At 41.2% G+C, this 283,626-nt stretch overlaps 19 protein-coding genes across 32 annotated transcripts in view; 12 read left to right on the top strand and 7 right to left on the bottom strand.

The window, feature by feature from the left end:
- The first annotated feature begins 395 nt into the window (after nt 1-395).
- On the top strand, nt 396-2,361 carry tac3a (tachykinin precursor 3a). Of its 2 annotated transcripts, none has more exons than XM_020634363.3 (7): nt 396-574; nt 956-1,074; nt 1,168-1,264; nt 1,463-1,492; nt 1,598-1,651; nt 1,736-1,802; nt 2,066-2,361. In XM_020634363.3, the coding sequence occupies exons 2-7, from the start codon at nt 970-972 to the stop codon at nt 2,082-2,084; spliced, it is 372 nt and encodes a 123-aa protein (XP_020490019.1). In that variant the 5' UTR covers nt 396-574; nt 956-969; the 3' UTR covers nt 2,085-2,361. The 2 variants fall into 2 exon arrangements, with proteins under 2 accessions (XP_020490019.1, XP_020490018.1); XM_020634362.3 differs by having other exon boundaries at nt 399-574; nt 1,165-1,264.
- c1galt1la (core 1 synthase, glycoprotein-N-acetylgalactosamine 3-beta-galactosyltransferase 1, like a) lies at nt 2,162-8,717 on the bottom strand. Its single transcript, XM_020634360.3, has 4 exons — nt 8,454-8,717; nt 7,444-7,698; nt 6,020-6,684; nt 2,162-3,576 (listed from the first exon to the last, which is right to left on the bottom strand). The coding sequence occupies exons 2-4, from the start codon at nt 7,652-7,654 to the stop codon at nt 3,232-3,234; spliced, it is 1,221 nt and encodes a 406-aa protein (XP_020490016.1). The 5' UTR covers nt 7,655-7,698; nt 8,454-8,717; the 3' UTR covers nt 2,162-3,231.
- Nucleotides 8,718-24,529: 15,812 nt separating this feature from the next.
- b4galnt1a (beta-1,4-N-acetyl-galactosaminyl transferase 1a) lies at nt 24,530-38,743 on the top strand. 3 transcript variants are annotated; one of them, XM_029277598.2, is made up of 12 exons: nt 24,530-24,681; nt 26,402-26,522; nt 28,761-28,975; nt 29,070-29,252; nt 33,115-33,221; nt 33,371-33,408; nt 33,535-33,715; nt 34,714-34,806; nt 34,917-35,104; nt 35,633-35,773; nt 37,220-37,457; nt 37,706-38,743. In XM_029277598.2, the coding sequence occupies exons 3-12, from the start codon at nt 28,761-28,763 to the stop codon at nt 37,915-37,917; spliced, it is 1,596 nt and encodes a 531-aa protein (XP_029133431.1). In that variant the 5' UTR covers nt 24,530-24,681; nt 26,402-26,522; the 3' UTR covers nt 37,918-38,743. The 3 variants fall into 3 exon arrangements, with proteins under 3 accessions (XP_029133431.1, XP_065817526.1, XP_020490679.1); XM_020635023.3 differs by lacking the exon at nt 24,530-24,681 and having other exon boundaries at nt 25,376-26,522; XM_065961454.1 differs by lacking the exons at nt 28,761-28,975; nt 29,070-29,252 and having other exon boundaries at nt 24,531-24,681.
- Nucleotides 38,744-42,061: 3,318 nt separating this feature from the next.
- Nucleotides 42,062-48,298, bottom strand: slc26a10 (solute carrier family 26 member 10). The gene is made up of 18 exons (XM_020635111.3): nt 47,903-48,298; nt 47,195-47,305; nt 46,860-47,017; nt 46,586-46,750; nt 46,336-46,488; nt 46,179-46,261; nt 45,937-46,084; nt 45,733-45,846; nt 44,864-44,941; nt 44,679-44,774; nt 44,429-44,535; nt 44,053-44,122; nt 43,695-43,877; nt 43,516-43,570; nt 43,268-43,356; nt 43,109-43,163; nt 42,913-43,019; nt 42,062-42,807 (listed from the first exon to the last, which is right to left on the bottom strand). The coding sequence occupies exons 1-18, from the start codon at nt 48,165-48,167 to the stop codon at nt 42,769-42,771; spliced, it is 2,076 nt and encodes a 691-aa protein (XP_020490767.1). The 5' UTR covers nt 48,168-48,298; the 3' UTR covers nt 42,062-42,768.
- Nucleotides 48,299-69,284: 20,986 nt separating this feature from the next.
- Nucleotides 69,285-71,908, top strand: sp5l (Sp5 transcription factor-like). Its single transcript, XM_020635118.3, has 2 exons — nt 69,285-69,678; nt 70,122-71,908. The coding sequence occupies exons 1-2, from the start codon at nt 69,625-69,627 to the stop codon at nt 71,166-71,168; spliced, it is 1,101 nt and encodes a 366-aa protein (XP_020490774.1). The 5' UTR covers nt 69,285-69,624; the 3' UTR covers nt 71,169-71,908.
- A 945-nt stretch (nt 71,909-72,853) lies between these two features.
- On the bottom strand, nt 72,854-116,617 carry arhgef25a (Rho guanine nucleotide exchange factor (GEF) 25a). Of its 3 annotated transcripts, none has more exons than XM_029277596.2 (17): nt 115,712-116,617; nt 114,488-114,629; nt 87,463-87,770; nt 86,864-86,974; nt 83,413-83,537; nt 82,223-82,289; nt 81,741-81,844; nt 81,473-81,542; nt 79,898-79,987; nt 79,038-79,130; nt 78,506-78,556; nt 78,346-78,423; nt 78,026-78,217; nt 77,620-77,800; nt 76,072-76,301; nt 75,822-75,962; nt 72,854-74,839 (listed from the first exon to the last, which is right to left on the bottom strand). In XM_029277596.2, the coding sequence occupies exons 1-17, from the start codon at nt 115,805-115,807 to the stop codon at nt 74,717-74,719; spliced, it is 2,202 nt and encodes a 733-aa protein (XP_029133429.2). In that variant the 5' UTR covers nt 115,808-116,617; the 3' UTR covers nt 72,854-74,716. The 3 variants fall into 3 exon arrangements, with proteins under 3 accessions (XP_029133429.2, XP_029133430.2, XP_020490786.2); XM_029277597.2 differs by having other exon boundaries at nt 75,828-75,962; nt 115,712-116,611; XM_020635130.3 differs by lacking the exons at nt 114,488-114,629; nt 115,712-116,617 and adding an exon at nt 103,504-104,029.
- Nucleotides 116,618-121,204: 4,587 nt separating this feature from the next.
- Nucleotides 121,205-126,399, top strand: ankrd33aa (ankyrin repeat domain 33Aa). The gene is made up of 5 exons (XM_020635033.3): nt 121,205-121,343; nt 122,792-123,110; nt 123,264-123,393; nt 123,471-123,611; nt 124,562-126,399. The coding sequence occupies exons 2-5, from the start codon at nt 122,853-122,855 to the stop codon at nt 125,380-125,382; spliced, it is 1,350 nt and encodes a 449-aa protein (XP_020490689.1). The 5' UTR covers nt 121,205-121,343; nt 122,792-122,852; the 3' UTR covers nt 125,383-126,399.
- A 3,108-nt stretch (nt 126,400-129,507) lies between these two features.
- Nucleotides 129,508-142,708, top strand: acvrl1 (activin A receptor like type 1). 2 transcript variants are annotated; one of them, XM_020635113.3, is made up of 11 exons: nt 129,508-129,997; nt 130,137-130,218; nt 137,116-137,187; nt 138,390-138,626; nt 138,905-139,098; nt 139,208-139,307; nt 139,394-139,540; nt 139,660-139,935; nt 140,105-140,302; nt 141,149-141,279; nt 141,505-142,708. In XM_020635113.3, the coding sequence occupies exons 3-11, from the start codon at nt 137,118-137,120 to the stop codon at nt 141,649-141,651; spliced, it is 1,500 nt and encodes a 499-aa protein (XP_020490769.1). In that variant the 5' UTR covers nt 129,508-129,997; nt 130,137-130,218; nt 137,116-137,117; the 3' UTR covers nt 141,652-142,708. The 2 variants fall into 2 exon arrangements, with proteins under 2 accessions (XP_020490769.1, XP_029133426.1); XM_029277593.2 differs by having other exon boundaries at nt 129,508-130,218.
- Nucleotides 142,709-146,544: 3,836 nt separating this feature from the next.
- On the top strand, nt 146,545-160,889 carry acvr1ba (activin A receptor type 1Ba). The gene is made up of 9 exons (XM_020635046.3): nt 146,545-146,740; nt 155,136-155,372; nt 155,488-155,748; nt 156,003-156,233; nt 156,444-156,611; nt 156,778-156,934; nt 157,210-157,334; nt 158,109-158,239; nt 158,494-160,889. The coding sequence occupies exons 1-9, from the start codon at nt 146,677-146,679 to the stop codon at nt 158,617-158,619; spliced, it is 1,500 nt and encodes a 499-aa protein (XP_020490702.1). The 5' UTR covers nt 146,545-146,676; the 3' UTR covers nt 158,620-160,889.
- Nucleotides 160,890-161,889: 1,000 nt separating this feature from the next.
- On the bottom strand, nt 161,890-194,842 carry kmt2d (lysine (K)-specific methyltransferase 2D). 2 transcript variants are annotated; one of them, XM_065960964.1, is made up of 55 exons: nt 194,773-194,842; nt 192,341-192,423; nt 191,899-192,010; nt 191,558-191,760; nt 191,333-191,442; nt 191,078-191,240; nt 190,596-190,767; nt 189,019-189,133; nt 188,483-188,661; nt 188,091-188,386; nt 187,839-187,958; nt 186,893-187,695; nt 186,650-186,763; nt 186,410-186,523; nt 186,195-186,299; nt 185,917-186,098; nt 185,478-185,642; nt 185,153-185,262; nt 184,974-185,018; nt 184,690-184,878; nt 184,418-184,585; nt 184,209-184,331; nt 183,503-183,624; nt 183,266-183,401; nt 183,069-183,152; nt 182,911-182,988; nt 182,653-182,811; nt 182,427-182,496; nt 182,073-182,311; nt 181,877-181,950; nt 181,684-181,734; nt 179,914-181,569; nt 179,647-179,817; nt 179,008-179,147; nt 176,147-177,936; nt 175,937-176,060; nt 174,884-174,965; nt 174,738-174,804; nt 174,364-174,596; nt 171,267-174,269; nt 171,028-171,177; nt 170,722-170,886; nt 170,457-170,604; nt 169,461-169,542; nt 169,190-169,362; nt 168,888-169,012; nt 168,662-168,797; nt 168,230-168,351; nt 166,749-168,114; nt 166,488-166,624; nt 166,096-166,226; nt 165,440-165,725; nt 165,138-165,211; nt 164,936-165,044; nt 161,890-164,829 (listed from the first exon to the last, which is right to left on the bottom strand). In XM_065960964.1, exons 2-55 carry the CDS (start codon nt 192,387-192,389, stop codon nt 164,737-164,739), a joined length of 15,213 nt encoding a protein of 5,070 aa, XP_065817036.1. In that variant the 5' UTR covers nt 192,390-192,423; nt 194,773-194,842; the 3' UTR covers nt 161,890-164,736. The 2 variants fall into 2 exon arrangements, with proteins under 2 accessions (XP_065817036.1, XP_020490682.2); XM_020635026.3 differs by having other exon boundaries at nt 184,974-185,015.
- Nucleotides 194,843-198,426: 3,584 nt separating this feature from the next.
- Nucleotides 198,427-203,861, bottom strand: dhh (desert hedgehog signaling molecule). Its single transcript, XM_020635123.3, has 4 exons — nt 203,607-203,861; nt 202,801-203,157; nt 200,152-200,413; nt 198,427-199,668 (listed from the first exon to the last, which is right to left on the bottom strand). The coding sequence occupies exons 2-4, from the start codon at nt 203,107-203,109 to the stop codon at nt 198,857-198,859; spliced, it is 1,383 nt and encodes a 460-aa protein (XP_020490779.1). The 5' UTR covers nt 203,110-203,157; nt 203,607-203,861; the 3' UTR covers nt 198,427-198,856.
- Nucleotides 203,862-208,810: 4,949 nt separating this feature from the next.
- lmbr1l (limb development membrane protein 1-like) lies at nt 208,811-221,986 on the bottom strand. 2 transcript variants are annotated; one of them, XM_020635122.3, is made up of 17 exons: nt 221,763-221,986; nt 216,617-216,701; nt 215,051-215,084; nt 214,570-214,709; nt 213,887-213,990; nt 213,643-213,766; nt 213,483-213,551; nt 213,328-213,392; nt 213,128-213,200; nt 212,936-213,022; nt 212,757-212,833; nt 212,590-212,667; nt 212,425-212,498; nt 212,178-212,268; nt 212,012-212,078; nt 211,048-211,209; nt 208,811-210,505 (listed from the first exon to the last, which is right to left on the bottom strand). In XM_020635122.3, the coding sequence occupies exons 1-17, from the start codon at nt 221,823-221,825 to the stop codon at nt 210,420-210,422; spliced, it is 1,479 nt and encodes a 492-aa protein (XP_020490778.1). In that variant the 5' UTR covers nt 221,826-221,986; the 3' UTR covers nt 208,811-210,419. The 2 variants fall into 2 exon arrangements, with proteins under 2 accessions (XP_020490778.1, XP_065817037.1); XM_065960965.1 differs by lacking the exons at nt 214,570-214,709; nt 215,051-215,084; nt 216,617-216,701; nt 221,763-221,986 and adding an exon at nt 214,092-214,521.
- dnajc22 (DnaJ (Hsp40) homolog, subfamily C, member 22) lies at nt 221,224-225,586 on the top strand. Of its 3 annotated transcripts, none has more exons than XM_029277592.2 (5): nt 221,225-221,401; nt 222,993-223,154; nt 223,741-224,332; nt 224,424-224,716; nt 224,828-225,586. In XM_029277592.2, the coding sequence occupies exons 3-5, from the start codon at nt 223,801-223,803 to the stop codon at nt 225,002-225,004; spliced, it is 1,002 nt and encodes a 333-aa protein (XP_029133425.1). In that variant the 5' UTR covers nt 221,225-221,401; nt 222,993-223,154; nt 223,741-223,800; the 3' UTR covers nt 225,005-225,586. The 3 variants fall into 3 exon arrangements, with proteins under 3 accessions (XP_020490781.1, XP_029133425.1, XP_029133424.1); XM_029277591.2 differs by having other exon boundaries at nt 222,972-223,154; XM_020635125.3 differs by lacking the exon at nt 222,993-223,154 and having other exon boundaries at nt 221,224-221,401.
- Nucleotides 225,587-225,777: 191 nt separating this feature from the next.
- Nucleotides 225,778-232,891, top strand: ikzf4 (IKAROS family zinc finger 4). Of its 3 annotated transcripts, none has more exons than XM_020635121.3 (8): nt 225,778-225,917; nt 227,532-227,586; nt 227,685-227,792; nt 227,904-228,236; nt 228,327-228,494; nt 229,079-229,231; nt 229,740-229,865; nt 230,134-232,891. In XM_020635121.3, the coding sequence occupies exons 2-8, from the start codon at nt 227,547-227,549 to the stop codon at nt 230,943-230,945; spliced, it is 1,740 nt and encodes a 579-aa protein (XP_020490777.1). In that variant the 5' UTR covers nt 225,778-225,917; nt 227,532-227,546; the 3' UTR covers nt 230,946-232,891. The 3 variants fall into 3 exon arrangements, with proteins under 3 accessions (XP_020490777.1, XP_020490776.1, XP_020490775.1); XM_020635120.3 differs by lacking the exon at nt 225,778-225,917 and adding an exon at nt 225,963-227,398 and having other exon boundaries at nt 229,094-229,231; XM_020635119.3 differs by lacking the exon at nt 225,778-225,917 and adding an exon at nt 225,963-227,398.
- Nucleotides 232,892-243,756: 10,865 nt separating this feature from the next.
- wnt1 (wingless-type MMTV integration site family, member 1) lies at nt 243,757-249,505 on the bottom strand. Its single transcript, XM_029277599.2, has 5 exons — nt 248,772-249,505; nt 248,345-248,450; nt 246,215-246,468; nt 245,779-246,044; nt 243,757-245,660 (listed from the first exon to the last, which is right to left on the bottom strand). The coding sequence occupies exons 2-5, from the start codon at nt 248,443-248,445 to the stop codon at nt 245,169-245,171; spliced, it is 1,113 nt and encodes a 370-aa protein (XP_029133432.1). The 5' UTR covers nt 248,446-248,450; nt 248,772-249,505; the 3' UTR covers nt 243,757-245,168.
- Nucleotides 249,506-251,626: 2,121 nt separating this feature from the next.
- Nucleotides 251,627-256,243, top strand: wnt10b (wingless-type MMTV integration site family, member 10b). Its single transcript, XM_020635131.3, has 4 exons — nt 251,627-251,850; nt 252,455-252,717; nt 252,839-253,290; nt 253,419-256,243. The coding sequence occupies exons 1-4, from the start codon at nt 251,777-251,779 to the stop codon at nt 253,917-253,919; spliced, it is 1,290 nt and encodes a 429-aa protein (XP_020490787.1). The 5' UTR covers nt 251,627-251,776; the 3' UTR covers nt 253,920-256,243.
- A 1,506-nt stretch (nt 256,244-257,749) lies between these two features.
- Nucleotides 257,750-262,284, top strand: arf3a (ADP-ribosylation factor 3a). Of its 2 annotated transcripts, none has more exons than XM_020635110.2 (5): nt 257,750-257,882; nt 258,979-259,159; nt 259,250-259,360; nt 259,692-259,816; nt 259,944-262,284. In XM_020635110.2, exons 2-5 carry the CDS (start codon nt 259,012-259,014, stop codon nt 260,103-260,105), a joined length of 546 nt encoding a protein of 181 aa, XP_020490766.1. In that variant the 5' UTR covers nt 257,750-257,882; nt 258,979-259,011; the 3' UTR covers nt 260,106-262,284. The 2 variants fall into 2 exon arrangements, with proteins under 2 accessions (XP_020490766.1, XP_065817638.1); XM_065961566.1 differs by lacking the exon at nt 257,750-257,882 and adding an exon at nt 257,913-258,050.
- Nucleotides 262,285-265,119: 2,835 nt separating this feature from the next.
- Nucleotides 265,120-280,964, top strand: erbb3b (erb-b2 receptor tyrosine kinase 3b). Its single transcript, XM_020635129.3, has 28 exons — nt 265,120-265,451; nt 267,693-267,847; nt 267,936-268,122; nt 268,455-268,580; nt 268,684-268,746; nt 268,928-269,046; nt 272,360-272,501; nt 272,679-272,792; nt 272,881-272,998; nt 273,086-273,159; nt 274,004-274,094; nt 274,610-274,812; nt 274,955-275,087; nt 275,201-275,294; nt 275,761-275,918; nt 276,006-276,062; nt 276,722-276,863; nt 276,960-277,079; nt 277,220-277,318; nt 277,534-277,719; nt 277,799-277,954; nt 278,055-278,130; nt 278,233-278,379; nt 278,458-278,555; nt 278,643-278,819; nt 278,912-278,983; nt 279,200-279,494; nt 279,639-280,964. Exons 1-28 carry the CDS (start codon nt 265,370-265,372, stop codon nt 280,529-280,531), a joined length of 4,377 nt encoding a protein of 1,458 aa, XP_020490785.2. The 5' UTR covers nt 265,120-265,369; the 3' UTR covers nt 280,532-280,964.
- Nucleotides 280,965-281,771: 807 nt separating this feature from the next.
- The window catches only part of pa2g4b (proliferation-associated 2G4, b), a 6,566-nt gene continuing 4,711 nt past the window's right edge, over nt 281,772-283,626 (top strand). Inside the window, exons 1-3 of the mRNA XM_020635128.2 lie at nt 281,772-281,984; nt 283,340-283,468; nt 283,557-283,626. The exon at nt 283,557-283,626 is cut by the window's right edge and continues 36 nt beyond it. Coding sequence (XP_020490784.1) covers nt 281,897-281,984; nt 283,340-283,468; nt 283,557-283,626 — 287 coding nt within the window. The 5' untranslated portion in view covers nt 281,772-281,896. The remainder of the gene's footprint in view (nt 281,985-283,339; nt 283,469-283,556) is intronic.

Raw genomic sequence — 283,626 nt, 5'->3', positions numbered from 1 at the left:
GAGCAGCAAGGCAACAAGAGGAGCTTTTGAGCATGGTGGCTTAATATTGGATCAGTGACACTGTTGTACTTTGAAAACAAAAGTTCATGGATCAACTCAGATTAAGATTTTTTGTTGTTCTTTTCAGTTAGCCAACTAAAGTTAGTGGCTATAAGGAAAATGGCCAAATATGTTCAGAGATGGGCTTTAGTCCACGAATCTTCATATGTCCTCGTGACGTTGCACCGACGCTTTTTTTGTTTTTTTTTGTTTGATGATGATGATGATGATGAGTGTTTGTGCGTGTTTGAAGGTAATAGTGATGGCAAGGGGGGGGGGGGGGGGGCGCTTTAGCAGCATCATGACCATCAACGAGTTGGCTCATCATTACGTGATATAAGACCTAAGACCCCACCTACGCCTCAGTCGTTGATTGGCTTTACGCAGGTCTCCAGCCTGTTATTTATTACACCAAAGCTTAGAAGCCTCATTTATTCTGAGAGGATCTCACTGCAGGATCTATCCGTCCCATCTTCACTCACCAAGGCGCACGGAGCTGATTCTTTCACCAAGTTATCTGCTCGTCAGAAAAGAGGTAAGAAAATAAAAGCTGTCATGTGCCTTAAGTATAAATGTTTAAATAATTCGTCTTCTTTCAACGACTGCCTTTCCGGGCTGTGAAGACATGGGTTTGTGAATTACCGAGACTTTTTGCAGGGGAAACTACAGGGAACATTACGAATGTGTTAATTCATTCAATGTGTTTTTTTTTTCTTAATTTGTAGGATGCAAACATAAAATTAAAATTCTGTTTCAGCGTTGCAAACCTTACACCGCGCGCTTTTACGCACCGATTACGCAGCGAGATTTGAGCAACAAGAAAAATGTTCTCCTTGAGAGAAAGACAAAACTCCATGTTGTTTGTTCCTGTAAGAAAATGACATGGTTACATAGGACTGCATTTGTTTTCACACAGGTATTTCTGAGAAAATGAGGAGAGGTTTTCTTCTGGTGTCTCTGTTCCTCATCATGAAACTTCGGTACAGCCAGTCCAGATGCGAGGAGGAGCCCGGAATGCGCAGATCAACTTCAGAGGTAGGTGTACTGACGAGTAATAACCTTGATCTTGGTTTCACACCATCAAACTTATAACAGCAGTTGTTTTTACTTGTATCATGATTGCAGCAGACTTCAGGCTTGGACAATTTGAAGCGGAATATTCTAAAGAGGTACAGCGATTTGGATTACGACAGCTTTGTGGGTCTGATGGGAAGAAGGAATGCCGGTGAGTCTTTTATTTTTGTTCGGAGGAGAGAGCACACCCATTAGGCTATTTTAAGACGTGTATAGCAATAATGATGATCAAAGTATAAATAGAATAGAATTCAAATATGACAGGACACCTTGTGTTGTATATGCAGATAAATCCCTGATTTAGTAACTCTTCATAAAGCTGTTTTCATTTTATTTCCATGACTCCTAGATGAAAACGCTGTACAGCCACCACAAAAAAGTAAGACCTTTTTGATTCATCAAGGACAGGAATAGCCTGTTCTGTTAAATTTAATTGAAATTCATATTTAACTCACAATCAAATGTTTCTGATTCCTCTTCTCAGGGGAAATGCACGACATTTTTGTTGGCTTGATGGGCAGGAGAAACTCAGAGCCTGGTGAGTGTAAAATGTCCTAACGTCTTCACTAAATCCAGTGTTATATATGTTTATGGAACGATGTTTGAATGTCTGCTCTCACAGATAATGGCGCATGGAGGAGAGAGTATCCAGAGAGGAGAGGCGTCTTTCTTAACAAGTGCAGGCTGAGGTGAGTGCCTCTTGTTTTTTCACTCAGAACATCACATCTCCAATACTTGGTGAAAATAAAAGTTACCACTTACACTGGCTTGAGATGAATACAATCATATGGTGGGGCCGTCTGGAGACTCCTGCTGTTGGAGTTTCTAAGTTTTAAAAGAATAATATCTAGGTGGTATTGATTGTTACAGAGTATTGAAAGAATGAGTTTGCATAAATGAAATCCATGAATTAAGTAATAATACCATCTATGCATGTGCGGGTTTTTTTCAGGTTTCTTCAGGGGCTTTAGGCATTCATGCTGAAGCAACCTTCTCATCTGACAAAGAAGACAGAGGATCACAAAGAATTCACGCAATGAAGTAAATATCTGATGAAAACCACTTTTAAAGACACGGTTCACACTGTAAACCTGCCAGCTGGCTCATGAAAGCATTCATAATCTACACAGCTTGTATTTGATTTCTCTTAAGACAAACATGATTAGAAGTGATGCTATCTCATACAATGTCTTTACCATGTTATTCATTTCTCTCCAAAGTTCAAAATAAACATAATTTTTTTTTTTATACAGTATCTGATTCATTTGAAATGTCTGTCCAGTTTCCTGCAGCTGTTGATTATTCTCTCAGCTCCAGCGCAGACAGAAATGTTCAATCTCACCTGCTACAGTGTTCACTTGCTGGGGTTCATGAAATGACTTGAGAGGAGGGAATCACTGGAGTTCTGTATGATTCTGTGTTGATCAGATGCTACAGCATAAAAAAAGCCCAAAGCGTTTCACTCATCAGAGCTTCTCACATGGCTATAGCTTAAAAAAAAAAAAAAAAAAACATTTTTGAAACTCGGCTGATGCTTCTCTCAACCAATCAAGAACATCACACCCCTGCTGGCTGAATCCTTTTTGTAAAGTTTCCTCAGAGAAAAAAGGCGTTCACAAATATTCACATTTTTAAGCCATAAAATCAAAAGATGCAAGAAAGAAAAGATTCTTCAGTGTGACACGTACAGTCTTCTGCTGGACTCTTTGGCAGAACAGATGTTGTATATCAATGTGTCATTTCTCTCCATTTCAAGAATGACAAATGAATAATGATTTTTAAAAAACATCTTCAAATGTCTGTCATTGTGCTGTATCACTGGCTTAGATCAGAAACACATTAAACTAATACTCTCTGCATCACTTCCTCTTCTGACAAACAAAAATATCACTTTTATAAATGGAATGCTGATGGTGTCAAAATAAAATCAAACCAAATATATATGCTGGTTCTGCCAGATAATCATACTCACATTGAAATCTTTCACACTATCATTCTCATAGTCTAATACTGGCTGATGTATGCTGTGATCAGTGAAGGCCTAACAGAAGAAAAGAAGCAGCACAGGGTTAACCTCTGAAAATCAAGTATATTCAACCTCAGCTGAAGAACACACACTCATCCTTGAGTTCCTTCAGTTCTGTTCCCAGTGAACGGCCGAGACTTGAGAGTGTCATGTCTCTCCTCTGTCTCTGACTTAGTCTCTGCTTTAGTTTGGTTTCCTCTGACAGAGAAGGCTGAAGTGTGATTCCTCCCGTTCGTCACCTCCTGAGCAGCTTTGAGTCGTGTTGTCACGGCTGTCTGTGAGAGTGCGTGTAGGTTCTTATAGTGGCGCACAGAGGGCCGGTAGCGGGGCCTGTAGCCGTACGCTCTCAGGTGGTAGGTGTAGTACTCCAGTGTGTACATCAGCTCCGGTTCAACATAATGGAAGGATACAGCCAGGTCCGAGCAGCACTGTGGACCCTGAGGAAGAAATACAAGCACACACAAAACAAACATTAACGCACAGGATCTCACACACACACACACACACACACACACACACACACACACACACACACACACACACACACACACACACACACACACACACACACACACACACACACACACACACACACACACACACACACACACACACACACACACACACACACACACACACACACACACACACACACACACACACACACACACACACACACACACACACACACACACACACACACACACACACACACACACACACACACACACACACACACACACACACACACACGGAAAACAAATATATATTACCATTACATTAAAACACCCTCAAAGCGTTTTAAATAATACTGTTTTTTACTCACAAAATAAAATTAAAGCGCATTTGTTAAAAAAATAATAATAATAAGGCAGGGTGAGTTATCCACAATGCTGCAATCTGCTTTTCTTTTTTTTGTGTGCAGATTTTACTGCAACAAAAAAAGAGAGAAATTGACAAAGATTGAAATAAATCTTAAAAACAAGCTTTTGAAACTGCAGTTGGTCCTTTTAAAAATCTTCATGTATTTCATAATAAGATATAAGTCATAAAATACATGAACAGAAAGAGAGAACAGGATAATTTTGTATACAAATAGGTCCGTGAATATAATTGTCTCCACCATGTGCACTAGTTAGTCAATTGAACAAAGTACAGGGCTGCTATGTTTCTTCAACTCAAACTAAAGGAATGAAATCTTTTGATTTGATTTGATGTCTATTCTCCAGAGAGGAGAGAGTACTGAGTGTTGAAGGGACAGCTTCAGATTAAAGGAGCTGTTGAGCAATAATGACTCTGACAGCTGAACAGTGTATTTAAAAAGTAAAGTAAATGTATCTGCTTTGATAGATTTTGTGTTGAACATATATAAACATTTACACAGTAGCCATGTGCGAAACCCTTTACAAATGAACTTACTAAGAAAAATACAAGGAGCCCTTTTTGGAAGTCATTGTTGGTTTTGGTCATTTTGGTTTTTGATCAACAAGAAGAAACTAAAATATCACTTACCTTCTGATTATTCTATTTTTAAATATTGTCATAAGCTGGTAGCTCTGAAACCACAAATGATCATTTCAACTGTCTGATTAAAAATAGTATTACTTTAATATGAAGTATTGTTTTGATGTTTTCCTTTCAATCCGCAGAGAACAAAGCAGCTCAGTACACCCGCAGTCCGTGCGTGAAAGGGTCGGTAATAGACCCCGTCTCATTTTAATTGCAAAGTACGATCTATCAGCGGCATCATCAGCCACAAATTGACCAATTTTCCCTTTGTTGACGGGATATTGTCTCTGCTGCAATCATCTACTTTTAAATGGACTCATTTCTTTTTTTAATTTGCTCGTTTTATGCAGGGTTCAGGTACAGAGTGTAAAAGTGCCCAATAATCACGTTTCAATTCTTAGGTAATTATCTCTGTGATGAGTCATTTATGTCAGTAGATACATCATTTTGCTTTTGTTAAATTAGACAAAACATATGTTGCAAACACTTCTCGCTTTCAGTGAGGAAATAAGTCCTCACTGTACATGTTATAATAAAGGAATAATTCTAGCACTCGCTGGAGAGCAGATGTACACTAATGATATTAAAGGATTCAGCTAATAGATTTAACCCCTCAGGAGCACGTCTCCCCAAATGACTGGCCCCTTTCTGATTAGGCTAATCCACTCTACTACTGTAGATGTCCGTCTCATGAGAGAGCTGTCTGTGAACCACCTAGTACTTTTAAAAATGGTTTTGAGTCACTTTCTGAGGGGCGTTTTTTCTTCAATGGGACGGCTGACAGCATATGAGAAGGAAATATGGAGAGAAGGAACCAAGGTCCCCTGCAAGAATCAAACATGTTGAAACATGTTGGTCTGAATCTTAAGCATTAGCCCATTTGATGCAACATTTATTGAATTTGAGCCGGGATCAGTCCCTTAAAGGCTTTATACGCCATTTTTTGATCCAGCAGATCTTTATTATGCTCGTATCTTCACACTGCATGTAAATTTACCCAAAATGAGCGTGATCTAGAAACGCAGTTAAGCAGTGAGTACAGTATGTTATTCTTCTTTTCTCTAGTCCCTCAATTAAACAACGCGAGGGGAGGAGTCAGCCGTCGGGCCGGCGATGTCAACAAACTGAAGATAGGACTCAGAAAACTCGGAAAACATCACAGACAGTAGGACTCTGGTGTTACACCCATTGTAGACAGTCATTACTCAGAGTTATTTTCAGAGAATATACTTGATTTCTATTATATTTAAGTGTAAAATAATAAATAAAGCATATAAAGCCTGTAAGGATTTAGAGTCATGGTCCATATTTGTTACAGCAGACCCTTACATAGTAAAAGCTTACTAGTAAAACAGAAGAGAGGGGACTTGCCTCAACAATTGGGTAGTAACAATAGCTCCAGTACCAGAAGCTCTTGGAGAACTTGCCAGTGAGGTGGTGCTCTGGCACGAATGGGTGAAATGTTTCTCGGCGCAAAGTATCCCTTGAATCTCCCGCCAGAACATTCATCTTCTCTAAACACTGCCCCAGCGCCAGATCCTCTACAGGCGTGGTGTGTGTGCAAACCTTGGTGCGGAAACCCTCCACGAATCTCCTAAGGGCCTCTTTGCTGAGCACATAGCCAGCCCCTCCACTCATGTAGCCTTGCTTGGTGTAAGGCTTGAAACGTTTGCCGAAGTAGATGGGCTCCTCGGGGGTGTGGTTGGACAGAATCCAGCGCAGGTTGTCCACTACAACGAAGGTGTCGTCGTCTGCTTTTAAAAACCAATCTGCTTCATCCGCATGGTGCTCGTACACGTAATGGAAGGCCCGGATGGTCTTCCAGTAGAGCTGGTCCCGGCCCTCCTTAGTGCCCAGGCCCACTGCGGGGAACTCAGGGTCCTCCACCGAGCTCATGAACACCACCACATTGCAGTGGCGACTCCAGGTGGCCTTGACATGGCGGGCCCTGCTCTCGAGGTTATACGGCCCGGTCATCACCCAGCAGAGGACGCGCACCTTCTGGTACAACAGATCTGCTACCCGACTGTCTTCATCTGTAAGAACACAACAAACAACAACACCACAGTGTTACCTCCACAGTCTGAGTTCATCATGGTCACTTCATTTTACCAAGCAAGGACATAATGTATCAGCACAATATAATGAGTTTCATGTAATTGAAATGCTCTGCCTCATTACTTTATAGAAACAAAGATTAAGTGTAGTTTGCTTCAGAGCTGGTAGCTGAGTTGATGGTCTAGACACAAGTCAATCATAAAGTGGGGCAGAATATAAGACAACAGGGCTAATCAGGTTCTTACTCTCCCATATTATGTTACTAATGTATGTGTACAGTCTCCTTTTTCACATACCCTGCTCCTAGACACATCCTTTTTACTTTTTTTAAAAGGACGTAGTGATGCTGCCCTCATCAATTATGTCCTTTGCCTGCCATATGCAAACAATTTTGCACACAACATGTCACCATATTGACCTTCACAGTCCAGATATCAAACATCTGGGATGTTAGAAATAAGTATGACACATCCATCTATGTGACACATCTTTTGTCATGCTGTGTGAGCTTGTTTACAGCTACATTGGGATAGACTTTAAAGGACTTTGTGGATTTTTTTTTTTACTCCATTTGACAGGCATGGATTCAGCTGAAATGGAACTTGAATGCAGCACCAATCCAAGTAATACAGTAAGGAGACTAATACTAATGCCACAGACGGTTTTTATGTTTGTCTCCCCACATACACTTTAATAATCGTCTGAGGACACGGCCGGTGTCACAGAGTGTAAAGCACCTGCGTGCTGAGGGTGGAGCAGGTTGATGAGAGCGCCTCCTTCCTTCCTCCAGCTGGTTGGCGTCGCACCCACTGTGCTGGCTTTTTCCTGAGCCTCTGACAGCACCGGGTAGCTCCTCTCGAACCACACCTGGCCCAGGAAGAAGTAGACGCTGCAGGCCCCCACCAGGAAGCCAAGGGAGAAGGCCCACCTGGTGCTGGAGCCCTTCATGGTGACACCGTCTCCAACTCTGTTATGTCCCACTTACAGCATGTCTACAAGGAAACACAGAAAGTAATGACTTGACTGAAAAGATGTGAATACTAGTCATGAGTTTGAGTGGATATATTAGTTTCCAATTGATTGTTTAAAGAAGGGCTGTAGGTTAAAGCACTGTGAGAAACCTTCAATAAACGTTGTACAGTTGCAATACCGGACAGTATCAACAAAGACATCTGTCTCACTAAAATTAAAGAGTCTAGACCTGAAGATTTGAACATGGTGCTACCACAGAGATTCCTCCCACTAATCTCTGGCAGTAGAAAAGTGCCAGGCGATGACATCATCACACATGGCTCCTTTTGTTGAGCTTGAAGAGGGACTGATTTCAATCATACATTTAAACTAAGATGTAGGCTGATATAAGACGTGTAGTCTTAATGTGACTTCACACCGGACACAGTCCCCGTGTGTCACTGCCAAAACTGTTTGCATGTGACGAGTCTTTGGCCTCATGGATTTGAGGTTAAGGACCCCAATCTGACACAGATGTTAAAGAGTAACACGAGAGTTCTTTGCAACCCTTCACGTTGTGATGTTTCCTCCGTAATCCTGACGATAAACTACACGACAATCCAGATGTCATAATCGATGCGTAAAAACCCGTTTAGCCTGCACTGAAAACACAAGACTAGGATTTCTGTAAAAGCGAAACAAGGCCATGTGGAATCCACAAAGAGGGTGAAACGTGCTGATATTTTACTCTTTTTACATATCCGCAGCTTCTGCTCCCCGTGTGTGTGATATTTACCTTTGCTGTGGGGTCTGTCATTTAAAGGCACGATATGCTTGGAACTCCTGAACCAGCGAAATATTTCTCGTCTCTGGAAGGAAAAAAAAAAAAAAAAAGTGCTAAAGTCTGCAACACCTGTCAGTCATGTCGTCACGTGCTGGTCACATTCCCCCCGACGTAATGTTTCTGATTGAAGTAGCCTCCATTTTGAGACGCACAATTAGATGATTTGAAAGCTGAAACAGGAACGCCACTGTTCAAGGGTTTACATTCTTCAGTGTGACGGGCTGAGCCGTGGAAATGAGGCATTTCATTGGCTGGCTGTGGGTGACGTGTAGGGGAGGTTGTCTTTCACGTCCTGTACCGGATGTCCGAAAATTATCCGACGGTTTGATTTTTTTTATTTTTTTTTTACAGTATTAACACTTTATTTATTTTTACATGTGCCGAGATGATTTCTGATGAAATAGAAATATCACGAATGACGAGTATGATGTTGCATTATCAATCTTGTCCACTAGATGTCAGTCTTACATAGCCTACAAAAATTACACTTCCTCACAAAAACATACAATCGCTCTGCACTGAAGTTACTGTTTTGAAGGTGCTTATGTATAATTCTCAGGTCCTTGATCCAACCTGAAGTAGCCTATGACACATTTATACTTCTCTTCTTTTTTTTAATAGGCCTAGGCTAATTCAATTGGAAGGATTTGTGTCACCTACGTTTTATTGCACTCTTGAACTAAACTACAAAAGAAAGATTCCAGGTTTTAAATGCAAAAAGTAAAAGTACAGTGAAAAGTGAAAGTACAATCACCTTGTAAAATCTGATGCATTGATGTAAATTAAAGGACCCACACAATCTCACATTTTCTTTCAGTTGCTATAAAAACCTACTCAGGTTTGAGGTGTTAAAACATGCAGGCTATTTGCATGAGATTAATGTAGGCCTATTATAGGAAAGATACATATAATTGAAGACTGCAGATGAAAAAAATGTCTTATTCGATTGAAGTACCAGGAAACAACACACAAACCAACATGAGCTATACAGTGCAGAAAAGGGGGGAAAACAATGAGATGAGTTTAAATATAATCAATATAAGTAGATTACATGAGCATGAAAAAAAGAAGGCCTACACAAATCTCAATAATACATTTATGTTATAATTGGCAAATTGAATGAATTTACCAGAATATAGCTTTAATAAGCCAACCAAGAGCAAATGGAAAAATGAACATACAGATCACAGAGGAATATGATTATGACATCAAATGTTAAAGACAATATTTCATTAAAAAAACATTTCACATAATAACTCTACCTATATTATTTTTTTCTCTCCATCTCGGGGCTTTATCGTTCACATAAATTTCACATAAATGATGGAGCTATTATGCATACAATCCTAAATAGGCCTATAGGGATTTAAAACAATGAAGGCATAAAAAAAACAAACAGGAATAAATGCAAGTCAGGCTGAAGAAATGACTGATTATTTGATAAATCCCGGGATCTTTTAATGCTGTCTATAGGCCTGGCACACCAAGCAGACGGCAAAGAACCAGTGGCGATGAAGTCCGCCTGTGCCATCGGCGCTGTGCACACACCGCAAATACTAAAGCCGACGGCCAACCACCACATATGTTCTGCACATGAGTAAGAGGCAATAACTCCATGCCAGCAGGTGGCGGTAGTCTGTAATCGTCATTCCAAAAAGGGGAAACCAGAAAAGGACGAGGACGAACGCGGATAAATAAACTGTTGTTGTGATTATAACTGCTCCCAAAGTTTCTTCATCTAGTACAGATAAGCCACGCTCCAACTGATGTTTGACCAATATTTATTCTTTTCCTTTTGTCAGCAAACACCGTGAAAAACTAAAATGAAGTAAATAAAGACACAAGCATTCATGAGCACGGATGACTATACAAAAGCTAAACAAAACCGTGTGCGCCTTCTAACCAGAAATGTTTAGGCTTTGCAGTCTTTTAAAGTTCTTCACAGACGCGTCTCCTTCATCTGTGTCCTACCGTTGGTACTAGTGTCTGGCAGCACGTTTTTATTGCTCCAATTAAACATGTGAACACTGCATGCTGAACACTCAGCGCAATACACAATTAGACCAGTAGGTGTCAGTAACAGAGCATAGAATCTGAACACATTTCAAAATAAAACATTTTCTCTGTAATTACAACAAATCCTGTTCAAAGAAATATAATGTTCTGCGACAGCTACACTGCCACCAAAATTACAAAGATTTATATTCATCATATGTCCCAACCAAACATTTAAATCAAGTAATTTTCGATGAATTAACAATCAATCTTCAAGTCATTAGAGCTTCAATGACATTAATAATATTGACTCTCAACCCAACAAACTATACTCCTTTTTGTATTTATTTTGTCTAATTTTAGTAGTATTTCACTTGTAGTTTAGGATTCATCCTCAACTAGAACCACTAGTTTTTGAACTGGACATTCAAGAAAAGAAAGTGGCTTCAAGCGTTCACCTTTCTTTCCTAAATCTCTCTTTCCTATTTGGATTTTAACCTTTCGCACAAGACCATCATCATCTTCACTTGTCTCAACTACTCTGGCTAGTTTCCACTCATTTCTTGGAGTATTGTCATCTTTAACAATCACTACATCCCCAACTCGTACATTTCTTTTGGGCGCATGCCACTGTTGTCTTAGGCATATGTTGGTCAAGTATTCCTTGCGCCACCTGCTCCAGAATTGTTCTGTCAGATATTGCACCCTCCGCCATCTTTTCCTGGCGCACAAATCTTCTCTGACAAAATTGCCAGGAGGCGGCAGGGGAAGAGATGTCTTCATCGTGAGTAAATGATTAGGCGTCAAAGGCTCAACACTTTTGGGGTCACTGATTGTATCTGTGGTTAGTGGGCGATTGTTCACAATCGACATGGCTTCATAGAAGAATGTTCTCAGTGAAGAGTCATCTAGCCTTCCTGTGACTTGTGCCAGGACAGACCTCATTACACTCCTGACTGTTCAGATCTGGCGTTCCCAAACACCACCCCTGTGCTTTCCTTCAGGAACATTCATTAGGAAGTCGCATTGGTTTTGAGCCAGATAGGTGGAAATCCTCTCTTTGTCTAGCTTCAATAGACTTTTCTCCAACTCATCCTTTGCCCCGACAAAATTCGTACCTTGGTCAGATCAAATCTGTCTTACTGCTCCTCTGATTGCTATAAAGCATCTCAAAGCATTTATGAATGCATCAGTAGTGAGATCCTCTAACATTTCAATGTGAATGGCTCTGGAGCTTAAACACGTGAACAACAGGCCATATCGCTTACATTCTTTCCGACCATGTTTTGTATAGAAGGGGCCGAAACAGTCAAGTCCAGTGTATGAGAAAGGGGGTGAAGGATCTACACGGTCAACTGGCAAGTCAGCCATGCGCTGTTCTTCAGTCGGTCCACGCACCTTTCTGCAAGTGACACAACACTTGATATGCTTGGCCACTACCTTACTGGCACCTATTATCCAATATCCGCTGGCCCTGAGTTCGTTCAATGTTTGGCCTCGGCCTTGATGTTGTGTTTTCTTGTGATAATGATCAAGTATTAGTTGTGTGATAATGCCTTCCTTAGGAAGTATTACTGGATGTTTCAGCTCAAAAAGATGCAGAAGACTTTCTCAACCGCCCTCCAACCCTAAGCAAGTCATTAACGAGGATGGGATCAAGTTGGAACATTTTATGAGTTTTTGGTAGTTTAGCTGATTTTTGAGTAAACCATTTCAGCTCCTCTTCAAAGTCTTCTCTTTGCGCTGCCTGGATGAGTGCAAAAGATGCCAATTTTCTCTCTTCCACACTAATGGGCCCTGACTTGTCCCTCTTTGCCAGTCTTTTTATCCTTGCGACAACATTGAGGGTTGTAATCCAGTCAGAAAATCTTGAGAACCTTGCAAGAAAGCTGTCATTTTCAAGAGCATTTGTCTTCAGAACCTTTACCTCTGGATCACCAACGAGAAGTTCTGGAGAATGTTGAATCTTGACAATTTCCCATTCCCATAAAAACTTCGGTCCAGTGAGCCAGTTTGAGTCAACCAAGTCTGCCACCTTGAGACCCCTAGACGCATGGTCTGCTGGATTTTGATCTGTTTCAATGTAGAACCATTGTCGTGGATCTGTAGTGTCTCTTATTTTCTGGACGCGATTGGCAACAAAAACATGAAAGCGCCGAGCTTCATTTTTAATGTACCCGAGCACCACCTGTGAATCTGTCCAGAAAAACTCTTCATCTATCTTCAGCTCAAGCTCTGTTCTGAGGAAGTTGCTTACTCCAGCAGAAACTGCAGCTGCAGTGAGCTCAAGGCGTGGGATGGTGACAATGTTTGTGGGGGCCACTCGGGCCTTACCCATGACCAGTGCACAATGTATTTGTTCGTCGGCAACAATCCTGATATATGAACATTGTCCATAACCACTGCTGCTTGCATCAGAAAAATGATGTAGCTCCATCTTTTGGATTGTACCGTGATTCTCAGGAATGAGACATCTTGGTATTAGAATTTTTTGAAGATTTTTCAGGTCACAGAGCCATGTTTCCCATTTGGTCTTGAGTGCAGGGGGAACAGGCTCGTCCCATCCAACACCACGCTTGCACATTTCTTGCAGCACTTGTTTTCCGTACAAGATGTAGGGAGAGAGAAATCCTAGTGGATCATACACACTTGCCACTGTTGCTAGGATTCCTCGTCATGTGGCTGGCTTTTCTTTGAGGACGACACTGAATGAGAACACATCAGCATCTAGATTCCACTTGAGATGAGATGAGATGAGATTCAACTTTATTGTCATTACACATATACAAGTATAGAGTAACGAAATGAGGTTTGGCATCTCACCAGAAGTGCAAATAAGCAGAAAGTGCAAGAGTCTGTGCTATGTACAGTAATTGAGTGCAAGAGTCTGTGCTATGTACAGTAATTCTGTGCTATGTACAGTAATTGCAAAATTTACAGATGTAGACAAAAAAAGTGAATTATGAGGTATATCTGGATGGCTGGATTAATGGGATGCAATAAATATAAATAAATGCTATAAATAAGTAATGCTACAAAATAAGTGTGTTCTTAGGATTATAATATACAGATTAAGGTGCAGTGAGCATGCTATACTAATAATATACAGATTAAGATGCAGTGAGCATGCTATACTAATAATATACAGAATAAGATGCAGTGAGCATGCTATACTAATAATATACAGATTAAGATGCAGTGAGCATGTTATACAAGTTTACAGATAATTTAAAGAATATGAACATACTATAATACAATAATACAGATGGATGAGAGATGTGTGTGTGTGACCAGGAGGAGTGGTGGGGGGATGATGGGTGTGAGGTGATATGGAGGGGAAAGGGGGGTCAGCAGGGTGCGGAGAGAGAGAGGGAGAGAGAGAGAGAGACAGAGTTCAGAGTTCGGGGTGTGAGGTGATATGGAGGGGAAAGGGGGGTCAGCAGGGTGCGGAGAGAGAGCGGGAGAGAGAGAGAGAGACAGAGTTCAGAGTTCGGGGGGTAGAGTTCAGTAGAGAAACAGCTCTGGGGAAAAAGCTGTTCCTCAGTCTGCTGGTTCTGGTCCGGAGGCTTCTGAAGCGCCTGCCGGAGGGCAGGAGGGTAAACAGTCTGTGGGCAGGGTGGGAGGAGTCTTTAAGGATGCCATGAGCTCGCCGCAGACAGCGTGTTCTTTGGACATCCTCAATGGCAGGAAGTGGACACCTTGTGATGCGCTGGGCGGTTTTTACCACCCGCTGTAGCGCCTTACGGTCTGCGACAGAGCAGTTTCTGTACCAGACTGAGACACTGCTGGTCAGGATGCTCTCGATCACACAGAGGTAGAAGTTCATCAATACAGCTGAAGACAGGTGGTGTCTCTTCAGTGTCCTCAGGAAAAAGAGTCGTTGATGAGCCTTCTTAACCAGACTGGAGGTGTTAGTGGACCAGGAGAGGTCCTCTGTGATGTGGGTCCCCAGGAACTTGAAGCTGGAGACACGTTCAACAGCCATCCCGTTGATGTGAATGGGGTTGTGCGTGCTTCCTCTTTCTCTCCTGAAGTCCACGATGATCTCCTTCGTCTTGCTGGTGTTGAGGAGCAGGTTGTTGTCAGCACACCAGGCGGCCAGATGCTGTACCTCCTCCCTGTAGGCCGTGTCATCGTTGTTGCTGATGAGGCCAATCACCGCTGTATCGGCCGCAAACTTGATGATGGTGTTGGATCCATGTACAGGTCTGCAGTCGTGGGTGAAGAGGGAGTAGAGGAATGGGCTCAGCACACAGCCCTGTGGTACGCCTGTGTTGAGTGTGATGGTGGTGGAGCAGGTGTGTCCTGACCTAACATACTGGGGTCTGTTGGTCAGAAAGTCCATTATCCAGTGACGGAGGGAGGAGTTGAAGCCCAGGTCTCCGAGTTTAGTGTTCAACTTGGAGGGGATGACAGAGTTGAATGCTGAGCTAAAATCAACAAACAGCATTCGTGCGTATGTGTTGTTATTGTCCAGATGAGTGAGCACAGAGTGCAGCGCAGTGGAGACTGCATCCTCTGTACTCCTATTGCTGCGGTAGGCAAACTGGAATGGGTCCAGTGTGGGTGGGAGGCAGTTTTTCAGGTGTGCTAGGACCAGTCGCTCAAAGCACTTCATTATGATGGGTGTGAGTGCCACAGGGCGGTAGTCGTTCAGGCCTGTCGGGCTGGAGTGTTTCGGCACTGGGACAATGGAGGTGGCTTTGAAGCATGCTGGCACAGCTGCTTGGGCGAGGGACAGGTTGAAGATGTCCGTAAAAACCCCAGTGACCTGCTCCGCACATGCCCTAAGCACGCGCCCGGGGGTGCCGTCTGGACCAGCAGCCTTTCGAGCGTTGATCCGGCTCAGTGCAGCGTGGACGTCTGTGGAGGTGAGTGAGAGGGGCTGGTTGTCTGCAGGAGGTCTGGTCGTGGTCTGCGTCTCCCTGTTGTCTCTATCGAAACGAGCATAAAAGTGATTTAGCTCGTTCAGGAAGGAGACATCTGTGGTTATCGGGGTGGAGTTTCTGGGTTTATAGTCACTGATGGCCTGGATGCCCTGCCACATGCGTCTGGGTTCGGAGTTGGAGAAGTGTTCCTCAACCTTCAGCTTGTAGCAGTGCTTGGCCTTGATGATGCCCCTCCTCAGGTTTGCCCTGGATACGCTGTAGGCCATTGCATCATCTGATCTGAAGGCGGTGTTGCGGGCCTTCAGCAGGAGACACACCTCCTTGTTCATCCATGGCTTCTGATTTGGGTACGTGGTGATCTGCTTCCATGTTGTAACACTGTCGATGGTGGTATTGATATAATCCAGCACAGAAGAAGTGTAGGTGTCAATGTCTGTGTGAGAGCCCAAGGTAGCCTGCGAAGCAAACATACTCCAGTCTGTGTGATGGAACTTGTCCTGAAGTACAGAGTCAGTCCCCGCTGGCCACACTTTAATCGTTGTTACTGATGGCTTCACACGTTGGATGAGTGGGGAGTACTTGGGGATGAGGAACAAAGAAAGGTGGTCTGACTGTCCCAGGTGGGGGAGGGGGGTCGTGGTGTAGGCCCCTGCGATGTTTGTGTAAACATGGTCCAAAGTTTTGATCCCTCTTGTATTGCAGGAAACATGCTGGTGAAATTTAGGGAGCACTGTCTTTAAGTTTGAGTGATTAAAATCACCTGCAACTATAAATGCAGCCTCCGGGTGAGCAGTCTGTTGTTTACTGATAGCGGTGTAAAGTTCCTTCATAGCAGCTTTAGCATCGGCATCAGGGGGGATGTAGGCTGCAGTTACAATAGTGGAGCTGAGCTCCCTAGGCTGATAGAAAGGTCTACATTTAACCATGAGAAACTCTATGTTAGCTGAGCAGTGTCTTCCAATAATGACAGAGTCTGTGCACCAAGCTTTGTTAATATAAATGCACAGCCCTCCTCCTCTGGTCTTACCGGAGTCCTCTGCTATTCTGTCTGCTCGGTGTGTGTGGCGACCGGCTAGCTTGATAGCATCGTCCGGTACTCCGTTGTTTAGCCATGTTTCCGTGAAGATCATGACATTACAGTCCATAATTCTCTTGCTGTGGATGATGCGAAGTCGTAACTCGTCCATTTTGTTCACCAAAGACCGCACATTAGCGAGGAAAATGCTGGGTAACGGGAGACGGTGAGGTGTTAGCTTTAGCTTAGCCCTTATACCTCCGCGCTTCCCCCGCCTTTGTTTACGGTCTCGACGCCGCCTGCGAGCACTTCCGCCCGGCCGGGTAGAGTGCGTAGCCTCGGGTGTTTTGGCGATCTCAGGGATGAGTCGAAGATTGTTGATTAAATCGTCAGGGAGGTGTATTCCGATATCCAAAAGTTCCTGTCGGGTGTAGGATGTTAAGGCGAGGCTGTTCCGTGCGAACAGACCCGAAATTAACAATAAAATTACTGCAAAATTGCAAATCTGAGAGAGACGCTGGTCCTCGCGATGCGCTCGCGCCGCCATCTTGGTCATCATTCCAAGTACACTCTGCATTGGAACCTCATTGTAGCTGAGATTTACATCTTTCTTGTCACTTGCACGTTCCGTCTCTGGAATGGCATCGAGGACCTCTCTGTTGTTGCACACAAATTTGTGTAAGCGCAGCTTTCCTTTGACACAAATTTCTTGTGCTTCATTGACCAGCTGTTTTGCATGGTCAACTGAATCCACGCTGATGAGCCCATCATCCACATAGAAATGTCTGCGAATGAAGCTGGCTGCCAAAGGGTAGTCTTTTTCATATTCACTGGCGAGATGTTTCATGCCATAGTTGGCACATCCTGGAGAAGATGCCGCTCCAAAAATATGCACCCGCATGCGATATTCCTTGGGCTCAGTGTCTGTGTTCCCATCTTTCCACCACAGGAACCTTATGAAATCACGATCTTCTTGGCTAACATGGAAGCGGTGGAACATTTTCTCCACATCGCACATGATTGCGATTTGATCTTGGCGAAATCTGCACAACACTCCAGCCAGAGCATTGGTCAAATCCGGTCCTGTCAATAGGTGGTCGTTAAGAGAGGTGCCTTCAAATCTGGCAGAGCAGTCAAAGACAACTCTAATTTTCTCTGGCTTCCTTGGGTGGTACACTCCATGGTGAGGAATGTACCATGTATTACCCTCCTTTGGTGTGCTATCTGCTTCTTCAGCATCACCATCCTCAAAGACACCGTCCATAAATTTCATATAATCCTCTTTGTACTTGGGATTTTTCTCCATTTTTCTTTTCAAATGCTTCAATCGAACTGTAGCAAGCTGCTTGTTGTTTGGAAGCTGTGGACGTTCTCTGAAGGGTAGAGGCATTTCCAGATGGCCTTCCTTATTCTGATGAATGTTTCCATTCAAGAGCTGTAAAAACGGGATGTCCTCTTGAGATATGTTTATTTCTCGATTGTTCGTGTCTTGAAAATCTGTTTCCAGTGCTTTGATCACAGAGGCAGGTGTGATAGATGGAAGTTCTTTCACAGAGACACGATGGCAGATCCCTGCCACGTCCAATGAACTAATCCAAGGTTTAATGGATCCCACGATACTCCAGCGTAAGTCAGTTTTGACTGCATATGGATCGTAATCATCTCCTGTTATGACTTTCCTTGGTTTCAGAGCCCTTGCACAGTCAAAACCAATCAGGAGTCCTGCAGGACAGTTCAACAAATCTGGTATCTCTTCTGCAATGCTGAGAAGATGGGTCCACCTTTTTGCTGTCTCACGAGTTGGAATACTATTTTTCTCCACTGGAATGTATTCTCGAGTGTAAGTGGGTGGCAGCTCAATGTACTCGTGTGAATGATATCCTCTTACTATGAGTCCTTCCACCTTTTGACAATGCACGATTGAACCCCTATCAGTCATTGTTGTTAACTTTAGCTTAACAGGTTCTGTGTTTACCTGAATTTTTTCACAAATGTCTTGGTCAATAAATGTATTACTGCTTTGTGTGTCCAGTAATGCGTACACCAAGGTTTCTGGGCTGTTTCCTGCTGCACAAGAAAGCCACACAGGAACAATCATCGAAGTGCGGTCACTGTTTCCCACTCTCTTGCACTGCATGAAACAGAGGAAGCACTGTCCTCTTGTGGTGGTGTTTCAGACCTTTCTCCTTGAGGGCGTTCTTCATGAAGCGGAGAGGGATGGCTTCGCCTGCAAATGTTACAAGTGACTCTCTGACGACAATTTTTGGAAATATGGCCAACTCTGAGGCAACCGAAGCACATGTTGTTTTCAATGATTAATTTTTTCCTTTCTTCAAGAGGTATCGCCACAAATTTTCCACATTTATAGATAACGTGCTGTTGTTGACAGTAGATACATTGAATTTGCCTTTTATTTTGAGTTGCAGGATAGCTGGGTTTGGAACTTTTGTCACCCTGAGACGTACCTGTGGCCCTTGGAGTGGGTTTTGGATTTTTAGAGACCTTTGTTGAAGCTACTAGGACACTGGCTTTCAGACGTTTCTGTTCCTTCTCAGGCTTTTTGCATGTGTGCTTTAATGCATACAGGGAGGAAACTGGATTGCATGCTATGCGCGCCTCTTCGGCTACAAAGTCTGCAAATTCCTTGAAACCCGGATATGCCTTCCCTTCATCCAGTGTTCTAGTAACGTACCGGTTCCAGCGGGTTGTTGCCCAGTCAGGAAGTTTCAGTAATAATTTCTGATTTTCCTCACAATCATCTAAAACCCTGAGACCTTGCACATGGGGAATGGCATTCTTACATGAGATGAGGAAATCACTGAACTCTCTTAATTTAAGAGATTCTTTTGGTCCAATCTTTGGCCAGCTGCTCAGTTTTCCCCGGAAAGCTCTTTGAACTACAAAGGAGTGGCCATAGCGTTTGTTCAGAGCATCCCAAGCCTGTGCATAAGCTTCCTCATCACTCCGATAAAATATTCCTTCTAACACACAAAGTGCTTCTCCACTTATGTATTTTTTCAAATAGAACAACTTATGTGCTGGATCTGTACAACTTGTCTCAATTAGAGCCTTAAAGCAGGTGCTCCACTCTGTGAATTTGAGAGGGTCTCCTGTAAACATAAACGGCTCTGGTGCTGGAAGTCTAGTCATTGCCAGGGATTCTTTCAATGTTTGGACTAGCGAGGCTTCGCTTTCCTTTTGCTCTAGTTTCCTGTCAGAGTAGTGAGGAACTGGAAAACTCTGGGGAATCTGGTTTGATTTAACTTTAGAGCAAGGAAGGGCTGTTGAGCTTTGGGGAACTTGGGTGCATGGAGCGCTGTTGTGCTGCATTGGAAACTGACTTACAAACAAAGTACTTTTTACTTCAATATCTCTTATTTCAGCATTCAATTTTGATTCCTCTTCTGCGTACACATTGTATTCAGCCTCTATGACTTCAAGATCCCTTTATTCTTCCAACAATTTTAACTTCTCTTGCTGAGCTAGAACCTCTTTTCTCTGAGCAGAGATTTCCATCTCCCTGTTTATTTCAGCCCGTTTTGATGCCAAACGTGCAGCTGCATCAGCCTTCTTTGCAGTTACATGGCTTCCTTCCTGGCTATGACTTTGCTGACTACTCAGTCCAGCTCTAGAAACAGTTGATCCATAAATTGACTTTGCATCTTCTCTTTGGAGTAACTGAAGTAGTGATTCTTTAACAGCCGACGCGTCAAACTCCTTGATATCAACATCTGCATACCGGCTTTTCAGGAGAAGAGTAATTTCAGTAGTAACTGAAGTGCAGCTATCCATCTTCCTTCTTATGTCTTGAGATGGCATGGTAAGTGCACGTAAACTCTCATACTCTTGTTTTAGTTCTGACTCACATTTTTCTACAGATTTAAACATTTCACTTAACTCAGTTTTAGAGCATTCTTCCTTAAGTTTAGATCTTGTGAGTTGAACCTCTGCTTTAAAGTTTACATACCTTGACATAAACTTTCTTTCCTTTTTTGTTATTTCAGTTCTTTTAAACTCAAGCATTTTTTCTGTTGGATGTTTTTCCCTTTCTGATCGTCTAACCTCTGTTTCAACTTGAGAAGGTGGTTGGAACAATTCTATCTTCTGTATTTCAAGATCTGCACAAATTTCTCCTACACGGGTTTCAATTTCTTGTCTTTCTGAGTCCTCAAGTTCAGTTTCTAATTGCTCTTGCAACTGTGCTTTCTCATATTCTAGAGCTGCAAGTACTTGCTTTAATGTGTTTTCTGATGTACTCTGCTCCATTTTCATCTGTAGTTTGAACTAACACCTCTTAAATATTATATAGTGAAAGATTACTTAGAAAACATTAGAAGAATATACTGTCTAAATTATTGAACAATATCAAACAAGTAATACAGTTCTGATAAATTTACAAGAGCTCAGTTTTCGCTTTACATTAACTAGGAATTAACCGTTTCTAAACTTGAAAGATACTCTGACCTGGTATTCCAAAGGTGTTGTGATTTATTTGCAGAACTGCACTGTCCATAACTGTTGCTTTTTGGTCCCTTTTCAATCGAGCTGGATTAGGCACATGTAGCTCCAATGTCCAGCTGATTCACGAATATGTAGGCAGATCTTCCATGTGGGCTGCGGTAATGAAGTCCTTGAAGCATGGCCGTCCAGGAATCGTGCTGCTCTCTCCTGGAAGGGCTACGTTTTTCACTATAACTGCTCCCAAAGTTTCTTCATCTGGTACAGATAAGCCACACTCCAACTGATGTTTGACCAATATTTATTATTTTCCTTTTGTCAGCAAACACCGTGAAAAACTAAAATGAAGTAAATAAAGACACAAGCATTCATGAGCACGGATGACTATACAAAAGCTAAACAAAATGTCCTTTACAAATAAAAATACAATTACATACCGTGTGCGCCTTCTAACCAGAAATGTTTAGGCTTTGCAGTCTTTTAAAGTTCTTCACAGACGCGTCTCCTTCATCTGTGTCCTACCGTTGGTACTAGCGTCTGGCAGCACGTTTTTATTGCTCCAAGATATGCCAAAACAAAATAAAATAAGGCTAAAAAATAAATAAGCAGACATCTGCTGAACAAATAAACATTTACAGGGCTATAGAGACCCCTACCAACAAAGTGCCAAAAGGTACTGAAAATACTGAAATTAAAAAAGGCAAAATAAAAACAAAAAAATTAACGTCATGTCCTGGTTTGACCGTCTAACCTGTATGACATGTGAACACTGCATGCTGAACACTCAGCGCAATACACAATTAGACCAGTAGGTGTCAGTAACAGAGCATAGAATCTGAACACATTTCAAAATAAAACATTTTCTCTGTAATTACAACAAATCCTGTTCAAAGAAATATAATGTTCTGCGACAGCTACAGTGATACCAGAAGACAATTTTCTCACCGCTGTCGCTCAACACTCGTAATATAGGTACTTCTAATGGAGAATAAAGTCTGATAAAAATTCCTATCCCCAACCGCGCCTGCTCACGTCGATTCAACATGTGGAATCGGCCAAAAAAAGGCCCACTGGGGCCGAGCAAAAACTTGGGCGATGATCTCTCACCGACGGCCGAAGGTCTCTTTGGTGTGTCAGGGACTTAAGGAAAGGTTGGTTTAGCATTTCATTCTGATAAGGACAATTCTAAACAGTTCCCCCTCAACATTATAACGCATCCTTCAATAGCAGATACACATGCACATGGGCTTTTCCTAATATCACTTTATAATTACCACAGAAACACACAGTAGAGGGAACCCAAGTCTCCAACTATTCATTTTTGTAACTCATCGGATCAAGTTCTGCTGCACTCTTTATGATGGATGACATTACAGTTCTCAACCAGCTCAACTTGGTTCCAAAATGTTGTGATGATGAATCTTGCATTGACCGTACAGATGCATCAGAATTCAAGCAAAAGAGTGATTCAAAATAAGTCATGAACATCAGGCCCTACTAAGGTCTTAGAGAGACAGGACAGGTGAGCAGAGTCATTAGGAAAAAGGTTGAAGACAACACAGAAACAGCTTGTGTGCAAGCACTGACATGTAGCATTTTGATTTGGTCCCGTTATAGATAAACACTTGATATATTTTAATTTTTTTAATTATGCATGATTGATTTAATCTTTTGTGATGTCTTTTAGCTTCCATGAAGGCGCTATCAGCCTCTGATTTATGAGTGATTGTAAGAGAGGTGTCCTTTAAGTTTAGATTATATATTCTTAATCATATTCAGGAGGGTAAAGGTAATTTTACCTGCACCGAGGATGACGAGGAAGGCTGTATCCAGAGAATTCAACTTTTATTACTTTGGTCACCTGTGCTACAAGCGATAGCAGACTGGAACCTCAAAGATACCTCATTTACAGTAAACATGGCTGAACAATGATAAAAGAGAAAAAAACAGTTTGAATTTGAACCAAAAAACAAACAGGCCTAGGTAATGTTAGGCTGTGTTCACACTTGATTTCTTTTTTCAATTGCCAGCGCCTTTTTTACATACAAGCCTATGGAAAAAGGAAAAAGGTTGACACCTTTTTAAAAAGCGGACGCCTTTTCAAAAAGTGCTGCTGTAAATGCATCTTTTTGTCTTCATATATTTTTCATTTGCAGCACATTTCCTTTGTTTTGTTGTTGTTTTTTGACTTTCGAATTTGTCTTTTTAAAAATTTGCACTGCTTTTGACTTTGCCACCTGTTTCTCCTGATGACAATCTCTTTCACCAGAGAATGGTGGTTATCCTTTTGGCCACAACAGAGAGCAGCTTCAAGGACTAGAAAACCAATGAACAGCGATTGGAACCATGTTTGTAAACTGGAATGCTTGATGTCTTGTTCAGTTGTACTGCAGGAGAAAAGGCAAATATTAATGCAACAATACCAAGGATGATGAATTTGTGAGTGTGTGTGTCTTTGTTGACTGCAGAAACATACAACTGTACAGTGTAAAGTAGTCAGATGACGCAGTAGAGAGGAACCTGTGCTGCAAAACCTGTTCTGGATTAGCCATGGTTCAAACATTGCAATGTAAACAAGGAAGCACACAAAAGTTGTTCTCAGATCAGAGATAAGGTCAATAACCCACACCTTTGTTCAGAACCCCATACTGGTCACCGCATCTCAAGGCTTGCTGTATAGTAGATATGTGAATGTTAATCAGAATTTGGCAATTGCAATACAATAAAAAAAACTTAACCTGAAAACTATTAAAAAATAAATATTGAAGTCAATACATTGGAAATGAAAACAGTATTAAAAATTAGAAACTGCATTCATCATTTCATATCCCACCTTGGCATGCTGAAAAATGTATTTTGGCGTTAAAAAAATTCAAGTGATGTCATCATTCTCTGCAAGCAGGCAACCATTGCCTTGGATGTAATTTGAGGCCATGTAAAACTGGTTAGGAAGATTTGCATGTTGGTTCCCACTCATATCATTCTGCATGCAGTCCTCCAGCAAAGCATGCTCACTCATGTTTTCCTACAGCCATTGCCTGTGGGCCTCTCTCTCTCTGTGAGTGTGTTTCAGCTGTTCTCATCAGCTGGTCACATCTATTGCAGCACTCTGACACAACCTCATTGTTAGCCTATGATATCACTGAATCCATTTTATAAATGACTTGTCCAGCTCAGTCATCTTGTAGTCACGTGTGAAGCTCCATCTCCATCAGCTGCATCATTATATGAGGAGGATGTATATTGTTGCTCAGTCCAGTATATATCCCTGTGAAGTCTTTGTAAAAAAAGACTTTTCCACATGACTTCATAACATAAACCCTTAATCGCTGGACGACTACTTTATTTACCTGACTTAGTTTTCTCTTCTGACTGAAATAAGAATAAGATACAAACAGGTTAGACCTTGTATTTCTATTTGTAGACCGCAATGTGAAGGTTTAAAAGCTCCACTTAGGCTACCACACCTAGAAAATACAGCACCCACTGGTAAGACACACAACGCGGTTTGTATGTTCTGCATCAGCATAATTTACCATGAAAATGCAGGAAAAGTGCGTTTTGAGATTAGAATTATGAAGCCATTTTTTCAGAGTAAATGTTAATAGAAATCCAGGAAACTTTTCAAGGTCGGCCATGCAAAACAGTATATAGTGTCCTACAATAATGCATGGAACAAGAGGAGTGGCACCGAGCCGCCACGCGCAGCCCTGAATCCAAACCAACAAGGGCATGAACACGTCAGTGCCAAGTTCCCAAACGTGCCATAAACTGGACCAGAGGTTGATGTTCAAAGGGCGGAAACATCAGCAACAAAACACAAGTGAGAAACAGTTCCGTCTTCCTTAACGCAGCTGTTTTTTTTTGTGTTTTTTTTTTATTGACATTTTATTGTTGCTTGGAATATTTTGTGTTGCATGTGGCAGTGAAGCACTGCTTTTGACGTGCACTCCATCTATTCTTGACAGAAATTTACCAAGAAGAATATTGCAATTGTACAGCTTGTGTTTCCGAACACTTTATTGGCAAATAGGTTCGATATTTGGAAAAAAAAGTTAAAGGCACAATTAGTGAAAATCGACGAACAGAGCTGCGCAACTGCATTTCTATAGATGCTAAACAACGCAAATGTTGTTTTTTTTTGTTTGTTTGTTTTATAGAAATGATCCTGTGCACCCATGGTCTTAAATAAGGTGCGGTCCGGTCAAGTCAAGTGGATTGGCGCATCTCTATTGAAGGAGTATTGAACGTCTATCCCAATGCCGGATAAAAAGATGATCTAAACGCATGGGCGCAGTAGCTGTTATTTTATTTTATTCTAAAAGCTGTGTTATTCCCATGCATGTGCCTTCATGGGCGGGTTCACATCATATTCACAGTCAGACTCTGCTCGTTGTGCACGCAGAGACGCAGTAGCCGGAGCGCTCTGACCATCGGTGCAAATGCTCCTTCGTCTGTAATCTCTGGAAACATCTGGAAACGCCCAGCATTAGCACCGATACTTAGCCAGAGGTCTGGGAGATCTTTTGTTTCCCCGTCTCCTGTAATCATCATGTAGGCGGATCGATCCTGGCGTGTCCGGATATTTAAATAATAAATGAAGCTACGGCTGTGCCTCATGAGTTAATGCGCAGCCTCTCCCGGCTGGAGAGATTCAGAGATTACAGATGATAGCGTATTGGTGAATCAATGTATCTTAATTATACGTGACCGAAGTGTGTTGTTTTTGTATCGGGGGCAATCACATAACATGCTGTTCAACATGCAAAAGTTGAGCTCGTCTTAGATGCACTGCATGGCACCATGCTCTTTCAACCACAAAGCCTTCTATAAATAGTTTCCAAAATGTTAAAAACTCCAACTACTCTGTGCCTTAATCTGGAATTACAATGCTTAAAGAGGTGTTAGAATAAACGGCCTTTAGAAGTCTGTTGTACAATGAACTGAGCCTTTATCATGAAAAATCACTCTTTGTTTGGTAAACAGTGAAGCTATGACTTGCAAAGAAGAAGAAGGAATACATTTGAAAATACTCTCAGTAATCTTTCCTTCACTCTCAGTAACCTTTTGTAACCTTTACTCTCAGTAACCTTTAGTATAGCTCTTGTTTGCTTATCTTTTTTTAAATGAGTATTGCAAAGATGAATCTGGTCTTGCAACATGTGATCTTTTAGAGAACTCATGAAGCCTCCAGCCTACAGTTTTGTTGTGTCATCTGACTTGCTCGTTATGCAGGTGGAGCCGAAACATTTTGTTGGTGAGGTTAAATCACACGTTGCATGAGTGTGCAAACAGGAACAGGTCCCATTAGTCCCAGACTCCCAGTACACTTGCTGGTTTCAGTAAATCATGCCATATTAGACCCCCAATATGAATAGCTACTATATGGCTGTTATGCAAACTTCAGAAGTAGGCTACATGTTTTGCCTAAAATGGGTTTTTTTTACGTTGCTGTGTTCTTCTCTGTTGTTTACTTTGAATCCGGAAATTTATTTTGAAACAACGCTGTTGCTCATAATAAACGCAACTTGACGGACAAACAGGAGTCAACGACACACCAATGACACTCAGCAGACAGCAGCAGTGAGGGAGAAACAAGTGATCTGGATGGGCGGAGAGAAAAGGATATGACGGGAGTTTAGGTCCAGTTGAGAAGGCAATAAGGTGAGTTAATGACATTTTATATATGTCACATTATTTTCCGTGAATGTTGTGTTTTTGCTAACTTTCTGCGGCAGAGTTGAATGTGTTCTTCTAGCCTATTAGTTTTATTGCTGTCAAGTTCTGAAGTTACTTTGTGGCAGCAAGAAAACTGGTTTATTAGCATTACTACTAGCCTGTATACATCAGTCCAGGCTAGCATGTCTCCACTGAAACAAACGCAACACATGGAGATATATTAATGCTCATCAGCCATCATATATTTATTCATTTAACAAAGGAGATGATCTAATTGTTAGAAATAAATGAAGGCTGGCATGTATTATAGGCTTATTTGCCTCTGTCTTGATGTAAGGTTGTAGACAGAGGAATACAGGCAGGCGAGAAACTGGGATTGGCTCATAGTTCTGCAGTTAATTTAAGTTGCGTTCTGATATGATTAAGCAGAAAAGAGGACAGGAAGTTCCAGTGTGCAAGAGAAGTCTTAGTACACACAATAATACAATGCAGATGCTTTGGTCGTTTGGCAAGAACCACTTTGAGCACTACTGAGTTACACCTTTGGGAATGGTAAAGTTATTCTTAACTTGAAACTGTGATGGAAAAGTGAGATTGCAGCTGTATCTTTGAAGACCCAACTTTTAATGTCAATTTCATTTTTTGTATCACAAATGCGGGCCTGGACAAACAGAAGATTCATGCTGTTCACTGTGATTCATTTAAAAAGCAACAACTCTCTAATCATCAGCTTGTGTTTCAAAAAGCTTTCAGCCTGCACTCAGGCACTTAGCATGCACAATGAGGAAGTGGTTTTGTTGTTTTCTACAGGTTAAACTGATTCTCTGTAAAAACGGGCTTAATCTAAAATGACATAGAAATACTTGTGTTGACACTGACGTGATCAGCTATTCCTCCTCTGATTCCTCTCGCCAAATTGCCAATTTATCGCCACCCATCAAAGATCCATAATTCCTGGTAGAGATCATTATGAATATTTGTGCTTCACCTTTGGAAAAGTTATGACAAGATGGTTCATTAGAGTTGGTTCATCAGACACAGAGTACCCTGAGGTTAATGAAGGTAAGGAGGAAACAACAATATCAGGAATATCAGAACTGTTCATAAATAACACTATTTCACAGCATCTAGTTAGGACAAAGGAAAATTGACAGTAAGTTACAGGCTTCATATTAACGTCATGGACAGTCATGGATAATATACACTAGGGATTTAAAGATTAATAGTAAAATTGTGATAAATCGATTCACAGGTGTCAAGAGTCACATCGGTACTCTGAAAAAAGAACTGCAATGATATCATGAGCGTCAGCAGCTGCAGAGCAAGATTTTGAAATTGAGGTCGCACAGCCGTCTTTTAAAATCGGAGAGGTGGAAGCATTTTGTCTTCCCCAAGACAGTAAATGAAAGAGGTGAGAAGATAACAGACAAGACAAAAACTGTGTGCAAATATTGTACCTCCGGTGGTACGCGGACTCCCTGTGGTGGCACATACTCTTTTGTATCTTTTGGGTTGTATTAATATCAAATGTGGTTCCCCTCTAAATTAATCTAGTTTTTGCAACAAACAACTTTAATCTGCTCAAATTATGCTCGCACACGGACATAAACAACAACAGGCGTACGCTTCACGTTTTGAAAAGTTCCACTCGATATTCCGTTATAGTTCAGTATTGAAACAACAGCATTTGGAGAGTCAAATATTTCCGGGTGTGGTACGCAGTCTAAAAAGTTTGAGAACCGCAGTTTGAGAAAAAACACACTAAAAGGTCAAACCACTGACAAGCGGGTTTGCAGCCTCTAAAGGAATCTTTTTAGGTCATAATTTGTCCACAGTCTCATTTTGTAAAATAAATCATGAGAGAATCGTATCGTATTGTGAGTTGAGTGAATCGTTACAGCTCTATTCATCAGTCAAATCAAAAGTCTGAAGTTTTGTCATTAAGTCTGTGTTTCTGACTGATAGCAGATTGCTGTCTTACACTGACTCTGCTATTGCTTGAGGTTTCCTGTAATAGGGTCTTTGTCCTTGTGACTGTAACCAAGTGCTTGCTCATAGTGGTTAAGTCTTTGTACATAAAATAAAAGAGTACCATCCAGACCTTCTTTATGTGAAGAGTGTCATGATATCACTTTGGTTGAGATCTTTCACTGAATAACTCAAAGATGTGTGATTGATTGATTTACACATACATGTAGTTAACGCCTTTAATCTTCCATCCAGATGCGAGCCACCTGTAAGAGGAGTGTTGGACTGTTTCTGGTCAGTGGACTTCTGCTTTGTTCCCTGTTTTATGTGTGGAGTCCTGGGAACAGCCCCAGTGCTGACATCCGGCCAAAACTGTGGAGTCCATTAAATGCACACCTCTACGGGAAAATCCAAAACATCGCTAACGGATATAATGATATTCCCTACAACATTAAAGAGGATGTCGCATGGTATGTAATAATCCTGCATGCCTTCTGTGTGGTCTATTTTGGCTTTCTTTATACACGTCAACTCATTAAGTACTGTTTTATTTTCCCGGCACAGTCGATTGGCTCAAAACGCATGTGTGTGTCTGGCCGATAAGGAGACTGTTCACCTGCCGTTCTCCAATCTGCTATGGCCTCGTGCGTGGGCACACAACATCAGTATGGCGTTCTTAGAGTCCCATCCTGACCCTGAAGGTGTCAAGCAGCACAGAGCTCAAGAGTACCGCAGCTTTCAAAGGAGGTAAAGATGATACACTTGACTTCCTGTAAATACACCCTTTGCTTTATCACATGACTGTCAGCTTGAGCACATTCATGTTTCTGGTATTGTTGGTCAGGCGATAAAGATGTTTGGTTTTTTTTTTTACCTCTATTAATTTACTATTTCCAGAATATTCCACTTTTTTTCAACAAGCAGTTAGACTCAGTTGTAGTCCCCTTTTTATGGGAATATAAAACACAAGAAACATCTCATTGTTTGGCATTGCCAGATTTCTTCCTGTATTATCGGGCCTCAAACATTAGGATTATGGCTTTCTGGCTCGACGATGTGGTAACCCCACCAAACTGGTTTGAACAAGAGCAGGAAGCATGCCACCCTTACTCGATAGGTGCCATCCTTGCACTATTGAAAAATCTTTATAAAGTAACAATCGAGTGATCCACAGCACCCTTCAGATTTGGAAACAAATGAAATTACATTTTTGTTGGAAACCCTTCCATCCCACCTTCTATTCTTGATAATGCTTAACTCTGAAAGGGGGCGGGCATCCACACAATAGGAGACTTGTGCAATGATGGCACATTCGCCTCTTTTCCTCAAATACAAAACAAATACAAATGACAATTTGGGGCAGTACAATTGAAGAATAACAAAGATACAATATTAAACTAACTGTGCAGGTAAACAAATGTAATTTAGCTTCTACAATATTTACAGATGACTACAGGTAACTTACAGAAATCTTAAATAAAAATATTAGTCTGTGTGTATGTACAGTTATATACAGATCTAATTAGTCCAGATGATGATGTTTTGTTTATGGGGGGTTTGGAGCTGTTGGACGCTCTCTTCCGGTTACAGCAGCACACATAGCGTTGTTGATTGAGGTGAATTGTTTCTGTGTGTTTGTGATGAGTGGGAAGTACGTGTCTCTGGTGTCACTGATGGCCGTGTTCACTGAGCCTGTACATGGTCAATTTCTTCAGTTTTTCTCTCACTGTTGGAGTGTCTGCCTGTCTCTCTTGTTTTACCAGCCAATCAGAGACAGAGTAGGGTGGGTCCTTGTGGAACTTATTATTTATTAGGCTTTTTGTAAAATCATTTTCTTCTTACAGTTTTTAAAAAATATATTTTCTCACATGTAGTTGCATTAGATGTTAGCTTTGCAATCGAATTAAGGTTTTTAACAAAGCTGAGATTTATGGGCTATATGACATGATGATGTGAGCGGGGAAACTCACCTGACGGAGCGGTCATTTAGTCGTATGTTTCTACCCGTTGGACATTCTTTGACACACGGCTAAACTAAGACAGTTAGCCTCGTTCAGAGCAGACTTGTTCAACAGCATAAGTTACCATGGTAACTCAGCGAGGACTCATATAAGCTACGGTGATGGAACGAAACTCCCACTTAAATGAGCCAGACTTATCGAGATAAATGAGGATTCTGCTTAATCCTGCTTCGTGGAATGATTCCAAGGAAACGGCTTCATTAGAAATTTGCAAATAAAATGCTCTTATTTTCATTTTTGTTTATATCCTGTATTACAGTTTGGTGGCTGTATGTCTTTTTAGTTTTTGCTGTGTGTTCAAAAAACAGATAGATAGTAACTCATTATTGTGTTGGACATTTACTTGTGTACAACTGTACACTCAGCTCAACTGCTCTTAAAAAAAACCCATTTTTTTCTGGTAACGTTTTAAAAACTGGGAGAGGTATTAGCTGGGTATGAAAGGAGTGGTTTGAGCCATGAACATAGACTGTAGTGCGCAGTGCGCTCTCTTTACAGGCCTCACTCCCCTTCTGGCTCTACAATGATGTGTGCATGCCTGTTGTTCTCCACCTGCACGTTCTCTTTGCCCGCAGTTTATTTGCATTGCTCTATGCATGGAAGCTATAAAGTGCGTGCAGTTAATACACTTAAGTGACCTGGGTCGTTAAGATGGTGAAATTGAAATCATACATAGACACATGTACATAGTGAAACACGTTTCTAATCGTTGTTTTTCTTATGGTGACTCAAAGTTGTCAAACTGGACTTCATCCTGGCAAGTAAAACCTGACAAAACAAACAAGAAAGGAAAAAAACAGGGAGGACAGGAAGTAGATTTAGTAGTATGTTTGTATAAACTGAGTTATCAGGACAGTGACACAAAAGCTTTCCTCACTCTCACTTCAGCCTGACAGTTTCTCTTTGTTTCATTTTTTTTATTTGATATGCTTTAATAATCGCTGAGGGACATTCTGGTTTAACACTCTGTTATTTAGAGACATGCTTTTCACACACAAAGGCCCGACTCAAACACATGCTTTAGTGGAGAGACATTAGAGTGGGGCTGCTACACACTGATACGCAGGGAGCGCAGAGCGGTTGGGGGTTTGGTGCCTTGCTCTAGGGCAACTCAGGGGTACTTGGGCATCTCTCCAGCAACCAGACCAAATTCCATAGTATGGTACGCATCTTTACTTCAACCGGCGACCCTCTGGTTCCCAACTCGAGTCCCTACGGGCTGAGCTACTGCCAGCTCTTTGCATATGATGCCGTTTTTGGTCAAGTCTTGATAGTAATTTAGCTCAGTCAGTCAGCTGTTCAATACTTGAGGAGCATACATTACTCACTGCATGGAGAAAAGAGCTGATCTGCAGCCTGAGGCGTCTGCTGCATTTATACACGTTGATTGAATGGATTCATGTGAACCTCCTGCATGCCACTTAAGATTGGGACCAATAGCTATAAATCATATTTACAATGATCTAAAATTAGGAAAAGCTAAACAAGTTGTTGTGTGTTTTATTTCTGTTGTTAACTGGTGGGGTATTCTAAAACTGCAGATTTTGATGACCCACATTAAGCCATGTTTTTATTACACAATCAGGAGTAGAAAAGAACATTCACTTTGTGTCTCTGCAGTATGTTGGCAAACAATGAATTGAGCGAGTTCTTACAGAATATTCTACTGATGTGCAAATGAATAAAAAAAGAATTGTAGCTACCTATGGCTGATAAGTTCTGGCCTATGTCATACATTGTCCACCACTTGCCAGTGCTATCTGTTGTCTTTAATGTCTGACTCAAAGGATATAACTTTCATGATGTTCAAGCACAAAAGCGACTTTTGAGTTCTGCAGTTCGGCGCAATGTGCTCCTGGTTTGTGTCGGGTTGTGTCACCTCAGCTCACTGCTGCCCAGAGCTGAATACTTTCCACCTAGAGATGATGAGCATGTAGAGCAGGGAGAGCTCGTTTTCTAGCTCAACCTGTAAATCTGTAGCTCTGCTTCTTTACAGCAAAAGCATGTTGTGCAGAAGAAATGACTCTTCTCCCGTCCTGTAAAACAGCATAACTCCACACTACTTTTCTGATGTCAGCCCTGATTTTAGTTTCATTTGATGTACAAAGGATGTCGTTGTTGTTAGTGGAAATTCAGGGCTTGTTACCCCCTGCAATGAAGTATCCATCAGCTGGTGACTCTCACTTGTGTGTAGCTGTTTGTGAATTAGAATTTCTCTTGCAGTGAGGCTCATTTGCGTAGAAAGGGTATTTTAACTCAAATGTATATGATATGTGGAGCAGATGCTCCAGCTTTTAGGTCATGTCCCATGTATCGAGGCTGAAGTCCTCCAAGAATGCATCCCGGGTATGAGTCTGACCTGTGGCTCCTTTCCTGTCATTCCCCACTCTCTCTCTCTCTCTCCCTGACTCCTTACTCTATCCACTGTCCGATCACATTGAAGTCATTGAGCCCACATTCAATATTCAAAACAAATGTATGTTCATTGAGATTGCCCCTGAAAGAAAAGGAAGAGGAGTGTTTTGTTTTGCTTTTTGCAAAGAGATAAAGTGATGCATGTGCTTATTTAATATGTTTTGCCTCTAAAGGTCCTATGATCCTGCAGATGTGCTTGTTGTAGCCGAGGCCATGAGTCCTCTGCAGTATCCAACCCAGGGTGTGAAGGTGCGACCCCTCAAAACCATCATCATTCCTGGTAACAGCATGTTTAACAATGACCCACTAAATCATACTTAAGAGTTCAACATCTCAAACATAACATCATCAACTGCTTCTGGTGATTTAGTCTGTTCCATAAAAACTCTTCATTAAAATCCATCATCCAGTTCTTTCTTTTCTCCAAAGGTCTGGGCCTCAGAGAAGAAACCAGATTAAACCACGTGGTAATTTCTTCATTCTGGGGGTTTTCATTGTGGTAGACATTCACTCTTTTTATCATTCCCCTATCTTTATGGGGGTTTTTTATTTTATTTTATTTTCTCTCCAAAACCATGCAAATGGTCTAACAGGTATCTTTGACAGCAACACTGGGGACTTTTGACGTTGCTGCTACAGTTCACAGGGTCTCTTTGGAGGGAGTGGGAGAGAACCACATGATTCTGTCGAGTCCTCGCCTCTCTGCTTTGAACAGACAGCTGCAGTTTGTCACCTACACTAACACTGTGTTCCATCCCAAAACAGCAGACACAAGTAAGTCAAGAAATGATAGACATTACTGTAAAAAGAGGTTAAGGAAGTTTTCATGTACAGGGTGATTTTTGTCAGTGAAATATCCGACAGTGAAAGCGAAGGCTTCGTCACGAGCCTGTTGTGAAATCCTCTGTTAGGCCGTGTTCACACTGGACTTGTGAAAAACTTAGAAAAATATGCTGCTTTTAGCACCTTTTGAGCGCTTATGCGCGAGTGTTCTGAAACCTTAACCTGTGCCACAGGAGCTGCGGTGCAACCGTGCCAGAACACAACGCATCAATTTAGCACAAAAAAGAACAAGCAGGACGTGAAGTCAGACACCAATACAACATTAAAACCTCTGGTTTATTTTCAGAATAACACCCTCCATTTTGACGGAGCCTGCGTCCCTAGTTACCTGTGCCCAACAACGGCAAACCAGATATGTGTGCATTGCGTGAAAGCAACGCTTTTTTCTGTAACAAGAAGTCAAGTGTGAACACAGCCTAACTTTTTAGAAATTGTTTTTTTTGAGGAATGTGAACTATGTTAGCCATCCTCAGTCAGGCTGGGGCTGAAGCAGGCCTCACTTGCCTCACAGAAGCCACCCACACATTTTTTATCGCGGAGCAGCAAAGCCACAAAGTTACTCATTGTTGAGATGTAGAACTGTGTGTGTGTGTGTGTGTGTGTGTGTGTGTGTGTGTGTGTGTGTGTGTGTGTGTGTGTGTGTGTGTGTGTGTGTGTGTGTGTGTGTGTGTGTGTGTGTGTGTGTGTGTGTGTGTGTGTGTGTGTGTGTGTGTGTGTGTGTGTGTGTGTGTGTGTGTGTGTGTGTAGTGAACTGGCGTGACTACAAACGCCTGCAGACTCTTTGATCAGGCACAGGAGTGTGTTGGTTTGTGTGTTGGTTTGTGTCAGCCCACACATACATCCGTCTGTCTGTCTGTTATAGAAAACACAGTTCTGCATCACAGTGACATGTTTTATGCTCTTTTTGTCTCTCTTCTTTCGTTCTGCAGTTGTGTTTGCAACTCAAGGTCACCAGGCGTTTTTCAACATCCGAGTCGGACACGGAACAGTCCCGACACTTTACAACTTTAGTCACCAAAAAGGTTCGTGAGCATTTTTTATCTTTATGGCGTTTATTTTAATGCAAAGTGTTAAATGTATCAGGTCACTTCCTGGGATCATTTTTTCTGAAAAAACATTTATTTCTACACAGAATACAATATTAGTGCTCTCGTTACGATCGCCACCAAGACCTTTCTGCGCTACGACAAACTCAAAGATCTCATCGACAGCATACGGCAGTTTTACCCCACCGTCACCATAGTGATCGCAGATGATAATGAACACCCTCAGCCAGTGACCGGGCCTCACATTGAACATTACATCATGCCGTTTGGAAAGGTAAAGAATTAGAATCACATCAGAATCAGATTTATTGCCAATTGGGTTTACACTTATAGGACTTTGTCTTTGTGTTTGGGTTCAAAAATGGTGAACACAATAATAATAATAATAATAATAATAATAATAATAATTTTTTACTTTATTACAGGAGTAGAATAAAAAAATAACAGTTCTCCTTTTGTCAATGAACTTACATTTGAAAAGGCAAACAGGAAAAGACACAAAAGATTATTACAAAATGTGTTCATAGGTTTAATGAAAGAGCTCTACAGTTGTGCAGAAATGTGTAAGATGATTGTGAGTGTGAGTTCCAGTATAAAAGAGACAGTTAGCAACATTTATGGAATGATAATGGAGCTGGATGAGAGTCTGTTTCAAGACACTGTTTTTTTGTGCCATTGAAAATCTGCTAATACTGGACTGCAGCTTCCTTCCAGAAGTTTACATGTCAATGAAAATACCATGCATTGTGATTATAAAGCCATGTTGTGTAAAGTAAGTTGTGATCCCCCTTTCCTTTCACAGGGTTGGTTTGCAGGAAGAAACCTGGCAGTGTCTCAAGTCACCACCAAGTATGTGCTCTGGGCGGATGATGATTTCCTCTTCACTGCAAACACCAAGCTGGAAAGGATGGTGGACATCCTGGAGAAGACCACGCTGGATATGGTGAGATACAGACAAACTGTCAATCAATCAATCAATCATTATTTGTATAGCGCCGATTCATCACAAGTGTTATCTCGAGTCGCTTTACAAAAGAGCATATGGGATTATATGCAGGAAAGATTTCTCCTAAAATAACCTGAACCTGAATCTCCATGCCACTGAGGTGAGGTCAGAGCAGGCTGTGCATGAGTGAGGACGGCGATGGTTGTGAAGACGACACAGTGTGATGGTGGTGGCTGACGTCAAAACTACCTCAGATGGAGACGTTTGCAGACGTCGGATAACTTCCATACTGATGCTCTGCTGGCCCTCAGCTGTAGAGCCTTCTGCAGCATTCGCTTGTTGCCTAAGCCTTCAGTCTTTGACTAATACATTCAGCGGAGTAGGCGTTAAAGTTTGCTACTCCTTTTACTTGGAACATATTACATTTAGACCTGAAGCTTAACGAGCTGCTGTCATTGGATGCTAAATGACTTCTGGCTCTAGATGTTCTCCCTGATGTATTTATGGGTGTGGGCAGTCTTGACAAATATTTGCTGTTATTTTGTGTCTTTCTACATTTCAATAAGGATGTATCTCTGTTGTATTTGTATGTTTGTCGGCTCTTACATGCCTGAAACTCTGTTAACTGTGCTGCTGCCTGTCTTGGCCAGGTCACTCTTGAAAAATAGATTTTTTAATTTCAGTGAGTTGTTTTCCTGATTAAAAAAATAAATAAATACAAACTCAGCCAGCAAGACACACATCATCAAGATAATGAAATTCAGGTATAAAGCTCTCTTGATATTAGTTCTTAAAGTGTCAGCTGTCTTCTCCTTATGTTTTAGGAACAATTAATGTCGTCATCGTCATGGTAACCTTCGTGGAATTATAATCTAAAAAAAGGTCTTCTCTGCTGAGTCAATCAATAAGATGAGAGCAGCATCAAAAACAATGTAATGTTCAAAGGCAGCACTCATGTTCTTTGTTTCATTTAAAATCCGATATGCTGGAGTAAGCACACTTTTTATTATCATAACCACCTCCCATTTAAAAAAAGGAAAAAGGAAAAAGCAAAGCATGACTTTTTATGTGCTGGCCTTCCTCTTTTACGAGACGTTCTCTTACTGGAAGGAGTGGGTGGGGTGCTTGTACTCCATGTGATTTGTGTCTGGGTGTTTTGTGTGTGTCTGTAAAAGATTGTCCAGGAAACTGTTGAAGTGTCGACACTCAACAGATCCGTTTTTTGTGTCAGTTCAGAAAGAATTTCCTCACTACAATTTTTTCCATTAACAGTAAAATTCAGCGTTGAAAAGAGTCCCATTCAAAGAGTCAGACTGTTCCTATCTGCATTGTAGAGTGTGATTTACTCTGTATGGGACCTTTGTTTCTATCTACGCGCTCGTGTTTCTCTTCATTCTGATAGTATTATCTGTCTTATCACATTTGATGTCGTACTGACTGCAGGTTGGAGGTGCAGTCAGAGAGGTGACCGGTTACACTGCCACATACCGTCACACCATTTCAGTGGATGAAGGGGGAGAGGAGGGGGACTGCTTACACATCAGAAATGGCTACCATCATGTCATTGAGGGTTTTCCTAACTGTGTGGTCGCTGATGCCGTCATCAACTTCTTCATGGGGAGGACGGACAAGATGCAACAGGTGGGATTCAACCCCCGCCTGGCACGTCAAGGTCATCTGGGTGAGTGGTTCTGTAACATGTCCTATTAAATATCCCTGGAGTTGTATGAAATGTTGTCATTTGGTAGGTGCAGCTGTATGGAATTAGGGCCACTGAAAAAGTAAATCTTTCTTCTGACTTTTTTTTTTTTTTGGAATTCTGAGATTAAAGTCAAAATTCTAAAAAACAAAAGTCAGAATCACACTATACATTCATGTAGCATTTCAAACCGGGGTTAATCACATTCAAATGTTCTTTTGACCCTTTAGAGTTCTTCATCGACGCTCTGGGCGTCCTCCACATCGGCTCGTGTAGTGACATCATAGTAAGCCACGCGTCAAAGATCAAACTACCCTGGACTAAAACAGACTCACAAAAGGCTTATGACAAATTCCGCTACACGTACTCCAGCTCCGATAAGTACCTCCACAATGAAATCTTCTACTTCAAAAACAGGTTCAAGTGCATGACCAGTCACTGAAGCCTGGAGTCCCTCGTCTGGCTGCTGCCTCAACGTGAGGGAGGTCGAGACTTGTTGTTGTTTTTAGGTAAAAAGGAGAATTCAGGAATTAGTTTTTGGTATTCTTGACAGTTTTTGCTGCTTCAGCATTTACTGCTCGAAAAAGTTATGTGGAATTTATTTCTTCTTTTAATAAAGACAGGAAAGCCAAAGTAAACATCTCCACAAGTTCACTCAGTTATCTCGTTTCTTTTTTTTTGTTTTCTGATTTTTTCTTCCATAGCTTCTGTTTGAGTAAATCCCCTTTCTTAAGTTCTGTATGAACTGTGCCTTAAAAAGGGTTTTAAAAAACTTTTCTTGCACACAGTTAAATATCATAGTTTCCTCCAGGTTCTGACCCTTCATGATGTTATCTACATCATGACTCAGTAGTCGTTAATCTTTAGGCTTGGCTCTTCTCTTTATCTTCAGGGATGTAAATGCACTTCAACTACTGGAGTTGCATAAACATTTCAACTTGAATGCACATGTAATCTTTGTCGTTGTCAAGGTGCAGAGTTGTCTTTTTGTGCTCTCTGACAACTTGACAAGCAATGTCAATGGGCTTTCATTACCAGCTCAGGTAGTATACTGATTAGGACCATATGACCATAGGAACATGTATTCCTAGGTTTTTGAATGACTCCTCATTGTAAAGTGACAAAGTGATCGTGAACTTGTCTTGTTGTGTGTTTTGGCATCATAAGTTACACTGTTGTACAGTTGTTTGCCGTTTTTATTGAGCTTTTGAAAAGCTTTATATCTTTTGTACTGCTCTCAATATTTAATAAAAAACAATGGAAGTCAATCTTTCAACGTTTCATTCATTGTTCTACTCTGTCAAGAAGAAAACATTTGTTTTCCTTTTTACCAAATAGAACATCAAAATCCAGTCTGGGTGACTGTTACTCTGCCCTTCCGCATTTCAATCTTTTTTTGTAACTGACTGAATGTGTCATCATCCTTCTCGTAACAAAACTGTGCTACATTATCCAACTAACTTCCCACTTTAACAGAAAATGAACCAACACGTCCATTTCTCCATCGCCATCCTTTATTAGCAATCTATGCTTCACACTCTTTAAATCTCATGAGGGGTTGCCCTTCATAGTTGTTCATGCCAATAGTGAACATTGTGTCTGTTAAAGGACCAGTGCACCATAGGAATGCTTTGTCTCTGATTTATTTATTTATTCATTCACTTGTTTCAGTGAAAAAAACCAACATCTAGAAAATTGACGCATCCTTTGTCTGAATCACGTTCAACACAGGAGCAACACACATCTCTTCTCCCTCAACCTCTTCATACATTTATTGGAATCTTGTAAGGCTGACTGTTAATACCGACTCACTTCTCTTAATGTTGACACTAGATATGGACATTGTTTGTACTGTAACTTGAAGAGCTTCAGACATCCATTCAAAGGTTTCTTAATGACAGTTGACCTGCAGAAATATCTTTGTGTTTGTGTTTCAGTATCAATTTCACTCAGGGACAGTTCTCAAAAACCTCTCCAACCATTAATTAAAAATAACTTAAAGAAACAAATGTTAAAAGAGTAAACATAAGAATGCACAAGGGAAATACAAAACATGTTTTAACTTTGATAGTTTAAGGAGTATTGGTATGTTAGCAACAGATCTCTCATATTGTTGTGTTTAAGTGTTGAGTTCGAAAAGCATAGAAAAAGAGTTTTATAATTTGTTTCCAAACATGTTATTTAAAATCATGTGACCGTTTAAACAGGATTCCTGCAGAGTGTCATTTCAATGTTTCACCACAAGATGGCACTTAAAGATCATAGAAAGTTGCGGACTGAACAATCCTCTGCTTTGTCATTAGAGTTACACGTGATTGTATCATTGTTGTTATATTCTTTATCAGTAATATCACGTATGGCTGTTATAGTTGAAGTGGTAAAGTCATTTTATACACATATAAGCATGTTATGTTACACTGTTCTCTGTTTGAAAACAGTAACTCAATGTGGTATGAAAAACTGATGTCCATCTTGCCTTTGGAGAGATTATCTCATGTACTCAGAGATACTCTTGAGGTTTTTGTAAGGGAATGGTCCCCATTGGCAGTGGTTCAGTGTAATGGGAATATCAATTACAATTCAATAGAATATGAAAGATTTGACTTAGAAAGCTCTGCTGGTTGCTAAAAATGCTGTTGTTAATCTTTGTTCGTTTTGTTTAGTTGGAATGTGCTTATGTTGTTGTTGTCGTTGTTTCTTGTGTTTTGTGTTAACTTGTTGGTCCTTCTAATTAAAAAATAGTAAAAATAAATAAATACATTTTAAAAAACAGTAATATGACACAATATAAATGATGTGTTTCTTTATATTTTAAATGTAATTTTTACAGTTTAAACCTGATTTGTTAAATTGTTGACTAATTTGGAGGGGTTTCGTTCATTGATTGACAATGTGTTGGTTTAAAAAACGTCATTACAAGTACTGTTACCGTTTTTCACTGTTGAATTAACATGGTTCCTAAAACTTGGGACCTGCTTGTCTAAACTCCACACACAAAACCCCAAAGCATATACACAAAGTGAAAAAGCAAGCACTACATTCAAATCTGTTTCAACTCTTTTAGAAATGATACTTCTGCTTTTATACTGCATACACACGAACCAAATAAACAGATCTGTCCACCACCAACTGCACACAGCTGTGCTTACAGCCCCCCCACCACAGTTTACTTTAAACACACAAAAAATGAACACAATTCGTGAAAAACTTTAATTTTATGTATCAACAACATGACACCAAACTGCTAAAGTCATTGTTTAAATCACTTTATTCACATAACACTGACCCTCAAACTGAAACACCGTGATTACCAGTTGTTCTCACCTGAGCAAACTCAAAGAAAGAACACTTCACTCATGTGTCAGAGTATAAAAGACGCCCCAAGTGAGCGGTTGTTTTTGTCAGTTCAGATGAACACTTGCAGTAACAAATATTTTTAATGCAGTAACAAATAAATAGTTATTGTGTTACATTTTAGTATCTGTGCACTGATTTTCTCTGAAGTGTTTGTCATTGTAATTACAGAGGTTAGATGACTGAGCTTTGCTACATACTTAATAAAATAGGTTTGTGTGTGTGTGTGTGGGTGAATGGGATATCCAGTGAGAAAGTGTTTTTGCTAAGACTACATGAGGAGCTACAGTCCAGTTAACATTTACACATTACCTGTAAACACTTTATCTCTGTAGGAATCGTTAACCTTCTTCTGTCGCGTGTGTGTCTGTGTGTGTGTGTGTGTGTGTGTGTGTGTGTGTTAGTAGGTCTTTCAGTAGGATTTGGCTTTGTAAACATTTGGCCAGAGCAGTGTGTTCCATGTTCTAATTGAAGTGGACTACTTCTGTCCAATTAGTGAAACACTCCTTTAGCTTTAAAGAGAAAGCCCAAAGGGTAAGGTGTCTAGAGGCCTCTTTGAAATATGCACTGGAAAAAATTAATAACTTGGCTGTCCAACATCAAGCAGAGAAATAATGAGTATTTTCCCCGTTTTTTTCGTCCTGGTTTTGAACTCACTACGTATACTTTTATCAGGTCAAGGTAATGGAACGATGAGGATAAGGAGGAGTGGGAGGGAAAGCTTTAAGTGTTGGACAGCAGAGGGCAGCACGGAGGTGAGGTAAACGAAACACTCCCAATTAATGTAATGGAGATGACAAACTGGATAACATCTCAGAGTTTGTCAGACTTTTGTTGTCATCTGAACAGTTTGTTAGAAAGCACACTGAATCAAGCATTTTTTAAATCTATTTTAGTAAAACGTTTGTGTAGTTCTTGGTGTTTGCTAAAACAAAACTGACATCAGCCTTTATTTTTATTGGTCAGCATTCTGTAATTCTTCCTAACCCCGTTTTCATACTTCCTATATTTATTATTATTATTTTCAAACATGTATTGTTTTTTTTCCTCAGACTCTTCAGAGGAGACACTCATCCACAGTAACTCATCAAATACAAAGGCCGCTTTGATTCTTTCTTTTTTTTTTCATTATCTGACAGCGAGGCGTGCTTCACATTCCATACAGTAACATAATATATTGAAAAATATCAAACAAGAATTCATGTAAAAACCTACAACTCTGATTGTCTATGCCATTTCATGAAAATAACCTTTATTCATTGGGACGTTTTGTTTCTGGAGACACATTTATTGTCCAAACAGCCGCTGTACGACACAGTTACTGACAAATATAAAACAGTTTGTGCTCTCTCTGGATTTCAAATCAACATGTATATATACAAAACAGAGTTTGATGACATTTAATCTAGAGATATATGATAAGCACATGTTTCAAAAAGATATAAATATACACAGTATTTGATCAAACTATTCAGTGCACCTTAAATGTATCTGTTTTTCAAACAACAAACAGAAACTAAATAAATATGACTATGGTAATGTTCCAGCATATATGACAAGAAGGATCAGAACAATTCATAAACAATATAATTCATGTCTGTCATTTACAGCTTTATAGACAGAACTTTTCATTTTGTTTGACACTTTTTTTTAACCAAATCAAAGTTTAGTTTGTGTACTTGAATGAAGCCCTTTGCAACCTCGCCTGAAATAAGGCCAACAACTTTGAAACGACTGGTAACACTGTGAAGTAATGGTATTGTTATGCATAACATGGTGCTACAACAGGCTACTGCTTCTTTGAAACACTGCTGTACAGTAGAGTCTGGGCCAAAAACTGAGAGCCGAGAGACAGAAAGTCTGATTAAGTAACAACCTGAAGTCCTCTTCCTGTTTTAGTCCCACACACCTCGTCTGATGACTCGTCTGCCCTCCTGCTTCATACCCACACAGTGGTGCTGTTTTCCTGAGGTTTTTCCTGCAGCAGACAAAAGCAGGATCATCATTTGATCATTTAGTAGTCGTCATTTCAAATCAAATCAACGTCTCGTTTGCATATTAAGTGTGTTTTTTTGGGGCTCACCTTCTGCTGCTGAATATACATCACAGCATCGTGAACTGTGACAAAGATGTGCTGAGGGCTCATGAAGTTCATTAGACCACTCGATGTGAGGATCTTTAAGACGCTTTCTAAGAGGACAGAAAGCAACAATCACTTTATGCAAACTGAGAATAAAGGAGCTAAAAGCATTCAGACAATATTTATTTTGAAACTCTACCATTGCAGTTTGCAAGATAAACGTGGACTCCAACTTTCTGGCATTCAGTGCACATCTGCAAAAAAAGACAGAAAGAAAGGATTCATGCATAAATGAAGAGATATTTGATGTGCACATTTGACATCACATTTGCACGACGTCCTGCTTTTGAAGACTTGCCTGGGTAAAGAGTCGTGCTCCAGCAACATCAACAAAAATCACACTGCTGCAATCGATTAGTACTGCCTGAACATCGCTCTCAGAGGTTTCTAGAGAAAAGACAAAGGGATACTGAGCGTGGACTTTTGCTTGACTGCTTCATTTTAATGGCGGATTTAATGAGGTTTGTCTCAGGTTTGTAGAACATCATTAGTTCATGCAAGTATATTCATATTTAATAGCACCCACACTTTTTTTTAACCACTTACCAGATTTAAAGAACTCGTTTTCTGAAGAAAAGGATGTGTTTGCAATGCAGCTCTCCTAAATAATGATGGAGAGAGATAAGGTAAATAAAAGCATAAATAAGACCCTGATATGACATTGGATTCTACAGTGTGAAGAGTGTATTCTGACTCTTCTCATCCAGAGATAGCAGAAGTCCTACCACAGTGTTGACAGTGGCCTCTCTCTCCCGTTTCTCCAGGGCTTTCCTGGCCTTCTCCCGGCTGCGGATCTTCTCTGGCGTCAGGCCCAGCAGCCTGCTTATCTCCTCTCTGAAGAAGCTGCGGTTGCCATAGTAAATGGGCCCGTTGTAAGTCAGGATTTTTACTCCTGGAACCTCATAGCACTGAAAGGAAAAACAGGATAGTCTCAACTTCAGTCTGGGACGTTCTGTATCGTCTCTGGGATTAGGATAAATATTTTAGGTTTCTCATCAAATCCTCAAAGCGTCTTTAATGTGTGTTTTCATGCATTTACATAACTTAATGTGTAAGCTTTAAGCAGAAAAAGCATCTCCTCACCTTGCTGTGATTCTCCACCGGTCTGTAAATTTCTGTGTTGCTGGCCCGACCAAGCACAGAACAACCAGCCCTGTTGAATCATGAGACATTAGTATTCATTTAACCCACAGCAACATATAAATAACATAGCCTGGAAGGTATGATGTGATTTTCTGCATCTCTGTGCTGGAAGCTCCAATGTAGATTTAAACCTCTCCCTTTATTTCTGCAGCTGAATCATTCCTATGAGACACACTTTTACAGATTTCTTGTTGCAGATCTTCTTAAGTTCATGTTTAAATATTCTGATGTGCATACAACGACTTCAGAAGAGAATTAGGCCACAGCAGGTTTTTTAAATTGTATTCATGCTGAGTGTATAGAAAGTACAGTATACCTCTGTGTGCGGCAGATGACAGTCATCATAGAGAAAACTACCCCGATGGCGAGGCCGAGGTCCACATTCAGTATCACTACAGACAGCCAGGTTACAACCCAAACCATCTACACAGAGACAGTGATGTATTTCCATGTCACAATAAAAAAACAATTAACAATAGAAGAATTACCATGTGGTTGATTCTAGTCAAGATATTAGATAACAAAGGTGAATATACTATGTGGATTAACCAATCACATGCTCTTACAAAGTCCATCTTGCTGACTCTCCACAGCTCAGGTAAGTCCTGGAACTGCAGGAACATCTGCCTGAGGCTGGTCACATTGATGCATGCCAGCACTGCCTGGGGAGAGAAAAAAAAAAGGATGAAATGAGTGCTCTCTCTTTTTTTCTTTTTTTCTGTAACACAGACAAACACACATTTAAACACACCTTGGGTAGGAAGTAGAACAGTGGTCCAATCAGTAGCAGGACGATCAGAACAACCAGACTGGTGAACAAGCCGGAGAGCTACAGGAATACACGACACACATGATATTTAAATGGGACCAACTTTTTTATTTTAACTACTGGGGATAGATGCCAGAAAGGCAATAACAAGAACAATCTTTCACATGTTGTTGCTATTCTATGACATAATATGTTTGATCTGATAATGGAACAGCTCAGCGTTTCCACAAAGCTTCAGAAAACCTACTGGTAATTGGACAAGTGGAAAATAAATATCCTCCAAACACCCTTATTTTATTTTAATCTGTTTATTTTAGTTGTATCAACCTGTTCATATTTCTACGCATTTCCCTTTTTTTTTTTTTTCTTTACTGAATAACACTCCCATCATCTGTTTTTATGTTCCACAATTTGACTGTTTTAGCAGAAAAGCCTAATCACTCAGGAAGTTAGAAATGATAGCTGTTTAAAATATGTTTTTATGTGATTCAAAATGTAATTGTTAACACTTTTTTCTTCTGTACTTGGAGCACTTTCTGCTCTGGCAAAATTGAAGTACTGTTTTTAAAATCAACTCTAAAACAAGTGGGTGTAAATGCTCTTTTAGGTTTTAAGTAATTACAACCAACATTCAGATGGATACCAGTTTATAAAAACTCATATCTGTTGTTTTGGCTAAATGAACCTCAGCTATAATGTTTGTGCATTCCATGTAAACACTGTTAATGATTCTGGATGTATAAAAAGCAGTTTACATGTTGATCACAAAGAGCCTCCCTGTGGCCTGTGAGTGTGACACAAGAGATGATGAAGAGTGTCTCTTGAGTGTCTAAAGGATGAACGAACACTACCTGTGTGAATCCACCAGCACTCTCCAGAATGTTAGTGGTGGCTAACGTGGCTGAGCTGGGGAAGCAGGTGAAAAAAGACGACACTGTGTTGGAGACACCATGAGCCAGGAGCTCCTGAAACAAAAATGCAGGTTCAACACAACAAGGTAACATTTGTATGTATAAGACATCCTTATACGTAGCTGTGACATTCATATACTCTACCTGGTTGGGGTGTATGGAGTAACCATGTTTGTCTGCATAGATCATGGCCAGTGAGACTGACACAGCGTAACCAACAAACGTGATGGCTATTGTGTCTCCTGCAATGTCAGGGAAAGTGTGCAAGGATGGCATCCGTGGGCTTGGGAATCTGGGAGAAGGAAAATTAAACATTTAAAACTACTGGAAGCTGCTTTAGTACTTTAATTATTTGTCTGTTCTTTGTAAAAGATGTAAAAGATTACCCAGCTGGGATGTGGCCAACGATCTCAATGTCATAAGTAGAGTCCAGCGAAGAGGCATATGCTACACCTGTAGCAATGATCACCTGAAGAATGAAGTGCAAAATCATCAGTTATAACATACTGATTGTCCTAGTATATTTTAATCCCAATGACTTACAGTGAGGATCTCCACAGGTATAGGTGTCCGCAGGCGCTGCCGGTAGCGCATGTTGATCTCTTTAACTGGCACCAGGACGGCCAAACACACCAAGGAGATAAGCAGCTCCGCCATGTTGGTGTGAGGGAGATTTTCCATCACTGACGCTAAAGTCTGAACACATGACTCAGTGAGATGTGTGCAAACAGCACTAAAAAACCCAAATAAAAGCATGTAAGCAGACAGAATATGATTGTGAAACATGAAATACCTTGAAGAGCGAGAATGTTCCAGTGTGGCGAGGGAGTCGCAGCCCCAGCATGTTTTGCAGCTGCGAGATGGTCACATGGAAGGCAGCAGCGCTGGTGAAAGCCTTCACTATTGGCTCGGACAGATAGGTGGAGAGGAATCCCAGCTGAAGGCCACACATACAGAGCTGAGGAGCAAGAGGTTAAATTATGATCTGTGTCTTTTTACCTTGATTCTGAATTTAATTTTATAACTTTGTGTTGAACCCATTTTTTTTTTCTATCTATCCATCTTACCATAATAATTCCTGAGAGCAGTGCCACAGCCGAGGCCACTCCGATCCTCTGGCCCTCGAACTCTGCAGCTTCAGGGGAACTGGAGTTCATGTCCAGAGGAGAAGGAACCAGCTGCTCCACCACAGAGCCAGTCATCAGACTCACCACTGCAAAGGTACCTAAGAATAGACCCATCTTCTCAGCCACAGTAGAAAACACAGTAACCAAATCATGCACATAATGAGGTTGTCATTATCCATATAAGACAATACTGTAATATATCAATAAAATAGTAATGAGAAAAACATTTTCTCCTCTAGTACATACTGTAGGCTGTGTGTTAAAATAAGTCTTACCTGTGGACACATGACGACCTGTTCCAAAAAACATATAGAGGACCACGGGGAAGAAGGAGGTGTACAGGCCAAATATTGGAGCTACAGAAGTTAGTAAAGCAAAGGCCATGCCTGTTTGAGAAAAAAACATGAATATAGACAGTTTATCAGTAAACACATAGGTAGCAAAACTTGTTTTTATGTAGGCTACATTTATTAAGCCTCATTATTCTAACGCATGAAAATGATGATATATCATTATTAATCCACTCCATTACTGTACTTCACACATAGCTATAAAACGTCATACAATTTTAACTTGTAATAGTCTACCTATTAAATTTCTTGATTTTCATGATTTATCTCTATGATTTTATAAATAAGAATTCCTTGGTATAATAACATAAATTTGTATTATTATTATTATTATCATTACTATTACTATTATTATTATTATTATTTATGTATCTATTATTTATTCAGGGCTATTATTTTATTCAGCTCTGGCTCAGTTGATTAAACCAAGAATTATCTATCGCCAAAAACAAAAAGTAAAAACGACTGTAATTCTGATATGTTTAAGTACAAATTGTCGGATTTATGTTGGATTAATATTAATAATATTATCAGTACAGTCCAGCCCTGACGTAGGCCTATATGTGTCGTATGATAGGCCTTACTATTGGAAAAAAAAAAAAGATTGATTTATTGACTATTTGATCTCCTTACCTTGCGGAATGTGAAGTATACCAACTGTCAGTCCCGCTATCGTGTCTCCTAAAATCCATTTCTTGAGTCTGTACCTCGGCAGCCAGCTGAAAATGGGGACTCTTTCCTTCAACAGGTGGAGGCATGCTCGCTTTGAACACCTGCACCGCCCGGTGATCTTCTCCCGCAGCCGCAAACTTCCACTCGTGTTATCATCGGTGCCGTAGGCCTGTTTGAAGCGGTCCTCCGTGTAAATATTCCTGTACACGGCCACAGAAGTGCTCATAGTGTCCCTGTAGAGGTGAGCTCTTGTAGACAGTAATGGTGTTGTCTGTTACAATACATTTATACCAGGCTCTGCCCTGACCTCAAGAGCCATTGCGTTTTCCTGTCAGCCTCCCCTTAGCCAATGACATGGCTCCAAGCTCAGCCTGTTTTGTTACAGTGTTCAACAACTTTTCACATCTTTGTCCAGCCTCCAACATCATCAAGGTGTGCTGGTCCACTGTTTTTTTTTCCCCCCTACAAAAATCCCCTGGGTCCTACTGCTGAAAGGATTTTCTTTCAACAGAAAGTAGAAGGTCAGGCATAGAGTCCTTTTCTAGAAATCCCTCCTTCCAAGAACACACACACACACACCATCCATTACACTGCTCTGCCCGGCCTCCAGAGAACTGTGCGGGAGGTAGGACAAGCTCAGAGGAGGCACAATTAAGTCATACAATGTATACCACTGTGAACAGCCTACATAGATCAAAGTTGTATTGTGATGTTTGAGGTGTAACCCCAAACCGTGTCTGTTAGCAAGGAGTTCATTTCCGAGAAGGATGGATGTCTGTAATGGGTGGGCGTTTAAACCGTGTAGCCATAAGGAAAAAGAGTCTGGTACCCATGAGACTCCTGTGAAACTCAATCACACATGGCAGCCTGGTTCATGGATCAAACCACACCTTGACCACTCCATGAGTGACATGTTGTCCTTCATACTGAATTGAAGACAAGGTAGCTTTGGAAAAATACAAGATAAAATGTAGCTTGAAAAGCTAAAACTCATATGATCAATCATCCAAATTAAGTTTATGTTTGAGGCAAGAGAGAATCACAGTCTAAAGATAGGTTCAGTCTGACTCAAGTGAATATAAAACTACAGAAAAGTATCATTTATCTCTATTGTAAGACAAGTCTCAGATGCTGTGAATGAACCTCTCCTCTCTCATGAAAGACATGAGGCTACAAGAGAAAGTGCACACAAAGCCAAGTATTGTATGCTGCACAGGTCAAAACTCAAGTGATGATACAGCAAAGACGATACAGCATCTACATTGCATAGATAAACGTATTTTGTTGCTACATATGTCTTTATGAAGGGTTTGTCTTTGACCATGCAGCCAGGTAACATGAGTGCAACTATATATACATGGTTCTTCCAATTATACTTGTAGAATTACTACTAAATACTAGTCATTACGTACATTGCTGTTATTATAAATGTAAAGACATTTTCTTTCCTGTTTTGAAACCACTGGAGCTGAGCAAGCGAGTAGAATCCTTGGAGGATCTTTTTTTATGAAAATCTCAGTTTGGAGGTTAAGCTGTATGTAAACTGTGTTTGTTGCTGGAGCCGGTCTAAAAAGAATTTCCGTTGGGACAGACGACAAAGTCTGTCTGTCTGTCTGTCATGAAGAACACAATGCTGTCGATGCTCCTTTAACCATAGGGACTTGTTGTTTCTCTGACTAATATAAATGCAGTCCTGCATGTTGTTATTCATTTATTTGTCCCACCAACTTAAATAGGCTCCCACTTCTTTTCAAATTAAAATGGCCTTGGATAGCTCAGAATGACACCTGGAGCAAACGCATAAATATCTTGTGAGAAAAGGTGACCAGGCTTGGAGAGTCAAATAGGGCTGTCACACTTGCAGAAAACTCCTGAAATCTCCTGATATTTGCAGAAGGAGCTGCATGTGTGAACGCAAAACAGCCACATTTTTGTGTTCATACTTCACCCGGAGCTTCTCCTGCCAGAACCCTATTATTTTTTCCCTCAGCTGGTCAGAGAGGGATGAGAACTCAGCAGGATATTATAAGGTGAATTCCCCTCAAGCCAATGGGATGGGGGAGTGAAGTTTAGATCCTGTGACTGGAGTCTGTGCATAGAGTGTATATACACGCGACCACTATGATCTCCGTGCACATAATTAAACGCCTGCATTAGGTTTTCTGTTCGTCAGTATGTTGTTCTCCACTCATTTTGTTGACAGTACGATTAAATTGAACTACACGTAGCACCGATATAAAGGAAAATATTCCCTTTACAGTATCTTATAGCGGACTCTGTTGCTTCGTCTGCTAATTCCACGTCTTTTTTTTACATCACGTCTTACCTCAGGAGACGGGTGCCCTCCCTCCTGTCTGACAGGGATGGTCTCCCGCTATGAGGAGTATATGTGAACAGCCAGGTTAGGAGAATATCCGGAGCAGTCCTCATATGTGAAAACGGCTAGAGACTGTGGAAAGAAAGAACATGTCTCCAAGTGAAATCCAACAGGTTACATCTTGAGGACCTCTAAAAATCCCTTTTCAAAACACTTTTGTCTTTTTTTATTCTTTTTGAAATGTTTCAGGGCTTTACATAGCCTATACGACAGATAGGATACCCCATGCAATATGATATGATAAGGTGTTGAATATCTTAATGTATTGTATCAAATGTATTATTATGAAGTATTATACAGTTCATCAGTGCAGCTTCAATGTCATTGATATGATTATTTTTTTCTAAATATAGCTTGTCACCTCATCAACTCAGATGAAGCCATAATAAGCAGGGGGTGTTTGGTAATACCACATACAGCGACAACGCTGGAGTCGGGTCAAATGATTTAACCCAATGTCTTCATTTCTTTCTTAATGACTATTAATACATTTAAAAATAGGAAAACAAGGGCTGATGTTGATGGGATATTTTTTATTTCTTCATCTTGATGTTATACCGTCTGGAGCTAAACGGGGTGTAGATGACAGTTTCAGTGATGTGTTACAAAGGTGAAGTGTTGGTTGCACCCCCCAAAGCGTGATGAGTCCCTGTTTAGCTAATGTTTTCACTAGAAGAAATAAACAGACATGCTAGCGAGAATTGTTTTGATTCATACTCCATGAATTTGTGCGTCTCTACTGGAGAGGAGATGCAGTGATATAAGGAACTTTAAATGCCAGGAATGTGGGCCATTGTGTTGATCAGCTCCAGAGGATTTATGAACATACCGACGGCGCGGTGTGTCTGTGGGCTGTTTAAACAAGATATTAATCAGTGGTAAAAGGAACAATGAATGGAAAAGGATATGGAGTGTTAACCCCAAACTAGACGAAACCCTTCTGCTCCATCATAACACAGACAGACCCTTATGAATTTAAACAATGAGAATGTGAATACCTGAGTGGCATACCAAGTATGTGTCATTCATACAATCCAATGGGAATTCAGTTATCTCAAAAGCAACAACATGAACAGTATCAACAACTTATTGGACAAAATACAACTCAAGTGACCTTTTCAAAAGTCCAAACAAACAAACAATGTTTTAAATATAATGTCACAGTGATGTTGATTTCTATGAAGTGCAGTATTTTCTTGGAAGACAGGCAATTAGCGTGACTCAAAAAAATAATGTTACAGTGTGTTTTTCAGGCCTGTAAAAACATACACTTCTCTTGCAACCGCAGTTATGTCTTGCAGCACATCTCATATCTTGCTCTCCTGCTTGCATTAGCATTAATCACATTATAAAAATATCTCATCCACCCTGTCTCCTTCATGCAGAGTGAGTGTCCTGATCTTACAGGGTCTTTCTATTATTTTCGTCCAGGGAGAGGCTCCAGTCATTCTGTGGCCTATAGTTCCTGCTATTGTTCTTTATCTGCTTTATGGGATGCTTGTCCCGACCCCCCATGGCACGTTACTTTGCAAGTGACCTTGTCTATGAGCCTGACTGCTGGCCGCCGAAAAACTCTCCTTGTGTCTCCTCCTTACCTCTCCCATCCCTTTCCGTTTGCAGCTCTTCTCCATCAATTACAGCGTCTCGTCAGGCTGTCTGTTTATGTACATTGTTGGACTTCATGAATCATGTTCCACTGAAGAATTCTTCCTGTGCGCTCATGGATTTGTTGGAAATTTGTCTCAGAAGCCATACAAAACATCTGCAGGGGTTAACAGGCAGGCACAACACAGGAATTTGTCTTACAGCCCTTTGATGTGTTGAAAAATAAATATTTTATGGTAGCCTGTCAGGCTCTATTATTTAGCCACTACAATAATCAAACAATTGTTGCATTCTTTAGCCAGTGTCAAACCCGTTTTGTTCTTGCCTGTACATGTGATTATCCATATCTTGATTTCCTTGATCTTTGCCAGAGATGTAAGTAGATTTTCCCTCTGATGTTCACATTCGTATGCATCTGAGGCCATGATCATAAAGCCTGATGTCAATCTTTCTTTCATATATTACTTTTTCTTAAACTGGTGTTAACTTAGCTTGAGCCCCGTTGGATCTGAAATGAGTTCCTGATTTCCTTTTCACTCTTGATGAACATCTCCTGACCTCCACCACACCTACATCAGTCAAGTCCATTCATCAAACATCTGGGTCATCCATCTCCTGGGCGGGTGAGGCGGCCCCCGCCTACGTACTCAGGCTCCCCAAGGAAGTGTGTGTGCGCAAATGGAGCATCCTCCACAATTAGGTTTTGTGTTCTCATTAAAGGAACAACAAAGACGATGTCTTAAGGGCGTAATGTATTTTAGCTTAAATTAAGCACATGATCATACTGCCAGGTCTATTTGATGAAGTGGAAGGTGGATTATGTAAAGTCATCTGTTGGTGATGGGTGGTGCGCTTAAAAGAGTGCAATGACTGCTAGCTCTTTCACATTGGAGACCAAACAAACCAAAACGGACAATAAAAAGGTCAACACCTTTCCTTAGCAGCATGTCTATCATCTGAAGAGAACAAAAGGTGAGATGTGAATTCCCATCTGACCTTATTTCCTTAGCTGATATTGCGCTGTCCTGTCCGTCGCCTTTCATGATATGGAGCCATACATGAAACAAAAAACACTTTTGTATTTACTCTCGTGGAGTATTTCTGAAAAAATGTACTATTTTTCTGCAGTTTTTTTTTTATCACTAACAGGGAAACAACTAGATTAACTGAATCATGTAGAGGGGCTGTTTTCAGAGGGTCAGTCTGCCTAAGGGATGTGTCACTTCCTCACCCATGCCAAAGCATTGTGCAGCTCAAGTACACAATTGCGACACAGCCTTGAACCACATTGAAAGAACCACTGCTGCATTGTCTGCTTCAACTGAACTCTTCTATCAACACGTGATTTGCTTACTACCCTCAGAGCACAACAGAACACAACAGAGAACCAGTGTTGTCTTTGAAGAACGTAGGAAACACCCTACTGTACATGATGGTTTATGTAACTACTTTATGTGCAGTACAGAAGAAGAAATAGTCCCAGATGTAATGCACAAATAATAGTAGGATTGGAATAATAAGAAAGATCTACATCAGAAAATAATACATTTATTACAGTACAAGATGCACAGTGTCTCGGGTCTTAAATCTCTTGCTGTGAAATCAGACACAATGATGTGGTTGAAGGGAATGGGATTTTGCACTGTAGTGACTCCAGTATTTTATCTTGTGCGTGAGCTTCTGATGGAGTGCGTCCTTGAGAATCAGCAGTGCAGCCAGGTTCACCTCACACAGAGTTAAGGACAGGTACGTTGTTCTCATTGCCCAAACATGTTGACTAGACAACTTTTACTCGTCAAAATCATGGGCCTTTGTGTTGGTTACCATATGGATAAACTGAGCTATAGAGACCGCAAGTGTGTTATATATCTTGGTAATGCTAAATGGACTTGTCTGAGCATGTATAGCGTTATTCTAGTCTTCTGGCTTTTACACCGCAGGTCACACTTACCCATTCACACCACATTCACACACTGATGTAAAGTTTCCCATTCATTCACATGCCATGTTTTGCCCAAGGACACATCGGCATGTGGCTGCAGGAGCAGGGGATCTAACCCCCGACCCTGGCTGTTGAGAGACGACTGGCTCTATCACTGATCCACAGCCACCCTTTGTAGCAACAAATGATGTAATAACTGGACAAAATGTAAAATATTTTCTCTATATTAGCATTTTTGTAATAGATTTTTTACATGTCCCTGCATTTTGTATTAAATTATTACATATTGTGGTGGGTATGCAGTGCACTCATCTGTAAGCATGTGTCTAACGCATATTACAACGCAGGGTTGTGCAGTAATAAACTAATACTATCTTTTTGATCTGAGGCAGTATCATTCATGCTTGATTTTTGATTTTTTTGATATTAATATATTTTATTAATCCCAGAGGGAAATTTGGGTTTACACTCTGTTATTTATGGGGACATGCTTCTCACAAACATCGGCCCGAATCACATGCATGCACAAACAGGACTTGTGGACTTGTGGGAAGTGCCCTAGCACCTCTCCAACTACCAGACCAACTTCCATAGCTACTGCTGCCCCCAATGAAGGCATAGAAAGTATGTTGTTATAATGTAAATAGATTTTTATGAATGAAGACATCTTTTTTGGTTGGTCATTACATTACATTTTACATTTTTTAATTTCAAGTGCAACATCCACATTTTTAATAACCCAATACCCATCAATCCATCCATGATCCTGTTCAGGGTCGCGCTATTTTGGCGCTAACCCCAGCTTTCATTGGGCGAGAGGCAGGGTTCACCCTGAACTGGATACCAGTCAATCACAGGGCTGACATATAGAGACAGACAACCAGCCACACTTTGTGGAATGTTTTTTTGTATTTTTTATTCTCGGGAATGTCCTGCATGTAGCCATTGGTTGCATATTAAAACATCAGTAGCATGTGTTTCATTGTGGTTCTGATTATACAATCAGTCTTCTTATAGAGTACTTTCATGAGAAAAAGCCAATGACTGAACATCAATAAAACCATTCAGGCATACTGCAGCACTGGATTTTGCTGTTCAGTTATTGGCCTCATCAGACTCCCTCTGCAGCACGTACCAGGCTGAAAGCAGCAGGGTGGAGGGCAGGGAGACGTGGACCCAGAACTGTACTGGTGTACCCTGCCAAACCCTCTTCCTGCTATGCTGTGCCATCACTCATGCACACACATCTGAGGCCAGACGAATCAAGGGAGGCAAGAAAAAAGCTTTTGTTTTGAGTAACATTGTGCCTGATTATGTATATTTATAAATAAATCATTGATTTATTGTTGTACAGTTGGTAGAGTCTCTTTTCTAAACCCAGAGATTCACATACACAACATTCAAACAATCAGGCTCAAGTTGTACATATACGTTCTACTTAGAAGAAATTATTCAAAGGCATATTGACCTTGAAGCTGAGAGTCTCAAGATGCACAACACATCCAGAGCCGAATAAAATACTATACATTGGTGTCCGTATCAAAGACGCTCCTGAGATAATATTTCTTTCTCAAGGAAGATCCTGTGAGGTGTACATGTGAGCCCGGCTTGACTGTGTACCTTTCCCTCTCTTCACAAATTTTCCTTCTTCCCTGTCCACCACCACATCTCTCTCCTCCCCTCTCCCTTTACCTCTCCATCACCTTTCCCTTGCTCACATCCAAACTCTTCCAGCATCAAAGGGCACCCATGGCTCCGGCTGGATGGCCACTAGCTTCTCATTTCCTCTCCTGTTCTCCAGCCATTCAGCGGTGGCGTGCTCCGTCAGGGCTGAGCAGACCCCAGGGAGTCCACCAGAAGCCTCGGCTAGGCGCTCACCGCCGCTTCCTGCTCATTTAAGAGAGCCCTCAGAATGGAGCGCCATTGTCCTGGCTGTTATCTGATGGCCCCACTCAACAGGCAGACAAAGCCAAGAGCCTGGGGCCCCCTCCCCACCACCTCAGCGGCTGCGTTGGGCTCTGATTTTTTTTTTTCTTATTGTTAGACATGTCAATAGTGTCAGAAAAGAGCTCTGCAAACACTGATAGATGCATAGAAACTCGAGACATTTTCTTTGTAATTAAAGGGAATCATTACCTATTAGACCACACAGATATGTTGATGTACAAAATGATGGCAGGCCCTATTCCTATTTTTTTTCTTTTCTTTTTTACTTCTTATGAGGAACAAACATTTTGTTGTAATCCTACCCGATATGTTCAGGCAAAAAATATCCAGAAACATATTCACTGCACATCAGTAATTACCAGGTCGAGGTTGTAGTTTAACACACATGTTAATGACAAAAACGCAGCTACTGGTCGTGTTGTTTTTGGCTCCAGAGGTTAATCATCACTGAACAAGCACCAGACTTCTTGTTCTTCTATCAACTCTGACAGATGTTTTGCATGAATAATATATACGAGCCAACACAGCCTGCAGTAGCAGAGTGAACCAATAGATCGGATCGATGTTTGATGGACACTTTCCTCCAATCTGCTAAATTTACTTAATAATCTTTCGATCACTAGGCACTGAATTTTTTATTATATTTAAAGATGATATTTGTAAAGGATACAAGCCTTCAGAGTCAACAGATTGTATTGTAATGTTCAGGGAGTAAACAAGACCATAAGAGAAGCGAATGCTTGATTATTTAACACAGCACCTGTATTACTAAAGATCAACTAAAACTGTGTTTTACTGTGATAACAAATCCGATTGCCTCAGGCCTAACAACATGTTGAATTCTGATGGCTTTCATTAAAAATAGGAGCGCTAATGTTTTGAGAGAGCTTTATTACCCAAGAGATTTTCCTATTAATACACAGAAAATAATGCTGAGCAACACAGTGCTCAAAAAAAGAGGTAGCCTGCTTTAATACACTCAAAGTCAGGTCCAGTTTATTTACAGTTTAATACACCACCTATCTATCCATTTCCTCTTGATATGACAAAGGACATAGAACTAAAAAACTAAAAAAATTCAGGAAGCGCAAAAGCAGCCAAATGGCATGACCTGTTACATCAGCTCTGTATTTTATCAACCAATGGTTATAAGAGTTCAGCTCCACGGGAGGGGAGGTTTCTATTTTTGTTTTCATTTAAGTTTTAATTTTCTATTATTACATAATTCGATTCAGTGCATGGTGTACTCATTACACACCATATCATTTTTTCCACTCCCATGCTTTCTTAACACAAAGCGAATACATTTGCCGAATTGAGAGGTGTAGTGATTTTTATTATCCTTGTGATTTTTATATTTAGGAGGATCAACCTTTACCTGATGTTCTTGTTTCAGCGTGGTGACATACAGATGCCTAATTCAGACTAAAAATAAATCAGTTTTCAAGTTGGTTTGTACAGCAGGCATATCAAAGGAAAACACATGTTTCAGAAAAGTGCTGGGCCAGCTTTCAAAACAGCTTCATCAGCACAGTTTCTTCAAGTTCTGGTCAATGCTGGATGGATGATCCACTTTCTTCAGAGTGATTGTCTCTTGTTTCTTTTATGGATGATGGTGGTGGTGGGTTGCATTTCTCCACTCATTTGGACTGTTTTCTCTGTTCCTGCCATCCACAGTACGCACACAGTGGGGGGCCGGAGTAGATTATTTTAGGGAGCAGTGTCCTCTTGTGGACATTTGAGGCAAAGCATATGCACCAAAGTTTTTTTTCCTCTTCGTGCTTTGACTCATTTAGCAAAGGTTTTGCCGTTTTCTTTTTTGTTCAAGCCTTTGCCCCACACACAAACACACACACACACATTCACACACACACTTAGAGAGGTAAGGGGTTTTCCTATAGAGACACCATTGTGTGTGCGGTATCAAAGGGAGACTTGTTAAAGGAGCTTTGGTGTGCTGTGATATCACCACATCAGTCAGGACTGCCCGTGCAGATGCCTGTGAGGGGGGAGGGGGGTAGCTGGGCTCACTTCTACCTGCTCTGATTTCAGAGACTTCAGACTTGACAGGAAGCACTGTAGAAGAGGGGATCCTGTATTGTCCTGTAACAGTTGATGTTTCTTTTGGCCCGTTTCTACGCCCCCTGAGCAGCCCTCTAAGGTGGGTGGGCCATGACCTGAGTGCTGCCTAATAATAAGTGATAGAACAGAAAGAATTTTGGTGTATCAACATTTGTAATAGAAGTGTTTTAATCCGAATTGGTTAATGTAATAGTAAAATTCAACACACATGAACTGCCTTTCTAAAGAACACATGAGCACTGCAGACATGTATTACGTAGCAGAGAGGGGACTGTTCATCACAGTGCCTCATCATCAGTGAATATTATCACGGCGACTGTCTGAAGCAGTTGTAAAGTTACTTCAAGCATTAATATAGACACACTATGATGGTCTATGAAAACAAAACAACAACTTTAATGACAATTCTGGCAGTTAAGTCAAGATACTCTTTTATCAAACCACTTATTTTTACTTTGAACATTTAAATATGTAATCCATCACATTTTATTTATTGTTGTTTTTTTGTCAGCAATTGTTGTAAGTTGTTTCTCTTTTTTCTGCATGTCTATCTGTTTGATTCAGACATTTATTGTGCTTTTTTTCTGCTTTTATATGATCTGTAGAGCACAGCTGGTTTTGATGAGTGTTTTATAATTAAATTGTTTTCTTATTACTATTATCGTTAAAATCTGGTTTAAAAAAGGGCAAAAATCATCATCCTCCTCTTAATTTAAATGCATATATAGTGTAAAGATATATGTTCATATTTTGTTTATACACAGGGTTTTTTATTTATATAAAAAACAATACTGTATTTTTTTGTTCAGTCTCAAAGAGGCTGAAACAGCAAGGACTCAAAGACTCAAAAAGTAAATTATTAGAATTAATTGAGAGGGACGACAAAAGTTCTTACTTTGGAGTATTTCAAAGAAGCATGTGAGCATATAATGGGTTTACCTGTGCAATAAACCAGATTGGAGACATTAAAGCCCAAATGATGTACATGAAAACACACCAGATGATAAAGAGGAAGCTCATAAAACAACGAAAGAACGCTCTTAACTTAAACTGATTCATCCATCTAAATCTCCCCTACTTCTTCCTCTCTTCTTTTTTGAACATCAAGCTATGGTAAAAAAGTTGAATAATTCCGCCTCTTTGATCTGCACACACAAGTGAGAGTTCATTTCCATTTTTGATTTTTTCCTTTTTTTTCTCTTCCTTTCTGTAAGAGTGCCAGCATCAAGATTTACCTTGGTGTGCAAATGTGCTGGAATAGGTTAAAAGGAAATCTCGCTGCTCTCTCAAAGCACAAGTGCAGATGTTGTGAAGTTAATTAAAAATTTAGCAATTCGTTTCTCCCGTCCCAATTTAGGAGGCATCAAATGGAAGAAAACAGACGGGGAAAAAATGACTTGTGAGAGAAGTCCATGCAGGCTGTCTTTTTACATGTATGGCACCGTCAAGACTTCTGTGATGTAAAATTCAGGATGATACACCTTTTGAAGGCTTATCATTAACTCATATATTCAATCCTGTAAATGTGTAATTCTATTTAACTACACTTTATGAAATGTGAAATAAAGATTATAAACTATCATGCCCACTTTTTTAATTCCCTTTTTTTCGGCTTCTCCAAATCTATAAGCTTTCCTTTTGATGTAAGTGTAACATCAGAGATTAGTCCATTCAAATATCATTCATTTTCCCTAAGATAGTTCTGCCTGCCTCACTTAGTAGACAACAGCAATAAACAGAATTTAAAGCCCCACACCCCCAGCCCACCCCAACCCCAATCCTCCAATCTTCCCTACAAGTAACCCGACTTTATCCATGTTTACTAAAATTGCATCAGTATGTAGACACAGGCCTCGCATCTTCTACCAACTCTTCGATCTCCTCCCAAATAATTGTGCCATCCACAGAAAGGATGTCAAGTCTCAAGGTGCTGCCCACCCCTCTCCACTCCCCCCTGCATGGAAGATGTTCCAGGAGGGAAGCAGAGGGGGGGAGGGGGGGGGGGGGGGGTGTGTTCTGTGCAGGTGTTGCAGCTGCATTCGTACTGTGCGCCTCTCTGTGCTGCCTCCCCCCGGTGGGACCCCTCCTCCACTGAGTGATATTACAAGCGGCAGCCGTGCGCCTCTGATCTACATGCGCCGGGCTCCCTCCTGGTCCTGGGTGAATAGCGCTTGACTTGTTCAATTTGTTTAGAAGGCGCGTTCGACGCTTTGAAGCCACACATTTTAGCATAAATCATAACCTGTCTCCTTGCTCACAACTGCTTTGAAATGCAACATCTGCTCTTGAATCCCCTGCTTTACAATTAGTTAGGCAACATCAATAGATTGACTCCCTGTAATTCTTCTTGATAATGAACTGCTATGTACACGTGCAGGGGCATTAGTGGAGGGCCATTTCATTTTTTTTTTTGTCAAGGTCGAGGTCCTGAGACAGATCTATCTCCATCTGTCTCTCTGTGAACTTCTTTAAGTTCTCCACATGTTCTGACAATCAGACACACATGCTAAGTTGGGTTACCCTCTACGGTAACCTACTTAGGAAGTGTCATGGTTGTGGGGCAAGTACCGGGGCCATGTTGTTTACTCTTTCATCACACTCTTCAGGTTGCCTGATTGTTGGTTTGTTTTGCAAAGCACAGCCTTCTGTCGAGCTGTGGGAAAAGTGCGGAATCAAAGTCCCGGAGAGCAGCCTAACGTTGACACTGATAAGCTGGGTCTGTCACTATCCGTTTGTCTGAATGACGTTGATGCTCAGGTTGGATCTCTGGAGGGAGACGTACACTCAGAGCCCAGGCGCATATGCTCCTGCTGAAAATGGAAAACTCTACCCCATCCAAGTTGGCTTTAAAAGTTTTTAATCCACTTCTTCCGAATAAAGGGAAATTAGTACAATTTTTGTATGACTTTTTCAGTGTACTGTACCAAAGTTCAAACCCTCAAAATCGGATCCATCAGTGAGAAACCTCTCATCAGGTGCATTAAGAATTCTTTTTGCAGGTTCAAGGGGAAAATAACAATCCCAAAGATTTTTATTTTCAAAGGCAAGCATTTGATCAGTAGTCATCAATTAAACTTACTGAGGTGCAAATTACACCACAAGGATTAGATGAAAGAGCCTCTGTGTCATTTCCCCCCCCCTCCTCCCCTCCTCCTCAAAGCTTGGCTCGGTTCGAGGTACACACAAACAGCGGGCTGATCCCTGGCATGGCGGTGACAGGGTGACACTTCCCCTCAAATTACGCGGGCTGAGCTGACTGAGGGGCTTAACAGAGAGTGGCATCGCAGGCGTACATTTACAAATAAATCTACTGCTCTGGCTGTGCGGCACTCCTCTGCATATGTAGCCCTCGTATCGCCGCTCCTACTTTGCATTTCTGATTTCAGCTGGAGCCCTGCCATAAAATGCAGTCACCACACAGACATGGGTCCCTCTTCCCAGATGGTTTGTTCAAGCTACCTGGGTAATAATCATGAAATTGCATTTTAGCTTTTCCTTAATGCTACTTCAGGCTTTCTGCTCACGTCACAATAATATTCTAGCTTCAATTTCCTTTTAAAGATTAAACAAGCTAAAGATGGCCATGCTACAAAAATGAGTGAGAATCTGGTCTGTTAATCCCTCTTTCCTTCTGGATTCAGTCCCATCTGAGAACATTAGTTCAGATCAGAAGCAAATATCCCAGTGACAGGAGCTCACAACTCCCACAGCCACTGAAGACATCTATAAGATCAATAGGCACAGGTCCCTGCATGCTACAATACCCACATTACATCATTGCCTGTAAATGATATTGTCAAGTGTAGCAGCTAATTATTTACCTTTGTTCGTCTCTGTCACACTGTGTTCGGAGACACTTTATGATTGATAATCCCATTGTTTCCCCTTTTTCCTTTTGTCTCTGTGTTGGGCTTTTTTATTATTCATTCTATGTGGCGTTGTACAGACAGGCAATTGTGGGGAATTCATCTTTTTAGGGAATTTACAAAGCAAACCCTATGAATAAACAATCAAAAATTTTCCCGGTAAATTAGTCGTCATTAATTTTAAATGTTGATCGGGGATATGGATTAACATAAACGTATTGTGCTCAGAAAGGATGCGACACTGGATACTTTAACACCATCATCAAATATACAAAGGATGTCTCAGTTGACAGACAAACTGTCATTGCCTCTTAGTAAACAGCAATTACAATCTACTTTATGGGCTAAGTATGAGACAAAGGTAGTTTTGTCTGTAGTTCTCAAGATACATTTAGAGACATACAATATAGTAGTAAAGTTACATAAAGATGTGTTAGAACACATGGCTGTAATGCATAAGTTTATCAAAGGCTATTCAAGTCAACATCAAGAAGGTTGGTTTTGGGCATCAAAGGCATTGGTCAACATTTGGTGGAATACACTGGTTAACTTTCTTGATGAAATAAGATTTGGAACAACTCTGAAGTCTGTGCTTAATGTGAAGTATAGCTGCTGGTTAGAAACAGGGTAACAGCTAGCATGATTTTGACTTAAGTTGGCAAAATGTTCTTCGAAACATGAGTACAAAAATGACTCCGCCCTATCAAAACAAAAACATAAATAATAATGAGTCCCAAAATGTTCTGTTTAGTTCTGTTTTTTTTTTTTTACATTAGGGTTAAGCCAGGTATGACTTCAGGCTGATTCAGGCCTGAATTTTTGAGTTGCATGGCGGATTTTGGAGTATGGCTAAATTCAAGCCTGATCGCACGATGTTTGCTGTGCTCATCAGATCCGTTCATCCTGACTGGTCAAATTCATTTCTGACATTTTTGGCGAAGACCTGCATACATTCCTCACCCTTTTTAGGCTGGGTGTTTTTTTTTTTTTCACAAAAGTGATTCTCTGTTTCCAGAATATCTAAGGAAGTCGGCTGCTTCCTCCAGCCTTATAAGACAAGCTTTGAAGGTATCAAACTTCTCATTTCACTACCAGCAAGAAAGTTATTAATGGTGTTCTATAGAAACACAGGTTATCCAAACACATGAACAGACACTCAATAGCAATCTAGCGTTGCTGCTCTTGTGTGACTAGCTTGTTAGTTTAAAATGCAATGAGTGCACAGGCAGTGTGTGCAAGGAAGCAAGCTGGTACCTTATCAAGCATGTAATCCATCCAATCACTTTACCCAGTCCAAAAGAAGAAAGGACAGTCACAGACAATGGAATTTTTTCATTGTTGTCGTTTAGTAAAGAGAATTTGAACAAACTTAAGAAATTGCTCTTTCTAAATTCCATTCCAAAACCATAGCTTTAACTAAATGTAAAATATTTAACTTACTGTAATTACAGTGATGTATGATTGAGAATTAATTAGTAACATTGACACTATTATACCCTTCATTGACAACATGTATTTACGTTCCAACTTGCCAGAAGTCTCTTTTTCTCATCAATCACTGCATTTTATAGGCAGAGACCTTCAAAGCATGTCATATTCTGCGGAGATGATGAAATGATTATAAAGCACCGTGAAAGTGACATTTGGCAGATGGACTGTCTTCATCTTTATCACAGCAGAGTTCCTGTACTACTTTCCTTTGATAAAACATGAAACATATCTTTTCCTCAGATTTCAGTCTTGTGACAACGTTCTTAGCTCCAGTAGCCTACTGAAAGTAAGGAAGTTATTGGGAAGCTCTAACACTTCAAACTAAAAGTTAATGCAGTTTTATGGTTTGTTTATTCTCTTTTTAAAATAACCAATCAATTAATTATTTGTATAGTTCTAGAATCATGAAGGTTATCTCATGACAACAGGCAGAAACCTTGAGCAGAACTAGACTCATTTGTGAACAGCCATTTGTATGAGCCAAACAAGTGGACTAGAGAGAGAGAGAGACAAAAGTTTTTTTCAATGTCAACACCATAACAAAGCTCTGCTGTCATTACACCTTTGTACTTATGTTGAATCCTCAACGGCGTAGTATTTGTTTCCCATAGTGCGTTCACACTTGCACAAAACTCCTGAAAAACTCCTTAAGTTTTTGGGCTGAGCAGTATGTGTGAACGCAAACAACAGAAGTTTTCACTCTGACTTTATCCAGAGTTTCTCCTAACCAACTAGTATTTGTTCCGCATTTAGTCATAGGGCTGTCACACTTGCAGAAAACTCCTGAAAAAACTCAGGATATTTCCCAGAGGAGATGTATGTGTGAACGCAAACAGTCAAATTTTTCACTCAGACTTCATCCGGAGTTTCTCCTGCCAGACCCCTAGTATTTTTCCCGCAGCAAGTCCGAGTGAGCTGACGTGAGAATGCAGCAGGATATTCTACGGAGAATTCAGCTTGAGCCAATGGGAGGGGGGAGTGGCGTTTATATCTTATGTCTGGAGTCAGTGCATTGACTGTCTGCCCACAACCGCTTCAATCTCCGCAAAGGTAATTAAATGGCTGCATTATGTTTTCTGTTCATCTGCAAGTTGTTCTCCACTCTGTTGTTGACATTGTGATTCAGCCGAACAACACATAGCATTGATATAAAGGGAAATGTTTTCATTATAGCATTGTTTAGCGGACTCTGTTGCTCCATACGCTACTTCCTTGTCTTTTTTTACGTCACGTCTTACCTTTGTCCCATTACACCTCTGTTACATTTACATTGACAGCAGGGTGAAATAGGGCCGTAAAAATTCCCTTCTTGAAATGGCAATATAAAAGGGGCTAAAGAGATAAGGAAACATACAGAAAGACAGCAAAAATAACAACATATTAACAGACTTTAAAAGTGAAAATGGCATCTTGTTTATTTTTATATGCATCACATTGCCACAAAGGTGAAGGAGGCAGTGATTTCTTCAGTCCATTTCTTTTATATGTACTTCCCAAAAACCTCCATCATCCCCATCTCTCTCTCTCTCTCTCTCTCTTCTTCCGTCTTTCGTCTCTGGGAGTATGGGTGCATGTCAAGTGATTGTTGAATTGAAATATTGATGTGGAGTATCAAAGCATGGCGTAGCACTCCTGTGTTTCCAGAACTAACCACGAAGCGCTTTGATCAGATACTCCTGTGATCTGACTTCTGAAGTTGTTAAGAGTGCTGGAAAACAAAATGCAAACAAACTTCAAGTGCTCTTGGTATTGATAAAAGTTTTCTTTGACAAGTGGAGATGCATGCTGTCTGCCTGCGTCTGCCCAGGAGTGGAGATTTTGGGGTTTTCTAACATGCTAATGGACAAGAGAAGAGGGAATTATTAGAGTTTACTGTTTCTCACACAGAGCGATGCAGGCTGTAGAACGGAAGTGGAAATCATCATCGTGCCTGCCATAAATGTATTGTAGATATGCAAAAATACTGCGATGCTGTGATTTATGTTTCAGTAAGATTCTAATGAGACCTAAACAAATTACTATTTTATGTAATTTGCAATAAAAAAATAAACCAAATTGTATCCCAAATAGAACAACAGTTTGTTCATAAGAACAAAACATTTATCAATTCCTCATTTAAATTTGAGGACATTTTGTAAACTGGTGCACTTTTCCAATTATAAAATACGTATTAAATTACCAAATACTTTACTTAAATTTCCTGTGTAATTTAGGTATTGAAACATATGTTCTCATCAGTTATTAAATTTAGTTATTGATATAAGCAGTAGACATAATTTTGAGGTAAGTTAAGTGTAGCTAAATAATTTTTCTAAATATTTTTTATTCTTTTATTTCTAGTTTTAATATGTTAGAAGTATACAGTAACTGTATACAACTTTTTTTTAAAATGAAACCACATAAAAACATTTAAACAAAAATGTAAGTAAGATAAATGAAAATACCAAAATGTACACATGAAATGATGTTAACATTTCTGAATGTGCTGACAGCAAATACGTTGGGGAAAGAGGGGGTGTTCAGTCTCCACAATGTTTGCTCATGAAGGGTAAGTCAACGAACAGCTTTACATGATCAGGCACTTAAATGAAAAGTTTCAACACTGCTATGATTGTTGTGATTAGCAAAAGTTCTGGTGCACTTCAAACTTCATCACTATGTCTTATTGTAAACAACAGTGTGTTTCTCTTTGCCAAACAACTGCACACATTTCTAACTCCATAGGAAACAGGAAGGACACGCACTGAACGAGCTCTCAGATTGTTGCACTGTAAAGTCCAGCTGTTGGTGTTTCTCCTCGTGATAAAGAAGCTGAGTGTCATGGTAATTAGACCCCAGCTTGTCCTGTCTTATGTTGCTGAATGCTTACAGACTGAATCACTACATTTAGCAGCAGGCTTTTACATGCTGTCTGTCTCGTCCATTAGGCCACATTTGTCACATGAGGGGCCGTTGAGAGAGCGGCACAGTGCTGTAAAATTGGCTTTTTGACATGGCCACCAGTACAAAGGCTGCTCTCCTCTATGGCTGCCCCTTCTTTTTGAGTGCAGATGGTCAAGACAGCTGGGACAATTTAGTGATGTGGGGCTTTTAAACTGCCCCCCAGGCATGATAAAAACAGCTTGAAAAGCCACTTGCATAGTCAATGCTAGGAGCTTAAAAGTAAGATAATGTTTGCAATCAGTACACCATGTGTCATAGATTTTAGGAGTATGAAACTATCACAAAAGGCCACATTTTTTTACGTATTTTTTGCCTTTTCTGTTTGGAAATAGGTACATTAAGATATCTGTATTGCCTTGATGGGTTTCCGTCTATGTCAGTTTTGAAGTTGGATTCTTAGCAGCCACCCAGTCAGAGCAGCTTGCAGCGTATGACGGAGCGGGACCTGATTACAGCAATCTCACCAGCTGTTTAATGAACACAGGGACCTCTTTCTCTGGAAATGAGTTTTCCCTTGAAAACAGTGCAAGCCAAATCCAGGTCTATTTAAATGAGGTAACATGGGGAAGGTAAGCACCACCACATGAGCATTGTTTTCACAGTTCAAAGTGAGGAGAGAGTACTTTGCACTTCAAAGCCACTCATCTGGGAGGCAGTACAGTGGGGGAGGGGTGGCGTGGTGATGGTGATGGTGGTGGTGGGGGGGAGAGAGAAGGGACAGGAAATAAGAATCAGGGTAATTAACAACTTCTGCTCTGTAATAAACCACAGACATATACCTCTGCCTCTCAGACACACTCCTGTTTTCATGTCCTCTGCGCTTGTTTTGTTTTTTTCCTCTACTACAATTTGCTTTCATCCTTAATGTTAATTTTAATTTGGGATTAGACTCTTTTCCTCAATGCTTCTCGAGTTACATCATAATTATTAATACTTGCATGGCTGATTTGTATCACATTTATCACATTTCATCTGCAGTATTATCCTGCAGATGTTTATCCTTTCTGGAAAAAATCAAAATGTGTTTCGCAAGCCTAATACGTTTTTTGTTTTTTTGTTTTTTTTTAAACAAAGATAAATAACATTAATACTGGCATCACTGCATTTGTTTAATTGGATAAACAGCAGATTTTGCAATCAATATTATTATCATTACATTTTTCTTGAACGCAGATTCACAGTTTTCCCACGTATTAGAAATAAAATAACCAGGGTGATTTATTTGAGTTCATCCTTATTGTGAATCTGGAGAAATCTTCTGTATAAAAAGAGGTGTCTTTCTGTCAAGGACATAGTATAAGCGGCAATCTGTCTTCTCTACTGTCTCATCAACGACTTCAAAAAGGCCTTAACCAAATGGTACAGTTTGGTAATTATCTTTACTGCCATAATTGTAGTGTTAAAAGCTGATCAATGCACAACACCTGGAGTACAGCAAACATTTCATTTCTGATCAAATTATTTTGTAAAATAAACCTGCTAAAACTTAAATTCTACTTTAAGATTTCTCCTCTGGTTGTGTTTATTTAAGGATCACAGCCTGTAAAACAAAAAAGCTGTGCTTAAGTGAGGAACTGTCTATTTACATGAGAAACAGGTTCCCAGCCTGGATTTAAACTCTTAACATTGTAATGGTGAACAGACTTACAGAATGAGATTAAGCCTCAATCTGCATTTAATGGAGCAGATCTGAAGCGGCCTCTACTTGAACTCTGTAATGTGAGAATGTCACACAGGGCGGCCTATTTGACGTGTCACCCACTGGTGAGAACTCAGAGGCTTTGATTGAGTTTTATCAATTAGCTTTGTGAGGGAAAACACTGCATGGGACTGTCTTCATGGTGTGTGTGAGCCTCCTGCCTGCAAAGTCACCTTGTGAAGAAAAAAGTTTGTTAAGTGTGATCTGCAAAAAGCTAATCATCAAACAGTGGATGAAGGTATACCTCACATTTTCTGTCAATAGATGCATTCAGCTCTGAACAAATATATAAAATGATCCTCATCATTTACTCATTGATGATTTTCATTGAATCCTTAATGTTCATTTTCATTTGGGATTAGACTCTTTTCCTCAATGCTGCTCGAGTTACATCATAATTATAAATACTTGCATGGCTGATTTGTACCACACTTATCACATTTTAATGAATCCTTAATGTTCATTTTAAATTGGGATTTTCTGTCAATTGATGCATTCAGTTCTGCACAAATATTTAAAATTATCCTCACCATTTACTTTTTGAGGATTTTTAAGAGTGCAAAATGTACATTATTAATGCAGGATACCACACTTTAACTCCACTTTGTTAAATGCAAAATTAAAGGGAAAAAAAGTGCAGTGTAAATGAAACCAGAAATTCCACAAACATTTCTCGACTGATGTTTATTAGCATGCTTCATCCCTATCAATTAAAATCAACACAAAAATAATCAAACCTTAACTAAATTCCCTCACCCTCTCTGACTCTCTGTGTTTTAAAATAATTCCCTAATAGATGTTGACTTAAGGTCGTAGGTTGTTTCCACTTTCTCATTTTGTAATGCTCCAACTGTTGTTGCCAGAAATAAAACCCAACGTATTCACTATCTTTACTTGAATTCCCACAGTGGAGTTGAAGAAGTATGCAAATACTCCCAGAGTGAGAACTATTTTGATATAGCAGGCTGTATAAATCTTAGATCTTTTTATGCAGACTAAGCATTTTGTTATTTTGCTAAGTATGCTCCTTAATGTTGACATATTAAGTTGCTGAAACACAGCAACACTGACTTTCTTTTTCTTTCTTTTTTTGTAGTTTTGTGTGATATTTTGAAATTAATCTGGTGAGACTCTAACTCAACATGTCTGGAAGATTTACATTAAACATGATTCTCTGAGAAAGAGACATGAAAAGAGACTTCTTATCTTTCTTCCTTTTTTTTTTTTATAAAGACAATTGGAGGCGGAGTCAACTCTTAGGGTCAGCATTTCGTTGAAATTCAGTGAAATTATGAGTGGCCCACCCCCTCACCTAACACCCCCTCCCCTACCTCCCTCCTCCTCCTCCCCTCTCATCTCCTCTCTATTGACTGGCTCTCGTGCATCAACTGGAGACCCCGTTGAGAGGATCTTTTCTCTCTATAAAGAGACGATGCAGCTCGGGCGCCTCTGAGATGAGCTCGAGGATTTACTGCGCGCTTCAGACACTCTGCTGCTTCCACACTTTTTTTAACTGGACTGCCAGAGCACATTTGAAACACTGACCCAGTGGAGTGGGTGACTTTTGAATGATGCTGGATTTCCAAGTTTAGCCTGCCAAAGTGTCTGAGTCATCCAAGACGTGAATGTGAGCAGCATTTTCCTGCCTCTGAGCTCGACTTCAGACTTTGTGAATCGTCGCTTTCCGGCGCAGTTTGTGTTGCAGGTGCGCTAAAAGGAGCCCGAGGACAGATGGCTGCGCTGGCGATTCAAAGGACTGACAACTTTTTGCACACCTTTTTACAGGTTGGATATTTAATTTTCTTCTTGACTGCTGGTTTTTGAACTACTTTTGTAATTCTTCTAGCTTCAATGGAGTAAATAGGCTTTGTTGAACGTGCATCAGCCCTCTGAAAATAATGTAACTTTTTATAGTGTTAATAGCCTACATTTTCAAACATTAATATGACAGAAAAATAAACTACAGTAGCCTTCTGAAAATACAAATAAATACAATTCAGTTAAGCAATTTGCTGCCTATAATGCATTTATATAATTGTGTTGTGATGTAACTTTAAAAGGCATCACAGATCAAAATTTAGCCTTAAGTTAATTCTGGAACAATGCATCAAATGGTAATAATGTTGTGAAAAACAAACTTTTAAAGAAAATGTTATCTCTGTTTATGAAAACTGAAAAGTTGTATTTGTCACTAAAGTGGCCCATGTATTCATGTGTGTGTTTCACAGGACCGGACACCCAGCTCCTCTCCAGAGGGAGCACCTAACGCCCTCTCCTTCCTTGCCACCACCTGTAGCCAGGCCTGGCAGGTTGGAGGCACGATGGGCTCAGAAGGCTCACAGTTTCCGTACGAGGGCACCGTCAGCTCCACGTCAGGAATGTTCCAGCTGTGGAGCAACGAAATGACACCCAGCACGGCCCTCAGCACCCATCAGATGACCTTCACCGTGCCCAAAGTGCAGTTTCCTGGTCACATGCAATCTGGTCTGGGTCACCACCACCATCATCACCCTCACCATCACCACCACCACCACCACGAGCTGCCTCTCACCCCACCGGCCGAGCCTCCCTCTTCGTACTCCTTTGAACTCTCTCCTGTCAAAGTGTTGTCTTCGCAGCCACAGACAAACAGCGGCTATTACCCTCAGCACAACAGTGTGGGACAAAACTTTCCAAGCTTCTTGCAGAACTCCTCCACCAGACATCACCTGTCTGGAGGCCCTGTGGAGGAATCCCAGCAGTGGTGGAGCCTGCCCCAAACTAACGCCACCCCGTCCAACCACCCCTTCTCCCTAGGCAGACAGTTAGTTCTGGGGCACCAACCCCAGATAGCAGCTCTTCTCCAGGGCACCTCCAAGGGCCTGCTGAGCTCCACTCGCCGCTGCCGCCGCTGCAAGTGCCCCAACTGCCAGACCAACGGTGGTGGGTTAGAATTCGGAAAGAAGAGACTGCACATCTGCCACATCCCTGAATGTGGCAAAGTGTACAAGAAGACATCGCACCTCAAGGCGCATCTGCGGTGGCATGCCGGGGAGAGACCCTTCATCTGTAACTGGCTGTTCTGTGGTAAGAGTTTTACCCGCTCAGACGAGCTGCAGCGGCACCTCCGCACCCACACCGGGGAGAAGCGCTTTGGGTGCCAGCAGTGCGGGAAGAGGTTCATGAGGAGCGACCACCTATCCAAACATGTCAAGACCCACCAGAGCAGGAAGAGTCGGTCGGGGCCACCATCGCAGAGCACGGATCCTCGGCTCGCCAATATCAAGAGAGAGTAATCTTTCTGCACTCCTCCATTCATAAATATCTCCAACAACAAACAGACTGTGTGACTTACACTGACTGCCATAGTTTTGCACTAGAGGGAACGCTTCTAGCTCCCTTAACATGATCTGTTGTCATAAGATCTACTTTTGACTTCAAGTAGAACAACAAAATGATATTTAGAGGCAATTTTTAATTCAAGTTATCATGTTCTTTTTGAAGTGAGGCACCTTGAAAGGAAACCTGAAGACTTATTTATAAGATATTGTGGGTTTTTCTGAATTCATTGTACTATCCAACATGCTGAACAAACAGACTTCAGCTATAATGGCTTTGTCTTGACTAATTAAGACTTGTTTTAAACTCATTTTGTAAATAATTAATCCGTGTGAAGTACGTAGCGGACATGAACAAAATGCACAAGGTTTACCAGAATATGTTGTTAATACTATCATTATGTTAAAAAAAATGTATGCCTTTCTACAGCTGAAGGTTGCTGTATAAAAATGATAATTTCTTCAAAAAGTAATTTGATTTGATTTCAAAACGAGGGTCTCTACTTCAAGGTAGAGATGTTTTTTTTGAAATATGAGTCTTTGATCTGCAGATTTCTGCAGCAGAGTGAAGTACTATTAAAGCTCCAGATTATAAAACATTTTAAAGTTCTTGTAAATTATGTATAAATATCTTGAACAGTTTTAACGGGGTTATGGCCGCATGTCAATTTTAATAAACATTGTCCTTGCTGAAACAATTTGACTGTTTCTTCTAATCTCATTTTCTTACACCTTGACACTCGACTGTGAAGTAAATATGTATGAGAGTCAATAGTTTAAACAGTGTTAGCTCATTGAAGAGGTGTGCGAATCTCTGCCGCCCCTCGGGCTCCTCAAAGATCTAACATTTTATTTAAATGATAATCTGACTGCATTCAGAATACAAATGCTTGTCATTGTGCTGCTGGTGTGAAGGAAGAAGCCACTAAAGAAGCCCTAACATGGTGGGCTGTTCAAAGATTTTCACACCTCAAAGTAAATACTCGATCCATTGATGGGGCTGTTTGTCTCGCCTGCTGCAATCAAGTTCACAGTCATGTGGCTTTAATGAGTGTTTTCTTTCTCTCAATGGAGAAGATTGAGTCAACAGATGCAAAAGAGGGCACTGAAGAGGAATTCCCTGTGAATGGGACCCCTGTTGTCGAGACCCCCTCAGTGGTGACAGGAACTCCCTTTGATTTTGCACCCTTGTGAAAGTTAATACCCCCTCCTCCTCCCCACCCCCTTCTTCTTAACCCCCTCTATATATCACAGCCGTGTTACGATCGGCTCTGCTTTACTGCCCAGAATGAGGCTTTATTCATGGACCAGTCAACCAGATGTCTGCTCATCCAGGGGTTTCTTTTCTTTGTCTTCAATCCTGTTTGAACTTTCTCCAAAGGGGAAGGGGGGGGGGGGGGGGGGGGGGGGGATGCTGGAGCAAGCAAAATGCTTTGCCTTTTGTCTTTATCAGAAACTACCAAAGTGAAGATATGGCCTCAGTGAGGTCTAGCAACAAAAAGAGTACCTCAGTTGCATGATCAGTAAAGTGATGAAAACTAATTAGTACACTTCAAGAATGAAATAAGAAAAAATAAAATAAATAACGGATCAAAAGAATGTAGAAGGAGGATAGAAGAAATGACTCCGTGCAAAAATCAAAATCAATTTAGCAGTAATTTTAATCCTGCAAATCAAGAGATTTGTAGAGAAACATGAAAACTGCACTCAGTTCCAAAAAGACACTTTTTTTTATTTGATATGATACAACAGTTTCTGCTAAGTCTAACATGGCATTTAACAACCTCATCTTCATGTAATTTCCTTCCTTTGGTGCCCTGTAGTGGTATAAGTTTGAATCGTGAATGTAAACCTCCCTGATCAGTTGTTCCCATTGAACACATCAGTTCACATTAACTGCAGATCGATTCTGTGAGATGGTTGAACTCATCATGTGTCTAACTTTTCAGTTAATTTTGTGGTATTCATTTTTTCACATTGATTATCAAGCAGCTTTTACTTCATTGCGAGAACTGAAATATGAAGTCTATTGATCTTTGGTGAAGCTGTATGATCAAACTAAAGTGTAAGGGGCGAAGAAGCCTTTTAGGGACATCTACTGGCCAGAGAAGTGAACTGCATTTCTCTTTTTTGTCACCTTCGTGTTCCATTTTCGATGTTACTCTGAGTCTGTGCTTGTTTTATAAGATCAGTGGCAAACTGAACATTGGAGCAAAAGCATGAATCTTTTGAGCAGTGAGTTGCTGTTTTTGGCACGGTTGTCTGCAAAGAGCGAGCATACAGATACATCAGCATCACTCTGTCAACCAGAAAGACATTATCCTTTGTTTTTAACCAAACAGAAACATTTCTTGGGATACTGGGGTCATCTTTCATCTTACAAGAAGAGATGGACATGAATGCCTTCATAGTATGCACTGCACAGAATTTAAAGCCAACAGAGAAAACATAAATGGTGCACAGTCTTGACAAGACAACGGTGAACTTATATATAAAATATATATTAGATTAAACCAATGCACTTTAAGGACATGTGTCCCCAAAAACACAAGCATCCACTCTGATCTGGAAAGATCGATCTGTGTAATCTAACGCATCGACACTCAATCATCAAGGAGATGTTGCATGCAACACTTTGGGTCAGCACAGCAGTCCCTCAGAAAGCACCTCCTGCACCAGCAGCTCCTCTAGAGTTGCCCAAAGAGAGAGAAAAAAAAAATGTATTCTGAAATGACGTCATACCCACAGACAACCTCCAGGGGGCTCCATCAGGCCTTTTTTGTCCAGATCAAACGAGGGCCTGTCAAACAGAATAAGAGAGCAGACAGGAGCTCTCAAAGAAAGTTCTTCAGTCTCCAGCCAGAGTGAGTGAAGTCCTTGTAGCATGTTCACATCAAGTGTTCTGCTTTTTTCCCATTCTTGTCCACATCAACAGCAAACTCAGTTGTCAGCAGGGGAATGACAAATTGTGTTAATGTAGTTGTACTTCTTGTCTTCACAATGGGGGCAACAGAAAATAAAAAGGGTTGCAAGAGGAGCCCGCTACAACTCCTCACACCCTCTCATGCACTCATCCACATAGACATGCATTCAGGCACACACGCAGCTCCAGTGACCTCCCCCTTTAGGAATGGATATTTCTTTATCGAACAAATCCCCAGAAGAGTGTGGCATACAAACTCTCAAAAAGCTAAAAAGCAGAAATTGTCATAACACTGAGTGTTTTTCCTCTGAACCCAGGAACATCCCACCGGGTGCCCTTCATGTACAATAAAGTTGTCTAAGGTTAGTCCCCTCTCATGAACTGCTCTCTAAAAAATTGGAACAAAGTCATTTTATAGTTGCAGCTTGTAATTCCTTCCCATGATCCTTCAGTTTCCGTAATTTTCCTCTGGAAATCTTGATTGAACCAGGTGAAGGTCCATAAACAGACAAGCGACAAGTCCTTCAGTCTCCACTGTTGTGGCCTTAGCTGCTATCCTCCTGACCCAGGAGACACAATGAGCTCATAGGTCATCCTCGGCCAGCTGAGCTAGGTTGCTGGGGCGACGTCCGGCTGAGGGGCCCGACAGTGGAGGCTGGCTCCCAGCATCAGCAGGCTGGCCCCTTCTGCTGCCCTCTGCTGCCCTCTGTTTGGGAGACAGGGAACATTCACACAGCTTAAGAGTACTTCTCTTCACAACACAAACATTTAAAACTCTTATTTGACTTATCTGATGAATGATTTAATGTGAACTTGTAGTGAATAGCTCCATAATACCCCTTCTATCCCCTTGCACAAGTATGGAAAACACTCTCTGCCGTTGATAGGCATCGCTCTCTGATTTCCTTGTCTGCTTCCTGTTTTTTTTTGTACCAAATCTGTTCAACCTGAGTAAACAGAGTGAGGTGGAGAACAACTACTGGCCTGTCTGCACTGATCCACAGAGGAGAACAAGCCCAGTGATGACAGAGAGTAGTAATGGTAATGTAAAGCCCAACAACAGAGAGGAGACACTATCAGCATAGTGCAAGAACCTTGACCTGATTCTCAACACTGGGAAAACCAATGAAACGCTTGTTTAATTCAGAAAAAAGACCCCTTAAATAATTTTATATAAACGTCTGTCATTGCCTTACAGAACACTTCCTGAATGTTACACTGTCTGGTACTGCTATATATATATATATTATATTATATTTGTATATATGCGGTTCAGAAAATGATTTTCATTGACGCTAAATAAAACAAATGCCGATAAATTACAATTTTCCTGAAGAGATCTTCTAGTTTTGTAGATTCCCCTTTTAACCAGTAGGGGGAGCAATAACGCTTCTTATAACTCAAGACATCCTTCACTGTATGTTTGTTTAAATAAAAGGTTACCCTTAACTGAAGTCTTACCTCCTTTATTGAACATTAATGAGCAGACTTATTGTCAGACATGTGTCCCTTTATTCCCCCTGTTGTTAGAGTCATGAGTGCTTATTTTGTCATTAAATCTCAGAGTGCTGGTGTTCAATAATGATGGCCAGGAGCACAACCTTCAGCTACACACAAATAAACAATACAACTTAAATGTAACATCAAGGCCCCTATACGGACATTTGTTTTAGAATGCATGCACATACTCGAACCTGTGCACTTTGTGTGGTGGGAGTGTACAGCCCATTTGACACAGCTTGACAGTTTGGCCGATCGGTGAAGCCCAGTTGGACGTGGGAGGGAGAAACAGTGTGTGAGTCAGCAGGACATGGCTGGGCCACAGCAGGCTGTAAATGTGAACAAAAGTTGGTCCTTTACTATCAGTTTAAAATACCATTTGCTAGTTTATTATTTCATATGGGTGACAAAAAGAAGGAGACAACTAAAGACACCTACATCCCGCAGTGAGTACATCTCGCTGGGTCCCTGGCTTTGGCCTTGGCTGGGCAGGTAGAGTGAGGGTAAGGAGATGTTGTGAGAGTGAAGGGAGGGAAGTTTATGGCGGTCAATAGAGGCGGAGGAGTGGGGCCGAAGAGCACTGGCGGCAGACAGAGGGGGCCTCATGCAGCGGCCCAGGCTGTTAGACTTACTCTCTCTCCTCTGGTACTCAATAGGTGACTGTAAGGCTGAAACAAACAGAGGATGACGAGACAGTTCTTAGAAAGCTCCACACTTTATCCTGAATGTTCTACAAAACAGTGACATGAATAACACTAAACCCCCTATTTGTCAATCAGAAATATACAGATATTTAATAAATGCTTTTCACAGTCTGACACTGTGCTGTAATCTCATATGTCAGGCTGTAAGATGATAAAGACATTTAGGATAATAAAGACACATTTGTTAATAGTGATAACGATAAAGAAAGAAATGTTATGAATCTTATAATGAAATTCACAACAGACTTTACAGGATGTAATTACAAAAAAATACCTAATACACATGTATATCTACTAACAACTACATCATTGTGTCTAATTAGCCTTTAATTAAATTGTCTATATTGTTCATGCAAGAACCATGTTTTATTTTTGATTCCACACTGGTTTGTTTTGTTTGACAGAGAGTTAGCTTCCACAGAACAAAGAAAGTGCAATCCAGCTAAAAAAAAAAAGTTTTTTCCCATCTGAGGCATTTCAGTTGCAAGAAGAAAAAACATTAAGACAATACAGTACATTGTTCCATTATCCTTCCTTTAAGAGTTTATATTCCTTGTGTTTTTAACGGACTCCGAAGCTCCTTCAGTGAGCGATTAGTGATGCCACAATGTTCCACTGAACGGCTCAGGAGGTCCTTTGTTCCTGCAGCAGTCCAATATTTGAATGAACATTTTTAGTTGTGTTTCTGACTCATGGCTGTACATGATTATTCAAATGGTTTCAGTGGTGTTTGTTATTTATTTACCTGTTGTGTACTGTGATGTACTGTCAATATTGTTTGTTGTGTGTGTGAACTGACCAGGTGACAAATGAGTTTTCTAGTCTAATCTAATCTAATCTTATATGTAGCTCATAAATGATTTGAATAGAAGAGGAGAAAAAATGCTTCTGTTTGGGAGTTTTGCGCACAAAAAAATGTATAATACCCTTTGACTTTTCATAGACTACTAAAAGAGGGTCTAAGAGTACTGAGGCTGTTTTCCACCAGGGGAAATATTTGACTGAATATTTGACGCACTATTTTTATGATTCTCATATAGTATCTCATTAAACATTCCAAACATGACACTTCTCTTTCTAATCTTAGCTTCTTTTTGGACTAAATGGGTTTCCATTGACCAGACTGTACCATCAAACAAAGCACGTCTTGACTCACACTGATCCAGCTGCTTATGTATGATCCCTAAAAGCACAATCCATTAATGGAAAATGTGCCACACTGAAACATTGTTTATTGATCCTCAGGATGTTGAGTAGTCTTCAGAGCCTAACAGGGACTTACCATTGAGGAAGTTGCGCTGTGATTCCAAGATCTGTACAACATCATTGACCCAGGCCCTGCAGGTTTCAGGGGAGGAGGCCAGCAACTGGAAGCGCACCACACTACTGTCTGGGTTGCGTGATGTCAGCACAAAGCGGGCATCATCACCTTCCACGATAGGCTCCACCCCCAGGCAGCTCACCTGGAACGTATCACATCTGATTAGCATCTGTGAGGATTCACTTTGCTAACACATGCAAGCCTCTAAAACGTCCCTGCTGTGGGGTTATGTAATGTGTGCTGATTTAGGCAAGAGTAAGTGTGGTTCTTTTTTCTTTGAATTGGTTGTTTTCCTCACAACACAAGATTCTAATGTACTCGCTCAGTCTCACTGATCTGAGATGACTTATCCTCAGTGGGCACCCACCTTGATGCTGTTCTTAAAGATGTATCCTGGGATTGAGAAGCCTTTCTTCCTGTCGATGGGCTCACTGAAGATTACCAGCTGCTCAAATAGGAAGACCCGCCTCTCCTTGGCTCGGGACAGAAAGCTGCTGTCCTGCTCAGTGACGGTGAACGTGTCTTGTTGGAGCAGTTTGCCCTGCGCTGTGATCTTCCCCTGGTACGACAGCGAAGATAAACACAACAGCAGAGGAAGTGGTTACGGTGTGGTTTTAATGGGCTGCATAGTTGGCATCAGAAATGTTTTGAAGACTTTTAAGGATGACCTAAATTCCTGAGACGTACCTCGAAGCCTTGTAGTCTGCCCACATTCATCATGTCATTGCAACGTTTTGGCACGAAGCACATCACTTCAACCGCTTTCTGTTTTGAAAAAAAAAGTGAGGTTATTATAAAAAGCGCACTAAACTTAATTAATCCTCATATGTTGCACGAGGACACCCACCTCCAACTCCTCTGTGTCCATCCCAGCTTTGGTGTAATACTTGTGGAAGTCCTGCTCAAATAAACACAGCATGGTCACCAGAGAGTTCCAGATTTATTGCTTTGAATAAGGTGAAGACATCTGGAGGAGTATTTAAGGGGGCTGAATCCAGCTTTTATTAGAACGCCAAAGGGTAAAGATTTATATTTAGGCCAAGTTTTATTCCAGGGATGTCATTTTATGATCCTCTTCAAAGACTATTAGACGCGATTGTTTAAAACCTGAGTCTCATTATGTAATTTGTCTCTTCCTCTCTGGCTTGAAAGTTGACTGAACAGACATTATAATACAGCCTGTGTCATCTGTGTGTGTTTGTGTGGGAGCATAATGTTTACCATCTCGTGACTGACCCTGCTGTGTGTCAGACAGCTGCACAGTGGACACCACTGTGTGTGTGTGTGTGTGTGTGTGTGTGTGCGCGCGTGTGCGTGTGTGTATGTGTGTGTAAAGGTGTTGGTGTGTGTCAACAGCTCAGCAGTGCGCTGCCTTTCACCTTGAGCAGCAGCTGGTACTTCATGATCCTCTGGACGGGTTTGATGAGCAGGTCATTGAGCTGCAGCCTGTGGCCCAGCTGCTGCCGCAACTCCTGTCAGGGGAGACGGACATAACAACACGGCAACCAGTTAACATGACGGACACAGCATAAACACAACGGCCTGAGGCCACTAAAACTCATCTAACAAACGATTGATCTTTGTATATCTGTGTTGTGTTTACTGTCAATGAAAAAGAACGATCTGAATAATGTATAGCTAAAAATACAGCAACAAGGCCATGTATAATGTATGTGTATAGTAAAGGCACAGTTAGGCCTTCATGCATACTAAATGGCTTATTAACTATAGGCCTGAGTTAACTGGTGAAAAATGTGTATGCAAGGGTCGCAGATCCAAAATCATCAGCACACTCAAATCAAAAAGAATCAAAATCAGGATCTAGAATTGACTAATCGTTTAAAACTATTGAAAAAAACATCATAAACAAAGATGGGGCGTTTTTTTCAGTCATTGACCCTATTTATATACACTTGTGTTTAGGTGTGTAAATAATTCGTAGATTCAAAAATGTTTTGATTTTCTCCACCAAATTGCCACAGCCAGAAATTCACAATGTAATCCTTTGGCAATTACAGACATGCTAGTAAGGTCCTCCGAATGTGCTTGTTTTGGCAAGGACAGGCTAATATTGGTATTCTTCAGATCGGACAATATCACAAAAGCATCCCTACAGTATCAAACTGTTCAGAGGCCGTTTAAAACAATTTGAGACTACTTTTCATTTACACAACTACAACTCTACAAAAAGGTTTTAATACACAAAGATAAAATAAGAATGCAAATAAGCAGTACTTACCTCAAAATAAGTCTCGATGTACTCTGAGACGATATGCTCCGACTTGGGCTTGTTCTGACAGTATACAACATACATATGCAGACGCCTCTCCTGCAAACCAGACAAACATCTATTAAAAATATGATTCAGTTGGAACTCTGAAACAAATCAAAAAGACTTTCTCATGAGCATCACTGTGACAAAATAAAACCCTTTGATTTCATTGCATGTGAATGAAAAGCACAAGCAAGTGAAGAAAAACAACAATGAATGTTCAGTGTGGGTGCATACTGATCATGTTTTTTTTTTCTTGGAGTGGGTGTCCTTTGATGCTTTCTGGTTAGCGCCTACTGTTCTGTGACTAATTGGCATGGGAGTGCTAATATGTGAGTCTGAGCTCTAATGGAGTTATATGTAGATGAGCCTCAGGTGATGTATAATTTACCCACGTTACCCTCAGTAACCAGAGCCTTTTAGAGCCTGCAGATATGCGACTGCACCTAGCAACAGTCTGCATGGTTCTGTAACCTAGAGACCGACAAGCTGCTCCGCCTGAATATGGACGACATGTAACCCTGCACAAGACTTTTGCATGGGAAAAGTAAAAGAGTGCACAGAGCATGGAGTGTATTGGTCTGTTTATATGTTGCCTGTGTGTAAGTGAGCACACATGTTGCGTATCGGTGACACAGCTCTTGTTAAAAGCAGATTCTGCCTTTCATTAGGGCCGTGTTCCAAGTCTGCTTGTTTTCACAGTTTGACACTGGGCTTAGATTTAGTTACAAGTTCCTTTATTCCATCTGCAGCCTTTTATGTTGACTATCCTGTTGGCTGAGCGTTATTAAATAGTTAAAGAAGCTACAGAGAAGGAATGAATAAAAGGAGATATTTAGACTTTTAACTTATTCATACTGACAGAAGAAAAGCCAAGTAAGTGGAAGAAAGAAAACATCACGTCTGTCCTGCCTGCACGCGCCACCTCTTAGCCAGTAAACAGAAATCTAATTTAACTCACACACTGTGACCTTTCACCTGATCATGCTCTCACATGATACACTTATCAGTGATGTTGCATGTTTTTTAGCCATGTCTTTAGCCAGCATATATGGTAAGAAGTAGGTCGCCGGAGAAAAGCCTTCATATCAAAGAGCCTGAGCTGAGCGTTTGTTACTGCTCCTCTTATTCTTGTTGTCTTTTCTAACTGTTTTTTCCCCAAGTGTTTCCTGACCAGTCCGGCCCAGACTGGAAATCGCCAAGGGTATCGTTCCTTTGTGTGTGTGTGTGTGTGTGTGTGTGTGTGTGTGTGTGTGTGTGTGTGTGCGTGTGTTGTGAAAACACAGACATATCAGTAACAAGGAAGTGGAGGGAGAGACGCTGGAGAGGAGGAGAGAGGTACGGTGTAGAATAAACAGGAGCTCAGCGTGTTTTCTTAGCTTTATTTACACTAACGCCAAACAGCACGAGGAAGCAGACCAAGACACTTCCACTGAGTTGTGTGTGTGTGTGCATGTGTGTGTGTGCGTGCGTGTGTGTGTGTGTGAGTGTGTGTGTGTGTGTGTGTGAGTGTGTGTGTGCCTACAAGATAGTCGAACTCACATGTTTAATGAAGAGCTGAGCCAGCCTCTCGGGCTCTGCCAAACACTTCTCCAGCTCTCCCAGGAAGTAGCTACAGAGAGAAAACACACATTCACACACGAACAATACACCAAAACAGAAGGTCAGATTTGTCTCCTGAACTTTTGTTCCTTGTACTCCTCTCAGCCTCAAAATACACTGCAAATCACTGTTTGTCTTTCACATTGAATGCAACGCTAGCCAATGCACAATTTCCCTCTTGTACTGTATGTTAAAAGCAGGAACTTACTCTTTATGCCAGTCAAATATTTGGTGAATGTTTCCAAAAACAATCTTGTCCTTTCCCTTCATGTCCTCTGGTATTCCTTTGGAGTTCATTGTGGCCATGTAGCCCTGAAATGAAATGACAGAGCTGCTGTTCACATCCACAAAAAAACAACATTTAGCTCGCTCTTATACCAGTAAATAAAGCGTGTTTGCTGTAACACACAGCAGCAATCACACTCAAGTTATCGTTTCGCTTTTATTAACTTTCATACGGGAAAGATTTGTCTCTGAACCAAAATATATGCAGCTATTTAAAGCTTCAGGAGACAGATCCCCCCGCAACATAACACTCTTTAAACTAATAATTCACAAAATCTGCTTAAGAGGCAGCAGACCAGAGAAAAGAGGAGGAGAGTGGAGGAGTGATGATGAGGATTTAAAGCTCTGTCGGACAGACTGTGTGGATGACACACAGTCTCTGTCAGTGCGGTGTGTGAAGTTTACCTCCACTATGAGCCCCAGGTCTACCACATAGTGCTTCTCTGTCTCTGTAAGCTCCTTTAGAACATACCTGTGAAGATACACAGAGCAATGATTAGTGTTAGAGTAAAGTCTCTACAATAACTTTGCACAAATCCTTATGAAACTTTATTGAACAGTTACAACTTTCAAGATACTTTTTTGTTCAAGAAAGGACATGCTACCACATTGTAGATTTGCAAGAAGAAGTTTTCTGGAAAGGTATACATTATTTGGAACTAGTCCGAGGGAAAAAGGACTCATTGTTGATCTGATGCACTTTCATGTAAATAAATCTAATTCATTAGAGTAACTCACAGTGTCTAAAGAGTCAATTATTGTTGTAAGAAATAATCTTCAAATTTTTTAATTCAATGTCTCTGACTTTCAACAGGCTTTCCAACCCGCATCTTACAGTCTGAACCAGCCAATGGATTTTCTCTGTTCTCGTGGAGATGACTCATTTTGGACAAAAGTCTGGAGCGAGGAACTTCTGTCACATAACAATTATATAACTGATAACTGATAACAACTGAAAGAGATTGTAAGATCTAACATCTGTCTTATTGTGTAAGTGTACTAAGCACTGACAAGCATAAAATAAAAAAATGAAGAATTCTAATTCTTCTAAGGTTAAAATAATTTAGATTCAGTCATAACGATAGTAACTGAGATTTGACAACATGTTCACATTCAATAATAGGATTCTGATTCAATAATAATGACGATTATAATAATAATAAAAATAACAACAACAATAATGACAATAATAATAATACTATTAGGATTATGGTTATTGTTGTTATAATAATTATACTTTTAATTATTATCATTATTATACCAGGTTTGACGGTAATATGCATATTCTGCATCTCTCAGAGATAATCCTTGAGATTCAGAAACTGTTTATAAACTTGACTCTGAACCATGACACGCCAGTTATTAACATGCTAATGTGCTGAACTTGGATGGTATAAGAGAACAGTGGAAAACTAAAATGTAATAAATTTGACTTTTTCATAGCTTATGGGGAAATCAAACAACCCTTGATGACAGCTGCATTCTAAAGCTCTGCTTCATATAATGTTGTTTGTGCTTCAACACATGTATTGACAGAATATGATGAAGAATTGCATTGGCAGATGTGTGGATCTTTGCACTGATTAAACACATACATGCTTTTCTCTAAGGCACTCCTCCTCTCCTCCTCAGTGTCAGCCGCGGCCGACCATTGGCTGGAGTTGTCGTCGATCAAGATGGAGCCGCTGTCATCTGGCAGAGTGCTGCTGAACTGAGTGTCCTGAGGAGGCAGGCAGACACACAGGCAGAAGAATTGTTTATCAAAGGCCCTGAGCCAGTGTTGTGGATCATGCCAGAAAAAAAAAAGTAAGCAAGGAGAGATAAAGAGCAGGAGAGGGATGATAATGATGCAGGTTGCCAAGGTGACCACGGAGAGCAGAGGGACTCGAGGAACAGAGATTGAATGATAAGAAGATGAGATTCAGATAGTCACCATTAATGATCCATGCTGTTCACATCAGCCACAGATAGACGGAGAGAGAAAGATTGAAAGATAAAGACAAAGAGTTCAAAGGAGCAACAGGCTGGCTGCTGCAGTAGACAACAAACAAAGGCGTAAAGATTCTTGATGGAGGAAGAGGAAGACCAATGCAATTACTGCACGCCCCCTAGCAATGTCAGTACAACTCTGATGTATGTGCGAATGAATAGATGTTATGTTCTTGTTCTGCCACCTGAGGGTTCAACAGAACGTGTAAATACATCACAAAAGAATCTTTATTTTCAACCTCACAGCAACATGTACGTCAGATAGACATGCATGCAGGATAAGGCCAAGGTTACTCTGATCTAATCGATTGTGTTCATGCGTTACATACATGACCTCGTTTTCATGCTTTTTCCTGGAATTGATATCACTTCCTGCAGGGGGCCTGGTGCGAATGTAGTCATTGTGCAAACTGCAACAAAGCTTGCGAGGATTGAAATCATCCCAAGCTCAATGGATGCATGGCTCACATCTACACACAACACATGTGTTTGTGTAACCTACTTCTCCTGCACAATAAGAACACTTATCACCTTTGCACGATTGAAAAATGACCAGCTTCCACCTCTCTGTGGAAATGTATCTACTCACACACTACTTCCATCTATTTTTAAGCCATGATATTCAGCTTTTTCTCTAAAGGCCATTCACTCGCTCACGGCTGTGTAAACTTATAAAGGCAGACGTCTGTCTTCACCTAAATCCCTGTGTCCCCTCGTCTCAGTCAAGCAAGACCTCCCCACCTTAAACACACAAAAGACATATGTCTAATCCCTCAGTCTCCCCTTGCAGGCGGCAGCAGGATGGCGACATTAATAGATTGATTGGATAGATAGACATAAACAAATGGAAAAAAGAGACAGAACTTTCTCCTTTTCTCCTCTGGGCTGGTTCCACTTGTTCACTTGACATTTCTGTGATTAACTTGTTGGCGTCTACAAGCTTTGAGCTTTCTCCTCTGTCACATTGATGTGTGTGTGAGAGAGAGAAAGAAAAGCACCTACGAGATAAAGGGAAGTAGAGAGACAGGAGTGTAGGCAGAGACAGTGAGGCTCCATAAGGACCCTCGCTCCCTTCTGCTTTGTATTGCCCCGCTAGGAGAGCGCCGACCCTGGCTGACAGGTCTCCCTGGCTCCCTGATCACATCCAGATGTGCTGTGGCAAAGCCCACAGGAAAAATTCCTCTCTTCTGCTGTTGCAAAGTTTTGTTTTTCTACTCAGAGGCTCTTCGAAAAAAAAAACTGACAACAGTTTAAGTAAAAGATGAGGTTATGTGGGTTTTTTTGTGTCTCATCTTTAAAAGCTCCATTATTCAAGAAAAGGGACGGCACAAATTTGCTTGTGTTAAATCTGAAAGATTATTCACAAGGAAAACAAGTGCTTTTAGCGAAGTTTTCACTACTCATTTATTATTTTTATTATTTATAGTTTAAACTATGGGTGGTAAAACAATCCACTCACTGCTGGAATGCATAAAATCAAGCAAATCAGAGGTATTAGAGTGATACAACAGGGATTTCCATATAAATAAATACTACACTTCTAGCTTTAAAACAGATCTTTTAGCGCCAACGTTCAGGCAACATAGCCAACAATATTTGCTGAAGAGTGAAACATATTGTGTAAAAGTATTGACATTTTAAGCATGCTGCATCACCATTTTCTCATTTTGGGTTTGATGGCGCAGACGATTCAAAGGGACCATATATCCTCATGACGTGCAAGCACAAATCAAAGATACTGCATGGAAGTCTCTGGTGCCGGAACTGCAATTTAACAGCACTGATGCAAGGGGCTGCTTCTAAGAGATCTCACAATAACAGCACAGCTCGTTTCTTCCCCTGTTTCAATACTTCGCCTTAATTATTTGTTTTATGTATAGGTTGGTGATATGAAAGACTTTACAAGCTGCTCCTCACGGGGGAAATTTAATACAGTATGTGCTCTGTTGCTCTAGCTTCTTTTATGACACCACACCTTGTTTAACTACTGACACACACAATCGCAACAACTATTCTATTGACCGAAAAAGAAACTACACAAATAAAACTTTTCTGCTAGGGTTGTTTTATTAGACTCAGCTGTGTGAAGAAGAAGAAGAAAAAAACACCATCCAACTATTAACCACTGGATATGAGGCATTTAAAGCTGCAGAGACAGGAACCACCGCTCTGAGATATCTGACCTACATAATTTCATCTCTTTGCTTCTACCTCTCTCTACCTCTCTGACCATCTCGCTCTCTCTCTCTCTCTCTGCCAAGATTGGCAGTGAAAATACCAAAGCACCGAGGTCATCCCTCTGATGTAATCATGGCTTCTGATGTGTTGTTGAGACTGAAATCAGGCTTTTAAGTGCTCTGGTGTCAATTTCACTCCAGGAGACTCTCAAAAGAGTTCAAACCCTTGGGTATCATCATTGATTGGCTCTATATTGATAAGGTTTAGGCATTGCTGACTCATGCATTATTACTGCTGCTCAAGTGAATCCCATTTTCTGCTTCTCTAGAGGGACCCTCAAACTCGCAAGTGTTTGATGGAAAAATGAAAGCGTATGTGCTGTACACAGCGTTCTTTGTCCATTAACACAAGTGGAGTCCTCTTTCATCACATCTGCTGTTTTCATGCTATTTCCTCTTTTTTCTCCGGGCGTGTTCTTTTTTGAACATCTTGAATGTGAGTCATGCATCACATAGGTCGCTGTCAGACGCTGCCCTCTGGCCCTGTGGTGCATCGATCTGCTCTGAGAAAGCCTTGTATTCATTAAGACTCCCTTACAAGTGTGCGTGTTTGCATGTGTGTCTATGTGTGTGCCTATGTATCTTGTTTGCATCTGTGGTCAGGTGTGTGTGGTTGAAGAAAAAAGTGTTGCTTTGTCTATCTTGATAGTAGAGCAGTAGTAGTATTAGTTATTTGTGGCTCTTGCTGGAAGGCCATGCAGACAAAGATGAAGTTTTTCCTCCATTCTGTCAAAAATCAGTACTTTTACTTCATTCATAAACACTGATCCTGTTTGATATTTTACGTTTTTAAGTTTTATAGTACATCCTGCAGGCTGACCTGGGAGTCTGGCAGTGACGTGCAGCCAATCAGCGAGTCGGTGATGTAGCTAGGAGCCTGCAGTGTGGCAGGCGACAGGTCCTCGGGGCTCGCCAGACCATCTTTCCACTCCTGGAACACACATACACATATAAACAACACAGGATAAACATTACAGAGAATGAAGGTAGCAATGCTCATGCAAGCAGACACAGAGAGACGTGCAGAGACGCACAGGCAGCGACACAGAGAGCACATGAGTCACAGGCAGCGTGAGGTCCTGCAGGCTGAGCCAGCAGTGCTGCTCTTATATAACATCTCCACCTGTCATGATACTTAGTGCAACTCTACATCAAACCTGTGTCTCTGCTAATATTCAAAAGCTTCTTAATACAAACAAGTTACAGATAGGATGTTGGCTTTGGCTTGTGTTTATATAAGGCTGACACTTTGCATGTTTACCTCAGAACCAGTTTATAAGACGGCCTTGTGATAAGAAAGTGTGGGAACTATTCCAGTTAAGTTTACTTAAGAGGTGGTTCATCTCGCATACTTTGTCTTGCTTAATCAGTTCCTGTGACCTTGTAAAAGGAGGCTATATGTAACAGTTTTTAACTTACCAGTTCTCTGTGGGTTACAGGCAGGATGGTGAAGGTATCATCAGGCCTCGGGGGGGTGCCCAGGTCCAGGCTGTTGCTGTGTGACTGAAGAGGAGGAGGCTTTCCATCGAGCTTGCGGACCTGACGCTCCCCTTTGGCCGTGGCCCCAGCGCTGAGTTTGCGCACAGGGTTTGTGAGCCACTTCTTCAGGGTGCTCACAGAGCGTCTGGAGCCCGGAGAGCTCGGGGCCGAGCTGCCGGAGGCCTGTGGCGGCAGGGATGCCACGGATGTGGAGATGCTGCCCTCGCTGCCTGCTGCAGAGTACGAATCTGAAGGAAGGAAACAGATAGAGATCAGACATTTATCTTTTAAAGCATCGAGTGTCTGATGATTGCATAATGTGCAGATAAATAAGAGTCAGAGGGCAAAGCACATCCTGACTCTGCTAGACTTCACTTTGAATGAATCCAGTAAAACACGGACAAATAATAGCATAAAATCAAAAAAGAAATGTTAAGGCAACAGAATTCCTCTTTGACAGTTAGATAAGGGCAGCAGTGTTGGTCAGTTAAAGGTGATTGAGGCAGACATGTGTCAACACCCGGAAAAAGAGGTACAAAAGAGCTATAAAACGAGCGTGTGGTTGTATAAATAGCCCTGTTCTCCAAACACAGCTGCACCATAAAAGATGGTATGTGCTGTTTATACTAAAGAAATCATGATTTTTTTTATTTTGGCTCCGCAGCCAATCACATCAACAGCTCAGAGTGTGATGTAGGAAGTTAGGGTGGTCAGCTTTAAATGTAAAAGAAGAAAAAAATGCTCCAGACCAGTTGCAGGCCGCCTGCTGCACAGAAATGTCAGGAGGACATGGGAAGTGGGCTACGAGGTGGGGGTGAGCTGGGACCGGACATCCACTTTAATCCTTTGTAGAAAGGAAGATCCTTTGCTGGGGGACTGTTTGTTTTTTCTGTCTGGTCCTCAATTCCCATCCTGCCTCATCCACCCAACCATCACCACCCTTCCTCAGTCTTGAGATAGCTTTCCTCTGAGCTCGATGTCTGGAGTGTTTTATCTGTAGCTGTCCGCTCTGGCCTCCCATTCATCTTCTTGCCCCGGAGCTGACCCTCTGACTTTTGATCACAATTATTTTACAAATGGAGAAACACTGTCTCCGGCTTGGATTCTCCACCATGGTTTAGCTTTTATCGTATTCAGCTACTAATTCACACCAAACACAAGGTGAATTTAAAGGAAATTGAAGGACTTTACTTCCAAGGAAATTGACTTTAAAAAAAAGTTTGCACACTTAAATAGGGTTTGCCTTTGTTTATAAGAGACAACACTGACCTAATTACTTATGTAAGCCTCAGAGGAAGATCGTATCGCTGCACTCACTCCGCAGGGACCCAGACTACAGAAGCCACACTGGCATGTTTAGACAATTATGTGAGTGTACTGCCTTAAACACAGAGCCTGAATACATTATCATAAAACGCCTTAAGTATCCATTGAGCTTTTCAATACATAACTATTTCTATTTCTTGTCCTCAAAAATGCAATATGGGCACTGTACCAATCAATGAAAAATAGCGGCGTAAATGTGTCCCTTACTCTCCACTGCTCAAACCACAGTCACAGTGTATGAGAAATGGCTAACACATGTCTTCAATTGCATATAACTTTGAGGGAAATTACTGTTTGTGGCTCCTAGCCGCTACAGCCAGGCTCCTTGTATGTATCAAAGCAGCATTTCTTACAGTATCTCTTACTACATGTTTGGCCATTTATGTTCATGCTCCACAAGAAAGACTGTAGAACGTAAACTTTAAACAATCACTGTATATGTCAAAGAAAGCATCAAGCATCAAGCATTGTGAAACATCCTTGCTGAACTGAAGAGAGCGTATGAGTTCTGTTGAAATTTATGGCTGGTGCTGTAAAAATCCTGAAAGCCATCCTTCAAAGTCAGAGGCATGTCCAGCCTTCTTCTTTTTTGTTACTTGGGTGGCCAAACACTGACTTATGTAGGTGGGGGACATGAAGTATGATGTATGTATACAATTTAACTGACTTAATTTTAAAAGGAGTTGCAAAATATTGATCTTCTAAAACTAATTCTTTAAAAACTCAAAAGAAAGATGTGTGTTAAAAGACACAATTAAACAAACTATAACAAAGGGAATGTGCCACTTTAACAACAAATACATCTACTAGCAGCCTGCCGCAACGCAGCCCTAATAGTTGATGTCAACATAAAGATTGTAAAAATGTTGCGCCTCTGATTTGAAGGGATGGCCAATCAGATTTTTTAGAATAGTGCCACCCCTTTGGCAAAGCATACACAATCTCTAAGGGAAGTGAAAATGATGCTGAACGAATGTGATAACCTCGACCCCAGCTTTTCTGACCTCTAACCAGGTCCAAGCCCAGAGGTTTGTATTTCCCAGAGTTGCCTGCTCAGGTTAAGTCAGACAGGCCATGGGTTTAGGGGGTCACAGTTCAGGGACACAGGCAGTAACAGCGTTTCTAACCAGCTCCAGACATCAGCTGAGATAGCTTATCAGTGGCTGGGGGAAGAGAGGCTGACACTGTGTGTGTTTATGTGCCTGGAAGCAGTTAAGTGCTGCTTCATGATTTAAAACCCAGGGTCAGAAAGACACAGTACAGATTTACTATGTGCAGCATGTGGGTAATTTACTGGTTTTATGATGAAGATCGTTATGTCTGCATTCATCACTATAGCAACTCTACAGCTTCCCTACAGATCCTAACATATGCCTTTTTCTTTTTTTTTGACCCTGGAGAGCTAATCTGTTTTTTATGAAACCATACCAGCCATTACAGACACTTCTATAACAGCTTTTTTTTTTTGTTTCACATTAACAGCAGGGAAACTGTTAAACACAAAGGGAGATGATGAGCTTCCCCTCAGAGAAACATGCCTCTGCTCAAGATGAGAGGAGTTGATAACATTATACACCTACACAGAGGAAGTGGAGGAAATAAAACAATCCTTCACACACTCGCTCCGTCTTGACGCATGCTAATGGCACCTGGTGACATTTGTCTTCATAACAGCGCTGCAGAGCAAAGATCGCCCAGGCTGATTTTGTTAATGCAGCTTAAGTATTGTTTATGTGCTGAGGATAATTAACTGTTGAAGGCACAGAGCAGCAGGACTGCATTAAGCTGATCTGATCTGCAGTGATCGGTTGATGCTGGGTTTCACCAGTCGCCCACTTGCTGTCTGAAGGGCTGGGCTGTGGGCCCTGGGTGGGAGGCTTGCCCAAAAAAGTTGCTGTACTATGCAACTGTAGAGCCAAGTCGGTTTCTGCAGCAAAGTGGTTCCAGATTTTCTCTTGATGATTCTCACACTCACACTGTTCAGTATGATTATATTTATTGCATAACGGCAAATCTAATTTAAGCAGTTTATGTTCATTTATTCATAATGGGATTTCTACACACAACATGATTTACCATCTTGTTCCAGCACTACATCAAGCTGCTCTGTCTGGTCTTGTTTTTAAAGGTCTGCAGCTGACACTTGTTCTCTTATTTGAATCATCATTTCCCCTGCTCATAAAAAAATGTGCGAAAGAAAAAAACAAATGCCTTTCACACCACAACCTGGACATACACATCAACACATCCATATTCACACACATAAACATCTCTCACCTCACTCTTCACCTCTACAACACCATCAAGCCTGGGTCTGTTTCTAAGTTTATTTTATCATTTATATGACGCTATAATGAGAATATTTGCCTTTATATCAATGTTTTGTGTAGTGTGACAGAACAACAACATAAACAAAAGTGAGTGTAAGAACACACTGAGAAAACAGAAAACATAATAAAGCAATTTCAATACGTTCATGGAAATTGCATGGGTAGCTTGCATACAGTCAATTGTCATGTGCTAATTACAGGATATAAATGTCATGACCCCCTCCCGCTTGCACTGACTTTTCTTCCGTATTTCCTTCTGCGTTCTCACATCAGCTTACCCCGACTTCACTTGTAAAATGTATTAGGGATCTCGTGATTCAGGGTAAAAATCTGAGTGAAAATTTTGGCTGTTTGCTTTTGTTTCAGAATAGGTTTTCAAGAGTTTTGTGCAATTGGTAGTGTGCTGCACTATCGATAAAATTGTAGTTCTGGAAAATAAGCTTCCCTTGTTGTTTTGAAAGAAAAAACATTTAATTCCAAATTCACATGACGGTAAAGGTAGGTTTGAATTAAGAAAATGAGGCTAATAAGTGGCAAGCACCCTTACATTTGTTGGTGGATATCCTCTTTGTGTTTGTCCTATTAAAGAGTCTATCTCCGTTTATTGATCACTTGATAAGTGAGCACTGCTGAGCCAACAGATCAGGTTAAAACTGTTGGCTGTAATGGAGCAAACTTGTTCACAGCTACTCCACTCAGAAGCTCTCTCTCTCATTCCTGCTGCCTCTCGGGATCATAAAGGCCATTTAGGCTTCACTTACTAATGTTTTTGGGATGGCTGTCCACATTTTTAACTGCAGACTGTTTATTCTAACCCAAGCTTTCCAGTGTCGTATCTGGAATAGCGAAAAACATGTAGCAGGTCTGACGCAGACGGCCAGATGAGTGTAAGAGACTCTTAGAGCAAACAATCACCGCCAACACCTCAACGATCATAATCCAGGGGGGGCTGAGTGTGGCAGTCAACACATGGCACTAAACACCACCTGCGTCATCACTACAACTCTCAGCACCATCCTTATCTCCTCTCTCTCTCTCTCTCTCTCTCTCTCTCTCTCTCTCTCTCTCTTTCTCTTACACACACCCTCTATGCTCTTTAGCCAAAGCTGAACTTGCATATTACATTTCACTCACTCAGAGGAAATGGACACTCTTCCCATCAGCTCGCAGGACCTAAGGTGCACTCACTGCGCTCCGATGTGCAGACTGAACGGCCTGTGAGACAGTGAGGCACTTAGTATCTGCAGCATTAGACCGGAAACCCTCAAGCTGTCCTCTGATGAACTTTCACAAATTCATATAACAGGCCTTTCAACTGTGTGCTCTCGTACATCAGTTCATACACTTGTGTCAGTTTTGATTCTTCATGCAAAGTAGACTTTTGACCCTTAAAACTGCTGACTTATATCTCCTTTTTCTTTTATTCTTTGATATATTTTCCCTTTTATTTAGTCTCCTTTCCTTCTTGTTTTGTCTTGATTTCTTTTCCTTAACAACTTGTCACCTCAGTTATAATTGGCCATCTTCTCCTCTCCTCTCTGCACTGCAGTGCTTTTTGGACTTTGGCTAGGCCTGCTCTTGGATCAGAACACACAGCTCGCTCCTCTTTTGCAATGCCCTGCTCTGCCCAAAAGCTGCTGAGACCATCAAAATCCTGATGTGCAAAACCAACTGGCTCCAGGGGCAAAGTATATACCTCTGCCCTTCTCTTATCTTCTCCAGTGGTGATTTTTGAACATGTGTTTTTAAAATCTGCACCCACAATCTTAGAAATTCTCTGACATTTTCTAATAAGAATGTATTTTTTGATAAACAGCAGAAAGAGAGGGATGTGTCTATGAGGAGAGAAGGGATTATTTATGATATAGCTAAACAGTAAATAGAAGTTAAGTACAAACACCAGACAGAATGAATGTAAGACTTGGAACAAAAGGAGAGGAAAAGATGTTAAGGAGAAAAAGAGAGAGGTGATTAGGCCCCTGCTGCCTTTAAAATGTAGTTGAGGGTATGTGTGCAGGGCGACGCTTATTCCTAATCTTATGCATAAGGATGCAGACATGAATGCAAAAGCTCTACTGCTGTCATCATTGTGTATCTTATCTCAGGGTATTTGCATGCATAACTTTTGGAGGGACACGACAGTAAGACAGACAAGTGAACAGAGACCTCCTGTCCTCCTACTGACCTAGTTTATGCAGACACGCACACACACACACACACGCACGCACGCGCACACCCACACACACACACACACACACACACACACACACACACGCACGCACGCACTAGACAGAAGAAAATATGCGAGCAGTCAAACACAAACAAGCCATCAGGGTCTGTCTCCTTACATCAGCTGCACTCCGAGGCAAATTTTTCATCAGCGTAAAGCATCGTAGTCGGAGAGAAAAAAAAAAAACAGGCCTGAATGGATGAAGCTGGCATTAATCCCATTGTCTATGGAACAATGTGGAGGAGTGATTCAGACACTTCTCCTGATGAGAGCTTATGAAACCGCCATGAGTGCTAGATAGATCCAAACCACCACTCGTGCTTTTGACTGTCAAAACCAGGTCAACAAGAGTATAGCAATACATCTCTAGTGGTGAGGATTGTGCCTTTATCTCACGTGTGCCTCTCGTTGCTTCCTGGAGCACCTTCTTTGTATTTGAACTGGCTCTAACTTGGTCAAAACAAAGGATGCTTTGGTGTGAGTACACAGAAGCTTTGTCACTGCAGACACGTTTTTTTTTTTTTTTCTTGGCAGTGTGAAACTGGATACATGTTTAAAGTGACTGTGTGCCTGAAGAACTCCAGACGTTCCTCTTAGACCATTCAGAGAGAGACTTGCCAAGTTCCTGGCACCATCTGCCTTTATTTCTTTTAATGTAAGCTACAGGGAAGCAGGCACACTCACATATGAAACTAGGGGAAGAGGTTTTAGCAAAGCACTATGAGATCAACAGAAAAATGGAAAGATTTAAATTAGATTTTGATTTCATTTTTAAAAAGGACAATTTAGCGATTTTTTTATTGCACTGTATTCCGGAGACAGATATTTTCGTATGGCTCAAAATCTTAATTTAAAAAAAAAAAAAAATTTAAACTACATGTCCCACAATGCATTCATTGAGTTTTTCATTCAATCTTTCCTGCTTTGTATATGCTTATAACTTCACATCCTGAGTGTGAGACTTCACATTTGAAATGTAAAGTCCATTTCAAGGTTTTTATTTTAAACGTTTTAAAACGCCTCTTCAACGGAAGCAGACGATGGCCATGAAGGTCTGAATTGAATTATGCAACTGAATACATCATTTTGATATAACCTATGACAATCAGTGAAAAACAAATACTTTTGAATATTTTATATTTCTGTGGTATTTAAATTCGAACAGTTTTTTGTTGTTGTTACATTTCAAGATAAAGGTCTACTGTTGTTTCTGAAGATGCAAGACCACCACTCACTGACAGCATTCAGTCAGACATCATTCAGAGTCACTGAAATTATGTCTACCTGTTGACATCATCAAGCATAACCTTCATTATTTCCATGCTTTGCTTTGGGTAAATAATATTGATCACTATTGATCACTATTGACCCTGAGGGGCAGAAAATCTGTCCTTGTCAGAGAAGCTGATTCTGAGAGCTAACACCTCACTGTGTGATCTTTGAAATATTTTTTTATCACCTCCCTGTTTCTGTTTCTTTTATACAAACTGACACTTGTTTGAAATTAGAATATTAGAATCAGATTTGGAACGATACCCTGCTATCTTTTCTTCATTTTGTTTTCATAGTCATGTCTTGTTGGTCAGGAACAGAGTGATCATTGAAATGTCAATATGAATCTGGAAGTGTTACAATGTCAAAGAATATGTTGACATTAGATCATTCTTCTGTTACTCCAGACCTACCTTTTCTCTTTCTCAGAAGCAGCAGAGCTGAAAAGACCTGATATTTAGTTTAAGTGCCTCCATCAACAAGCATGGCAAAGAGTATTTACTTTGACTGCAGTGTGGCAGAGACATGCATGGATGAATTAATTTATGAAGATAGATGCTTTTCCATCACTTCAATTTATATTTACAATGCATCATTTTACAACATGGTATCAGATCAACTCAGGCCTTATTTGCTGCCTGACAGCAGTTAAAAAATAACTCAAATTTATTTTTACTAAAATACAAAAATACAAAAATTAGAGTACCTGTCAGGAAGAGCAGAAAGCTTCAGAACAATATAAAAAAACAAGTATAACTGGAATGTATTACTTACATTTTATAGCTGGTAAAGATGGAGTAAATTCTGATTGCTATGAATAGCCTACTAATTGCTCTAATTATAATCTATATTATATATCATAAGGGACTTGTTGAGAAGGTTTCACACAAGGGTCCAATAGTGACAGCATCATGTAGAGAAAAGAAGGATAACAAAGAACTAACATGACCTCAAAGTGACACGCCACTTATTTAAGTATGAGTATTGCATTTGTTTGTGTGTTTGTGTGTGTGTTTTAGTGTGCGCATAGGTGTGCTCGTGTGTGCCCAGATTATTTTAGTGATGATAAACACTACACTTTTAGCAACAGGGAGCAAACATGTACTGTTGCACAAAGTGAGTACTGTTGATCATCACTATGATTATCTCTGCACATGCACACACACATACAAACACACGCAAACTAAAAAAGAGAGAACCCATAGCAAATTAAAAGAGACTGGGATTATTTAAGGCAACTATGTTAGTGCCACAATCAGGAGTCCTGTAAGGAGAGCTGGAGATGGAGCTGTGGGTCCTGCTGGGCCGTGGAGGATGAGGAACCGTGTACTCCTGACCCCTCTCTGACTCCCAGCTCTGGTCTCAGCTCCAGGTTTTTGTTTATGGCTTTTTTTTCAAACTGTTTGTACCCAACAAGGTTACTTATCTAAACCCTCAGCAGCCAAAACTACTGTAAAATAAATAGGTTATATTTGGTTTAACTGCATCAACAACAATGTAATTTGTAATCAAATACAATCACATCATCAGCATACAAGCTTATCTCCAAATTCAGACATCTCTTGTTCTGATCTTTATAATTTAATATGTTCTGGTTCAGACATGATGGGCTTTCCAGACAAATTTTCTCCTTCCTTTCATTGCCCCCCAGCTTCCCCTCACTCTCATTGCCATAGCAACTAAACCCTAAAGGAGAGCGAGTAAGGGACAGCCACACAGAAGCTTAGCCAGCAGCAAGACATTAAATCAACCTACACATGTGGGTGCACACAAACTCATGTTACACATGGGAACTCACTTATATATTCAGCTGCATGTGAGTGAACACATACACAGGGTAATACAAAGCATAGATTTGCATCAGTCACACCACTTAAAGCTCTCGTGTTTTTGGTTATTTTTAAAACAATACTGTGCCCGCAAAGGATGCTTTGAAAATCTAATTCCAAATTCAAGAGGAGCATCTGTACCTGTCAGCTTTTGTCAATTTCAAACCAAATCCTGAATTGAGATCAAGAGCTTTCCACACAGACATTAATCGTGTGTCTTATGAATACCCACAATAAGTTTTATAAAAGGCTTACATACATCTAGGCTGTATGCAGAGTTTCTTGATTTAACAACATTTATGGCCTTGTGGATTATGGATAGATAGTTTGTCAAGAAAAAGAAGATATGCCTGCACACTTGCTCAATACCCAATAACAGGTATTAAATCATTTCAAACAGTCTTTTTCTTCTTGTTTTTGAATTGTCCTACACCCACATGATGTGCATATCACAAGGATTTTTCCTCAATGCCACCTTCAGTAACTGTTGTGTTAGAAAACATGCTAATTGTCATTTGAGTGTTACCACAGAAAAATATAAATCTGATACAGCCTAAGGATAATGCTGCTAACGTTTTGTCCTATAGGTAAAGAACATGCTGCTACAAATGTATTGCTTTTTTTTCACTAGGCAGCTGTAAAGATTGTAAACATTAAGTAATAGTTGCAACGGACACTGCAAGTTAACTGAGGTAAGAGCTGTGTGACTACTTCAACAATCAATGGTACCTGACAGCAGACAATCAATGTGGTCTGTGACAAAGTAGAGGAAAAAAGGACAATTTGGGCTTTTTAACAAAGGTGATTATCAGTCAATAAGGAGAAGGCATATGACTAAAGACTGCTTGGAAATTTTTCTTGTATAAGTTTTTGTTTTTTTCCATTGATTTCCCCAGATAAAGACATCACATTCTTTTCTAAGATTTTTTCTGCTGGAGTGAAGACAGACTAGAAGCTAGGTCAGTCATGTGTATGTGTTCACTTACACATGACTAAACTGATATGTTAAGAAATGAGACACTTTAATGCAACTGATGAATCATGAACTTTCAGCCTCAGGTCACAGAGAGACACAAAGATGAGGGAGAATTTGTGTCAGAACTCAACATAATACGCTTTGTACTGAAACATGAGGTCAAGGATTTCCTTTGACATACTGTATGGAACTAACACTCTGGCTGGACCCTGAGATCCACTGTTCCAACTGTACATTTGATTAAGTACACATCCAAAACACATCAGGCTGTTCGTCTCAGATCCCAAATTGTGATCAAAGCTCTAGCCCATTCCTTCAACACGGGTCCACACTGCTTTCAATAGTTTCACTGACCATTGTTTGCTTTGCTTTGTGTGCTGTTTTGGAAAGTTTCTCAAAGAGGCCTCTATTAAGTTTTCTCTGGAGAGAACTGCAGATGAGGCAGGAAGAACCTCAATCTCACTTCTCTCCAGCAAAACTAGATTTATGAAATTTCAAAGGCTATAACTTGGAGTAAAACAACATAAAGGTAATAAATGAGTGTCAATGTACAAAGAACAAGTGTCGGACGCAATCCAAATTGGTGTGAACAATAAAAGACCCATATGGGCTGAACGAGGGGATAGAATCGCAGAGGAAGTGGCTCCTCTCCCCCTCTGCGCTGTAGGAGAATTCTTTCTAAACAAGGTATGGAATGCACTCCTGTGTTTCATAATTTGTTCCCTCATTCTTCTCCTTTGCACATTTACAAACAGAGCCCTGAGGAAGAGGGGGAAAAAAAGAAAAAAGGGAGTGGGAGAAGGAGAAATTAAGGGAGCTCTGGAAATATGTCAGGGCAATGCTTGTTCAGTAGGGCTAAAGGGAAATGAAAGTGAACAGTGCTCAAGGGTGTGAAAAGAGAAAATGGCAGAAGACAATTTATATGAGAGAAAGAGTAGGGAAGACAAGAAGAGAGAAAACGAGACTGTCTGATAAATGATCGCAGTGCTCCACTTGATGTTCACATTCCAGAGCTGGCAGATCATCCAACATTCAAATCTAAATTCAGATTTTTTTTTTTTCATCCAGCCGGGAGACTGGGAGCACTGGGGTTGCTGCAAGTCTCTGCTTCCTTTCTCTCGCTCCATTTCTCTCTGACCTTTTTTTTCTTTCTGTTGCATGTGCCAGAGAGAAACAATATGGAGATCAGTTGTACAACACAGAGGAGACCGGGAGGTTGGTGTGGGGGTGGGGGTGGGAGGGCAAGAGGAGCTGACGATGTGGAGGGTGGGCTGGGGTGCTAAGTTTAAAAATATCTCAGACTGCCGAACAGCGAGGCCGAGTCACAGCAGCCCAGCAGCATACCTTCAGCTTCATCTATTTTTGTTGATTTTTTTCCATAATGTCTCAAAGTCTGCCTTATAAGCTGATTGCAAAGAACGCTCTTGCTCTGAAATATAAACTCTGACATGGTCATTTTCCCTTGTGTTTACAGCAGGGCTGGCTTATGTCAAAAGCACGACTGACATGTTATCAAAATTCTTCATTTGGCTTTGGGGTCAGGTCAGTGATGGCAAACCTCTGCTAAAAGTAATAGCCACACTACTTTAGCAAGACACTGAACAGTACTACGTCTGGGGCCTGAAGCACATCATGGGCTCTGACTAGTTTAAGAAGGAGGGCAAGTGGACAAAGATCATTTTCCTACTGCGATTGTGTGATTCATCTTAAATTAACTGGAAACTGCAGCAAATGAGCCATGTGTTGCAGCCAAATAGCTGAGATGTACAAGGGGTGAATGAAACAACAGGAGCACATTACTAAGCCATGTAGACGAATACTGTACTGAATGATTCATAGACATTCAAGTATTTATATGCTTGAATCTTCTACTTAGATTGTGAGAACTTTGTAGTTTTACATATATTATGTAGTAAATTTATATATTTTGCACAGATAATGTTTTATAACATTAAAGAAATGTCATGACACTTTACATTCAAGTGAAGTTCTAGACTGTACTCTTATTATTTTGAGAGACAATAATCCATCAATGAGCAAGCACTTAGCAACAGTGGCCTCCAGCAGAGTCAGGTTCATCTGTGAACATCTACAACAATGTTACAATTTACTTAGCAGTCGCTTTTATCCAAAGTGACGTGCATCAGAGAGCAAGTACTAATCCATTCATACACCGCCACTGAAGCAGCGGGAGCAATGCAGGGTTAAGTGTCTTGCCCAAGGACACATCGGACATGTTGCTCAGCTGGGGATCGAACCCTTGACTTGGTTGAGAGGCGACGACTCTACCAACTGAGCCACAGCCGCCCCGCATCTGCGAAGAATATTTTTCTTTACAAATAAGTTTATCCTTAAATTAAAAATATGTTTTCAATGTAAAAAAAAACGTCCTATATGTGAAATACTTTCTAGGCTTTTATTGTCAATGTTTTATTTTATTTTGACATACATTTATATTTATAGTTTGTGTTTTTCAGTTATTTTGCTGGAAAAGCAGATAAAATGTGAGTGATTTCATTTATCGAAAAATCTTATATTTATGTGTCCAAATACTTGGACAAGCAACAGAGTGTATAGCAGTTGCAGCTCCATTAAATGTCCTTTATATTTTTATGATTTCCATATTCGTCTTTGTTCTTTTCCTGTCTCCCCCATTCAACCATATTTGTATGCGGGGGTTGTGTGTTGCTAGGGGGGATCCTTGTTCTAACTCATTGCATGCATGAGTCAACACTCACAGATGCACATAGAACATTCATAGATAGATCAATGGAAAAGGTAGCACATCATTTTTTTTGGTTCTTTAGAGGAGCATAAGAGAAGGTTTAAGAGGAAAACAAAGTGAAAGAAGTAGATGGGTAGTCATAGAATGAGAAGGATATATATTTATATCCATGGATGGAAAAATCATTTGAGCTGATATGCAAACGTCATACAGCAGTGGCCATGTCATCTTTATCCTAAACTCCAAGACAGCAGAGGAAATGAATTCACCTTACCCCTAACAAAGAAAGTACATTTTCCAAAATAAGAGCATCTTACCAGACTTGATTTGTTAAATCCACTGGTTGTTTGTCCTCCATCTGGCTGAGTAAAATCTCAGACAATGGCACACCATCTATTTTTTAATGGTTTGTCAACAATATTTGCAGGGAAGCAGCCCTCACTAATGGCCCTCCTGCAGTCAATCAGTAAATGTGCCGAGACGAGCATCACTGACATCAGAGCGACATGTTTCATTACATTTATCTCTCCACCTGTCCATTTTGCTGGGCTTCTCTATCATGTTGAACCGATCAATAATCCCACCCCTGATCTCCCTCTGTGTACATATAGTCATGCACTTCCTTTTTTTTTTTTTTCATCAGTCCTATAACACACCTGCAACACAAACATTGTAACAACAAATAACACCGTTTTTTTTACACATTATTTTGATTAGTGGGCTGCTTCTGGTGTCTCTGTTTTATTCCAAATTGATAACGAATTGAAAGAAAGATATGGGACTGAATTATCTTTATGAGGCAAACAAAAGGCCATTGATTCGTCTGTTTCTGTGACGCAGGAAAACCTTCTTCGGAAAGTCATTAACTGAGTGACAACAGCTGAAATGACTCCAAGTGTAGTGCTTTATTCTCTGATTGCTTCCTGTGAGAATGTTCATCTGTGTGTGTGTGTGTGTGTGTGTGTGTGTGTGTGTGTGTGTGTGTGTGTGTGTGTGTGCGTGTGCGTGTGCGTGTGCGTGTGCGTGTGTGTGTGTGTGTGTGTGTGCTTGAATGAAGGCATACAGCAGGCACACATATGGTGTGACATAATGGCACACTGCAATGTGTTATCAGCTGTACTAAAATTAAGTGGGAATGAATCATGCTGTAATCTATAATTTCCTCTTGTGCCATTTGAGGGGCTTTTTCTTTTAGAATCTATCATGATGTAGATGCATTGTTCACATTGCTAAAGTAAATATACCGAGACAGCCCGAGATACTAATGACTATAAAGAGGAAATTCTCTGTTTGCTGTGGATACCACTATCACATTTGCAGTTCAAATCAAGTCATTTTGTTTGTTTTTTTCTCACTTTGACTATCTCCGCTTTAAAACTCTTAAACCGGTGTTTGTTTAAAAAAAACAATTCTACAGTCAAACACGCTGACACGCTCGACCCGCAAGAACATTGTCTACAGACTGTCTGGCGTGCTGCTGGCCTTGTGAAGTCAGACCTGCATTGTTCAGTGTTATTCCTGTAAACAGCACAACAGAAATAGTTTAGCTAGGGCTTCCATGTAACAAATTTCCAATGCAAAACACGGCAAATAACAGAAAAAGACAAATCAGATCAGATCTTAAATGTCAAAGATGTGGCAGAGTTGGGAAATAGAGGAAGTGCAGTTTAAAAAGTCCTCTACAACCAGCTCTTTACCCGCTTGACAACATTTTATTTTAAATGATTTGAGCGCTCCTTGATATACAAGTTGGACCAAAGCTGAAGATACTGAAGTTACTCTGAGAGACGGAGTGGCTCAGATACTAAACTGAGATGAAGAGGTTCATTTGCTTCAAACTGTTGAATATAACACTTCCTATCTGGTCACAAAAGAGTCTCCTGCATTCCGTTTTGAAAGACTATTAGACTGCTCCCACAAATCCCTTTCTGTATGTTTATTGAGATTTCTTTTAATAGGCTGAAACGCTTAACTCCTCCAATCCTGTTTTATGATCTAAATGTGCATGTGTTTGCTGTGATAACATGCTAGAGGTACAGTGGGGAGCTTCAGGCGATGAAAAGGAGAATATCCATTACATAAGAGATTAAACTGAAGGAATCTGAGGTATGTATCCAACATAACTAGCCCAATAATATGAAGGCCCACTTCATGTGCACCCCCTTCTAAGTACAGAGCCTCAATCGTCCGTCCGCTTTTTTTTTTTTTATCCCTTTGATGTAAGCTTGTAAAAGGGAACAAACACACAGCATGGCACCGTGGCGTAAACTCATAAAGTGCTATTAGACACCGTTGTTGTGTTAACTTTGCCTCTCAGCCCCAAGAGCAGAGGTCATGTAAGAAACAGAGGGACAAAAATAGATTTCAATTATATTTTCTTGCTATCAGAAAGATTTAAAAGTAAGTACTGAGCTTGGTTTGAACTCTCAAAAAAAAAAAAAAAAAAAAAAGCAGCCTGGCCGGTAAGTGACTGTGGGGCTCACTGGCCCTTTTTGTTATTACATCTCATGCCACCCGCTGCTTTTACTAAACCGCACAATATTCTAATGGGCCGCTGCTATTCCTGCTGCACTTCATTACAACAAACAGGAGAGTATGGAGGAGACAGAGGAGAAGGGGGGGGGGGGGGGATCACTGCTGTTTTTGTTCAGCTCTCACTGTTTGCTCTACAGGAATGTTTCAGAGGACCCCCCCCCCCCACACACACACCATGAGTGTGTTTCATCCATCCACGTGCTACACATACCCAACTGACATACACTCATCATGACGAGGACCCTTTCCAAATCGCACACACTCTATTTTTAATGAAAGAATGTGTGATGTATGTCCTCTGCTTCCCTGTCCCTCACCGTGCACTCATCTGTAGAAAGGTTTTTGTTTTGTTTTTTTTGCCCGCTCTGATGTGTATTTGACACACATCTGTTGCTGTAGCTGGAGGCGGCGAGAGCAGGCGGTAGAATTGAGGCTTACACTTTAAACCATTAGCATATGCTCAGAGGAATGGAAGGAGAGATAAGGGAGAGGTGGGTGGACATGTAAGAAAATGTGAAGGAGAGGATGAGCAAGGGAATGCAGAGGCATTAAATTGAGGAAGAGGAGAGGAGGGATTTTTCTTGTTTGGTAATCATTTGCACGCACAAAAACACTAATACAAGTACATAGTCATCCAAAAGAACAATTGGACTCTTAAAAACATTTTTTTACAGTTTTAAAGTAAGGAAAAGCTTAGTTTATAGCATTTCTGTGTGTTTGTGGTATCTGTATGTGTGTGTGAAGTGTGTGACACTGACCTCTGACCCGGGCATAGCAGCAGCCACACTTGACTAGGACTTTACGGAACAAGTGTTGGCAGCCACAGCCTCTGTGGTGGTGGCGATGGTGACCCCCTTTCATGCTGTTCAACCATAAGCAGAGGTGGGCATGGCTCGGCACTCCCTCTCCTTCTGCCCCCCTCTATTTCTTTCACTCTCACCCAAAGTAGACTCCTCACACTTTAAATCCCTAAAAAAAAAAAAAAAGTGTCCGCCTCCTCCTCCACAGTTGACAGCAGACAGACTTTTTAAAGCCCACACATCCAGACGGAGAAGAAGGGAAAGAGTCCACCAAAGCTGCTGCCAAGAAGAAATCCACTCTAACTCAAACTCACAGGGTTTTCCAGATGGTGATAAAAGTAATAAAAAAAGATTCCAGCAAGCTGATCGTTTTATTCAATGTGCTCCTTTCCCCTCTGCCTCTCTTTTTCCTTATGGTTTCCTCTTGGTGCTGAGCTCTCGCCTCTGTGAACCGCCTGGTCAAATGACAGACTAGGAGACTGTTTCGGAAAGAGGGAGAGAGTGAGATAGCAGTGAGGGAGAGAGAGAGAGAGAGAGTAAGGGGAGGGGTAAGAAGGGTGGAGTCTGCAGCTCTAGTTGCTGGCTATTCCAGGATAAGGTTCCCACTACCCTAATTTTCTCTCTTCCTGCCCTCTGTGTTTTTCTCCACTCAGCTGTTTTTTCTCTGCACCCCCTTGTTTCCTCTCTCAACTGTCTAACGCAGAGAAATAGCACATTCAGAACTGACCCAATAGAAACAGCCAGCTTTGTAATAATACACAATGCTATTTACAGAGGAAAGACCATGTTGTGATGAAGTGATCCATATCAATTCATGGATTTTCTTCTGGGTTTTTTGAGGGTTTTTTTTTACTTCTGGTTATTACAGCTCACATATTCCCCTACGGTGTTCATTTTTTGGTCATGGAGCTAGCATAGTCTCTTAATTTATTTTCCTCAGTGTTTCGATAGAGCGAGTTGGCTGTCTCACATTTCACAATGTTGGCATGTTGGTATTCTTGGTGGGCGTGTGTGAGTAACCCAAGTCATTTAGCTGAACATTTCATTGTAGCACATATGGGGGCACTCAAACCAAAGAAACCTCTTGGATAAAGAAAAGCTGTGGCTTGTGATAGTATAGTATAAAATATCATGCAATATAGTTGAGCATCCAAAAAAAATAAATTCTGAGTGAAAATATTCATCCACAACTATGAAACAACCTAGTTCAGAAATGGCTCCTTTTGGCAATTGTGCCATTGCTCAAGACTGAGTCAGCATTACCAATCACACATTGATTGTAAACCTGGCCCACACACAATAGTGGCCAAAACTACAGTTCTTGTAGTAAAGCCCTTAACAATATGTTTGACTTGTCTTGGTCAGGACCAGAGGAGGAAAGAGAAGCCATGCCATCAAAATGATTGATTTCTATTTATCACAAAACACACGTTACAAAATGCTGTGATATCCATATCACTGTTAGAAGTTAGAATACAAATGCAATGTGAGCTGAGGGGCCTTTATTTTTCACTAAAACCTTACTTTATGATGGCTCTGTGATGTTTGCTATTTTTTATTTTGTTATGGAGCACACTCATTCACATTGTACCTGCATTTTACATTTCTGCATCCAATCAAATGGGCGCAAAAAATAATAATAGTTAAAAAAAGCGACTCAGACAACAGCGACTCAGATCGTGTTTATGACATTCATGACATTCAGAAATGGTCTAATAAAAGAGGTCCTACTCTAAAAATCAAAGTATGAACAGTACAGACACATAAACACAAGCAGCAGACACATTTTTCTGGCTTTAGGCCATTATAATCATACTTATATTCATGAGCGCACAGGTTGTGTAACTGCTTAAATCGCAAGGCACGCGTACAGCCTTTCAGATGTGTACTTAACAACGGGGAAGATTAAACCCAATCAACATGAGATTATGACTCATCAGCCTTTCTTATACAAGAAATCACAGTTTCTATTTCAGTAAATATCACATGGTAATCCAAGGAAACGGCTCAAGAGGTATAGCTGATAGATGCAGGAAAATGAAAAAGCTTCTGAAAAGGCTGATGTGAAATACTGCGAGATTCAGCAAATTACTATCTGACCAACAGACTGCATTTCTCCTGCCTGATGCTTCTGAGCTCATGACTCAGTCTGTGATCTCATCTCACTTTTCCCAGCACTCATCACGCCATGCTCCCTTCACACAATGTGACTGTGAGGAAATCACCTCCTGATTGCTGCAACAAATACGAGCACCCACTCAGGTTCCCTCTTAGGGGGGCATCGACGGAAACGAGAGAAGGCTGAGTAGCGCCTGGTACTGAACCAGCTCACACACACACACACACACACACACACACACACAAGCACGCACATCTCTGAGGTGCATTCGGGTGCTTCCACACTTAACATGGCTGTATCTGAAGCATCTTTTTTTTCAGGGTGGTGGCAGGTTGCTTTCAGGATGTTTTTCTGAAGTCGACAGTCAGAGCAAACAGGAGAAGCCTCACCTATTAGCCACACATGTTAAGTACACTCACAGATGCATGACATGTTTCTTGCAGGATAACATGCAGGATAAACGAAGCTACTTAAACATAAAGGGAGAAGGTACTAGAGATACATCATTCTCAGGTTCTGACGGCACACTAGTTTAATACATCTCTACAGACAAACAGATATATCACAATACTCCCCATTCTCTCCCAACTCCCTCCCTCCCTCCTTCTATTTCTTTTCTTATAATGGATGCTTTTAGTGACTGTGATTGAAGGGAGAAATCCACCAGAGGAATATCGAACAGCCGTGCTGAGCATCTCCTCTTGTCTGACACTAATACGGCTGCCAAACACTGTCAAAGCACAGGAGCACATGATCTGAAACAAAGGCTATGACAGCAGAACAGAGGGGTTTAAAAGGAAAAAAGATCAAACGAAGACACCGAGACAAGAATCCGATGGCAAAGCTGTACAAATTGGGCGCTGCCTGCACATCACTCCTCAGAAGAGCAGACTACAGAGCGGCGAGATAATGAAGAGTACAGTGCTCTTGAGATGCATTCAAAATTCATGAAGTGAAAGCTTGGGAATCTTTTCATGTGCTCTTAAGTTAGAAGATGTCCAACTTCGCCTCTGCAGGGCGCCCAGCAGGGGGCATTTGTACTTGTTGCATTAGGTTGATTGCATGGTGCACTTTGCTTGCGAGTGCTATTACAAAAATGCTGCGAAAAATCTTGTTGTATTTTACTGTAAATGATCAATATTTGTAATAAAGCAGTGTGTTTGGAAAGTTGACTCTTTGACTGAGAAACAAACTGACATTATAATACAAAAATAGAAGATCTGATGAAGCACTTTGCATATTAATCGCTGAGTGTTGTCACTGAGAATCCACAAACCTCAAATTCAGCCCTGACAGTATCACCTTGTTAATCTGGAATAAAATATCAGAATAAATACACACGGAAATTAGCCTAAGAGACATGCACAAAGCTCTGAATGTTAATAGAAATATGGAAAAATGTTCCTCCTCCTCAACTTGAAGTGGGAGTTGAGGATTCATTCTTCACCTTTTTATCTCACTCCTTCACTCTCTCTCCCTTTCTCTCTCCATCTCCATCTCCATCTCGCACGAGACACACACACGACACGCTAAAGATGATACATCTGCACATGTATGCTGCAGTGTGGAGAAAAAGAGCTTGAAATGCTACAGGATGAATAAAACATGGATGTGTATGTTCACAGCAGCCTGGATTTTAGGGCTTGCCTGAAGATATACTCGCTAAGAGATGAATAAGTGTATTTTGGTTTAAAAAACAGAGAGAAATTATGGGGTTTGAACTCTATCGGGGACAGTCTGTCATGTAGGAGGTGTGTTCTGGGAGGGATTTGTGTATGTTTTCCCAGAGAACATTTATTGTTAGAATAAATGTTGCAAATACACACACTATAGAAATCTGATATTTAATCTATCAGTTAAAATGCACGCACACAAAAAAGGAAATATGGAAGGTTTCATGTAGCATAAGTATGAATACTAATAGCTACAGCAGGTCTCACTTCAGCAGATATGCAGTCGTTTGTTTGCAATGTGTTCCCCAGCTCCCCCACTGACATTAGCCTCTCCTCAGCCCATCAGCCAGCTGAAATCCTGCCAAAATATGCTCACTTAGATTTTCCTTCCACTCTTATTCTCCTGTAGTTCCTCTCTCTCTCTCTCTCTCTCTCTCTCTCTCTCTCTATCTCTCTCTCTCTATCTCCCTCTATTCCTTCCTGCTTTCAACTCTCTGCTGAGCGCCAATTAAGGCAAACTGGCATTCTGGACAAGCCGTTGTAAAGGTGGGGGGGGGGGGGGGGGGTCTGTGTTTTTGGCTTATGTCCCATCATAAGGCAGAGGTCACTGTGTTGTTCTCGTCTTTTCTGCAGACAGCTGATATTTTTGTGCAATTACAGTGACCGACACTGGAGAAACAAACAGGTGTGTTGCTGTGTTTGTGTGTGTGTGTTCACTTCAACACTGGTACCACTCAGTACCTCCCACTGTTATACCCCAACATGCAGTGCAGCTCCCAGGCAGCAGGAGCTCCGCACTACACAGAGAGGAGGTGAAACACCTGAGGTGGAGATTTGTTTCTCAAAACATCCTCGAGATTTCATAATGTACCACCCACAATTAAGAGCACACACATCAAGACATCCACACAAACATACATTCCTCATCAACCAGTCCTCGTCACGTCTCGTCCTCCTATCTGACCTACTGCCTTCCTGTATCTGTTCAGCTGCTCTGTGAAGCTTTCTCTAGGAACACTTTGTAAGCAGCACTGAGACTCTGGGACTGCAGCTGACTGTGTTTGAGGCTTAAGCCTGAGCTAAAACGCCACCCAAAGGAGAAAATGTTAATTAAACAAGAGCAAAACCCAGGGACCACACATGGAGAGACACTGCTGTTTAATCTTTGAGTAATAAAAACTGAGACAAGAGGTTTCAACGGCAAGAAAAATTAGATTTTCTGTTGCAAAAACAGATTAAGAGAAGGTGTTTCTGCAACACTTAGATATTATTTGAAAAATGCAGCGAATCCTTATGCGTTAATACTTGCCACGTTTGGTGACACACAAGTACATTTACATGTGTTGACATACGTATGTAGGACTGTGTTTTTTTTTCTTTCTGCAGGATCAGTTATGTGATCTAAATGCCAGCTGTGCTGTGGAGCAGTGACCTGTGAGGTGTCTGAGGGACCTCCCTGACCTGTGCCTGCCAGCCAGCCCTGCATGACCCACTTTGCTAAAATGCAAAAGGATCTTCTATTTAAAAAATAGAGAGTAAATATCTGATTATGTTTACAGGTTTTGCCTCACCAGGGCGGTCAAACTTCTTCTCCTTTTTCCTACAGTGCTCAAGTCCTTTGAAGCAGCTATAATATATATTATAGTTTTATATTAATCTAGATGACAATGTGGAAACAATGTGTGAAAAGGGCTGCTGGTTGTTACACTGCAGCAGTGACAGCGATTTTTATTTTTATTTTTTATCTTCCTAGCCCACATCTTTAATGTTTGGTTAAGACTCTCTTTAAGCTTTTTTTACAACCACAAGGGGCAGCTCTTTTTTGTGATTACGCTCTAATATCCCACATCACAGTTTAGTTGTTAAATACTGTAGTTGAGCATTTTGGCAGACAAAACAAGAAAAACAAGATATTTTCCTAAAACACAAACCTTTAAGAGGGAAAAAACATTTGTATTTGCCAGGCGAGAAAACACCATAACTGCTGATTGCAATGTAAACGCTATAATAAAGGTGCTTTGTTGACAAAAAAAAACAAAACATTATTTTCAACAACATGCTTGAGAACATTGCTGAAAATTCAAGCCATACTGAAGTTATTTAAGACGTCCACATCAATCTGGGTTTTCTTATCTATACTTCACAGCAAGAGGTGACAGTCTAAACTGTAGGTCAATGGTCAAATAACCCAGCCAGGACTGTTCTTTGGCTACTGTTTGCAGAAGAGACAAAGAGTATCAGATCATCTTGATATTTTGGGAACACAGACAGAAATTTAAAGTGTGGTGTCTCACAGTAGACTGACTTTAATACTGAGGAAACATTTAGCTATTTATGGAGGTGATTATATTTTCTAATCTGACACCCGTGTGAGAAAACGCTTTTTAATTTCTTGCCTTTAATACAGAATATAGCACAACTTTAGCTTGATATATGCCCATTTAAGGTCAAACACACAAATAATTTTGTCCCATGGTCCTCTGGGAGCAGTAGTTATTAGATGACACACTCCCCAAGTCTCTCATAAAACCCAATATGGACAACTACATCTGTTCACTGCTACTCTTTAATTTGGGTGAATGATTTGATTTGAAGAAATAATTTAGTGAGAACTAACCAGGTCATGAGCCATCCATTCATGAATGTGTTTTATATCACTTTCCCTATGAAAGGACAGAGAGTGGCTTAGGCATTTTGTGAGTCACTTGTGGTGAGTGTGTGGGAGAGAGTATTATGTAATATTTGCTGTAACATAAATATTCACTACTAATTCTAAACTCATAATGTGCATGAGTTTCTAGTATCAAAGAAGCACATTCAAAGTCTATTAATGACGTGTGTCTTTAAAAATGACTAATGTTTGCATGCAACTGCAGCATGCAACCATGGTCAAATACAACTCTGTTGTTTTTACTGGTTCAGTTCTGTTTCCTGTTGATGTAGCTTCCTTGAGAGAGAAACTCATAGTGTGTGGACACACATGGCCATCCATCACTGATCAATGTTACGAAACAGATACTGTAGACACAGACTGTCAGGGGAGAGTGAGAATGTGAGTTATATTGCTGGTGTCCAGGGAGCAAAGAGGAAATAATAATAAGATTTGAGAGAAATATGACCAGCAGCTCTGTGTCTGAAGAGGGGAAACAAGGTTTGAAATACCACTACTGCCGTCATGGCTTAAGGGAAGACAGTAGGGGACATAAGGATTAAAGGGGGAGGGGGGGAGAGAACAAAAAGTGGATGAAACTTTAACAAACCCCCACTACTACTACAAACTACAGAAAGATTCACTACAGTGAATTCTGAAATGAAATAGATTTAGGCTAAAGATGAGAAATAGTGGAGGTTGGCACTGTCCCGTAAAGCTAAAAGCAGGCGTCTTGATCCTAACACATAACAGATGTCCCCAATGAACCACAACTTTAAAGAAAGTTGGGGCCTCTTCTCCTTTCCCCTTCTGACACACCAAGAGATGGAAACATCATTTTGACCTCTGCCAGTTAAACCATAGCTAAATGAGATCATAAATCTCCTGGTTGAAATGTCGAAAGTTGACTTTAATCACTATTTAAATGTTCATTTTGTTGATTAAATTAATCAAAGATGAAAGAAGCAGGGTTTCATAGAATGACTGTTCATTACTTTAGCTTATTTGCAACTGTATACACATAATACAAAAAAGTTCAAGGTTGCCAAGCATGTTTGTTGAATAATTAATTTTGTGGTGACAGTAATCCTCGTAAATCCTTCTCATACTGTTTTCTGTGGTGTATTTTTCTTTAAAGGCCACGGTGTATTTAAATATCTTTTTTAAATGTTGGGAACTGTCCATGTTGTGATGTTAATGTTGATTTTTGATGGGTTTGTGATTTTGAAAGTCTGCTCTTTCGACCAGGTAAAATAAATGTCAAAATAAACTACATTAACATTACATACATACATTAAAAATATTATCATCTTCCATTTATACACATTCAAAAATAATCGAATTGTTTTAGATTATATGGTTAAATATTTAAACCTTGTTCGTATATTTTCCATATTTCCATCCAGATCCCTCCTCTGCCTCACCAACAGAGTCTGTATCTTGTTGTTGCAGTTCAGATGTTTTTCTGCTTTTGTCTTTCATTGATTTTCCATCCAATTTCCCATCCGGAGGAAATTAGGCTATGCAAAAACAATTAAGCAAAGGAGCTTGTCTGGAACAAGAATAAACAATCTCCCATTTGGTCAGCATCCTTCCACATGGTCCTACATCAGGCATTTCTTTACGTTGTATTTCTTTTTCGCTTCACTGAGCCCTTAGCTGTATGCTTAAATAATATTTAGCAGCATTAACCTCAGCAGCACACTCTATCAGAGTACAAGCATTACAGATAAGCATCTCTGACAGCTTCCTATGGTCTCACTAACACCACTTATGTACGCCACGTACTGTTCTGCAAAACAGTAAGCGGTCCAGCCACATGGTACACACCACAAAAACCCCCCTTATATACACACACACTCCTGCTAACCCAAACCCAGATCCAGCTACAAAGATCCTTTTGTTCCTTTCCACTCAAGGAAAATGGCAATGCACGCAAGCCTTTCACTGCAAAATCAGAAAGAGTGCAACCAGTAGCGGCTGACGCAGGAGGGGACGGAGGGCAGCTGAATATGTTTTCTTGCCCCATCTGGAAAGTGTTGCACACTTCACTCTCACATACTTGTTTTTTGTAGTAAAGCAATTTACTGCTATCTATTCAAATAGACGGTAGAGAGGGTGGAGCTTAATAATGGTTTACCGCAAACACTCAGGTGACTCCAGTCTGAAGTTATTAAAGTCTAATAACCTCCATCAGATACGGCAAATGGGAGTCAAGCATGTTTTTAAACTGAATGCTAAAGGCCTAGTTAACCTGGCATTGACTCTAGAACCCCTTTCACACATGCACTGCACTCCTGAAAATGTCCCATCAATGTCCGGATGGATCAGTGGTAGGGTCGGTCTTCTCTCAACTAGAAGGTCGTGGGTTCAATCCCCACAATGTGTCTTAGTGCATGACCTCGAAACCCAAATTGCTCTTGCTGCTGCTTCAGCTGCGTGTGAATGTGTATGAATTAATTAATTAATTCCGACGGACATGTAACCTGCAGTGTGAAAAAGTTCAGTCCAGTAATGTAAGTAAAGTTACTTAAAAAAAGTCTGCACAAACTGGATTGAGACAATGACTGCATTTATATGAACTTGAGTATCCTGTAATCCGAGGACAAGCTCTTGTCCCAACTTTGAGAGAACCTATTTTCTACCTAGAGAACTCTGACAGAAAATCGGATACCATGTCATGCCTCACCCCGACTTCTGACAAGTACCTGTGCAGGCGCTCAGCCTAGTGACGTAACATCAAAACAAAAATGGCGGCAGAAATGTGAGAATCTTATGGTGTGTTCCATTTACAACAAGTCGAGCAACAGACAGGAGTTCCTCTATTTTGTTAGCTTTTACTGGGCGACAACAAACTTTGTGATAGTTTGCGTTTGAATGCGACATAACAACATGTCCATAGATATATAACTTGCACCATAATATCAGTTTGATGTATTTAACTACACAAAAAGAGGACTAAGTTGATTATAAACACTAAAATGTACAGCTCAAACTTTACTGTTGATGCGCATAGCAGCCATGTTAGCTTTTAGCTCATGCTACTACAGTTCCTTATCATTTCCAAGTCGGAATTCCGACTCTAGTTCCTGATGTTGAATCCAGTTTATTAACCGAATTTTTGACTTCCAAGGTCAAATGAAACGCACCATTACTTCTGGAGCGACAAGGAAACTGAGTTTTGTCTTTCGGAAATGAGAGATTTAAATATTATTGGACATTTAGATGGGACCTATTCAAGTCTGTGGTTAACAGCCTTGTGGATGCCGGTTTCCCAACAAGTACGGTGGAGATAGTCAGGTCACGTTGTAAAGTACTGAAGAAACATTACTATGGCCAAACATCAGTACAAAAGAAGTGGCTCTGATCCAGCCACTTTCAAATTTGACAAAATCTTGGACTAGATGCTTTGTCACCGTCCGCTGCCCACCGTAACAGACGGTGAACATCACAGGTGCCTGCTCAAATAAGATGCAGTAATCATAAACCAAAACCGTGATACAGTTCATATCAATATCAGTCCATGTATACCAAGTCATTGTGTGATTGCAGCAGGTAATAGTCTGTAACATACAACAATAGAGAGTGGGCATGGTCTCGGTTTCCGGTTTTAAGTTTTTTCTATTATGTTTGTATTGTGAATATGTCCTTATGTTGTAGTGATATTAACCCAAAGACAGTCACCATTACAACTTCCCTTCTCCTTGACACGCTACGCTGGCACGCACCCCTCACCTAAACTAGTCGTGAAACCACGCATGACATTGAAAGCCTCCCCGCTGTATGGCAAAAGAATGACGGCCAATTCTGAAAGTTACAGGTCCTGACCTGACACTGACAGTTTTCTGCTATGAGGTTCATGTGTATGTACCTTATTGAATGTGGGCTTTACATTTGCAATGTGATGGATGTGTTCATTTTGTGTGTGAAACTGGGCGAGCGCTGTTCTGTGTGCTGTCTTGTGGACTGCTGTTTCAGATGTCCTGTAAATGTAACATTTGTTCAATGTATTTGCACCTGCCTTAAGAGAACATTTCAAGCACATTGACGATGATACGTACTGCTGATAGGCTTGTCAATGTGAAAATCCTAGTTCAATAAATGTAATATATTAACTAGCATGTATCAAAGGGGATTCCTGAAAATGGCAGGATCTGAATATCCTGAAATTGTCTGGATCTTGCAGGAGTTCATGTATAAAAAGGGGATGAAGTCCATAGACAAACATGTATATTTGTGTAGCGCAACAGACATTGTAGCAGAGACTTTTTCTTTATAAAAGAGTGATGAAGTGGTCGAGCAGGCTGTATAAGATGTCACTGCACAGAAATTCGAGACGTCTCACACAAAGAATCAAAGCAGACTGTGGAAGTTTGTGTTTAGGTGACTTTCTAAGCTCCGACTGGTTTGGTGAGGCCCAATGTTTGGACTAGCATTGTGGGGGTTTGGGTCACAAAATGCTCTGTCACGCTCTGAGCATGCAGCCCTTTCAGGTCTTACCTGTTCTCTCTCTTCTCTCTGGATTTTCTGTTGTAGTACTGGCCTGCTTCTCCCACTCCAGCCCCTCTGGCTCCCAGCGGCCCTGCACAGGCCCCTTCTCCTCCTCGCTCAATGGGAGGTCCATCTCCCCTCCATCTGAGAGCTACACACAGAGATGTCTTTGTCAGCGCTGGAGCCCTGCTCTGATGAGGAAGTGATGGTAAGATTGTACAAAGTGCTTATGGTCACACAACCACAAAAACATTATTCCAGTGGCTGTTTTTTCCACTGTTCCCTGAATCTTTTTCATCCTTTTCTCCATTACACACACATCAAGAATGCAGCAGGAATCACTGAGGTCGACTTTCTGCCACAGAGCTTGGATGAGAAGTGCCTCTCAGACAGCACTTTCAATCTTTATTTAAAACTCAGCATCACCAGAATAGAGGTAGACAGATGAAAACGGTGTTATCAGCCTTCTTCAAGGATGCTGGGAAATTATAATCACTGTTATTCCGAACGCTGTCTGCCAAGGAGGAAATGATTTATCAAGATAAACGAATTTAGACATAAAGAGAAACCTATGGACATTTGTGTAAACTCTATATGTTGGAACTTCAAGATGATGTGTTCATTAAATGCAACTTATGGATCATCTCTTTTGTAGACAAACATTTAAAATTAAAAATGGACTTTGAATACCAAGTGGCTGCTATACCACCGATCATAAAACACTTCAGGAAAAGTGATCACCTGTAACATTCTGTTTGACTTGCAGCAGAATTCTCACTGTAGATGTCTCTACATTTATATAAAAACAGAAGAAACAATAAAAGTACAAAGGATGAAGGATGGAAAAAGGAAAGAAAATGAATAGTCCTGGTTGCGGTGAGGCGTTAGACCAGCCTGCATGGGTTTGTTTATGGTCAGATGGTTTAATCACTGCCACTCTGCTTCCTGTTACTCAGAAACATCCAAGATTCCTCACAAGCACTGAACAGAGACTTGAAATTCTTCCATTCCTCTCTCTCTTTATTCCACTGCTTTTGACCATTTTAGGTTTATGCAAAGCCGTGAAATAAACTTGGTAGGAATTGATTTGAAGAAAAGAGTCAATGGAAGTCATGCTCTGTAGGCCCTGAAAAATACCTCCATATGTATATGTTATAGTCCTTTTTTTTGCACTACACTACACTACATTCTATGCAACCAGCAACTGAACATACAAACAAATCAACAACTCACCCACTGTTGATTGGGCATGGCTACAGAAGTCAGCATGTCAGCCATGGCTCCCAACATCTGGTCAGTGCGTCCTTGATTCTTCTGTAGAGCCTTCATGCTCCCCCAAAACTCTCCTCAGATTGTCCTCCTCTGTTTTTGTGACCTTTGTCTACCCAACTCTCACGCAATCTCCCTCTCTCTCTCTCTCTCTCTCTCTCTCTCTCTCCTCTACCTTCTCTTTCCTTTGTCCGCCTGTTTTTCTGCTCCCTCAGCTCCTGTCTCGCTGTGCACTGTGCCACAAATTGGAGCTGAGCCACCACAGCCCGCCTCGTCCTGCCCTGACACACAGGAAACCTCATTCATATGAATAATTGATCCTGGAAAAGGGGGGGGGCATGTTGCTGTCTGGACCTGGGAACATAACAGCACTGGGACAGGAACCAGTGGACTTTTTCTTCCATGTCCCCGTCTCTTAAGTCCCCCAATTTAAAGACAGGTGAGCTGGATGCAGGTAGGTTTTAGTCAAGCAAAAAAAAAAACGTTCCCTTCCAATAAGAGCTTCCCTTGACACTCTGATGGAAGGATTTCGTTGACCTTTTGGTTTAGATTTGGTTCCTCAAGTCCTCTTCTTTGACATCCATCCAAATGGGGAGTCTACACAGCATGGAAGTCTTTCTCTAAGTTGTTGTTCTTCTTCTCTCCTACTGTCTGAATGTTGAAACAACTTCAGGATTGTCCACATCACCCTCCCTTTCTTGTCCTTCATTGGCTCAACATGATCACCACCCCTCTGCCCAAAACATCTCCTCCTTCCATCAGTCTCCCTCTTTTTTTCCTTTATTCCTCTTTGCCTTCACTTGCTGGATGTCGCTCCAGCTCAAGCCATCTTAACCTTTTCTATCTCTCACTATTCATCTCTCTCTGGTCTGTCTTTGAACTGTCCTGGTACCCTGCATGCTCCTTCTGTATTTCTGCCCCTGTCTCAGGCAGTGACACTAGAGTGTGTGAACTGTTGAGCAGCAGGGCAGCCCCAAATAAGGTCTGAACACACAGCCCATGAAGCTCAACTGTTTAAGAGACTGTCATCAATTGCACACGCATACTTACGAAACCTATTTAACAGCCAAGGCTGTGATTAATTGAACCAGTAGTTTTTGTTAGTTACAAGTTAGAAAGCTTGGAACAGTGTTTACAGATCGACTCTGCATGCACGCTTTAACCTGTGTGTGTGTGTGTGTGTGTGTGTGTGTGTGTGTGTGTGTGTGTGTGTGTGTGTGTGTATTTGTGTGCGTGCATGCGTGCATGCGTGCATGCGTGTGTGTGTGTGTGTTACAAATGCTTTCACTCATGTTTTATAGACAAACCATCTTTTTGGCTCATCACTGTTCTCTTGGAATTCATCTGTACTACTATAAACAGTTTACATCAAAATTGCGTTGACCTGAGGACTGAGAGTTTACAGCCTTGAAACAAGCTTTAAGCAGCTACAGTTCTTTTAGGCTGAATTTAGATTTTCACTAAATGCTAACATACTAATGTCAAAGCATTTTTACCTCCATATTTTAGCTTTTTTTTGCATGCTAGTATGCTAAATGGCACTATACACAAAATCAACCAGACTATTATGAAATGTTCAATATTTTTGCAGGTATCTGGGAAAAATTAAAGAGTTAAACCAATTAGATTTTGATGTGAAGATGGCATAGTCATAGGATCATCATAACCATGCAAATATATGCTGTGGGAAGTTTGAACAATGGAAACAAATTCTGTAGCAATGCATACAATAGTTGGCGCTATATTTCACTCAAATGACCAAAGTCCCCCGTGGCATTGTTAGGATGTGTCCTTCTGCAAGTTATGAAACAACTGGTAAACAATGTTCTCAGCTGTACTTATTGTATATCGTCAGATTAAATTGAGTTTATTTAAAGTTAGACCTTAATTTAATGCTATATGCCAACAACACTGAAAGTCATTTTATTGAGACTTATCCATTTTGAGCTAAAATCCTGTCTTAAATCCGAGGGAAGAAAAAAGCTTCCACTGTGGGTTTAGTAAAGGTTATTACAATTTTACTGTAATCATAATTCAGTGATTATCTTCATAATTACTCACATTTGTATCTGATAAAACATTTTTGAAGTCTCTGTTGCAGACACGTTGAGTCATCAGTTTGTGATAATACCGACTGTCCAGATGTAACAACAAACATGCCAGGGACTGAATACATTCACAGCTTTATGCTTGGAGAAACACACAAAGTCTTGTAGAGCATGCGTGTTTGCAGCAAACATAAGTAATTCAATTGATACAATTTCAGTAATAGTTTGGACAGTCTTTGTATCAGAGTTTTCCTCTTCACTGAGTCACAGTACAGCCTGAGATTTTTGTGTTGTATCGTTTTAATCACACACAATGTGTGTTTAAGCTTCCAGTCTTGGCGGCTAATGGCGGCTTCCTTATCATTGTATTCTGAGGCTGTCTCCTCTTTCTACCTGTTTGTTTTATGGTTTTAGTCAGGGAGAATAATTTATGTAGTAAAGTAAATGTAGTCATATCACACTATCAAATTCTGCAAGTGAAGATGCTTACTGTGCACTGCAATGTACACAGTTAGAATTGGGCCAGGGACTTTGGCTGCATCTGTCTTTCACTCACTTTCTAAAAAATCTAGGAATCTTGGAATCTATGAAAACAATGCTGCCATAAAGTGATTCTGGGAAGTAATTAAAAAGTTGAATTTTCACTGCATTCTTTAATAATCCAAACACTTTAAGTCTGATGTTTTTATTTCAGTAGGACAAGAGCGATGTTCAAACATTTCACAGTATCTGAACAAAGTTTGTATTTATCTGAATTCTTGTTAGTAATTGCTTACAGTAATATGCCACTTCACCTCGCAACATCGGTCTCATTTTCTGAAGATGAGCACTACTTTTAGATTTTAAAATATAATGTAATGGAATTTATGTATGCCATTTTTAGGGCCACCTAGACTGTATGAGTGTATGTAAAAATGTAAGCCATTGCATTTTTATCATGCTTTTGCAACTCTTTATTTTGCGTTGCTCTATAGGCTATTCCAGCATGCAGGTTTGGTTTAAGTCCTAAAAATCCCCAAATTCCTCAAATTCATTTTTTGTGCACAATCTTTTTTACTCGTGTGTTATTCACCCACCGCCTACGTCAAAGAACAAACACCACAAACTTACAATTCTTGTTATAGTAACTTCTTTCCAAATCTCCTCTTTTGTCAATATGAAATAGTTTAACTGTGTTTCCTTTCTGGTTCTTTCTCATTAACTGATCTTGAGAGGTTTTAGAAGCTTTAGAACAAGAAAGGGGAATGGAGGGAGGGGAGGAGGGGAGGAGGGGAGGGAGAGGGGGTTTGTCTGATAGCCCCAGAGCGGGAAATATTATGACAGATGCTCACAGAGTCAGAGCAAAGTGCTGGTAAGACGGTCGTGGAGAGACTGCCAGCAATCTAATATTAGCCAAGCACATGGCTGCCTTTAGTATCAGTCATTAAGCCGGCTAAACATAGCACATTGCTTCTCAAGCCTCTTTCCAAGTTCTTCTGTTCTACCACTGACCTCTGCTGGGTACTCTGGTGTCTGGGGAGAAGCTGGACTGCCTTTTGCAGTGATGAGTGAATGTCTCAGTCAAGAATTTGCAGAAAAAGGAGAAAAAGAACTCTGACCCTACAAGGAATAAGTGTGAGAACTTTCCAGAGGGGTGCGTCAGGACAAAATGTTCTGATCTCAGATTAGTTATCTTTGGTTAAACTTTTGTTGGATTCTTTTTGAGGCACCTGATCAAAAACTCTGATTTTGAAGTAACCATAAACCTGGTGTTAGAGCGTGCTGTGCTGCCCTCGTCTGGTCGAGCCGATCATTCCTGTATTCTGTAAAGATAAAGGAGAAAACAAACGCAACTACCCCACCCTGTTGGGCCAAACATACTTCCCTTTCCTCTGGATTTCTTCCTGTCTCCTTCATTTCTGTTTTGTCCTTTTTACAAGCAATAAATCTTTGCCACAGAGCATTTCCTTTTTCTCCTTTTCCTGTGTTTCAAATAAGTAAGAAGTCCCACCTCAGGTCCTTGTGTCTAAACATAGCACCTTTTGTGTAATAGGTCAGGTTGGTCAGTTAGCGTGACACTACAGGCCAGATCTGTATCTTCACAGCTTCTGATGAGGAATTTGCAGAGGAATCTGATATGGCTGAATGGACTTTATTTGAAAAGATGTGTCAGCTTTGGTCTGATGGTGTCCACAGCGTATCATTCTGTTTTTCCTAATTGCTTTGTTCAAAGTTTGAAGATATATTTATAGGCTGTAATCACAGTGAGAATTGTTTTGTCTATTTTAACTGTCTCAGTATCTTATTGATAGTCATGTCCAAGCATTGCAATACCTAGTTTGATCACACGAGGGCAGCCTGCCTCACTTTAATGAAAAGGAACTGTTGCATAACTCGTGCTACCTTCACATGCTCAGTCACTGATTGATGAAACTCAAACTGAGTCAGGGTTAATCTGTGTACATGCTCCTTTGATACCACTTGAAGGGGTCTGTGGGGCTATAAATAAACTTAAAAAGCGTCTGCTAAGGGAATTGTAACATTGCATAACAATAAAGTCTTGTCCATACGAGAAAAAGGTTGTGGCTGCAGATTACTGTAAGAGGAGGACACAAAACAAAATGACACTATTCAAATTCTTGATGTGGAATAATGCAAATAATTTGTGTTAACAGGAATATGGTAAAGAAGTCGACTACAGATTAAATTACTTTAAATGTTTTTCAAATTTTATTTTGTAAATGCAGAAGAAACACTTTGTAAGATATCTTTTTTGTAGAGGGTTTTTGATTCAAGCGTGCAAAATATGCAAATTAGTGGCTTCCTTGACTTTTAAACCAATGCGTGTACAGTGAGTTGTGTTAAGCCTTTGTGTGCACGCAAAACATAACGTCCATGTGTTTCCATGCATGTCTGTGTGTGTCGTCCCTGTCATGGGAATAATTACATCCAAGGCCCCCTGGCTTAGAGTAACAGCAGGGTTAGTTTGTTGTCCCAGCAAATGGATTTCCATGGGAAAAGAGACCCAAGACACTGCCTCCCATCACACAGACACACTGAAATGATTTCCAAGCAGGGAGTCCTCGGCACTGCTCCACATTCAGGAGCCACAGCCTGCGTGATTCATTAAGTTGGAGAGGTTTGCTCTGACACAACAGACGGGCAGCAGAGAGCTGTGGATGAGCAGATTTAGAGAGGGACAGGGAGAGAGATGAGAAAGAGGGAGAAGGCTAACTCAACAGACTGTAAGAGGAGCAAGGTTGGCTGCTGTCTGTTTCTTTCTCTTAATCCTTAAATCTCCTATAATCAGGATGAGAGGGAGAGAGCATGTTGCCTGACTTAGGACAGCACAGTCTATGTTGGGACCTGGATGGATTTCTGCAATCTAACTGGCCAGTTGGAGAGATGGAGGGGAGGGGGGAAGGAATTCAGCGGGTGTCAGTTTGGGAAACGTAAAGTTACCAGTTTCCAGCAAGAGCCAACAGGAAGAGTGGAAGTCCACTATGAGAGGATGGTTTAACCCAAAAGACAAAGAGAGGAGGACCTACCCTTGACTGGATTGTTTGAGGGTGAGACTCTGACAAGTTACTTTATGATTTGAGAATTCTGCTGTAGCATGGTTTAGACTAGAGCAACAACAGAGAAAGCTAATATCTGGGAGACAGAGGAAGATGTTTGATCGTATAGCATGCTGTTTCTCAGCAGTAAGAGTGGGCCACAATGGCAGAGTTAAAGTAGAAGATTTCTATGTTTGTGCAAGAAGTGGAAGAAAGAGCTAACATTGTGCAATGGCGATCTTCATTTCTGCATCATACATTCGCAGAATTAGGAACCTGTGTTTATGGGATTAATGGAGTTGAGCAGCTCTATCTGGCATTTAACAAGAGATTACCCAAAAGATGCACTTACTCTAATGACTTTGCATTAATGTGTCATTGTCAGCATGTGCACAGCGACTTTGTGCACACAATTATTAGACAGCATTTGTTCCTTGAGTGGATGTGATGTAGTGATGTATGTAGGAGCCAAGGAAGCTTAATGACTGCCACCCTCGATCCTTCACTGGAAAGTAATCATGCTACTAAGTCTCTTCTAAAGAGATTGTGCCATGTCCCTGTGTAAAAACATGACATTCATGGATTGCCTTTTGAATGTTTTTTGGATTTACAGAAGAAAACTGCTCGATATTCCAATGTTTATGTACTGCAGAGACATTTGACAGGGTTCAGACACCATGGCAGATGCTGTCACTGGCCTAGCCCCCCTTGCTTCTGGCACCATATGGCCTTCTTAACCCAGTACACTCCTCCTACAACGCCTTCATTCATATATCTCCCACAGCCTTAGCTTCTAGGGATGCAAAGTAATTTCATTTGCTGTAGCTTTCATTTATTAGGAGATAGATCTGCATGTCTAGCATACTTTTCCACACATTAATCAGCTTAAATATGCTAGAAATATGGGTTTACTCTCATCACTCTCTTCTCTTCTTCTATAAATGGCTGAGCTTGTAAACAAACATTGGTGAAAAGCATGTTATAAAGTCAGCCCGCATTTTTTTTTTTAAATCACAGACTTACAGATCAGCTGCTCTGACAGGAGGGTTGAGGTGAGGTGAAGCTTCTTATCCTCTTTAGGCATCATGCCTTATAGACAAGGACCTTTGAGGACTTCAGCTCTATTCACCATGTCATCTTCAAAGGCGGGTTTGCAGATTTACTTCAACCATTCATGCAAAACCCTAAAAAACATGACACTAATATTACACATATTTGACACAATTTTTTTTACAACCACAACACCTTTCATATTAGTGTAAGTAAACATTTCTATGCCCTTATTAATGGCACATGAGTTGTCTATTGGTAGGTCGACAGAGTTTTGCAGTCTTAAATCATGCCCACAGCTTGGCAAATCTGCTTGAACTTAGAGGTAGTGCAGGCCATCACACTATTTCTTGTAAAGTTTAACATTTTATGCCCATGATTAATGAAACTCAATCTTTTTCTCATTTAAGATGTGGGATTTTGTGCAGCAGACCTGACATCCAGGTGTGATCCCAGGCAGAAGGGGGTCCAATGGCCACTGCAAATTATGACCCCCACTTGGGCGAAGGCCCATCTGGGGACTCAGAGATCCTCCTTGATGATTCTGACTCAGGGAGCGTCCTTTCTGATGACTCAGTCCTTCCTGAATATGAAACGGATGAAAAGTATACAGAGCCACCCAAAACGTTGTATGAGGCCTGTGCCAGAAATGCCAGCGTATCCCTCCGCCGGATCCTGGAGAGAGGAGTAACAAAGGAAGAGGCCATGGAGCTGGACATCAACGGAAGGGTGAGATGGATTCCATTTCTCCTTTTATCACACTATAGGAAGTTGACTTTCACATCACTTCAGAGGTCTGTATTTCTGCAACAAAAAGTTTAAATAGCAGTAAAGTGAGAGTTGGATAAAGGTCAACTTATTTCTTTCTTTTATTCTCATCAGAATGGTCTGATGCTGGCTGTAAGCAAGGGCTTTATAGACATTGTCACGATGCTGCACACGTGTCCATTCATAGACATCAACCACCAAGACAATGATGGCAACACTGCTCTAATGATAGCTGCCCAGGCAGGTATGTCTGTAGGCAAAAACAGCACATAACACTAGCCTCTAGTCTTGAGTCAATACTCACAATCTTTGTCAATTCAGGCTTCATCACCATTCTGAACTACATCCTTAACTTCTTCTCGGGTGTGGACACTGAGGTCAGAGACCCTCGTGGCTTCACAGCCCTCATCAAGGCAGGCCTGCAAGGCCGAGAAGAGTGTGTGTCCGCCCTGCTTATGCATGGTAAGTTTGTGCTTTCTAAAACCTTCAATTAACTTTTTAAATGTTGTATTTAAATGACAACTTTCGGTATGCATGCACGCATTATCAACACAAACTATTTTTTTGTGACAGCCTTCCCTGATTTTTACTTTTCTGCAGAAACTCACCAATAGTAATTTTCCCCTGGTTCAGGAAAAGGCTACATTTACCATTGTGTTACAAGTATAATTAGACTTTGTACAATATAAATCTGCTCATGCAATCATAAACCAAATAGTTGTTATATACATTTGAAGTACAGGGTAAATCTGGACAACTGATCTGGGAACTAATCCGGTTCTACTCTAGGCTGCTTGGATTAGTCCTGTATAAACACATTTAGTCAGCACTGAAAAACTTCAAACCAGAATTGAATTATGCAGCGACAAATTGAAAGCATTCGTCAATATGATAGTAGTATATGAGAGCAAGCGTGGTGAAGGAATATATGATAAGTGTTTAATGTTGTAATGATATGTAATTAAATCTGGATTATTCATGACGTGGATTTATAAATCTCTAAAACAGGCACTGCTGACTGTCTTCCTTAACCAATGTGTGAAACTACATATTTACAACCTGATACTCTGGACTGATTTGATTTGGGGTTTTTTTCTGCTCTATTATCTGTATCCTGTTTCACCTTGATGTTATATGACCTGCCTTACCTCTGGTAGTGTTGTGCTATTGTCTACTCAATTAATTGTGTTAACCACATGGTGTGTTACTTGTTGGAGGACAAAGTTAATTTCCTTCCATCTTGTAGAATCCCTGGCACTTGTAAAATATGTCCATTCAATGGAGTCTTGAGCCTTTTATGACCTTATTTTAAGATATGATAAACATATTTTCAAGATATCATTGCCCATCAAATGAATTTCATTAATGACTTTCAAAATGCATTCTGCTTTTACCCCCCTTCCCATGTGCAGGTGCAGATATGAATGCAATGGACCTGGTCCAAGGGAGAGGTCTGAAGGATTGGGTTCTTAGGACAGGAAGGTTCGAGACTCTTTTGCGACTACGGCGCCTGCAGGCTCACCCTGTTGCTGAGCAGTTCTGTGAAAGCTACATTCCAGAGTGGCCCGAGCTGAAGCAACTTGTAGCAAAGGCCACAGGCAGCAAATCAGCCAGTCAGAAGCTGAGGCAGCGCATTAAAGACAGCCTTACTTTTAACTTCCCACATGACCCAGAGGACAACGGGGTGTTGGACCACATGGTTCGGATGACTACCAGCATCCACAGCCCCCTTGTAGCAACAGGCTGCCGACCCCTCTGTCCCTCCAGCCCCCCAGAGATCGGCAAGCGTCGGTATGCCATCCCTGAACTACTTGAAAAGCACAGCATTAAGGAGTTAGAGGAGAGCACAGTATCTCACAGTAAAGGCTTCTTCATCTCTGCTTCTCCCACTGCTGTGTCAGCCACATCTGTGTCTCTGACCTCCTGCTGCCAGGACTCAGAGCGAAGGGAGAGCATGCCATCAGGAGGCATGAGGAGCTACATTCCTCGCAATGTGGTACACAGAAACAGCATCTTCCCCTCGGGCTGTGTTCCCAAGATTGAGGTGACAAAATCTGGAGAGCCCACTCCAAAGAAAGAGAAAAAGAAGAAGAGGCAGAGGGGCTACCTGGAGCCTCCAGTGTGGAAGTACAAGGAAGCCAAGGAGGAGAAGAAGAGGGAGAAAAAGCAACAACAGGAAAAGGAAAAAGAAAAAGAAGATAAAAAAATGAAGGGGTCCAAACGTTCAAAATAAGGAATTAAGGGAATTTCACTGTGAAAATTTCAAGCATGAGTGATGACATGTGTGTCATCATGACACAAGTTTAAAAGACGGAAAAGGAACTGCAAAGGTTTGGAAATGTGCAGTTGACAGATTAAACCCACTGATGGTTTTGAACTTTGGTTTGGGCTGAACATGACTAGTTGTGATTTATTTCAGCTTTGAAAGCTGAACATTTCTATGGTGCACTGTGACATGTCATATGCAGACATTACAAACACTGACTGTTGACTTCTACACAAATATTTATTTTGGGAAAAAAACTCAATATTTATGAGGAACACTGTGAATGTTTTCTAAGTAGGGTGCCATCTTATTAATAAGCAATAGCAAATACTGTGTATTTTAGTTAGTTAAACGGAGTTGAATGGAGGGAATGACATAAACATATTAAACTCTGATTTGTTCCTCTACAGCAAATGCTTAAAGAGAAAATGGCTGCTAACCAACTGTTATAAGTCTCAGTGTCAGTCTTCAATGGGAGTACCTCATTAAACAAAGTGTTGTATAAATTGGATTGAGGAAGTAATGGGGGATTGTATGCTTGCAGTCTCTTGCATACCCACCAGTTGAAGGCAAACGCACATTATCAAGAATGCATTTTTTTGTTTAGCTAATAACAATATATTGGTATAAAAAATGTCTGAGGGTATAGTGCCGGCTGCAGTCCAGAGTTGAGATCATTTATTGCAAATCCAAAAACTCTTTTGAGCTAATTATATAAGTTGTTTCGTTTCACTTTTTAAAACTCTAATTCAGCAATGGTTTGTTCCATTATACAGTTCGGCCATTCAGTTGTTCTCACAAATTCAGAAACAGGAAGTGAAACAAGGCTATGAAACACATCTTAAGTTATGACCAAAACTGCCAAGCAAGTAGACAGATCCTACAATCCCTCAAAAACTAAGAGCTGAGCAAAGTAGAGGCTACCTTTGAGCTTAAAACTCTGAACTGAGACTCAAAATAATACGTCTTTGATTTTTTTTTTTTTTAAAAGACAGAAATCCATTACCTTATTGAGTTTTGTAAAACACTTTTCATTTTCATTGTCCTATAAATGTTAACCAATCCTCACTAATGAAAATTTATCAGCCTATTCTGTCTCTTTAAAGGATTGTAATGCTCCATCCTGTTTTGCCGGGTCATGTGAATGGTAACCGTAAAGATCCAGAAAAAAAGGGACTGAGTCTTACCCTCAAACATTTTGTCTGATAATGATAGACCAATCACAAGTCATCAGTCTACTGGTGCTAAAGGTTCTATGTTTGATGAGCTGTTTTATGATTACCAGAGTTGCTGTTGTATTGTTATTTTTAAACAACAGCAGATTTACTTTCTGCAGAGCAGTCCATGCACATCAAAGAAATGATTTACCCATCATGTTACTCAGGAAGTCTTTTGTAAAAAAAAAAGTTGGTTATACTGTATACATAACACATATTTCAGGGCAAGGCTAAAACTGGAATAAATACTTTAATATGTATGTTACTGTCTTAACTAAGAAAAACATATGTTTAGATACTTTGTATTTAAAAGGATTATTTCACAGTGAAAGCAGGACACTCAGCATGCTCAGGTCTTTTACATCTTAACTGTGAGAAAATGTGTTTATATAAAATCTTTTGTGAGGAGGAAAGAGAGTTTGTCACCTTTTATTACTGGACTGCACGTCTACCACATATTCGGTACAATTACAGTACTGTATACAGTGTTTGTCTATTTTGGAGGAAACAACATTTCAACTTTGTTTGGTGGCTGACAAGAGCAGTTAGCCAAATGGCTGTTATAAGGAGAACAACAAAAAATCAAGAACAATGAAAATTCATAAACACATACAAAGTCCAATGAGAATAGAACAACTGTAACCAGCTGCATGCTGAAAAAGAAATGCTGCAGAAAATGAAACAAATGCACAAAGAGCAAATACACTTTAAAACCACAAAGAGGGTAAGATCGAAGACACAAAAACCTGAAAAGACAAAACATGGAGAAAAATAAGGGATAGGATTTCATAAAATGACTGATTTACAGTTAAATGTCTGGAGCACTTCTTAATGTCTGCACTTTTTTAATACTTTGCATCATCATTGTATTCATACTGTATTTTCTGTTAATGTAGGCTATTTGTTCTGGCAATCTGCAGCATGGTTTTTTTTTTTTTCATTTGCCTCCAAAGGTAACTCGTTTCTGATGTTAATATGTGTTTGCTGACTTTGCATTGTCCCTGAATTTGGAGCCCAATGGAATCTCAATCTACAGCTATTGCAGTTTCTTTGCTCTTGTCGACCACCTATGGTAGTAAATTGATTGATGTACCTCTTTCCTGGCCCATAACCTTGATTACTTTTTCACATAAACTTACTTTGAGCTTCTTAATGAAGCCTATAATGCGCTCTTGAGAGTGGCATGGGATGGCTTTTGAATCTTACTGCGTAATCCTTTAATCCAATGTGCAGTATATAACATACAGCGTTTGTTAGTTAGCCTTAAATGCCACTTTGGTTTGGGAAAGAATATTTTATGGGATTACTTGTTTTAAATAAGTTCATTTTCATGCTTACATTTAAAGTAAGTCAAACGATATCTAGAATATGTCTCCAAATAGAGACATTTTCACTATTTTGGCTCACTTCCTCTTAGCAGGAGGGAACTTCGGGACTTGAGGTCAGCTCTAAAATGAATACAGATCTGTTGAGTGAAGGAACAGTAAAGAGACTTGTACTGCACACATCTGTCTGTAAAAGTCTGTAAAAATGTAAGCTCTGGAAATGACTATTTATGCTGTCTTTTCGCAGCTTAAATATTGACTTTCTGAATGAGTCATGTCTTTAACAACAGTTTACCTTTAAAAAAAAAAAGGAATGTATTAAGCAATATCACGTTTCCTGTACTTCAGTGGATAATTTAAAAAAAAGACTTGTGAATCTTAAGGAATAGGGCCATGTGGCTCTTGGAACAACTGAGATAAGCAAAGATGAAAAATAAGCACAGATAAATAAAAAGAAAACAATTTTCTGTCTTTTCTACATAACAGATTATGTGAGAGCTTCCAGCTGTTTCTTCAGCCTGAAGCCAAAAAAGAGAGAGATTACAGAGCCTGAGAACAAGGAGGGGAATTTATATTACACACAGGGTCTGCTGAATGAAGCCTTTTCACACAGCAGAGTCTGTCTGGCATCCAGAAGTCAATTGCATTTACGAATAAGTTACACTTTGACTTCCAGAATTGCTGAAACAGAAAAGGCACTTAAGCTTTATTGAGTCAACCTGAATATGAAGAGATGTGTAAGATTTTTTAATTTCAACACTCACCTAATACAACAGACGCAGATTAGCAGGATAAAGTGGTTTCCTATTTACATTGGACGCGAGCATCACAGTACCATTCAAGCTTCATGGCCCACCTTTGCGTCCTTGTCCGAAAAGAATGGAGCAATAGGCCGAAGCCATGTGTAAAAATTGCTTTTCCCTATGTAACCTAGAAATCCCTTCGGTATCAAAAGCTTTAGATTCTGCCAAATTGCTTCTTTTTTAAGTTTGTTTATCCCTGACAGTGTACGTTCTTAAGGCTTGAATGTGAGATTCTGAAGGACCTCTGATGAAATGGCTCTATATGTTTGGCCGTTGGGTTCAACAAACTTTCTCTAGAGTGGCACAAATAGGCCTACATCTTTAAAACCATGGGGGCCTCTTTTTTATGTCAACAGAGTAGGCCTATTTGTTTCTGCTGCCCCCAACAACAACAAAAAACAAAAGTTATAGCAGCTTTAACTTTTAAACCAGAACATGTTTATTCTAGTTGGAAAAGGTAACTGTAGGCCTATATCTTTACGATCCTATTGTTATTCGAAGCAAATTATAAAATGTTCCATAGCCCCTATCTGACACTGTTGCTTAAATGCAAGATAAAGTTATAGGCCTATCTTAAAATCAAGATAATGGTTTAGGCTCAACTGATAAAAAAAAAAAAAAGGAGGCGAAAGTGGAAGAGATTTTGTTTTTTTCCCCAGAAAAAAATGTTATTGTGTCAAAGTGGGGTCTTTGAAACACATTCCTTTCAGTGCAGCGCAGACAGCAAGTCCACAGGGAAAGAGGAAAATGAGAGGTTTGGCGAGCAACAGGAAAACCGCTATGAGAACACATTCCAGGCAGAGCAGGCTCTCTCTGTACGGGACAATAAGGGGTGGGACAAAACGCTATACTGTTTAAAAAAAAAGAAGTAATCTTGCCTTAAGATCAGGACCATAGTCAACAACAAAAACGTGTTCTTAGTTAATAGGAGAGGACTTGCAGTGAGCCTTGACTTGTAAAGCGGAAGGAGTCTGGTCTGGTTCCAGTTGTCGGTTTATCATCGCAGATTTGGACCTAGATGAGATAGGCTTCAACCCGCTGTTTGTCGGCCTCTGGCCACAGCACAGCACAGCCAGTCAGTTCTTTCTTCTTTTTTTTCCACTTCTTTTCACATTTTGAGACGACTTTTTTCCTCTTACCGAGTGAGTAGTTTCGGAGTTTTCGGAGTAAATCGAAAATCTGCGGAGGAACTTTTCTCAGAAACGTCGATTGGTTTGTGACCGAAGCAGGAAAGGATGTGAGGCTCTCCGCGGATGAAACATCTGCAAACCGAGCATTTCAGACGAAACATTTACTCCATTCCTGAAATGAGGACAGTTTTGTTTTAAGCGTATTTTTTTTCTTCCCCCCTACTTTGACTCGAAACACTTTCGCAGCGGAGGGACGCTTCAGGTTAACTGTGATATGGGAGACGTGCGGCGTTTGCGTCTGTCAAGTTAAAAGACGAGCAGGAAACAGGTAACCGTATAAAACATGATTTTATCTCACATTCAATGTTTTAAGCCCACTCAAGTGTTTCATAATGAGCCAAAGTTGCTACAACTGAACGCCTACTTACTTACTTACTTACTTACTCACCTGTGACTGCGCCTTTCATCACTGCACGTGTTTCCAGATGTGTGAACAAACAGGTGTCAAATCGTGGCCTACCTGAGCAAATTTACATTATAATCTCGTAGTCTTTATCAGCCATTCTTAAAACAAACCATGTAGCTTTTAATGTTCTTATTAACATCGCCTTCTTGTAAACATCACCTGTATCCTGATTTGTTTCCCTCAATGCAGCTACATTTTTTGCACAGCGTGCTAATTAGTAGCATCCTGGCTGTTCATTAGCCATTATTGAGCACTTCTCCTTTTAGTACCTCAACCTGATAAGTGTAAGTCGTTGTACATGAATTATGATCTTAATGTGCTTTTTTCTTACTTCTAACTTCATTAGGGTCGCACTAAGCAAAGGATGCTAAGATCATAATTCCTGTTGAACAATGTCCTAACTTACTTTCAATAAGCTGTAATTAAGAGGTATACAAACTTTTAGTTAATGGCCTATTACCTATAGAGTCTAGACTATGCTCATGTTAATAAGGTACTAATAAGTGCTTAATAAAGTCTAATAAACAGCCGGTACACTACTAATTAGCATGCTAATAAGCAACTAGTTAATGGTGAATATTGTGAACATAATTTAAAGTGTTACCTAAATTGAATATCAAAACTATCAGCTATCAAAGTATTGATATTTGTATTAGCGTCAGAAATCCTGTATTACTCAGTCTATAGGGGATAAGAAGCTTTCACAGTTTGAGATTTCACTTGTAAATTAAGATACTTTGCTCTTAAAGCAAGTTAGTGTTGTTGTGAATATATTCATGGCTATAGTGTACTATGCATTTGTTTTGAGGATTGAGTTAAAGAAGGTTGTTTTAGAATCCTCCAAACACTTAGTTTGACCTAAATGAACAGATTGGGTTGCCAAGAAACAGTCATTTTGTTGATACAGGTTACATTAATTATATTCCCCCTTGTACTTTAAAGTTATGGCAGCAATTAACAGAAAGACAGAGGATGTTCTTCCGCAAGACTTCACCACTTTGCTGTTCAGTTAAAAAAGCTTTCATGGTCTGGGTCTGGAAAGGATTGTATACCGCCTGCTTGACTTGACTTTGTGGCAGGACCATATCCCGTGAAAAGTTCTACCATTGAAATGTTCACACTCGGTGACGAGGGTTGGTTTCATATCAATGTTAATCAGACCTGAACTTCTCCTCCCTGCATATAGATTTAAACTTGTTCCTTTCCTTTACCTATTCCACACACTTCTTTTGTCCTTTTTATGCATGGCTCATGATTTAGACCACACATGCTCTTTTTTTAGATGGGCGCTTCTCTGGTCCATGATATCACTTTGGTCTTTCTTTGTTCTCATGCTTTAATGTATTTACTGGAAATTTGTGCATGCATTATGTCTGGGCTATATTCATCCCTTTCTTCCCTGGACATGCATTCTTTGTAGGTGTACATGTGAGAGCATGCAGATAGCAACTGAGCCATATAGCCTGGCTTTATCTGGTAAACAAAAGATGCAGTCAGTCTGTTGCGTTAACAAGCAGAAGGCCCAATCCTTGGATTAAATATATATTTATATATATTAAAACAAAAAGCATGTGTGGCTAAGCAGTTGAAAAAAATGAATATAATAGGGTTTTTTTATATTCGAACCACATGATAGAAGCTTTTACATTAATCCTGCTGCAAGTTATTTTCCAAAACCAGTTATAGGCTTTATTTGATGTGAAGAGGCCCAGTAGAAGGGCTGTTTGAGGCTCTTGTGTTATGCCAAGTCCCCCACCATCCACCACACACAGTCATTCAGATGGAATGAGAGATGTGCCTCCCCTAGTCAAAGCTCTCCAGATGTTAGGAAGAGATGGCAATGGATCTTTTCCCCCTGGGGTCAGGCAGTTGTGTCGTTGTACTGAATGGAGGCAAACAGAGATCTGAGAGAGGAAGTGTGCTGGAGTCTAAAGTCAGGCCGCCTATGATGAAGGAGGTGATTACAGCTCTTTCCCGTGTCGCGACTCTGCGGCTGATAAAAATTATCGCTAGAGAAATAAGATACATTAATGCTCCTCCTCTGAGAATAAGTTGATTCTGTGGGTGGAGTTGTGTTTAGATTATTTCCCCTCTAGACCCACAGATTAACCAAGGCTGCCGCGTAGGCTGCATGACACAGGAAGTGCTCATTTCTGTTTGGTTAACTATGGCTTGGGGTTGTAGTGACTTTGTGTGGTTGGCTCTCATTCGTTGAATTTGAGCCTTGCAGCAAAGCCTGATGGGTGGAAAGTCTAAAGCTAGTTTTCATACATTCTTATCACTCATGTGAAATGCACGTAACACCAAGCCTGTGTGGCGGAATGTGCAGCAGAGATTTTCCATTTGATTTCACAGTTTGATAAACTATGAAAACTCCCTTTGAAACATATTCTGTGTTAAATCAGTCAGACTCAATTTCTCCACCTTCACTTCTATGGTTTCTCTTCAGTGACATTTGACCGACTAAATGAAATGACAAAGGTAAAGTGAAGGCTTCCTGTGGTTGGTACTTAAATATATCTATGCATCAAAACTAAAGGAGGATATCCGTAATTAGTGCTGACATGTGAGTTCCTCTGCCAGATGTGTGAAGCACAAGGCCAATTTTACTGTGAGAGACATGAGGTAGAATCCTAACATGTGCCTTTTTGTAAGTACTTCTATTGTGATTAACACCCATTGGGACTGTACCAATGTTCATGTTGAATTGGATTTATCACATGCTATTTTTATAAGTTGTGTGGGAACAGATTGTCAACTGGTGTGATTTTTTGTTTGACAGTTCACTACATAGCATTTCCTTTATTTGATTAGATTTGGAAGTGAGATTTTGTTTCTGTAGCTACTGCCCAGTTTTATCAGGAATTTGGGGTAAAATGAGACAGACTCACCTTATTCTTTTAGTGGCGCAATTCATAAAGTGGAATTTTTATTTGACCTTTTATTATATCTTACTGTTCCTTCTGAATAATGCTGTAAGTTGTAACCCTAGCATACTATTCTCATTAGGAATAACCCATTTTGACATACATTTCTCAAAGTTTTAAGTATTTATTATCTAGAGCTGGTTTAAAGTCTTTTATCTCTGATAATTTGATAATCTGAAAATGTTATCGCTCTCACAACATCAATGTCTGTCTTCTGAATAAGAAAAGTGTGCAACAGGTAATCCGCTCAACCTTTGGTTTTCTGTCATGGCTTTTCATTTGTGTTTCACATTGGGGACGTCTCCAGCGTGACTTCATCAAAAGTTCCTGTTCCATTCCACCAGCCATAATTAGCTGGAATCAAGCATGCCAGTGTCATGGAAGATGTAATTTACAGTCCTATAATTGTAATTATAGTACTGTACTGTAGATGGGTTTGCCACGTGCAACCATTCCCTTATAAAACAGATAGAAACTATACTGCCAGTCATTCAAAAAACCTTTCTCGCTACAAGCACAAGTTCCAAAGCCTCGCTCTGAAGCTAACTGTCTTTCCAGGACCCAGCTACACTGTCCATATACAAGAGAGAAAACTCTGCTGGGTTTTCTGTGCACAAGCGATTGTTTAAAAAAAAAAAAAAAAAAAAGTTTGTCCATGTTATTCAACCTGAAGGACGCTTATTTTGACATCTCTGGTGTTTCCGCCACACAGGCTATATCTCAAATTTCAATTCAAGGGACAAGTTCTACGTTTCTGGTCCTCCCTCTTGGTCTCTCTGAGCCTGGGTGTTTTTTTTTCTTCTTCTAAATGCTCAAGAGGCAAGGCATCTGAGTAGCCACTTACATCGACGACTGGCTCATTGTGGTGTCCTCTTGCCGACAGCAGACTAAACAATGTTACTCACACAACACTTGATGAATTGAGGTTTCAACATAGATCTGGAAAAGAGTGTTCTCCTTTCTATTCATACCTTCTACTTTATAGGACCAATTACAGACTCAGCCCAGGGCAGAGTGAGACAAGCTGGGGAAAGAGTGCAGGGCCTCAGAGACTTTAGCCCATTTTTCAAAGAGGCAAATTTGTGTCTCTCAGGTCTTGCCAAAGGCTGTTAAGGCTGATGGCCTCGGCTCTTGCTTTGGGGCCAATTGGACGCTTGCACTCTTGCCTCTCACAAGCTAGACCCATGTTCTCTGAAAAGGTGAGAGTTACTGTGGCTGTCACAACAGCACTAATCACATGGAGAAGCGTGGGCATGGGGCGTACTCATGGGAATTGTTTTGTGCAGAAATGTGGCTACAACTGGTCTTTTGCCTGTTTGTATGCTTTTTCCTCAGATAGCTCTGATTTCACAAAACCTTGCAAGGATGCAGGAGGAGGGCTAACCTAGGAGAGATAACCCAGCTCCTTTACAGGGAGTCCTGGCCTCTCCTACTACGCAGGGACCTGCTGTCCCAGATGCCAGGGGAGATATTTAATCCACACCAAGAGAGACTAGCTGTCAGCTTGGCCTGTGGCACGTTGGTTAATTGAGACAGGGCCCTCGTTAGAACATCCCAGTGTGAGGAAATTGTAGTTTTTTGGAAAATATGGTTCAGACATCAGAGAAGTTCCCTTTCAGTGTTTCTATACCACAGACCCCAGCCTTGAACCTTCCCATTGTATTATATCAGCCCCACCGTTTGAGCCACTGGAATCATTGGATTTAAAAGAGATTGCTTTGAAGACTGCTCTTTTACATTCTCTTCTTACAACTTAAAGAGTTGGTGAAATTTGTGCACTTATGGCACTCCACGCTTGTGCAAAGTTTTGTTTAGGTAACGTTGAAACCTAACCCAGCTTTTATGCTAGATGTAAGGCGTAAGGGTCATGTTCCCCAATTGACCTTGTGTCCTTTTATCCTCTTACTTTCTCCTCTGATGAGCATTCGTGGTTGTTGTGCCCTGTGCTTGCCGTTACATTGCTTTTATATGGACAGAACCATGAGCTGTAGGAAAAGTGAGCAGTTTTTTGTGCCTTGTACAAAGAACAACCAGGGGAAGCCAGTTTCAAAGCAGCAGCTATCTCACTGACTTGTGGGGGCATTTGTTTATAGCTAAAAGCTCGAAGGGCTTGCAGACCATCAGAGGGGGACTTGTGCACATTGTACCAGGGGCCTCACAACCACAACCTAATGACCACACACTTTCGCAATTTCTGCAAGTTTGATGTTAGAGCTCCTCCTCTATCCCACTCAGTGCTTAGTGTGGATGAGACCAAGCTAGAGCGCACTCACACTATGCAATTTGTACCACGTCCAAGCACGTATGACACCCAAAGTCCAGTATGTTTGACTAGTGTGAGTGCTCTGTACAGTCCACTTCATTGTCCCTGGCGCAGTTGGAAGAGGTGTGCTTTGGAACGGTACGGTTGCTCATGTCCCAGCACAAGCACAGGAACGCAACATTGACAAGACATATAATTGACCCCCGTCTTGCATATTAGAGAAAAAAAGCCACTAAGTCAGTAAAGTTGCAGTCATGTTCTGTGTTGTTCTCCATTGTCAGACTAGACCAGAGAAAATTCATTGTGGCGCTATCATACAGTCTATGGCCTCTATTTGACAGCTACTGTACATTTCTAGGAATAGTTTTCATTTATTTATACTGCTCAGTGTATGAGTTGACGATGTATAATCTAGCTACCTTAAATGTCAAAATGATAAATGAGCATTGTGTTCGTTTTCATCGTCTAGCATGACATACACTTTAGTGATGATCGTATCTTGAAGCACTCAAAAAAGTGTTTGTTTCAAACAGGCAATCGGGCTTAGTAAACTGTTTTGTTCTTTGTGCAGTGACACCAACTAACAGTTTGAATCCTTTTTTGACTTAAGACAAGGTGATACTTGTTCACAGCTCAAATGGCACCTATGATATTCAACCCATCTGCACACATTTGAGATTATCGTCACCCCCTTTGAGGTGATAGGACTTTTTTTTCCTATTTATATAAAATAAGTAACAGCTAAATAAGACAAGTGTAATAAAAAGTGCTGTCTAAAGTAAGAACAGAGAATTTAAAAAGGAGTATTTTAGACAAAGTATGTTGACAGTTTTAAATTACTTAATATTTATCCAGTGCATGTTGCATTTCAACAAAGAATAAGAATATTTATATATTGTTTTATACTTTAACAAACATCTTATTTTTCACTATTACTTGAGAAACAAAAATACCATTAACATTTTTAAGTTAAATTTAAGAGAGGCTTCCGTAATGAGTAAAGCTGAGTCCTGTGTGATGGCCCTCCTGCTTGCGTGACCCTCTGCAGTGCAGTCCTAAACAATGAGCAGCCCTGATTCTCGCCAGCCAGCCGGGTGGGGCCACTCAATGGCAGGAAGCGTGGCCATCAATATTTACTCTGTGAGCGGGGTAGTGGAGGAGTCGACAGGCCTGGAGCCTGGGTAGCACAGCGCCGCACACAGTCTCTGCACACATACACAAACACTCTGAAGTGCTGTTACAGACTCCTTCCCCTAAGCCCCCTTTCCCACCCAATGCAATTACTGTACAGACAGACAGGCAGACTGGGCCAGAGGAAGGTTGTTTTGGACCGCATGACTTCCTTTGCTAAATGTGGACGCATTACCTATAAAGTTAGAGTCCGTAAATGTAAGTGAGATATCTGCTCAAATTTCAGTTCAAACCCAAATGAAATCTCGTTCACTTTGGCTCTTTATGATGATTTTTAATAAAATACTTTGTGACAGTTAATACAGAAACTACACTTATTGTATTATTATCATTTGATTTGATTAACTGTGTCTGATTTTTGACATTTTTTTCTTACAGAGATGGGAAGCTCTGCTCTGCTAACAGTGGTGCTTGTCAGGGCGCTTCTGTGGATCTTCGCTGTCCATGCAGGTGAGTCAGTGGTCAGATGTAGAAATAACTCCGGGTTGTTAAAAGCATTCATTCCAGTCATTTAAAGCCTCATTAAAGAAAACATTGAAGCGTGACACTGAATCACATGACTCGTTGGGATTCTCCAGCTTGCACTTAGAACGTATTGTTATGTCCCACAGTTCTCATCTGCCGCCCACTGTAAAAAAAACAAGAGTCTGTTTCCAGCAAACAAGCTCAGACAGGCAGAGTGTACAACCCTTCCTGGCATGAAATACAAAGTGTGTTAGTGGCTTGTGAAATTCTTGAATATCATCTCAGCTATTAGTGGACCAAACAACAGATGAAAGGTTTAGGAACTCATATTCATCAGGTGATGATGACTAAGTTTGACCATTTTACATTGGAAGATTCTTACATGATCAATCATTTGTAGGTACCTTTTCTCTCTGCAGTGACTCTATTTATGAGAAAGAATTTGCTGCAGATCTCTATGTCTTCTCACACGTTATGTGTTGACATTTTAACTTGAAGAGTTCAGGGTTTATCTGCCAACGTAGTCATTAATACTTCTGTAACACACATTGAGCATCAGATAACCTAAAAAAAGAAAATCTGAATTGAGTTTGAAAAGTACAGAGCCCCTGAAGTCCCAAAAAGAACAAGAAACAAATCTTGTGTGCACAAGTTAGATAGCACATAATATCTTAATACACAAGAATTTAAGGGGCTCCATAGAAAAGTGCCATAATCTCCTAATTATTTATTTTTATTGCGTCACCTAGACTTTTTTTATGTGGTTTATTTGTCTTTGAATTCTCCTTCAGGCACACTTTGTACTCTATGACGAAAAAAACTGTCCTTCTAAACTAACAGTATATCTCAGGATCTTTTTGATGTCTTGTTGAAAGGGAAGAATGTTAGCCATTCTCAATTTATTACCAAGTCTCATTATTTCTGGTTTTCTCATAAGACAAGCATCATGTCTGTACAAATAAGGACTTTCACTATTTTACTCACCTTTTAATTATAATTTTAAGTCACAAAGTTGAGCTTTTGGACGTTTTCACGAGTTACTGTTGACTGGTAACTACTGCTATACAATCACAACTAATTATGAAGATCATTTTTTTTACATGCGTGTGTGTGTGTGTGTGTCACTGTAGATGTCAGGTTTGATTGCCCTTTTTAACACTCTTTGTTTGTACTTCTTTGTGATTCAGAGTCTGAGGAGGACGGGAAGCTGCTCTGCACATGTGAAAATATAAAGGGCACATGTGTAAATGGAACTTGCAGGGGAGATATCTGCTTCTACACCTGGGTGCGTGGCGATGAGGAGAGGGGCTGTTTCTCGGCAGCTAACTACAAAGAGCAGTGTTTAACCAGCTTTGATGGCTTTTATGTCAACTGCTGCAAAACGCATCAATGCAACGCCCTCACCAAACCACCTCCAGACATCAGTCAGTATCCAAAAGCTTTGTTTACAATTTATTTTCGATTTTTTTTTTTAGACAATTTTAGAATCACATTCATCTATTATGAAGCACTGTGGTATTGAGTCTGGTAGATTAGCATCACTCACTCCTCTCAGTTTTAGTGCCTGCCTTTTCTTACTTTGTAAAGATTGGATTCAAAACTTCCCTCTAGATAGGAACTGGTTCCCCCTTGTGGTCACCTAGAGCAGATATTCTGGGTTCACAGACTTAAAAAATGTGTGTGTCTGCTAATGCATATCCAGATGGACCGCCTCCAGATGTCAGTCGTCCCGAGCTGTGGATCCCTGTGTCCTTGATGCTGTTAATCATGACTGCCAGTGTGTGTGGTCTCGTGCTGTTCCTGCACTTCAGAAAGGCACACTGCAGACTGAAAAATGCTGAAGACCATGATGTCACCATGCTAAAGGTTCCAAATGGAGAAGACCCCACATACGGTGTAAGAAAAATTGATGTTTGACAACATGTTTGTCACCATAATATCAAAAGATGTTTTTGAGCCTCCACATATATTTATTGTGTTTCTGTGTCTCTGTCTTGTTCCCTAGGAAATCTTTGATGAGTTTTGTACATCAGGGAGCGGGACTGGGCTGCCATATCTGGTCCAGAGGACTATGGCAAGACAAATATCACTCGTCGAATGTGTTGGTCAGTCTCCTTACTCACTACACTGCTGCTCTTCTTGGGCCCATTTTGTTTATCTGCAGTTGTGTCACTGTGTCCCTCTGTTTCAGGTAAAGGCAGGTATGGGGAGGTATGGAGGGGAACTTGGATGGGGGAGAGTGTGGCCGTCAAGATCTTTTCCTCACGGGATGAGCAGTCCTGGTTCAGAGAGACAGAGATATACAATACTGTGCAGCTGCGACATGACAACATACTGGGTAAACATAAATGTTGCAGAGGAATTGTTTGATATGCATTTCCTGTGCTTATAAAAGTTGCAGTGTCAGCCAAGTGTCAAGACGGACATTTTTATAGCGGCCTTCTACTCTGTCCTTAGGTTTTATAGCCTCTGACATGACATCCAAGAATTCCAGCACCCAGCTGTGGCTCGTCACCCACTTCCATGAGCTGGGTTCGCTGTACGACTTCCTGCAGTACAGCAGCCTGGAGCCTGAGAGCTGCCTGAGGATGTGCCTGTCTGTGGCCTGTGGCCTGGTTCACCTCCACACTGAGATTGTCAGCTCCCAGGAAAAGCCAGCTATAGCCCACAGAGACCTGAAAAGCAGAAACATCCTGGTAAAACGCAATGGACAGTGCTGCATTGCTGACCTAGGTGAGGGTTGTGTAAAAGCAAGGACAGAGAAGTCACAATGAATCCACCAGACTTCTACTGTTACGTTGTTTTAAAACAAAACAAAAAAATCCACCTAAATGTCTTTTTTGGGATTCACCATAGATTAAATGTTGCATTTTTGCTCTTTTTTTGTTCACTCTCTCCTCAGGTTTGGCAGTGATACACTCCCAGTCCCATGACTACCTGGATGTGGGCAACAACCCTCGGGTGGGGACCAAGCGCTACATGGCTCCTGAGGTGCTGGACGAGACCATTCGCATGGAGGTCTTTGAGTCCTACAAGCAAACTGATATCTGGGCCCTAGGCCTGGTCTTCTGGGAAATTTCCCGCCGAACTATTGTCAATGGTAAAAAAGTGAACATTAAAAGAAAAAGAACACCATAAAGGACACTTTACAACAACCGTTTTGCATTTACACTGTTATTTTTTTTCAGATTTTAAAACAAAAAAAACAAAACAGTAAACTTTGTATGTAATATCAAATGATTTATTTATACGTTGTTATACGTGTGCTCTCTGTCCTGTCTGCCTGGCTCTGAATGAGTGTACATAAGAGGCAGTTAGTCCCGTGTCTCTCAGCACTCCAGTGTTTTCCTAGTCTGTGTCTGCCTCGACTATCCTCTCTCATGATTAGCGCTGCAGTAATTATAAACAGTCTTATCTGGTGTCAGCACTCACTTGTACATAGTCCAGATGCCAGCGCACACAGTTTGGAAATGCTCGCACATCCATGCACGAACAAACACACACATACACAAACACACTTAGTCAAGATGAAAAGACATGAGTAATTGTGTGTGTCTGTGCTCTGACACAACTTACAACACACACTCAGAATGCCTTGCAGATTTTCCTCCTAGTGCATTGATATCTTTGAGTGCTCACTGGTTTAGTAAAACATACTTACAAAACTCTCGCTGCAGACCATTTCCGAGTGCTATTTCAAGCCTTGTATTTAGATAAATGTATCTTTGTCTGAAAAACGTGAGGAGATTAAATAGTGGTTTAATAATAATCTTTTCATGAGGTTAATTATATGTTTGTGACAATTGTCAAACATTAAAGACTGATTTTTTTTTACCCTCCCGGTGAATCCTTTAACAAAGATTGTGTTGTAAAAAAATATGTATTCTGCTCAGCTTAAGCCAAGGTAAACATTATGAAACTTTTTTCTCAATTTCTTTTGTTACAGGTATTGTAGAAGAATACCGTCCTCCCTTCTTTGACCAGGTACCCTTAGATCCCAGCTTTGAGGAGATGAAGAAGGTGGTGTGTGTGGACCAGCAGAGGCCTTGCTTGCACAATCGGCTCCATTCCCACCCTGTAGGTCATTTAATCATATAAAAACACACGTGCAACTACTTTTTTTAGCACCCCCATTTTCTCAGGCTTACACAGTTATGTCTGATAGATAAGCATACAAGTTTGCAAAAAAAAAAAAAAACATACTTGATGATGGATTGACAAAGACTCAAAAATAATCTGCATAATCTTACATTGCTCCTCCACAACCCAGTGATGTTTTACATTTTTCATACGCGTATCCAGATCCTGACTGCCATTGTGAAGATCATGAAGGAGTGTTGGTACCAGAGCCCACCAGCCCGCCTCACAGCCCTGCGGGTGAGGAAGACGCTCTCCAAACTGGACAACGAAAGTGACTTCTGCATTGAGAAACTAAAGCGGGACATATAGAGCAGAAAAGCAGGATGAAACAGGGACACAAGGTTAGAAAAATAGGATCGAAGGGTTAATTCACTGCATTCCAACTTTTCGAGGAGCAAATCATTAGCATGTTTTAAGATAATGACTCACACAGTTACCAGATTAGATTAAAACCAGATGACTCTGGGCAGTCGAGTCTAGACTGGCTCACACCTGAGGCTATGCTTTTTGTGTAGCCTAATTTTGCAGCGGCCATATATCTAGTGCCTCAAACCAAGAGGCCCATTAAGGAAATTATAAAGAACTTCAATTTATGTCACTCTATTTTTCTTTTGGTTATTTTCAGCTAATAAAGATTTTAGACATTTCTACTACAAAATAATGGATAGGGAACAATTCACAGGCTGTTCTGCACACAAATAGTTTTTATTTATTACTGTCAAAGTCTCCTGTAGTTTTGAGAGAGGAAAACTCTGCAGAACACAGTCATTTAGCTTCTAGAGCCATTTTCACATATGCACTCCTGAAAATGTCTAGATAATTTTAGGAGGACTGCTCCGGATATTCTCCTGACCTGGCTGTTCTTTATAGTAAAAGATAAGGGACTTTTCATTCTGGCTTTTCTTTTAGAGATACAGTAAAATTGCACTTATGGGTTTTTTAACCAAAATGACCAAAGTCATTAAGAACACAAAGGTCTTGTTTTTTTGTTTTTTTGAATGCAGGAAATATTTAACAACATGCTCATACCAAAGCACATAATCTGTTGTGTAAGCACATTTTACTCCAATAGATTGAGCATCATTTATCTGCACACAGACACATTGAGCTACTTAGTTGTACATATTCTAAGCATTGAAGTATCATATCAGCAATGAGTTTATTGTAAATATATTTTAATTGGGGTATTATATTCTGTTATTCAACCTCAAGACACATTTTATATACTTTTTTACATCACAACTTTTAAGATAATATTTTACATTTCTGTAGGCCAAAAATGTACTATCACAGTTACTATGGTCATTAAAGTAATTCACAAACAGACATGTAATATTGTATATGATGAATAAACCATTGCATTTTTCAGCTGTTTGCTGTACTATATGTATCTCTTTTGTTTGCTATTCCCTCATTGACCAGTAGGGGGCATCAGATAGCAGGTCAACTCTGATCGATGGTGCTACCAGTAATGCAGCATGCTTTAAGAGATTTGCAGTGTAATCTGTTCTGCAATCATGTTTCATCACAACAACAAATAATAACAACAGTGAACTATATCAGGGGTAGGTAGATTGAAAATTTACCAAAACTAATATGGTTCATCACATGTGCACAGCCATATTAGCCTATGTGCCACTTGAAAAACAACAGCAATTTTATATATAAAGCACATTACATTACAGGTTAGATCAATGTGCTTCACTTCAGGGGTAAAAACAGAAATCTAAGAATGAATTGTTGCTTCCATTATCATGAAGAAGATTTAAAAATCAAATTATAAAGCATGTTCACAACTTACAGTATATCAGACACTTGTCATCAAAGCAATGAAAACACAAAAAGCTTCTTTTTTTTAAACTTAGAAAAACATAGTTGCAGATACCCAAACACAAAAGGAATCACATATATACACACACAGAGTAATTATGTAAGTATGTTTTTTTAATGTAGAGGCCGTTGTCATGGACCTCAGGTAAACAGGCAGCTAAGCTTCAAGATGTATTAACATAAGAAGTTCACAGTTTATCTCAATCACTCAAACTTAACAGACAGCTGCCTTAGAAAATATAAATAGATGAATGTAAGGGAAGTCTGACTGGATGTAGCCTTCATGAATAAACTTGAAAAATATATATTCTTAGTCATTAAATTCTCTAGCATTCTCTTTATAATACAGATACCTATTTAACCTTCTATCTGTTGTTTGACTTCATATTATGTTAACAAAGTAAGTTATTCAGGCCTATACAATCTGAGAAGTTCCATTATAAACTTCTTAAATCTATCTAGTTAAAAAATAAATATCACAAATTTCAAACGCAGAAATGACTCTGCTCTCAAAATGTCTTGTTATTGTTAACATTTTGTTGACTTCAGATAAGTCACCAAATAATCAGAATAAATTCATTTTAGATTAAACGTAGGCAACTCATGACTGACTCATGATTATGAAAAAGTTTCTTAAAAACAGACTTCTTCCAGAAATAAATATTCTTGCTTTACTCCTAATGTGGTGAGAAATATGCTTAACATGAAAGATAACAGTAACAAGCTTGAAGTACATAAAATCAAACTATTGCAAAGATTATGAAAGTCTGACAAAAATTTAAATAACTGAGAACTTTTCCCACTGGCTGTTGCAAGTCGTCATAGCAGCATTGTCCTCGTAAGGTATTATCTGCATACCAGTGTTTTCTTTTTGTATCTATCCTGCTTTTCTTTCCTTTATCTCATGTTTTGTACACGTGTGTGTGTGTGTGTGTGTGTGTGTGTGTGTGTGTGTGTGTGTGTGTGTGTGTGTGTGTGTGTGTGTGTGTGTGTGTGTGTGTGTGTATTCTGTCGGTCTGGTTGTTGAACAAACTCCAAAGTGATCATTCTCTCCCAAAGCTCCAGTCTGTCTGGTCAGTCAGATGAAGAGGTGGTTATTTTTAACACTGCGGGGGGGTTGTTCAAATATCAGAGGGGCCACACTCCCCATCTGTAAGTGCAGAAGCCCCTCTCACTTCTCCCTCTGTTTCCCTTCTCTGTGTATCCTTGCTCATGGTGGGATCACCCTGAACAGCTCAGCAGAGACAGGGGGATTTGTTCAGCAGACATGGTGCACTGAAGAAATGTGGAGATAAATTGGACAGGGCCTGATAATGGACAGATATAAAGCCGCAGAGGAGACTATGTAGACACAATTAGGCTTGAGGAGAGATCAGTGTGAGTGCTAGAAAGAGGACAGGTGATAAAAGCAGGCACAGATCAAGTCCCAAATGTACCTGACTCACCTCTTCCTGTAATACTTTCCCAGCAGTAAGAGCTGGATGTGTTGGGGTGGAACTGGCTGAGTCCCAAAGCTGTAAACCCAGAATGAATCTAGACCATGACAGCTTTTGAAATCTTTAGAAGATCCAGATTATTTTACATTCTGTCACCAAAAACTGCAAGCTTCTGTAACTTATTATATTAGCAATATTTGATACTGCAGCAGACATATGATCAGAGAACAAGTGGAACAATAAGGAAACACTGAAACACAACTGTCTTCTTTAATGCAGACTCATAACAAATTGGTCTCACTGTTTTTAGTTTAATCAAAAACAGTTGAGGCCCCCTACTTGTATCCAACAAAAGCTGAGTCCCCAAAAGCTGACCACCCCCCCCCCCCCCCCCCCCCCCCCCCCTCCCCCTCATTGAGGTGCTCAGGTCTTATACCTATATGGTCAATACAGGATTTGTGTAATGACTGATCATTAAATATGTATGGAAAGACTTTTCTAGTCCGACTATGTATTTGTCATAGTCTGAGCAGTTTTTTCTTCCTTCCTGCTAACCTACATCCAAAATGTTTAATTAGTCAGTCACAGTCACATTGGATTCCTCTTCTATTTGCAATTGAGGACTATGTCATGCCTGACTTCAAATGTCTATTTTAAATTAGAGTCATGAGTCTGTTGACTGACTCTGTGTACACATTGTGAAGGAACACGATGTTATCAGTTATCAGATATATGCTCAACATTGTCTTTAGATGGTCTTCAACATTGCCTCTGTCTATGTCAGGAGAAAAGGCATTTCAATATTTGACATTTTCAGTCATATTGCCATTATGCGTTTGTCCGCTGAACATGTTTCTGCTTCAAATAGATAAGTCATCCAAAGTGCAATCCTTAGTAAAAAGCATCACTTACCTTCAATACTACACACACTTTATGTTAGGAATGCTTTTTTCGTGCTGTCAAATAGATTTTAAAAATAGAAAAAAAGTAGGTATATGAGTTTTACCAGCGTTTTTAGCCTAACCACAAATGTAGTAAAGTTAATGTGCTATTTTTGAAGTAAAAATACTGATTAGAATTAAAGTACAAAATTACTGTTTAAGATACTTTCAAGTAAAAAAAAAAATAAAGATGATTAAAAACTTTTCTTCTGCAACCAAATGACCATTTCTTAAATTTAACATTTTAGTTTGTTTTGACCTGTTATTCTGATATAGTCATTGTGTCCCTTGACATTTAAATACAATCTAATATTATTACTACTATTACTATTATTATTATTATTATTATTATTATTACTATTACTATTATTATTATTATTACTATTACTATTATTATTATTATTACTATTACTATTACTATTATTATTATTATTATCCAAACATGAAAGGGTAGCCAGCTTTTTATGCCAAGGCTGATTTAATTTAGTCCAATCTTTTCAGAAAAGGAAATCATTAAATAGAACCCCAAATGCAGGGGAGTGGTCTTAATGAACTGTTTCCCCATGATTGATTTCGGATAACTGAATGTCTGTCCAAAAACAAAAAATATAGTTCAATAATTGTACTGTTGGTGTATTCTAATCCTTTAACCCTATGTACCCAATAGTTTTGCCGATTACTGAATATAGCTTATATTAACATGTTGTTTATATAATAATGAGATAGTCTTAAGTAAAACCATAAACAAACATAGAACACCGTGTAGAAGATAATAAAGGTTTTTCCTGCACAACACATCCTGAGAATATTACCTCTCTGTTGATCATGTGAGGCTGAGAGGAGGTTTAAAACTTAACTTTTTTTTTTTTAATTTCCAACACAGCCGTGACCTCGTTGGCATGAAGGGGACACGCATGCATGCAGCAGGCAGCCCTCCCCTTTAAACATTGCACACACCCCTTTAAATACGTCACTCGCCAGGCTGGCTGGCTGGCTGGCTGGCTAGTATTTGGCGGTGGTGGTGTGTTTGCGTGCGGTCGGACTGTGGTTGTGTGTCAGGTCTCGCCGCGGTGATAACGAAACATTTTGGACGCATTTCATCGCGTAGAGATGGGAATTCAGAAGAGATGGCTCTAAAAGAAATTGCCCTAACGCTGCTGGCCCTACTCGGCTCGGTGGCGGTCGGTAATGGTAAGTTTCAGCTGAGCACCGTCTCCGGCTTTGTCTCGATGTGTTTTCCCGGACTGGGCATCGCCTGTTGTCGCTCATCGTCATGGCGCTCCATATCAGGGATTTGGCTAACCCTATCTAGCTAGCGACGACCTTAAAAAAAAACACGGTTGGTATTTTTACCGAAGAAAAAAAGTCGTGCTCTCCATTTATTAAAATGTTAATATCTATCGACTGATTAAAAAAAAAAACGGCGTTTTAATTGTCGTTATTGAACACGGAGCAAGTAAGCTAAACCACAACAACAACAACATGGTGGAGCTGTTTGTTACGAGGCGCCAGCTAACGTTGGCTAGCTGACCGTGTAACAACCTGTTAAAGTTGAATATTGTTTATTATTCAGGTTTAGTTGAAAGCCACACAGTGGAATAAAACTCGGTTTGTTAGGAGGAATCTGCAAACTGAATTCAACTGTGTTCCCTGTGTGAGCTGAAATATTTACAAAACAATCTCTCCCTGGCTTGTGACTCCTTATCGCTGTGTTGCTTCGGAACAACTCTGTGTAGTGATAGCAGATTAGTTGTGGCATTTCAGTCGGTTCCAGTTGCTTTTCCGTGTTAAGTGCTGTGTTTTATCCGCTAGGAAGAGCAGAAAGGAGTCCTGAATGAAGCCAAACGTACTTTGTGCTTTAAATGTGTTTTTTTTTTTTTTTTTTAGAGGGTAAACACTGGCAGCTCCTCCATTTGGTTTCTGTTTGTAAGGAGTGAAAAGGCTGCTTAGTGGCCTCCAGCAGAAAGTGAATGCTGGCATAGGGCGACAACAGCCGTGCATTCAGCTATCCCAGACAGAAGTCAGAGTTGAAGTCTGGGTTCATTGTGATGGAAAATGTGGCAAGTGGGGTCCTTTTGAGGCGCGGAGTTATGGGACTGCCTCTGTCTGAATCAACCCCTCTCCCCCCCTCTGCAGGAGCAGCTGATACCCACTTCACACCACAGGCTCAAATGGGCATATGTTGCACTGAACTTCAAGATGTTTACCTCTGCTGAAATCATCTTTCACTTTGTTCCAAAAACACATCATTTTAAGTAAATGTGTTCAATGATAATCAGCGTCAGTCAGCGGATAACTGAATGTCTGTCCAAAAATAAATAGATATTTAAATAATTGTACTTTTGGTGTGTTCTAATCCTTTAACTCTATGTACCCAATAGTTTTGCAGATTACTGAATATAGCTTGTATTAACATGTTAATATAATAATTCCCCAACGAACATTCCTTAATGGCTTATTTTTTTTTACCATTTAAGAGCATTATGTTTACTAGCAAAATGTTTTCTGAATCCAGATAAAAAAAATTGTTTTTACTCCCATCAAGTGATGATCAAATCCTTGCTAATAAATTCAATATTATTTACAACTTGTATATAAGATAAGTTGTTGCAGGTTTCATTTAACACAAGTCTGGCTTTAGTTACACATTTTTGTGTCACCTTCTTGTCATGTCTGCATTTCCAGGCTGACCCGCTGTGTTGCAATTTGCCAGTACAATAGATAAACTATAACACAAAATGAACAACTGCCACATTCTTTATGGTTATATTTTAAATCAGTAGTTTGAGCTTTCAACAGTTGAGTCATCTTCCAAGAATCGTATAAATATTTCCTCCCCCCGCTAACTTCAGACAAGGGTGCAGCACATTAAGGTTGATCAGTTTGTGTAAGGCATGCTAGCAAAAGTATCACACCTGATGTGGTCTATTTGTTTGACTGAGTTACTCCAACATTAACAGTGATGTGTAAGGGGGATAGTGGGGGGTGGGTCTGTGGGCTGAGCAGACAGGGGGAGATGAGTTTGTGTCCAGCTGGCATGGTCTGTAGTGAAAGGGGGGACACAACAAGCCTGTCTGGAACCATGGTTTAAACACTATATAATGGATTAACACCATGCAAAGGCTGAAACCAGACAGACCTGAAAGTAGAAACACTGGAGCGGATTCCTTGCCTTGTGGCAAGTCTAGTTTGTTTTTGTGAGAATACACTTTACTCACAGGTTTGCTGAAATCTGTCATGTGTTGTTGACTTCATAAGAATCAGGAGTCACTGGTGTTATGGGCATTACATGCCTGTGTGACGCAGGTACGCCAAGATAGATTGAACACAATAGCAATGTGATATGGCTACTGTCAACCACACTGCCTTGAGGTAGGGGCGCGTCCCTCTCTCTTTTCCCTCCCGCCTTCTCTTTTTCTCTATCTCTGTCCTATCAAAGGCCTGGTGCTTTATCAGATTGTAATCTGTATTTCATCATCTATGGACCCACTTCTGCTTTCACTTACTCACCACCACCACTGGTTTTAGGAGGGCCCAAAGCCAAACATCCCATGTTTTTAACCCCTTAAGTAAGTTAGTTAAGTGAACCCTTAAGTTAGATGAGCTCCTGCTATCTCATGAACTCCCTGAGCACCGAGTCTCCTCATTGCTGATGTCCCCTCTGAGTAAAATAAAAGAATTGGAGACGGACAAGTGATGCCCTCTCAGATTATTCAGTGAACTACCTGTGCTAAACCGAGCTTTGCCACAGGTGCTGTTTAATGTCAGATTAGATGTGAATAACTATTGGAGAAAGCACAAGAGCAGACTTGAACATGTGTACACCTGCCCATTAGATCAGAGCCAAGGGAATGTACGGAGAAAGGTTTAAACTTAATGGGGTTCAAATGTGTGTGTCTGTGGAGACAAGAGTTTGGACAGTGGAGGTTGGTTGTAGTATTTCCAGCTGGCTTAAGATAGAAAGGGAGAGTTTGTTTTGTTTTGCACAAAAAAGCCAAAGCAGTTGTTGAGGCCTGTCTGGATAGATTGCTGTTTTTTTCTGCCAAATCCCTGCAGCTAAATGGTTATGAATGGAGTGTGCACATCCTCTTTGATACAATTTTCTACTTGCTTCCCTGTACAGACCACCTCCCTTGGAAATCAGCGTTTATCAACAGCATCTATAATGTGGAACTGAGCCAGTCACGGTCAGGTCAGGTCCATGGGGGTCTGGTTTTCCCCCCCCATAATGACCGATGCTGTTAATGACCTCCGATGGCCTGCAGGCATACAGCCCTAATTGCTGCAGCAGACAGCATAGCCTCTGACTGACCCAGCTACTCTGTTACTAAAGTTGGACCCCAAAGGATTAATCCAACCTCAGAGAAAGTCATTTCACCTTTCGTTGCCCACTTCCCCATGCCATTTATTTACTTAGTGCACCTAATCTTGAAGGGTTTTGTGGCATATATAAATTGGTGATACAAAATGACTTATGCAGCAGGTGCCATGCCCCAAAATGCTTATGATCTTTTTTTTGTCACACCTAGACAAACACAGTAGAAACTTAAGTTCATGTCTATAGGGCTAAAACCTGACACCCGTCTTCCATTACATGTCTCTTTTGAAGGAGTATTTGATTTGTTTCTTGTGGCTGCTGGAATGTAGATAAGACTTGCTCTGCCTTGTCATTTTCTGTCGGGAGGTGTGCAATCTTCATGATGAGTTTTATCTATTATGTCCCTGACCATGATTGGCTTTGAGAGGTGCAGTGCAGGAGAGGTCAGCTGGTAAAACATTTTTGATGCAAAAGTTCATTTAAAATTTCTACTTTCAGTCTTCTATTGTGACATTAGCCGGAAACTAACTGAAATGTGTTTTACTTTATATTTCAGCAGGCATCTTTTTTTAAGAAGTATATGTTACTATTAACGACAACCATGCTGTAGTAATTTTTAATGTCTTATATTAGACCGGTTTGTGACTTACCTTTTTATATTTTCTGAATCATCACAGTGTGAAGCCTGGAAGTTGCAACCCTGATTTTTATTTATTTTTTTATTTTTTTGTCACACATTTAACGGCATGACATCTTTGAGATATCAAGGTTTTCTTTTAAAGTTGAATTCTTGCTTTATTTTACGTGAACTTTTGTTTAAAAAAAATGTATTTGGTTTCTGTTGGATTCCTTCATTCTAGATAAACCTGGTGGCTTTCAATATAAATAAATCCTCCTCAATTGTTAGAGCTTGATATTGTTTGGAAATCCTCTGCGCTAATGCTCAGTAATTGCAAGATTTTAAGGCTATTACAAAATGTGTTGAAAAACAAAACTTTACTATTGACCAAATGAGGCACATTTCAAACTGTAAATAATTTATCTAAATAAGATAGAAAAAATACAGAAGTGTTTGTTAACAGGAAAGATTTAAAGATAGATTAAGCCGAGGCATCATAAACCTGACCAGGCATTTCTTCAGGGCTTGATATCAAGCTGGTGTCAGATTTAAACTTGTAGATAGACGAAAATAGTATTAATTATTAATTCTCTGGCCTGTAAATATCTATTTTTTTAATCTAGACCATGTCTAGATTGCCCCTCCAGTGCCTCTAGTTTACTGTTGAATTTAAGTAGGAGCACAAAGTGAGTCTGTGCTGACACTTGTGTGCCTTTTAAACTCATCCAGGGCAGCAGACAAATAGCCGGTAAGTCAGTCAGGATGGGATGTAGCCTGGATGGTGGTGGTTGGTAGAGATAGTAGGAGCAGCCTCAGCCCCAGAGACATCACTTTAGAATCAGATCAGTAATCTGACCCCGAGATGCAGACAAAGGTAATGACTTTCCTCCTTCCCCTAGCATTGATTAGGGCACTGTTGTGGTGCGTATGTGTCTGCGCCCGTGTGTTTGTGCACTCACACTGTCTGGTGGCGTCTGCTTCTCTTGATCAGCTCTCAGTCTGGTATCTGTATGGATCTAATTTCAGCCCGTGCATTTTGGTGATGGTGCTCTGTTCCATGGACCGACTGTCTATGTCGCTTAGTCCCCAGAAACCTATTTTATTTGTGTAACCTCGCAGCCCTTTGCTGAGCACACTTGGAGTATTTTCCGCAGACTTCATGATCTAAACATACAAACCTCTGTTTTGACAGGCAATGCCCCGCACGAGTAGCTCAAAACAACACATGTGGACTCTCGCATAATAACAGAACAAGGTCATCATGGCTTATGTGTAAACGTGTTTAAAGTGGGACTATGCTGCGTTTTTTTTTTTTTTAAATGGGTCCAAGTTAAGGCGGCTCTGGTTATGGCAACAATGTTTTATTAATCTCTTCCTCACTGTCTGCCATTTCCTGTCTCAACACGAACGGAATGATTGGAACTCTGTACACCAGCAGCTCAAGGCAGTCATTCTTTGCTCTGCATTCACCACTCTTACCCCTCTGTTCCCTTTTTCCTGTTATTCACCCCCTCCCATAAGTCAAAGTCTAGACTGGGTTTTAATGATGGTCGCAGCTGGTCTCTTGGACAGACCTCGATCACAGCTGGGGGGGCCCTGTAAATCCCGCTCTCTCCCCCCCATCTGCCCCCAGCCCTCCATATTGTCCTGCCAAATTTGGGACCTGCCCCCATCCTGTCTGGCCCAGAGCAGCCCCCCAAAACACCGGGGGTTGTTACTGTTACCCCTGGCTTGTCCTCTATGCGCCACCCATCCCCCTTCCTACTGCTCCATGTAGAAGTGAGCTCCCCCACTCCACTCTGCTCTTTGTTTGAGTAGGCCAGTCCAATCCCTCCTCATGTCGTCTTAATCTCCACACAAAGGCCCAGTGTAAAGACCACCAATTATGTGGATACAAGAGCAGAGTTCACTCTAAAACTGCACACACCCGGCCTTCACCCAGATCTGTGTGTATTTAGGCTTGATATTATTCCTTCAAGTCTAGCTTTGTAACATTTCAGCTCTGAATCCGGTGAGATCTGCAGAGCACTGTGCAAACAAACAACCTGGCACTGGGTTGATGCTAGTGGGCATGGGGGGGTTTGTTCGAACTTTTTTTTTTTTTTTTTTTAAACTTTGCTCTGTCTTGATGTCAATCAATCTTGAATTCACTTTTTGGTTTTGTGTATTGGTGTCACATTTAGATATATCTGGATCTATTATTCAGGGCTAAAAGAAATGAGGATGTATACAGTGGTTCAGTGATTTTTCTATTGAGGTTCAGCAGTTATATTTTTGGTGGTATTAGCTTTGTATTGACAGTGTTGCAAACCAGTGATCAGTACTGTATTACAATATCTAAGGTAGTAAGGGAGATGGAGCAGTATTAGTTTAAATTGTTGCAATATCTTGGATCATAAAAACCTACTGCTGTCATTCTCTTTAGTAGCCGCCCATAGTGTTACATGTTGGTGTAGAAGCAGGCTAACATGTGTTAAAGTTACAAGGTCATCCTCAACCAAAGAGAAGACTTCACAAACCAAACTCTCGGTAGACCACAAACCAACCACGGTTAACTGGAGGAGGGAATGTGTGCTCTTCAGACATGTTTGGTTTCCTTCCTGAGCTTCTGTCTGTGTACCATCTGTCCTACCACACACAGTCTCCATGATTGATGCACATGTTTATGGCAGATCATGGTGTTCTCTTCAGAACATTGTTGTTATGGACAATAAATTATACTGGTGGAATTTTGCAAGAGCTATTTAATAGCCCTCAGCTTGATTAAAGCTTACAACAGCTGGCTGTCATGTGAGCCTCATGTGGCAATCTCTTTGACTCAAAAACTTTTTTTCTTATTCTTGCTATGAAGATGGATTGATCACAATTTCTCATAACTCAACTCACTAACTGAAAATGGATTGATTTCACTTAGAACAATAAACTTGAGGTGGATTTCAATATGGAAGCAGTGATTTATTGATGAGCAACATGGAGCTTTCTAAACTGTTCTTGCTGCCATGTGTTCAATAACTCAACTTTTTGATCTACGAATGCATCAGATTTGCCTGATGTTGCGCAAGGCTTGTTTTCCCCTCTTTTATCTGGACCAGCAGGATTCACGTCTGTGTAATCTGCAGGAAATTCCATCTGCATGCGAACTGTGGTGAATTTGGAAACATTTAGCCTTCTTCCCGCACACCTCATGAAGAACAAGAGCCACACATGCACGCAAACGCCTAACAGATGAGAAATACTTTAAAAAAAACCTGCTTCAAGTGTACCACATTTCCTGTTACACTCTGTGGACAAGCATAGACACATCAGCTCTCACGCTGCATGCAAAAATGCTCCCACACAGACTACAACCTCCCAGAGAGCAATTTAGTGGAAACCACTCCTATGACGTCAAGGTTTGTGGTTGTGGACACTTGAATGTTACATGCTGATGGTGCGATGAGATTTAATTTTTTTTTCTTCTGAATTGTAATGAACAAAGAATGTGCCTAAACCTGCTAACACCTTTTGACAGAGGCCCAACTTGGTTCAAAGAGGGATGATCAGTGGGCTCAAGTGGTCAAAGAAAACCCTCGGGGTAAGACACTGAGGATTAGTGGAAGCTTGCCACTCTTAAAATCTTTTCTTTCTCCTGGATACGACATTGTCTGCAGCCTTACCAACTCTGAGCCACTTGTTTTTCAAAGGAGAATAATCCTCTATGCTCTGTGTCTCCTCCTGTGTTGTTGTTGGTTTGGTGGTCTTGTCCTTGCAAACTCCACACTGATTAATCTTGAGTATTTCAGCCGTTGTTTTCCGAACAAGGAATCAGCTCTTGGACTGTCATGCTTCACTGTTGTCAGCCAGACAGTCTTCTTTAATATAGACGGGGTCCACCTTCCTGTCTTTCCCACATAAAAACTTCTCAACAAGTCCCACAGCTATCTCGCTATGCCTGGTTCATGCTTTCCACTCTCTTAGGTAATAGAAAACACTGGAAAAGGTCTTTGTGCTGACCTTTCTCCAAATGGGAAGCATGTGTCATGACTCAAAATCACATTTCACTCAAAATCGAATCAGTCCGCATGTCTTCCTCTCTTGAATACCCAAGACATTCTGCAGATTTGTGCAGACCTTTTTGCACTGATCTCATTTGAGTGTGTAGATTGGACCACCATGGTTTTTATTATGGCGGTGGCAGCAGTTCCATTGTGTCTGCTCTAGTAGGTCCCCTCGCAGTGTGCTGTGTTAATGAAACCCCCTGTCTCATTAGCTTAAACAGTGGCAGCTCTCCGTGTCATTGTGAGAAAGACTTGAGGAGACGAGTGGAGCAGAATGCTGCATCGGGAATTTGGCAGGAGCTTTCTCCTCTTGTTGGGTTTCACTTTGTCTCTCCCTCTGGGCAGGTCTGTCTCCACCCAGTGTGTTTGGGTTCATCTGCAGTGAAGGATCTGATTTCAGGGCTGTCTGGCTGCTCCGAGCTCTGTCTGCACAGCACAAAATGCCTTCAACTGAATGGGGCACCATGCTCTTTACATCAGTGTTGAAAGAAGTGGGGTTAGGTCGCCCCCAACTGGGCAAAATTGAGAAGAGATATAATTACATTTTGACTATAACAGTTTTGTAACCTAACCCAATCTGTTTTTTGTTTTTTTTGTTTTTTTTGTCTGCAGCTCTGCGCTGTAACTGCACAAACTGTGAGAAGACGGGCTTTGAATGCGAGACAGATGGCGCCTGCATGGCCTCCACATACTTCAACGAAGGGAAGGAGCAGCACGTACGCATCTGTATCACTCGGGAAAACCTGGTCCCTCCTGGACAACCTTTCTACTGTCTGAGTGCCGAGGGGCTGCTCAACACACATTGCTGCTATGAAGATTATTGCAACAGTATTGACCTGAAAATCCCAGGTGAGGGCTTGACATCAAACATCCACCTTCTTATGGCTCATTAATAACACTGCCACAGTCTGTAAGATTTAAATCTCACACCTTTTTTTCACCTCCTTTACTCTTTTCCTCCTAGTCCCAACAAAGGAGGGGGACTGGTCAGGCTCAGGAGGCTCCTGGGGTCCTGTGGAGCTGGTGGCGGTCATCGCCGGGCCGGTTTTTCTCCTCTGTGTGCTGCTGATGGTGGGTGTGTTCCTGTTCCAGTATCATCAGAGGGCCTACAGCCATAGACAGAGGCTAGAGGTGGAAGACCCATCCTGTGACCATCTGTACCTGGCCAAGGACAAGACCCTGCAGGACCTCATCTATGACATGTCCACCTCAGGATCTGGCTCTGGTCAGTCAATGCTGCTTAGCCAATTTGACATGTTAAAAGTAAATCCTGCAAGAATTTCTTTAAGACTACAGCATGTCATTCCTTTGATTTCCAAATCAACAAGTATTTAGCCAAAACACTGAATAGAATGATCCTGTGAAAAGTTGGTATCCAGAACCAACCTAGGTTACCTAAACAGTCCAACTTTACGAATGCTGGAGTTTCTATGACTGCTTGTTCACTTTTTCAATTTTTCTCCCAACTGTACCTTGTAGGTTTGCCCCTGTTTGTACAGCGGACAGTGGCCAGGACCATTGTGCTGCAGGAGATAATAGGAAAGGGTCGCTTTGGTGAGGTGTGGCGAGGGAAGTGGCGGGGAGGAGACGTGGCGGTGAAGATCTTTTCGTCCAGAGAGGAGCGCTCCTGGTTCAGAGAGGCTGAGATCTATCAGACAATCATGCTGCGCCATGAAAACATCCTGGGATTCATTGCAGCCGACAATAAAGGTGAGGGTTTTTATGGGCAGTGTGGACAGCGAGATGAACATTTCAGACATTTATCTAATTTATCTAACCGGAAGAAGTGAGGTGCAGATGGATAGACAGATTGATATTGAGAAATGCTCTTTTGTAATGCTGTGTTTAGTTCAAGCACATCATTCATGAATTGAGTATCGTCTACATGTTTAATATGTTGGGTTGTTTTTTCTTCTTCAGATAATGGCACATGGACTCAGCTGTGGTTGGTGTCAGATTATCATGAGCACGGCTCTCTCTTTGACTACCTAAACCGCTACTCTGTCACCATTGAGGGCATGATCAAATTGGCACTGTCAGCTGCCAGCGGCCTGGCACACCTCCACATGGAGATCCTCGGCACTCAGGGTGAGACAGCGCGCCCTGTTTAAATGTAGCACCAAATACCTTGAATAAATACATAAACACAGCAGGAACATAAAAGCCCAGACAGGAGTTAGTCACATTCTGCAAGCGCATGCTATTTCCGCTGAGCCCATGCAAATGTAATGATGTGTTATGTGTCGTCCTGCAGGTAAGCCAGGCATTGCTCACCGTGACCTCAAGTCTAAAAATATCCTGGTTAAGAAGAACGGCATGTGTGCCATAGCTGACCTGGGCCTGGCAGTCCGCCACGAGTCCATCACAGACACAATCGATATAGCACCGAACCAGCGCGTGGGCACTAAGAGGTAAAGGTTTCCATCTTTAATCACTCAGAAGCATGCACCCATACATGAGGGATCCTTGTGATGTTTGGAGTGTACGACTAGTTTTAAAAATATTCATGCCATGTGGGTGTTTTTTGGTGCTGATATATAAAAAATTATAATTCAACAAGTCACCTGTCTTATCTCCAAATTTGATTTGACTCTTTGACTTAAACACGATAGGTCAGTTGAAACATGTTTTGTGTACTGAAAAGTCTTATTTATTGCACTTATTAATCTTTGTTATGTCATTGCAGGTATATGGCTCCAGAAGTCCTGGATGAAACCATCAACATGAAACACTTTGACTCCTTCAAATGTGCTGACATTTACGCACTGGGCCTGGTGTACTGGGAGATCGCACGTCGCTGCAATGCAGGAGGTAGGACCTGAAACGATGATGAGAGATAATCAGTCTTTTTAAATGGTGTACGTAACTTCCCATGCAAAATTTGTGATGTATAAAAACAAACGCGAGAGTAAAATGTGTGCAGCCGTAATCAGACTCTGACACGCACATTTTGAAGGCCGGGGGAAATTAGGGAGACAGACGGTGAGCTGGTGAACTGAAGCAAGATTGTTTATTGAAGCCTCTCATACAATTAATTTAGCTAAATATAAAACTGTGTTGACAGATACATGTCACTATAACATATCACTAGCCAGTTTCACACATGCACACGCCTGTTGTGAGCCCATTTCCATATGAAAAAAAAGTCAACCACATAATGAATCACTGTGTCTCACTTTTTCTCAGACTGTTTAATGTAATGTAATCGTTTGATGTAGAAATCCAAAGTAAAACAAAAAGCATGAAACAACCTTGGACCATAGCACCAGTAGATTTTATTGATATCTTCAGATGTCGTGTCGTTTGGTTGTCGCTGTAAACTATTGATCTGCTGGCTTCATTTAATGCATTTTTTCATGAAGTTCTTTTCACTGACCTTTTTATGGTTAACTGTGGGTGTGTAGAGGGTGGAATATGGGTCTGAACCACGTGATTCATCTAAAGGAACATTGCTCGCAGGTGTACGTACGCATAGTGTTATGAATTTGGGGGTTTTGGTGTAAAAACACTTTTAGGATGGTTGATGCTTTTTTATTTTATAAAACAGTGTTTAGAAACTGACAATGCCTCTGTTGTTTTCTTCAGGTATACACGAGGAGTACCAGCTGCCCTACTATGACCTGGTGCCCTCTGACCCCTCTATAGAAGAAATGAGGAAGGTAGTGTGTGACCAGAAACTTAGGCCCAATGTGCCCAACTGGTGGCAGAGCTATGAGGTAATTCATATTCCAAATACACACCAAGAGCTGCACTGTTTTCTAAAAATGTCTAACTGACTTTATAGGAAAGAATGAGTTAAAACTCTCATTGACCCAAGATTTAAAATGTGGGATATCAATGTTTCTAAAGATATCAAAGGATCAAGATTAGAGAATGGGACTTGTGAAATATTGCTCAAAATAATTCCGTTCTTTTGCTGTTTGGGACAATGAAGATTCTAGACTGATGTTCATAACTTTGTTCTGTGCAGTCCTTGCGTGTCATGGGGAAGATCATGAGGGAGTGCTGGTACGCCAACGGAGCAGCCAGACTGACGGCCCTGCGCATCAAGAAGACCCTGTCTCAGCTCAGCGTGGAGGAGGATATCAAGATGTGAGCGAAGAGAGAAAAAAAACAAAAAAGACGTGCTGGAGATGCACAACCAGACCACACTCCCATAGGAAAGAAAACAAACAAACAATTAAGACGACTGCAAATGAAAACCCTGCCAGTTTTAAAGCCACACTCCGAGTTGTGACGAGGCCTACCTCACCTTTTTAGCCAAAACTACTGAGAGACCCCCTCCCCCCTTCTTTCTTGACTTGTCTCCCCCCCACATCCCTCTTTGCTCCTTCTGCGTCCCTCTGTTTTGATCTTCCCTTATCCATGGGCCACACCATTACAGCACTACCACTGTTAATATCATCACACTAAACCTTTTTCGTTTGCATTTCCCATGGCAGGAATAACTACCGTTGTACAGTGACGGGATATTTTTTGTTTGAACTTTCTTTTTTTTTTTACCTCTGAAATATGTTCAAGCTCGCCCAGGAAAGTCCAGAAGATTGTGAGTTTTTTAGGTTTTAAAACATAATTTTCTGTCCATCCAACATCATATAAGTGATGCAGTGAGAGGGGAAGAGGCTGAAGCACTGCCTCTGGGGTTAAATCTGTCTGAACTACTAGCATGTTGTAAAAGGCGGTGGTTCATGAAACAAAACGGGGAATTGAACGTTTGGTTTGAAGCTGATCAGATTTAGTTTGTTACTCCCTCACTTGAATCTCCTACAAAAAGAAACGAGTTGCACTCAACTGTAGCTTCCTCATCAGTTGTGAGACCTGCAGGTTTTCACATAGCAGATGTGGTCCAGTTCTGGTATTAGTTTGAAATGTGGCAGGGATAAATGTTTGGGATGGTTTTTATTTATTTGTTGATAGTTTTTTTTTATTTCATATTAATGAACACTGTGAGACGAGACGTTAAAAAAAAAAAAAAGCGAGAGCCTTGATTTAAAAGTAAATGTTGTAGTTCAGTCTGTGTCTTCATCTTTTCAGGCATAAAAGCAAAGGGGGTTGTTGCATTCCTTTTAATAAGATACTGAGTGCTAATATGGATGCATCTATGGCGCCCCCTGTTGGTGACAGGCAACGATCTCATGCACACTGAGCAAATAAGAGGCGTATGAAATGGCAATGAAAATTGTCTTTAAAATCTATTTTTGTGTTTTGTGTGAAGACATCATGATGGGTGTTTTCTTTTGACTCTGACATTAGACACTACTGATGATGGGTACATATATGATTTGTATATAAAACATGCGTTATTTTCTTTTTTATGCCACAAGAACCAGTGTGACATCTGAGCAGTGGTGATAGTGTGAGCGGTACTTTCAAAAGTCTGTTGTTTTGATGGGTTTGCATGGTTTTAAAGTTACCAGGAAAAGACTGCCATCTGCTGGATTTCTGTTTTTTTTTTTTTAAACAAGCTCCTCTCATGGCAATACGGTGGTACTACTGATCCCAATGAATTTTGCTGCAACTCCTGTTTTTTCCTTTGTTTAATTGCGGGGTTTGCTCGTTGAGTTCTTGTCAGAGCTCGGTAATGCAGATCTGTTTCTTCATACTGAATGTCCTAAGGGGTGAAATCTCTTTCTCAATGACACTGGAATATTTTGAGAGCAACATGTAACCTTGAATTCTGATGCTGCCGATGGCTGTTCAGAGAAAAAGACAGCTGTGGCAGTTCTCACAGGGAACGTGCAGTTGTGTGAAAAGTAGTTTAGACATTTTACCTTCAGAGACTTGACATGCTGTAAAGTGAAACTGCATGTTTTCATTCTACTTTGTGGTCTGCAGCTCGGAGACTGTCTGCAGATAAAACTATGAAAGTATTACACTGACATTTGTCACCATTGGGCTCTGCACTGTTATGTCCACATGGACCTGAGTTAATGTTAGTTATGTCATAAATGATCCAGCATTCATATGTCATGTTAGTATCCATTTTGCATGCTGTCTCAAACACTGGGTCCTCTCCACTGAGGTAGATGAACGTAAAACTTCCCTCTTCCTCCCTGTCGTCTTTCTTTTGTTTCGGGTCATTGGCTGTTTCCTAAAAATGTTGCTGCTACTTCTAACATGGGTAGATGTTCAGCAGGCAGGTCAGAGAAGGAGAGCCGAGGATGAGAAATGTGCTGCTGTCAGTTGAACCAAAATTCAGAATCCAAACACTCCTGTCCATGTTTGAATTGTTGCCATGGGTATATGACCATCAGACATCCTGTTCATTAGTTCAACTTCTAGATTTCAAATCATGTTGTGCAAATCTTTTCAGAATACATTGACAGTGTACATAGATAATAAACAATAAATTCCTCTTTTTCTTAACCGACTTGGTGTTTATTCAACATGTTAAGTCGTGTTTTCATTAACCCTTTGCTATTCTGCAACAGTACTTACTGTCATTATGCCTTTGTACTTACACACTGCATCAGCAGGAGATGATGTCGGTGTCCAAGTGTGTGGTTTCACGTTGGGATTTTGTGGAATCAAAGGAGGCACAACATGGACTCAGACCTACACACATACACACGGTGCTGTTCCACCCTGCCAGCATCGACCCTACACTTCAGAGTATTCCCCCCGTTAGGCCAGGATCAGGAGCCCCCACCATTACGCCTCTGTGCTTTACACACTGCAGAAGAGGCTTAATGGGTGAAAATATCCCGCCTTTAACCAGCAAAATCTAAGCTACAATTGAAAACTGCAGCTTCAGTTGTAGAACTTGAAATAACCCAAAGTTTTAAACGGTTTGGCTGTGTTAGATTCTGCTGATCATGCTGGCCATTTAGCATTAAAATGATTGAGTTTTTGCACTCCTGTTTTAATATAAACATCCATTTTGATTCAAAATGAAGGTAGATGCTGCATTTAGTCTTTTCATGAATTCTACAACCTTGTTAAAAAAAAAAAAACCTGCCTTCATCACACTCCATCCAAAATCCAATGCGATATCACTTGAGGCATTGTATCAAATTTGTTTGGTATCTTGAGTAATTCCAAATGAGAGCCCGTCACTCGACACCCATTAGAATGATCGATGGCCAGTTTGAACAGCAAGTGAAACATTTGCTCAAAGTGCTGAGTAGGATATCAGTCATCTAATGTTTTTACATGGGACCTTCAGCAAATGTACTGAACACTGTAGGCAAATATATATATTTTTAAAGGTTTATTATTTAGGCTACAGCCTCCGCAAATGGGGTGCCCCCCCATAGGCAAACATTTGAAACCTATGATTGAATGCTTCATTTAAACTATATGGTTGAAATGAACCTTTATGCTAAAGGTCTGTCCTGTTAAATAAAAGAGTCTATAAGAATGAGCACATATTTAAAATGCATTTTATTTTCCTTTACAAGAAACAAAGCAGACAAAGAAATAAGATGAAGGGGAAGGGGAGTGGGAAAGCTGTATATAAAGAGATGCAACCTCTTGCGTCCTGAAAAAAATATGTACAATTCAAAATAATATCCATACAAAACATGCCACATACAATAAAAATGATCATTATATTTATTCATATTCCCTAAAGTATCTCTGCTGTACAGATGCAACATCTTTTTAAAAAGTAGGTGAGGTTAAAAAAACGTCAATTTTTCGAGCAAACTTTATTAAATTATAAGATATGCAGAGAACTTAAATTAAGATTCAGAGAAGTTAAAAATTATTCAGGCTAAAATCCAGTGAGCGGCATAATGTCTCATCATGGTCTTCCCTTGAAATAGAAACATACCAAAAAATATATATATTTATATATATCACTGCTTCGGATACTTGATCAATATCTACCACTTTAGAGAAGATCTCCATTATACTATGAGAGTGCAATTCATTACCAGGTTAAGTATGGGGTCGACTGAGTTTTACATCATAACAAACATTAGGCCAAGTAACCATTTCACGAGGTTTACCAACACATTCACTTCTATAGGGAAGATATAAAAAAGCAAAACACTAACAATATTCCAGGGAGTTCAAGATTTTCCATTCAAGAGTATAGTAATCCAATTGTGACCGATTAAGGGACAGGTTTTGGTAATCAACAAGCAGTAGCATAAATAAGAAAAGAAATTAAACACAAACAATATTACATAAATACAAATGCTATGCACCATTGTACTGCTGTACTCGAGAAGTGATTTTCATGTCTAATAATCAACCACACTCCGCATGAATCAAAACTGTTTGTGTCGTCACATCGGCCTCTCGTCTCACTCTATTGGAGAGCAGCAGACGTGTTTCTCAAACCTACTTTAACAAACTTGTCTCTGAGATCTTATAGCAAAAACACTAATAGAAAAAACAGGTAAATGCAAAACACTCTGGTTCATATACATAAAGATATTAGTTTGCCATTTTACATATATTTATATTTATATACAGCTTTATCTTTGTTAAAATGATATCCAGTGGTTGTTGTTGTTGTTTTCAATTTTATTTCTCTACACTTTTGACTTTCTTGATTACAAAGGGGCTGAATAAAGAGTTGCTGCCCCTCCAATGCATATACTATATATACAGTTTGTACAACTTTGCATTTTTAAATCATGTGAGGTCTTAGGTTAGGGGAAGGAGGAAACTAAGTAGTATGGGAAGGTGGAGTTTTTAATCAAAGCTCCCTTTAAAGACTTTTTTTCATTCATATTACATAGAAATGAAAACAAATGCCCTTTTTTCCAATAAGTCTTTCCCTGCCGTCAGTTCAGCCCTGGAGAGGACAGTACCAGCACTAGAAAAAAGCACACTACAGGGGGAAGTAGAAACACTGCAGGCTGTACTCAGGCAGAGGAAGACTTACTACAGTAAAGATTTAACAACAGTCCACTAAAGTATACAGAGAGGAAGAGGCATGATTTAAAGTTTTAAGGTTGAGTTGTGAAGAGACCTGTTGGGAGAGTAAAAAGCATTTCATGGGACAGTAGTCATGCATCCACCGGCTGGTTTTCAACAAAGTGGGACTTCAATGTATGGCGCGACAAGCGAAACATGAACATGGTTAACTGTGGACTTCAGAGTCTTCTTCAAAGACTAAGTGTCCTGGGATACTAGCGCCATTCACTCACACTATTATTGTGTTCAAGCAACTTAGAAGGTGGATGTTATTGTGCTTCCACACAGCTGACAACATGGTTTCCAGACACATACATAAAGAAAACAAAAAAAAAAAAAAAAGCTACATTAATATCCAGGATGATTTGGTGGCCTATAGGACCCCCGCTAAGCTTCTGATTGTGATTTTAATGCAATATCTTATCAAAACTGTCATATAATTCCTCTGTATAAACAATTCATGAATAATAATAATAATAATAATGTTGGCTCATTATTGTAAATCAGCATAGAGTAGATAGAGCAAACCTGCTGCTTAAGTTTCCCTGCTTGTCCGAGAAGCCCATAACCCCCCCCCCTCCCCCCCCATTTCCACAGTAGCAGTTAACATTTTTTTATACAAAGCAGTCACTTCCCGCGATATCAATGAGGTAGACTGGGTCCAATAACCCACCTTGGGACTCCAAACAGTCAGAACATCTGGTGCCTCTGGAGCCACAGATCAATAGCATCTCCATTTTTATATTAACTTACATCTTCTTTTTTCTCCATCGATCATATGCAGTTCTCATACAGAGCCACATCGAGATTGTCTAGCTAGCCAAATATCCGTGTTGTCTTCATTGATGACTTGATGGGAAAGTGCCTTTTCTGGGAGGCAAGGGGGAGGTGTGGTCAGGTGGGACAGGTGATAGGTCCGACTTAAAACATAAAAAAAATGCATCATTAGTTCATTCTTAGTATTTTAAAAATGGCTTATCGTCGAGTATTGATATCAGAGGGGAATCATTTGGTAGATGTTGAGGGTTGTTTTCCAGCCGCTGTAAGCTTATCAAGAGTCTGGGGGGGGGGGGGGGGAGGGGGGCGGGGGTTTGCTTGAGGAAAGGGTGATTCACTAGTCCAAACATGAAAGTTAGTGCCACCATCAAGTTGCTGTTGACGGAGACGCTTGCTTGCTTTTATTGATTAATGCTCTTCAAACCTTTGGCTACAGGTGTCCACGCTCCCTTCCTCCTTGTCTTTCAGATCAGCTTATGCACTGGCTATGTAGGATTCAAAGGCTTTGGCGCAAGAGTGTTCTGGCACCTGCAAGAGAGGAAATCTCCCTTCTTCCTTCTTCTGCTTAGTTCATCCACTTTCTGCAATTCCAGGCTCCACAATGGCAAGGGATTTTGTGCTGATCGTCCTCGAAATCAAACTGGTAGTCATAGGTCAGCTAGGGTCAGGGAGAAGATAAAGACAATAACATCATAAATAAACAAGTGTTAAATCATATTGATGCAATGTGTTTTTTTTTTTTTTAGCTTTTTAATACTCTGTACCTCCTCTCCCTTGGGGATCCTGCGGCTGGAAATGATGATAATCTTGTCTTCCTTGTCAAATGTTACGACCTCTGCAACGCAGTTGGGTGCACAGGAATGGTTGACGTAGCTGGAAAAATGGAGAAAAAAAAAGATAAATTTAATAAAATATTAAAAACACAACGGTTTAAAATATGACATCAGATCACAAATGAACACTCACCGTGCCGGGCCACCTGTTAGAGTGGCATCGATCACCTGCTCATTGTTGATGCGGAACATGTAGATCCCACGGTTCTAAGTAAAAAAACAAAAAAAGGTGATGCAAACATCTGAATTTAAAAAAAAAAAAGAAAAAGAAACTTCATCCAGAACTCAATTTGTTGTAAGTTTGCTGTAGAAGTTTTTTTGTCATCTCTCCAGGGTTTTTTTCTGACTCCTCTAGCTCTGTATTCCTTAACTTTGTCTCAAAGAAGTTCTTATTATGTGTTCTTGAAATCATATCCACTTGCGTAATTTGCGTACCTGCAACTCATAGATCTTCTCCCTGCGATTGGCCACTTCGTTACGGATGACTGTGCCAATGTACTCGATGACCATGGTGTGCTTCTCCAGATCCTTGGCAGCGTACAGACCCAGGCCCTGAATGCGTGATCTTGCCAGATACACGTTGTTCTTCCACTCGGTCTTCAGGCGGCGGTACTGGGACGACTTGGAGTGGACAAACTGCTTGCTGTATGGTGTGTTGAGCTCTCCAGTGAAGGTACTCTGGTAGGCCTTTGACACACTGGTGCTGTTTAGAGTGTGAGGCCTTGAAACCAACAGAAAAGAAGATGTGAGTGTGTATCCTGCTATTTTCAAATTTATTTAGAGCATGGTTTGTTGTTAAAAATATCAACAACTCCAACACAGCAAATAATGACATGGCTGAGAGACTGCTTATTTATTGGTCACAAATTGAAAATCTCCGACTATTCTGTTTGAGGAAATAAACACTTTATTTATGTAAAGTTATGCGTCACCTGATGGACGAGACAAATGTTATTATTATATTACTGGAATATTAATGAATTAAAAAATGGGTTCACTGTTATTGATGCTACATGAACTAGATACAGGTATTAATCATGTGATCACAGTCCAGCTGCCAGTGACTTATTACTCAAAGATTTCTTCTTTACCTCTTGCACTGTGTGGGGACCTTTGGCTCAGAGCGAGCGCTGCCACTGGGATTGATCATAAGAGGGAGCTCCATGAGGGGGTGGCGACCATATCTGAACTGGTAGTTCTGACAGTTCTCCACTCCAGGCAACTGAAAGTGAACAAAGTTACAGAAATCAAAATGACTGTTGCACTTTACTACAGGGGGGCAATGTTTTAGCAGAGCAGAGTGTCCACTGTGTCTTAGGTAAGATCATTTAAACAGTTTGTTATAAACAGAACTCTTTTGACTGACTTTAAGGTTTAATATTAAAAAAAAAAGAAACAGTGGCTTCACTTAATTGTAAGACGATGACCACATTAAAAGTGAGACCAGGTTGATTCTTTTATGCTAATGTATTGTAATTCTTACCGACTCAGTGATGCGCATGACAGCATGCACTGTGAGGCCATACATCTCCTCCCCCTTCAAATGTTCAGTGAACAGCTTTAACATGGATGAGTCATCTCGGAGTTTAGCCACCTGCTGAACCACCCGCTCCCATATTCCTTAATACAAGAGAACGTGGAAAAAAACACAACAGTCAGCGGTCAATCGATATATTTTGGTGAAAAAGGAACATCACTGAGATTCTATCGTAACATAAAGGTCAGAGCAGCGTTAAGTGCATACCCTCTGGAGTAGTGTCACGGTACTGCAGATCCTCCATGCCCTGTTCCAGAACTCGCACCTCAAACAGCGGCCGACCGTCATCCTCGCTGATGCGGCAGCGGTAGCGACAGCGTTTATTAGGCAGACGCGTGCTCCAGTAGATGCGCGTGGCCTCATAGCCGACGGGGAAGATTGCAGTGGGTGAGTGGAAGTTAGCCATCTGGGAGGGGAGCAGCTGACCAACAGCATGAAATATGAGACCCCCAACACGGAACAGGTGAATCCTGTCACCTCGCTGCAGGATGCTGGCAATCTGCTTCACCTCATCACGCTCAATGTAGACGCGGCGTAAAACGGCAAATGCAATGAGTTCATCTTCACTGGGACCCTTGAGCTTGTGCTGGGTGCACAGCATGGTCTTGTCTTTGAAGAACATGCAGCGTGCTCGGATGGCACAGGCGAAGTGGTAGACATTCGGGCAGCGGAGTCTGTTGCAGCTGTTGGTGGCCCCGGTCTTCTGGCAGTATGCACAAAGGGTCCGTAATCCCCGACGCAAGGCTACCTCCACGTTGATTAGGGCGCCGCCCTGCGTCTCATACACTTCTGTAGACCACAGGGCACAGTTGAGGTGCACCCATAGGTCAACATCGATGTTGAGAAGTCGGGCAGGCCCATCCGTTGCTCCGTCACCCTCCTCGTGGCAGAAGCAGCATTTTCGTTTATCCCTGGGCAGCTTGTCTGGTCGAAGAGTTATGCGAAGGCGTTCCATCAGCTCTGACACCTCACGGCTGCTCTCTTTCTTAGAACCCCCCTTGCGTATTGTGATGACGATCTGAAGACGTTTCCAGCGAATCCCCTTCCATTTTTTCACCTTGGGATGGACCACCTCCTCATCAGGGGAGAGAGGCCTGCGCTGCTTTACAGCCTTTGGGGAAGACTCCAGGTTGTCAGAAGAATCTTCTGGAGGAGCGAGATCAGTGGCTATGTCCTCTTCTTTTGCAACAGGAGTCTGATGATCTTCCGTCGGAGCGGTTTGATCTGGAACTTCAGAGGCAGTCCCTGGGTCTGTGACTGACTCTGGAGGAGCAGGCTCAGACTCTGGGACAACAGCTGGTGGAGCAGCCTCAGCAGAGAGATCATCATACTGTTCAGGCTCAGTCTTGATCTTGACAACGGTGGGATGGGAGGGAGAAGGGGATGGAGAAACTGCTGTTGAAGGTTCAGCTTCAGCAGTTGGAACTGGGACCGATGGTGGAGGTTGTGGAGGGGACGGCGATGGGGGTGGAGATTCTTCCATTGGTAAAGCAGGAAGGTGCCGCACATCCAGGTCGCTTACATTCGTCGTGTAACAGTGCAGTGCTGGTTTGTCCTCTTTATCTGGGAATTCCTGGAAGAATGCACATATAAGATCTACAGCTTAAAAGAAATATATGTAATAGAAAGAATATCACCAAAACAATAAAAAATAAAAATCCATCCTCCAACGACCTGTTATGACTGACCTGTTTTATAAGTGCCAGGATGTCCACTTGTTTCTTCAGTGTACAGCCCGGCAGAGAAACGTCAAACTGTCTGAGCCACTCATCCTGACTTGGTGACGGGCTGTCCTTTGTGCACAACAACCCTAGAAAACACGACCACCTTATATTAGTTTCAGTTATTGGATCAGTAACATTCTTCCATTGATGTTTATTATAAATAATAGTAATGGGTCTGTCTTTAGCAGTGTAGTCACACTACTACTGCTCGAGCTACACCCACAATATCTGTACATCAGAAGAGAGTGAATGAAGAAAAAAACATTTGATCTCTTTAATAATATATGTAATAATAATATGTTAAATTATTGTCACGTTGACTTTGACTTTTATTCACATCAAAAACTAATGAGACATCTGGACAATCAAAATGAACAACAATCTAGTAATACATACCTGACTGTCCAGATCCTTTCCCAGGCCCATCAACTCCCGGCATGTCAGGGTTTTGGGAAGGGAAAGTCACCTCATATGAACCTGGCATCCTGATATTAAGCAGCTGTGCCATGGCCATCATCACATGGTTCAGTTTCTGGAAGAAAGAAATCAGTTCAGGATGCGTTAACTATGAAGAAAGATAAGGAAAAGTAAAGGAGACTTAAAGAGAATGCTGATGTCAAACCTTGGCAGCAGCAGAGGACAACATGAAGGTAACCGACACCTCGTTGCTTTTGGCCTTGTCCCAGTGGTTGGATGTGGACACTGCCTTGCTTTCAGCTGCTTCAAATGGTTTGTTTTCTGGGAATGCTACAAGGCAAATATGCAAATGAGTCTTTTGGAATACATTAACAATTAACAATATAAGGTAAAATTAACTTCAACAATTAGACTTAATATAGTACATTCAGGATCTTCTCCCAAAAATGTGTGTGCACACTGCAGCTTTTGTTTCAGGGAATTAGAGGTTTGAATGTTGTATAATACCTGGAATGGCAGTGCGAGGGATGAGGGGGATGATGGGAGATATTGCTCTCTCTGTCTCCTCCTCTTTCGGCTCACGGAGGTGGGGGAAACGAGGCGTTGCATCTCCTATGTTGCTCTCAGGGGAGGATGCCGGGATGATACTTTCTGGGGCATCCTCATCATCACTCTCCATCCTGTTGAAATAGTTATATATTACTTTTAAAGAAGATAACCAACAACAAATCCATATTTTCTGGTTTACAAAGAACCCAAGAGAGTAGTCCCATTGTACCTGATGTCCTCATTCTGGTTATGTGGAGGAGTGGGGAGAGCTGCGAGAATGTCTACACTCTTCACCTCCACTGTAACTGAATCTGAGGAGAAAATGATACAAATGTGTAAATCAATTTATAGATATATATATATTAAGCATTAACTACTTAATCGCATGCTATTTTGTCCCTTCAGAAACACAATGGATAACACTGCAGCGTCCTCCTGCAGTGATGAAAAGAACAGTACTGCTGCATCTTTGAACGGCTTATTTCACTTACAAAAAATAAATAATTTAAACTCAGACAGTCCAGTTGACAAGTCAAAGTAATAGCCACCAAATGATATCAAACATTTCACTTTTTTAACTGTTCCCTTTTGCTGTTTTCATTTAGTTTTTGATCCGTCTGTAGTTCCTTTTTCCGTTGTTTATTTAATGTCTTAACCTCGGATCTTTATTTCAAAATGCAGTGAAGTCCTCTCAGCTTAACAAACATTTCAAATAAAATCCTAACCATTTTCATTTTTTAATCCAAAATAATGGAATTTCAAACATGCAATTAAAAATGCATCGCGAGTAACTATTGAAATGTTGCAATCAATCGCGATTAAAAAGCTAAATCGTTTGACACCCCTTTTTTGTATGTATTTATTTACACACACAAATGTATATATTTTACACAATAATATTAATATTATATATTTTAAATGGCATGCTTTTTTTGTTACAGCACACAGTAGGCGCTCCTTTTTTGGAGCGCCTACTAATTGCAAGTCCACATTATTGAAAACTTGGGTCAAAGGACTCAGGCTGTGGCATGTTGTGATCAGTTACGTGTTAATAGGACTTAAAATGTTTTTGAATTGTAAAGAAAAGGACATTTAGACATGCAATTAAAAATGCTATCAATCATTATTTACTATTGAATTTCAGCGATTAATTGTGATTGTAAAAATAAATAGTTTGACAGCCATAATGCAAAAATAATTGCATGACAAATCCCTCTTGGCCTACCCATTGGTTCTTCTGCTTGCTCTGTGTCTTTTCGACCTTCAGACAGTTCCTCCCCAGGAGTCACTCCGTTCAGCAGCTTGTGTTGTACTGAGGGCGGAGGAGTAGGTGGCAAGGACGATGGGGGTGTTGGGGGGTTGCTGAGATTACTCTGTGAAGGCACAAATCATTAATCACATTAGTAGGTTTGAAGCCTTTTTGTAGCATTAACCAATTATAGCGAAGCCTGAGAAAGCTAGCCTCGGTGCATGTTGAGGCTCAGTAATACCTTAGTAAGTAATTGAGAGTAGTAGTCTGGGATGTTGTCCAGCACTGCATTTCCAAAGCATCCTTTGAGCTGGGCTTTACCATTGGCTGGGCTGCTTCCAAAAGGGGCAAATAGATCCAGACTGGCAGTAATTGAGGGTTCCATCAGAGGTAGCAGAGACAGACCCTGGAAAGTAGCGGTAAACGTCATTTTTCTAACATCATGTAGAAACATTTTTTTTAAGGAAAATTTCACAACATTCACATTTTTTAAGGATTCACAACATAAATTAAAAATAATGAAGGAGACCTAACTTAAACAATGTACCTGTTTGAGTTGCTTTATCAGGGCTTCTGCACTTTTTCCAACTTCTTCCTTTTTATTTTTCTTGCGTGCATTGGGCCCTCGGTCTCCAGCTGCCTTATTGGTGCGCTTTGGCTTTTGTGCAGGGGCTCTTTTAGTTATAGACTGTAAATCCTGTATGGGTTGAGAAAAATCAGGTGAAGTTCTCCCCCACCAAAATATAATGATGGTTAAAAGAATGAATGCATGAAATAAAAACATACCTCCATGTTTCGTGGAGTCCCTTGAAGTTTTTGTTCCAACATTGCTAGTTTGCTGTTGATGTGTCCATTGATCTCATTGTGGATGCCCTCAGAGGGCCTCTGAGCACTAAGCTGAAGGTTCTTTGTTCTCAGGAGTTTCTGCAGAAGTTGCTGTCCAGTCTCAGACCTAGGGCCTTGAGTCCCAGGGTCTCCGGCCATGTTTCCAGCATTAATAAAGCCTGAATTGTTCCCACATGACGATGCATCACCCATTACTTCTCGCTTTATAGCGCCAGGATGAGCCTCAGCCTCACCATCACACTGAACCTCTCTTGGTTCTTGTTTAATGTTCTGTAGGGTCATTTTGTAAACCTCACCTCCTCTAGAGATTTGTTGTGCGTCAGTAATGTGGCTGTCTGGAACCTGCTGCGGATGTTGTTGAGCATTCATGCCTTTTTGTGGACCATTAGGGATACCTAAGGCTGTCTGGGATGTTTCATTGGCAGATGTGTGAGCTTCAACTTTCATTCCTGGACAGTCAAGAGGACTCTTCGCTCCAGGTGACCTGAGTGGAGATGCCTTGACTTGGCTGTATGGACTCCCCCTTCCAGCCCTGCTGTCAGCTATAGGTGAGGAGACATGGGATGAGTGGGGGGACCCTGGGTGGGCTGGGCTCATGCCGAAGGGACCTCTTGGAGAATAGGCATTGGATGGAGAGCCCTGCATGCGTCCAGCTGGAGCAGCCATTAGTGCTTGCTGGTTCTGGTTTGGGGTGGGTGGACGCATACCCATAACTTGACTAAATGCATGCCTTTTTGGATCACCAGGAGAGTTTGGCAATGGCTGACGAGGAGATGTTGGCCTTATCATACGGCCCTGGTCCATTTGGGGAGTGGGTATTGGTACCTGACCTCTCATCATATGTTGCATCATCTCCCCTGATTGTGGCTGTTGTTGCCCTGGTACTAACATCCCCTGCTGGATCTGAGGAACAGTACCAGGTTGCTGGCCTATTATACCTGACTGTTGCTGAGGGCCAATTGCTACTGGCTTCCCCATGGCTCCGTAAGGTATCTGCTGGCCTTCCATCCCTGGCATCTGCTGCCCAACCTGTAAAAGCTGTCCAGGGGGCATGTGAGGCTGTAACTGATTTTGCTGGCCTTGACCCATTGACATCCGCTGCATCTGTCCTTGCCGCTGGGCAATCATGGCCTGAATGTGCTGTATCTGCTGGTTTGGGGGAAGACTCCGGAGCTGAGGGTTTTGAGCAATAATCGCCTGGATGTTGATGGGAGTGCGGATCTGTCCAGGTGGGAGTCCAGTCCTCTGTACAATCATCCCTTGATGCTGGGCTCTCATCAAGCCAATCATGGCCTGCTGTTTCTGCTGCTGGGCCATGAGAGCTTGCTGTTGTGGATTATGCCCCATTACCACAGGCTGTGGCTGTCCAGGGTGGCTTTGGCCTAGGATCTGCTGCTGCATGCTAGGATCTTGAGACTGCTGCATGGCACTTTGAGCTGTTTGTTGTTGCTGAGCTAAGAAATCAACTGGCTTTCCTTCCTCTTTAACAGTCATCAAACCAGAATTGTCCATACCCAGTGAACCTTGCCTTTGGAGAGTGAGCGGAACTTGTTGGTGCTGAAGCACACCAGTTTGTTGGTTTCCAACAACACCCATTTGTTGCTCAGGTACAGACTGAGGAATTGTCTGTTGTTGCTGGGCCATATAAGCCTGGTTTTGTTGTTGTTGCTGCTGCTGCTGTAGTTGTAACTGATGTCTTCCCAGTTCAGTTTGGTGATCATTTGTAGTGCCTTGTTGGGAAGTCTGATTGGGAGTGGAAGGACCCATCTGCTGTGGTGGCGTTCTTGAATCAGGGCTGAGGATCCCACCCTCTTTGGAGGCTGAGTTTTGGTTTTCTGTAGCTCCCTGTGGTTGGGGGGTGATACTACCTGCTGAAGGTGAGGAGCCCATCTGTGGGGTTGAGGGTTGGGAGTGCCCTCCTTGGTCTTGGCTGGAATGGCCGATCAACTGTGTTTGTTGTCTTTGCTGCACCATCTGCTGCTGCTGAATGTGGGCCAAATTCTTATTAACACTTTGCTGCTGCTGCTGCTGCTGCTGCTGCTGCTGCGATGCAAGCATGCGTTGGGCCAGAATGTTCTGTTGTTGAGGAGTCAATTGGGCCTGAGGACCTCTGAGGCCTGGATGACCTGGAGATCCAACCATGCCCTGCTGTCCCATCATCATCTGAGGCCTCTGTTGCTGAGGTATAACTGGATGGTTCCCAATAATCCCTGGCTGAGCTGGCATCATGCCTTGAGCATGGTTAATAGGCTGTCCTCCGGGAAGGGTCTGTGGCATTGGAGCCCCAGACTGGCCTACAACCATTCCTTGTGGAACCTGCAACATGCTTTGTTGATTGGCTTGGTTAGCAAGCATAACCTGCTGAGGGTTTGCTTGTTGTTGGGCCATAAGTGGATTCCTCATCATACCAGACTGTGGCTGAGGAATTAAGCCAGACTGTTGATTTGGATGTGGAATCGCTTGCTGGCCCATCATAACCTGCTGCTGCTGGAGCTTTGCCATCTGCATTCTATGTTGAAGTTGTCTCTCTTGAAGAAGCCTGGGGTCTGCACCTTGCATTCCAGGCCCCTGAGGGAAAAATCCTGTTGGAGCACCAGGTGGACCTTGGGGCCTTACACCACTAACGCCACTGGCTCTGAGGACAGCAGGATGCTGTGGCTGAGCTCCACCCATGAAGGGCTGCCCTTGTGGCATTCTGACAGGCATTCCAGCTTGGGGCATCATGCCAGGGTGCTGGGCCATTACTGGGGTTCCCTGCTGGCCCATTACTGGGGTTCCCTGCTGGCCCATCACCATCTGACCAGCCATCTTGGGAAACATGTGTGGTGGTTGGCCCTGTGCAGAATGACCTGGGGTAAGAAGACCTGAGCCTTGTTGATGCTGCTGTTGCTTGCTTCTGTACTCTGCAATAAGATTGGTGTGCTCCTTCTGCTGCTTGCGTACCTAAAGTACAAAATTATGAACAGGTATGAATTAGGATACAAAGTTACCAACAGTATTTGTTGTGGAAAAGTTTGTAAACCTGATTTGTACACACCTGGTCAAGCTGTTTCTGAATTTTGCTCTGCTCCTCTGTAACCAACTTCAGTTTTTCTGCATCTGCCTCAGCTAATTCCCTGCCAGCTTTCTTTGCAGTGCGTTGCTTAGCACACAGAGCCTTTCGAGATTTCCGATGAACTCCAATTTGCTCCTCCAAAAATTTCAACTGCATTTGGAGTAACTGCTGAGTGTGAAGAAGCCATTCCTCATATTGGTGCTGTTCTGCATCATCTGTATCAGAATGAGATAATGTAATGGATCATTTGTAACAGATGGGAATAAATTAATAATCAACAACTATTTGGGCAGTGATAACATATCTATGCATGACTTAATTCATTCTTAACAAGAGGCACTAATTGTAGAACGTACTGATGATTCCTTGCACAAACTGGGGAGGGTTGGGTCTTGACTGGGTGGGATCACTCGTTTCTCCCTCCTTAAGACAAAAAGAAAACATTTAAAAATGAAATGACCTAGAAAAAGAAAATCAGTTTCGGACAGGTAACACAGCATACCTTTGGTGGTCCAGATGCAAGCTGAGCTGGATCTGTGCCGGGGGCAGAGGCTAGCCTCTGAGCGAGGAGAGAAACTTGTTGCCTAAAGAGAGACCAAAACATGAATTATATGCCAATAAAAGGTCCCTTGTGTATGCATCTTAAAACCAACACCAAGGTTGAATAAAGACAATTACTTAACAAAAATGTCCTCACTGCCAGAAACGAAACTTAACGTCCGCCATATTGCTTGGTAGCTATGCTATGCTAACATGGAGAAAGCTGATAATGGCAGCCAAAACACAAGACCGGCCTGTCAGCAGCAACAGGTCTCGTCACTATTTTATCATATTGCTGGCCGCCCCCGGCCGCTGCCAGCTCGGCAGCCGAGACATAAAGCCTGCCTGTCAGCGTGCGGTTAGGACACGGAGCTGGGGCCGGCTCAAGGTGGGGTGGGGACTGGTAGTGTTGGTGCTCTCACTGTTTGTCAATGGACACAGACATAGAGTCTGTTTTCTGCTAGGAATTTCCAAGATGCCAATTACTTCCGGAAGAAAACTCAGAATCAGTTGAGGAAACAGCCGTATGTGTTGAAGTAAATATGTCTGTAAATAGAGGACCTTAGTGGGAGTGGCCTGCGGTGCTGTGCATTCTGGGATTTGGTGTCTTTCATCCACATGAGTCAAAAAGACACTTTCTGCCTTTTCTCGTGCAAGAAGGCACCAACTTCTACATTTATTTCACATTTCTACCACATATATGACCCAATGTCAATACAGAGTCATGTTTCAGGTGAAGTATCCCTTTAAGTATTATTGTTATTTAATATCACCACAAAAACCTTTATTTATTCTACACATTACTGTTCACTATCAACTTTAACTGCTCACACGGCTTCCCTTCAGTTATCTTTACCATTACGTTTCATGACTAGAGCTGTCATTCACAGTCGGAATAAATTAATGGACATGACAACATGATATCATGGCAAGTAAAATATAGTGACCTTACTTATCAAAGTATCAAAGGTGGGCTATGACCCACACAGAAGAATTGGTTTACACAAAAAAGTACCTGTTAATACCAGGGGGAACAACCATTGGCTCCTGTGCCAACACTCTCTTGATACCCTTGAGTGCCACCATCTTTGCCTTAGCGATTGGATCCATGTTGTCATCAGTCGCAAATGTGTCTAAATCTGCAAGAACAAAACAAAACTGTTGAAAAAGGGTGCAAAGACAATATTATTATAAAGCTAACCAAGAAGAGTGACAACTTGAGTACCTTTATCTGGGAAGAAATTGTTGGCCAGAGGTGACTGTTTAACCCCTTGCTGTGGCTGCTGTTGATGAGGGAGACCAGTATGGATCCCTGGCTGCCCCATCCTCATCATGGCTTGCTGCTGGGCCATTGTCATGTGAGGAGGAGGTGCTATTCCACTTCCCATGAACCTTTGCTGCTGCTGCTGCTGCAACATGTGAGAAGGACGAGGCCCCATTCCTGGCTGAGCCATCATTCCTTGGTGTGGAGGACGATGATGTTGTGGCAGCATTATCTGCCCAGGTGCTTGTGGGTTTGGCTGTTGATTTGGAAGACCAGGAAAATGAGGTGCCATGCCTCCTTGGTGGAGGGAACTGAGTTGTTGCTGCTGTTGCTGCTTCTGTTGTTCCTTCTTTTCATGCTCTAACAAATCCTGTATCAACAGAGGCAGCTCACCATCTAAAGAGCTCTCTACCTTAGCCAAATCTACAGCAGGGGAGTGTTGTCCACCTACATCAGGCAGCCCAAGTGGATCACCACCCATATCTGCATGTGGAGCAGCTGATGGAAAAGGCAATGCTTCAGCTTGACCTGGCAGGGCATACTGTAGTCCCCCTAATCGAACTGAACTGAGTGAAGCTGGCTGGTTTTCTGCCTGAGCAGACTTGGCTGATGGTGTGTTCCCACCAAGAAGCATTGACACAGCCTCACCAAACTCATCTTTTACCACAGGCTGTCCTGGTTGCAGCTGAGGGGTCAGACCTGTGTCCTCTACTTTGATCTTGACGGTATCAGCAGTTTGTACAGAGGATGGCAGTTGGGTAGAAACACCCCCTACAGTGCCAGAGGCTGTTGTGAGAGACTTCTGCCCTGGCTCCTTTGTGGCTTTCTCTTCCACTTTAACAACAACAGACCCGGAGGAAGATGAAGGTGCCTCACTTTCTGCCTCTACCAATCGCAACTGATCGGAGAAGACATCTTTTGGGTCTCCTTGGTCCAGCTCAGGGTCAGTGTAAGCCAGGAGGTCAAACTCATCACTATTAAGTAAGTCATCCAGATGTGGATCATTGGTCTCAAGGTTGTCCAGATTACCCAAGTCATCATCTCCTTTGTCAGGGTCTAAATCTAGAGCCAAATCATCCTCATCTTCTACACCTCCATCTCCATGGGTGTTTTCAAGCCCCTCAAGGTCAGGCTCTGGCAGTTCCTCGCTGTTTTCTACTGTGGCAGGCTGTGTTCCTGGGACTACACTGGGTTGTGGAAGCTGATGCTGCTCTGTGCCAGGAATGTTTGGATTTGAAATAGCTGTCTGGGGATGCAGATGAGGCTGTTGTGTTACTGTTCCTGAAGACTGCCGAGGCAATAAATTTGCAAGTCCACCCTGCTGTAACCCCAACTGTGAGTTGCTGGCTCCTTCTGTTTGAATGCCCTCAGTTTGAGCAATTGGATGTTGTTGAACATATGGTGCTGTCTCTTGTTGTGGCAAAAAAAGCCGCGGTCTGGGCTGCGGTCCACGCGGCATGAACTGGTGTCGTATGGGTAGCCTCTGTGAGTTGTGTCGTAATTCAATGAACTGAGGTGGGGGTCCTTGACATACTGGCTGCATGGTCTCTCCTCCATGTCCTTGTATCATGTTTGGGTTACCCATGCCTTCCATACCCTGTATGTTTACAGCAGTGTTTAGGTTTTGCCTCATGCCAATAGCCTCCATGCCAGGCTGGGGAAACCTCCGTGGACCTGGAGCATGAGCCTGCCACTGCTGATGGAACGGTGGACGAGGAAACATTCCTTGAGGTCGCATAGGCCCTTGCGGCCTGAAGGACAGACACACAAAAGGAAAACATACTTCAATGTCATTGTATTTAGTGTTTCACCAAATTTTAAATGATTGAAGAGGGGCTAATTCTGAACGGGAATTATTTCTTTCAAGTCAATGAGTTATTTGTTGGAATAATTTGTCCTAAATTTAAAATTAACTCAAAACCCTCATGAAAGGGTAATGGCTCAGTGAAGACACCCCTTGTCCCAAATATGCCCTTAATGCTCCTACTTACCCTAACACATGGTTCCTATTGTTCCACACATCTTATACGTGTAGACAGATGGGCAGCATGAGAAAAGACATCACCTAGGTTTTCAAGTGGGAACCTCCCTTCACTGTTTTTTTTGCCCAAACAGACCCACAATGCCTCCGAGAGGCGGGTTCTGCGCAAAACTCCTATATCTTCTTATCTACTTTACAACATGGCCAGGACAGCCCATACAGCATTGCCACCTTCAACAGAAACAGGCTACGTACATTTAAGCTCCAAGTAATGACGAAGCAGATACTTCCTATCCTCCCACATGGGCGCTAATGGCCCCCATAACCAAAATGCAACTATTCCTGGTGCCAAAATTACACATTGAAAAGATCGAAGAGAAAAATGGAGCAACAGAAAAGTCTGTAGCGATATATCAGAAAAAGGGCGGGGGAAGCAGAGCCAGGGTGAGGTGCCCTGATTGGTGCTTGCACTCAGTCTCTATGCCGCTGAGCCTAGTTATAGCGCTTTTGCACACTGGCTTATTCCACAATGGTTTGCCAGACCTGATATTTGTATTTCATAGACTGACTGTGGCCACCATCAACCTGGGAAATAGTTAAATATGCAGCTACCACAACTTCAACTTGCCTAGGAGCCTTTACTTTTACATATGTTAATCACAATTTAGGAATACCTGTGTTTGGATATGTATGCAGCTAAAGATATACTAGCTCTGTAACTAACCAAAATATACAGATCATAGAAGTTCTTGTGTTACCATTGTTTTATTAGTAAAGGAAATTGTCCAATTATGGAAGCAGTTATCCCACATTGTTTAACACAAATTGTTACTTTACTGACCTTTGTGCACTGGGATCCATTATGGCAGGGGTTCCTGTAGGTGGTGGGCGAATGAGTTTGTCCTCCATACCCCCAATAGCCATGGGAATCTTCCCTGCTACTGAAGCCTGAACTCCAGCAGTAGTAGCAGCAACACGATCCTTGAGGAAGTAAAAACAGTCAGAATAGATAAATGGACCATTCTTTTTAGTTTAAAGAAAATGTTAACAGTTAGGTTTACTAATCACTTATAGGCACAGGTATTTACAATTTGCCTCATTCAAATACACACTCATTTGAAGGACCTGCAGGATCCCCCTTTCAATGCAGCCCTACAGTGTGTGCTACACAGTGTGTGTGTGCTACCCTACAAGGTAACGGTATTATTGTTTAGTGGACAATAAACAGGAGGAGCTGGGCTCCCGCCATTCCTTCCCTTTGTTTGAGGTTTTGAAAAACAGTGACAAGATAATGCATCTTTAACTTAAGATAATATATATCAGTTTTCATTGTTCATGAGGTCTTTACCAGAGCAGACACTTGCTGGAATTGTACCCCTGACATATGATAACCTCTTCTTTATTTAAAGAAAAAAAAAAAAAAAAAAAAACCATTCTGTTTACATTTGCAAGGTTTGTAGAATATTGTTAAGGTTTCTACCTGTGGATAGGGTGGTGGTGCTCTGTGGACCTTGTCTTGTTGAAAGGCTCCTATCTCCCCTCCAGCCCAGCCGGGGGATGCACTGCCAGCAGCCGCAGCAGCCTCCTTCTCTTGTCTAATGGAATTTCTTTGCATTTGTTGTCTTATTAAGAATTCCCTCAGTCTCTGGCGCTAAAAACAACATAACAATAGAAAAACAAAGGCACTGATCAGCAACATACTTTAAGGAACAGTAAATAATTGTTCAGTGGCTTTTACTAATGTTACCTGTCTTTCAGAAGGGCTAAGGCCTGCCAAAGCAGGATCTTGCCCGGCTGAAATGTCAGGAATTTCTTGGGTGCCTGGCAAAGATGACTGATGAGGGGTATCTGAAGGACGCACAGCTTGCAGTTCGTGAGATCCAGAGGAAGGTGGCGCCCTGGAGCTGAAGCTGTCTACCCCCATAGTCTGCTGAGTTTGTGCCTGTGATTGCTGAAGCTGACCCTGTAAAATCTGACTCTGTTGTTGGGTTATTTGGAAGCCTCCAGTGCTGGGACTGCGGCTGAAAGTAGGAGGTGTGGATGGTTTACCAGAGAGAGGATCCCCAATGGAAGTGTTGGTAGGATGGGGTGGAGGTTGCTGGTTAGGAGGTGAGCTTTTGTAACTTGCAGTTCCCTCTGGGGCGGCAGAAGGGGGGCGAGGAGGTTTGGGGATAGTAGCAAAGGGATCTCTGGATTGTGGCCTTGAAGGTGGCTGAGAACAAGGGTCTGGGGATTGGAAACGGGGGGTTGCAGGTGACTGGACAGAGTAACCATCATTTGAGTTGCCACCAGGAGTGTGAGGAGACTGAGAGCTGCCTTGGGACTGTGGGCTGGAGGGCACCCTAGGGCATAGTTCCTGTTGACCTCCTGGGTGTCTTTGGGGTCCAAGGGAACAATTATCACCCGACTGCGGTCTTGGAGTTAGCGATGGCTGAGTATGTGGATCAGAGAAAGAGTGGGAGGGAGACTGCCTGTAACCCTCAGACGGGTGGCTAGGGGAAGCTCCAGGATGAAGTGCCCCACCTTCCCCTTGGTGCATTCGGGGGGTCATAGGTGCCTTAAATAAACCATCCCCAGACTCCAGCATCCCAGCAGGGGAGCCAGTGGATAAGTCAAGTCTTCCAACTGAGGAGGCGCGTGGAGAAGGTGCACTCATATCAGCCCTGAACTGCCCTGTGCTGGCAGGTGAGGAAGCCACTGCAGATGGTGACGGGGATGAACCATAATCTGGCCGAACCATCCCTTGCTGGTTTCTGAATGGGTCTCCATAGTGTATATTGTGAGATGGGGAGAAGATGGGCGATTCCCCAAGCCCAGCATTTCTTGAATGAGGACTTTCTGGAGGTCCTAGGGACTCCTGAGAGCCCTGCTGTGATTGTGGTAGATGACTCTGTTGATGTTGATGTTGATTTTGCTGCTGCAGCTGCGATCTGAAATAGGGGTCAACCTGCTGAGCCCGTCTGGGGGTTCCAGGAGTTCCTGGTTGCATGTCAAAGGGGCCAAGACTGGCTGGCCGTCCCTGAGGAGGACCCGGTGGGCCGGAAGCGGAATAACCTGAGGAAGAGGCCTGCAAGGGGCTGGCCCCAGCATGGGAGTAGGGGGTAGTTGGGTGAGAGTGAGAGTGAGAGTGGGAGTGGGAGTGGGGCGACTGAGGAGGCAGCTTGGCTAAGGGATCTGTCCGGATTTCAGCTGACCCTGGGGTCTTAACAGGTCCATCTGAGAAAAAGACAGAGGATGATCCTGAATCTGGAGGGAAGGGATAGGGGCTCTCTGCAGAGCTGGGCTGGGAAGAGATTGATGTAGAGCCTGAAGGAGGAGGGATCTGGAGGTGTAAGCTGGGCCGTTCTCCTTTCACACGTCCTGCCTCTATTTTGATTGGCCTGCACACCTGACTCTCCGCCTGCTTTGAGAAGAGTTCAGAGGAAACATTAACATGCTGCACCTACATGAAAGGTACTTAATCTTCCATTCACTTTGATAGTACAAAAAAGAATGCTGATCTGATACTTAAACTCACCTTCTGTGCCTTATTGATTCTCTGAGCAGCTCGGTTATCTTTGGCCTTTTGCTACAGTAATAAATAAAATATTAGGATTTGAAAACCACAACATTTTGAAGAGGATACATTTTTTTCTGAATGGCACAAACATGGGTTCGTGAGAAATACAGCATGATATAATTGAAGATGCATCATGCAAAGAGTAACCTACCAGATATGGAACCTTGTCAGCAGCTGACACCTTCCTCCAGATCTTCATGATTTGCTTACAGCGACTAGCCCAGTCTGTGACAGTAGAGACATTATGATAATTGCTCAATAGCTAACAGTGATATACAGTACACCTTAATTTGACTGTTTGGTCATACAATAGGTGGTACACGTTCATAATGTTTTTCAACACTTACCTGGGTAGTCCTGTTTGAGGGTTGGAAAGTTGGTGTTAGCATAAAGCACAGGGGAAATTGTTGAGAGTTCCCCAAGCTCTTCATCTTTCTCCCAGCGCTGCAGACTGCGCTGGTTGTAGGAAAGCCCATCACCCTCTGCCTCAGTGGGGGTTGGTGGGGAAGAGGGGGTTGCTGGGGTTGAGGGAGTGGCCCAGGGGCTCTCCTCACCACCATCTGGACTGAACAGTCCTCCTCGGTCCCTATAAACAAGAGGGAATTGACTTATATAAAATGATCAGCTTCCACAACAAGGTAGAACATTAGTAGACACAGTTATAACTGAAGAAAATCCAGATAATTTAGTATTGGTCCTACCGCATGTCAAAGAATGGTGACTGAGAAAGGCCAGGAAAGGCATCCATCATTCCAGCTGAGGGCAGGGACCCTGCAAAGGATTTTTCCATGTTTTAAATAAAAGCCAAACTTTCCTTGTACCTTGCAAATCCTCAGAAATCTCCTATAATACAACATACAATATCTTCTTTTGAACTTTAAAATGGGAAAGTGATAGGATCTTATGCAGTCATCCTGTAGCACAGACCTGAGAGGAGAGCTCTCTGCGGCAGAGCGCTACGATTGAGTTCTCCCTTACTGCCCTCCAGGATAGGCTTTATGCCACCCAAAGAGGAGCCGTCTGACACTCCCAGGACCTTCCTGAAGAACTGCTCAGAGTCCTGACTTTCAACCCCTTGAGGAAGACCTGATATGAAAGAAAACACCATGTAATATATGATGGTCACATCAGAACTTAAGTTAATGCAGCGTACAATATATGCCAATATCTCATTTAAGGGATTACCTTCAGTTTTATCTGCATCAGAGTCAAGAGTATCAGTTGATGGCTGGTCCTTCAGCGATGAGGATGGTGCAGAAACTCCTAAAAATGCATTTTAATAAAGACAATTATAATTAACCATTATAATAACCAGAAGCATTAGTGTCCAAACAGTCACTTACCTGCACCTTCTCCCTGAGCCTGGAAGGCTTCACCCCCCTCTTGCTTGAGAGGAAAAACTTTCACCACACGATCCTTGGCCTCAGCTATTGAGAGAAACACAAAAGGTTTACCCCCCTGCACACACTTTTTCCACACATTGTGTTAAACATAATTTGCTGAGTTTTCAAACATCAAAAGGTCAAGTTAGTGTTCTTACTCTCTGGAGCAGTAGTGTTGACCCCTGAAGGTGCTGGTAATGAAGGGCGGACAAGGCCCGAGCTGGGCCTCTGTCCTTGGGGTAACATCCCAACTTTCTTACTCAAGTCTATTAATGTCTTCCCAAAGAAAGCCTCCTGCAGTGGACAAGATGATGACATCACAAGATGATGACATTTTCAATGGCTACATCAAAGATTCAAACGTATAAATAATGGGGCAAAGGAAGGCTAGAAACCTGGAGGTAAGCTGGAAACATGTCCTCTAGTTTGCTCTTCTTCCGGCCACGACGTTTCTTGGCTTGTTCCTCTCCCTCCACTGGTTTAGGATCCATTATGTTATCTGTGTCAGGGTGGGGTCCTATCCACATAACAATAATATTCAGTATAACAAATTTACAAAACGTAAATAACAGATTGAGCAACAGCACCACTAGTAATGCATAATAATAATTTAAAAATGATGAGATGGCTTGAGACCAGAACAGCCCCACCTAAAATAATGAAATAAGATAAGATAAGATAAGATATACTTTATTCATCCCAGCAGGGAAATAGAAACCACTAATGTGACTCTGGACTTTGTATCTAATAAAGAAAAAGATAACCAAGAAATCAACTTCTTTGCTGGATGACCTTGCTTGTTTTGGCAATCCCCTACATTAGCTAGTCTACCAGCACCACAAGTTTCCCTTATTCAGATAAAAGAGGCAGTTTGCTCTTAATGAAAGGGTAGTGTGACTATACGAACGAGAGACCCTAAGAAGAGGCTCAAACTGTCAAAAGCTGGAAAACAGTTTCAACTGTATTTTTCCTAACTAACAAATGGAATTATCCTGCATATTACTACTACTTCATTTGATATGTTCTAATTATTGAATTTGTTGAATCAAGTAAACATTGTGTGAAATACAATTCTAACGCTACTGTACTGTTGTCACTCACCTTCATCAATGGTTCTCTCTATTGGCTGTCCATCTAACGTAGTCTCTCCAGCCAGCTGGGCAAAGAACTCTTTCTTCATCCGTGTGTGACACTTCCTTTGGCGCACCATGAAGCCTCCGATGCCTAAGATTGCCAATTTATAAAAAATATTTAGTTATGGCTTTGAATTGGATGTAACAAGTGTTTGTTTATTATTCAGGGTATATTACCTGGTCGGTATGGTTTTCGCTTTCTCTTTTTGCTATCCTCTGTCTCATCTGCCCCTCCTTTGAGACCGTCACAGTCAGCCATCCCTTCATTCCCCTCAGCACCAGCTTCTCTGTAAGGGCTCCCATGGTTCTCCATCTTGGGTTCACATTCCATGGGCTCCCCACAGCCTACAAATACAGTGACACTGCTTTAGCAAAACATTTGAAATGAATATGCCCCATGTATCATGTTGCTGGTCATACACCAATGGATGAGTAGAAAGAGAGCCAACCTTTTCCATCCTCCCCGTCTCCTTCGATATCCCTCAGATCCATTCCATCAGGACCTCCTTCACAACACAGAGTGCCGAGACGGGAGCGACGCTGCCGCCTCTTGTGTAGGGGAGACATGGAGATGCTCCGGAGCAGGGACATACCAGATTCTGTCAGCCACACACCCTCCAACCTGTAAAACTGGGGTTCTGTAAAGTGACAACAGAATACATGATTGACTAACAATAAAACCACACAAGATTTGTTTTTCAGTACAAAAATGAACTTTTAAAAACGCACTAACCTGGTTCTTTGAGCTTTATTGAAGCCATAATGGCTGACTCTACTACTGTGAAAAATGGCAAAAGCAGGGGGGAGAAAGCAACAAAAAACAATGTCATCAGTGCATACAAGAATATGCTGTGTTTATATTTAAAATCAAGGTCTTCATGTCTTCAGTCTTTGTGTTCTTCTGCGACTTACCCACAGGTTTTGGAACATATGGGGTGCAGGATGTGCATGCAAAGCCCTCATCAGAAGCTTGTTCCACCTCATCTTCTGTGTACAGACTTTCACAGACTGCATGGACCCATCTGCACACACAGCGAGAAATATATTGGTCTTACTTTTCCTCACAAATCACACGGCAAATCAAAAGATGCTATAGAATAATTCATGCCGTGAAAAATCATAAATAATCCATTCCCCGCTTGTCATCATTAGCTGCAGTCTCATGAATACCTAAGTCTGGTGTGTGTGTGTGTGTGTGTGTGTGTGTGTGTGTGTAGTTCTAATGAGCAGCACCCACCTATCACAGTACTGACACTGCAGCAGCAACTCCTCCTCCATGAAGTTTTCCCTGCATACAGGACAAGTGACGAGACTGGCACAGGGGCCACAGTGGGTATAGTTGTTCTGCCACTCACAGTGGAACCCTGGTGTGTTGGAACCACACTGCACGCAGCACACACACCTGCACACAAAGAGTGAAGCTAACTTCAACAAAAATACAGCTTTTATGAAAGATTTAAAAAACACAGATGCCAGTGAGAGTGGTGTAAAAATGTTCCTGTGCCTGAGGTAGCAAGAGGCGGAGGGTTGGGCCTGTGAATTACTAATGCAGGACTGAGGCAGAAGTGTTTTACATAATATGCAAATTTTAATGTACTCATTTTCATTTGACCCCATTCAAAGCTGCAAGGCTGAACGAAACATTGTGCTCTTAAACACTTCTTGTTTTTTTTTACCATTTGCACTTCCAACCACCCTTGGGAACATTGTGCAGGGGTGGATCCAAGCAGTAAGTATGATAGCTGACATCACAGTCATCACACAGCAGCAGTCGGGAGGGGTCCGAAGCCTTTCCGCACATTTCACAAACAATACATTCCAAACATCGCCATCCCTTACGGAGCATCGTCTTGGTGATCTACAGGAGAAATTAGGTTAGAGTTTTCTGGATTTCAAAAGACTGGGAAGGAAAAAAAAAAAAAAAAAAAGATGACCAGTATTAACGTGCACTTACTTTGCTGTTCACACAGTACGGATGGTAACACTGGGCACACTGAGCACAAGCCAATAACTGCCCTTCCGTACCCTTTCCAAAACTGCCACATACAACACACATGTCCTAAAATAAGAAGAAACCAATGATCTGTTAGATTGCATTTAGAAGTGACAACTGCCAACAGCAAATGTCACAGCATTATTATAAATGTCACACTCCAACAAAAACTGTACCTGGAGAAGGACAAATTTATCAGTGTTTGAGAAAAGAACCACTGTGTTCTGCATGGTGTCATCCTCCTCCTCCTCCTCCTCCTTACTTATTCCAGTGTCTGTGGTCATGCTTAGCTGTGGAAAAGAGCAATAATAATGCATAAATATTTCATGAAAAGCAGTGATACGACTATATCATTAATGGAAGAAATTATAGAATTTGTTTTTTCTTTTCAGAATACTGAACAAAATCCAACTTACCAAGAATGCATCGATGCAGGAGGCCATGGCTTTAAGGCGTGACCTTCCACCACGCCCTCTCCCTCCACCACCCCCTCGAGGTCTTCGCTTCCCAGGAAAACTATTGCTTCGCCCCTACAATTCGAGGAAAGGTCAACTCAGTATAAAGTTGTTTTGTGAATATAGTTGTGGTAAAAATGTTTTAACTGTTCACACATTTTCGCAAAAAAAAACCCAAAAAAAACAAATGCATGGTGACCTCACCTGCTTGACCCGTGAGCGGCCTGGGGATCCTCTTCGCTTCACCTTTTCTCTGTCACTTCTGAGGGGTTCAAAGGGAAGCGAGTCATCGGTCTCAGTAAGCAGGTTGTCTGTGTGTGAGTGGCCAGCAGGAACAAGGCCAAATTCCATGGAGAGCTGAGGATCAGGTTCTCCTGGAGAGCCCAAAAAGCCACTGCTGCTCTCATCTCCATGGCTCATATTGGACATTTCGTCCAGCAGCAGTTCAGGCTTCACGTCGTGCTCAAGAAGTTCCTGCTTTATGTCGTCATTATGTCCTTCTTTCATCAGCTCATCATCCTCGTCATCCTCATCCTCTTCCTCAGAGTGAGGTAGTGACCTCCCCTCCATGTCTACAGCAGTGAGGGCCTCTCGAGTATCTACTGATAAAGAAAGAGGAGAAGGGGACAGGGGGTTTGGGCACGGACTTCTTTCCTGCTGGTTAGACATTGGCAAATCCTCCGTTTCGTCCACAGAGGCAGGAGAAGCTGGTAACTTTGGTGGATCATCAGACATGCCATCAGAGCCACTTTTTAAGAACTCAGGTGATACATCTTGCTCGGCTGAGGGAGTGGCCTCCTGCTTCTCCTCCTCTTCTTCTTTCTCCACCTTCATACTTTCAGGGCCTTGGTGTGACACAGATGTTTGCTCTCCTTTATGGTCGTTAGAGAGTATCTCTCCTGAAAACTCCTGGGAAGGAGTTGTCTGGGACATACGGCTTGCTGTGTCTTCTGCTCTCTCTTCATCAGCAGGTAGACAAGAGGCCCCCTGTTTTGCTGTTGCAGGTTCTACATTTGAGATTAAGGAATGCGTTTTTAATAGTGCCAGCGTCTTCAAAGCTATCATTAGTTACAGCACATCCCCATACAAATCAAGTGCTGCTTTGTATTCATTTTTAAGTATGTATAAATATAGTGTATCCTGAGTTTACCTTTAGACTCATGTGCAGCATTGAGCACCTCAGAAGTTAATTCTTCAGTTGCTGACTTCAGCTCTTCCTGCGCGATTTTCGTCCCATCATCTCTTGTCTCAACAGGTTCAGACTCCGCCCCTGAGATCAAAACAAATTAAACTTATGAATATATAAAAAAAAAATGTATATAGAAATAAAAAAAGTTACATTGTTTTAATGTTCCAAAAAATGTCTTGTGTGCTTTATATGTAATGTTAAACTTGTACTTACCCAAGTCCATAGGTGACTCTTTGTCAGTCTCTGCTTCACCTGGGTCCAGCTCCGACGTGCTTCTCTGTCCCTCTGTGAGTGATAAGTCTGTGTGCTCTTCTGTCACCATGTCTGCATCACTTTGGATTGTCATATCCACATGCCCAACGGTCTCTTCAGGCGCCTCTCGGGTTTGTTTCACTGCTGTGTGTGGTTGAGTGATTGGCTGCTGCTGCTGCTGGTACTCCTTGCAAAGCAGGCAAATGCACTTTGCTTCTGGAAGTTCCCCTGGTAAAGCACACTCACTGTGCATCCACCTAAGACAGTGAAATAAAACATCCAATAAATTTGAATTTCAAGCCCACATGATAACTACATTAATAAAAGCATAACAATGTGTGCATTAAACTAACCTGTGACAAATGCTGCAGCACTGCAGAGTGACAGATGGGTTGGCTGCTTTGCTGCAGACGCTGCACATAGTGCTGCGGTGACGCTGGCAGCCCTCACACACGGCATAATTATCAAACCACTGGGCCGAACCTGGCAGCCCCAGTCCTCGAACACCACACTCCATACAGACACGACACCTCTGAAAAAATATCAGTGAGGAAGATGACAGGTTAAACAGATCAACTGAAGAAGTAAACAAATATTATTTTCAAATATTGTGGTAAATATACATTTCAAACAAGATGATTCCGTTTTAAGAGCAAGCTTTAAAACTAGGTTGCAGAGAGAAAGTCATCTCTTTCCACTGTCTTGAAATACAAATGTGACTTGGATCTTGCTAACACCTGGCATCAACATGTGGTTTCAGAGATCTGATCACAAGGGGACAACGCTTGAGTAAGAGTGTTCACACTTTGCATTAGCATGCCTGCTTCATATGTGAATAAGCACCACTACACAAATTGGTCTTAAATTCAAGGTGTAAATTTGGCCTTACTCTGCATTTCCATAAGTCGGAGGGAAGAGAATCCATAGCAGGCTGGAGACAGAAGGTGTGGTAGCCCTTATCACAGGCATCGCAAACAAGCATTTTGGAGTCTTCTCCTGGTTGTCTGAAAAAATGAAGATTCAGGCCATTTATACATCAGTGCTTTGTATATTAGAAGAGAAAGACCTAAACTACAATAACACTAGGCATGCAACAATTCTCAATAAAATATTGAACCGTTCGGTACGGCATCCACGGTTCAATACTGACTTGTGAATTGCGGTTTTAACGGTTTGGCGTTTAACTAGTTTCCGGGCATTGCACTTCTCTCTAAATTGGCTCTGTCTGTGTGTGCCTGTGAGTCAGTGTGCAGGGATGAGGAAACCCCGATCGCCAAGTGAGTTAATAGCCAATCACCACACGCTAAAGTTTGGCGACGCTGGCAACAACATGACTTTAAGCACAGCGAGCAGTGAGGAGCAGCCAGGCCCGGAGTGGCTAATCGGGAGAACCGGGACAATTCCCGGTGGGCCGGGCTGCCTGAAGGGCCGCCAGGGCCGGTACAGTGACAGTTTATAGATCATACAGGCTGCAGTCATGGCTCAAGTACCGTTACACTATAGACCAGTTTCTGATAGTGTGGAGCGAGCGTGTGCGCCTGGAAAACATGCACTGCGCAGTGTTTCCCACTCGTCCAGGTATATTAGCGGCCACAAACGCCCTTTTTCTGAAAGCCTCTCTCCCTCATTATGTCAAAAAAATGCATTAAAAGATAACTGTGGGTCTGCGATCGTGAGAGGGAGAGAGAGCTATACGGGTGAGCGAGAGTCGGGGCAAGTGCCATTACGCATAGCAGTGGACGGACAAGAAACAAAAAGTGAAATTGATCATCTGCTCTACGGTTTACATGTTAACCAGTGAAGTATGTGAACGACATGGCAGGCTGTTGTCTGTTAACTAACTGATGTCTTTCAACATCAACTGAGTGCTCCTCTGTCTGTGCGTCCGCGTATCACCCTCACTGCTCTTACTAAAAACTCTAAACTGGTCATAAAACACGTCTGAACCTTCAGTGTGAGGTTTGATGTCTTTTGAAGTGTTCTTAAATCGTTTGAGCTGCTGTTGATACTCAAAATATTTACAATACTGAACATTACAAGAATAAGAGAGGAGTGATAATCGTAACTAAAAGAGAAATATGACAGTATGCCACCAATGCACTTTTTTGTTGACATTCATTGAGCTAATTGTAGTTTACTTCATGTTCAAATCTAATCTGACCTTTGCAATAGGCTGAAAGGAGAGCACCTGAATTTGTTTTGCTTCAAAGTAAAATAAATAGTTTTAAAAATGAAAAAAAGTAGCTCTCTTTCTAAATCTCTTGATGTTCTGCAAGATTTGCCTAAAACACTTAACACTGGAAGCATTTTAACGGCCCGGCCCGTCAGAACCGAACCGAACCGTGACCAAAAAACCGAGGTACGTATTGAACCGTGGGCTGACTGTATTGTTGCATCCCTAAATAACACAAATGAAAAAAAATTGACCTCAAAAGGATCCAGTTATACCCAAGAAGATGGACTCACCTGCAAGTCTGGCACACTTTACACTCTGGACACTGCCACCCCGCCCGTTGGATGGGCGTGGCACCAATCTCCAGACAGGCCGCATGATAATGTAGGCCACAACCCGTACAGAACAGCAAGTCTGTAAGCTCCCCTGCAGAGTCACACACTGCACACCAGGACTCTTCGCCTGCTGTAATAAAAAAACATTACATAGGATTTGATATGAGAAACAAACAAAGCAGAGTTTATCTTAGTTCCTCATGTACGTAGGGAATTTACAAAGGGTAGACAGCTCGGTAGTAGGCCATGTTTTGTTTGGGAAAAAAAAGCATGCAGTCAAAATATGGCCGATAACCAGTGATCTTTTATATTTGAAGATGAGCAGCAAGCTGACATTGTGTGACATGTGCATATTGTTCAAAAGCTTCGACACCACACAACATGAGCACTGCCTTCGTAATAACAGAAAAAAAGCTGAGAGAGATGTTCAGATTTCTTACCCAACTCCTCTGCCTTTTCTATGTGCTCTGGACAGAGGAGGACCAACTGCTTCATGGACTGGAAGGATCCACTGGCTGCTGAGCAGGGGAAGTGGTAGAACCGTGAGCAGCCCTCAGCATGGCATGGAATGGTTGCACCCAGTCTTTTGCAGTAATCGCAAAGCTGAAACAAAACCAAGTACGATTTTTTTGAAGGAACTCTTATTTTCCCTCCATATAGAACATAAAATCGAGGTATAAAGACAGTGAAATTACCTGCTGTGTCCCTGAGATAACGGCCTTATCCACGTTCTCCAGCTCCTCATTTTCCAATTGTTTCACTCCCTCCGACCATGCTGCACACCAGTGATGAACCCAACAACCCTCTGCTGATTGAAAAAAACAAATATTAGAAAAAATACTGACCAACAATAAAACGTTTTATGTTTACCAAAAACTGTACACTGACAAAATATAATAATGCAATGATCTGAATTTAACCTGAGTCATTAAAGAGTGCTGCCAAACATGGTGAGTGAGAAAATCCAATGGAAGACAGATCATCATTCCCAGGCTGTGGCAGTGGGGAAGTTGATGGCTTGAGGGTCTGCTGCTCAGAAGAGGGCCCAAAGTGTCTCAGTTCCCTCTGTCCATGCAGACTCCTTTCCACACAGTTACAAAGCGCACAGGCTCGAATGCTCTCTCTGCCACATTCAAAAAGCCAGAAGAAAAAAAAAACACAAAAGAGATTCAGTTGTACAAGTGCTAAAAATAAACAGATCCTTGGGATGAATATCACAACAATGGGCACAATAAGATTTACTCTCGAAATAAAAACTTACATAGGTGGATCGGAAGAGGCAGCAGGAGCACCTGACATGTCGTCAGGAGCAGGAAGGGCTTTCGACTCCTCTTCAGAGGAGACATGCTGCTTTGAAGGGGCACTGTCATCAGCTGGTAAAAAAAAAAAAAAGAAACCCTTACTGTAAGCAAAACACTGTATAACACAATGGAATAAGAAACCTCAACAAGCCAAATTTGACTGATCTGTTGTGGTGAAATAACTATATCACATCTGTTGCCCCACCATTGTCAACGCTTCCAAGATACTTCATTATCAAATTTAGTATGTGAGAAAATGAAAAGATCTGTTTTGTTTCACGCTTGTGACGCCTTTTTTTTTAGACAAAAGGCACACAGGGATATTCATCTATCTGCAGAGTAGCTCACATTTCTAATAAATGAAGCTGGGACATGGAGAGCATTTGAAGCAAAGTATATTACCTGTTGGTTCAGAGTCATTCTCCTCGCAGTTTGATTTCTGCTCGTCCATACCCCTTACTGATTTTGACCTCCTTGACAGAGATCTGCAAATGAAGAATCCATTTTAAAGTGTATCCTGAGGAGGAACTTTTAAACACATTACTCAACTGATTATGGCCAAGTGTTCTTCGTTACAGCAAGAACCAATAAATGCATTTAAAAAAATAAAAAAAAATACTAAATGCATTACATTTAAGTTATCAGCTATGTTCTATACAGGTCACCAACACATAACAAGGCATTGCTCATTATCTAACATGTGTGTTTATCTTTGTAAAAAAAAAAAAGGAATGCATCTTTTATTGTAACCCCACAATAAACACAATTCCTTCTCGCCTAAAACCTAATTTTACAATCAACCTCATGATAAACAACACATTAATTTAGGCTGTTATGCCCTGACTTTAGACGGTCTAAGGGTTATTCGCACCATGGTTAGCACTAATGCGGTCGAGCTATCCCTCAAACTCATGAGAAAAGCGCAAAGGTTACAGGAGACTAATCAATCGGAAACCGCTTTACAAGTCAAGTTATTATTTACCAAGCAATGCATAGTCCAAATCGGTGACACAGCCGCGTCAAAGAGCACAAACTGTTAAAACCAAAATGATGTTTTCTTAAATAAAACAACCACAAATCGGGATACACAAAGAAAACACAACTTCCGTGTGTAGAACTTCCTGTTGCAACGGGGCTCCTTTCGTGCAGAACCTCTGCCGCTCGCATCATAGTTCCGCTATGAGATTTACGCCATTAACAGGAATATTGTAAAACAAACAATGCAGGACGAGGAAGGGGGGGTGGGGTGGGGGGCTCAACATGTTTTCATCAACGTACCATATAATAGGAAGTACTAACCAGTGTGTTAACATTTAATCAACAGAAGTGCTTAAAATGGTCATGGTTTGCAAGGTGTTCTCCTTTAAGCACACAACAGCAGAGGCGACAGCAACACCTCGATGTGTTAGATTATGTTGAAAATGTTTGGAAACAACGGGAGAATCGTATCTTAAAGCGATGCTGCCGGTCTCAAAATACAATACAATAATCACTGACTACGACTTTAAAATATAGATCCGGCTGTTTCTAGAGAAATATCAGCGTTGGCAAACAAAATAAAATAAAAAAAACTGCTGCCATACCTTAAAAAAAAAAGCATCTTGTAAGATAATGATATAACACAACACGTTTCGAAATGTCCCATGGAGGCAATAAAAATAGATCCCTGACAGTGGACGATGTTGCTTATCTGTTGTTCTAAACGCATAAAGCAGCCGAATTAATGACAAATTAAAACTCAAATGTTGCATATTATCATACAAAATCAATGTGTATGCATCTCTTTTTTTTTTTAAACCATTAAGGTGTGTTTTGACTTCCATTTAAAAAGGTAGAACTGTAACACTGAAGCTAAATCTCCCAAAACAAACACAAAAAAAAGACACACCTGACCTGCACTGAAAACCAAAACCTAAAGGATATCCTGCTCTGCACACACACCGAAAAAAGATGTTTATTGGAGACTTTATGGAGCTGATGAGAAACATTATTTAATCTGTGTAACGTTGAGTAACATCCTTGTTATAGTCCATTGCTGCTTCTTCTTCTTCTTCTCGACAAAACAACCCGTAAATCAAAGTCAAACGAAGATGCACACCGTGTTTTATCGATGTCTAAAAGGCTCATTCTCTAAATGAGAAACTGTATTGACAAATGTCCTGAACAAAAGTGATGACATGATGGTCAAGTTATCGTCTCCACATCCCGGCTAGCCAAGTTAATGTGCACAGATATACAAATATATTCCATGTAAACAGTGATTTTAAAGTGTTAACTAACACAATAAAAAGGTTTTTGTTGCAGTGCTACATTAAAACGCTACAGTTTTATAGTTGAACAATTGCAAAGCTAAGCAGTATCCCTCAATGTAAACATCGACTTCAAAGGAGAGGTTCCTCTCCAGGAAATAGCCACGTCCATGTCACTGACGACGGGCTGATACGCAAAACTCAACAACTACCAATGGTGACGTAGCAGCAAAGTGTCCCGAAGGTGGTGAAACTATGAGAAATAAGTCCAATCTCACGCACTGACACACGTACGTGACACACAATCAACCAGCGAGTCCGAGAATCACACGTTTGAAAACAACCAACGAAGAACATATTGCAACCTGAGTTAGCAATCCAGGTATCACGGCGAGTTCTCCAGCAAGTAGACGCCACCATCTGTCTGAAGCTAACAGCTAAAGTGTCGCCGAAAAGCAGAGCTAACATTACCCCCCCCACCGCCCCCCACCTCCGAACTAAAGGTCAGGGTTTGGTGTGTCTTTAGGTGTTTTTTTGTTCCAAACAAGTTGAAAACAATAACCTCCACAGAAGGGGACAACTCACCTTTACAAAACAATGATGTCTCCTCGTACATCAGCAAAATCCAAAGAGCCCCACAGCTTCCCGAAACGCTGATGGTCGCTTCATTTTATGTAGCGGACTAACGCTGCGGCTAGCCGGCTGGAGGGAGAGTGGGGGAAGTGCACGTCGGCAGGAAGGCAAGGCTGCACAGCGGTGCTACCTAGCTGCTGAACTAGTTTGGATAAAGCTATGCAACTTGACTGTACTCAATCGAGTAGAGTTTGTATCGAGGGACAGTGAGCTGCAGGGGAACTACCGAAGCACCGAGACAAGTCTTCAACAAGGATCCCCGGGTTCATGCAGCGAGCCCAGTGACTATCCGGTGGATTTAGCTTATCGGCTAATAACCTAAATGTTACTATAGCCTCTGTGCTGGAATCTCATCGAGAGGTCATGAAAACCTACTGCAAGTTGTAGTGCACCTTCATTAGAGCACCAAACTTTGCCAACAAGACACATAAATAAATGATTAATTCAACCGGAGTCGACTGCAAAACATCATTCTCCTTAAATTGTTGCAGATCAACTTTGCATTTAGTGGCCTTGTTTTGGGTCACTTGCAAGCTCTTCACTTCACAGAGGAGCTGCGCCAGCACACACACACACAAGTGGCTAGCAGTGCTAACTATAGCTAATAACTACGTCGAAAAAAATAAGAAATGCTACAGAAAAAAAGGAAGATGTGTTTTATTGCAGAATGCATGTAAAAAAAAAAATGTTTTTTTTAAAAATCAAGCGCAGCATTGGACGACGATTTTTTTTTTTGTGTGTGTGAGGTTGATTATTATACGACACAGTTATGGGATGTTAATCTGCAAAACTCGGGACAACCGAAATCTGGTTGATATCAGATATAAAGTCATTATATTTTCGGATCCATGGAAGCCATTTTTATTTGATTGTTTTGGTTGTCGGACCACAGCTACTCCGACATGTAGGCTATGTAGAGTAATCGACTTGCCTTGTTGTTTTTGTCAGTCGCCAATCTGATATTACACAGTACTTTCTAATTGTTGCTGATTTCGTCAATATTGTTTTGCAAATTCGAGTGAGGGACGTTGTGGAGAGATGCCCTTAAATCTACTGTGATCAGAAATGAATCCTGGTCGAGTACTGCTGAATTTGCTACGCCACTTTTTATTGCTTTGAGACGGTTCAGTCAGCTCCCTTTGTAGCCTATTTTTTCCAGACACTTTACCACCTATGCTACATACCAGGCATCTAGCCTATTTGTGTGGTTTTTATTTGGCGACATGAGAATAATAGCCTACTCTTAATCAAATAACTTCCATTACAATAATATATAGCCTACAAATAATATTGACATGATCAACCTTTCAGAAGACATGACATTATAACACTTACTGAAACAATCAACTGTGCAGTGAAGGGCTTTACATTGTCAATGGTTTACTTATTCAGGTTTGTGGATATGGATATGGATAGTGATGATAAAAACTGATACTATTTAAGGTGAAATACAATCAAATTATAGGCTACTGTTAGAGACTTTAACACTGATCCCATGGCAGGTGGTGTTTTGATGGGCCTTTATCATTTTGCTTCTGGATCATTGGATAACCGAGGATTTCATGTTGGCTTCATGTTTAACACCTTGCATTTATCATTTCTTCTGCACACATAAGAGAAGAAGTTGCTCTCCCTTTGTAAGGATGCCATAGTCCAAAAGGAAATTTTGGTGGGGAAAAAATAATAGCCTCCTTTGGTTCTGTAGACAACTAAGCAGGCAGTTTGTTTTTCATACCTGTTTGCTTGGTACTTCGTAAATCTTAAATCATGTCATCCTGCTTTTTTTTACTGGTTACAATGTGAACAAAAAGCCTGAGGCAGTACATGTGGTTAAGCATGAATGTCATTGAAATGATCCTGTGAACTTTCAGGAAAATGAGGTTGGGTAACCATCACAGTCACAGATTTAATCCACACCAGCTATACTGTATATCGTCTCTCATGCCCTTGAGCAAAACACTCAACTGTTAGGTAAGTAGCTTACTTTGGCTATAACTTAACTCTTATAAGTAACATAAGGATAATGTCAATTGCCGTGTGAGCTAAATTAGTAGTAAACGGCCACCTGCTGCAGGAGGGTGATCTGCAACTGACCCTGCACAGAGAAACCTCTGTGGTAATACAAACGTGCCCCTCTGAGGAGAGACCAGAGGAGAAAAAAAGTTACAAAGTGTTAGTCAAAAGATAACATTTGAATCACATTTGAATTCATATATCTATTCATTTGATAAAGAAAATATGGAGGACTTTTTTTTTCAGGGGCCACGTCAGGATATCCTTTAAGGTTGGTGGATATTTTGTGTCACTTCTGTCCTCGCAAACACATGACAAATCTCCGCTGATACATTTTCATTCAAGGCTTATTACATATTGTCATAAAAGGGTTTGAGCCAGATGATGACACTGGCCTGATTTTAGACACACATATTTCAGTGCTATGATTTAATTCTGCATATTGTTGGTCAAAATACGTGTTTTTCACTGCCTCATTGTGCAGGTTTTTCATTTGGAAAATAGGTTGTTACTGGTCCCACTGACAGGATTAGTTAACTCCCCATTCAGCTTTAGCAAGATTGGATTAGATTTCGGAGGGGCCGGGGACTGTTTGGAGGACAGTGTGTGATTGGCTCATGGATGTAAATAGAGGGTGGTATTAGGATTACTTGCTTCTCCTATTGGTCAGTCAGCAGTGGGGTTGCTTTCCCATCTGCCTCCTGTAACTGAAGGATAATCCCCTACAATACCTCCACAGATGTTTACAACAGAACATAAATACTTGGGGCTACTTTTAGAGGGACACATTTGGTCTGTTTGTGGGGGGGGTTTTAAGAAAATTGTGTCTGTTCATTACTCTGATTACTTAAATGGAAGAACAAAATTCAAATATTTGCTATTTTGTTTTTTCCAATCGCATTCCTCGGCAAATATATCAATGAAAAACACGTCAATGTACACAGAAGTTTACAAATAAAGTATCAATTTACATATACAATTGAAGATGATTAAATTACATTTTATTATAGTTTAGATTTGTATGGACAACACATACAGTAACATGTATTTCACAGGCATTAAATCAGTTCTTCCACAAGGGGGTGTATAACCTCTTCATGTTGTGATACAGCTTCATACTATTTAAAACCTTTGAATTTACATTTCAATACATATTGAAGAAAGGTTCAATTGTGTCTGTTTAACTGCACTTTAAACGCATCTATAAAAATGTATGTACAAGTAGACAAACCGCGGAAGGATTGAATGAGTCTGAACGCTGTGGAGACAATGAACAGGTACTTCTGACCAGAAATGTTCAATGGATATCATCAAAACTGTCTTTTTAAGATACATGCCCTCCAGGAAACAATCTGTTGAAGTCTGTCAGTGCTGAAGTCGAAGTGGCACAGTGAGGGGAATATTAAGTACGTCTGGGCTTTTCATTAACCCGGCAGGCCTTGAACATAGCAATGTACATATCTCTACCCCAGGTCTGACCTTTTTGTGTACGTCTCAAATTTTTCCACACAAAAAAAACAAAAAACTGAAAAGACAAACCAGTTTAAGAGTCAAGTAATGTCCTGGAGTTGAAGAACAAAGCAGCTTATTCAATTGACATTTTAAACTGTTTTATTACACAAGGACAAATCAATACATGTAGTGGAATGGTTAAATGCAACAGTTATATATTATGATTCAAAAAGGTACAAAAATAAAAATTCTGTGGTTGGAAAATTAATTTCTATCCCAGTAGAATACAATTTTCCACATATATAACCAAAATAATTATAAGAAATATGCTGTACATATACGCTATGTAACTCTTTTCTACTACTACAGTTTTGTTTATAAAACTCAGCCTCATAAAACATGACATCAGTATTAGCATGTAAGTCAGTATGCTACATTATAATGCAAACAACAATGAAATTGGAAGCAAGCTTCTTCAGTTCTTTTAATTTATTAAAAAAAAAGAACAGCGCTAGTGTATCAAACTAGTAACATTTATCAGTGCAACATGAAAATCCATGGTTATAGACTTTTAAGGACGAAGTGAGTCGAAAAAGATGCATCCTAAACTGTACAGTATTCTAGCATACCAGTGCACATTTGATGTTCTTTGTAAAGAGTGCTTCTCCTTTATTTCCATCCTCAGAGGTTGACTCAGGTTGTCTCGTTTGTTAAGAATGTCATTATTCATAAAACTATCTGCTCTGTCCTTTGTGACTGAAGTGCTACAATGCAATGACGTCTTAAGGTTAGCTGCTTCACTGTCTGTGCTTTGCTGTGTATGTGCTGTGTCCCCCAAAACGAGCTGTTTAAATGATGAGAGGAGTCGCACAGGTCCAAATGCCCAGTGTGCAAGTCTGTGGTCCTCTACCAGTGCATAACTGGATGCCAGCACCCCGTCAACAAACAGAGTCCCAGCTTCTGTCAAGGGTGCATATACTCCCACACTCTCCACTTCTGACACCGAGATGATTCGAGATGGACATACTTGACCCTCTGCTGTGTGGATGAGAACACAGCCTCCTGTTTTGGCTCTGCTAGCAAACTGAGCCTGGTACTCATCCCTGTCCAGTCGGCAATTTGGGCTTAAAAAGACCAAATGGTGTGAAGTGAGCGTCAGCCTCTGCCTGTCTTCTGTCTCCAGAGACAGGAAAGTGGACCAGCTCTTTTGGTCCCGGTGCAAAAACAGGAGGACTTGGCTAAACACCACATGGCCTGTCCCAGATAGGGCCATGACTCTGTCCCCAGGTGCCAGTGAGGACAGGCTCTTCTGCACCCCTCCAGCCACAGTCACCCTGGCCCAGCCGGGGAAACAGCCACCTTTTTCCACTGCAACAGAGTGATCTGCAGGAAGAGGAAAAGAAAAGACAGACAAGACAAGATTACATAATGAAAAAAAGATAACGTTCCTTTGGTAACTCTTTACATTGTTAACGATCCAATAAAAAAAAATATATTTTGTGATACTGATTCCGACACCTACAGTAGATTTTTCAGACCAAGTACCCTTAGATACAAGTGGGATAAAGTAAAATATACGTAATGTTGGAGAAAAAAATATATACTTTTTTCTCTAGTATCACTGTACTATACTTGTCTGTTATGGACAAAAGAATTATGTCCATAACAAACAAGTATAGTATGATAATTCTTTATGAAACCATTTAACCATTTTAAGGAGATGTTTATGGTGTTTGATAGCTGCGGTGACTGGCATACTTTCCAATACCGATACCATGTTTGGAGAATTCTACTTCACACTGAATCCATTTCATTTCACTACGTTAACTGCTTTGGGAACTATTTGAGCTTCCTCCTTACACTCACCAGCTTTTACTGAGCAGTGGATGTGATATTTAGACTCATAGTGGACCCAGTCAAAGCCCGCCTCCACAGCCAGCTGGGCTAAAAGACCATATTTTTCCGTCTCTCGGTCGTCTGTGGTTATATCGACTGCCCGGCCTTCATAGTGCAGAGAGCCAGCGGGGTGGTGACCATCCTCGTCCCAGGCCTCCGTCACACGAAGGTGAACCCCAGGCCATTGGTTCATCACTGCAATCGCCAGCCTGTTCAAACAGTCCTTGCAGCGCTGGGAAGAGAATAAAACAGAGGGAAGGAAGGAAATGAAGTGTAAGACACTTTCAACTCATGACAATCAACATATTTGGGAAAGTTGACTTATCACATATTTGTCCTTATCAGCAGATTTTTCAGCCAATTGGAAAGAAGAATAAGCAGTGCAGAAACACAAAGTGTCTGCTGGGGTCATTTGGTGTCTGTGTCTGTCTCTCCCACACTCGACATACCAGGGTAACATTTATCTTCAACCAAATTTAAAACATTCACATCATTTTTTGTAATTAATCTATTTTTGAAATCAATATTTTATTACAATATTTTATACTCCCAGTTATCAAGATTTGGTATCAGCTTCAAAAATGTATTGTCATCAGGGCTGTAGCGTAAAGTGATTTTTTTCTCTTTGGTATCATCCTCTTCCTTGTTCTAATAGTAAAATTTGTTTGTACAGGACATCCAGGTTGACATTTAAATAAAAAGAAAAGATGTATATATCTGTAAAAGTAGATGCCATGTGCACAGCACAGTTTTTCTGACTTGGTGCAGGTGAGTGAAGGAAGCGTCAGCTCAATAGAAAAGAATTGGATTCACCGCACACGAGAAGGCTGAATTGCTTCTTCTTTTTATTCATACTTCATTTTCAAACATGTTTCGCTCATAGCTTCATCATATATATACACCAAAACATATCTGGCTAACCAGGACTTTTATATGAACTTTTTAGCTTTTAAGCTTCAATTGTCATTTATTAACTCGTGTAACTGTTAAGCCTAAGTGTCTCAGAGGCATGTAGAGTATGTGAGCCTACTGTACACATCAATGCACAGCATGATTTAAGTGCAACTCAGGAGGAAAAAAAAAAAAGGTTCCAGAGTTTCCGCACCGTCTGTCTTCCAGGTTTGTTTGTCTGCTGACATTACCACACAATTCCTCCTCGACTGTGCTTAAATGCCATCCCAACCTTCTAGGACAATCAGAGTACAAGAACAAAGCTACTGTAGCCAGTTTGGCACATTCCTCTGACAGGGTGACAGAATAATCAAGGCCATTCTCTGACTTTCCAGTTCGTTCCAGTTATGAGTGTCTATTTCACCCCTGAGACATTTGATCAGAAATGTGAACAGTGACTCCTAACATCCACGTGGGCTGTGATGTTAGGGTGTCAGCATTGTCACAAAATAACAGGCTGGAAAACAAGGACGTCAACAGTCGAGGTAATTAACTCATTGTCCACTCCTGCATGCACATTCTCTTTTAGCTTAAACTGATTTGAGGGAAAGTAATGAGTGATGGAGGTTGGGTGAGGAGAAAGCAGAGTAGTGCAGGACTGAGGTTGGGACAAAAGACGCAGGGCAGAGGGGAAGAATGTATGGGCACGGACTTGGGAATGTGACAGCAAGAGTGAGAAAGAGAGAGGGACAGAAAACAAACTGGCTACATTTTTTTCTCGCAATGCCATTGAAGAGAGGCGTTTCATTGTCGGAACTACAATAGTCGCTTTTCCGACGGTGCCATTACTTCAGCAGGCGGGAATTTTGTATAGGCGACCCCTCCGAGTCTCCAAATGATACACAAAGAGCGTCTTTCACATCTGGGCAAAAGAGGGGCACATGCACACATACACACTCAAAACTGGGCATCGGTAGGGGCACACATGTACAACCACAGATTTTGAATCATGAACAATCATTCTGGGAGAGGAAGGAACACAGATCCATAGCCTAAACAATCAAAAAAACAACAACACAGCATTCGAATGAGTATGACAGAGTGTCCTGAAATGGCACATTCAGCAGACGTCTTCTAAGCCACGGAGCATCTTTTAGGATTGAGATGTAAATTTGGATGCATTGCCTGTTAAACATCATAAACTGAAGTGTAAGCGCCTGGGCATTTCTTCTTGCAGGCACTCTAAGAACCTGTCACAGGGAATAGATTTATTTGCAATAACAAAGACTTTGGTTAAAGATTAAAAGGAAGTGTTCCTGAAGGGGAGCACATTCTTTAAAGGGCTAGTGTTGAATTTCATCCCGATCTTCTTATCTCAAAAAAAAAAGGGAGGGGAAGTTTAGTTAAAACGTACACACTCTGTGTTGAACACTTGTTTGTGTGTTAAGAGCCTGGTAAGGGCAGGCAGTGTAGTACGGGGGATAACAATGAATGATGTAATATGAGTTGATTTGAAGGTGCCATGCTGGGTGGCAGGGTATGAGCTGTGAACTGTGGTCTGCCTACTTCATGTGACTGCAGTAAATCAATCATCCATTAGAGAGACTGGCTTGTCCAAAAAGACAAGTTAGAGCATCTGTCTGTGTGAATCGCCCTCTCCAACATGTCAGCCAATTTCAGAAAGTTGTGATCCCATTTGACTAAATCCTGAAGACATATATGTCTCACCTTGGTCATGAAGCGGTCTGCGTTGGTGTTCTCCTCATCCTTGAACACAATGTCTGGATTGTAGTTGCACACAAGCTCATTGAAGCGCTCGGAGTTTCGTGTGATCTTGCCCTCTGCTCTCCCGCTGGCACCTAGGTTGTTTTCAGAGAAGTTGGGGAAGAACTGCTTGTAGTGCATGGCTGTGAGCTTCCTTGACCTGGGCCGGACGCCGTACCCCGGGCCCGGCCCGCATCCCTGGACCAGCCATATGCAGGTCCACACAGCGAGCAGGCCGAGCTGTGCCAGGTGGGCCCACCAGGACTGCTTCATTGGGTGGGAACAGGGTTGGAGTTCCCAAGGGTCAGTGGCTCAGGGTGCCTGCAGGTCCAGGTGTGTGATAGAAGCAGGTGAATTAGGGTCAAAAAGGTCAACTCTAAATCATGTTGTTTTAGATATAATATTGAAATGCAAAAACTTTGTTTTGTTTGGATTTGTTTGGACTTTTTTTAACCATTAAATAAGAAAATAGCTTAACAGTATTTCAAAAGTTGGTCTTACTCTGAGTTTGTAATGTTGTGATTGTTGCCATGATCAAAAGTTAGCCCAATTCAAGATCTGATTAGCTGCAAAATGCTATAGCATAATTTGGCATTTGCTGTTAAAAAAAATAAATAACAATTAGCAACAGACATAAGGTCTTTGTCCAAGAATTTCCCCCAATTTTCAGCTGCTTTTAAGCCTCCTGGTGACCGCAATTCATCTTTACACATCCTTCGCAGGTACCAGCATTGACGCAGGTGTTTCCCGTGGTTTTTCCAGTCACTTACCGCGTCTCTCTCCACGCATTTCCTTCAACGACAAACACCAAAAGCCAAACAGACACTTCGCACAGACGCTACTGTGGCGCTCTCATCCTCTTTGTCCATCCACCAAAGTCTCTCTGGAGTCTTTTTTTTTTTTTTTTTTCTCCCTTCCCTTCTCCTTCTTCCACAGTCCTCTGTCGCGTTTCAGAGCTCCTGGCCACCTTGCACCAGCCATTGGGTCTTATTAGCGTCCGGACAAGATTGCCCTCCCTTCCTCTGCGCGCTCCCACTGCGACAGCACACGCCTCCAATTCAACCTGACAAAGGACATATGATTAGCCTTCTAATGTTAACACAATGACACCCCCCTCCCCTCCCCATCCCCACACATACACACTCATACCCTACACCACCCTTTATATGAAATGATGAAATGTATAAATGCTGATAGTGTGGGCATTTTTTTTCTCCCACTTTAAACTTCAAGTTAAATCAGTGGCATTTTGCAAGTCATCCTACATTTTCTGAAACTTTTAAGGCACATGACATGCACTTCAACTAGAAAACTAGGCCTATACAAGCAGAAACTCAACATGCTCTTATTACTGCTTGCTTATCCCACCCAGCAAAGTGGACAGCAAACTAAAATGACTCGTCTCTAATGCCATTAATAGACACAGCTGAAGGTGAGGGTCTTAGAGGGAACACATCATCCAGCCTTGACCCCCTCTGACTGTGACTTACAGTGGTGTCTTCCTGTGATTCAGGAGCCAGCTTGAACCCCCCTGAACCCTTTGCACCCAAGACCTCTCCACTGGAAACACCCATGGCGATATCAACATATTTTTATCCATCTTAGAACAATAGCTGGGAGAGTCATAAAATGTGTCAGATAATGCAGGAATGAAAATCATCACTGTGTCTCTGCGGTCTGACATCTGTAATCACACAAGGAAGCGTACACTAATGAGGGGTTAAAGGTTAAAAGTGTCACCATCCTGGTAGAGTTGAGGACTGGATGCATCATGGCCACCCTCTCTGATGTAAATATAATCAATCAATCAATCAATCACAATGACAGCTGAGGTGCACAAAACTTTCTCTATGTTGAATAAATTGTTCAAGTCAAAACACATCTTGTTTTCAAGTGATTGCATTCCAAAGATGCTGCTGAATAACAAATAAGATGACAGATGACAGCTAAAAGTTCCCTTTGATTTAAAAATGAAATAAAAGGGAAATTCATAAACAACATTTACATTTTTCGACTGTGTAAAGCAAAGGTCACCGAGCTCCACAGTGACCATGGAAAGGCATCCTTTCAAAGGAAGTTTCCAGAAGAGATCCCAGGATGTTGTAGGGAGGGGTGGCAAGGCGAAGCTGCATCTTCCTGTCCTTATGAAAAACATGGACGAAAGCTAGAGTATGGCTCGAGCAATACAGATGAGAGATATCAAGCTTCAGGACAAATGCAGGGAATGACTCAATCAAAAAAAAAAAAAAAAGGCAACAAACACTTTCATATCTACAATTACCCACACCGATGTCTCTCTTCAAATCCGTGCAGGAGAAAAGATTTCTATCTGACATGAAAGGGAAAGGAAGGAAGCAAACATCTGCGAGTTGCAGATGGAAATAAAGTCATTATTATTGGTTTTTATTTTGGTGGCCCCAAACTCGGGCCTCCCCCTGCCTCCTTCTGGCTCTCAGAGTTTAACTCCCACAGTTCAGGATGGGAGTACATGGCCGGGTGAATGGTTTGGTTTCCTGCAAAACCAAAGCATAGAAGACGAGATCTTTCCTGCCTGGGTTAGTGTACACTGCTTTGTTCCTAACGAATGGACGCTTTGCACCTGGGCCGATGGTCAAATATCCCTGTGAACTTCTTCTGTGGAAATCGTCAGTGACTTCTTGAGGAGAATGAAAATAGAATTGCAAGCTCCCTCTCTTTCTTTAACGATAAAAGAGAAATTGCAACTTTGGCTTTTCAAGTGTTGCTCTTGTCTTATGGAGCTGAATCAACAATTTGCTAGATCCACTTCCTCCGATGGAGGCCGTTAGAAGGGTTGGTGGAGGGAAAAGGAAAGTCAAGGAGCTGACACCTAACTACCTCCCTCTCCTCTCCCAAAACACACACACACACGCACACGCACACGCACACGCACACGCACACACACGCACGCACACACACGCACACACACACACACACACACGCACACACACGCACACGCACACACACGCACGCACACACACGCACACACGCACACACACACACGCTCTTTCTTGCTGCCCACCGCTTTGCCGCTCATTCCACTGTCTCTCAGCATGTTATCAGTGCAGGAAGAAGCAGGGTGGTGCATGTTGATGTGGTTGCACACTCTAGATGATTCTTGGCTTATGTATTGTGTAACTTTCTATTGGTGCTTGCTATACGTTTGAAGAAAATATCTTAAAAGAAGTAGAAGGAAAAGTTATCTCGTGTCATGACTCGTGATAACTTGGGTTGTAAGACACACAGCGATATCAAATATGAAAATAAAGTCCAGGTTTTTGTTGCTTAGTCTTGATTTGGCCTCTGAAAAGAACACAAGTGAGCTGAGGTTGAGGCGATGCTGCACTGAATTTGACAATAGACTGAGAAGGGTGGAACTTCCTGGCCTCAGACAAGTAGTTCAAAGGTCAGGTATGATGCTATACATCGTTGTGTTGACATGACCCAAAAAGATAACATACTCTATAGGTTACATTGGTTGGGTAATTAAAATTTAACTATTCAGTTTAAAAAAAAAGAGTGGTGTTCTTACAGGGTCCATGCCATTTATTTACCCAGAGTTACCCAATTCAAAGGCCTGTGCCAGTCAACTGTGTGAAGCAAGTGTGCCGTGAGTGTGCAAGCAGGACGTCGGGCATCTATGGCAAACGGACAGTATGACCCATTATCAGTTGATTAGCGAGCAAGTCTCGCCTTTTCCTGTGAGTGCTTCTGTCTTTGCAGGCTTACAAACGAGGGAATAACAGCCCCTAATGCACTCTGGCACAAACTTCAAACGGCCGACTGTCAGGAAAGCTAATCTGCGTCTTTTTCCCCCCTTCATTCGTATGTTTTGACAATAAAGATAACCTATCTCATCCCATTACAAGCTGCCTGTCCCCCGATACGCCTGACAACCACTCCAATGGAGTGTGTTACCCAATGGGACTGCTGGGACACTTTGATTGCACTGCTATCGTCCCTTATTCTTTGCTGTCGGGAGAGGTGCTGTCCCAGTGTTTTTCTCCAACTTAATCTAAAGTTAAATGTATGAAACAAAGGATAAATGTTGGACCTACTCTTTTTGTTAAGTGTCTTGAGATAATATTTCTTGTGAGTGGGAGTTATACAAAGATGGATTGATTGATTAATATGTAAGATTGTGTGAAGCTGTGGATGTACAATGAATAAAACAGAAAAATCAAATCTAGCTTCTTGTGCAAAAAGTGAATAATGACTTTAAAGCTGCTATGAGGAACTTTTGGGTAATGTCACTTTTAGCGCCCTCTGTGGATGAAGGGTAAATCACTTATCTCTTTGCTGATCTTATCCTGTAAATGCGTTAAGTATAGAGCTCAACAGTGACTGCCCCCTTTTTCAGTGGCTCTGGTTCCAGAAGTACATTTCCCCATTATATCCTCCATTGACATTTCATAAAATCCTTATATCAAGTGATTAAAGTCTGGAACAAAGACAACCTGCTACCCCTATACTCATGACTATAGGTCATTTGATTCAGCTCCAAAACGGCATTGAAAAACGTAGAATAGGGCAAAGGTACAAGACTGTAGGACATCATTTTTGGCCTGGAGAAACTATCCATACAGCGCAGAGGGGCGGGAAACATTGCCATTGTGACAGCCAGCGCCACCAGAGACTTCGCTGTGACACTCCATGATCGCTGGTAGTGTAGTTTACTTCCCAGATTTTTTAATGCAGCATGTTTTTCTTAAAACGAGGTTGATATCATGCAACCTTGTGTCTTCTACAGGAGCATAAACCATCGTTTCACACTCAGGTAGCTCGTGGAAAGTGTAGCTTGGATGGTAAATGGCTAATAATCAAATCCACCATGGAGAAAAGGAATGGGATTTTAACTTCAGGAACAAGACTGTTGATCACTGCAGTTTTTAATGACAAAAATGTGATCAGTCGTTGTGTTGAATGTTTGCACGCAACTCACAAATGATTTGTTTCTTGGAAAAAAAAAAAGAGGCTGTTTCGGCAGCGTTCTGTTAATCTCCTCCTCTGACAACAGCAGTGATTTAAATCATTAAAATAATATGAAAAGAATAATCAAATCTTCTTCCTGATAAGTCTGGTTTACTTTGTGGCTCATAAAGTTGTATGACTCTTATTTTCAGTTATTTTCATAAGCAGCTAAAAACTCCTCACAAGAGCTTTAAATGAAATTCTTAGATGTATTTTGGACCTCTGAATCATACCATTGATTTAACTTGTGGCAGCATCAGTCTGGGTTTGTTTAGACATTAATCACATTAAAGAAACTCCTCTTTCTTCCTACATTAATCTCCCTCACACACACCTTGTATATGGCTTGTTTTTTTTACTTCCTCAGAACATAGCCAGTCCCCAGATGTGCCACTAATGCCACAGCGACATTTCAGTTCTTTTCCTTTTAGTTTAAGGAAACGCAGTGGAAAACAAAACCCAAACTAAATAAGCTTAATTAAGACTTCCAACGAAACAAAACAAGAAATGCAAACAAAAATCAAGAGGGAGAAATTAATCAGAGCTGGGCTTTTCTTGAACTGACTTCAGAAAAATGAGACAAGGAAATGAATAGGCATGAAAAAAGGGATGGAAGAAAGGAGGTGGGTGGGTGTTGAGGACATGAAGGAGTAGAGTGGATGTTGCTTTTCCGCCTGATTTGTAGGGTTTTTATCTGGCGGTTGCATCGGATGGGGGGAAAGCGTGGGCCACTGCTGTAGTGGCGTCGGGGGCTGGACACCGTTGACAGACAGGCCAAAATATAGCTTTCTTCTGCTGCTGATTAAAGAAGTCCAACAAAAGGGTGGAGGGATGGAGAAGACAGACGCCCTGACCAGCCACACACACATCCACTACAGGCCACATCAGATGGTCACAATGTAGTCAGAGTTCATAAAATGCAACAGCATCAAAGAGGCGGGTTACAGTAAAAGTCACCTTGATGTGAACAAGTGAACCAGACTAGTTAAAAACACAAGACAACTTTTATTGCTCTCTGTTAATGATGATGATGGTTACAAACTCTGCTCAGAGCTTGTCAAAAGTAAACAATAAACACAATTTTCTAGCTTTGAAAACAATTCTTAAGATGTTTTTAACTCAACTGTATCACATTCTACATTTTTCAGACTTGACATGTGAAGTAGAGAAGCCAACATGCTTATAAATAATGGAACAAACTGTACATTATAAAAAAAGAGTTTTCTCACAAAACAAAAGAAAATTCCCAGAAAGTGAAATGGGTAAACCTCAGAGTGTTCCATGTATAATACATATAATGACTAACCAAAGAGGAACTAACAAGACTCAGAGAAAATGGTATGGGCCTTTAAAGACACTGCCCCCTGCTGGTCAAACCGACAGCTAATAACCTGCTGATACAGCAGCAAAGATAAACTGTGACACAGGATCACCAAAATGAGATACAGCTGACGAACACAATAGAACTTAAGTTATCAAAGCAATAAAACTGATATCAGAAAGGATTGTGTACATTGATTGTCACATTTGCTTATTGAAAACATCCTGGAACGACTCTAAACATTCATCTGATGTCAACATGAAGGACTGAGATCAAAAAACATGTCACAAATATCAACAGAAAGCATACAAAAAACAATTAATTGCTTTTGGTTAGGTTAAAAAGTGGAATGTTGTTTATAAAATATTGCACTTCCCAAAAAAAAAATTGTAATAAATTCACAGTTTGATTGGTCAAAGGCAGAAGTTCCTCTGATTGAGTGTCACATGACATTTAAAAGTCTTGCATAACACAACGTTTAAAGCTTTCCTTTTAGACTATTTTTGTTTCTCAAATGAGTCATCCTCACTCATTAGATGTACTGACATCTACAATAGTAAAAACCCTGTTCAATGATAAATCACAAGATAAAACGCTTTTTAACCCACTAATAAAAAGAGCTCCAGCAATGACAAGATTTCCTCACTCATATTCCCTGTGTAGCCTGCAGACAGAGCCACAGACATACAGGGTACTCCGAGTCCTAATTTCTCCTACAACCTCCTCTCATTAACTAACATAACACTGGTGCAGACTGGACCACATGGTAGTAAGATTCACAATCTTAAAATAGTTTTACAACCTAAGAGAGGAAAGCGTGGGGAAGAAAGGGAAAGCCGTCAACTAACCTGGAAGCAGGAAGAGGAAATGATGTCACAGTTACAATATAATATTTCAAAAGGACAGAACAACGGTTATCCACTTGATCCTCTTCATCATGATTCGAGGGGGGAATGCTCATTATTGTCCACTATGGCGGGACTGCCAAAATGACTTAGATCCCTTTTCCCTTCCAGTCCATAACTATGACTCAGCTAAATGCTTGTACCAGCAATTGTCCTTGCAGTCATCGAAAGTCACTCAATTTGACCCAAATATATTAGTCACAGCTTCAATTGGAGCCTCTGCTGGTCAGTGCAGACAGACTCATCGTTCCATGTCTCCTCACAGAAGGCCCAACCAATGCATCTACTGGCAAAGGGAATCCAATGGGTGCACATTTGAAGTGGCTCACTTTCTTAAGGTTAGAAAAGGCAGTGGTGAAGTGGAAATTTCACTGGATTTTAGACAGTCCACTGGCCAGGAGGAGTCTAAAGGGGACGGTGGAGCGTGACACAGTCAAAGGCAGTCTGTGGAGACCTGGAAAAAGGAAAAAAAGAAAGGAAAGACCATAACGTCACACACAATCAGAAGGTGGGTTCCAAACCTGAGAAGCTAAGAAAATAGTGTTTTTAGATGACATGAATGTCTATTAATCACAGAACAAAAGTGAGCTGGGAGGCAATGGGAAATTGCAGGAGGAGCTGCCATGGTGCAGAGATGCTATCTGTGCCGTGAGGAAGGGGATTGCGTGTACGTGCGTGTGTGTTGGTGTGTCCATGCTCTGAGCTCTTGTTTGTGTTGGGTGGAGAGGTAGAAGGCGTGTGGGCTGTGAGGGGTCTAGGGCGGTGTGCCTGAAGGTCCCCAAGGAGACCTGACTACTCTTGTCCCTTTACACTTTCCTGAAATAATTGTATTCTTTCTATCTGAGGAAGAGAGACCAGCCCACAGGGAAATGGGGCCAAAGGTGGGAAAACATACGACACTAATACCTAAGAGCTACAAGGTACAACACATGCCCACATACACAAATTCATTTATACAAAGTAGGTCAACTTGACTTAAAATGAAATAAGACTGACCAAAGGCACGGATGAGCTCTCTCTGTACGGCCCAGGTGACCGTCTTGATCAGGGAGGCTGAGGTGAGACCAGCAAACAGCATGTTGTACATGAAGACGATGTAGAAGTTCCCAAGCCAGTTGTAGCGTCCAAAGTCTCCCAGTAGATCAAAGCGTGTGATCCCTGACAGAAAGGAATGGATGCAGAAGAAAGTATTATACTGTTGAATGAACTACTGAACAGGGCCTCACATGCACCTCAAGTGACCATGGCACAAAGGTGCCATCTTGTGGTCTTTCCTAAAACTACAAGTAAAATGTTGATTCAGAAACTTCTGATACTACAAACAAGAAGCTGTGTTCTTATCACATCAGACTACATACCAACGACCAAATAACCACTTGTGAAAGTATATCACTATTCAGGTTATCTATTGGATTTAAATAAACATTAGACCATTTTCCAAGATTTACAAGTTTTTGTTTTCCTAATCTTTTTTTAAATGTAAAACCAACATCGACAGTTTCTTGAAATGCTTCTTAAACTGCAAATGTAAGTACTAGTAACTTCTTTTATAAATGCACTTTAATATGGGACAACATTGTACATCAACAGCACAACCAAATAAGTATAGAAAAATACACACAGTATCTACTAAACTAAAGGTTGCCCCTTTTACACTTTAAACGCAGGAAACATTTGAAGCTTGCTAAGAATAAGTTGGGGGTGTAAGGAAACATCAATATGGATCAGTGATCATGATCAGCAATCCTATATCATCGATACAAAGTGGCCACAGATTGAATAAAACCTACATCACAATGAGGCAGACTTTTTCACTTCAGCAAAAGTCCTACCATTTTTAAAGAAACAATGTTATATGGCATGGTGATGGAACTTGTGAATCCCTAGATTTCAAGTAATAATGACACTGGAGGAAAAGCTGTAGCCTTTTCTGTAATTGTAGTTAATGCTGCATCCTTACCAAGTGTGCGTGAAAAGACGGGCAATGCTGAGCTCAGGATGAGAAGTGAAACGCAGTTTGCAATCATCTGAAACCAACAGACATCAGAGGTCAAATATACCACGTATCATTGCTGGTTGTTTGCCACTGTGAGATTAGACACGACTGAAGGTGAGCTGTCAGGTACCTGTGTGAGGTTGGTGTCCTGTGCACGAGGCATTAGGCTAATGAAGAGAGGAGAACTATAGAAGCCCACCACAGACGAAACCATCAGGTAACTGAAATCTTTTTTTAAGGGAAATACTGGAGAGACATTTCAAATATGCAGAAATAGAGGGAACTATTTTTAATATGTGACTTTAACAGCATGACAAAAGGACATGACAGGTTAACTCTTAGTTGAAGGTGAATTTGATTTTTAAAAAAAAGGATACAAGATAAGGACTACTTGAACTGCAGCGCCCAGTGAGCCAAACATGGAGAAGGAGGCCATCCCCAGGTGAGGGTCCTACAACACATAGAAACAACAAATGTCAGTTTACACAGTCAAAAAAGTTGCTGTGTCAACACCCAGAATTTTCTTTTGGCAAAATGCTGACCTCCATCCCTCTGGGCATGGCCGTCTCATCCAGGAGCAACTCCAACACGTTGAAGCAGACCATTAACACACACATCACCTGAGGAAATAGAGTAATTATGAAGTGATGAAAACAATCGCCTGTGTTAATAAACCAGAGAGTTAGAGTATCAATAAATAAGCCTGTACCGTCAGTGCGAGGAGCATGAGCATGGCCAGCGGATAGCCCAAGTTTCTCTGCCATGGGGACGCTTTCCTACGCATCTCTGTCAGGGTTAAAAACAAACAGAGTTTACAGCTAAAAAACATGAGCATGTCATCATTGTTAGACAAGCAGAGCAGAGATCATCCTGCCAAGAAAATCTTACCAAGGGCGATGCGCTTGCTCTGGACTGCTTGGTACTCTCTCTTCATCGCTTCCAAATTGAGTTTAACCCAGCATGATGTACTGCTACCTTTATTCAGATAATAATACATTGTAGAAACAAAATGTCAAGCAATCAGCTTTAAAGTGAACTGTCAGAAATGGAAAAGGAGTGTTTTCACGGTGCTGCACTCACAGTTCAGTTTCCTAGAGAGGGCGTCTTCCTCAAATGTGGTGCAGTTCAAAGTTTCATCGACATCTTCCAACAGCTGGAGGGGAATAAGACACATCCGTTTAAAAAAATACAGTTCACAGCTACATGAAGATTGCCGATGTAAGGACAATTCTATATGAAGTTGGAAATATGAAGTTCAAGTCACTGGGTGCGTGACTTACCCGCGGTTTGACCAATAGGCTGCCAGTTACACTGAACATTCGGGACAAGCCAAAGGGAGTGCACACTGAGGACAGAAACACACAGATGGTGGTATGAAAGTTTAATTTGCTCAAGCCTTGAGCTGCTCATGTAATTGTAATTGAGATATACTTACACAAGAGCAGCAACACTCCAAACAGAGAGATGCCTGAGTATAGGTAGGGAAGGTAATACTCCCACAGGTCTGAGAAATCAGAGGAGAGTGTAAGCAGCTAAATTAAAACTGTTAAATCAGCTGTTCATTGAGGGATACACTTATTATGCATGTGACTCACCGTAGAGACTTTTCCTGGCTATGTTGTCATGGAGCAGGGCTGATGCAACCCACACAATGCCCAGCACGAGCAGAGCCAGCAGCAAGAGCAGCACCACTGCTTCATAAACTCGTGCCATGACCCCCTGCACAGACAAAAGAGATGTTCTATGACCTGATACATGCTGTCAACTTTAAGTCCTCATTTAAGGTTCGTAAGAGTCAGGATGCTTTATTTGTTCAGGAAGTGCCAAAACAAAATTTACCTTTCTGGACCCTGCAAACCCTTCAGACTCTGTGAAGAAGTATGCAAAGGGCATGAGGAAGACCAGGGACAGATTGGAGAAAAGGAAAACTAGGTTCCACAATCCTAAAAGAAAAAAATCAGAAAGATGTTGTAAATGTTAGTAATCAGTCTAAAACAAACACATTCCTAAGAATTAAAATTACAGTGAAGCATTTTGGTAGTACCCCATGTCAGCCACTGTGAGGTGTAGTCATACCCTGTGCTGTGAAGTAGCAGGACTAGACTGGCCATGAAATCACAATAAATTAAATTGTGCAACAACTTAAAATATATATAACATGTATAAAATATTAGATTGTAGCTACAGACAAGGTTTACTTTTGGCCTTCATAATTATTGATCCTTCAACTAAGAAATCAATTGGATGGAAACATTGAATAAATTCCTGTTATTCAATAAAGTTGGAGGGGAAAAGTGTGGTGGCAAACAGTTGGATCATTTCTAAAAAGACGACACAAGGTCACAGCTGCTGTATCTATAATAGTGATATGTTTGGACACAGGCCTGTAGTGTATTGATTTGGAGCTTGTTACCAGTGATCCTCATTAAATCTGAGCTAGTTACAGAGAGAATTCCGCTGGTTCTTTTGACGATCATCTACTGTTTGGTGTTGAGGACTAATACAAAAAAAAAAAAAAGTACCGTGGATAAGAGATCCATTGAGCCACTGCATGTAGTAGCTCTGTGGGAATGTGAGCAGCACCTCATTGGACAAAATGGAAATGGGGAGAAGGAGCACAGCACACACCGCGACTGACAGGGTGAACGTGCACAACCACAGCCTGGGAGAGAAAGAAAGATATCAGTGAATTCACAAGGAAGCTTGGGATTTTTGTGTTGTCTAACAGAACAGCCTTGATCAAAGGGTGGCCCAGGATAAAGCAATACAGTGCCAGCGTGTAGGGGCAAAGGGCGAAGTGACACTGGCATGACTTCATCACAACCAACAAGCAAAAAACTACACAGGCACAAACAAGACCAAGCAATAAATCTACAGCTGAATGGGTGCTACACAAGTCAGGTTGACTAAGATATCTACTCTGACCATTCCCACTGACACTAATCACAGTAAGTGAGGTAACACAGATTCCTGTGGGTCTGTCAATCATACGTTTTCACTTACGCAATTTTGTTGACCGTGGCATCCTCGATATCATCTGAAAGAGAGCAATAAATAGAAGTATGTTTACAGCTGTAATCAGACAGATTTACACTGTTTTTGAGGTCAATGGAGTAAGAAGGGTAAGTTACCACAGACTTAACCAACGTGTTATCTATAAAAACTTAACTGATCCAGTCTTAGACATAATTCCAAATGCAAACAGGCCAAGTGTTGAAATGTAAACATATCAAGTCTGTGCGGTCGTAAGAAAGGGGGTTTATGTTTACTGTATACACAGATAGTGTACATAGGTGAAGTCTGTAAAGAAGGCAGTCCATATGTCGAGGAAACAAGAGAAGGTTTCAATGGCCTCAGAGTATGGTGTTGGGGAAGGGGGGGTTGCAAGTTAGGAACATTTTGTTCAAGCAAGACCAAGACCCTAGTAAAATGACATGAGCTGAAAAAGAGTGGACTATTAGGAATATCTAGGGGACAATTCTACAAGTGTAACTCTGTTTATTATTAAGCAACATGCTATAGTTGGTGAGAACTAGACGGTATGAACTGCTGTGTGAAATGCAGTGCACTGAGCATGTCTTTGTTACTTCTTTCTGTGCAGATTCTGCCAAAGTCCTTATAATAATGATGAAAAAGCCTGGGAGTCAAAACCAGTTCTTCGCTCCTTAGAGTCAAAAACAACTCTGTCAAAATATTGCACAATCATCATTTAGCTACAGGGCACAACTGCTCTGCTGTTGTTGATGCACAGACGACAGCAGGCTAATGTAAAGCAGGTTTGAACTCCTTTAACAGAAATTAAAATAAACTAAACAACTGGGGGAAAAAAGCTGTCCTGCAGGTTCCAACCAGAGAGTGGAGATGGCTGGATAGCCGACATCTGGTTTGAATAATAAGTAATTGGATTTATTGTGTAATAGTTTGGCAAGTCAAACTGCATAACTGTAAACTTATTTAACTTACTTATATTGCATTGTCTTTAGTCTTAACAATTAAAAACACATTGAAAAATGAGTCCAATCTCAAGAGCTTTGAGATATCTGCATGTAAATGGAGGGGCTGGTTTTTAGTCACAAGTATACTTGTCTTGTAACAACATTCTTCACTTCCCCTCCACAGAGACACTGCTTGAGGAGGTGGTTACACGTTACATAACACGCCCTCTGCACCTCTGGACTCTGACAGCCGAGGTCCAGGGCCTCAGGTTGAAAATTGCAATCTTAGCACCATGTAAAAGCCTAGGCTACATTTACATGAATGCAAACACAGAAAATGCTTTTTCCCCCCATCTAAAAGCCTCTGTGTTTTGTGTTTTAAGAAATGTTTGCAATAAAAATTATTTAAAAAGAATAACGATGATAGTTAAGCAATAAATAAATATTGCATTTTTACAAACATGCACACACACGCAACACACACACACACACACACAATCTGTATGCTTGTCAACACCATTAATTCCCCTCCCGGCAGTTTTCCACAAGCCTGTGATGTTTCTCTCACTCTCACAGAGGAGTCTTTGTGTGCTGCATGTTGAAAATCCAGAAAGAGAATGGCTTTAAAACGCACCTGTGACGAACTCTGCAGCCTTCTTGAAGTGGGTCAGGATGATGTAGGCCACCATGTAAAGACATGTAAACAGGAGTACACAGATCTGCAAAAAGAGGAAGAAAGAACTTTTTTTTTTCAAAATCTTTTACACTTTGCATAGTTTGAGAACATGTTGTGTGTGAGTGGTTTTCTTTTACTCGCTTTAGGAGATAATTGCAAAAAAGAAACCTTCCAAACAGAGTCCAGCACTGCTGAGAAGCAGCACCTTATTTAGATTAGTTTAACTACAACACATTTGTTTTCAAAGAACATTCTGTTTCATGCAGAAAAAAACAGAAAGAAAATAATCAAAACAAGCCATGTACCGTAACAGATGCAAACAGCCAAGACCAGTCACCATTTTGCAAAGGCCAAGAGGGACAGATGGAGTCTAAAGATTATCAATGTATTCAACAAAGAGTGAAATGGGGGACAGTGAGGGAGGATTAAGGGTAGTAAAAGAAGGTTTGATACCAGTGACAGCCCCCATGCTGGGCGTAAAGATCATTATCTGAAATTATACTGAATCTGCCAACAGATATAGGCTAAACCTAAATTCACTCAGCAATCTGTTGTCTGGCAATGCTCTCAACATGCAACCCCGAAGACAGAAAATCATCTCTAAGATTAACTCTGGTTCTGTCCACTTCATTAAGTCTGCTAACACCGAGTTGATGCAAACAAATCAACAGACACATCCTACACAAATCTGAATGCTGAACTTGTGTTTCAAGAAGAAAAGCACAAAGCTTGACTTTGGGTGCATGGACTTCTCTCTTTCTCACAGCATGCTAGGCGCTATATAAGTGTATAAAATGAAATAAAGACAGACAAACTTGCCGGTGTATTGTCGCCGCAATTGAAGTTAAGACCATGTTTCATTCAAAAAATGTCTTTAATGGGTGGGCAAGTCACTCCCTCCACACTCACTAGAGAACCAATTTAAGTATTAGCTATCCAAGTACAAAGAATGACAGGAATTCACTTTTGTTTTAGAGATCTACATTCATGACTCTCAGTGTTTCAGACCTTCAGGGTCACCAAAGTAATCAACATGAATCCTCTGTGGGTGAAGACAGTCTGTGATACTTTGTGTGTGCATTTATTTAACAGTGGAGAGACGAAGTACACTAAGTGTAGGACTAATAGCAGCATGATTTATGTTGCCAGACCGCATACATAGACTGAAACTTTTTTCTGCATGGCAGCTCAGAGGAAGCCCAGAAGGGTGACAGGATGTAATATTTAGTTCCTGAGGTATCAACAGCAACAAAACAAAGAGCGAGAATGACAGAAATGTGATAACATACTTTAAGGTGCAAAACCAGCTTGATGTTCATGAGGGCATCATGAGTGCATTAGAATGGATATGAGTTGTTCCTTAGGCATCAGGTTTCCACAGATGATGATGATGATGGTATAATACAGAAACATATAGTTCAATGCATGAGGTTAAAACAAAGAAAGGTCCCATAACAAGAGACAACTAGGTCAAAACTCTCCAGTGTGCCTTTTTTTCTTTGATTCTATAACAAAAGGAACATTTAAATTGGATCACTCATATGGCACCATAACATAGGCAGAGGTATGAGCCTACCCCTCCTCCCACATGATCCCGAAACAAGATGTCGACCCACTTTAGATTTCAAATGAAAACTGATAGTGGAGGAAAAATCAGACAAAAACGCTACCATCTCATTTCTGCAAATCGTTGTTAAAAAAAGGGGACCATAAGAGGCTGGTTTTATCGTGCTGTATGTTTCAGTTTAACAGCTGCCAACTTCCTAAGCCCAATCGACAAAGGAAGGTTATTCACACATATCTTTGAGTCCTACTGTACATATACCCATTGAACATGGCTTTATTATTCCCTATATTGACGAATTTCATGTTCCCAGCAAACATTTTGTTTCAAACTAAATTTCAAACATAAAAGGTGGAGCTGTTGAAAAAGTCACATTTTTCTCTGTATACAAGTGAATGCTCGTTGGTCTCACACTGGCTGCCTCACATAACAATAATGGACTGTACAATTTATCAGCTCAGGCTGCAAAATTGTTCAATAATTCAGCCTAATTTTGTAAGAGCTAGTGAGGGTTAATCCAAGAAAAAGAGAACAATGAATCTGTATGTGGTGTGAAAAAAAGGATGGAGTGACAGATTAACACCCATATAGTCCACACATATGTGAACACGTGCTCATTGGCAAAGCTGAGAGCTGGCAGCACACGTAGCAGGCCACTGAGAAGAGGGTTTAAAGTATACTAGAATACAGAGAGACATCTTTGTGTTCAACAAGCCCAAGGGCCAAGAGTTCACTGAGTGTTTAAGAGTCACTGAGTTACCTAAACATCTTTGTGCCGATTCAAGCACAAAACAATGATCCTCTAATGTTTTCACATCTTGCCTAACCTTGCAGTTCCTGTACCATTTCAAAAGGAGCTGGAGGTTGGCACTGACAGTAAATCCCCCTCAAAATATCAAGTGGACTCCCTCTCTCTCAGTGTGGGTTATTTCAGGGGCACCTCGCCTCTTGTCCAACCAAACATATTCAGGCAAAGCATAACTGCCTTTGTTTACAAGTAAGAGGATAGATTAGGTAAAACTATTTAAGATGTTGTAGAACAGCCAGTAATAACTGAAAATGCTGCACGGGCAAGGACATCCTGAGCCGAGACTAGGCGGCCAGCTTCAGTACGTTCGTTTCAAGAGTTGTGATCATTTGAGTGGAATGTGAGAGCAAATATTTGATCGCTTAATCAAACGAGATTGAAGAGATGGTAGAGCTGAAGATGTGAGTCTTTATTCTTGTATTTATGTTTTTGAGAAAAGGAAAATGAATTACTTCATGGACAATGTGCTTTGGCCGTAATCCTCCATCAAAATCATTATATAACCTCTGCTTTAAAAAAATGACTTCCGAAAAGAGATTTGATCGAATGCTTGAATAAAATAATGATTAATGTTTCTCTGCTTTCTCCTACATAAAATGATTTCATGGAAACACACTTTTGAAGATCACTTCGCGTGTTAAGATATCTCAATACGTGCTAATGCTGGGTGTTCCATGTATCTATTATGAGCTATTTATTCTGCTGATCATTGATCCTTCTTAATTCCTCCAGGCACAGGGTGCGGGCTCTGGGTGTGTACTCAAGGCCTCACTGTTTATATCATCTCGTGTACACCCTGGTACTCTTGTTACAATCATGGCCACTAACAGCTTCTCAGTGATGAGCTGGTTGTTGTGTGCTAAACCATCTCTTTGAAGAACACTAAAGTCAATGTTTGAATGCATGGCTTACATGGTTGTTTCATTCAAACATATTTAGAATTGGAGCCTTTTTTTTCCTGTAACTCTGAAGCAGGAAAAGAAGAAAAGAGGAATTCATTTTAATACAAATATTCTCATATCCTAATAGCTTTCAATCCAAAAGACCTTGAGGCAGATTCTGGCTTTATAGGATGCTATGACATAACAAGAGCTAGATTAAAAACTAGCAATGATGGTTTGTGTTTGCAGCTTTAATGTTCCAAAAAACTTCTTTCATAAGAATAGTGGATAAATATGATGGACAACAAACAGACTGTATTGTCTTTATGTCTTTTACCTTTTATCTCCGTCATCTTTTTATGGTTTTAATCTGTTTCCTCTGATTGTTTTAGAACAAATATTCCTGTATTCAAAATAATCTGATAATAGCATGAATACATTAATGATCAGAGAGATGCAGGGGCCAGCTGACCAGCATGAGTGGGAGCACTGGCACTGATTAAAGACAGTAAATCTGAGACTTGTGGTCAGCCACTGGCTTAAGAAGGGGGGTGTTATCTCATGGGTTCAGGTCTGAAGGGGAAAGGAACCAGGATAACAGAAGTGCATCGGAATACATGTTTGATATTTTCTGGTGGATGTAACTAACCTAACCCTTCCTGTGATGCATGGAGTTGATGGATTCATTTAGTCAATAGCAACAACCGTCTATTTCAAAATATGACAACTTACCACAAAACAGATAGTTATGGAGCTCATTCAGTTCCAAAAGCATCACAAACACTTCATCCAATCAGATGATTTTACTTTGGATGTAGTCAGTGGTAAAGACTTTTCATTTTCAAAAAGAAAAGTTGACTAGTAGTCATAGCAGAAAAAAACCTTTCAGTTCTACAAATAACACATGTTTATTATCAAATATGGTTCAAGAGCCTTGAAACTGGAACACCAAGATATTAAAGGATATTTATTCCCATATGGTATAACTCAACCATAGGCTACATCTGTCTGCTAGCCTAATCTACAGTTACACAGTGTTGCACATCATCACTTATGTGGGCTTTAGTCGCTCTTATCTATGTACAGTTCAGCAGAACCAGGACAAATTGATAAGTCAACCACTGATTCTGAAGTGTGCAGCAAACATGTGTAGTCTAGTTTGGCATTGTCCCTTATGGTACATGGTATCACTATCAGCAATATCTCTACTAAGAGCACTGTCAAGGGTTAAAGGTCAAGATCTGTGTGTCTTGCTGTAACTGAACTGGTCTTCCTTTCAAGTCTGAAGTCCAACTGTGCTGTGGATGTTACACAAAAATAGATAATCACTCTGAAAGAACAGCACACAAAAAAAAAACAGAGTAACAGTGAAGTAGACCAAGAAGAAGAAGATCAGCTTGATTTAAAACCACAGCACACAGATAAAGACGTTTTTGGGAAGAGGCTCTGTGGTCGTGACTGAAGAGAAGAACAGTATTCGCAGATGCTGAGTAAGTAAGCTCCTTGATGTTTCTATGCATGATGACCAGCTGCATCCACATAGTAGCGTGTGCACAGAGGTTAAGACAGCAAGAAAAGATTAATTGAAACCGTTAAAAAACACAACTATAAGCCACGTTAAATAAAAGTTTAAGGTTAGCCTACTTATGTCCAATGCGACTTTTTTAGCAGTCTGAATTTGAGGGATGAACTTTCGACTCGAGAAAAAAAAAACAAATACAAATAGTAGTCCATACTAGTAAACCCAAGAGGGTTCCTTGTACTTATTAGACGGCTGACTGTATTGTTAGGGGCGACCCTTATATGCATATTAACCGACGGTCACAATAGTGCAGCGGTAGGCTTACTCACTATGGTCTCCCTGACACGGTTGTGGAAAAGTTGCTCTCTAACCGACACGTCCTCCGTTTCCATCCTCCAAAAACATAACCGTATCCTCAGGCTGAAAAGCGCTTGGAAAGAGTTAAAACATGTTAAAAAGTTTTTAAAACACGGGTCATTTTATAAGTAACGCCGTGAGTGAGCTGCTTGTCAGCCCGGCTGCATAGAAACGGCTGAGCTAGCCGGCTGCTATACACTCAGCTTTGATAAAACTCAAACAAGGAGGGGTCTCCAGGGGGCGGGGCTAAGTAAGAGGAAGGCTGCAGAGCCCGACAGGTAGCTGTCAATCGTCACTATAACTATTTGGCCGGCGTCATCGATCTACTTAGGTCATTCATGTACAAAGGTGTGTATACATATTCAACATACCAGGGAGGGTAATGTTATAAAGGGTAAAATGTTCATGACGTGTGTAAGTATTTCATTGTTTTGAGCTCTCATGTGTGCCTACATTATGATTTATCCATATACCGTTGAGAAGTGAATGGATATGTAAATCAGTAGGTAGTTTAAATTAGGAAGACACCTGGCCAAAAGTACTATACTATACTATGTATAATTCTGACTGAGGAACTTGTTTATTTTTTATTTTTCATTTCCATTTTATAGGCTACAACAGGCTATTTCTGAACTACATTTTAGATCCCCCCCCCACAAACTGTCTTCAAAATAGTCACATGTAACAGGCTTTTTAGGCTACCAGTGAGGCTACATTGCACGATTATATATTTGTTTTACAGTTACTCTGATAGCCATCATGTAAGATATCAAATGCTGCTATACACCCAATTGCATCAGTATTCCGTCATCATAAAATATAATAAGGCCATAATCCTTCAAGGGCAATTTGTCCACAATTAAAGTACTTTACTTTATATTCTCCAGGTTAACCTTTTTTTCATAATAACTAAGATGATGGCTTTAGAGAAGTAGCCTATAGGCTTATATTTTTAAAACAGATTTACTTCTAAATGAATAGCGCCTATAGATGGCACATACACTAAAAATAGCTTAACATTTGAAATATCTTTATGATGCTCTTTCCCCATTCTTCATGCTCTATTTCATTTCAAGTTTGTTTATGTTTACAATGCCATCTCCTTTCTCAGACAGATGAAGGTATTCAAGCACCATTATAATATCTATAATATAATATATATAACCTAATATCTGTTTAAGATGATTTTCTGGCTTCATCAGTTCACATGAGCAAGGGGACAACATGTTGATGCGCTTCATGAGTTGACGTTGCAGTATAATTTCATGATCCAAAGTCCAACTGTTGCGACAACATGCACCCACTGCAATACGGAAAGGATTGGAAAGGATTAATCGGTTATAAGGATTGAAATTATGTTCCCAGTAAGTAACATGTTTTTTTTTTAAATACAAAACCAAATCTAAGATGTATTTTAAAAGAAAGTATAGATTAAACGATTATTCTTTGGTTTTCTTAAGGATTGTTTTTTTATTTAGAAAAGTTGCCACCTCTGACATCTTAGTTTGTTATGTCTTTTATCTAAAAAAAATAATGACATGGAGTCTAACAGCCTACTATGTTTTGAATCACGCAATGACTCAAAATGACAATGTCAGTAAATGACAGATGAGATAAATCCCTCTTATATAATATATTACTTAACCGTCGGAGTGGATCACAGAGATTAAAACGCCCTGGCAAAGGTCCCAACAGCCCGCAGCTTCAACACGAATCACAACTACACTATCATAATCTAATAACACAGACAGCTAGATTGACTTGCATATACATTAGAAACATTCAGGTACCATATTTTTGTCAAGAGGATGGTGCTTGGCAAACCTGAGGAAGCTACAGGCCCTCACAAAAAAAAGACAGGAAAGTTATTTTCAGGGTTCCACAGATTTTTTATTTATTTTACACAAAGTTTTGTATTGAGTTTAGACTAAAATCTTCCTTTAATTTCAGGTATTCTTTAAGGATGACTTCTAAATACCTTCAAAAGGACTGATCCACACAGGCCAAAGGATGGCAAAAAGTGTAATGGTGGCCTACTTTTTGTGGGCAGTAGGTGGGCCTTTGGGCCTTCACCATTTATACTTAGGAAGAGACAGCCATGCTTTGTTGTGGATGCTAACCATTGGTGGATTTGGGTTTGGCTGGGTCAGAGAGGTTTTCCGTATTCCTGCATATGTTGGAGAGGTCAATCAAGATGCAGAGAAAGAAAGAAGAGTTCCATCAGTCGGCCCTGTCAGATTTGCTGGACAGGTGTGTGTTGGGATCTACTTCGGCATCGTGGCTGTGATCGGACTGAACTCCCTCAGGTTCTTCTACCTGATCGTTCTGCCTCTATGTGTGGGTGCAGGGGTGCACCTGGTGTCCAGTATTGGCCAGCAGACCTCTGATCTCCAAAAAACTTTGACTACTTGTCTCATAACCTCTCCAATATTCTATGGAAGCTCATTTTCACCTCTCCCTATAAGCCTGGCTGCCAGTGTGACTGCAGCAAAGCATCGCAGGTTCAAACCTCCACAAACACCTGGGTCAACACAGGAACTAGGTAAGATCACACTAATATGACAACAACACCTTGATAGTTCACTGGTCTGAATGACCATGCTCATGTAACAACATTTGTGTTTTTCATCCAGGTCCAAGGCTTTACAGGCTTGGTCTAGCCTGGCTGGCCTTCTCTGCTCCTCTGGGTTACTGTATTTTCCATAACACCACAGCCACTCTGTACTACCTGTCTGACTGTTTTGCAGCATTGCTAGACTTTTTCTGGTTTTTGCCTTGGCTCAGAAGTGTATTGGAGTACATACTTCTAATGCCATATCGGATATTGTGTGTTATTACTGGAGGGGGCTACTATGAAGAGGCCTGGAGGAAGGTACTGGACATACTGCTCAAGGAATACACTGAGAAGGAAAAAGAGGCACTTCAGGTAAGCGATCTCATAACTCCGGAAAGGAAACAAAAGGGATATTATATAGAACATCTCCAGGAAGTGAAGTCATAATTTCCAAATATTTTATGTGATGTGTTTGTGTTGCAGGTACTTTCACTGGAAGTAGAAGCCTCTCTTGAAGAGATAACCCGCAGCTACAGGGAGCAAGCAAAGAAATGGCATCCAGACCACAATCCAAGCAAGGATGCTGAGGCAATGTTTGTGAGGGTCCAGGAGGCTTATGAGGTCCTTCTTCAACACCACAGACCTCAACGATTCAAATAGTTTCCCTTCATTATTTACCGATTGTCCTGAATAGTTGCTCAACAGTGAGACTCTTGATTGCATTGTCTTCTCACTCATTATTTTTTGATAAAAATCTAAAAGCAGATCACGATCAGTGACTTGCATGTGTTTTAGACATTTTTTAGACATCCACAGTTTTTTTTTTGATTTGTTACTTGGCAGAGTTGGTGTCAAACAGAAGTTTGCCGCCACCTTGTGGTGTTATAGCTATATTAGCATCCTAAACAATTCCATCAAAACATTTTACTTATATTTAATTGTCTCCTTATATTCTATTAAAACGCTTAACCACCACTTCAAACACATATCATTTAACCGTACACTGGGAATGCTGCAGCGTTTAATTCTTGACATAGGCCTATGTCATAACAGTGTAATAATGGTAGCCTATAACGACACAAGCCAAAAAGAGGTTGCACTGTCATTTAGCATTTCTGGATGAGGAATAGACCATTGACATTTTCTAATTGATGTGGCACATCATTTGATTCAATGTAACCAGCTTCCTGGACAGCGGAATAGCCTGTAGGCTATTTTCAATAAAGTTATTCCTGCACAGTAGGCTATTCTATAACGTGTTCTTCTATTGGCTGTAAGAGTAAAATTTCATCACATTTCTACCACCTGTTCCCGCAGCTGACATGCATCGATGCATTCGACAATCACTGAATCTGGAGCTCTGTTGTACAATTATTCGGTCTGTATCCCAGCATGGGCCCGGAAGTTGTTTGGGATTCCCAGGTAAAAAAAAAAAAAAAAAAAAAAAAAAAAAAAAATCCCGGAGATGCTGTCGTCGCCTGGGAAAACAAACAGCTATCCAGACAATTAAAAAAGAAAACACCAGTCGGTCGCCAGATAGGGAAGAGGCTCGTGGACTTCTCCGCAACGCTTGGTAAGACCATCCATTTCTTTACATTTGAAAGTACAGCATGTTTTTGAGTAGTTGGTCGGGTGAATGCCATTTGTCGTGTGGTCGGGTGCCATAGCAACGGGCTCATGAGAAACATTGTACAGCTCAGGCCCTTTGACGTGCTCGATGCTGGGTGACAGCAGCGTTCATGCGGATAATGTGGACAGTGGCAACTCCTGCAACAAATTGCCGTTATGTCTAGCCGCCGTCTAGGACCGTCTGCGTTGCATGTTTGGGTCTATATGAAAGCTCATTTCCCCGAGCAGCGAGAAGCCACTTACAAATAGCGAGACAATCTGGAGAGTTTATGAAATATAACGATGTGTGTTTTACTGCACGTTGGCCGTATCGGGAAGAAAATGTCTGGTGTGCGTTTTTTAATCGCCGTGCCCTTGTTTGACTGGCGCGTCTCCCGTCTGTAGCAGCGCCTGTTGCGCCCATGTGCAGCTAATGCCAGGATATTAATTTTCCCTGCGAGGTGTCGTCTCCGCCCCCCTCCCTCTACCCCCCCCCCCCCCTCCACCCCCCCTCTCTCTCCAGTCTCCGCTGTCCATTGTTGTCATCCATTTGAGAGCTAAAGGTCCAGCGATGTACAGCTGAATATTTCTCTCATCTGTCTTTTTTTCTCTAATCTTGAAATCAAAAAAGAGCCCTATGTGCATGAACTCTGGTGACATAAAATCAACATTATGCTGTATCTTCAAATGCTGTAAGGCAGCACCTGTGTCATTTTATGTGGAGGTAACCTCAGGTAACCTATGGCGAATTTTTAAACAATAATTCATTATTTCTCTATTAGCTTTATGTATTTAAGAGAGGGGCTGGACAAAATAAGAAAACATAATAATACAATATTATAAACTATAATCTAATAAAATATATCAGGTAAATATGATCATTCAAAATAATACAACCAACAAAAGACAAGTGACAAGATATATAGGCTACTCATTACCCTATAGCCTACCATATGCCTACATTTAATCTTTCAAAAAAAAATCTACTTTCTCTTCTAATGCTTTCTTTGCAGCTAAAATAATACAGGGATTTAGCAAGTTTGACTTTAAGGTGAGGAACTTTCCGATGTGTAATTTTGGCTCCCCCTGTAGACAAGTGGTATAGGCTATGAGCTTTAAGCTGAACTCAAAAAAGAAGAAAAAAAAAACATCTTGGTAATAAACTTTGTTGAGGTTATCTCAGTTTTTCCGCTGTAGAGCGTTTGTGGGGGTATTGCACTAGATTTCCTTTCAGAAAGAAGATTTCCAGTAATTCTGTTCACTCTGGTAGTTTTAGCTCCTCCTTTAACTTTCCATATGTGTGAAGAAGAGCAGAAGAAACTAAGTAATAAAAAAAAAGCAGAGCAGAAGTTTACTAGATGAATGATTCTGAACTCACTGGAAGTCAGTCGGCGCTGAAGCATAAAGGTGTTAGTCTAGCCTGAGTCTTGTACCAACAAACACATGGTGAGTAAACGGTTCATTTAAAAGTTAAAGTATTAAATGTGTACTTGCAATTTGTATGTTTGATTATTAAGATAATTTGACTTTTTTGATGATTGTGAAGGGATAATATTGAAGATTTCAAATCATTTTATAGGCATCTGGTGACAGAATGAATGCTGACGACTGCAATGGATGCCCATTTGCACAAGGTCAGTTAAATATCTAAAAGGAAAACAACTGTACATTTATGTATGAGTTACCAGACTCACATGTTTACTTTAATAATGTGGGCATATTTGTGCTTCAGGTAATGAAGGAGAGTCGTCAACAGAACAGGACTTTTATGGCGGATTGCAGGGCCCTTCAGCGAGATCACCAAACAGTCAGCAGTCCTCACCACACCGCTCTCTCAGTGGTCAGTTTTCATTAGATTGTTTCACTGTGGCTACACAGTCTGTATCGGATTTATTTTATTAAATTAAACATCAAGAGTAAATATATTTATCTACATCCTCCCACTATACAGCAAACTCCATCAAGGTTGAGCTGTGTGGCGATGATGAGTCACCAGGTGCTCCTCAGGCAGAAAACAGAGAGGCTGTGGGGGACGAGAGCGGGAGGGATGACAGTGGGGACCCCATGGAAGAAGGGGGCACAGAGTACGCTGCGGCTGAAGGGGACGGAGCGAGCGTCTACAATGAGATTGTCAGTCCTGACCCTGCAGGACAGTGTTGTGTAAAATCCGGGTGGATCCCACCTGGACCCATCCGGCTGCCCAACGGGAAGCTCCAGTGTGAGGTGTGCGGAATGATCTGCATTGGTCCCAATGTTCTCATGGTGCACAAGCGAAGCCACACAGGTGAGAACAAGAACACTGCAAAGAAAAAAAAAGTATTATTTAAAGTCAATAACTAAAGGCAATATTTCTTATGATCCTCTATTCATCCAGGTGAGAGGCCGTTCCAGTGTAACCAGTGCGGAGCCTCCTTCACTCAAAAGGGGAATTTACTGCGCCACATCAAGCTGCATTCAGGAGAGAAGCCTTTCAAATGTCCAGTTTGCAACTACGCTTGTCGCCGGAGGGATGCCCTGGCTGGACATCTCCGCACACATGCAGGTGAATTAAGGAAAAAATACAATGAAATACTATTCCTTATGGTGATGCTGAATAAATATACAGTATATGCAAACAATGGTCCGGGGTAAATGTGGGGATAAGAAGGGTTCATTTGTGGCTTCTGTGAAGCTCAGAAAAAAAGGTCTGCACCACCACATTGTACAGTAAAGCACATGACAAAATTCAAAAGTTAGTGAAAACAGGAAATCCTGTTGGTGTTTTTAAATTTTGAACACACAGGTGTTCGCATACAGACACAGTAAAGGTCTTTGGTAGATTCTCTGCAAGAAAAGATTCTTACCAATTCTGATTTCTGCGAATTTGACGTCAGTCGCTCCGACGAATTAAGAAGATGAAATGATGCGGTGAAGAGTTATACGTTTTTCTGTTGAGCAACTTACTGTAGAACAGTAATTTCCCATCAATGGGGAAGTCCAAGGTAAAGCGTTTTTTTTCTCCCACATATGTTTAAATGACCATCACCTTTATATTCCATCAACAGGACCCTTCATATAGGGTGAGATTTTGTGTCGATTTGTCTGTCTCAGAAGAAATCATTGAAATGTTTTTTCTCTTAATTCCAGTGTCTTCTCCTACAGTGGGAAAACCTTTCAAGTGCACCTTCTGCAGTCGTAGCTACAAACAACAGAGCACACTGGAGGAGCATCTGGAGCGCTGCCACAGTTATCTAAACAGTCTGGACCACAAGGCAGCGAACAACACACTGATAGCACATGGTAACCATCACACGAACATTACCTTTCATAAACAATATCTAGTTCCTGCTTGATATTTAAAGCTCCCGTAAAGAGTTATTAGCTGGTTATGAAACAGACTGGAGTTAATACATATGCCTCTATATGAGCAACAAAAGTAAACCAGACTATTAGAAATAATATTGATCATTTGTATACAGTTATTTTTAATGACTGAAGAAGCTGCCGGGGGTAGGTGTCCGAGGAGGAGATAATCAGTACGCTGCCGAAACAGCCTTTTTAAAAAAATTATTTTAACGGTTCATTGTGAGTTGCACTTCAAAACGAAGAGAAATTTGATTTTTTTTGTCACAAGTCCTACTTACTGGAAGAGATCAGTGAAGAGATAAGACGTACACTTTGTCCACAGAGGATGCCAAAAGTGGCATTAACCAAATGTTCCTCACAGGAGCTTTAAGAATAAACTAAATAAAGCAATTTAACATATTTGAACACATAATGTGCAAGTCAAGGTGATGTCTGTTTGCAGGTGAAGAGTCAGTGAAAATGGAAGCTAAACCTGTCCTCAAGCCTTCCAATGACAAAATCCAGTTTGTGGACCGACTGGCTGTTAGCATCACCAAACGCAAGAGGTCAACACCACAGAAGTTTTTGGGTGAGTTTAATTTCATAAGACAAGTCATGTTATTGATACAAGGTGCGCATATTCATATATTTCACAACTCTATGTCAAATATTTTCTTTTTCAAATTATTTTCATTTAATCATCAAACCTTTGTCAAACATGTGTTCTAATACTGAAAGTCAACAAAACATGAAGTTAGATTTGGAGACAAATGCTCCATGAAAATGGATTGGTTTAACAAATAAAGTCAAATTATTTTTCATTATTATTATTTATATGTGATATATTCTTTTAATAGGTGAAAAGCAAATGCACCTTGACCTACCTGAAGCACCTTATGAGTTGTCGTCTGGCTCTGAGAAGGAAGGCGACCTCATGAGCTCTCAGTCTGCTGGAGACCCCTCAGAGCTGGCTGGCTCACATCTCCAAGGCAGCAGAGTTAAAGGGGAGACCAGTGACCCGCCTGCACTGTCACACCTCCATCCCGCTTTCCTGTCTGAGTATCGCACAGTCACGGGCTCCATCAACAGCAACGTGGCTCTTCATGGCTCCCGAGCCCATGGTGGAGGTGGGCCAGCAGCAGTGATGCCTTTTGAGGTTGCTGGTGAAGGGCGCGGCAATCAACCCTCAGCCCACAGCCATACCACCTCTCCCAACGGCTGCCCTGACTCTACAGACACAGAGAGCACAGCAGAAGAGCAGAGCACAAGGGCAACTGCCCCGACAAGTACCTCCAACAACCACCACCTCCACTACCAAACCCCAGCACTGCCCCGCAGCCATCCCAACTCAAGCCCCAGCAAGGCCAAAGACTTGGATACTGATTGGGAGAGAGCGCGTCCTGTGCCCACCGCCATGGGAAAGAGGGGCTCTGGGTCCCACCTCTCTTCCAGGGAGACTGTGCAGGTGTTAGACAGGGATGGCCGGCCTGTGCGCTCCTTCCACTGCCATTACTGTCGCATCCTCTTCCTGGACCACGTCATGTTCACCATCCACATGGGCTGCCACGGCTTTCGCCAACCGTTTGAGTGCAACATCTGCGGCCACCGCAGCCAGGACCGCTACGAGTTCTCATCACACATCAGCCGTGGGGAGCATCAGGTGGGCTGAGGAGAAGGGTCTGAGATCAGGGCTGGTGGAGGTGGGGAGGGGTGACTGCTGCTCCGGTTCATGTTTGTTCTGCACCAGATCAGTAGCTTTGAATCCACAATGTAAGTACAAGTGGTTTATTTTAAGAATATGTATTCAACTAAAGCAGATGACCTTTTCACTGCAACATTTCAAATTAAGATGAGACAAATTACATTCTATGATCGATTGCACTCCCTTATCTAATCATCCAGCAAAACGACTTGTTTTGCTTCGAAAGTGCCTTCTTTGGGGATTTCCTCTTAACTTTAAAAAAAAAAAACTGGAGGGAGACTGGTGCTTCAAAATCTTAACTAGCCATCTTTTGCTAAGTGATATAGTTATCACTTGTGAGAAGTCATATGGCACAGGCAGTTGAGAAAAGCATCGGCTGCACATGTGAAGAATGATATGGTATGCACTGAGAGCTTTGTTTTTGTTTTTTGCGATTGAAGAGGGTATTTTGTGTGGTGTGTCAGTCAGGTAAGATTAATATGCACTGAGAGATTTGTGCCTCTGGGTTCAGGAGGAGCTTTTGTCACAGACGAGCACAGAAATGGATTGCCTTAACTCCTACAGTAGCACACTGTTGTAGGAAAACATTGTTTACAGCCTGGTGGAGCCGTGTGTGAAGATAAAATATTTGCAGCTGCACAGTGAGAGAGGACTTGACAACATTTGGAAGGGAAGACACTTGAAAATATTCACCTGAATTGGTTAAGGTTGAAAGTTTTGGATTTTTAAAGCGAGCCTTAGAGAACTGGTGCAGAACAGACCATGAGCTATGTAGTGTACAGAAAGAGCTCATCTTATTTGCCCTGGGTGCTTTACCTATTCGGGATTTCACTTTTTAGGTTACCTGCTTTTACATGAACACCTTCGCATAAGCACTTAATGGCTTTACTTTTCTTTTTCTGTAATTGTTCTACTGCACTGATAAATCGCACAAAAACTCACAGTAGTTGATCTTTTGATTTGCAACACCAGTGTAATGTTAACGGAGCCGGCCTTCTGTTAAACACAACATTGCACTGGTCCTGCAGTCTTCACTCAAAAGTGCTTCAGTGTTTGACTAAAATATATTTTTCTGTGTATTTATTTGTGATTTTGCACTCAGCAGACAAAGCTGAGATTAAAAAAGAAAAAATCAGCATATTGTAAGTGAACTAACAAAAATAATGATTTAAAAATGACTCAGTTTAGATCGGTTCAATTATCCCTTGTGATTATCTATTTAGTGTTGTTTGTTTCAGCCTTTGGTGTATTTAATCAGCTATATTCCAAATCTTTTCCAGCATATTCCTCGAGTCCATGAAATGTTACCTCCTGCTTCTTTATAGCACCCAAAAACCTTATTGCTACAGTACGTTGAGTTATCTGATCATGTTAATATTGAAAACGCGAATGAGACCAAACTCAGTATTCTTACTTGTTATTGTGGGTTTGCTGCTTCACACTTTAAATTCATTTCCTTTCATTGCAGGCAAAAAATATACTTGAACTGTTTCGAGCAAAGCTATTTAAAAAATGCACTTGGTTTGATAAGTAAAGATGTGTGTGTGTGTGTGTGTGTGTGTGTGTGTGTGTGTGTGTGTGTGTGTGAATGGAATATAGCATGTGTGCTCGTCGTTTTCTGCTTTTCCCTGAATTGTGAATTATTTTTTTGAAATGTGAAGTAATTTAAACAAGTGGAAATGAGGCATGGGTTTTTGTCTCCTTGCGTGGACTTTTCAATGTTTCAATGATATTTTGTGAATGACGTAACATGACAAAACACTTTACCTCAAAGTTAAAGATGTTAAACTGCCTCATTACTGTATTTCAAAAAAGTCATGTTGCTTTCCAAGATGTTCTTGCAGTTATCAATGCGTGCCCCCCGATATTCTACAAAACTTTTTACTGTCAATAAAGTTACGTTTATTGTAAAAGTGTTGTTCTCTCCTTTGAATATGCTTCTTTTTCACTCAAAAAACATCAAGAGTGCCCGTGAGTTTCATGAGTTTCTCTTGTGTGAAAATAGAAAACTCAAGTAGCCTGGGCACTTATATATAGATATTTGACTATTTATTTCCAAAAATAAAAAAAATTCAATTCCACATTAATAAAGGAGGGACGTTACTGCTTACTACTGCTGTGAAAAAAAACTGCAGAATAGTTAGTAAAGAAATCAAATTCAAATTTAAGATCTGGGTAGCTGCCTATAATCTGCATTGTATGTTTAGTTAACTGTTAGGTGGGGGTGTTTCTGTTGTAAATGTTCAAATGAGGAAATCATGAAACTGACTGTGGATTATTTTAGAATTTATTTGGCCGAGGTCAGACAACATTTCAGATCACACGAGGCTGACCAACTTTTCATGTCAACAGTCTATCTTATATTCTGTTAGCAGGTAACCCTTTCAAATTATATTCTATTTATACTTCTAATAGGCTTGAAAGAAGACATTACATTATCTTGTAAATGTCAGACATATACAGTTCTTCAACCTCAGTAAATCACATTTCCTTTTCAGCTCACAACACTTAGCTCCTATTCAAATATAAATCTGCTGCTATAAATGTCTAACACATACGTATTACAGCTACACAGACCTTAAAAGAAGAATTACCCTATGGTTGACAAATTGAAATGGTTTATCCACACAATTACCAAGATGAATGAATTCATGAAAATTCGTACTAATAACCGCTTTTTTTGTAGTACATTCATGCCTGTTTGTATGAACTCTGGAGACAAGAAACCCTGTCATTACAACACTTCACAAAAATTATTATAATTCACAGTGGTCTGCCAGGGAATTCTATAATCCATCACAGCTCTGATAAACAATAGATGCATTTAAAAATGTAATTGTTACATTTTTCGACCTTGCCACTTATCATTTTAAAGTATAGTTTTCTGTTTCAAATAAATGATTGAACCTCAGGAACTGCCATCCACCTGGATTGCTTTGTTTAAAAGAATAATAAAAAGTACACAACATTGTAAAAACTGTAATGTAAATATGTGATGTAAAAAATAACAGATAGTGGCTAAGTTCAGGAAATAAGGGTTTGAAAGGCGAAATAAAAACTACTTTAATAATCACAAATTACAGTAAGTTATAATAACTGTCTGAGTGGAGACAAAGATGAAAGGAACATTTAAATACCTATTAACCTTTATATAGATGTTTAATTCAATAATTTAAACAACTTATATCTGCTTAATTCTCACAGTTTCTATATATATTGTAAGCCTTGTTTAAAATAGAAAATATACATTGTATAACAATATAAAGTATACGTAGAATGACACATGCTATGATGAAATGTGAAGACTTCAGTGATACAGGCAACAGTGAGAAACCCGTGTAAAACATGAATTTTTTTTAAAAAAAAACAATGATGAAAAGCACTAAAATGAAACTTAGCCTTCTTTAAACGTGACCTTTTGTCCTGTCTGACAGACTTCTGGTGTGTCTGCTTTAGGTTTGACCTTTTATTCCTCTTGCAGTGGTAGATCTGTTTTATTCTTCCCCCACACAAATTCCAGATTCCACTCAAAAACATACATAAACATACCTGACAGTGACTGCATATTCAAAAGCACAAACAACAACAATGGAATTATTGACTAAATAGTTAGGATGCACCTCGACATGTTTAACATCTGTATCGGCTGATTTATGCCCTGTTGACAGATATTTGCACTTCGGAATATAATGTGGCATGAACTGATGAATTTACTTATTCAAACTTTTTTTTATTATTTTTGTTGTGCCTCTGAATTCAACATTTCTTGTTTTTTGCCAGCCCACACATAAGGCATGCAAGAGAACAATGTTTTGGTTATTTTGCACAAGCCAACATTGGTAGAAAAGCTAAATTCCTTTTGATATGATCAAATAATTCTTATTACTTTGATAACACATAATAAATGTTTAATGCAAGGAAGCTTTGTATACCTAAAAAGAGTAGTAAAATGGGGGATTCGTAATACTTAATTTCATAATTCTGCAGCCTTGATATAACTCATCACAACCCACCGCACTGACACCACACCCAATGCACCGCTTCTTCTTTTTGTCTGGCTGTCAGTATTTAACTACTAGAAAAAAAGGTAGAGAGAGTAATTTGATGATCAGCTCGACTTGAGAAACAACAGGAAGCTATCAGAGGTCATGCTTCTTAAGACTGATTTTCTCATCTGTGCACTAATAATGAAAATGTTTGATAATAAATAAGTTAGGTCATTAATAGCCTATTTGAATAATGCATCTGGGTTTTGGAAATTAATCTTTCTACTTTTATTAAGAATATAATCAAACACAAAGTTAAAGGCACATAAAGGTTAATTATTTAAAGTAGCCTATATCCAAAAGACTGGTCACGTGATCTAGCTGTTGATACCTGGTTGGTAGCCTACACGAAGTAAACCCTGTTTGGTCATGAGACAGTTACAATTTAGTTTTTTAGTTTTTCTTTTGTATTCTTCTTTCTTTTCAGTTCAATTATAGGCCTACCGATGATATTTGTTTGTGTTAGTTATTAGATGAAAGATCATAGGTCATTATTTGAACTCAGGGTAGACAGGTGGATCATCGATTCTGTTGTGTAGTTTTTTTTTAAAGATCCTATATGCCTAGTAGTCTATAGGCTATCTTATCACCAACGACCAATAAAACCAGAAAGTAAACACAGATGCACATAGTCGAGCATGAAACCAGACCAGCTAAATTTACTCAAACCTTCTGAAGGTTCCTCCTACCTGTCTTTTTTTTTTTTTTACGTCCTTCTCCACCTCCACCACATCCTCCTCCTCCCAAGCCACAAAACCATTTGATCTCGGAAGTCGGAACTTCCAAGTTGCAGTCAACTTGAACGTTCATGCACCTGCTACGTGCATTACAGTGCATCAACAGTAACCTTTAAGCTGTGTTTAATAGCAACTTGGTCCTCCATGTGTAGCCTAAGTAAATCAATTGCACTTATAGTATGGTGCAATTATATCCGTGGACATGTTATTTTTGCGCGCAAACTATCGCATAGTGTGTTTTCATCACCTGATGTTAGGTAATAACACAAAGGTGGACTACGACTGGAGGCCTTCATGTTGGAACGCGGTTAACTCGGGTGTGACGTCATTCCCAGCTCAGAGAGTCTAGTTCCGAGATAAATGGAACACTCCTAAAATACATCCACAGATCTACTCAGTCAACTTGCCAGTGCTTTCTAACTGGAAAAGCTGGGGTTTCTTCCAAACCACTTCAAGGTACATAGCATACCTGCCTACGTTAGAACAACCGGTGCATTTCCATACAAGTACAAAAAAAAGATGTTACTGGTATTAAGGTGCCTGTTTTACCCCAGTGTGAAAGTTTACATCGTCTCTGAATTGCTAAATAATTGCTGCTTACCTTTTTTAAATTCATTTTCTACCTCTTGGTCATGAAGTTAACACTGTTCCGTCACGAATGTAAGCCCAGAGCTGACCTAACACTGCTAAGCCTTTACATGTTTCAATGTATTTAACCTAACTGTTTAGTTATAGGGTGGGTTGTTTTTCTGCGTGTACATAAATACAAAAGTTTGTTTTGTTTGAATGGAGTTATTTATGGTGTGTAGTTCGTACAGTTTACCACTAGATGGCAGTCGTTTACAATTTACAACTCAGCACTGCTACTACCGCTTGTTGAATTGATTTGATAAGTGATGTGGTTAGTTATCTCCTCAGTGTTGACTTAAGGAAGCCCCAAGCAACATCAGCGATGACCTAGGACTAGAAAGTAACCGATTAAAATATATGACTGCCACTCATTTTAACTAATACCTTCAATTTGTATAGTTGAGGCCTCACGTTTCGACAAAGCCCACATGAAAGTTAATTTGGACATGGCTGTTACTCGGGAAATGTTAGCCAATGAAGCAAATGTTTATTTTTTAATTATCATTACTGAATTATATTTTTAAATCAGGGAGGGGCAGGGCTGCCTGTAGTGTGTTTGTAAGTAAGTATCACATCCTAACATAGCCTATCTCCTTTACTTATTCTTCTCCAGGGTAACATAACAGTGCTGCAGAGAAAGGAGGCCTCCTTAAGTGAGCCCTAAACCCTGGGGTACAAAGTCAGGTGAGCACTCGAACACATTCATGGACACATTCTGGGCTGATGGGAGCACAAAACAGTGTACTGATCATCTGAATCACATCTGCCCCTTTTCCAGCATGATATGTCACCTTGTTCATGCATTTTTTTCCCCCCCAAATAGTAAATCAGGAGGTATTTAAACAAACTTGTCTGAATCTCTCAAGATTTTCAAACAGACTTTCTGGCTGCTAGTCAAATGTGTAGCTGGTAGCCTACCATAATCAGAGCAATTACTCTATCCAGCTTACGCACCCATTATGTCTTTTAGAGGATCCAGATGTCAGAGTTATCATGACTAACAGCCTAGCAAAACAAAGATGATAAGCTTGGTGTTCAGCTGTACCCTGAAAAGGCTACACCGCACATGATATTAATTAATGCAGTTTCTGTGCCCATTCAATTATACAAAGAATGTGTTTATTTCCCAACAGTTGAGTGTCAACCAAGGACATGTTCAGGTGCACTCAGGGAGAAAGTTGTCTCTTTTAGTCTCCTCTGGGTTACCCTAACATGTGAGGCTTTATTGGCTACATTAGAATTTGATTGTAGTTGCAGCAGTCCAAATGATGACATTTACAAAGCTATTTTTTTTTTCTCTTTTTTTTTACTAGATATCTAGCAACTGCTCATATTACAGCTCATACTTAGAAGAAGCATCATGTAATGCCCCTAGATTATACACAATTGCAGATGGAATCTCAGCACTTGGCGCTCCTACCCTGCAGTGTATTACACCCACATAATAATCATTTAGGGGCCAGAAGGAACTTTTGGGGGTTCAAAATGTACTGAATGGTTGCTGGCAAAGTTTTTGGGACACATTTGGCTCTGGAAGCGATTAGCCCGCAAAGCGAGGGTGAGTATATTGCTGAGAGACAAGGGAGGGTGGAAGCTGTATCATGCATATGTGGTGTGTAAGTCATACATGGACAAACACACTTAGTGTGTTTTGAGAGGGATAGATGGATTAGGGTGGTATTGTTATGCACCTCTTTTTTTTTTTTCCAGTATGCATGTAGATTGGAAGATGTGTGGCTCCTGTGGTTGGCTGTCCCCTGTGTCACTGCCTTTAAAAAACAGTTGCCAAGAGAAATGTCTTCTTTACAGGCTTTGGCTGCCAGATGCTGGGGATAATGGATAGGACTTGCAACAGGAAAGATGAAGAGGTGTGCATGTGTGCAGGCAACCACCCACATATGCACGTGAGCAAACACACAAAATATATCAGCACACTCAAATGCACTTTTCACACTTTATGGACAGGGATCACCATCATGCTGAAGGCTTAAATATTACACCCTCCAAGCACTGTACAACTTATACACACACGCTGTGACAAACAGGAGAAGTATTAGGCCTATGTCCTGTCACACTAAGTCGCCATGAATGAACGTACGTTTTCAGCATGCTTACAGATGCCAGAGTTGCCACATTTAGTGCATGCGCGTCGAAGGGAATAGTTGTGTGTATGTCTGTGGAGCTGTGAACCAGCACATGGGGCGCCAGTGAATGAATGCATTAGTGTGCCTGCGAGCAGGAGAGCCAGTGACAGAGGAATGTGTCATAGTTTCTGCAAGCCACTCAGCTCCTAAACTGCAGCAAATAAACATTCCTCCACTGCTGTGTCAGTGCTGAGCCCTCGCCCACTGTCGCTGTAAAACACAGCTTGTAATTAAAACCATAAACTGAGCATTTCTCCCTTTGTCTCCAACAGTATTACTACATTAAAGTTAATGGATCCTTGCCTTGAGACATTTCTCAGTGCATTCTATGGTCTCAGAGATGGTATGTTGTGGTCCAGACTGTGTCAAAGTGGGCCAACTGATAAGAAAACAATCAGAAGCATCTTGTTTTGCAATGCAGATACACTACATTTCACTTGGTGTGAAGCGCTAGCACCAAGGATCTCCTGCTATGAGTAAAATAGTACAAAGTGCTTCACAAAAACGGAATTCTGATGTCTTAACAGTTTAAGATACATCATTTGTATGAAGAGAAATGTTAACACTCAAAATAGTCTGACACATTTATGAATCCCTTATTGGACATACACCAATTAATGACATCTACGCTGAACTGGACCATTGGACCGGACCCTACCAACTCACTATACTGGGGCCCTCCTACTTCAAGTCCCACGGGTTCACTCTGAACATGTAAAATGCACCTTTAGCTTTTTTGCTCCAAAATGGATTTTTTTTTTTTTTTTTACTATGTACTCTTAAGATCGACACTCTCAATCCTCTTGGGACAGATGGAGTCAATTATCGCAAATCATTTCACCTCATTGTTGGATTGTTTCTCTGAGTATTGTTCTTTTTGGTTTGTTTTAATTGTTGTAACTGTGCAGTTTTCTAACTCCAAACCATTGTAAGTGAGGGAGACTCAATAATTTTTAGAGGCTTTAGCAAAGGTTGATGACATATTGCTGCACTCTCTCAGTCTACTCTGTTTGATGGGAACAGAGCCCGGCGTCACCCTTGCTGACAGGTGAAATGGTGCACAGGCTCATGCTGTGTCATGCTGATTCCACCACAGTGTGTGTCATGTGGATCTCAGAGCTGAAACGTTGCTGTGCTGTACTCTTGACATTGTGATGCCTGTAAACATAATCCACTGTCGGTTGTCCTTGCCCTAAAATCTTCCCCTATCATTACAGCTGTGTTTACAGAAGGACTCGCATTGTTTGCTAGCATGTGATCTCCCCAAGAAAACGTGGTGGTTTAGAGTCACACTAAGACGCACTGTTTTCCACCTGAAACACTTAATCACTGTGGGGCTGATTTGGACATACAGTATCTCTATCTCTGTTTGTTGACTTTCGTCTGGTCCTGCCAGGTTAACCATGTGCAGATGTCTGATTTGGGACTTTTCTTTTTGGATAATTACTCTATCCAAACTTCTGCTTGGACTTTCCAATTTGTTTGGTACTGAAAACTAATTGTGCTCTGCTTGCAATGGATTCATGATCACTTTTAGGTGTTTAATTAAAGGCGATGTTTCATGATGATGATGATGAGGTGTTTATCTTTGCAGCCTTGCCGTTCAAAATAGTGCCTTTCTCAGCACAGAGTCCGATGATCTGATAATCCCATATGGATTTCTCAATGCTGGTGTGAGGAAAACTTTGCCAGAATTTATGACACATTTATTCAAATGTGAATACTGCTGGCATATCACACTGCACACACGCACAAACACCGCAAATTTATATCCCTCCCACCTTAACTGCAGGCCTTGCTTTCTATCTCGCTCCACAGGGGCACAGAGCCTGACCACAGACATCATACTGATTGCTCACCATGGTCGAGCAGTCTGTCCACATTCCCACCCTGATTCACTATGTGCTGAAACCCAACAACGGAAAACAGCGGTTTGAGAGTGTCTGGAGGTTTGCAGACAACACTGAGCGTCCATTGCGTCCCTCCTAAATCTATCCTCCTCCTCATCCTTTTGACATCCCTGCTGCAAACATGGAAACAGTCAAACAAAGACAAAAAAAAAAGTGATTTCTGTGGAAAGTTTCAGACTCAAAGTGTAAAAGTAAAAATAACAGAGGACACTTTATGCATGCTTTCGTAACCTGCCCTCTCTCCGGTGTGACAGGTTAGGGTAACTCAGTGGATGATGAAGTGATGGAGATGTTAGGAGGCCACCGCCATTGTGATGCTGGGTGGCTGTTACTCTGGAACTGCCATCTGCCGAAAAGGTCAGTTGCTAGGTGACAGTTCTCCTGGACCATGTCTGCCTCCCAGCTGCCATGCACACACCCACACACACACACACACACACACACACACACACACACACACACACACACACACACACACACACACACACACACACACACACACACAAACACACTAGCTTTGGCTGGCATACAAACTCACTCACATATGTATTGATGTTTTCCCTGAAATCTGAATTACATTTGAGTAAATTGGACCCACTGTTTCAGCCACTGTTAATTAATGCAATACTTTTCTGTAACTTTAGGTGAGGTTAGGTTGATTGTAATTCTTGTTAAAATATGTGTGTGACAAGGCTGTAAATATATATCTTATTACATAATGGCCCTGTGGTCACTTAATGGCACCATACAAATGCTTCTGATTATTGCATGAGCAGTCTAGGAGTGTTCCTGTCATAACAATACCATAATCAATTTGAACTTGGCTCACAGGATTACAATATAATGTTGCTGCAGCACAGTAATCCAATCAGTTTTGTGGGCCAGATCTAAGCCATGCCACATTGTCCATCACAACACTGTGAGCAGCCTATCATTCGGTGCGGTGACCCAAACCCAATGCTGAATTCTTTATCTTACGCCCTTCAAATTAAAGCCAACTCCACCCAACGGGCAAACATTTCTCCATGATTGAGCAGGAATTTTAATATGTAGCTGCTGTGCCTTCATTGTGCCATATTATCTTCCGCACATGTTCTAGAGTGATTGACCTTTTTGCTGTCTAACTGTAAGAAGCACAGTTTTGCAAAAAACACATTTTTCGATTCATTAAAGTGTCCCTTTCACCCTTGGGTCAAACACAGGGTGTTTTGTCGTAACTCTTATTGTCAAGTTGCTTAATTGGCAAATTAAGTTTGACCCCGTACACCTGCTATGTCAATGGTTTATTTCATTATGTTTTTAATACAAGCAAAGGATCCAAACAAAATACGACTAAAGTTTAGAACTTCTTCTCTCCTATCCTACCTTCTTGCTCTACTTCTTTATTTTCCTTCCTGCACCCTAATCTCGAGCTTGTGCTTCTTTACTGGTCCTCCACAGACATTGACTTTTGTGTGGCAGAGCTGTTGTTTTTGTTTGTGTCCTTCTCACCATGGCTGCCTGCTCGCCGCCTGGCAGCCCCGTGTGTCAAAGGTGGCTGCAGCAGAACAGACTGTGGGAACAGCCGGTTAGCCTCCCCTGGTCCCCTGCTCCCCAACCAGAGGGGCAGCCATCAATCCAGCGCTCCCCCGTGCCCCTGCACACACAAATGCCCAACCAAACACACACTCACACAAAAAGGCCTACAACACTCACACCCTCTCCCAATAATCCTCGGAAGCAATTTCATCTCGACTCGGGTGGCGGCCCATTGTCGCCAGCCCCTTCAATCTTTCCTTATTAACTCTCGCTTTGTCCCGCATCCGAGCTTCTGGACTCATCTCTCCTACATTCCGATCGGTGCTGCTCCCAGCACTCCCAGGCAACCTCCATTTGCTAATCCCACTGCCTCCCCCACCAGCCGCCCTACCCCAAGGAACTCTTACTGCTTTTTTTTCCCAACCTGCCGATCACCTACTTACAGAGTAAGGTAGGGGCATTAACTCCATGGGTTTTCTGAAGGCAGGGTGTGAAGGCGGGGTGGGTGAAGGAGGAGGCGGCCACAAAGTGACTCCAGCCCAGACAATTAGAACAATGAGCTGGGCCTGTAGGGGGCTAACTCGCTGCGTCACGCCTGGACGGTGGGGTATTTTGTCAGTTTAATGAATTGTCCGTCAGGCCAGGGCCACATCGCAGGCTGCGCAGGGAGAGGCCAGCAGGGACCCAGACACTAAGTCGGTATTTATTACACTGCCTTTGTCACTAATTGAGCTAATTATCACTGACTCCTCAGCACTCCCACAGGCAGCGCCCCCTCCACTCACTCTCTCTACCAGCTCTTCCACCTCACTCTCACGCCTGGGAGTTGAACTCTGCCTTCCTTCTTGTCTTCTTAAATCAGTTTTTTTTTTCTTTGCTATCTGTTTGTGTCTCTACAATCAACTTTTTATTCTCTATCAAGACACGTTTTTGTGATTTAAGAGCAACTGCTTTCTACTAACTTTTTCCTCACACTCATTTCAAACAAATCATTTATTCACATCTGTTCACTCCAGTTATACAAAAAGAAGTATATAAACGGTCTTCTTTAATCTTTTCAAGGTTCCTATTAACAAACTCTAATAGGTGATTTGTTTCATTTGAATCACATAAACTCTGTAGATTAAGTTTATTTTTTCTCTTTTTATTTTATGATTTGATTATTTAACTTTGTAATTTGTGTTAATACTCAAAGCAAACCAGCTCCCCTGTGATCTCTCACCTCTACCCTGTTACTTCAACACTATCATTCAGAAATCTTTTATCCTTGTCTTTGATCCTGTCTGCCCTTACATCTGCAACTATGTTGCTCTCTTATTGGGTCCCTTGGTTGTTTGGGTGCATGTTGGGGGCCTTACTTTGCCTCCACTGTGCTCTATCTGGATGACCCTGGCTGCTCCTGTGCTGTGGTGGGCTAAGTAGAAAGCTTCCCAAACTCCAGTGGTTAGTCCGGTCGCCAGGGGGCTCTAGGTTTTCATTACTTTTCATTGTATTTCTTTCTGAAATTGAGCAAATGAAGCAAACACTTTCAGTGCAGTAAAATTCCTATACTGTAGGAAATAAGTGGCTGGATAAGCAGGGGCCATCTCTGTGGTTGGGGGCCACAGATGCAGGGATGTTTTGTGAGCGGGAGAAAAGGCTGGTTTGGTGGTGGTAATAGGATTAGGCAGAGGACACCCAGGGACAGGCTTAAATGTTCACTTGGTTGGTTGTCAAAACTTTCTCAAACACTGGAACTACAACAGACATAATGGCATCTTTTGACACATTCAGGAGAGCAACTTAATTGAAAATATAGACTTTATTGTTCTATGGTACAATACAAAACCAACTGGAATCCTTTGATTTAAATCTAAAACATGTCTTCTTTTACATCTCTCTATAATAGTATAAAAATCCTCAGAAATAAATATTTTTTATTTACACTAATTCAAAAAAGGTAAATATTCAGTGCAAGAACAAACAAAAATGTTTTTACAGGAAACAAGCGAGGACGCGAAAAGGTTGGGTTTCTAGTTAGTCGGTTTTGTGTCTGCTACATTACTACACCAAAATAGAAAAAGGCATGAAGTCAAAGCATTTCCTGACTGGACAATAATGATAGAGCGTTCTCAAGCCAGCGACAGGCCCATAAACCCCCACAAATTTAAATTTCGTCATTATAAATATATTCATATATTTTAATATTTACAGCATTTTGGTTCTCCTAGCTGATATACAGTATAAGTTCTTTTGCAGTGGCTGTATTCTTACAGCCTTGCCTGAAGATAAACTTCATTTGCCTACTTTAAACCTGCTACACTCATGTTTTGGCAGCAATGTAGTGTCTTTTTCTTACTATGATGTATGTTTTTTTACTGCACTACGTTCGATAACGCAGTGATTCTACAGATCACATTTAATTCATTGTAAAGTACTGACCCCTCACATTTGGCAATCGACACATAGCCATGCCATACTATTCAGTGTAATGAAAATACATTCATATTACATTGCCTCAGTAAGATTTGTTCAGTACGTTTCTGTTTTCCTTGAAAAGGACTCGTCCTAGTCATGTAACCTCAGGATCACCTGTGGTGAGTCAGAGTGGCAAGTCAGGATTAAAGTGAATTCATCTCTGCAGAAATCTAAAAAGACAATTGGGCAAATGTGTTGAGGAAATAACAAGAGGATGGGCTTGCATCCAGGGCCTACGTACACAAGTCGGAAACAAGCTCAGCCCCATCGCGTGAAACTTCACGTAAGTGAGGCCAAACTATAACAGATTGTTTTTTCTAATATCTTTGTTTGTGGCTGTCTTGCCATGAAAACATATGTTCAACTGATGAAGACGTAGGCTGTTGTAGTGCTTGGATATAGCAATTGCTTTTTCGCTGCTTCGTTTTTTTTTCTGCCTCCTTGTGAATGAGCATCTTATGTATGAACAGTTGTGGCAATACTTTTCAGGATCAAAAAGCAAGGAGCAAGCACACATACTCCCTCTTTACCCTGTTAATATATTTGTGCTTTTCTTCACGTCGCCCTTTAAAACCACTGATTGAATTTTGTGCCAGAGAGTTCCCTGTATCAGTTTACCCGCCTTGAAGGTTTTTCTAGTGTCTATTTAAAACCTTATAACACCTCCTTGCTAGTGGCTTTCTCAGCCAGCTACCTGTTTTGCTAAGAAGTTCTTTGACTTAATATTCACTTAGTTGTCAACCTGTGATCATAGACACTGGTGTATTGTCCGTGTGCTGGTGCAGTTCAAGCAGCTGACGTGACAGCACCAGTGGAAGGTGCAGTGGCAGCGTTCAGTCACACTCTCGGTCCGAGTCTTAAACCCCCGTCCACAGCAGAGCAGCTCGCATCCGTCCAGGCCCAGAGAAGAGCTGTTGCATGTTCTCCCAGAAGTTCCCAGGGTGCCTGTTTTGCCATTGTACGAGCAAAAGTTTGGTGATTTCTCAAAATATACCAGGTCCATGGCAGAGGGGGGTTTGTGGGCCGGGTTTTCAGGCTCCAGGTGTCGGGGGTCGGCTCTGTGAGAGGCACGGTTGCTTCCCTTGTTGGCATAAACAACCCTGGATGCTCCATCGAACCGATCTTTAAGGAAGTCTCCAACAGTGCGAAAGCTTGGCAGGCGCATCCAACAGGTACGCACGGTGCAGGAGCCAGACATGCCATGACACTTACACTCCTGACGCATCTCTGATGATACAGTCTGCAAAGAGGAAAAACAAAAGCTGCTAAAGGACCCTTACAAAGCAAAGATGAGAAGTAATCTTAAAGTATGTAGACAATCTGACAAGTATGGCACATTAGAGTACCTTAACTCTTACCATTCTGCCAGCCTCATTATTGTGAAGGTTGGTGAGGTACCGCAGATCTCTGCCTCTCTCACTGGAGTCTACAAACTCACGGCTGAACATCCGTCCAAAGTCCACATTGTCACTGCAACCCCCCCAGTGCCAGTCTGGCCCTCCAGGACCTCTGCGCCGATAATCACATGTGCATGATTCAATGGCCCCCTCTGAGCAGGAGCGAGCCACAGCATGGGTCACCCCTGCGCTGGTAATGGCAAATACAAATGCTGTCTCTCGGCAACCTGAAGAAACAACGTTGAAACTTCACATTAGAACCTGAGCCTGCCATTTAGACATTGCCAACTATCTGCCCTAAATTGTAGGATATTTGCAGACAAGACCAATAGATTCCATTACACTATGCCCCAAATTGTCCAGATATTGCCTGTTAAGAAAGATAAGAGACGCTCACCACGATTGACAATTTTGCCAAAAACTGCTGGGCTGTGGGTGGTCGGGCAGTTCCAGCGCCGGTTGCGGAACTGCCACTTGCACTCCTTTATGGCAGTGTGCAGCCCAGCGGCGATGGCATGCAAGATGCCAGGATTCTGCCGAATCAGCCGGCGCTGGCGTCGACTCAGTAGGGCCAGGCTTGGGTCAAGGACCAACTGCACGTTCTTTGAATTGGTCAGGAGGTTGGATGAGGATGCAACATTGACAATGCCCCTGGCACAAGGAGAGGACAAAGGAAATCAGAGTCAAGGAGTTTGAAGTGTATGCTGGCAGTTTAAGAGGATCCTTCTGTGACCCTCTTAAATGGATGTTTCTTGGCATCTCTGTGTGTCTGTGCTGTTCAAAGTACAGATCTCATCAAGATTAAAAGTTGCATATGCTGCAACACATTTCTGGGTTGGCACACTATATATTTTTTTTACCTCTTTTTTATCACTGGGATCAGATTCCTAATTCAGATTCCTAATATGAGTATGTCACTCTTGTCTGCTTAATGTTCAGCATCTGTCACGATGTATGATACAGAGGCATCACACATTGAGATGTAAAATCTGAGTGTATTTGCATCTGTATTGTCCATCAGTGTAATCTGTCCCTTGAGATACTCTAAAAGCAAAAGAGAGTCATACTCTGAGACAGAATAAGGAATGTATTGCTAGATCATCAAAGTCCAGTCTCAGCCATGTTAATCTGGTCAAAATCACCCAAATTAGCCACCTATGCCACCTAAAAAAGTATATTCAAATCTCATTATGTAGGCTACTTAAAATAAAATGGCATCTTAATACTGATAACCAAGCACAAATATCTGAAAAAACAATAGCTTCATTTCTGTTGTCACTTGATATCAGCAAAGATTCAAGTATTAGGGGTCTGCCTCCTGGTAATATTTGTGTCTAAATGTGGCACCTGTGCTTCTGGCTTATTTTAAAATCACTGTTCAAAACTGAAATGCACCTATTTTGAGATAAGGTTTCAGATTATTTCTGGTCTGACTGTGTCAAAGTGTATGAACTTCTTCTTAATGCATGGCATTGTCTTTAAGATGTCTTTGCCAACCATTTGTTTTATTCTCGTGCAGTATAATGGCTGTGTCTCCTGTTAAGCATTATCTTCCGGAAAGGCGGGCGAGTCGTGGCCTGTTAGAGGGCTGACCCAGACAGTTGTGTGGTGAGGCCTTAATAACATAATAATGTCGTCTTTTGGGTGTTTTCTTCATTCCGAAACTCCGTGGTGTCTCCTTCTTTTTCTGGATGTTTTCATGAATTTCAGCTGACAATTTAAATATTTGGAAACTCCGGGGTTTTTTTTTGCGCACACTGTCTATCTAATTCCACCGCAATAGAACGACACAATCTTTCGTTAAATCATTACCTCCACAAAACCCAGCCCACAGTTTATAGATTTTTAAACAATCGAGACAATGTGCCCGCTGACGCAAAACCAGACGGATCCGAATTTAATTTTGTTTTCTATAACAAAAAAAGTATTGAGAAATTGGCTGTTGTATGTCACTGTTTATAGACAGACAGTGTACAGTATTAAGTTGACAAGACCCCGGATAAGACATGGGTTTGGGAATGTAATAAATCCATATTTAATTTATCCCACATTGCACAGAAAAATGTTGTATCGTGTTCAAACCACACTGACCAGAAGTTGGGGAAACTGAGAGGGGGATAGCAAATTAAATCTACCGCAAAGAAAAGGTAAAACTGTAATTATTACAAATATAATTCGTTCATTGTTAAACCCCGTTGGAACTAATTTCTTTAAACGGACGATAAATTAAATAGTTTGCAGTTGAGCTCACGTGGAGAAATTTGAAAAAGCCACACGCTTTAATATCATGCGGTTGCTCTTTTTTTTTTTTTTTTTTTTCAGAGGAGGCTGAACACCAGTTTTGCTTGGTGCCAAAACTAACACATTATTTCCAGCATGCAGCATGGGCTGTGGTCAAAACCTAAAACTGTGTTCATGCGAAGGCGCAGGGTCTTCCCCCGCTCACACCAACGTTACATCCAGAGTTTATAGGCTGCTGATAAAGTCAATCGATGCACTCATCACATGCAGTGTCCGGTCAACTCACCACCACCGGCCGCTGTTGTTGACGGCCACTGTGCCTGAGAGCGAGGACACCAGCAGGATGCACGCGGCTTTTACTCCTAACAGCAGCGCGAGACTCCTCATCGTGTCTGAAGTGTGAAACGAAAAAAAAAAAAATCAATATACTACCCTTTATTATCAAGCTGAATTAATTCCTGGTTGTTAATGTATTTGACTTTCAATCATCTGAACTCTGAAGCAAAAATATGTATATATTAGCTAAAGTATAAAAAATAGGAAAATCCACAGTCCTAAATCAAGAAAATGTATGCAAGCCTACCTGAAATTGCATTTGTATCCCTACATTATGGTTGAATTACATGTAATAAGGGGTAGGCCTGCTCGTGATATTGTATTTTTATCTGTACTTAATCATTTTTAAAATGCACATGCAAATTGCATATACTCACCTAGCCACAGTCCGCTGAGAGGAATTGAAAGGTGGGAGAAGCAGGCAGCCCTAATTGACTTAAATGGATCTTGAGTGCAGACAGGTTGCTAAATGATGTGAAGTGTCCAGGCAGGATGCTGCTGCTGCTGCTGCTGCTGCTGCTGTACTCTTCACTCTGTCTCTCTCAGTGATGCTCTGCACGGCGCATTGAACGCGTGGGACAGTCCCGAAGACTTGATCCCCTCGGTGACTGATAGGCAACACATTCTTCTCTTATTGAGCGCTACGAGGGGAATAAAAAAGGGATTTGCTGCTCTCATCTCCCTCTGTTTTTTTCGGAGCCTTTTCAATAGGATTTGAGGGAGGGATAGTTAATGCTCTTCATAGGGCGCACAATGAATAAGGAAGCACAACTGGGCAGGAAAGAGAAAGGAAGAAAAAAAAAATAGGGCAGTCCACAGTGTTGCGCATATTACTTGTGGAATCTCACGGTCATCACAGAATCGATTCCCTTTAAATGTGTGCGGTTGAGAGTATTTTCCCATTGGCTGAGCGCTCTCCTCAACATGCAGCCTTGCAGAAAGGAGAAGAGCCCTTGAAGCAGTGATGTGTTGGTGGAGATGCTGAGGGTGCGTCCCGGTTTGGTGCTCCACTGCTGCTCAGTGTCACGGTGAAAACCAGTTACAGCGGAATATGAGCCATCCAAAACTGCCCTTTTTACCCGGTGGTTGGATTAGCCTACTCCCTAACCGCATCTCCTCCTCCTCTCTCCAAATGCGCTCTCCAAATGTGCAGTCACTAAGTACATTTCGTCTCCTTCCAACACTAATCCCTCCACAAATACAGACTTTGTTTTTTTACTTTATTACACATATTAATTTCTAATTAAAGGCTAAACGTGGCGTTTTACGTGGGTTCCTTGATATATTTAGACATTAAATTAGATCGGGCTCAATACACAAAAGTTATGTCAGCAACCAAAGACGCACGCGCACGCACGTCGGAACTTGATTGTAGACAGAAGTCTAAGCTCTTGGTTGTCATATAACTCACACTGCCTGCTGGGCTTAAATATTTTTCTCGAACGTGGTGAAGATGAAATACGGTCTCCAATCAAAAGTTTGATGTATGATGAACCGGGAAAAGATGGGGAAAAGTCAGAATTAAAACCATTCCAACATCTGGCCTGCAGACCTCCCTCGACGCACATGTAGCGCAGTGTAATCACAGCTTGAGCCACTTTGCGGCATCTCCATCTAACCTCAGACTAGGAGCAGACTTCAATGTCCCCAAACTACTCCATATATCGGTTCATGGGCGAATGTTTCATTATGTGACATTTATCTGCTAATTTGCATGCTCCACATTAGTCAGTGCAACGGTTGTAGCTTCAATAATCCCCCCCCCCCCCCCTCCTCTTCCCTCTCCATCTCTCTCCCTGTCTCTCTCTCTCTCTCTTGCTCCTTCAGATGACAGTAAAAGGAAGTGGGCTTTTGTAAAACGGCTTTAATGACAGCCATCCTACGTTTATTCTGCAGCTATATATGAAGGTGCTCAAACGGGTTTCCTGGAGCAGTCATGCGACACCGAGCAGATTAGAGCTTCAATCCGGATAAAGGGGGGCCTTTTATATACAAATCAACTTCAAATCACTTTTTAAGCCACTTAGATATACACGCCAAGGCAGAATGCTAATGCACTTTTCATTGCAGCAGCTTAGGGAATGGAAGGAGATTAGATGAATTGGTGTCACTATGCGAACCGTGTTCGAGGGGGGTTTCAACTTAATTTTATGAAAGTAACCCACATGCACCTTGTTCGTTAGAGCGAGAAAAAAAAAAATCATGATTCAATTTAATTGTTATTTGTTAACAATTATCAGTTTCATACGCAGTGTTACGAAATAGTGACCTGTTGCTTCAGAAGCAGATTTTGTCGGATGTAATTTGGATCCTTTTGGCTGCTTCGGTGCTGAGCCGCAACATCACTCAAAGTCCCATCAGAAGGCCTGAGCGTCTGCTTTCACTGGCCTATCACTCCGCATTAAAAAAAATAAAATATTTTTGAATACTTGAGATGCTGTTTGGTGTACGCTAAATTCATATAACGAAGGCCTTTATGCCTTTTTAATGCAGCAGCCATCTCTATGAATCCATACATTGTATCTGCACATTACTGAGTGAGAATGTCATAATCTGATAAATGATCACAACAATCAGGCGTGTCACTCCGGTAATTTATGCAAGTCATTTTATACTCTCAAATAAAGACTTTGCAATGACAAAGTGAAAGTTGTTTCAAGAACAGCCGCTGTGACGGAGGTGGGAGGAAGGGGGGAGCACATGACTAAAAACAGTATTGTTGGAGGGTCTGTTAGCGGAGCCGCCTGCCTGCTGCTGACTCCCTGTCGTACAGTGGAACCAGCAGCTCTCCCCTCCCCCTCATTCATCATTTTATTCACCCCTTTATGAAAAAAAAAACCCCGTTGGCTTCCCATATTTCATATTTCCTAGCCTTTCTTAGTTCTCATATCCAAAAAATGTGAAAATACATGCCATAGCCTATTGGCCTATCAAGAAAATGTACGTCCACATCCGTTTATATTAATGCACAATATTTAATATGTTTTTTATGAGAGTGTATTGTGCTTATCCACCAACATTTCAAAGTTTTGCTCACGCTTTGGTGAGGGGTGTTTTGTGCGTAAAATCCTGGAGACGTCGTGTTACTCTTGCGCAAATAATCAAAAACTGAAATAATAAAACGATCAACTGCAGATGCAACTTTCATATTGGCCAATATTAGTGCAAACAGCCGCCTGTAGAGGCATCTCCCCTCCCCTCTTTCTCTCCCCCCTCCCGTTTACTCTCGCCCCCGAGCTCCTCTGTTCTCCGTCTTCATTCTTCGGTCATTTGGCGGTGCATCGATAATACTGCAATCATCTTCCTTTTGATACTCTTTTTTCCCGGCACAGGACTTCATCAACAACGTTTTAATGTCACGTCCCGAAAGACGCGTCACAAAATGGAGCTATCAAACAAACTCCGTTGGGACCAATTCCTGATTTTGGCAGCAGCACTTCTGTCACCTGCATTAACGTGAGTGCACTTAAGAGCGCCAGGAGAGCTGATGTAAATGCGGTTCTGGCTAGATGGAATGCAACGAGAGTTTAAGGGAAGTTTTCTGTGTGCGACTGTTTGATTGAACTATTGAACATATTAGAGGTTAAAAGTGAAACATCTGCCCGTTGTTTGGCAGGCAGATCATTATTTCTGAAACAATGGTATCCATGTTTAACAAGTTGTGTAGCCTTTTAGGAGTCTGATCGATGCCCTAAAGAATTTCATAGAAATCCCACTGTTGTTATTTCTATAAAATATAGATTTGGTTAAGTACTTTTTGCCTTTGGGAACTCTCAGCTAGATGATCTGTTTGGAATTATATTTTTCCCTGCTCCAACTAAAGTCAGTTGGAAAAAAAGGAGTTGTGCAATTGTTTAACACATTTATTGTTTAGTTTATTCAGCAAATCCCTTAGAGGTTAGATTTATGTGGTATCATATCCTTTCAAAGTCTTTGTCTTAACCGTTCACAACGTCTCGCCATTGCAACATACCTCTCTGGATTTGACTAATGAACTCCTAACCAGCCCTTATGACCCCTTACCCTCCACTAACTTATCCACCCTCCTCTATCTCTGCAGAGTGCTGTGCAATGACATTCTCAGCCTGAAGGTGGCAGGAGATCCAGTGCTAACCCCCAACTCTGTGTGCTTGAGGCTGGCAGGCCTCAGTAAGCGTCAGATGCGGATGTGTGTACGGAGCCCTGATGTGACGGCCTCGGCTCTGCAGGGCATCCAGGTCGCCATCCACGAATGTCAGCACCAGCTCCGGGGCCAGCGCTGGAACTGCTCCTCACTCGAGGGCCTTGGCAAGCTTCCCCACCATAACACCATCCTCAACAGGGGTGAGAATCTGGAGAAGAATTGATGGACTTATGAGATTGTTCTGGGCAGAAATACAGTACTGTTCTACCAGTACACTGTTAATCTCTTTCATCCCCTTGAGTGTGTGTCTTCTGCTCTCAGGTTTTCGTGAGAGCGCCTTCTCCCTGGCTTTGTTGGCAGCGGGTGTGGCTCACTCTGTGGCCTCAGCCTGCAGCATGGGCAAACTGCGGGGGTGTGGCTGCGAGGCCAAGCGTCGCCAGGACGACGACAAGATCCGACTGAAACTCACACAGTTGCAGCTGCAGACCCTGCAGAAGGGCGGGGTAGGCCTTGGCATGGCACGGTCATTACCCCCAGAGCTAAACAGTCACCATGGCGACCTGCCCGCTAACCTGCGCTCAAACCATCCATCTGCCCTGCTCAAACCTTTACCAGAAGAGCTGATCTCCATGCAGGAGACCTGGGAGTGGGGCGGCTGCAGTCATGACGTCCGTTTTGGGGACCGTTTTTCCAGAGATTGGCTAGACTCCCGGGGGTCTCCAAGAGACATCCATGCTCGCATGAGGATACACAATAACCGCATGGGACGACAGGTGAATGATGTGATTGTCCACTGTGTTCTTCATGTTCCTGACAGCAGTGTACTTTCTTAAACAAAATATATCATCAGGGTCATTTTATTTTCCTGATTTATTTACATCAAATCTCTTTCTCTACACAGATAGTGACAGACAACATGAAGAGGAAGTGCAAATGTCACGGCACATCAGGAAGCTGCCAGTTTAAGACGTGCTGGCATGTTTCTCCAGAGTTCCGTCTTGTGGGTTCTATACTGAAGGAAAAATTCCTGTCAGCCATCTTTGTCAACTCTCAGAACAAGAACAACGGGGTTTTCAACCCTCGGACAGGAAACAGCGCCGGCGGGAGTGCAGGAGGACTCAGTGGAGGTCGTCGCAGAAGCATGTCCAGAGAGCTGGTGTACTTTGAGAAGTCTCCTGATTTCTGTGAGCGTGACCCGTCTGTGGACTCTCTGGGCACACAAGGGCGCATCTGCAACAAAACCAGCTACAGCACAGACAGCTGCAGCTCGCTGTGCTGTGGACGTGGACACAACATCCTGAAACAGACACGCAGCGAGCGCTGCAATTGTAGGTTCCACTGGTGTTGCTACGTGTTGTGTGATGAGTGTCGTCTCACGGAGTGGGTGAACGTGTGCAAGTAGATTCCAGTTCTCCCAGTCACAGCTGCCTTTACCCGCCCAGGACTCATGATGGCGAGCCTATCCCTTTGCCTCTCTGCCGTTGTTTGTTTTTGTTCCTTGTGTAACTCTGCCATAGAATCTGTTTATTCCCCCCTTTTCCTTTTTTCAGTCCATCATCTGGGATCTATTTTCTCTTTGTAGCCGCTGTTATTCTCAAAATGCCAAGTCAGAGATTGAAGAGGTGACTCATGTCGTTTGTCTTGCCATGGTCTGTTTAGACGCTGCCCTCTCAGCCATGAAAATGGCCTATACCCCGTCTTTTCTAACCCACACAACAAAGACAAGCAACAGCAGAGAAGCTGTTGACTAGTTGATGACTTATCTCACTGTGTACAGTAATTGTGTATTTTAATGTGTACTTGTATATTTGTAAATGTATTATTAATATTATTTTTGTGTCTCAGCCTGTGTTTTTGGTCCTGGTTATTGGCAGGTTCTGGTTGCACTGATCGGACACCATAAATTGATGCTCCCCCCCTTTAATCAACAGGTTTCAGGTAAATTTGGCATGTGACATAACAGAAAAAAACAATGCAGTGCTAGCAGACAGTATAAGATTAGTAGCAAAATGTCAGCAATCTGCATTTTCACCATCAATAAGTACCAGGGTTTTTTAATCTCACTGTGATCAAAAAGTAAGTATCAACTGAAACTCAAGTCCAGTTATCAAGTCACATGAAAACTCAACAATGAAAATACCTTTATGGTAAGTGTAGTTGATTTCTAGGTGTACCCAAATAGAAATTCAAACTAACCCTTTTTGAGTCATGGAAGTATTCCTCCATCACACTTTTTGATACTGAAGTCAATGTGAAAGATCGACTGAAAAACGGTATCATAACATTTCTGTTGGTGAATATGTGCTGTTGGACAAATCCTCACATTTTACTGTGCTCTTCTAAAGATCTTTAAAATATTTACTCTGTATGTTTTGAACATGGTACACAGACTGAGCAACAGTAATTATTTTGAAAATCTTTATAGTCTCGCATTTTACTAGTTATTGACTACATAAAGGGCATCTTTGTGGCTTCTCAAGTGTTGATATGTGTGATAGAAAAGTTTCTGACCCTAAGCAATGACACAGTAAGCAGCTCAGCTTAACAAAGCTTTAAATCACAATATTTGAGATTGGATAAACAACTGTTCTGGCGACAATAATCCTTCAAAAGAGTGATTTCTAGTGTTCAAGCTGATATGACATCATATCAATGTTTTGACAGAAATATGCTTCCTCTTTAAATAACTGTGATCAGATGTGTCACTTTCCTATGAAACCACGTCTGAGCTCTCTTATTTTTGTTCCTGCTTTCCTTTCCATCAGTCAGAGAGCTTCTTAGATTCTTCCCACATGTAGTACATGTCAGAGTGAGAGATGGACCTGCTTTAGTACTGATGCTTAAGACTGTGTGTATGTGTGCGTGTGTCTGTCTGTTACTGTGTAAATGGGGGGCAAATTCTATGCACTTCAGATTTGGGAGGTGAGAGCCTTTTTTATGGCCACTTCATGCTGAGAGAAGGACTTTTTATGGCTGCAGGATATTGTTTCCTTCAAGTATGACTTTTATTACTGGAGAGAAGCATGGAGAGAGTAGAGAGTGGGGGTGATTATACCAGTCTTTGCTTTTTGAGCATCTGAGGGGATCATCTGTGCAGACGAGGTAGGGGCTTCACTAGACCAAGGAGTGCAGGGTCCCTTGTTTCCCGGGAGACATAATACACAAAAAATAAATACAGGCACATGAACACATGCATGCACTTATGTACAAAGACACTAACATAACTGGCACACATGCACAATTGAAAACATGCATGCTGTTGCACACAAATGAACTGTCAGAGAGTTTGCAGTCTAGCTATATTGCAGATTTAGCAAAACTCTAATGTCAACACCTGACTGAATTAATGATTGCAGCATTCCGAGATCTCTTAGATGATCTCAATTGTCTCCTGGGAAAATCTCTTCTGCCATATTGGGTTTAATGCCAATTACGTGTCGTTTGCATGGACTTGAGTAAATATACCTCGACTCCTGAGGAATGACAGTGCCAGTGGCTGAATCGACTGCGCTGCCTGTTTGATATTTAGCAAGAGAATAAAGGGAGACAGCAACGGGTGAGGAATGATAAGGGAATGGATTTCTGGTTTGCATTTCTTCATTCCTTTATCATTTCACCCTGGAGCTGCAGCAAAAGAGAATTTCCTGTCACTGTATCTCCCCATGTGTGAGACAGAGGTTGCTGGACTGCCTGCGATTGCTTTCTCTCCCGCCATGTGCTCCTCTCTCTCTATACACCCCCCCCCCCCCCCCCCCCTTCTCTGGAAAGAGACACATGCATTGCAACACATTGCCCCCCCCCCCCCCCCCATCCCTTAGTAATGACATCCAGACTGGGCTGAAATTAAAGAGAGGGAGGCAGAGAGAGGAAGTAAGGGGAGATAAAAGTTACCCGCTTTGATTGACAGGATGATTATATGTATAAAGTAAAGCGATTTAGTGTGTTTAGTTGGATATAAAGATGGGGAGATAGATCATTGCTGTACGTACAGTGTGGATGCAAAAGCAAGGGACAAATGGGGTATGGAGAAGGGGGTGAATAAAGTGTACTCTGTATAAATACATGCCCCAAAACATCTGCTTCTCAACTCCCCTTTCATTTTGATGTGGGACAGGCAGAGAAGGAGAGCGGGAGAGAGAAAACACAAGGAGCCAGCTACCCAGAACATCAAAGCCCCTGCCCTCAACGCGCAGGCCCTCATTAGTTCAGCTAGCAGAACCAACGAGACTTGTGATTGTGTTTGCTGGGGTGCACGCTGGCAGACACTTCAGAGGAAAGACTCCTTTAAGTCATAACTCCACACCCCACCTCTCCTGCCACCACCCGAGCCCGCTGTAACCCCCCTGTAACCCTCTCAAAATATATATAAAAAAACTCCCCTCTCACACAAACTCAGCAGGCTCCCCCACCATCCACTCCACCCCATAATCTGCTCTGCAGCTGCAAACATCTGCTCCCCTCTTTATTCCTCTGCCCTCACCACTGAATTGATAAACACATCTATCACCAGACCACTAACTGACACACAACAGAGAGGAAGAGGTAGGCAAATCATGGATGCACCTGTGGATGAGGGGCTGATCTCGGGCACGTCATTCGGTCACTATGGGTTGGTTTTGTTTGATGGTTAAAAGGTTTAACCCACACCTAGGGTGGGAGGCGGAGTTCCTTCCTTACTCCTACATGCATTATCACCTTTAGAACCACATGAATGTATTGTATTATCTTTAAAACATACTAAACCTTAATAAAAAAAAAAGTACTCAATGTTAGTAATCAGCTATAAAAAAAAAAGATTATGTTTCCATGTTTTGTTGCCTCCTGTCCCGTCATTATCTGTGACACTGAGGGTTGCTTCAAGCCTGTCACTTGGCATCATATTACACTCTACTATTTACTTATTTATTATCATGATCCCTGTTTTAATTATTCAAGCATGTTTGCCTGCAGACACTCTTCAGCAATTCAAATCGGTTTAGTTGTTGATATCCTGAAAAGCACAGAAAAAAAAGGAATGAAACCTGCAATGTCTATTTGCCAGAAATAATCATTTCTGTGTGAATCTTTTAAAAAAATAAAAAAAATAGCTCTCTAACCAGCAGTTCACGTCTCGGGGCAAATTGAGGGGAATGTTACACACAATTCGTTTTATAATTTTATACACAATGAATACAGTTGCCATAAAAAAATAAAAATAAAAACCATAGGGCTCAAACGAGTCATTTGTGTCAAACGTGAGAAGAGGTGCTCTTGACAACCCAAGTACCGCGAGAACACACGCCTACCAACCTCTTTATCATCGCGAGAACAACATCCCGTCCTTTGCCTGCCTAAATCCAGCTGGTATCCTGCCTGCCGTTGACGGGTAAGTGTGAATGAGATGCAAATGGTGAAAATACTCGAAAGATGTATGAAAGCAATTAAGGAAACCGCAGCACAATTGCCGCTGTTTTAACGCCTTGTCAAGGCTTCTCAGTAAATGCACGGACGTTAATCGACGACACCAGGCCGACTGGTGCAGCTTGTCGTGACTGTAAGAAGGCATTACTGCTTACAAAATGATCCGGAGATTTTTCTTTTTTTTTAAATTTGAAGACATTGTTTGATATTGTTGCTCGCTAATTACATTCAGATACTTATTGTTTCACGCTATGGTGAAGACGTAATGACGTAATGTATCACCTTCTTGGACTGCTGCAGTAGCCGTCTTCACCTCGCGTTGTGACAGATGTGCATGGTTGTACGGCCACTGCAGCTGTGACAGGCTATGCTTAGCGGCTAAAACCTGAGCATCTCATAAAAATCACTAGTAATGTATCGCCATTAACAGACTCAGTTTCCAGCACCTGCAAGGTAATGAATACGAAAGTGGCTTTAAACATGAAAAAAGAGGGTCGCCCTTTTTGTACATGGATGTATGTTTCTGGCTTCTTTTGGATCATCCCATGTAACATCAAATGGACCGCAGGTAGAAGATGTTGGCACAAGCTGACAGAGTTGGCCTGTGTCATAACCTTTTTATTCATTCTATGGGTCATAATTTAAAATCGCACAACTTATGGTTTAGGCTGTGTATATTAAATACTTTACTACAGTCTGATAATGTTTCATTTAACATGCTATAAATTGTTTCACTGTTGACATATTTCCTTTTGAAAGGAAACAGTGGAAAGGGTGGTTACTCTGCACCAGTAGGAAATTGATCCCATTTCCCTATAGCTAGTTCTCAATTGTGTAAGCAAAAGCCTTTAAGTCAGGTCAGCTGCCAGCCAAGGTGTGAATTCTCCTTTTTAGTGGCTTTCCTCTGAGGTGGCCTCAAGTGCTTAATGAGGTGGTAAAGTTAAGAGCTGCTTTTGCAGAGCTACTGTGTGTTGCTGTGTGTGTGTGTGTGTGGTTGTGACTTTCTATATGGGGTTGTTGCTATGTATGGAAAGTTGTTTCATCAGTTCCCTGTGTACCAGTTCTGTAGCAGCTGAGGAGAGCCGCCAGTCATCATGGGAAACATCTTTGGCAACCTGTTGAAGAGCCTTATAGGCAAGAAGGAGATGAGGATCCTCATGGTGGGGCTCGATGCTGCAGGGAAAACCACCATCCTCTACAAGCTGAAGCTGGGAGAGATCGTCACCACCATCCCCACAATCGGTGTGTGAGGAATGAATGAATTACTTACACCCTGTCAGTATCATGGCTAAAAGCTCCTGTGAGTCATTTTGATTTTTGCTTTTTATTCAGGCTTCAATGTAGAGACAGTGGAGTACAAGAACATCAGCTTCACCGTGTGGGATGTGGGTGGCCAGGATAAGATCCGGCCCCTGTGGCGTCACTACTTCCAGAACACCCAGGGTGAGCCCGTGCAGCAGCTTTTTAGATGATACACACATCAGCCCTGTTTAGGGTCCTCCCAGTCCCGTGGCAATTTTTGCTTCACATGAAATGCCCAGCACCTGAGGGAATTTCTGACTAATGCTTTAGATGAGGTCAACTGCAGGCAGCCTCAAACTGTTGCGAACCATTATCCTCTCATTTATGTTAAAAAAAAAAACAGAATCATTTTTAACGGTATAACACAGGTGTACGGTTAAAACTTGGAATGAAACTCGTGCTTGCAGAGGGACTGTTAGTTCCATTTAGTTTAACCCTTTGAATGACATAAGCTCCCTATCTCTGGCTGCAGGATTGATATTTGTGGTGGATAGCAACGACCGCGAGCGTGTTAATGAAGCGCGGGAAGAACTGATGAGGATGCTGGCTGAGGACGAGCTGCGAGATGCTGTTCTTCTCGTCTTTGCAAACAAACAGGTATGGACCTCTCTTTCCTTTTTTGCATCCCTTACTTTCTCTGCTTTTGATTTATCAACTGACTTTTTTTTTTTAAATCAGGACCTGCAAGGATGTATTAATCTGAGTTTTTTTATTTTTAAATCAGGACCTGCCTAATGCCATGAATGCTGCCGAAATCACTGACAAGCTGGGCTTGCACTCTCTACGCCACCGCAACTGGTACATTCAAGCCACCTGTGCCACCAGTGGCGACGGTCTCTACGAGGGCCTGGACTGGCTGGCCAACCAGCTGAAGAATAAAAAATGAAAGGTCAGGTCAGTCGGGTGGGGAAGAGCCTGGGTGCCAGCTCCAGGTTGAGATTATAATGGATCCATTTGGTTAACATGGAAAGGCAGTGCTGAAAAGCTCCCAGGGGGTGACTCTCAATGGCTTTCTCCCCAAAATACTGAAATTTGATCTCTTTATTTTGGTGACATTAATTTGTTTGGGTCTGCAGTGGGTTTTTTTAAATATTGATGAACCAATGTTATTGAAGTTGAACTCAAATAACAACATTTTTATAATCTAAATACATAAATGATGGGATGTTATAGTGCAATGTTACAGTGAAGTATATTTAACTCTCCTACATTGCAGAAGCTATGACTGATTAACCATCCTTTAGGTTTTTGAAAATGTAACTTATAATGAATGTCATTATATTATAGGGGGGAACTACTATCTCAGAATACTATCACATTGTAAAAAAATATATACTTATAAGTATAAAGTTTCCACCATACCAATGCTCTGCCTCCAAATTTTTTATTTTTTTAAATCTTATTTTACAATTAATTCAAATGTATTTATTTTTATCCTTATTTATTGTTTCATTCATAAACCTGATGGCATACCCGATTGTTTAAAATAATCGTAGATTTATCAACATCTATTTATTTGTTTGTTTGTAAGTTGGTTATTATCATGTGGTTTGTCTTCTTTTATATTGCAATGTGCATTAACTGCTGAGGCAAAAAAAATAAATAGCCCCTATATCCCTGTATATTACCGCTTCCCAATCTGCATCGAGATATCCCAGTAATGGCTTGTGGGGTTGTCCGAGCTGTGAGCTACCGCAGGTCTCTGCTGTAAATAAGAATTCATTTTCAGTCGAGTTGCCTTGATCAGTAAGGGTTAAAACAGTTTGTGCTGCGTCAGCAGCGTGTGATATCTAACGTGATACCGATGACAGACCGGGCACACTGTACCAGCTCTGTGGCTCAGAAAATATGCTGCTATCAGCCTGCCGTGTGAGGAATGATTTATACGAGCATGTGATTGGCAATATCAGAGAGCTTACAGTGTTTCGAATGTTGTTGTTTTTTTAAACCGGTTTATGCGAGCAGCTGCAATTATATCCATCAAAAGAACTCACATTGCTTGTAATCCTGATTTTTCATCCGTAATTGGTGTGACTTTATATGTGTTTGTTGTGTTAACTGTATCTCTGTGTACCATGTTGGCACAACATAACTCTAGATGCATAAATGTTGTAGAAAATGTAATGTCCATTTTTTTTTGTATCTCTAAATTAAGTGTTTATTTATTTTTCATGCAATCTGCAAAGTGTTTATTTGAGTGTTATTTTTCTTTATTTGCTTACTTGACTGAACAGTTGTCCTTTTAAGTGTTCACACAAATCACAATAATTAAAATGGGAGAGATTATCATGATAATACTGCATCAAAAGGCATGTTAATAATGTACAAGATCTGTAAAGTGAATTATAATAGCCGGTTTGTTCAGACTATATTTGTTAGTCTAAATTACTGCTGCTGTTGGAACAATGCTGTACTGATAAATGTTATGGATTTAGTGTAAAGTTTACCGAATTACCTTCTAATATGCAAAAGCATGCTTTTCTATGTCAGCGCAACTGTATATATGTTCATGTAACATGACAGTATACTATGGTACTTGCAGTCCATTGACAGTGTTGTCCATACACCTGTAGATATTGGAGTCAGTGTGTTGGCGGATATGTTTAACTGACAGCAGCTTGTGTGTGTGTGTGTGTGTGTGTGTGTGTGTGTGTGATGTGCCCTCTATTACATTCAGTTTGGTGTGAACATTGTTTTTGTGGCCTTATATTGCCAGTGATTGAGTTCTCTTTGATAAAAGGTTTGTATGTAGGAATGTCCAACATTATAGTATGTCGCCCAAGATCTGTAACACTGATGCACTCAGTACTGTTGTGGCTTACCGTCCTCCTTTCAATGACTACAACACAGACTTAACTTTAAAAAATATGGAAAAACCACTGCAGAACATTCCAGCTGACAAAGTTAAAACAAAAGAGAAAAGAATAACGATGACTTAAATGATTTGAGTGAAATATCATGAAGAGGAGGACCATAAACAGCAGAGCGTGCAAAAGTGTTGAATGATTTAAAGGTTCCTGGCTACATAAACTGATCAATCAATCAATAAAAATACCAAACCATAAGTCTGTTTGTCTTACTTCCTTTTCACCTTGTTGTCTTATACATCAGTATTATTTTGATGTCTTATGTCTTTTTTTCTGCTTGATTGGAAATCATTCTCCAGTTTAGATTAAACACAATTCCAAAAAAGTTGGTTATTAATGTGTTTCTGCTCTGGTGTCTTTCACAAAAAAATGATTATCCAACTACCTGCCTCTATTTCACCCTTTATTAAAAAAAAAAAGAAATCATGTTCATCTTTAAATCTTAACTGCTGGGCACAAGAAGACTCTTACTTTAGTAAAAAAAAAAAAAAAAAACACCATTTTAAGTTTGTTGGAGGCTTTTAGTTTTCACATTTGAATTTCATTTAATAGGGATGATGCAAGGTAACATTTTGATGTGCTGCACAGAGACTATTGCTAATTTCCAACTCTTGTCCCTAGTTGGGCCTTTGGATGAACAAACAACAACATCCCATTATTGTACATCCCTTATTTTCCCAGGATTGGCTTCAAAACTAGCTGTCGTATCACAGGATCATCATATTTTTATGATTATATAAGATTATTTTGGGGGGCTTTTTGCCATTTACCTGGACAGGACAGTTGTAGATAGACCGGGAATGTGGGGAGAGAGAGTGGGAGATGACATGCACCAAACAGTGCCAGGGGGGTCAAACATGCGCCCAGTATAACTTGGCCTTAGAGTCCGTATATGAGGCGCCTGCTCGACCAACTGAGCTAAACCAGCACCCCTCAGAATCTTCCTCTTATACTCATGTCAAATACCAATCAAATATGAGCATGGAGAACCTTTCCTCCTTCAGAAGATATATTTAAAAAGCAGACTTGACGTTTTAATCTCTGCACATACAACATGCTGTACGATAATGTCAGTTAATCGAGAAAGGCAACAAGTTACACAATGTTTTTAATCAGAGGAGAGCTTTGAGATTGGGACTAGGTTATAGAGCAGATTATTGTAAAACAAATATTTGGAGCTTGATGGTTGCACATCTACACTTTTGGCCGTAAGCTGTTCTAATAGGTAGAAGGGACGTGGATAAAGCATGGTCTTTCTCCTCTGGCCTTTCTTAACTGCTGCCGTCAAGAGAAGTTTGGCACAATCAGGTAGTTTCCCTGTGGAATCGCTGCACTCCACAGAGAGTCATTTTGTCTGAGCCAATCAGAAGCCTGTTTAAGGGAGAATGCTGCTGTGTCTCCAGGGGTGTGACAGCAGTATGTGGGTCAGAGCTGCTCCCGGGGCCACCAGCCTCCAGGGCCCCCTGCAGGACCACTACAATAAGCAGCCCCAGGGCAGATGCCATAGCTGGGATTCCCACCCGTAACCGGGACGCCTTCGACCAGGGCACAGACACACTGGCAGCAGCCCCACAATCAATTCATCAATCTCTTAAAGGAGTTGCAAGCGCAAAAGGCCACAGCAGTCACCCCCACGGCTCGCCTTGGAAAGGACAGGGCCACCAGGGTGGTCACTGAGGCTGACACCACGGTGGCGTCGTCAAACTGCCCGACTTTGCAGACTCTATGAAATCCTCAGGTCTTTTTGGAGGTCACTTTTCTTGACCTTAAAACAGAGAAACCCTGAAGAGAATGCAAGCAGCAATCACAAAGATGTGTTTGATATCAGTAAATCTGGATTTCCATTGCAAATGTCTTTCACTTTATTCTGACACTGACTGCTGTTTATGGAAACTGACTCCAGTTGTGAAATGTATTTTGACCTACTGAGAAATGTTGCTTTTAAAAAAAAAAGTTTTCCATCATTAAACATTTTACAAATCTGAGAATAATACTAAAAGAGATTTGAGATTATACTTAAATATGGGTCATAGAATATTAATAAAGTAGAAACTGATGTGTGCACATCCCACAGGCTCTGCAGCAGCTTTAATCCTCAGACTCTGTCTCCTCCTGCTGGACACAAAAGTGCTGCTTGAAGGAAGTTTGAAGTTCAGTTTAATATTACAGACATAATCAAATGTATTTTAATAATGCTTCAATGGAAAAATGACTTGTTTCTTTACACCTTGTCATTCATCATATCATGAGTTTTGACTATCATTTCCATAAATGGCTTTTCCCAAACAAACTACAACTGTGCAAGCCATCGCTGTCTCCCACAAAACAAGGTTAGCAAGACATCTGTCAGAAACAGTTACTGATTAGCATCCATCAGTGAGTGTCCATCTTTTCACTCGCAGCTTCATGTTCAGGAATCTTGCTTGCTATGAGGCAAATCTTCCTCACATTAAGCATGTTCTTGTTTTGGGTTCATAAGTCACTTGAACATCTGACAATGTGCCCATTGTGACACACTGCTCCATACGCATCAAAGTGGTGATTAACCAGTTGACAGGGGTTGGGAGGGGGGGACAATACTGCTCTTTACAGGGGAAACAGTGCAGCCACTCACAGAACTGGGGGCTGACTAGGAGACCACAGCACAGCTTCCACACACTGCAGCTGACAGCCAACATGAAGCCAAAATAACTGCACAGAATGGGACATATATGATGTTGCACAAGAGGTTTAGATCTTCTTCTTTTTTGCCAACTAAGTCTAATTTTTCCTCTTTTTTACCAATTTTATTCATTCATACCAATCACACTAAAGTAAATAGATATGATCAAGTTGTGTCTTTATTAAGTAGCTTAACTTTCTTTTTCTTTTCTTTTTTATGTTTTTTGTATAGGTTGTTCAGTGCAACCCCAACTGCAGCGGGAGGGGGGGGGGGATAGACGGACCGATCTCTGATTGGTTAATAAATCAGGCTCCTGGCCAATCACGTGTCTCTCTCTGGGAGGGAAAACCCGTCGTCAAAATAAACTGCCACTTGTTCGTAGTAAACAGTTTAGCAGTTGGTGCAATTTATATGCTCATTTAAGTTTTCATTTCTCCTCCACTTTCACTTCTTCAAGATAGAAGACTTTTTTTCATTCTCATCTTATAGAAACGGAGCCTGGAACCAGGGATACATTTTCTTTGAAAACATCAAGTCCTTCCACCATATCTTTGATCGTACAAAGGACTACCTGAACCTGCACGATATGATATCATTTCACTAATTACTTCCGGCTTCAACATGATCCAGTTGTGGCGAGTCATATTGTTTTGTGTGACATCTGTATGGAGGCTACAAACAGCATCAGCCCAAAGCCACGAAGGTAAGGGAATTTATTGTTCCATATTTCAATCGCGTTTTCAATGTCAGAATTTCATGAACTCTGTGAGAGAGACGTGAACCAGCTTCTAGCTTGTATGAAATGATATAGTCTCAATTAAAACAGTATAAGAGGAGGAATAAAGATCACTCATGCTATCTGAGCTTAAGAGAGCTACATTTGATAAACTATCTACCCTCATCTCAACTTTCCTTTGATTTGAATCACACAGAATTTACTGTACTTTCCTCCCTGAGTGCTTTTTTACTGTTAAAACGGAGCTCCGAACAAGGCTCTTAATGTAGCAATATATCACTATTTTAGGCTGCTAGAGATAAATGAGAGCTACATTAAAGTCCTAGAGGAGACAGGACATTAATGTCAACTGGATGGCAATGACCTCGGTCGAAAACAATAAATAAAAAAAACAGCTGGAGAACATCTGGTCCTGTTCATGTGGATGTTTTTTTTTGGTACACAATGAAATTCTTTTCAATTTGAAATAAAACACAAGGTAGGTGTGCCCTATTGAAAAGGCTATAGGCACTCAGTGGAGCCCTTATGCCCTGCTGATCTGTCACATAACCTTGGCCCCTACTGGCCCCAAGACTCAGTGAAAACAGAAATGCAGTGAGGGCCAGTGCATCACGAGTGGGCACCTGCCTTCACCAATGTTTTGTCAAGTTCGGCCCACGACACCTCAGGAGGCATGGCAGTAAGCTTGGGTATTCCCAAAGCCACCCCCTCCATGCTAGCTTGAAAAGCAGAGACATGAGTCTGTATGAAGATTTCAGGAAGAGGGCAGGGAAGATAGAACCAGGGTGAGAAGCCTGTTTGGACGAGAGCTCACCCCTGCATCCCACCCCAAAAAAACATTTTTTAAAGATGTTTGAGGTGTGCAATCATGCAAGTGCATGCATGGACATTTTAATTGTCCAAATAGTAAGAACTATCAGGCATTTCTGCAATGAATGAGCAAAATCATGAAGGTATGGATTATTGTTGTATCATCACAGTTGTTTTTCAGCATATAATCCTCGAAAATATTTCATACAAATACATGCAACAAGCATCAAAGCTCAATTTTACTTCAACTGGAAGACTCTGGAATTATCCTCTGCATGTTTCCAGTGCAGACAGGAAATATGACTTGTGTTGACTGCTGCAGGTGTGTAATCTTTGTACACCATGTCCAGTGCCACAGTTTTTGTTAGTCCGTACAAGATGGTGTGTATGTCTCTTTCCGTTCACGATATTTCCCGTCCCTCTGCCAGAATGTCCCACTCACACAAGCCCCATTATCTGTTGGTATGATCTCAGCAACGCAGCCCCGTCAGACACACACACACACATACACAAAAGCACTGTCTGTCACTGCATCACTCTTCACTCACTGTGACACACTGTCCACATTTATAACTTCATCACAATGGGGCACTTTGTGAGAGAAAAGCTCTGCTCTCCTCGACCCTTGGCCTTCTCCGCCATCAGCCTCTGGCCTGGACTGCTTCATGTAGCAGGGTTTCAGTCTGCCTACTTTTACTCTGCTTCACATCCAACTCTGCACCCAACACAGCAGTAAACAGAGCGCCAGGAAGACCAAGCCCTATACTGCAGAAACAACAAATATCCCTATAGCACTCAAATATTCCCCATCTGGTCTCCTCCATCCAATGTTTCTGCATGTTTTAGATCCTTAACCACAAGTCATGCATTGATTTATTTTCTGCTAAAACTGTCCATGGCATGCTATGTTTTGGATATTTTTCCCCCCTAGCAATTGGTTTTGATTAATTGCTCATCACATAGTAAGCTCTTCACGAAATATGGACACTGTGTGCATTAACCTTTTACAAAATCACATTATGGCTGTATTGTAATCTAATGAGATTTGTTGCAATATCAGTGTAACAATGACACAACATGATACAGATTTTATATGTCCCTTGATCTTTTGCACAGCTCAAATAAGAGTCAACAGTCTGTGAATTGATTTTATAGAAATAAACAGAAACTAACTAAAAGTTCATCAAAAAACTCAAGGTGTAACTAGCAAAAAGGTTAGCAGTGATATAAAGTACATGTGGTAGAATAAATAAATAGTAAATGAACATGCAAACCGCTGGCATTGTCCTTAAACATTTAATATTCCAGTAAAGGTGATTGAAATAAATGTAACCTTTGGACTTCAACTTGTTTTCTTTCACTTGTACTAACGTGTGTTTTTCTCCATATTTAAATCAGTGGTGTGTCAAGGTACGCAGAATGGCCTGAGTTCCACAGGCTCTCAGGAGAACCAGTACAACCTGACGAAGGATCGCTATACTGGCTGTGAGATCATCTTGGGAAACCTGGAGATCACCCAGATTGAAAGTAACTGGGACTTCTCCTTCCTAAAGGTCAAACCTCATCTTCCTCTATGTTTCATTTTTTTTAACCGATCTTTATGTACAAGTAGTAGATGTGTACTCCTTTTTTCCCCTACAGACAATCCGCGAGGTGACCGGCTACGTACTCATTGCTATGAACCACTTTCAGGAGATCCCTTTAGGGCAACTACGAGTCATCAGAGGAAACAGCCTCTATGAAAGACGCTTTGCTCTCTCTGTCTTCTTCAACTACCCCAAGGACGGCTCCAACGGTCTACGGCAGCTCGGGCTCGCAAATCTGACAGGTAAAGAAAAACAGGGGAACAGATGCATGCCCAACATACTCCACTTGAGAGGTGTACAAGCTCCCTAAATTGTTTTAAGGCACCAAATGCATTCAAAAAAAAACCCAGACATTAAAAAAAAACACTGCACACTTCGCCCCAAGTCGCTCCCGCTGCTGCGTCAAAGGAGTATGAATGTGTATGATTGGAATGAGTTAATACTGATGGACACTTTACATAGCAGCCTCTGTGTTTGTTGTTGTCTAAAGTGTTAGCTGTTAACTTTTCTGAAAGGTATCCTGTCCATGCTTATTCTCTGTATTTTACATCATTTCTCAACCATTACTTCACAGAGATTCTGGAGGGAGGAGTGCAGATTATCAACAACAAGTACCTGAGTTACGGTCCCTGGATCTTCTGGCAAGATATCATCAGGAACAACAGTGCTCCCATTGACATCCAGTACAATGGAGAGAGAGGTCTGTGATGGTGTTCTTTTTATTATATGCCCAAATTATCTGTAATTGTCTCCTCCCTATAAGCCTTTTGTGTCTGCCTTTTTTTAATCTTTCTTTCTGTCAGGCCCGTGCCACAAATCTTGCGGCGATTACTGCTGGGGGCCAAATAAGGACCAATGTCAGATCTGTGAGTGCCCAATTGTTCTGATTTTCTCTCTGTGTTTTATCTCTTCTCCTTCTCATTTTCTGCACAGAATGCCTCTCTTCATACACAGAAATGAAGAGAGAGACACAACACACACACACACACACACACACACACGTACATCGGTGACCTCTGTTCAACCAGCCTCTCCTCTCTGTCTCAGTGACTAAGACGGTGTGCGCTCCGCAGTGTAATGGCCGCTGTTTTGGGACGAGCCCGAGGGACTGCTGTCACATAGAATGTGCAGCAGGATGTAAAGGCCCTCTGGACGTGGACTGTTTTGTGAGTACTCTCCTTTAGCCTCTCTAAGGGAATCTAGTGATAACACGCTTTGCAAGATACAATGATAGTGTGATATGGAAATCCCCTTACAGATTCTTGAACCACCCACTCTCAACCCACTTTACTTGTTTCTATTTTAATCATTGTGTGGTATTACAGCTGTGCAAGGTCTACAAAGTTATTTTGCTCTTTTTTTGTTGAAGCACCTGGTCATTTATAGGAAGATGGAAAAAAGCAAAAGGACAAATATTCCTTTTTTAACTTTAGTCTATTTTGTGCCTCCCTGATTGTGTTTTTTTTATTTATTTAATTACATAGCTTAAAATGATCATAACTACAGTCTTAGGTTACTTTCAGAGTAAACAAGGAGGACAGAGGATGACAAGTGTAACACTCAGGATACAACATTTTGTTTAAATAAAATATGTATTTAAAAATAATAAATGATCAAAAAAGGCAAGATGTAACAAATTAATGTGTACAGGGCTAAGGTACAGTTCGACTCTTGGAGCTGGTGGAGAATTAACTAAAACACACGACACAGAATGTTGGTAACCGGTTTTGTATTTCACAATTTTCTATTTTTTACAAATAACAAGAAACACTTGAAGTTAATCAAGGAAAAAACCCACAATTACATAAAAGAAAACAGGCCTTCAGTTCACAATTCAATTTCACGATTACTTTACAGGCACCTTTTACCCTCCATAAATCTGACCATAATCAATACACTAAACATTCCCAACTATAGCAATTATAGTTTTTCAGATAAATCCGTGCCCAAACACATTACACTTACTGCAGTTATAGTTATGTGTGTGCAGAATGTCTGATGAGGATGCTTTGATTGCACCGACTGGTCTGGGTTTTTTGATGATGACAATGACCTGGACAGTATCTTGGACAAGGTCACTTGTTATATTAATTACTGTGCTAAGTCTGTCATCCCCTGCAAGCAAGTCAAAATTGACCCCAATAATAAACCTTGGGTGAAAAGGGAAGTTAAAGCTGCTATTAACAGGAAAAAATATGCATTTTATACTGGTGACAAAGAGAAGATAAAAACTGCTCAAAAGGAGCTGAAAATACTGATCAAACAAGGTAAACGTAAATATAAGGAGAGGGTGGAGGGACAGATGTCTAATTATAACACAAGGGGCCTTTAGAAAGGTATGAAATCTATCACTGGCTATGGGACCAGTAACTCTGGCTTCCTTGGGTCAGAGATTAATGTAAATAAGTCAAACCAGTTCTTTGCCAGGTTTGACTTCTCTTCTGCTCATGAGAACGTCCTCTCAACTCTTGCACAGAGTAGCTAGATGACTGTAGCTCAGCTATTGTTATTAGGTTATTGTTATGAGGTTCGACAACAGTTAAAGCGCCTTAATGCCAACAAGTCAGCAGGCCCAGATGGTGTTCATCCACGCACCCTGAGTCTGTGCTGACCAGTTGTGTTCAGTCCATCATCCAATTTTTTCTTTGTCTTCTTCAAAAATTCCATTAATGTGGAAAATGTCCTGCATTGTGCCCATTCCCAAAAAATCAAATGTAAGCAGCTGCCTTATTAATCTTACACCCATAGCCCTGATTTCACACATTATGAAATGTTTTGAAAGGTTTGTCCTGGGTCACCTGACTAAACAGGTATCAGCATTTCAAGACCCCTTGCAGTTTGCTTCCAGGAAAGGTGTGGGAGTTGATGATGCATTACTTTACAGTCACCTGGAAAAAACAGCTAGCTCAGTTAGGATTATGTTCTTTGATTTTTCCAGTGCTTTTAACACCATTCAACCACATGTTTTAGCAAACAAATGAATCGATTTTAAATTACACAACACAACTATTTCTTGGGTCTTAGATTACTTCTTGTCTCGACCTCAGTTTGTCATGCTTGATAATTAAAAGTCAGACATTGTCCTCACTAACACAGGAGCTCCACAGGGCACCGTGTTATCTCCGTTTTTATTCACACCCTACATTGCTGACTACAGGCATGGTCAGGCGTCCTGTCACGTCCAAAAGTTTTCGGACGATACTGCACTTGTGGGTCTACTTACCCAAGGCAATGACACTGCCTACAAAAAAGAGATTGACTCTTTTGTCAGCTGGTGTGATGCAAACTTCTTAAAACTGAATGTTGGAAAAACAAATGAACTTATGATAGATTTTAGAAGAAAAAAGGACGAGGTCTCCCCAGTGATCATTAAGGGTCAGCAGATCGAGACTGTCCAGTTTCATAAATACTTTGGTGTCTTCCTGGACAGTAAATTGAACTGGAAAAAGAATACTGATGATGTTTTCAAGTCAATACTTTTTTTCTTAAGGAAGCTGAGATCCTTTGAAATTAGCAAGAGTCTTCTTTATGTTTTTTATCAGGGAATCTTGGCTAGTGTCCTCTTTTATGCTGTGCTGTGTTGGGGTGGCAGCATCTGTGTGGATGATAAAAACAGGATCAATAAGCTGACTAAAAAAGCTGGCTCTGTGATTGGCATTAGCCCAGACTCACTTGAGATCACTGTTCATAAGAGAATGAGGACCAAACTTCAAACTGTTTTGATCTGTGAAGACAATCCTCTACATGGTGTTTTTAACGGACTCCGAAGCTCCTTCAGTGAGCGACTAGTGATGCCACAATGTTCCACTGAACGGCTCAGGAGGTCCTTTGTTCCTGCAGCAGTCCAATATTTGAATGAACATTTTTAGTTGTGTTTCTGACTCATGGCTGTACATGATTATTCAAATGGTTTCAGTGGTGTTTGTTATTTATTTACTTGTTGTGTACTGTGATGTACTGTCAATATTGTTTGTTGTGTGTATGAATTGACGAGGTGACAAATGAGTTTCCCCGCTGGGGATCAATAAAGTTTTCTAATCTAATCTAACATTTTCTAATTAGCACTACTTTAGCTAAGGCAAACATGATTAAGATTTGACCTACACTTACAGAAAATACAAAAGATCACTGAACTCCATTAGATTCAAACATCAGGGAGGCAAAAATGTGGGGTATAAGATTTCCTGGCTATCCGTAGAATACTTGTTGGGATTTTTCTCTCTCTGGGAAAAAGTTAGTGTACATGCAGCTAAAACTGTTACATTTTAAAGTTTTATTTAGCAAATAAAAACAGCTGAAATATTAAACAACTATTCAAACATTGACATTTATTGTGTTAACATGAAACACCATTTTTATAGAATCCTCTAATACGATTTATTTTCTTCAGTTACACAGAATGACTTTTGGTTTTAGCCAAGAAATGTTCTTGTATGTAACCATCTGGATATGTTTGTGCATTTGTGTGTTTGTGTATAGGCATGCCGTCATTTCAACGACTCTGGAGCGTGTGTGCCTCAGTGTCCGCAGACTTTGATCTATAACAAGCAGACGTTTCACATGGAGACCAACCCGAACGCCAAATATCAGTACGGCTCCATCTGTGTCTCCCAGTGCCCCAGTGAGTGACAGATGTTTGTTTATTTGTATGTGTGTAACTCTTTGGAACATCATTTGACTTCCCTGTGTCGTCATAATATTCTCAGCGATGAAATACTTGCGGTAGACGTGACATTATGCTCGGTCTTAAATATTCTGATTGTTCTGTCTCTCCTGAACTTCGTCAACATCTTTGCAGCTCATTTCGTGGTGGACGGTAGCTCCTGTGTGAGTGTTTGTCCTCAAGACAAGATGGAGGTGGAGCGAGAGGGTCACAGGGAGTGTGAGCACTGCAGTGGACTCTGCCCAAAAGGTTGATAGAACCAAACATTTTCTAATAACTCTTACACTGCCTTTATCTCTCCCCTGAGCTTAATGCTAGTGTTTGGTGTTCCCTGCAGTGTGTGAAGGTACGGGTGCTGAACACAGACAAACTGTAGACTCCAGCAACATCGACAGCTTCATCAACTGCACCAAGATCCAGGGCAGCCTCCACTTCCTGGTCACAGGGATTCTTGGGTAATAGGCTTTAGCGCCAGGTGAATCTCAGCCGACAGTGTTTTACAGTGTGCTTGATATTATTGTTTGTTTTTTAATTCTTCATAGTGACGACTTTAAGAACGTCCCGCCTCTGGATGCCAAAAAATTAGACGTTTTCAGCACTGTCAGAGAGATTACAGGTTTGTATTTACTTATAAGTTTCAAAGTATTCCAGTCACTTTGAAATTGATTGCCTTTCCTGTTCACAATTCAGTGACAGGTTTTAAAGGAGCAATCTGTAACTTTGACACATAGTGTTTAAAATGGGTACTGAAGTCTAAATTCAAAACATTGGAGAGAGCGGTCTCCCCCTCCTCCCTAGAGTCGCTGTGCACATGGGTTGCCATGCAGTGGGCACGGACGCTTCAGTCTTTAACAAGCTCTGCATTAGTCTAGAAACCTTCCTGCCCTCTTACCTATCCACATTATTTAAATGCAGCGCTGATATTTATCCTATTTTCACCATGTTTCTGGTTGTGGAGCTCAAATGCGGAGGCTTTTTAGGTCGGTAGTTAGCTTGCCTTCTTCCAACACCGCATCTCCTGTTGGTTTGCTGTTTGCCTGGCAAACCGAGGGGCATCCAAAACAGCCGTGTGGGGGTGCCTTAAAACCGCCCGCCTTCCCTGGTCAAAACAAATCAATCAGCACTGGAATCAAAACTTAGGTAGCCATACTGGCTGCTGCATTGTTGACTGAAAAGCCAGCACTTCAACATAACATCTTTCCTTAATTATTTAGTGGATACCTTCTTCGAGACAGGAACCAAACAAAAACGAAACGTTTGTCCTTTGCACATTTATTAAATTTGCCTTCTTAAGTCGTTCTCTGAGAGCAATCACCTCCATTAGTGGAGTGGCTGAAGTGCAAGAGTTTCCTTCTACCATGTTTCCTTAATGTCAGATGATATGGTGAGGTCATTTTATTTAATTCAGTAGATATGTTACATATTGGTCCTTTAATATAGTCTCCTTGTTTTACCATCAGATATCCTGAACATCCAATCATGGCCCAAAGAACTGAATGATCTGTCTGTTTTTTCAAGTCTGACAACCATTCAGGGGAGGTCACTCTACAAGTAAGGCTTAATGTTGTTTATGTGATTATCAAGACAATAAACATGAAGGATAAATGGAGTTTCCTTATTATATGAAAAAGCCTTTAAAAAGCACTAATTAACAGTTTTATATTTCCCCCCTTTAAATGGAAATGCTTGCGCTATTGGCTGAACTAATATCTTTCCATATTAGATGTTAAGTTTGTTGCATAACCATGTGTCATCCCTGCTCTGTGGCACACTCCACACTCCTCTATTTGTCTGCTCTAAGCTGCTATCTGCATTCACACGTCATGACAAGGTGCTTTGTGCACTCTCTCTTCTCTCTCTATGCTTCAAAGCTGTGAACAGGTAATTGTGAGTGTGATGCCTATAAAGACAGACCCAAGCTGCAGCATGCCATTTTGCTTAAAACTATTACATCATTTGCAGAAATGTTTCATTTTTGAGTTACTGTTATTCTTTTAGTTCTAAATCTAATGTATATTTCTGTATTCTTCCCTCTTATCATCCTCCTTCTAACACATTATCTGAAGGCGTTTCTCTCTCATGGTCATGCACATCCCCACACTTACCTCACTGGGTCTGCGCTCGCTCCGTGAGATCAGTGATGGCAGTGTTTACATCAGTCAGAATGCCAACCTCTGTTACCAGCACACTGTTAACTGGGCGCAGCTGTTCAGAGGCCGCAGAGTTCGAGTCAACAACCTAAACAACAACAGGCCACTGGCAGAGTGTGGTGAGGCTCCTATATAATCTACATTTAATTTTGTCACTTTATATTTTCATTAGTTTTAATGACATGTAAAAAAAACAAACATACAGTATATATCGCTGCAGCAGTTTCCTGAATCTTTCCTGCCATCTGTGTGTGTGTACAGTTGCAGAGGGCCAAGTGTGTGACCCGCTGTGTTCAGACTCAGGCTGCTGGGGTCCGGGGCCCAACCAGTGTGTCTCCTGCAGGAACTACAGCCGACAGGGCACATGCATTAGCAGCTGCAATTTTCTCACTGGGTCAGTGGATACATTTATGTGTTGATGTCCTCACTAATGCTTTTCTTTTTTTTTTTTTAACTGAATTTATCTATCTTATCTAACTTTATATTTTTGGAAAATTGTGTTCCCAGAACTCCGAGAGAATTTGCCCAACCTGATGGTGAGTGTGTTGCCTGTCATAAAGAGTGTAAGCCTCAGAGCGGGAGAGCCAGCTGCACTGGACCGGTAATCATTTTCTTTTTTCTTACACTGTAGCTGAATGCTTTTGTATGAATCTAGATTTCATTTGGCTAATAATATTTGGGGTCAAGACAAAAAAACAAAAAACATATCCTCAGTAACAAGTCTTTTGTATAATTTTCTGTATTTGATTAGATTTTTACAGTCACACCTACATAGGTGTACATACATAGGTAATATAAAATGTGGATAGCGGGACGTGTCACTCTCCCTTTAAGAAAAATAAATCAGAAATATTTTACAGTAAGTGCTTGTTTTCCTGAACCCAGGCTTACAACTGGGAACAAGCTGAGAACAACTTAATGAAAAAATATTTGGAATAATGTCTAGACATTATTTGCTTGATGTCTTATTATATGTCTTGATTCATTACAGTGTAGAAAGTTTCATTGTATTCTATGCATAATGTCTCTTCCTATGTCGCCGTTTCTCCCATTCCTCTCTGTCTTAGGGTGCAGACAAGTGTGAGGCATGTGCCAACCTTCAAGATGGTCCTTACTGCATGTCCTCTTGTCCTACTGGAGTGAACGACGGTCAGAGGGGCCTGATCTTTAAATACCCCAACAGAGACGGTTACTGTGAACCGTGTCACCACAACTGCACACAGGGGTGAGACTGGACTCAAAATATATGTGTGTTTATATTTTCATTTCTCAGTGACTGTTGAAGATATAATGATGTTTTAAAACGTTACAGATGCTCAGGCCCAGGATTAAAGTATTGTTTAAAGGCAACAGGACTGGCAGTGAGTAGGTAAGTGTTTCCCCCTGCTGGTAAACATAAAACACTACACTGCAGGATGTTTGATCTATCAAACTGGGGCACATTTCAGAAAGGAGGTTCTACAATCTCTGAGTCTAGCCCTGAACTCTGAGTCGAATTATTTTCAGATGGGAAACTCTGAGTCTCCAGTCTGAACAGCTGATTTTAGTTGGTTCAATCAGTTTTGGGTAGGTTCACTCGGGGTTCAGCATACGCACCAAAACAACTAGCCCCTATACTACAATTCACCATGGCAACAGGTGACAAAAAAAGAGTCTCGTACTTTACCCCCTCTCGAATAAGAAATCCTCATGGGGACATACAGCAAGAATAAATAAGAGAAGAAAATAGGAACACTGAAAATGATGCAAAACATCTTGAACTTTCTATCCTTTGCAGATCTTTAACTTCCCATTCATTTGAGTGAAGCCAGCAAATGTGCACATACCTGTGAACACTGAAAACATTCCTGAGAAGCTCTTTTATCCTGTAGAAATCATTCACAAAAAGAGTACAATATAAATCTGATGTGAAGTAAAAGAAGAAACTGTGGACCGTAAATCTAATGGCTAAGGATTTGACTCATAAAATTGTACCGTTAGATTGTTTCTTATTTACCAATTTGGTACTCTCTCTGCTACCCTCTGCAGTGGTCAGATCACAGGTATAGCTTTAGGTGTCCCAGCTTGCTTTATTTTCTGCCTGGTGTTGTTCTTCCTGGGCCTGCTGTACCACCGAGGCCTGGCCATTCGCCGCAAGAGAGCCATGAGGCGGTACCTGGAGAGTGGAGAGGTGAGACTTCCAAGACCATCCAGCCTCATTAACTACCATATGCAGCGAGAAAATAAGTAATGCGGGAATTATTCTTGTTTTTTTTTTTTTTGGCAGAGCTTTGAGCCACTGGGTCCTGGGGAGAAAGGTACCAGGGTTCATGCCCGCATCCTGAGACCCTCAGAGTTGAAAAAGATTAAAACGCTTGGCTCAGGAGTTTTTGGCACAGTGAACAAGGTAATTATCATCCACTTTGTAATTTTGGAAAGCTAAAGGTTCATTATTGATTATAGTTTTAGTTTAAGAATAGCTACACGTTTCCTGTTTTTGAATTTTTTGAATCTCATGCTGCTGCTGTACGTTTAATTGTGTTGAAGGGTTTTTGGACTCCAGAGGGAGAGACAGTGAAGATCCCTGTGGCCATTAAGACCATCCAGGATACCTCAGGCCGACAGACCTTTACTGAGATCACTGATGTGAGAATCTGAGCTTCAGACACTCTTTAAAGTAGTTTAAACCTCTGAGAAATAAGCATTAGCCAGGCATGTAGCAAAGAAGAAAATAGAAATGTTTGAATATTAAGAGAGATGTTTGTAACTTGTAAGTGTGTAATGTTATTTAAAATTCCCACTGCAAGACATTACATCATAGAAAATGTATATATGGTTTGTATAACTTGCTTTCTATGTAGCATATGCTGTGCATGGGCAGTCTGGACCATCCCTACATTGTGAGGCTTCTGGGCATCTGCCCAGGTCCCACTCTGCAACTTGTGACCCAGCTGAGCTCACAGGGCTCCTTACTAGAACACATAAGGCAGCACAAGACCAGCCTGGACCCCCAGCGCCTCCTTAACTGGTGTGTGCAGATTGCTAAGGTGAGTGAATGTGAGTTTTTTTTTTTTCATTTGAGCGACTGTTAAAGGACATACAGAGTATTTATCATGTGTGTCTTAGGGTATGTACTATCTGGAGGAGCACTGCTTGGTCCACAGGAACCTCGCTGCTCGCAACATCCTGCTAAAGAACGACTACCAGGTCCAGATCTCTGACTACGGTGTGGCAGACCTCCTTTACCCCGACGACAAGAAATATGTCTTTACCGACACCAAGGTTTTTATGACTCATCAGTTAACTGAAGTCCTGTTGAAAAGGTTTTCCCTGTAATAGAATAAATCAGTACAGCTTGTCGGCAATCTGTCTCCTTATCCAGACTCCCTTAAAATGGATGGCCCTTGAAAGCATCCTGTTTAGAAGATACACTCATCAGAGTGACGTTTGGAGTTATGGTAAGAGGCTACGTGCCAATATCCAAATTCCCCCTGAAAGCTGCTGTCTGTGAATTTCACCAGAGAGGTGTTTCAAATGTGTGCGTATCTCTCTCCGGACAGGGGTGACAGTGTGGGAGATGATGTCATTTGGAGCGGAGCCATACGCGTCTGTGCAGCCTCAGGAAGTGCCAAGTCTACTGGAGAAGGGCGAACGACTGTCACAGCCCCACATCTGCACTATAGATGTCTACATGGTCATGGTTAAATGTAGGTGTGAAAAGACTTTCCACCAGTGTGCACGAACAGACACAGACCAGACGTGATTGTTGAAATTCTTCTTTTCAGGCTGGATGATCGATGAAAACATAAGGCCAACATTTAAAGAGCTGGCCAGTGATTTTACTCGCATGGCAAGAGACCCACCTCGATATCTAGTCATCAAGGTGACGCTTTAATCATCATTTTTAGTGAGACAAATCCTCTGGTGCTCACTTTGACCTCAAACCCTTCACTCTTGTGTTATTCTGCAGTCGGAGGGCGCAGAAATGGTCACAGGAGAGATCCATCGAAGAGAATCAGAGCGAGGGCTTCTGGAGGCAGCTTTTGAAGACCAAGATGAGGAGGGGCTGGAGGATGGTTTGGCTACTCCTCCTCTCCAACACTCTCCATCTTGGAGTTTGTCTCGGTCCAGGATTCATTCTAACAGGGTAATGAAAAATATCAAGATCTGAAACATTTGACGACCATTCAGATTGGATCAGGAAGTGGCAAACAACATTATTTCCTCCATCATTTGCAGAGTGGCACCTCTCAGGCCAGCCCAATTGGGTACCTACCGATGACCCCGAGCCCTGTGGACAGCATCCGCCAGGTATAACTGACTCACATTTACATTATGAAAGCAAAGCTATATTTAGCTCTAACCCTCTTCATTTTGCAAGTAGCCATAGTCAAATACATTTTGCTGCCCGTCACTGTCAGTATAACAGTAGGGAATTCTGGTCTAATAGTGTTGTTTAAAAATAATAATAGGATGAATTTGAATGAACTGCTGCATCAGTCCCAAGTCTCTGCTTCTCCATCTCAGCTGTGGCTTCAGAGGTCTCGACTGAGTTCTGTGCGGACGCTGCCAGAGAGATCAGAAGTCAGGGGCAGCGGCAGAGAGGCAGAGCTGCGTGAGGAAGGGTTACAAAGTGGGAGTAGTCTTCACAGAGCCAGGTTTGGCTCAGAGAGGGGAAATCCTCGCATATCCATCAGCCGACACAGAAAACTCTCGACGGCATCGAGTCCATGCTCGTATAAGGTGTGGACAGCAGAGGACGAGGAGGAGGTAGACCACTATGGTTATGTCCTGGCCGGGTCACCGGTTACTCCAGAGAGAGGTGAATAATCAGCAGTAAGATAAGAGCATGTTGACTGATCAGATTTTTTTTTTCCTGTTGAATATGGCTGATACATGTATTTCATAAGGATATGTAATCAAGGCTTCTCCCTCTTTTCTTTTCTCTCTACACATTCTGTCACAGTCTGTAGAGTCTCTCATTATGGGCCAAGAAAACCAACACTCAAGGATAATCTGTCTCTCACTCAGGAGTATGAAATCATGAGCAAAGAGTCTTCCTCCAATAGTGTGGTCTTAACACAAGCCAATTCCCCTGGTCCTTCAGTGGCACCTAATCCTAAATCTTCACCTTTACCCTCTCCAACCTCCATGGCTCTAGTACCTGTAGAGCACCAAGCACTAGTGGAAACTCTTGCTTCAATCGCACCTTTAACGAACAGACAAGAAGAGGAAGGTTGTAAGGGAAGTGTTGCCGATCAAAGAGATTCCGCAGAGGAACATAATCTCTCTGGAGACTCTGATAGCAGGATCCGAGCTGTGGGTGACCAAGGAGATGAAGCCCAAGGGATAGGCAGGTATGAATACATGGATATCAGGCGCTGCAACTCTAAAGAGGGAGAGGATCAAGCATGGGAGAAAAGTGGGAGTCAAACATCTGTAGCTGTGACAGAGGAAACAGACCAAATGGTGGAGGTGTTGAAAAAGACGCATAAGGAGGAAGAAGAGGAAAAGGAGAAGCACCACAACACAAATAAACAACCACTTCAGGGCGATCTGAGCAGTACGGTCATACCCAGGCCAGATGTGCTTACAGCTGGAGGAGAAAAGGTGGAGGAGTATGAGGAGATGACCAGACTTGGAGTGGTGCCCGGTGGGTGGGAGCAGGCAGACTACCAGAACCTCCCAGTGAAGGGGAGGACTGTTCCTGAGGAGACGTGCAGCGGCAGGTGTGCAGGGATCGGGGGATACATCAAGGTGTGTGCTGGCATGGGGGAACATGGCAGCAACACATCTTTTGACAACCCAGACTACTGGCACAGCAGACTGTTCCTCAAGCCAGATGCTGTACGTACCTAATAATGTGGCCTGGGACTGAGACTGTTCTTTAGCGCCAGTAAAATATATTGGAACTTCTGTATTGATTTTCTGCTTTTTTTTCTTTCATTTCTTGCATCCAATAAAGCTAAGGTATTCAATGAATCTACAAATGAAAGTCATTCTACTGTTTTACACAAGAAAAACATGAAAATGTAAGTTGGTTGAAATATGAAACAATGCTGTTGCAGTCAAACAAGTGTTGTTTGCCTGTGAAATGTTATGGTAATCAATTTCTGCAGTAAAAGCAGGAGAGTAAAGGGAACCTATGTACCTATTATTGTCAAGAAATAGTTTGCTTGTGTATTTTGAATTAGGCCTAAGTTGAGGTGGCTATGTCCCATTTTGACAATTTATTATAGGCTAACATGAAGTAGAGGCTATATAAATTGAATAAATACAACTATTTTGCAAATGCCTTTGTTGTCACTGATTTGTTAGGAGCTCACTTCTTTTTCTTCTATACTGTCGCAATGTTTTCTTACCCCAAAACTAAAAACAGTTGATTTTTGCACATATCCGGTAGACTACTATGAACTGTAAAAAAAACCGAGATGTACGTAAACCTAAACCACCTAAACGCGTATGTGACGTATTTGCGCGCGAGACAGATCAGAGATTATACAGAGCAGTGAGATGGACTTCCGTATTTTTCCGTTTTCGTGCAGACCTCGGGTAGTTAATGGGCTTATGGATCGATTGACTCAGCAAATATTTTCCAAATAAATTAGAAAACTTCCAACGAGAGACTACTAAGCGATTGAATGTATCACGACCAACATTAGATAACCTTCATGAATGAATAGATCAGTTTTTCTATGTTTATTTCATATATGCTTTCTTTGATAGTATTTGTTCCCCAGACTTATTATTTATGCCTTCAATGTAAATCCTGCGTAATAAAATAATCCTCAACATTTTCTATAATGCAGTCTCTTCCTCCGTCATATTTCAACTACTTGTCACGGCCTTTATAAAGAAGCCTTTTTTTTGTTTATTTGTTTTTCTTGTTCATAAATGTTATATCGATTTGCGGCATAAATCCGCATTTTACTGGCCAGACTATCCACAATTTAAATTCCATTAACGTATTTTTAAACACCTAGATTTGAACACCACTCCCTACTACAAAGCGCCACGCAAAGGCGCGGTGAACTATCTTGACCTGCGGAGTGACTCTTCGGCAGCAGGCGGGATCTAGTTGATCGTAGGCTGCGAGCCGTAGTCGGGCGGGCCGGTGCAGAGAGCAGCGTGGTTCATCCTGTGACTGACTGACTGACTGACTGACACCCGCCGGGGGAGAGAAAAAAAAAAGTTACTCTTGAGTTCGCGGACACACTGCCCAACATGTCTGGAGATGACGAGACACAGGAGCAGACCATCGCCGATGACTTGGTCGTCACCAAGTATAAGATGGGTGCCGAGATTGCGAATCGTAAGTCGGACGCAGCTTCATCGGGCATGTTTGTATCCGCGTAACGTTAGCTAGCAGTGTCAGCTAGCCAGGCAGCAGCTGTGCCATGTGCTGCAGCTGTTGCCTACGCGACTTCTCTCAAGAAAGCGTGAAAGCGTTGTTTAGTTGGAAGGAAACATGTGTCTATCTGTGTGTTTAATCAGACCTTTGTTAAATTTAAGTCGTTATTTGTTATTTGTTGCTGTCACGTTAGCATGAGAGCTAAGTGTTAGGCTGCTAGCATTGTGGCTGCAGCTACCGATCTAGCGAGCGTTAGCTAGCCGTGAGTGCTAACGTTACAGATAACAATGACAAGTGCAAAATTGAAAGACGCCTTTCGGGGTTTGTTCCAACAAGTAGAATAGTTGACATTTAAATGAATACGTTGAACTAAACTCAAATCGGAACGAATAATTTTGCATCTCTTGAGAGTTTAATGGAAACCTGGTTGTTCCTAAATGTTCACATGTGAAGTCATGTAAAGAGTTTTGCGTACTACAATTCACCCACTCGTTTATCTATTTTTAAATTACGTCATTTACTAAATTAATGGATTTTAAACTAACCATGAACAAACAAATAATAAGTATTGTCATGTTTTTTTTTATTTTTTCCATTTGCTCCTGAAGGGTTTCGAGTCACTCTCATGAGTCATTCACACCTGTCACCTGTTCAACCTTAATATTTCCATATTATCACTGTCAGTCTGTAGAGTCATCAGGTTTCCCTCCTGCCGACAAGTTAAACTTTTAAGTCCTATGTTACCTATGACTAGTATTTAATCTCAGAAAGTGTACTTGTGGTGTAAGGTCATCAATTTGATGTTTTTCCTTGTGTAAGTCTGTCAGAATCAATTTATTAGTAATCCTAATCCTATTAAAAATTCCCACAGCTCAACATCAATTTGCAGTAAATGGTCATTTTCATTCCATTATTATTACTTAGAAGTGAAAATAATTGAATGCAGTGGGTGCTTCACAATCCATTGCATGTTTCAGCTCTAGCTAGTGTAATATCATCTTAGTGAAATGATTTGATCTCGTTGTAATATGGCAGCACGAGTCACGGGTCAATAAAATAAGCCTTTTAAAAGTGGGCAGGTTCATGGTTACTACACTTTCTATCCAAGGTGGTGTCACTTGTTCAAAAAATAGGAATTATGGGAGGTCACCTTGGTCAATTATAACCTAATTTAATGAAAGATGATGAACTGAAAGACCCAGAAAATGGTCAACAGACTAATTACTTAGTGACAGCCAAAAACAATATACATCGTGTTCTTCAATACCATTTTCACCACATCATGATGTCTCTTCTTTTTTTTTTTTGTCCTGCAGAGGCTCTGAAGACGGTGGTCGGGGCAGCTTTGGCTGGAGTCTCTGTGCTCAGCCTGTGTGAAAAGGGAGATGCCTTCATCATGGCAGAAACTGGGAAAGTCTTCAAAAAAGAAAAGGAAATGAAGAAAGGTAAGTCTTGTTTGCTGCTCTCAGCACTGAAAATAATTGTCTCTGACTCAGCACTTCATTGTTCACTCTCTTTTTTTTTTTTCCACAGGTATCGCTTTTCCTACTTGTGTGTCGGTTAACAACTGCGTATGCCATCACTCCCCCCTGAAGAGCGACCC

Source organism: Labrus bergylta, chromosome 12 (genome assembly GCF_963930695.1).
Source record: "Labrus bergylta chromosome 12, fLabBer1.1, whole genome shotgun sequence".
NCBI classification, from domain to species: domain Eukaryota; kingdom Metazoa; phylum Chordata; class Actinopteri; order Labriformes; family Labridae; genus Labrus; species Labrus bergylta.
This window is presented reverse-complemented; position numbering and strand designations above follow the sequence as displayed.

Coding starts and splice junctions, on each gene's coding strand:
- wnt10b (XM_020635131.3), top strand. CDS start 251,777: ATGGAGCTATCAAACAAACTCCGTTGGGACCAATTCCTGATTTTGGCA. Junction 252,718..252,838: donor TAACACCATCCTCAACAGGG/GTGAGAATCTGG, acceptor TTCTGCTCTCAG/GTTTTCGTGAGAGCGCCTTC. Junction 253,291..253,418: donor ATAACCGCATGGGACGACAG/GTGAATGATGTG, acceptor TTCTCTACACAG/ATAGTGACAGACAACATGAA.
- slc26a10 (XM_020635111.3), bottom strand. CDS start 48,167: ATGAGCACTTCTGTGGCCGTGTACAGGAATATTTACACGGAGGACCGC. Junction 46,085..46,178: donor GTTGGCCACATCCCAGCTGG/GTAATCTTTTAC, acceptor TCCTTCTCCCAG/ATTCCCAAGCCCACGGATGC. Junction 44,536..44,678: donor GAGTCAGCAAGATGGACTTT/GTAAGAGCATGT, acceptor GTCTCTGTGTAG/ATGGTTTGGGTTGTAACCTG.
- sp5l (XM_020635118.3), top strand. CDS start 69,625: ATGGCTGCGCTGGCGATTCAAAGGACTGACAACTTTTTGCACACCTTT. Junction 69,679..70,121: donor TTTTGCACACCTTTTTACAG/GTTGGATATTTA, acceptor TGTGTTTCACAG/GACCGGACACCCAGCTCCTC.
- acvrl1 (XM_020635113.3), top strand. CDS start 137,118: ATGGGAAGCTCTGCTCTGCTAACAGTGGTGCTTGTCAGGGCGCTTCTG. Junction 139,541..139,659: donor GCGACATGACAACATACTGG/GTAAACATAAAT, acceptor CTCTGTCCTTAG/GTTTTATAGCCTCTGACATG. Junction 141,280..141,504: donor ATCGGCTCCATTCCCACCCT/GTAGGTCATTTA, acceptor ACGCGTATCCAG/ATCCTGACTGCCATTGTGAA.
- kmt2d (XM_065960964.1), bottom strand. CDS start 192,389: ATGGACGAGCAGAAATCAAACTGCGAGGAGAATGACTCTGAACCAACA. Junction 185,019..185,152: donor ATATGTTCCAAAACCTGTGG/GTAAGTCGCAGA, acceptor CATTTTTCACAG/TAGTAGAGTCAGCCATTATG. Junction 182,989..183,068: donor GGCTCAGGGAGAAGGTGCAG/GTAAGTGACTGT, acceptor ATGCATTTTTAG/GAGTTTCTGCACCATCCTCA.
- wnt1 (XM_029277599.2), bottom strand. CDS start 248,445: ATGAGGAGTCTCGCGCTGCTGTTAGGAGTAAAAGCCGCGTGCATCCTG. Junction 246,045..246,214: donor TGGCAAAATTGTCAATCGTG/GTGAGCGTCTCT, acceptor TTGTTTCTTCAG/GTTGCCGAGAGACAGCATTT. Junction 245,661..245,778: donor ATAATGAGGCTGGCAGAATG/GTAAGAGTTAAG, acceptor TCCTCTTTGCAG/ACTGTATCATCAGAGATGCG.
- arhgef25a (XM_029277596.2), bottom strand. CDS start 115,807: ATGAAGGCTCTACAGAAGAATCAAGGACGCACTGACCAGATGTTGGGA. Junction 82,290..83,412: donor AGTGCCTTAGAGAAAAGCAT/GTATGTGTTTAA, acceptor GTATCTTCACAG/GTATGTTCTAAAGGAGCTTA. Junction 79,988..81,472: donor CTCAGCTCTTCATTAAACAT/GTGAGTTCGACT, acceptor TCTGGTTTGCAG/GAGAGGCGTCTGCATATGTA.
- dhh (XM_020635123.3), bottom strand. CDS start 203,109: ATGAAGCAGTCCTGGTGGGCCCACCTGGCACAGCTCGGCCTGCTCGCT. Junction 200,414..202,800: donor CAGACCGCTTCATGACCAAG/GTGAGACATATA, acceptor TTCTCTTCCCAG/CGCTGCAAGGACTGTTTGAA. Junction 199,669..200,151: donor CCACTGCTCAGTAAAAGCTG/GTGAGTGTAAGG, acceptor CTCTTCCTGCAG/ATCACTCTGTTGCAGTGGAA.
- c1galt1la (XM_020634360.3), bottom strand. CDS start 7,654: ATGAAGGGCTCCAGCACCAGGTGGGCCTTCTCCCTTGGCTTCCTGGTG. Junction 6,685..7,443: donor GCTCCACCCTCAGCACGCAG/GTGCTTTACACT, acceptor GTGTTCTTACAG/ATGAAGACAGTCGGGTAGCA. Junction 3,577..6,019: donor GTTACTACCCAATTGTTGAG/GCAAGTCCCCTC, acceptor TTTCTTCCTCAG/GGTCCACAGTGCTGCTCGGA.
- arf3a (XM_020635110.2), top strand. CDS start 259,012: ATGGGAAACATCTTTGGCAACCTGTTGAAGAGCCTTATAGGCAAGAAG. Junction 259,361..259,691: donor CTACTTCCAGAACACCCAGG/GTGAGCCCGTGC, acceptor CTCTGGCTGCAG/GATTGATATTTGTGGTGGAT. Junction 259,817..259,943: donor TCGTCTTTGCAAACAAACAG/GTATGGACCTCT, acceptor TTTTTAAATCAG/GACCTGCCTAATGCCATGAA.
- ankrd33aa (XM_020635033.3), top strand. CDS start 122,853: ATGGCCACTGCAAATTATGACCCCCACTTGGGCGAAGGCCCATCTGGG. Junction 123,111..123,263: donor AGCTGGACATCAACGGAAGG/GTGAGATGGATT, acceptor TATTCTCATCAG/AATGGTCTGATGCTGGCTGT. Junction 123,612..124,561: donor GTCCGCCCTGCTTATGCATG/GTAAGTTTGTGC, acceptor TCCCATGTGCAG/GTGCAGATATGAATGCAATG.
- ikzf4 (XM_020635119.3), top strand. Junction 228,495..229,078: donor ACATCTCCGCACACATGCAG/GTGAATTAAGGA, acceptor TCTTAATTCCAG/TGTCTTCTCCTACAGTGGGA. Junction 229,232..229,739: donor CAACACACTGATAGCACATG/GTAACCATCACA, acceptor GTCTGTTTGCAG/GTGAAGAGTCAGTGAAAATG.
- erbb3b (XM_020635129.3), top strand. CDS start 265,370: ATGATCCAGTTGTGGCGAGTCATATTGTTTTGTGTGACATCTGTATGG. Junction 267,848..267,935: donor GGGACTTCTCCTTCCTAAAG/GTCAAACCTCAT, acceptor TTTCCCCTACAG/ACAATCCGCGAGGTGACCGG. Junction 279,495..279,638: donor ACCGGTTACTCCAGAGAGAG/GTGAATAATCAG, acceptor ATTCTGTCACAG/TCTGTAGAGTCTCTCATTAT.
- b4galnt1a (XM_029277598.2), top strand. CDS start 28,761: ATGCGAGCCACCTGTAAGAGGAGTGTTGGACTGTTTCTGGTCAGTGGA. Junction 28,976..29,069: donor ATTAAAGAGGATGTCGCATG/GTATGTAATAAT, acceptor TTCCCGGCACAG/TCGATTGGCTCAAAACGCAT. Junction 35,105..35,632: donor ACATCATGCCGTTTGGAAAG/GTAAAGAATTAG, acceptor TTCCTTTCACAG/GGTTGGTTTGCAGGAAGAAA.
- dnajc22 (XM_020635125.3), top strand. CDS start 223,801: ATGGCAAAAAGTGTAATGGTGGCCTACTTTTTGTGGGCAGTAGGTGGG. Junction 224,333..224,423: donor TGGGTCAACACAGGAACTAG/GTAAGATCACAC, acceptor TTTTTCATCCAG/GTCCAAGGCTTTACAGGCTT. Junction 224,717..224,827: donor AGGAAAAAGAGGCACTTCAG/GTAAGCGATCTC, acceptor TTTGTGTTGCAG/GTACTTTCACTGGAAGTAGA.
- tac3a (XM_020634362.3), top strand. CDS start 970: ATGAGGAGAGGTTTTCTTCTGGTGTCTCTGTTCCTCATCATGAAACTT. Junction 1,265..1,462: donor GATGGGAAGAAGGAATGCCG/GTGAGTCTTTTA, acceptor CATGACTCCTAG/ATGAAAACGCTGTACAGCCA. Junction 1,652..1,735: donor CAGGAGAAACTCAGAGCCTG/GTGAGTGTAAAA, acceptor CTGCTCTCACAG/ATAATGGCGCATGGAGGAGA.
- lmbr1l (XM_020635122.3), bottom strand. CDS start 221,825: ATGGAAACGGAGGACGTGTCGGTTAGAGAGCAACTTTTCCACAACCGT. Junction 213,201..213,327: donor GCCTATTGGTCAAACCGCGG/GTAAGTCACGCA, acceptor ATTCCCCTCCAG/CTGTTGGAAGATGTCGATGA. Junction 211,210..212,011: donor CGTCTTTTCACGCACACTTG/GTAAGGATGCAG, acceptor CCTTTCTGTCAG/GGATCACACGCTTTGATCTA.
- acvr1ba (XM_020635046.3), top strand. CDS start 146,677: ATGGCTCTAAAAGAAATTGCCCTAACGCTGCTGGCCCTACTCGGCTCG. Junction 156,612..156,777: donor GGAGATCCTCGGCACTCAGG/GTGAGACAGCGC, acceptor GTCGTCCTGCAG/GTAAGCCAGGCATTGCTCAC. Junction 157,335..158,108: donor ACGTCGCTGCAATGCAGGAG/GTAGGACCTGAA, acceptor TGTTTTCTTCAG/GTATACACGAGGAGTACCAG.